This window comes from Polypterus senegalus, chromosome 15 (genome assembly GCF_016835505.1).
Source record: "Polypterus senegalus isolate Bchr_013 chromosome 15, ASM1683550v1, whole genome shotgun sequence".
Lineage (NCBI taxonomy): Eukaryota > Metazoa > Chordata > Cladistia > Polypteriformes > Polypteridae > Polypterus > Polypterus senegalus.
Genome location: NC_053168.1, coordinates 26,075,828 through 26,364,185, shown reverse-complemented (window position 1 = coordinate 26,364,185; position 288,358 = coordinate 26,075,828). Strand labels below are relative to the sequence as shown.

The 288,358-nt window shown below is 38.2% G+C and overlaps 1 protein-coding gene across 1 annotated transcript; it reads left to right on the top strand.

Annotated features, from left to right (window-relative positions):
* Positions 1-57,289: 57,289 nt before the first annotated feature.
* fam135b (family with sequence similarity 135 member B) lies at positions 57,290-268,996 on the top strand. The gene is made up of 20 exons (XM_039736980.1): positions 57,290-57,734; positions 137,628-137,724; positions 172,796-172,875; positions 180,149-180,288; positions 195,956-196,026; positions 202,160-202,333; positions 204,419-204,545; positions 225,081-225,234; positions 225,373-225,422; positions 228,758-228,913; positions 236,023-236,096; positions 238,954-239,108; positions 244,129-246,205; positions 248,424-248,590; positions 253,265-253,356; positions 255,513-255,610; positions 258,070-258,221; positions 262,092-262,202; positions 265,722-265,835; positions 268,760-268,996. Exons 2-20 carry the CDS (start codon positions 137,648-137,650, stop codon positions 268,963-268,965), a joined length of 4,275 nt encoding a protein of 1,424 aa, XP_039592914.1. The 5' UTR covers positions 57,290-57,734; positions 137,628-137,647; the 3' UTR covers positions 268,966-268,996.
* The last annotated feature ends 19,362 nt before the right edge of the window (positions 268,997-288,358 follow it).

Sequence of the window (288,358 nt, the reverse complement as noted above, 5' to 3'; positions counted from 1 at the left end):
TATCACCCAGCAAATGAACTGTTTGAACTTCTCCCCTCAGGGAAAAGATAAATGTTCATTAGAGCGCAGAACACAAGATTGATGAACAGCATCTACCCCAAAGTAATTACTACAGTAAATTATGTAATGAAATCATAAACATCATAGAAATAATTGTGAAATATCATATTCATCATTATTTATTCATTTATTTATCATTTTTCTTAACTAGTGTGATATTTTTTAAAAACTTTTATTTATTTATTTAATAGGCCCCTGATTGCTTCGCTTGCCCACCCCAACTTCGCGTCTATGCAACTCGTGTTGTGAAGGTCCTGAACACATACTAAGGAGATGCGGACGGATCAGCTGCTGGCTTGCTGCTGCCATGCTGCATCATCTGCTTGTTGCGCTGCGCGTCCATCATTTCAAAGCCTGTACAGCAGCTGTCTGTTTGTCTCACTGTTTTGTCTCAAGGGACATTAAAGTGTCTCTAGCAGGATGTTCAAGTGCCTTCTGAGAGGATCATGTCTTGACCCAAATTTTTTTTTATTATAATAAGAGAGATTTATTTTTGCATATACTTACAATTGTGTAATGTGTGAGCTGTCTGTATGAGAATATTAGATGTGTGGGTTTTAAAAGTATAGTTATGAGCATCATTTTAAGTAAGTGTACCAGAATCTCATTGTATGTGTTATGCAATGACAATAAAGGCATCTTATCTTATCGCATCTTATCTTGTCTAGTCTAGTCTTATCGCATCTTGTCTTTTCTTGTCTTGTCTTATCTTAACAGATAAAACTTATGTAGATATGGCAAGACCTCACAGACAATTTCACTCTTATATTTTGCCTTGTAGGTTCAGGGGAGAGGTTGGAAGATGCAGCATTACTAGAAAAAGTAATAAATAGGGGGCTGCATTGTGTAGTTCATATAATTCACATGTACAATGTTGTTTTCCCTAACTTCAATTATAAAAGAACAGGGGGTGTAACTATCAAGGGCAGGTAAAAACACAAGACTGTCAGTATTTACAGAGCTTTATAGCTGAAGTCTCTTAAATTGATTGGGAATGGCAGAGAGCCTAAGTTTGCCCTTTCAATGGCAAGCTAAAAGAGAAAGCATTTGACTCATTAGGATTCACAGCATAGATGTGTGGGAGGGTAAGCTTTTCTCATTGCAGTTCCCTAATATGATGATCAGAAAACTCAGAGCATGTAAAGAAGCTTACAAATGGTGCAGTGGGTTCTGTTGTCATAGAATTTAATGAAAGAAGAGAAAACCCCTGTTTTTAGTTGCCAGGTTTCCTTATATTTGCCGGTAAAACTTTAAACATAGAAAACTGTTTTTTGACAAACAAGATGCAGTTCAATCATCATCACCATTATTCAGATGTCTGACTTGATTTTGAAGGACTTCTAAATGGAAAACAAAACTACTCTCTCTAATATACAATAAATACGGTATATGGCAGACTTTCTTATGTCCAATGCTAAATTGCTATATCTCTCCTGTACCCCTCCGCACAACTGCTGCATATATCCGCATTTTCAAATTGGATTGCCTCATCTTTACTCTGTTTGGAGTTTATTCACATCTCATGAATAAAACATCTGCTGAATCTTGACCTTTTTATATTTATGCAGCAACTGTGGCCGTGTACAATACAGGTACTTCCAAATCCAGCAAATTACTTCTTCAAATGAAAACATGTTTTATGTTACCATTACATTTCATAAATATGCATATAATTTGAAGATAATAAGAAAGATTTATAATTATATTAAAATTACATGTCTCTCTTCTAATAGTAGGTTCTAGGGTAAGCATCATCTTTACTGTTGGCTTGCTTACTATAAGATATATCCCGAGAATACTGAATAGAAATACCATCAGATTATTTCATTATTAGCCACTCCATACTTCTAATACTTCTAATATTTTTAGCACACTTGATCTTCAGATCTCTGACACCTTCCAATGTAATCTTTTTTCCTTTCGTCTAACATGACTGTTTTTCCGAATATCCTTCCATTTAATAATTTTCAGATCATGCCATCTAATGAAGGCCACAGTTACGTGATGCTGAGATTTACAACGCAACCTTGAGTGCTTAAGTAAATTAGTAGGTACTGACTGAGGATCACCTTCCAGGCTCATCTGAGGTATGCAATACCCCACTAAGACAAGAGGGGGGCACGCTGTCGCTAATGGTCTTGTCTCCATTTGTTTCCCTCACAGTGCAGAGAAGACACCCAATGAGGGCAATTAGGAGCGAGAGGCCCCGCCCCTTCTGGCCTGAACAATATAAAGAGGACATCCCTGAAAGGTGGAGACGCTTTTTTGGAGCAGAGCAACATCCAGTGTTGAATCTCCAGAATGCCTAATCTTACCTTTAAAAAAAAGAGCCATTTCCAGGCTGTGCTTTCAATGCAATTGCCTCTGTTTCAGTTGTTGTGCCCTTGAGCGCTGGTTTATTTTGCTTGAATCTGTTTTTGTTCTATAAATTAAATGAAGCAGCCCAAAGTTGTCAAGTTTGTCTCAGATTCGACAGTACATATATAAAACCTTGACACATATTTTTCGAATATCACTGCCCACTGGGAAATTCCTAAAGAATTGAGACTATCAAATAGTATCCTGTTGTATAAAAGACAGATTGGGATGATCCAAGTAACTATAAAACAGTAAGCTTAATGTGCAGCTATGGTAAATGTAGCAATTATTACAAAGACAATTGAGAAGCACGTGTCTAGAAAAGGTGGGGTAGCAAATAGTCAACATGGTTTCAAACAGAGAAAAAAGTTATTTTTCACTAATGTGATGTAAATCTAGAAGGAAGCAACAGAAGCGTAATATATTTTTCATGTTGATTTTGAAGGCTTTGATAAGGTACCACATGAAAGGCCAGTGATCAAACTCAGTGCAAAGAGTAGGTGGTGTGAACGCTAGAGGTCGCTGTTGCCCCTTTAACCCCAACAGACAGGCACACAGGACAAAGGGTAAAAGCAATGAGAAGTATTTTTAATTCTTTTCTTCTCCAAATAGTGTCTCCAAGCACCACAGCCACAATAAACAGACAACTAAACAAGTACAATTCTCAGTAATAATAATTCTCTCTCCTCCACCCTCCCCGAAAGCGTTGTCCACATCCTCCTGACTCTGGCTCACCTTCTGGGTTTTCAGCAGTCCTTTAAATAGTCCTTGACCCGCTCTACCGTCCACGTGACTTGTCAGCACTTCCGGGTCAGACAGAGAATTCAAGTTCTTTAATCAGCCCGGAAGTACTTCGGGGCTCCCGTCCTCATGATTTCCTAGTACTTCTGGGCTATAAGGGAAGCATGACTCCTCCAGTCCTTTCACAGCACTTTTTGGTGGCACCCACAGAACCTAACAGGGCTGAGATAGCGAACTCCAAGTCCCAAGAGCTCCAGGGGAGCTGCCATCTAGCGTCTTGGGGGAGACAGTGTAATACAAAAGCTGCCTTCTCCCGTCCTTTCATCTCAGGGGTGTCCTTGCTGGGTTGAGCTGCCGGCTGTCTCTTACAGTGGGTACAAAATTGACTCAGATATAGGAAGCAAAAGGTTATGGTGAGGGGAACTTTTTCAGAATTCAGTGATATTAAAAGTGGTGTCCCTCAGAGATCAGTGTAACAAGGTAACAAAAAACATTACATGGACAAGAATATATTCAGTTAGCTAGCTAGGAAACCAAACTAGGTGGAAGAGCAGATAATGTAGTATCATCTAAATTGTTATAGAGGAACATGGCCTGCAGACAGGCTCAGGCAGATTTGTGCTTGATAAAATTTAATGCAAGTAAATTTAAAGGATTGCATGTAGAAAGTGGAAATATTAGATATGAATACACAGTGGGAGGCCTATAACTTGAAAGTACCCCTTATGAGAAGGATCTAGCAGTCATAGTGGACTCATCGGTATCTACAAAAAGACAGTGGATAGAAGCAATAAAGAAGGCTAATAGGATGTTACATTTTTTTAGATTAGGTAAAACATTACTAATCCCATGGGAAAAATCAAGATGGTTGGAGTACAAGTCAAGACAGGATATGCTTAAATTATAAAATGCACTTGTGAGGCCTCACCTTGAGTTCTGTGTACAGTTTTAGCCCCATACTGTATTGCAAAAAAGACATAACAGCACTAGAGGAAGTCCAGAGGAGAGAGACCGGGCTGATTCTGAGACTGGGATGTCCGAGCTATCAGGAGAAATTGAAGGAGTTGAACTTTTTCAGTTTCAGCAAATGAAGTAGCATAATTGAAATGTTTAAAATTTTGAAATGGATTAGTACAGTGGATTCCAGTTGTTACTTTAAAATAAATTCTTCAACAAGAACACATGGACATGTTTGGAAACTTGATGAGGGCAGATTTTGCACAAATGTTAGTACGTTTTTCTACACATGAAGAACCCCAGACACTGTGACACCCAGGTTCACTTATATGGTATACTTTCAATTTTCAGACTTTCATTGTGCATTCAAATGTAACATTTTTGCTTCCTACATGTAACACTTTACAAGTAGCGTAGTGCAGAGTAGGATTTTAGAGACCTTCAAATCTCGACTTTTAGGATAATCTAGGTAAATAAGGTGGACAAGCTTGTTGGGCTGAATAGCCTGTTCTCGTCACATGTGTTCCAGTGCTCTAATGACATTTCCTTCTGTTACCGGCCCTTTTCACACATACAACCATACTCATTTATACTAGGCAAATCTAAAGTCATCAGTTAACCTAACATGAATGTCTTAGGGTTAAACAACAGAATGTAGAGGAACCATTACAACGGAAAAACAAGTACATTTCACAAAGGCATTGACCAGACCAATGTTAGCATCCAGTCTTCTTGAGTTTTGAAGCAGTAGCATAAACCACTGCACCACCATGTCCATCAGATAAAATTATCATTAATATAATATGCTCATACTGTATAGTGCCTTGTATTTCATGTCCCAGAGAAGTGCTGTCTGTTGTGTAGTTTGGCAAATTTTGTTATACCTTCATTTAATTTAAAGGTTCTTGCTGAGATTGGATTTTTTTGAAAGATTTTGAGTCAGCAGTTTCCTAAGGTAAGTCTGACAGGACTGAGTTTAAAAATATAGTCTTTGCTGACTTGCCTGCTTTTTATTCCCTTTCTTTCCTGATTGGTTATCATCTATCGTAAAATGTTTCAAATTATTAGACTTTAACCTAGAATAGTCTATGGCTATGTATGAAAATTGGATTAAGCAATTTGAAGAAACTGATGGATGTATGACTGGGTTAAATGTAAGTAAAGGAATCAATGTTGGTACAATTATCAGTGCAAAATTCAGAAACATTACATCTGACAGATTTTCAGAAATACCTATGTACCCTATTTCTGTTCTGCATTATATCTTCTTACAGTATATAATACGCTACCGTGGCTGTTCATTTGTCTGTCCAGGATTTTAAATCACCTGTAGCTCACAAACCGTTTGACCTATTGACCTGAAATTCGGTACACATATACTATGTGACCTCAACTGTCTGCTTTCGGGATGATAATTTTTATTACTCTTTTTATTTTTATTTTATTGTAGAATCAACCCTTGGCAGCGCGCAGCAGGACAGCCGTGTGGCACATGTATACGGGTGTCGTTCTCATCCCTACCACCTTCGCTGTCTCTTCCCCTACCTCTTCATAGCTTAAATCATTCTTGAGGCAGATTGAAGACTTAAGTGCCAGCTGAAGTGAAAAATTAAGAAAAACGTACTAAGTAATTGCAACGCAAACACTGACTTTCAGTTTTAACGCAAAAAGATGCCGACGGAAGAAGAGAAGAAGCGGGCCACTAGGATGGAGAAAAGAAGAGCTGTTCAGGAAGCAGCAAGCGCATCAACCTCTGAGCAAATGAATGCTAAACGTACAGAGAAAGAAAGAGGATGAAAACTAGGAATGCTAAAGTCAAGTTTTAAATAATTTCATTGGTGGTATGATGGGTTGCTTGGTTGGCAAAGAATTGCCAGATCAGAAATGGGCCTCATTAAAAGAAAAAAGAAGCTTGACAAACAAGAGAAGACCATTCACGTCATTAAGCCCATTTAGTTATATTTTTTTACATTTTTAAAATGTATATACTAAATTAGGAACTTAGTATGTATTTAACTCTTGTGGTTCATACTTTATTTATTTCATCATGTTAAAAATACTCTCATATGAAAACAGCCAAAGTGCCACCTCATCTCAACACTGGCACCAACCTTAATTAAGAGTTTAGAACAATCCTTTCAATAAGCAAACTGCGGTTAAATTTAACCATTTCTATAAATCACCTCTAGTAGTTTAGACACTGGTAGTCTGGCATGCTGGATGTTTACTAGTTGATATAGGATGGATTATGAATAATGACATATTGTGTGTTTCCTAAATCTTATTCATTTATTGATAAGTCAAATAATACAATAGTGATAAAAACACAGGAAAGTCTAAGGTTAAAGTATAAGGTAAAATGTACTCTGTCTAGTAATTACTCTATTATAAGATTTGCTGAGTTGCTTTGCTTACTGCATTTACTTTGTTAATCCCAAAGGGTAAATTGTCTTTATGCATGACCTTTAGGGGTCATAGTGCAGAGTTCAGCTAGTGAACCTGGAATCCACTGTTGACATGGAATAGAAGATTTCAGAAGAAAGGCAGGACCTGGATGGGATTGGTCAAGGTGCAAGATACCACATGGGGAAAGGTGTTGTCCCCTACTCTTTGATACCCTATTGGCCCAAAAATGTAACAGGGAAGTATACAAAAGACATAAATACTGGGTGTGGCAAAGGCACTATATAGGCATTGACCCGACACAGACTGACACCGGAGGCACAGGTGAAAATGAAAATAAAGATTTTATTTTTCTTCCGCTGGGGGATCACATCTTCCCTGTGTCCCTCAGCTACAGCACAATCCCAAAACACTCCTCTTCCTCCACTCCTCCCAGGCAGCTTTGTAGTAGTCGTCGTTGTTGTTGTCTCAACTCTAGCCCCCTGTGTAGTGGCCGCAGTCTCCTTTTATAGTCCATTCTGGAAGTGCTCCAGGTGGTAATTGGCCTAATTAGGCTGCACTTCCGGGTGTGGCTGCATTCCAGCCCACATGGGCTCGTTAAGCTGTGCAACTCCTCCGGGTGGTGGCCAAGGAGCCCAACAGGTCTGAGCCCTGAAGTCCCACGCCTGTGGCTCTGATGTAACCTAGGAGGGCTGCCACCATGTGTTCCAGGGGACGTAGTGTGCATCCCATGGATGCTTCCCTGGTCCCAGTATCAAAGGGGTATCACAGCCGGGCATGGGTCCCGGCCGTCCGCCACACGGCAAATTGACAGTCTGGATGTCCTGCCAAAAAAACTGACAAATTCACTGCATAATGCGTAAATTTCACCAGAGCACTAGGCACATTGGGTGTCTATCCATCCAGGTTGTGATTGGGGTAAATGGCATACCCATAATTGCTTTGCTTCAGCTTTAGGTGCATTTTGGGAATTAAGAATATTTATGCTTATGACTTATGATGAGTGTATGATTTCTGCACGCGTTCTTTACTATTTCTCAGTAAGTCAATGATAAACAAAACATTCAGTCAATCCTGATTTGGTCTGTCTGTGATCAGTATTGGTCAGACATATTTGCTTGACACCAGGCTCTTATAAAGCAGAACGAGGTTCATTTGGGGATACTGTAGGTGAAATGGGGTTCTGCAGTGACACCCACATGAGAAAACACAAGTGTTTCATGGAGTACAGCATATTACTTACAAAAGGCTAAAGCAGTGATTCTCGAGGTCAGACATCACATGCAGGTTTTTATTTCACAATTAGTGAATTATTCTTACTGTTATTTGATTTCTTTGATTAGTGAGCTGGTCAACAAATATTTCTAAAAAAGTCTAAATATTTGTATTCCTTTGCCTTAGTTTGAAATGCTTACATTTCTTTTACTGTATTCTTTTTAATTAATCTTTTCTGTTGAGTTTGCTGTCTTTATTGTCTCCAAATGCTGATGATTAGCAATGAGCAGTGCAGACACAGGCACAGAGCAGTGACTTTGTAATGAGTGATTTGTGCCTATGTTCCTTTTCCGTGCTGTCACTGTAACTCTGTTTTAATTTGTATTTGTGTACACCAGGGGCAGGCAACCTCTGTCCTGGAGGGTCGCAACAGTGGCTGCAGGTTTTTGTTCCAAGTCAGTTTTTTAATGAGAAGTCGATTATTGCCGATGAAGCACTTATTCCTCAAGTGACTTTTTTCTGCTTCATTTTAGTGGTCTCGTTTGTTAAGGTTTCCCACCCTTAATAGCTTATTTCAGTCTTGAGCAGCTGAATTAAGTGTTTTTAATGGCTCCTTCTTAGCAATTACATGCAAATGGCAAAGGAGCCAGATGTTCTCCATCTATCTTGTTTCCATTTCCACCTGTGTCTGTTCATCATGCACTATTTGGTTTAATTAAACACTTAATAGCAAAATGTGACAGACTGAAAATGATGCGTTTTCGGCTTCAAATCATTTGGATGATTTCCTTGGAAATGATCAAAATCTACAATATAAGAACATTACATAACAAGACATAAAATTAAATATGGTCCGAGATTGGTAAAAATTAATTTCTAATTAAGCAATTGGGTTGGAATGACAACCTGCAGCCACTGCAGCCCTCCAGAACCAATATTGCCTGCCTCTGGGTTAAACTATTCTGTTTAGGTTTTTCCAATTAAAGGGCTCAGACTGCAGGCTAGAATGGTCCAATCACAAGGCACTGAACACAGGAAGGGATGGGTCATGCCCAGAATGTTTTTAAAAAGGAGGAGTGGGACAATGAAAAAGTTATTGGTTAAGTATTAAAAAATATCATAAAGTATTCCATCCTGCTAAACAGGTACAGAAGGTTAGCTGGGAGCATCACAAGAAAAGTGTTCACAGTTTTGATTGGATGGGTTCAAACAATGCGGACATGATAGGTGAGGTGGTAGGTGGTATTGTTTTGAGTCTAATAGTGACCTGGAAGTTATTAGTTATTTCATCAGCCAGATGTTAATATTGGATTATAGAAAGTAATTTAGTCAAACGGTAGTTTTGTGCCTAGTAGTGAGTCATTATGTTAATAAGAATTATTAAGGTTTATTGCATATACACACAGATGGTTCAAAAATGCAAATGGTAAGACTGGAGCTACTGTCTTTATTTCAGATTTTAACATCACAATGAAGAAGTAGCTCTCTTCTAAACCTTTTCAATGATTTCTACAGAAATAATCACTGTTATTCTAGTATTACAGTGGGTTGGAGAGGTCCAACTGGATAGAGAAGTAATATGTGTTGACTCATTATCAGCACTAATTAGAATTAGAATTAGAATTAGAACAATCTAGACAAGAACAGGCCATTCAGCCCAACAAAGCTCGCCAGTCCTATCGACTTGTTTCCTCCAAGAAAACATCAAGTCGAGTTTTGAAAGTCCCTAATGTCTTACTGTCTAGTCCCTAATGTCTTACTGTCTAGTAATACTAATGAGTATTGAGTCAAGGTTTTCTATCAGAAGAAATGATTTAATACTGGAGATTAATGAAGCAATAATTAACAGGGAAGTATAAAAAAAAAACATAATTACCAGGGCAAATTGACAGTATATAATAAATATATAATATATAATTTAAGAGAGTATGTATGTTGTATGTTGTATGGCACAGAAATAGGTAAGAGCTGTACAGGATATGTATGAAGGAAGTGTGACAGTGGTGAGGTATATGGTCAGAATTGACTTTAAAATTCTGCTTATGGTTTATAAAGCCTTAAATAATCTCGCCCCATCTTATATATCGGAATGTCTGACACCTTATATTCCAAATCATAACCTCAGATCCTCAAATGAGTGTCTCCTTAGAATTCCAAGAACAAAACTTAAAAGAAGTGGTGAGGGCCCTCTGCTGTTATGCACCTAAAATCTGGAATAGCCTGCCAATAGGAATTCGCCAGGCTGATACAGTAGAGCACTTTAAAACACTGCTGAAAACACATTACTTTAACATGGCCTTTTTATAACTTCATTTTAATCGTAATTTAACTTAATCCTGATACTCTGTATGTTCAATTCATCATAACAACTATTCATGGTGGCTCTAAAATCGGTACTGACCCCTACTCTCTTTTCTGTTTCTTTTTCCGGTTTCTTTGTGGTGGTGGCCTGCGCCACCTCCACCTACTCAAAGCTTCATGATGCTCCAACAATGATGGACGGATTAAAAGGAAGAAGTCTACGTGACCATCATCATCATCAAGCCCTTCCGTGAGAACCCTAAATCCAAAGAGGACTGTTTCATTTATGTTAGGTAGAATGCCCAGAGGGACTGGGGTATCATGGTCTGGAATCCCTACAGATTTTATTTTTCTCCAGCCGTCTGGAGTTTTTTTTTTTCTGTCCCCTGGCCATTGAACCTTACTCTTATTCGATGTTAATGTTGATTTATTTTTTATAATTATGTCTTTCATTTTTCTATTCTTTAATATGTAAAGCACTTTGAGCTACTGTTTGTATGAAAATGTGCTATATAAATAAATGTTGTTGTTGTTGTTGTTATGGTAGGAATAACAGATGCATTCAAGGTGGAGGTGGGATTACATCAGGGATCAGCTCTAAGCCCTTTCTTATTTGCAATGGTGATGGACAGGTTGACAGACGAGATTAGACAGGAGTCCCCATGGACTATGATGTTTGCTGATAACATTGTGATCTGTAGCGATAGTAAGGGAGCAGGTAGGTTGAGAAGACCCAGGAGAGGCTGAGATATGCTCTAGAGAGGAGAGGAATAAAGGTCAGTAGGAACAAGACAGAATACATGTGTGTAAATGAGAGGGAGGTCAGTGGAATGGTGAGGATGTAAGGAGTAGAGTTGGCAAAGGTGGACAAGTTTAACTACTTGGGATCAACAGTACAGAGTAATGGAGATTGTGGAAGAGAGGTGAAAAAGAGAGTGCAGGCAGGGTGGAATGGGTGGAGAAGAGCATCAGGAGTGATTTGTGACAGACGGGAATCAGCAAGAGTGAAAGGGAAGGTCTACCGGACCGAGACCAGCTATGTTATATGGGTTGGAGATGGTGGCATTGACCAGAAAGCAGGAGACAGAGCTGGAGGTGGTGGACTTAAATATGCTAAGATTTATACTGGGTGTGGCAAGGATGGACAGTTATTAGAAATGAGGTGTGAACGCTGGCCCGGACACACACAGACGGACAACATGTTTTCAACCCACACACTGTTTATTTAGAATATATACAATATAAAAGTCCAGTGCACACTCACACGACCCCAGTGCCTCTGCACCGATTTCCCCAAAGTCCAGGGCCCACAGTCCTTGTGCCTTCCTGGCCGCCTCCCGTCCTCTCTCTCCAGCTCAGTCCTGCTGCCTCCCGACATCCACCGCTGACTGGAGGGAGGCGGCCCCTTTTATGGGGAGCCAGATGGGCTCCAGCTGCTTCCCGGCACTTAACGGTGGCCACACCCTGTGTGGCGGAAGTGCCGGCTGCGCACCCGGAAGCCGTCCGTGTCTCCCCAGTCGTCTTCCCCCTGGCACTTCCTGGTGTGGCGGAAGTGCCGGGCTCCCGGAATAAACAGGCACTGGGGCGCCGCCTGGCGGTGGCCACGGGTCCCTACAGGGCTGGGCTTCCAAGCCCTGTACCCGAGGCCCCTGTCTAACCAGGACGGGCGCCCCAGTCGGTCTGGAGGAGGCATCGCCCTCCTCTGGTCCTCTAAGCGTCCGGCGGGCTCCATCCCGGCCGAGGGCCACACGGGATGAACCGGCATCGGGGCGCCGCCTGGCGGTAACCACGGGCCCCTACAGGGTAGGGCTTCCATGCCCTCGACCCGTGGCTCCCAATAGAACCAGGACGGACGCCCCCTCGCGGTCTGGAGGAGGCACAAGCCCTCCTCACGTCCTCCTGGGCGTCCCAGCTCCAGCCCGGCCGGGGACCACAGTGCCCCACCGCTAGCGAGGACACGTGGGTCCGAACGGCACAACCCGAAAGGGCAGCACGTCCCCGGTGAGGGTCCTACTATGCCCCAGGGTCCAACACGGCACCCTGGGACATCCGCTTCGGCACCCTGCCGCGCAAACGCGCCCCTGTGGTCTGCGCCGCTCTCGCCCCGCTGTTCCCCGCAGCGGGGTCACTATAGGCCTCCCGGCGTGGAGCTCTCCCGCGGAGCGGCCCGTTCCAGGAGGGCAGGTCCCTGCCGACGTTGGCCTCAGCGCTCGTCGGGGCTTCGGGCCTGTAAGAAAAAGAAACAGAGGGCCAGAAGCACTGCCAGGACACTCCCCCCGAGTGCCCTGCCGGTCTCCGTACCCGCAGTGCTCCTGCCCCCTTCCGACAGCCCCTGACTTGCCTGCTGAAGTCCTCCGCCGCAGGTTCCATGCCCGTCCGTTCGTTGTCCGCGGCACCACTCTCGCAGGTGGCTCGCCCAGCCGCCCAGGGGATCTCCTCTGCCCGCACAGAGGCGGCCCTTCTCGGACGCGCGCAGCAGCGCGCGTCCTCTCCTATCGGAGGAATCGGTATTCACCCTTCGATTCCTCCTTCTTCTCTTGGATGCCCCGACGGTCTGGGTCTGAGCACAGCAAAAGCTCAAATCCAGCCCCGTCTGCGTCCAGGCAGAGCGACAGGAGACAGCTGCGGGCTTGAAGCGCAGGGCGCTAGGACCCAGGGCACTCAGCAGCCCCGATCCTACCAGCTCCTGCGTGTTCGATCTCCCAGCCTCTTCAGCCGTCTGCACCGCCGCGTCCGCTGTCGGGAAGTTGCCTACTCGGAGCTGATCGTCCCCTAAAAGGTCACAGCCATGTTCGGCGAACCCCCTCCTTTGCTTTACGGGAACGGCAACACTCACCATTCCCGCTGTATTCTGCCTGCCTCCGGTTCCAGCGCCGCGCCGATCCTCCGTCTCACGCGGCGTCTCTTCCGACGCGACTGCCTTCCCCAGCAGCTGCTCACACTGAGCGGCGAGAACACATAGCAAATCTGCAAGCGGCGATCCAGCGGGCCGAGGGATTCCCCGACTCACGCCGAGCCGCTGGTGGAAACAGAGAGACAGACGTCAGTGGGCTTACCTGTCTATCAGCTCCACTCGACGCCTGCCTCCTGTGGGCCACTCCCTCTGGCCCAATCGGGTCTCGTTTGGCACAAGATTGGCGTTCCTAGGTCCCGCCTCCATCCAATCCTCGGCGGGCACACCAGACACACCAGCCAACCCCGTGCCTGTCAGCGGGCGGGACATCTGGCCCGCGGCCATCTTGCCTTCCCTGCTCCGAGTGCGGAGACGCGCCTCCTCGCCGTGTTGTGGCTGCGGCGATTCCTTGAGCCGCAGCAGCTCCGTTTCCGCAGCCTTCTTCACTGCTGCCGTCGTCGCGCTGCCGACAGCCCTTGGCCCGGCGTGATCCTGCCACGGACGCGGATCCGGTTCGTCCCTCCCTGTAGGAATAGAGGTAAGGCCGACCCCGAAGGGCCGATGATTGCAGGGCAGGGCACTTACCTCCCCGATCCCGTCATGCCGAGGCCCTCGCCTCGCTGTGGCCTTCTGTGCTGCCACGCCCGGCCTGGCTGTCCGTCTCGACAGCGCGACTGGAGCCGCTGCGCTCCGGCGATGTCGGGTTCTCCTCCGCACCGGGAAAGCCAATCCGCTGTCCGGCGGCGGTTTCTGGGCGAACGCTCCGCTGGTCGTGCAGGCGCTCCGCTGCCAGTGTGTGGGTCGCTGCTGCGCCGGGCCGTTCACAGAACATTTTGTTTTTAATAACACAGGTCCCCGCCTTGCACCAGGCGGAGCATCCTGCCGGCTACGCCACTGTGAACGCTGGCCCGGACACACACAGACGGACAACATGTTTTCAACCCACTGTTTATTTAGAATATATACAATATAAAAGTCCAGTGCACATTTACACGACCCCAGTGCCTCTGCACCGATTTCCCCAAAGTCCAGGGCCCACAGTCCTTGTGCCTTCCTGGCCGCCTCCCGTCCTCTCTCTCCAGCTCAGTCCTGCTGCCTCCCGACATCCACCGCCCCTTTTATGGGGAGCCAGATGGGCTCCAGCTGCTTCCCGGCACTTAACGGTGGCCACACCCCTGTGTGGCGGAAGTGCCGGCTGCGCACCGGAAGCCGTCCGTGTCTCCCCAGTCGTCTTCCCCCCGGCACTTCCTGGTGTGGCGGAAGTGCCGGGCTCCCGGAATAAACAGGCACTGGGCGCCTCCTGGCGGTGGCCACGGGTCCCTACAGGGCTGGGCTTCCAAGCCCTGTACCCGAGGCCCCCTGTCTAACCAGGACGGACGCCCCCAGTCGGTCTGGAGGAGGCATACGCCCTCCTCCGGTCCTCCAAGGCGCCCCGGCCGGGCTCCATCCCCGGCCGAGGGCCACACGGGATGAACCGGCATCGGGGCGCCGCCTGGCGGTAACCATGGGCCCCTACAGGGTAGGGCTTCCATGCCCTCGACCCGTGGCTCCCAATAGAACCAGGACGGACGCTCGCGGTCTGGAGGAGGCACAAGCCCTCCTCACGTCCTCCTGGGCGTCCCGGCCGGGCTCCAGCCCCGGCCGGGGACCACAGAGGACATTAGAGGGTCAGTTCATATTGGACAGTTGGGAGATAAAGTCAGAGAGGCGAGATTGCATTGGTTTGGACATGTGCAAAGGAGAGATGCTGGGTATATTGAGAGAAGGATGCTAAGGATAGAGCTGCCAGGGAAGAGAAAAAGAGGAAGGCCTAAGAGGAGGTTTATGGATATGGTGAGAGAGGACACGCAGGTGATGGGTGTAACAGAACAAGATGCAGAGGACAGAAAGATACTGAAGAAGGTGATCCGCTGTGGCAACCCCTAACAGGAGTAGCCGAAAGAAGAAGAAGAAGATGTATGTTGTATGTAGGTTCTAGCACATAAAGGTGTATAGGGAAATGAAATGGATGATTTTCTTTTAAAACATTACTCTTAAAAAGGACTTTGACATAAAACGTCCTTTCAGTAAAGGGGCTAATTAAATTGAAAGTTAAAAAAAAATTGGCAAGACTAAAGACTGAAATGGAGGCATCTTTATAAAATTCAGAAAAATCAGGAAGGTGGAAAAAATGTAGAAAAAATATTTTTTTCCAGACAGCTTGTGGCACACAATGCTTATAACCATTCATCACACCTTATTGGTAAACATAAATCAGGATTCTGCTGAAATTGTAATAAATGGGAAGATGTCAAGCATTTCTTGATATACTGTAAGGCTTATAGAGAGCCAAGGAAACAACTTAAAGAAACTTTAAATTCATTAAGGTGAAATGAATAATTTATTAAGTATCTTCTTTGAAAATGGGGACGGGAGCTGCACTAATAAGTATTAAATATATTCATAAACCCTTAAGTCAGTCATAATGGTCCCTATTTAAGACCCTTAAGACACCCAAAACCTTTATAAATTTCCCCAATAGAGACTTTAAATGTCACTTAAGTCTATTCCAAAGCTCCCCTACCAGAAATCAAAGTCTTTAATAATGACCACAAGAACTGCATAATGCCCCTATTAGAAACCCATACCCTTTCTAATCTCCCTTTTTGTATCGGAGATCGCCAAGCCTTTTATAAGGTATGCTGTGCTCCCCTGTCAAGCCCTTTATAATGACCCCTAACATACTACAATGGACACCCTCTTCTGAAAAGCCTAGTACCTATATTCGTACTGCTATTTTTCATCTAGTTAAACAGAAGAAGATGGACAAAAAAGGAAGGTCAACAACAGAAGGTGTGAGTCGTAAGTTATGTTGTCCACCTTTCGCATATCAGGATAACCAGGTGAACCCAAAGTTATGAACTTATGGGAGGAGTCTAAAGATTAGAGAGGGCCTGCAAATGGCTACAGATAGGCAAAACAAAGTTTGCATTTACTGTTTAGGGAGCCCTGTCTACCCTTACTGTACTTTTTTAATTCATTACACATTATACAATTATTTTATTTATTTTTTTGGACAATTTTAAAAAGTGAAATGATTTATAACAGTTTCATTTGTGAGCTGTTTGACGGTTGGGTTGTAGCAATTTAGGGGGGTTCCTTAAACAGATATTTTTTATTGTTTAATTCATTAATACACTTTTCTGTTTATTTACCTTCACTTATGGAGGGTTGGTGTCAGGAAAGCAATCCGGCAATAAAAACCACACTGAAACTCTATTAATTCTCGTGGATATGCCTCTTCATTGGAAAGAAACACTACTGTTCCCTGATTGCAGCACAAATTAGATGATCTACAAGTCTCCGACTTAAAGTTTAAAGCCGAACAATATCTACACACTTGTGTCATATCACCTATGTCCATATATTGGATCTCTTTTCGCTGTTCCGTTATTTCACCGAGTAATAATTTCCATTTGTTAGCGCTAATGTGATCTTTACAGTTTTTTGAGACTTTCAAATGTTAGTACTTTCATAATCTTTAACCTGCTCTGCATGTGTATCGCATCAACATTTTTGTGTCTCTTTATGACGTTCAACTTTGTCTTCTACTCTTTTATTTCCAACCTGCTAGGTTTTCAATTCCACTTGGTCCGGGCTGATTATTACTTTCCTTATTTTCCAAATTTACACTTAGATTATTATTCTTCATTTTGAATTATTTTCTCTTCAACACTTTTGGGCCTCTTTTCAACATGCTGCCCTTTCTTCTTTGCTTAGTCATTGACGTGTCTAAAAATACTGTCCATAAAAGCTTCTTTAAAGGATGAAACTGAGGACTTTTCCTAAACGACTTTAAATGAGGAAAATGTAAAAATTTATAAGAGCTGAGAGTGCAGGAACTGTGTCTGACAAAAGCATTCACACATATGAGAGATGAGTGGACCTTAGGCATGTTTGAATATGGTTGAGAAGAGGGCATGACTTGAAAAAATCTCATGGCAAAAGTCTCGTCTTGTGGGACTTGAAAAATTCTCTAGAAAAAAGTCTTGTCACAGTTAGAAGATAAAAAACAAGATAAAAAAAAGATTGCTTAATAGACAAAATCACATCAAATAAAAGAAAGAACTGATTACGAAATTGGTTGAAATAAAAACCAGCAGCCATGGATCCCACAGAACTGAAATTGGGAACCACTGGGCTAAGTTAACCTTTTTCATATAAATGTGGACTAAATTCTTGAGATAAAGTGAAGGGATGCAGCAGAAGAAATGCGTATAACATGCTGACATCATATTTTTTTTATTCTGATTGTTGCTCACAGATAATTTTAGCCTCATTTTGGGGCTGTGCTCTTTATTTTACAGATGATCTGTAATCTTCTGTACCAAACCATGTAAGCGACAGAGCGTAATTGAGCTACAGCTACAAGCTTTGTTTCCTTTTTTTGAACAATTTGCTCCACTGCAGAAAAAGATGTACTGCCAAAGTGTGTGGGTGTGAAAGAAGAATTGCAGCTGCTTGAAATATAAATCCTTAAGATTGATTGAGAATTCAGGCAATATGCTGGAAAGGGCAGAAGGGAGCTGCAGGTTTGATTTTTAAAAGCTTTTATCTTGGGCAAAGTAAAGCACTTACTGAAGTGCAAAAATACACCTTGTATAATAATAAAATAAAATAACATAAATGCTCAACTTTCTGAAGTTGGTCTAATTTAGGATATTTTCAGCTGTAAAGCAAAAATCAAAGTGAAGATAAAACTTAGGATGTTAATGTTTTTAATGTTTTAATGGTATGCTAAAGTGAGTGAACACAATTTTCAGCATAATCCTGTTTAATTTTCTGTGCTGGAATTAGGAGAGAGTGTTACAGCTAGTACTTTAACCTCACACTTCCTTGAAACTTTCCAAGCACTGGCCTGGTGTGCAGTTTACACATTCTTCCCCTGTCCATTCATATTTTGACAAATATTTACAGTATATTAATATAGTGCATAGGTTTTACAAAACAGCATTTTGTCTTTATATATTAAATGCTAACAGTTATGTCCATCTGTCACATGATTCCTCACAGACCACTGGGGCTACAACCTTGATCTTGGTATTAATATAAAGCTTATGACATGATATGTGTTGTTAAAGCCAACAAAATCTGCCTACTAGCAACCTCCGTGAAGTTATTAGGGTTGGAGTCTTTTTTATGACAAACTGCATTGGCAAACTACTCGAGAAGGTGACATGGGATAAAGAAAAATAAGAGTCGGGACATTTGCTGAGTGTGAGGCCTATTGTAGAAACCAATCACATCATAGGATGAAGCAGAATGACAGCTCCAGCATCCTCTGCACGTCAAACTCATGTAAGTGTGGCAACCTGCTGGTACTCTTAAACTATTGGAGCGGCGACCAGGATCTAGTGAGGAATGGATGACCGCTTGTTTCCAAGTATAATTACAAAATAAAATAACTTAAATGCCTGACTCTTTGCAGCTGATTTAATTTGACATGTTTAACTATGAATTGAAAGTCAAAGTAAAGCTAAAACTGTTAAGACATTAATGTGTTTTGTGGAGGACGACCGGAGCCTTTACCCAACCATAATGCTCGAGAATAGAAGAAAGACGAAGGAGAGAGCTTTTTCAGGACATTTTCTCCCCCAGACCAATAGAGGGCAGCTCCCTTGGCTCACAGGGGGGACACAGCTTTGGAGGTTGGAATCTCAACCCTTTTGGGGTCTGTGGCCACCGCCATGGGGCACCTAGACGTTCACTGGGCCTTCTGCCATGCCAGGAAGTGCTGCCGGAAGAAGGTCGTTGGACACCTAGAGTCCTTCTGGGTGTCCTATTAAAGGGGCCAGTCACCAATATTCATCGGTCAGAGTCGGGAGGAAGAAGGACAAAGCCTGTATGGAGGACTGGAGGCAAAAGGACTGTACTGTATGTGTTGGGCTCTTTATGTACTGAGCTGAGAAGTGCAGAGCAATAGAAAATGCTTCCCCATGAAGAAATAAAACATGTGTTGTGTGCTGAACTTTTGTCCTGCCAGTCTGTGTCGGGTTAGGTTGGCTGCACATGCCCAGTCAATCAATCAATCAACATTTATTTATATAGCACATATTCATACAAAAAAAAATGTAGCTCAAAGTGCTTTACAAAATGAATAGAAAAATAGAAGACACAATAAAAAATAAACATAAGTCAACATTAATTAACATAGAATAAGAGTAAGGTCCGATGGCCAGGGTGGGCAGAAAAAACAAAAAAAAAACTCCAAAGGCTGGAGAAAAAAAAAAAAATCTGTAGGGGTTCCAGACCAAGAGACCGCCCAGTCCCCTCTGGGCAATCTACCTAACATTAGTCAAACAGTCCTCAGGGACTCAGTTTAAAACTACTGGTATGCTAAAATAATTCATTACTAAGTGAACACAATTTTACAGCATAGAAAAAGAAAACAATTAATGTTTAATAATGTAATTAGGGGTTAGCATTATGGTTAGTATTTGTACCTCACAATTCCATGTACCTGGGAACAGGAACCTGCCTGGTGTGCATTTTGCCCATTTTTCTCCTGTTCTCTATCTTGTGAACCTCAGTATCTAGTTTATGTGGTTATTATTATTATAGATCAGCTCACAAATAACTGCAGCATAGGTGAAACAAAACATCTCCACTTGAATCAAAGGCACATAAAGTGATCACCGTTTCATGATACCACCTGCACTCTTAGATTAAAATGGTTTCAAAATGCCACCTATTCAATTCACAACATTAGAGTATACTGCAACGGAAACACAAAAACGGTATCAAAGTTATCAGTTTGCATGATTTGAGAGTACTGAAGGGTATAAGAAAGCACTCTACAAGGTCTGCTCTGATCAAAACTCTGGATTTATATTAATTATTTTTTATAATTATATTAACAGCACTCAAGTTTTATTAGGACGATACCTAAGGTAACTGACAAATATTCAATGAATACATTTTATTTACGTAGCACTTTTCTTGTGATGAAAGCCTTCCACATATATTCAAAGGAATACAATAGGAATAAAAGAAAAGATGACATTATAATACAGGATACACATTAATTTCAAACATTAAACACCAAATTAATAATTATATACTTGAAATTCAAAGTTCAAGTATATAAATATTTCAAATAAAAAGGAAAAAAAGAAGAAAGCCATGAACAAATATCACAATTTTAGGAATATACAATAAATGTTGATGTTACAATCACCCAGAACAATAAGAAGCAACAAACAGGATGAGTGGATTTTGTTATCATTCAGTCTGCACTGAATAGTTTTTGGACCTCTAGGCTCTTCCTGGTGCGGTTTCATATTAAAATATCTTGTTTTTCAACTGTTGTTTTTTTTTTAATGTTGTGATAACATCATATTTTGTGGTGATTTGTCTTTACTGGTATTTTGCTTCAGATGTCATTCTTTTTGATGCAGCCATATTGTTAATGGCAACAGCTTGCATTGTCAGTCATACTTTCATTGGTACATTTCGCATAAATGCTATAAACGATTATAGTGATGTTGTGATTCTTTAATTATTTGATTAGTATCTTTCTATTGCTTAGTAATTTCACTTGTTTGAAATGATTTATAATAAGGGCTGCTATATTATTTACAGCTACCATGCCCATTGCTGTTCACTGGAAATATTGCGTTATTGTTACTGCAACTTGAATTAATGGCAGTATAGTACAGAATGCATCCTAGAATTGTATTGAGATTATGTAAAGGAGTACTCTACCCAAAAACCATATTTCTTTTGTATGTTAATTTCCCATTTAGTCTATAGTGAAAAAATGTAATCTCATGTTTTCATATAGAATGGAGATAACAAAGTGTCTGAGATAATAGCCATCTAATCAGACTAATGCTGGACAACAGCAAACAATGGAAAAAAATGTCACATTACTCATTACTCAGCCACCATGCCAATCGTGTAGTCTGTCCTTCACAGATGCTCTTAGAGGGTGGTCTGTAGATACGTAGCTGTCATGGTCCCCTTTTTATGTCACTCATTGGTCACAGCTCTGCCCCATTTCTCAGACTGCTGCACAGACCTCACCTGTGTGGTTCTTCAGAGGTGCGGCGTTACACTGTATTCAGAGCTGTGAACCACAACTGGAGTACTTCAGGATCAGGGATGTGCACAAAAGGGTGGCTGCAGTGGCTCAAGCCCCTGAACCTTTTTCCTCTCATTGGCCTCAGTGCCCTTTTCTGCCTTTTAAACTAACTGATCGCATCAAGCACAAGTGCACACCTCCTTTTGCATTGTACAAAACAGAGAAAGTGCAAGTGCTTTGTAAAAGTTAGGTTAAAAGTGGAGTGCCAGGAGCATAATGCAAGATTATTTGATTATACTTTAAGTATAATATCAGCTAAACTGAGTGGATTACAATTGAACATATATTATTATTACTATTGGTTAATTTAAATCGTCACTGTCTTGATATTGTTACAACTTCCCTTATAATCTTTAATGCTGTGCAGCATCTGTGATCGCAAACCGCCAGCAGGGCATGAAAATGGGATGTAAAAGTTGCCCTGTCTTCCATATGGAAAGGCAACAATTTGGCCTAGACAGCCAACTGAGCATAACGGAAATATCAGTATTTATAACTTACTTTTGTTATTTCTTTTTTTATTTTTATAGTCAATGCCACTGTCTTGAATGGATATGGTCAAAGGCATTTTGTTCCTTGGTTACTAAGGCCGCTATTATGTCTTAATGGGCGTGTTCTCTGAGGTCATAACCCCTATCCAATTACTTGTTGGTCTTAAAAATCGCTTGGAAAATTAATTTCCTTATCTGAGCTGACAGATTACAAATAAAACCTTATTGCTATGTACAATTGTAATTTATTCTTATTTTTGCCTGCATTTTTCAACTATGATTTTTGCGTAGCATTCTTGCTTTGGTTTCTGATTGTTTGTCTTCCCGGATTTTGACCTCACCCAACTCATTTGCCTTTCACCATGTCTCTCCTCCTCATTACTAAAATAAGCCTCTCCATAGAATTTCTTAGGTAACACTGGTTAGGTTACTTTTACTTGCTCTTTAGTAAGATAATGGCTTGGGTTCAATTCCAGGTGGAGAATAAAAGTGCAGAGTACTAAGTCTTAAACCATTTAAAAAGTTGCTGATTGAATTTGAATTCAAGTTGCAAAGTACAGAAGAAAATGATCAGTGAACTGGTTATGGTAATGTGACACACTGTTCTTGAGATTAATTTACACCTAAACAAGATGTGTGTTAGTTCACCTATTTAAAGCTTTTTGTCCAGTTCACAGCCCAGCTGAGTGTGCAAGACTTGGATATTCAACCAGTCCTGGCTGCTAGTGCATATGCTCCGATACTCCACCCCACTAACATTCTCTGAAATAGTTTCTGTATATAAGCGCACTTTTGGACATCTTAGGGGAACCAAACACATAAACTCCCCACTGCTCTTCCTCCAGGTCTATGAAGAATTTGAAACACTGGAATACTGGTTATTGTGTCTAGAACCTAATATACTGTACTAGCTGTCCCCTGCGGCTCCGCCCATGTAGTAGTAAAACAGGACAAGCTTTAAAAATCTATTTAAAAATTTTTAAAAATGTAATTCTGGCCAAGCGGAAGGTAGATACATTGCAACGTCAAACGTTGCCACTGTATCTGATCGTGTTCAGCTCTGATGAGAGAGCATCTACCGTGTGGGGAGAAGAGCACACCTATGAGCAGGTACCATCTAAAACACATGTAGCTGTGATCTCTCTCTCAAAAACGTCAAATGTTACTCTTTACCAATCTCTAGATGATAATGTCTGCTGAACAAACAGGTATCGCTAGCTAAGTGGAGGCAAGGTATGCTCTTCCAACATGTGGCAAGAGGTAGAGCAACTCAAACAGAGGCTGGCACGTGAGTGAGGATGGCCCCACCTGGCTCCCTACTCCTGAGGTCCTGCCTCCCCCTCCCCTCAGCCCACAGCCTGTTCTCTCGGATTTGCGCGAATAAACAGATTCGTTAACCGAACTATAACACTTAGCGAGATGAAAGAAGTTGTAAAATCAACCGGAATGTTCAAGCAAATTATAGAATAAAACCCGATCTAAATCCATTAAGTAGTTCACACGTGAAAAGTGGACATACAGACAAACAGACAGACGTTGGATTTTATATATAGAGAGAGATATAGGAGGAGGATGTCAAAGCCAACAGGGATTACCATCAGTTCTTTTTTTCAGTTGATTTCAACCCAATGGAAGACTGATAATGAGGACAGTATATAAATGCAGATAATATCATTTCAATGAGTCTGCTTAGCACCCTGATTTGGCAGCTCTGGGGGCCACAAAGAGATGTCTGCCTCTCGACATTTTCTCTGGCTTTCAGAGCCGTTCTCTCTCTGTTTTGAGGAAGTGCCACTTAAAGCATAAACAGCACAATAACAGTAGGCTTGACAAATGTTAATTAAACTGCCATAGTTCAAGAGCATTTGTATTTAATTCTTCTACAAAAAACGTACTATTAAATAGATGACTGTGTAGTGAAGAAGCCAGAAAATTACTTTGGAATTGGCTTTAATGATAATGGACGGCATGAAGAGACTGCTGTGTCAGGTATTGTGTGACATTTGGGGATCAAGTTGCCAGTCATCGAGAAGAGTCTCACTTGGCCTCTTCACATTGTGATCTTTTGCTTTGTGATCTGGTTCAGCATTTCTAATACAAAGATGTATGGTTCCCAATTCACTTAATTAGCTTATCTATTTTTGAAAGAAGTAATCTGATAATGCATTAAGATTGCATTTTTAAATGAACAAGCAATACAAAATAAAATAAGAAAAATTGCACTCTTGTTTTTTTCTTTCTTTTGGTACCTTATTTGACCTTAATTGATAACTATAAAACCATATGATTATATTCTAAACAACATAAACATACCATAGAATATTTTTCATAGAACGTTAACGTAATGAAATTGTATTTATCTGGCTCTCTAAATAATTTTATTTTTGTTATGCACCCATACATCCTTAGATCTAGTGGAACAGTTATGTCATATTTTCAAAGTGGTGTATTCTGTAATGGTGGTTGTGATATTGTCTGGTCTTTGATGTTCTTAGAATAACATTAGAGTTGTTGCTCTGGGACAGTCATTGTCTTTCAAAAAGCTTTAAACCCAGCCTTTGATAACACAAAATAGGTACCATATTGTCAAAGGCACACAATTTCACTTTTTTTTAATAACACACTATCAAAAACTTGATTATCTTAAGCTGGTGTCACTTTACACAACTTCTGGACACATTTGACAACAGTCAACTGAGTATATCATTTCTGTGACTGGCTGACTATGGATGTCAGCTGATTGTCCAGCACAGTTTTACATTTTCAAAGTTTCTTTTGCTTGCGTTTTCTTTAGACAGCCAATTATGTGCTGCCTGATGAAGCAAGTGCCCATGCTAAGAGTTTACAGTGTGATAAGAATGAATGCCAGACATTAAAAAGGTTTGGGGCAGCCACCTATATAATATGCCCTGGCTGCAAAAGGTTGAGATTTAGAACAGAGTTGTTCACAAGACTGAGTCCAAAACAGAACTGACTAACTAGAAGCAAGTGGGTGGCTTTAAAGGCCGGTAGAGGAAGTGACATCATCAAGGCATCAAAACCAAAAGTGATGTCGTCGGGACCGAAAGTGACATCATCCAATGTGCAGGGGCAACAGAAGTGACATCATTGGGACCAGAAAGTGACGTCATCGATGGCGCTGGTACCTGGTGGGATTTCTCGGGAATGGTCTGCAAGAAACTGAGACGCACACTTACTCAGGCCTCCTACTCGCACATGTGTGACAACAGGTATGGCAAGTTCAGTCTCCATCTTGGCCATTTTTTTTTTAACTTCAATTTTATTGAAAACTAGCAAAATACCTGTGCTTCGCAGCGGCACAGTACTGCCTTAAAAGTTTTATTAAGAAGAAAATGAAACCTTTTTAAACTGAGGGAAAATATACCAATAATTATTTGTTAAGGATCTCTTTGTATACCACATTTTGAATTCGGCCCTCCAGTTGTAATATGACCAAGCTGTGCGCTGAGCTTACTCTTGAGCATGCAACTTGCAGTTGGCCATGTGAACAGTAATCTTGTTTCAAATCTCACAGCTTGGATTGCTGCTGTCATAACCGGTTTGAATTTCATGGTTTGTTTCAATTATGACAGTATTTGTAGGACTTGTGTTGAAGAGACATTTGGCATCTGTTGTAAGCATACAACCGGTTTCATCAATAACATCACATCCAGCTTTTGAGAGTTTAAACATTCATAAACATCAAAGTGTCCACTACTGAAATCATCATCTGTGAGTCTAAGATGTTTAAGAGGCACTGGCAGTTGTTGAAAGGTGTGAAATATTTGGCCATTTCAGTACACTTGAAAGTGACAACCGAACAATTCAGCGGCATCAACTCACATGCAGATGCATAGGTGAAGGGCTTAAGCATTTCACTCTTCTAGTGCTCCTGTGTAGTATAATTATCTCCTGTACCATCATCAGTCCACACCTTGAACCTGTCCCAGTCATTCAATACATAAGACACGTGCAATATGTAACAAAGAGAATGGAAAAGGTAGGTGCCATCTCCGGGCATAAAAACCACTCGGTAAGTGACAGTTCTTTGATCGATGGTGATTACCTCGATAGACATGTTAATGGGGGTATGGTTGGAATGATAAAGGAAATGGGTACCTGAACAATGTAAAGTAAGTCTAAAATACCTAAACAATAACTATAATCGTAATAAACGAAGAATAAAACAGCAGAGAAGCCGTGGATTAAATAAAAAGGCTGTAGTTATCAGCAAGGAGACGTGAATCCCGTGGCGAAGCAAGGAAGGGAATGTAGAGACCGGAGCAACAGATGGCCTTATATAGGCAGGCAGCCAACAACGTGGGAGGCGTTGGGCTGGGGGACCCAACGCCGCCTCACACAGTGACCGAGCTGCAGGCTATGGATGTATATATGTACGTAAGTAGGATTCAGTTAGTGTTGGGAACCCGCATACCAAATTTCTTGAAGATGGGCCCATAAGTAACAAAAACCGTTGAAAAGTTCAATATGGCGGCCGACAGTGGCATCATACCACCGAAATAAGTACGTACATTGATTTCGGTTAGCGCAGGGAAGCCGCCTACCAAATTTCGTGAAGATGGGGCCATAAATAATAAAGTTCAACATGGCAGGCGTTGTCGACCGTTATGACTGTTACGCGTAGAATTTTGAAATGAAACCTGCTTAACTTTTGTAAGTAAGCTGTAAGGAATGAGCCTGTCGAATTTCAGCCTTCTACCTACACGGGAAGTTGGAGAATTAGTGATGAGTCAGTGAGTGAGTGAGTGAGTGAGTGAGTCAGTGAAGGCTTTGCCTTTTATTAGTATAGATGAAGCATGAGACATCAGACAGATGAGCCTCGTTTCTGTCTGCAAGACCCAAACCACCCATATTTTTTTATACATACAGACAATTCCTTGGACATCATGGCAGTGATTTTGTCCTGACACACAGTATGAATTGTGCTGCCTTATATACATACGTACATGTGTCCCTTTTTAAATGATGTCCAATCAATTCAGTTTGCTACAGGTGGAAACCAATCACCTGTAATTTTCAAAATATCTCAAGGAGAATTACAGCAAACTGGAGACACCTCACCATAATTTGAATGCCACAGCAAAGGGTCAGAATAATTTCAGGAATGAGAGATTTCAGTTTTTGATTTTTAAAAAGTTCACAAACCATTCTGAAAGATCACCGTGTCATTTTGGGTTACTGAATGCAGCTTGATGGATAAACAAGCCAAATTTATCCATTTAAAATTAAATCTTTAACACAAAGTGTGTAGAAAGTGAAGGGATCTGAATTCTTTCTGAATCCAGTGTTACATAATAGTAGTGGACGTGGAGGGTCAACTTGATTGTTCTTCATCTGTGATTATTTGTACTTCACAAATTTTTGAATTCATTCCTAGGCACTTTGCCGAGACAGCATGTTTTTTCCATACGTTGCTGAAAGTCAGCAGTTTATCTGAGCTCCGAATAAAAGGCTCTGCCCACTAAAAATTAAATAAATAGGTAGATAGATAAATAAATAATAAAGGCATACTGCTGTTTTTTCCAGAATATGAAAAAGGGTAGTGGCCATGCTTACAACAATATGCTATAACATTGCAGCAATTAACCAGAGCAGTCTGTCAACCACACATTAGACAAACAAGGTTCCCCTAAATGTTTTAAGTACTGCTACAGCCAAGAGTATAATAATATTAAAATATTACTGACAATACTTTTTCAACTTCATTGTAGCCGACGAAGCGTGAGGTGAAGTCAAGCACAGGTAAAACGTGTGTCGAAAGAAATCTCTCAGTCCAAAAGTTTGTTTTAAAAATATTTAGTGAAAGTTAAACGCAAATAATCCACACAAGAATAACATAAAAAATAGTTACTTACATAGCATAAAAGGCAAAAAAAGGGAAAAAATGTATCTTCTCTAAACAGCTTTTCTTGAGAAACTTTAGTTACTTCTGTACTTAAAGGTTCTTTACTTCTTCTTTCTTTACTTTAAGGTTCTTAATTTCTTCTTCTGTATGCCTTAAGTACAGTATTTAAATATGCGCTGTTTTCTTAGAGTTATTTCACACACTAAAAGAGCCCGTAGGCCCTCAGGCACGGTCATGTGTGCAGGCACGCACACGGTTTAAAACCATATGCCTCTACACCTTACTCATGGCAAGGCTGTCACTAACTGAAGAATAATATTTACTTAAAGCTGTTAGAAATGGCAAGAATATACCAATACAATTCTACTTATGGGGGTTATAGGAACCTCCCAAGATTATGCATTGTCTAGTAAAATATTCAGGAATCCTATAGAACTAGGAAAATGGCTCTTACACTCACGTTAAGCTGAAGCTAACTTTCAATGGGTCAGCGGTCATCTGCCCTTGGCCAGTTGGTTATAAAGCCCTTACCTTTGTACTCCACAATGTATTAAAGTGCAAACAGATGATGGTATTTTGTCAGAATATGATGAAGGACTGATGTTGGGACTGTGATTATTAAATCTAATGCCTCAATTCAAGGTTGTTAAGGATATCTTGATCAAGATGATAATGACACAGAAAGATTGCCAGAGCTTTTGAAAAAGGAACAAGAACATCCTTAGCAGCAGTTTTAGCCAGAAAATGCTTTGCAAAAATATACTTTAAGAATTACTTTAAATACTGATGTGGAAGGGGGCTTTCTAATATTGGCAGATAAAATAATTCCAGATTTTCCTTCTCCTGGCTGGGGTTCAAATGCCAGTTTTGTTTATTTTTCATTCCTTTTTTTACAATAATATTGTTGGTCATTTAGTTTCTATGTATCTGTGAGTCTTCCTGTATGTTCCGTGTTTAGTGGGTGGTCTCTTTAGAGGCAGGGCCACCTGCCCATCACCATCAAGGGTCCGCTCACAGACCTGTAAAGACTGGGAATGACCACAGTCCCTTGTGGTTCATTATGAATGCACTTGTGGTATGCTGAGTTTCTACTGGGATTTTCTGTACTGTTTGATTATTTGTAATTTACTCAATTTTTGACCTTATGCTCTATTTTTGAGTTTGTGTTATAGATTTGTAATTAGAATTTGTTTGCTTGGATTGCCATTGCCTTTTCATGTATCCCTGGCTAAACCTTTTGTACTCTTTTTGAATTTATGTTGTGCCTCTAAGTATTTTTTCAAAAATAAATATTCTTTTTGTTTTAATTTTGCATTGACCATTGTGTAACTAGCTTGATTTTTGCTATCCCCCAAAATAGCCATACTGAGTATTTTTGTTCATGCTTGAGACCTCTCTCGGTCATAATACCTCCGCTGTCATTTTGAAATGTTTTATGTATTTATTCTAAATTGTTTTGTGGGCTTTGTTAAAAAGAGAATTTATTATGACAGCTTTTTATCCATTTTGATTTGTTTTGACAAAGTTAATGTTTTTGCTTCCTTATGTTCTTTTTTTTGTGATGCTAGTATAGCATGATGTGTTTGTGGTCATCGTTTTCATGACATACATAGATAGATAGATACTTTATTAATCCCAAGGGGAAATTCACATACTCCAGCAATAGCATACAGGACAGGACAGGAGCGCTGTCGTCCCCTTGAACCCTCAGACCAGAGGCCAGACACCAGATAAAAGTCCAAAATGTTGACTTTTTATTATAATAAAGTGCACAAAGCAAACTTCACTCCACAATACTCATAAACTATACTCCACAATACAATAATCAATAATCCAATACAAATCCTCCACTACCAGACGCGTTGTCACCCTTCCTCCCAACTCAGCTCAACACTCTGGGGTTTCCCACAGTCCTTTATAGTCCTTGACCCAGAAGTATTCCTTCTCTGGGTCAAAATATCTTCCTCAGGTGTCCCGGAAGTACTGGGGGTTTCCGACCTCATGACTCCTAAGTACTTCCGGGTTAACATCACCATAATAATCCTCGGGTTCTTGGTGAGCTCCTCCTGGCGTCACCCATGGAACCCACAGGGCTGAAGAACTGAGGTATAAATACGGCGGCATTTCCATTTTGAAATATCCCTCAATTGGACAAAGAAAACAACTTCTTAGTGTTAGTTTTTTCTTCAAAGTAAGCCTAGGGTCAAGTATTGTTTTCAGTGTTTGAATTCTTTTTTATCTTTGACTTGCTGCTTATTTTGCCTAATGATTTTGGTTGTCTTCCTGATGGTCTTTCCAGTGTTGATGCAGCTTTTGGTTTTTGACTCAGATTTTTGCCTTACTTTTCCATGTTCTGGTCATTTGAGGTGCTCACAATACCCTTCGACACATCTGTCCATAAAATTGACCTCCAGCTATGATTTATTTAGCAAAGGAATTTAAGAAGATCTTCCTGTTGTTTTCATAATGTATGCTCTGGGGTGTAGGTAATGTTAAGTTCTGTTATAGAAGAGGGACTAAACTGTTTATGAATTTATATGTAAAAAAGGATAGCTCCAAGTATCACCTTTCTTGACTTGTCTTGTTAACGATGTAATCATCTTGCCTGAAGAAAGGGCCTGAGTTGCCTCGAAAGCTTACATATTGTAATCTTTTTAGTTAGCCAATAAAAGGTGTAATTTTGCTTGGCTTTTCTCTACATACATGGCATCCACTAACCTGGGCAATGAGTCCCTTGAGATATCAAATTATGTTCCCGTTGTGTCTTTAATGTCACATAACATAACTTCTAGTGACACACCTTCTAGCATAAATCATGGTAATGGCTAACCAAAATGTCGACACTCACATGAAAAACAAAACAGCGTCACGGAAGATTGTAAACATAAAGGCAAACAAAACAAACAAGTCTTAAACTAAGTTATAATTAAAAAATAAGTATGCAGATAATTCTGTGTATTTGAAAACCATAGAAAGTCAAGTCAAGTCAAGTATTTATAAAGCACTTTACATACAACAGCCGCTGACCAAAGTGCTGTACTTAAACTAAATAAATTTAAACAAAACAAAGTAATAAAATCAATCAATAAAATACAATAATAACTAATTACAACGTAATAAAAACAACTAAACAACTATACAGAGTTAAAACAAATAACAACAACTGCTCACACAGAATCAAATGCCAAACCAAAAAGATAGGTTTTAAGAGCAGACTTAAAAATGGGCAGTGAGGAGGCCTGTCTAATGTGGATTGGCAATGAATTCCAGAGCCTTGGAGCCACAACGGAAAAAGCCCTATCCCCTCTGAGCTTTTGCTGAGTCCTAGGCACATCCAGAAACAGTTGACCAGCTGATCTGAGTAAGCGAACAGGAGAGTGCATATGCAGCAGCTCAGCGAGGTAGGGTGGAGCACACCCATTTAAAGACTTAAAAACAAATAAAAGAATCTTAAACTGAACAGGCAGCCAGTGCAGTGAGGATAATACAGGTGTAATATGCTCATTGTTTCGCGTGTCAGTTAGAAGAAGTGCAGCGGCATTTTGCACCAGCTGGAGCCGAGATAGGGTAGACGGGCTAACACCAACATACAATGAATTACAATAGTCCAACCGAGTTGTGATAAAGGCATGGATTACTGTTGTGAATTGATCTTTAGAAAGAATTTTTTTATCTTTGCCAAATGTCTCAGCTGAAAAAAACAAGATTTCACCATTGCACTAATCTGACCGTCCAGTCGAAAATCCTCATCTATCCTAAGACCCAAATTTGTAATAACAGGCGTACCATATTGTGCTAGGGGAGCCAAATCCGCAGGAGCAAAAGTAGAAATAGACCCACTGGTACCTCCAGGACCAAAAACTATAACCTCTGTCTTATTTTCATTAAAATTTAAGGAGTTCACTGCCATCCAAGCTTTCACCTCTTCTAGGCACATAACCAAAGTTTGTATGGAATAAGCATCCTTACGTTTGAGGGGTACATAAACCTGAGTATCGTCTGCATAACAATGGAAAGAAATATAGAAAAACCTATATAAGCGCTGAGAAAAATCTAAGAAAATCAGAAAGCATTTATAAACCTCTATATAATAAGAATTATCTTTTATTATCAAATATATTAAATCTTGTGGTAATGTGCCTACTAAACTTTAAGTTAGTATCAAAGAAAACGCTTTAATTTCAATGGATTCTCCCAAACTAAAGATTAAATGTCTTGAAATAGGAGGTGTTAGTTTTGACTTCATTTTTGCAGAATAAAATTCCAACAAGATGACTTGTCTTCCACATTAAAAAAAATACTAACTCTATCAAGGTTTTACCTCAGCAAAGCAGTGGAAGCAGTATCATTAGCATTGAACAACAGATAAGATATAATTTTTCACTACTCAAAGCACTTTTCATTTTGAGTGGGGAGCCACTTCAACCACCAGTAATGTGTAGCATTCACCTGAATGACAGCCATTTTTGTGCCAGTACACTCACCACACATTAGCTATTAGGTGGTGAGGTGGTGGAAGAGACCGACAGTTAGAGACAAGGGCTAACAAAAGGCCAGAATGACTAGGCCATGGAGGGCAATTTAGCCTGGACATCGTGATACACCCTTCTCTTTACGAAGGATGCCCTGGGATCTTTTATGGCCACAGAGAGTCAGGACCTCAGTTTTATGTCTCATCCGAAGAATGGCACCTTTTTACAGCACAGTGTCCCCATCCACTCACCAACAGCAACCTAAGCATTTCCAAGATTATTTCCCATCATAGTACCGGCCGAGCCCAAACATGCTTAGCTTCAGTTGGAGGATCTGTGCTGAAATGCATGTGGTATGGCTGCTGGCTAGAACAGAACAATAACATTAGGGTTTACAATTGAGAATTTATGTTCTCAAGAAGTTTTTAATCTGACAGCATATTAAAAGTCACTGCACTTGAGAAATGCTATAGCTAACCACAGGCCAAAAAGTGGGAAAATTGTTAACTAATATATGCATGTATTGAAAACGCTTATAAAGTAAATCCACTAAGAACAGTGCCTGATAATGCAATTATCAAACCTGTATCACAATTGCACAGCATGAACAAACAGATCCCAAGCACAAAAGCCCCAAAATGCCCAATGGAGGTGGAAACTGTCAAGCCATGCTAAGAAAAAGGGCAGCAAGGAATATTTATAAATAAAAGATTTATAGGCTCTGTTTAACAAGAAGCTCTGAAGAGCGCAAGAGGCACAGAAGGCAATTCATTCAAAACTTGCAATACCAATAGCAAGCACAGTCCCCATGTGAAATCCAAAAATGCAAAGACAAAAGCAGAGCATTATGTCAAAAATCTAGTAATTAACATAAGCACAGAAGAACCCATAAGAGAACTCACCGCACCACGAGTGCATTCAATGAATCACAAGGCACTGTGGGCCCGTCCCCCTGAATGACCCCGCCCCCCAAGCTGAGGGAAGTCGGCCAAGTAAGAACGGACAAGTGGCTCCGCCCTGAGAGACGATCCACAAAACCCAAAGAATGCCGTGGAAAATATTTTGACACACAGATACCAAATCAACAATGACAACAGAAAAAATGAACAAAACAAACATAAATGAGAGTTTCAAATCTGAAGCACAACCTTTTCAAATGTAGCTGTTAATCTAAAAACATATCTTCTTTTGTATGAAATAAAAATATCATTTACAACACAAGGTAGGAGTTATTAAGGGTCTTTGACCATGTTTAAACTAAGTCTGAAATTTTTCTTGAAGATTGTGTGTTTTATAGTAAAACGTTTTAGTTTTAAATCCATCAGCCAAACGTCTAAGCAAAAGTGTCTGTACCAGTAAGTTAATTTTAAAGGAATACTCCATGCAAAAATTCAAATGCTCAGTAAACAACTGAAAACATCCAATTTATTTCACAAGAGGGACTAACGTGAGATTTTTTTCATGGAGATTTTAATATTGTTCTTTGTTGTCCAAAATTATTCGCCTTAGACCAGTTCTGTCAGAAACTTCTTTTTTTTTTAAATCTTTTTTCAGCATGAAAACATGGGATTAAAACATTTTCTTTCCCATCACTATAAGCTATATTGGGTAAATAATATATAAAAAATATTTAATCTTTCAGTGGTCTGTTCCTTTAAATTAAGAAAAAAATATTAATGGTTATTACTTAATTTAATGTTATTAATTAGAACTTCTATACAATATTTTACTAACAAAAATTTCTTTGGAAGATGACATGATAAAGTACATCAATACATGTTTTATATTTGACTGAAGATTTAATATGTAAGAAATTATATAAAAAGGCACTGCTAAAGAAAGAGCTATCTTCATTATTAAGTAAAATGGTTGTCTTCCCACTTGATCCTGGATACATTATTGTTTGCAATCTTCTGGCTCAGTTATGGGAAGCACTCTCTACCCCCTGGAACTAGCAGCAAAGCAGAGAATTAAAACAAAACTGAGTGCCGTTATGGACAATGCTGCACAACCTCTGTCTGACACACCAACATGGAGGACTTTCAGCCAACAAATTATTCAGCAGAAGTGTGTCAAGAAATACTATAGGGGCTCATTTATACCAACAGCAATAGGTCTGCATTACGCCTCACTAAGACTGGGACAGCCAAGTCAGAAACGTTCAGTCTTTTTATTTTCTTTCTTTTTAGTCATTCAGGGGTGTTCAGACCATAGTGTGTTTGTGTGTATATGTATTTATTCATGTATATATCTATGTATTCATTCATTTAATAAGCATCTATAAAGAGCCAAATTTCCCTCTGGGGATAAAGTCTGTTCTATCTATCTATCTATCTATCTATCTATCTATCTATCTATCTATCTATCTATCTATCTATCTATCTATCTATCTATCTATCTATCTATCTATCTATCTATCTATCTATCTATTCTTTCTCTTACTTTTTTAGGTACAGTCCTGGTGACAGTCAGTCAGTGAAGGAACGCAGTTTGCTATAAGCTTTCAAACATCATATAACATCAAAATTAAAGCAAAATTAAAAATGAAAACTTTATTTTCTGCAAGTCAAGTTACTTCAGATTCAGTTACATGTCAAATACTTTAGCACTCTGAAATGATTTTAATTGCTTGGTAGAAAGTCCACATTTAGAATTGCTGAATTGCCAAGCTACTGTACATAAATGTTAATAATGAACATTTTATTTTCGGCCCCAGCCGTCATGCTACTGAGTGCTCAGTAGATTTTGTATTCCTACAGTAAGCTGATGAACTATATTGTGGACATCTAACATCTGATGTTTGGACTGACTATGGCTACAAGCTATGGATGTTGAACAACCTGAGGCTAAGTTTCTACTAACACAGTGAAAAATTATGTCAAAGACCTTACAAATATTTAGCTATTCAATTGCCAATTGCCCCTCCCAGATCCCAGGGTAAAGCGTTATTTTATTTTTATACAGGTAAACAAAACTGTACTTTTATTTTCAATTGTTCTTTATTAACGCGCACAATATTTTTTACCAGTGTATCCATCCTGTTCACTGAGAAATGAAGTGTGTTGAAGTGCCATTGTTGCAGTGTATACTTTTTTCATAGAGTATTTGTGGGTAAATTCGTATTCCTGAGGAGCTAAAGAAACTCATACAGTTTGAAAACACACTTTCATGAGGCCATTCGTACAAGCTCAATACTTACTGCCTCATTTCTAAAACTGAACTTTTTAAGAGGTCAAAAAACACGAATGAAAGAACATGATTTGTTTACTGAGTGTATCAAGTTACCTGTCTTTAATGCCTGAGGTTAGTCCATTATCTTTTCGCAGGTTACACACAGATAATCATCTCTAAATTGTAGGACTTGTATTTTTTCTCTGAGACCTCCAATTGCCCCTCCCAGATCCCAAGGATGGATATGTTTGGTTGACTGGTGACTTGGCAGTCTTGGTGGGTGTGGGTGTATCAATCAGGGTGCCATGCAATGATCTGGCACGCCATCCAGGCTTGGATACAGCTTTGCAACTGATACTGTCGGGGTAAGACCTAGAACGTAATTAGCTGGTTTAAAAAAATGGGTGGAAGGATGAATAGATAAAGGGAAATTAAATTTTATTAGCAATACGTTCATAAACATTTTCCTTAACAAGTGTTTCCCACAACACAGCTAGAGTTACAATGACCACAATATATAGCACTCCATATCTCTTTGTTTTCTTCTCTCTCTCCCACTCTCTCTCTCTCTCTCTCTGCCTCCTCCGCTCCTCACACAAGCTTCGCCCTCCTCCTTCCGACTCTGCTTTATATACAGTAACACCTGGGAGTACTTCTGGTGTCCCACAGGTCTGGCCCAGGAGGACTTCTGGGTAAGACTGGAAATAGACAAAGTAAGGCTCGCTAGTTCTCTCTGGCATCACTCACAGAACCTAAAAGGGCTGAGCCAGAGATCTCCAATTCCCGTGATGCCTTGTGGAAATCCGGGGTGCCACTGCAGCCCTTGGGTGCCATCTAGGGATCTGGGAGAGACAATTCCCTGCTCATATTGTCAAACCCCACATTCATTGAGGCTGAGGTTGTCCCAGCCGGGCAAGGTTCCTAGCCATTAATCACACCTGCTATAAACGATCACTCATTAGAATTCAGGGACCTGCTTTTAAATAATTCATTAATATCTGGGCAACAATAATCTTGCACCTCTATTAAAAAGCAGGGCATATGTTTTACATTTGTTTGCTTTTATTTTCACATTCTTTTCCAAATCAGCACTCTTTAAAAATGTTTTTGTGTTTCAGTTTTTCTACTTACTTGTCTAATATGTGAACCAGTACCAGGATAAAGCTCTTGATTAAGAAATAATTGAGATCTGCCATCTAACGTAATATTTTCAACATTTATAAGATTAAAACAATATATATACAGTATATAGATATATATATATATATATATATATATATATATATATATATATATATATATATATATTCTTCCATGTGTTTACAATTAATGCGACACAGGAAGAGTCATTAAGCTGATGTAGGTAATACGGCTCCTTTTTAACTTTTATCAGCTGTGCAACAGTTGTCAGTATTTATAACAAGTTAATCATGCATTTTTTTGCAAAAAAAAAAATAATGAAGTAACTTGTTTAGATATCTTTTCCCTTAAACATATTTCTGTAAAATCTAACCAAAAATGTACCAAAAAACATCACTTTAATGTTTGAAGTAAATTTGTGTAATTCATTTGCAAAAATCTAGATACAAAAAGTATTGCCAGAAGTTCACCTTCTGGGAACACCTAAGGTATGTTGTAACCACCCCAGGACGAGAGGGGTCATTGTTGCCAATGGCCTTGTCTCTTAAATCCCTCTACAGCATTGGGGATACTGACCCTTGAGGGCAATGATGTCAAGGAAGCCTCGCCTTTCTGTATAAAAGGGAGGTGCTTGAGGAAGGTGCCATCCATTTTCAGACCTGAGAGAGAGGTAGACAGACAACCAATGTGTGTGTGTGTGTGTGAGAGAAAGAGAGAGTCCTGTTATACAGACCACTACTATGTTTTGTTTAACATTTTCTTCTTTGGTTGGAATTAAATGAGGTTTTACCTGGTTGGTATCCCAAGCATTTGGAATTTGCTTTGCCTTGTTACGCTTTAAATCAAAGAAAAAACTTCCATTTCCATCCCGTTGAATCCGAACAAAGGGTCACAGGGGTCTGCTGGAGCCAATCCCAGCAAACACAGGGCACAAGGCAGGAACCAATCCTGGGCAGGGCGCCAACCCACCACAGGACAGACACAGCCACACACCAAGGCCATTTTAGAATCGCCAATCCACCTAACCTGCATGTCTTTGGACTGTGGGAGGAAACCGGAGTACCCGGAGGAAACCACACAGACACGGGGAGAACATGCAAACTCCACGCAGGGAGGACCCGGGAAGCGAACCCAGGTCTCCTAACTGCGAGGCAGCAGTGCTACCACTGCGCCACCATGCCGCCCAAGAAAAAACTTTCCCTTTTAATTTCTTAAAGTATTACTATTTCGTGGGCAGCATGGTAGCGCAGTGGTAGTGCTGCTGCCTTGCAGTAAGGAGACCCAGGTTCGCTTCCCAGGTTCTCCCAGCGTGGAGTTTGCATGTTCTCCCCATGTCTGCGTGGGTTTCCTTCCACAGTCCAAAGGCATGCAGGTTAGGTGCATTAGCAATCCTAAATTGTCCCTAGTGTGTGTGTGTGTGTGTGTGTGTGTGCCCTGCAATGGGCTGGCACCCTGCCTGGGGTATGCTCCTGCCTTACACCCTGTGTTGGCTGGGATTGGCTCCAGTAGACCCCTGTGTTAGGATATAGCGGGTTAGAAAATGACTGTCTGATTACTACTTCACTCTTTAGATTTTCCAAACCACTAACACAAAGGCTGCCGTGCCCTTTGTTACCCTTTTGGCACATCCAGAATATCAACATGTGTAACAAGTCAATTTTATTAATAAAACCTACATTTCCATTTGAGTCAATTCTCCATTTGAGAATGTTTCATTTTTTCTTATCTATCTACCCAAATCAGTAATACTTTGTAATTCACCTGTAACATTTTAAATTTAACAGCTTGATAGAACCCTCTTTTTGTAAATGTCAAAATTTCAAATACATCTTAATGAAGATTTAATTTCTTTTCTTTTTTTTCCTTGCTACTGTGCTCAGATCAAGCTTTTCTTTATAATCTAGGTTTATTATTTTCTTACACTATCCATATCTCTGGCAGTTTTTCCTCCACTTTCCCTTTTAAAATACCATACATTTGCTTCACTTTTTCATTATTATATTCTTTTATTTTTCTGTGCAACATCATTCTGCTTTAGCATTATTTCTTTATTTTTTTAGAAAATTAACTCCTTGGGGTCACTGGTGTTTGTAATTCCTCAGGTGTGTTTCATTGCTTCTTAAGATATCTCAGCCTGCTTCTACCCTTTGGATTCTGTAGTTCCATTGTTCAACATTAGGAAAGGAGCCGTTCTATTGAAAGTCAGTTCAATTGGCTACTCCTCCCCTTACTAGTTGCTCCATGTTCCTTTTTAAATCTTTATATATAATACGTTACTGTGGCGGTCCGTTTGTCTGTCCAGGATATTAAATCACCTGTAGCTCACAAACCGTTTGACCTATTGACCTGAAATTTGGTACACACATACCATGTGACGTCTACTATCCACTTTCAGAGTGATGATTGACCTCCAAGGTTATTCTTTTTATTATTTTTATTTTATTTTATTGTAGAATCAACTCTGGGCAGTGGCCGTGCGACGCATGCATTTTGGTGCCGTTCTCATCCCTACCATCGTCACCGTCACTTCCTCTACCTCTTCATATCTTAGATCTTCAATCTGTCTCAAGAATGATTCTAAGTGCCAGTTTAAGTGAAAAATAAAGGAAAAGTAATTGCAACACAATCACTAACTTAATCAGTTTTAACGTGAAAAAATGCCGATGAAAGAAGAGAAGAAGCGGGCCACTAGGGTGGAGAAAAGAAGTGCTGCTCAGGAAGCAGCAAGCGCATCAACCTCTAAGCGCAGGACACACACAAACACACCCACACACCAAGCACACACTAGGGCCAATTTAAAATCGCCAATCCATCTAACCGGCATGTCTTTGGACTGTGGGAGGAAACCGGAGCGCCCGGAGGAAACCCACGCAGACACGGGGAGAGCATGCAATCTCCACTAAGCATATGAATGCTAAATGTACAGAGAAAGAGTATGAAAGCTATGTATGCTCAAGTCAAATGTATAACGTGCAGTGCGCCGTTACTGGTAATCAATAATATTTTGCAACTTCTCTCATCGGGTTAAGAATTATAGTTCACTTATAGGAGTGATATATTCGTACTAATCCAAGACAGAGAGGAAAGCATGACGTCAAGTGTAGGGAGCCAGGCAGGGCCCTACTCTCTGTCCTGTTTCACTTCTACTGTGGCAAAGCCATGGGACATGGCTAGTATTAGATAAAACCAAGTCATGAATTCTAAGGAACTCTCTGTAGACATTTGCAATCAAATTATGGGGAAGCATTGATCAGGAAAGGGGATAAAACCATTTCTAAAGCTTTGCATTTTCCTAGGAGTACAGGGACCTCAATAATTGGAATTACAATGCTGTAGTCCCTCGAACCACAAACCTGTTCTTTCTTTGTCTGAGCTAATTTTGTGGCCATCTACACAGTGCACCTTGAACTACCGTTTCTTTTAGTTTGGTCATCAGCCTTTTATATGGTTTCTATTTTAAAATCAAGATGCATAAATCCAAATGCTCACCTCTGATCAGCTGCCTTTGATGCAGCCTCATAGAATTTCAGCACATTATTTAAATGATTTCTCTGTGTAAACCAGTGTTGACCATTGACCAATACATCTGTTCTTGACATGTGTTGCTCGTTTTTTTCTTTAATAAATGCTTCTATTAATACACCATGATACATGGTAAGCTTGCTGGCCTGTAGTTACTCAGAATGACCTTTTTATCCTTCTTATATATTTTATCATTTCCTGGTTTCCAGCATTTAGAAATGGTCCATGTTTGCAGGGTTTTCTGAAAAATATGCACTGAGGGTTTATATACTGTACTGTATGAAATCGCAAACTTCCTGGATAAATGTTATCCAGCTCTAACAATTTAATCAATTTAATTGGTTGCAGTCTTTATAATCCTAATAGCACGTCTCCCCTCTCTCTACTTGAAAAATCAGTGATTATCTCCTTAAAAGCGCCTATAGCTACCCAGAGGCTATCAACCTCTTTAGACATGAAAAGTTTGAAAAAACATTTTTTTAGAACATTTCATGTTTCATTTTCTGTATTTTTAATTTCAGTTTTATTGTTGCTTCACCTCCACCTTGATGGTTCTTGCACTGCTCACATACTGGAAGAACCTTCTTCAGTCAAATGGTAATTGTTTTTTAGAATTTTGAATTACCTTTTTAACTACTGTCCTCATGTCCTCAGACAGGGGATTAAGTAAATATTCAGACCCCTTTATTTCCTATACACTTTATTGTGTTGTAGATTTAATTTTTAAATGATAAATTTTCTCATTTTGCCCATGAATCTACAGTCAGTAACCCATAACGACAAAGTGAAAACATGTTTTCAGAAAGGTTTGCAAATTTCTTAAAAATACAAAAATAAAATCTCACATTCATATAATTCAGTACTTTGTAGAAGCCCCGTTGGCAGCAATTACAGCTTCAAGTCTTTTTGGGTAAGTCTCTACACATCTTGCACACCTACAATTGAGCAGTTCATCCCATTCTTCCTGGCAGATCCTCTCAAAGTTCCATTGGATTAGACGGAAAGCTTCTGTAAACTGCCATCTTAGGTCTCTCCACTGATGTTCTCTGTGGTTTAAGTCTGGGCTTTGGCTAAGCCACTCAAGGACAGTCTGAGAGTTGTTCCAAAGTCCCTCACAGTGTTGACTTGGCTGTATGCTTCAATTCATTGCCATGTCAAAGTTGAACTGTTGCCACAATGTGAACTCTGGAGCATTGGTTTCTTGCTCTGTTACCTGATCAAGGCCCTTATTGCCGCAGTTACTCAGTTAGGGTCAGATGATAGACACTAGGAAGAGTCTTGGTGATTCCAAACTTTTTCCATTTCAAATTATTGAGGTCCCTGTACTCCAAGGAAAATGCAAAGCTTTAGAAATGGTTTTATCCCCTTTCCTGATCAATGCTTCCCCATAATTTGATTGCAAATGTCTACAGAGAGTTCCTTGGAATTCATGACTTGGTTTTATCTAATACTAGCTATCCCCCATGGCTTCGCCACAGTAAAAGTGAAACAGGACAGAGAGTAGGGCCCTGCCTGGCTCCCTACACTTGACGTCATGCTTTCCTTTCTGTCTTGGATTAGTACGAATATATCACTCCTGTAAGTGAACTATAATTCTTAACCCGATGAGAGAAGTTGCAAAATTAACCGGAATGTTCAAGCAAATTCTAGAAAAAAGCCAGATTTAACTCCGTTAAGTAGTTCTCCCATTTGCTAGCTAAGCGGATGTAACATTTGCCCTGAGGCTCGTGCATGAGTGAGAGGGCCCCGCTTCCCTCTCCCCAGCCCACTGCGTCTCTCTCAGATTCGCGTAAATAAATAGGTACCATAAGCAAATTATTATACATAGCATGATGAGAGAAGTCAAAAATTAACCAGAATGTTAATCAAATTATAGAGAAAAACCAAATCTAAATCTGTTAAGTAGTTCTCTTGTGAAAAGCGGACAGTCATACAGACAGACGTTGGACTTTATATATATAGAGGTGCAGCTATGTTAGAAATCAAATGACATTAATTAAAGAAAGATACTTATCCTGTACTAGGACAAATAAGATAAAACCTCTCTGAGTCAGAAACCAGGCAGGACAAAGTTTGTTCATTGTGTCCTTTAATTTCTCCCCAGCAAATGCTAAACAGGGAGCATTCATCACAGCAGTCTTTTACAGAATGATCAGAAAAGTAAGAGCAGAGGTTTATTTTATAAATAACTGAATTTACATAACAGTGCTGATTAATGCATACATTTACTCTGATTGGTTCATTGACTTACACCCAAATAACTTATCTAAATATGTTCTACTACTTCTTTTTCTCATACCTCTTAGGTTCAGCTATTGCCCTTGAAATCTCTGTGTATGTGACAACTGTCCAGTCTTGTTGTTTACAGGACATCTACTGATCTCTTGCTCGTCCCTTGGTACATTTTGAGTATTACATGAACCATTCTCCTAGTATGTCCTCGGGTTTGCTGCTTACTTGATGTTTTTATCTGGTTTTCTGATATGCCTGAACAGGTTTCTGACATTTATTAACCCTTTAATGCTTCTAAGATTGATGATGTATTTTATTATGGAAAGCTTGCCAAAATGCTCAACTATTGTTACCTCTAAATGTTTTTTCTCACACAGCATGATTTGTGGGACCTTCTATACAAAGTTGTGTACCTTGGTAAAATATGTCCAGCTTGCCACAGGTGGACTCAAATCAAGTTGTGTAGACATATTTCAAGGACAATTAAATCAAACAGGATGCAACTTGAGCACAATTTGGAGTGGAGTGCAAACGGTCTAAATACTTATATGAATGAGAGTTTTCAGGTTTTGATTTTAATGAATGTGCAAACCTTTCTCTAAACTTCTGTTTTCACTTTGTCATTATGAGTTATTGAGTGAGATTTATGAGCAAAAATGTCACATTTATCCATTTAAAATTAAATAGTCAACACAATGTAGTGTGCAGAGACTGAAGGGGCCTTAATACTTTTTGAATCCACTTTAAGTGTTCTGGTTAATGCTGGAGGTGATTGGCTTGTATGTGTTATAGACCTGGTTTTTTTTTTGGTAGTTTTTTTTTTTGCTTATTCTTTATTCACTGTGAATTTCTCTTAAATTTCCATTTTTTTTTTCAAATTTCAAAATAAAGTTATCCTGCATTTCATGTAATATACTTTTAAGCCCACAATTGTCTCTTCAGATATCTCCATACCTAAAAATATTTCCCTTTTTGTAACTGTTAGACTTTGTCACATTTTCTCAAAAAGTTTTCTACTAAAATTAAAACTTTCAGTTTTATTTTATGTATATATGCCCTTGTAGCAGTGCTATGAATTAAAGGACTCCATTTACCAGCTGCCCTGAGCGTATTGCCCTGATTGGATGACTGCAGAGGGCACAGAGGCAGCTCGGGACAAGAGCCAGCTGAACTTGTAAAGGAGGTCGGTTTTTGTGTTTGTGTTCACCCGTCTATCATGTCTACAATACCAACTGTGGAATATCGTTCCTATCCTGGGTCATCAAACCTGTAAGGATGTATGGACTATCTTGTGCTTGCCTGACTTGTGAGTAGTGTTGGATTGGTCACTGCGCTTCCTTGGAGGGAGCACTCCCAAATCTTATTACCCCTCATCACAATCATGCCTACTGGTAGGACTGTTTAATACATTACTTACAGAAAGCTGTTCTCTGGATCGTCATCTTTTCCTCCATTACACTTCATCCATTACTGCTGCATTTGGATTGTGTTAAGGACTTTGTCACTAGTGTTTATTGTCGTTGGGATTAGATATCGTCATGGGGGAAAGGGAGGGTTATCTGTTTATTACTTTACTTATATTTTTGTTTCTTTCAGTATACAGCTTTTATTAGCTTAATTCTGTTATTTCATGTCTGTGTGTGTGAGTGGCGAGAGTTGGGCCAAGGCTGGATGCGTTCCTGGGGTCCTCACCAAACAAATAAAAAGTTTGAGTGTCACCAGACCACTACACCCAGAAAACACTCTAAAATTTAGTATATCATGAACACTTGATCTCAATGGATTGACTATCACTATCCCTGGATTCTTTCCTAATTAATGCAGAATAATAAATCTACGCAGGATTCTTCTTCTATTGGTGTTTTAACATACTGAGTTATACAAACAGTCACTGATTACCCTCAAGAATTCCAATTCCTGTCCTCTGCCATTTACAGAGCTTTCTCAGTTTAGGCAATTAAAGGCCTATAACTTGTTTTTTGATATAAAATACTTGCTATATCATATTCACCCCAACAAAGCTCGCCAGTCCTATCCACTTATTTCTTCCAAAAAACATCAAGTCGAGTTTTGAAAGTCCCTAAAGTCTTACTACCATGTTACTTGATAGCTTATTCCAAGTGTCTATCGTTCTTTGTGTAAAGAAAAACTTCTTAATGTTTGTATGAAATTTACCCTTAAGTTTCCAACTGTGTCCACGTGTTCTTGATAAACTCATTTTAAAATAACCGTCTTGATCCACTGGACTAACTCCCTTCATACTATTAACCATTTCAATCTTGTCACCTCTTAATCTTCCTTTGCTTGAAACTGTATAGGCTCCGCTCTTTTAATCTTTCCTCATAATTCAACCCCTGTAGCCCTGGGATCAGCCTAGTTGCTCCTCTCTGGACCTTTTCTTGTGCTGCTATGTCCTTTTTGTAGCCTGGACACCAAAACTGCACTCAGTATTCCAGATGAGGCCTCACCAGTGTGGTTATAAAGCTTGAGTAGAACTTCCTTGGACTTGTACAGCACACATCATGCTATATATCCTAATTTTCTCAATAAATTATATGTTCATTCGTATCATAGACTTTCCTGCCTCTCAGGTTAGCCAGGTTTCTGTAACTGCTGTAACAATATATTTAGGTTAATTTATATACATTGGTGGCAGGATTGGCACTCCAGCCACTGTAATAAACCTCACACTGTTCCAGTGTGGTGCTGAGGTGTCACCTGCTGCACTTGGGTCCCAATCCAGGTGGTTCATCGTTTGGTGGGTGCAGCAACATGCTATCAGTGCATGCTCCCAACCTCCTCTTCCTCCTATATACACTTCCTGAGCAAATTATTAGAAACACGTGTATACCTGCTTATGCATGCAATCTATACTAATAAAAGGCAAAGCCCTCACTGACTCACTCACTCACTCACTCACTGACTCATTCACTCACTCACTGACTCACTCACTCATCACTAATTCTCCAACTTCCTGTGTAGGTAGAAGGCTGAAATTTGGCAGGCTTATTCCTTACAGCTTACTTACAAAAGCTAAGCAGGTTTCATTTCGAAATTCTACACGTAACGGTCATAACGGTCGACAACGTCTGCCATGTTGAACTTTCTTATTTATAGCCCCATCTTCACGAAATTTGGTAGGCGGCTTCCCTGCGCTAACCAAAACTGATGTACTACTTATTTCAGTGGTATGACGCCACTGTCGGCCGCCATACTGAACTTTCCAACGTCACTAATTCTCCAACTTCCCGTGTAGGTAGAAGGCTGACCCCATCTTCACAAAATTTGGTAGACGGCTTCCCTGCACTAACCTAAACCAATGTACGTACTTATTTCAGTGGTATGACGCCACTGTCAGCCGCCATTTAGAAATTTCCAACGTCACTAATTCTCCAACTTCCCATGTAGGTAGAAGGCTGAAATTTGGCAGGCTCATTCCTTACAGCTTACTTACAAAAGTTAAACAGGTTTCATTTCAAAATTCTACGCGTAACAGTCATAACGGTCGACAACGCCTGCCATGTTGAACTTTCTTATTTATGGCCCCATCTTCACGAAATTTGGTAGGTGGCTTCCCTGCGCTAACCAAAACCGATGTACAGTAATCCCTCGCTATATCGCACTTCGACTTTCGCGGCTTCACTCCATTGCGGATTTTAAATGTAAGCATATCTAAATATATATCACAGATTTTTCGCTGGTTCACGGATTTCTGCGGACAAAGGGTCTTTTGATTTATGGTACATGCTTCCTCAGTTTGTTTGCTCAGTTGATTTCATACAAGGGACGCTATTGGCGGATGGCTGAGAAGCTACCCAATCAGAGCACGTATTATATATTAAATAAAACTCCTCAATGATATACAATATGCTTCCCGCGCGCTGCTTCGCACACTTAAAAGCTCTAACAGTCCGCATTGATTTTTCATTGTTTGCTTTTCTCTGTGTCTCACTCTCTCTGAGAAATACAGGCAGATACTTATCCATCATGCAATACCATCAGGGAGGCGTATGATTGGCCCCATTATCTGCTCCTGACGGAGGGGTGTGAGCAGAGAGACTGTTTGCACAGTGGCTGTTTGCTTAGAAGATACGGACGCGCCTGTAAAAAAATGCTGAAAGGCTACCTTCACATTGATCCCTTCATTGCACTGCTTTATCGCGGTGCTTGCATACTTAAAAGCGCAACAGCCCTACTGATTTTTGATTGTTTACTTTACTCTCACTATCTGACATTCTCTGCTCCTGATGGCGCACCTTGAAGAGGAAGATCTGTTTGCATTCTTTTAATTGTGAGAAAGAACGGTCATCTCTGTCATGTCATGGAGCACAGTTTAAACTTTTGACTAAAGGGTGTTACTTCATGTCTAGAGGACTCTAATAATGTTAAAAACGTATTTAGAAGGTCGTAAACAGGTTTTCAATGCTCTAACTGCGAAAATATTAGATTTATAAATAAAGAATCCTACTTATCCATTTATCTGTCTGGAGCGGATCAACCGCTATAAACGAGGGTTTACTGTATAACTGTACAGAGAATATTTATAAACAGTGTGGGAGAGTTTCTAAGAGCTTAAAATATATAAAAATAACCATACAAACATATGGTCTCTACTTCACGGATTTTCACCTGTTGCAGGGGGTTCTGGAACGCAACCCCCGCGATCGAGGAGGGATTACTGTACGTACTTATTTCAGTGGTATGATGCCACTGTCGGCCGCCATATTGAAGTTTCCAATGTCACTATTTCTCCAACTTCCCGTGTAGGTAGAAGGCTGAAATTTGGCAGTCTCATTCCTTACAGCTTACTTACAAAAGTTAAGCAGGTATCATTTCAAAATTCTACGCGTAACGGTCATAACGGTCAACAACGTCCGCCATGTTGAACTTTCTTATTCATGGCCCCATCTTTACGAAATTTGGTAGGCGGCTTCCCTGCGCTAACCGAAACCAATGTACGTACTTATTTCGGTTGTATGATGCCACTGTCAGCCGCCATATTAAACTTTCCTACGTCACTAATTCTCCAACTTCCCGTGTAGGTAGAAGGCTGAAATTTGGTACTTATTTCGGTGGTATGATGCCACTGTCGGCCGCCATATTGAACTTTTCAATGGTCTTTGTTACTTATGGGCCCATCTTCAAGAAATTTGGTACGCGGGTTCCCAACACTAACTGAATCCTACTTACGCACATATATACGTCCATAGCCTGCAGCTCGGTCACTGTGTGAGGCGGTGTTGGGTCCCCCATCCCAACGCCTCCCACGTTGTTGGCTGCCTGCCTATATAAGGCCGTCCGTCGCTCCAGTCTCTACATTCCCTTCCTTGCTTCACCACGGGATTCACGTCTCCCTGCTGATAACTACAGCCTTTTTATTTAATCCACGGCTTCTTCACTGTTTTATTGTTCATTTATTACGATTATAGTTATTGTGTGTGTTTATTTTAGACTTACTTTACATTGTTCAGGTACCCATTTCCTTTATCATTCCAACCGTACCCCCATTAACATGTCTATTGAGGTGATCACCATCGATCAAAGAACTTTCACTTACCGAGTGGTTTCCATGCCAGGAGATGGCACCTGCCTCTTCCATTCTTTTTGTTACATATTGCACAGCCATTTCAGGCTCACTCTTGATATCCGGAGGAACATTGTGTCTTATGTATTGAATGACTGGGACAGATTCAAGATGTGGACTGATGACGGTACAGGAGATAATTATACTATACAGGAGCACTAGAAGAGTGAAATGCTTAAGCCCTTTCACCTATGCATCTGCATGTCAGTTGATGGCTGCCGCTGAATTATTCGGTTGTCACTTTCAAGTGTACCGAAATGGCCAAATATTTTACACCTTTGGACAACCGCCAATGCCTCTTAAACATCTTAGATTAACAGGTGACGATTTCAGTAGTGGACACTACAATGTTTAAACTCTCAAAAGCTGGATGTGAAGTTACCGATGAAACCGGTTGTATACTTACAACGCTTGACAGATCCCAAATGTCTCTTCAACACAAGTCCTACAAATACTGTCGTAATTGAAACAAACCATGAAACTCAAACTGATTATGACAGCAGCAATCCAAGGTGTGAGATTTGAAACAAGATTACTGTTCACATGGCCAACTGTACGTTGCATGCTCAAGAGTAAGCTCAGCGCACAGCTTGGTCATATTACAACCGGAGGGCCGAACTCACAATGTGGTATACAAAGAGATCCTGAACAAATAATTATTGGTATATTTTCCCTCAGTTTAAAAAGGTTTAATTTTCTTCTTAATAAAAATTTTAAGGCAGTACTTCGCAGTCTCTTGAATGGTACAAAAAACTAAAAACATTCCTTGAGAAGCACTTTTGTGGTGATGAGAAAGGTCAGAAGCGAATGGCCAGAAAGGCCATGGTAACTGACATAACCACTCTGTACAACTGTGGTGAGCAGGAAAGCATCACAGAATGTACAATGCGGCAGAACTTGAGTAGATGGGGTACAACAGCAGAACACTACGTTGTGTTCCACTCCTGTCAGCCAAGAACAGAAAGCTGAGGCTGCACAGGACACAGGCTCATCAAAACTAGACATTGGAAGACTGGAAAAATGCTGCCTGCTCTGATGAACCTCGATTTCTGCTGAGGAACAAAGAGGACAGGGACAAAATTTGGAGTCAACAGCATGAATCCATGTTACACCATCTGCCTTTTGTCAGCAGTTCAGGCTGGTGAAGGTGATGTAATGGTGTGGGGAATGTTTTTTTGTCCCACCTTTGGCCAATTAATACCAAACAATTCTTACCTGAATGCCATGGCTTTTTTTGAATATTCTTGCTGAACATGTGCATCCTTCCATAGCCACAATTTACCCATCTTCCAATGGCTATGTCCAGGGTGATAATGCACCGTGTCACAAAGCAACAGTCATCTGAAACTAGTTTCATGAACATTAAAAAAATTAGTTCAGTGTTCTTCAGTGGCCTTCATGGTCACTGAATGTGAATCTAATAGAACATCTTTTGGGATGTGGTAAATGGGAGATGCAGCATGAATGTGCAGCTGACAAATCCACATAATGTAATCATGTCAACATGGTCCAGAATCTCAAAGAAATGTTTCCAACATCTTCTGGAATCCATGCAGTGAATTATTTAGGCTGTTTGGAGAGCAAAACGAAGTCCTACCCAGTATCAGTAAAGGGTTTCCAAAGAATTTGTTCAATTAGTGTATATTACTGTAAGCAAGACATTTTAGCATATTAATTATTTTATTTTGAGCCATTATCTATAGCTTAATAATTTAAACATTTTCTTTGATATTCTTATTAGTCTTGTTTGTACCCTTATATGAATTTTTAAACCTGTCCTGCCCTAACCTCCTTACACCCAAATTACTGTACCTGCTTTAAACAGTCTTATTTAAAAGTAATAGTCTTGATCTTCTTTTTATAGCATCATATTTGCTGAAGCTTCCATTTTGTATCATGTATTGATTAATTATTTAACTTCCAGATCTTAAAAGGGTTTCTTTACCTAGCATTTTCCAGTTTTTTTTATACCCAGTGTTCCCTCAGTTAGCTGGAGCCTATCCCAACAACACTGGATACAAGGCAGAAGCAAACCTTGGACTCATGTCCATCAAAGAGCATACACACACACACACACCTACACACACACATTCCACTGATAGATATATAATTGCATATTATTGTAACAGGGCATGTCTTGGTGATATGAAGGAAATGGCAATATTCATAGAAAATCCATGCACACAAAGGGACTACACACAGAGACTAGGCTGAGAATTAATCTTGGGTCCCCGAAGCGATACCACTGTGCCACTTTATCACCCACCAAGGAAAAGTATCATTACAAGATCAAATGGGTGTTGTTCTGTGCAACCTTTCCTTGTACAAATTTCTTTCTGACTAGATGTTGGTAGGTCAAACCATGCGACTGTCCATTTTCTTAATTGCATCTCTCAAGTGAATTTGTCTTTGAAAACCCATTTAATTCTCAGTCACTAATGTAATTCAAACAGCCTCCTCACACTCAGTAAGCACTTATTAAATGGACTATAAATTATCTTGCTCTTGGTCTGTTCAGCCCACATTCTTTTGCTTTTAACCCTATGCTTTAGGTATTTTTGAGAATAATTTTTGATTCCTCTGTTTTACAAGCTCGTCTATTGTACATGCTTTCACCTGATCCATACTTTAATTTCAACCTGGCCCCAAATATGTTCTTTCCTACTACTTGTTCTCCTTCCTACCTGATTGAATGTTTTATTCTCCATTCACCTCTCTAACTTATAATTTTTCAGATCCCTCTTGTATTTTCACATTGGCTTACATACTATATGGCTGACTACTTGGGGTGCCATCTGTTTGTGGTGACCTGAGCTATGAGTTCTTTTCATGAAAGATCCTGGTGTCTATTATACTGTACAACATACTTCTGTAGTCCTCAAAGATATCTGTCCTGAAAGGTTAAGGCAGTTACTTTTAATTCTTCACTCTTTAAGTTTTTTTTTTGGAAAGGATGGAATGGATTTATCATGTCTTCCTAATTTATAATACCACAGTAATTTTCGATCCCCAACAGGCCTGACCCCATTGGCTCTCGGTGGTTTCGACTCTTTGGGCAAAAGAGTCCACTGGGGCCCCTGTTTTGACAGCAAAACAGAAACATACTTAGGTATCAGAAACATTGGAGGCCCTTGGCCAGTGCCCATATGTTAAAACGGCCCCACTTTCCTCGATCCCCTTCATAATGGAAGCAGCCTTCCTGTGGGAAGCAGAGCTACTTACGCAATGAGCAGAAAGGAGTCCTGTCTTCTGTTTTGGAGCTGTGTGAAGCTTTTACAGTGGCTGGAGTTTCAAACCTGCCATGAAGCCTAAGATTTTTCCCTGCAAGTTGGAAGACCTGCTGGGCTGGTTATTTGAGCAGTTGTTTAAAGCTGATCCTCTGGCTAAGACCTTGGAAATCTCAGAGTCCACAGTTCTTGAGGCTGATCCTTCAATTACCTGTGAACCAACCAGTTTCACTGAAATTGCACAGGTGGTGAACCAGCTGAGGGTAGAGAAGGCTGCAGGGATCTGGGGTGAATTTCTCCAGGCTGGTGGTAAGGCTGTCCTCCTTGTATTGCAAGCAATCTTTGCTTCCATTTGGGAGATGGCCGTCATCCTAACTGACTGGAAAACGGGACTTGTCATCCATATCTGTAAAGAGAAGGATGATCACCTGGATTGCAGCAAGTACAGGGGGATAATAATGCTCTTGGTGCCAGGTAAAGTCCTTGCTAGGGTCATCCTCAATAGGATCCATGATCACTTGCTCGCCTGTTACCAGCCAGAGCAGTCTGGTTTTATACCAAAGAGGTATACTATCGACCACATCCTGGCACTGAGGGTTCTCATCGAGTGCAAACGCGAATAATGGCAGAGTTTCTTTGCAGCCTTTGTCGATTTTCGTAAAGCATTTGACTCAGTAGATCAGGCTGCCCTGTGGGACATCCTGCGACTTTGTAGGATCCCCCTGAAGTTCCTGCATATAATCGCCGACCTGCACACTGGTACTGCCAGTGCTGTGCAGAGTGGAAACAGAACTTCTTTGTTTTTCCCAGTTAATTCTGGGGCTCGTCAGGGGTGTTCTTGCTCCTTCTCTGTTCAATGCTTGCATGGACTAGGTGGTGGGCAGGTGGGGCATTTGTTGGTGGAGAAAGATTCACTGATCTTGGTTTTGACAACAGTGGTTTGTCAATGGAGGCTCTGATTGGGGCTCTTCATAGAGTCAATGGAAGCTCTGATTGGGGCTCTCGAGTGACCGAACGAGGAGTCTCAGTGTCTGGGCTCGCAAGTGTCCTGGATAAAAACCAAAATCCAGGCCTTTAATGACCTCTTGGGGACCGCCATCAGCAGTATGTCTGACTGCGGAGAGAATGTTGACCTCATTGACCTCAGCATTGACATTCATGTCTCTTGAGACTGCTCCTATAAAGTCAGTAGATGGATTGGAAGAGCATGGAAGGTCATTAGAATGCTGGAAAGGAGTGTGTGGTGCTCCCAATATATATGCAAAAGGACAAAGGTTCAAGTCTTTAGAGCCCTGGATCTTCCTGTCTTGCTATATGATTGCGAGACATGGACGCTATCCAGTCACCTGAAATGAAGACAGGACTCCATTGGTACTGTTTTATCTTCAGATAATCTTTGGGTACCACTGGTTTGACTGAATGAGATATATTACCTGCATTGTGAGGGAGTGTCAGTTATGGCACCATGCCCTTGTGGCACGATTATCCTGCTTGCAGGATCCTCATTATTGAGGACCCGATCAGCTGGACCAGACCAGCGGGATGCCCACATAACACCTGGCTGTGGAAGATAGGTGGTCATTTTTAGAGGGTGGGACTGGACCGGGTGTCTGCTGGAAGTTGCTAACCAGGATCACAAGTTGTTTAATTGTGAGGCGGATGTGGCCATGCACTATACCAGAACATTCTTCCCCACCTGACCTAACCTGACAGTACATTTAAAAACAAGTAACTTTTAATATGGCCAAATCTGACTATGCAGTAGAGTTTTTTTCTTAAGTAAAAAAAAAAATACAAAGAGTATTCTGTGTTTCAATGGTAAATAATTTCTTATGGGAACAATTAGTACAACTTAAATAATGAATTCCTATTGTCACTTAAAAGGCTATCATTTCAGTTTGCATTCATAACTGACTGTAAGCACACTTTAGATGAAAAAAGTTATTACCACAATATTAAATTATTTCTATCTATCTATCTATCTATCTATCTATCTATCTATCTATCTATCTATCTATCTATCTATCTATCTATCTATCTATCTCATATAAGATGTTTCCTATCTATGAATTGATTGTATGTGATGCATGAGGAAAGGTATGTGATGCCTTTCCTATCTATATAACTATAATATACAGCACTTCTCCTATATGTCTATTTATTGTTTATAGTGTCTTTACTATCTAGAAGTACATGACTAGACTTATAAGCATGGTTAAGTTTTCATAATTAAGGTGATAGATAGATAGATAGATAGATAGATAGATAGATAGATAGATAGATAGATAGATAGATAGATAGATAGATAGTGTCACAAAGATGAGACATACTCAGATGAAGGTTTGGGGCAGCCACCCGTATATTCTGGTATCCTAGCTGCAAAAGTCGTTATGCATGATGTGCATACCATTGAGTTCAAAACAAGACTGAGGCAAAAGGGAAAAAGGGCAGGCCTTTAAAGGGGAAGACAGGAAGTGAGGCCATAAGGATCAGGCACGTGTTCATCAACCATTGGATCAAGCCCGGACATGACATCAGAGGGGCCAGAGCTGGTAAGGTCTACTTCCATTGGCTCGGTCCCGGAAGTGATGTCAAAAGAGCCAGGTGGAATCTCCTGGGAATGGTCTACAGGGAAAGGAGAAAAAGAGTCAGTGCACTATGCCACATCCCGTCATGCCTCAGAACTGCCTTCACTCAAGCCCTTTAGCTGCCTCCCATTTACACGTGTGTGACAAAAGATAGATAGATAGATAGATAGATAGATAGATAGATAGATAGATAGATAGATAGATAGATAGATAGATAATCATTAGTAATTAATTTTAGATGAATTACTAAAAGTTACACTTGTGGCACCAGTGTTTGCATGTACAAAGGAGAAAAGCCACTGATACATGAATACAACATGGTACTGAACTTAGCACAATGAGAGCATCAACAACAGGGACACTAGAGAGCTTTTGTACTGAAGGAGTCTTGAGAATGTATGGGCACCACACATTTAGCTAATGGCCATTCTGTAACTTGAAAAAGAACATTTGTGAAAGGGGAGATTGAGAACACTGACTGATATGACTTGTGCAGGGTAACAAAAATAGTCAGCTAACAGATGACAACAATTGTGATATCAAAAGAACAAACAGTGACTAAAGAAAATCATTTGTTTATTTTCTGAAAGAGATTCACTCCTTTCAGCAAAAAAGAAGGTGAAGTTGAACTAGCCTAAACTTTTCAAACAATGCCCATTAAATGATAAGAAAATCATGCCCTTTTATGATAAATCCTGCTTACGGCTGGTTCATGCTGATATAGTGATCGCCCTACTAATCCACTGAGCTATCATGTTGGGTTATCAACAATTCAGGGCGATGAGGGCATTGTAATAGGGTAGAATATGTTTTCACAGTGCACATTTTGTCTTTCGATACAGAACAGCAACATTTGAACATCATTGCCACCTAAAGAAAATTGTAATGAAATGGGTCATACAGTACTTCTGTGAAGATTTCATATTAGTGATACTGCAGGAAGTCACTCAATGGAAGATTTTATGATATTATACATACTGATTGTACTTTATAATAACAAACACTCAAGTACATTAACTTACATTTATTATGTACACAAATAAGTGTACATGGTGCCTAAATAAAAAGGACTACTTTTTGAGTGGAAATTCAGGGAAAGTGCATTTAAGACTAAAGCCAGGAAAGATTTTTTTTACTCAAAGAGTTGTGGGAGTCTAGAACAAACCACCAAGCCACGTAGTTGAAGCAGAAACCTTGACAGCCTTTAAGAAGAATCTGGATGAGATATTGGGACACCTTAGCTGTTAGCTAAACTGGATTGATGGGCTGAATGGCCTCCTCTCATTTGTCAGATTTCTTATGTTGTTATGTTCTTTTTGCAATATGGTATTTGATGTGTTTGGTAAAATGCACTTTTGTAGGAGTCTTGGACAAAAATGACAAGGTTTGGAACAGTAGAACAGTGGAACAGTAGAAACTGAAAAGGGGGCAGTAAATCATGTTAAGACTATCTTAATTGAACGTAAGAGAAATACAAAAAAATATATACTTCTGCACCAGATAATAAAATATGGAAATCAGTAGCAGGGTAGGAAAATTATTTGTAATAATAATTATTATTATTATATAGAGCTGTATAACTTTACAGGTTTCTAATGAGAAGTTTGTAATGATGTAAAGTTAATGGGAGATGTACATAATGTAAGATTTTTGTTACTATTGGCTTAAGGCTTCTTTGGATTAGAATTATAGATTCTTACTGTATTTGATACAAAAATATATTATCAACACATATCTGTTCATTTTTCCTCTTCTGTGCTTTTTTCCTGCCTTGTACTCAGTGCTGCCAGGATACACTCTGGCAAGCCTGCAACCCATAACTGGATAGGGCAGATTTAAGAATGTATATCACAATACGTATGTTAGGAATACATTTGTACCTAAGATCCTGTATCCTGATAACTTCATGTAACCCACACACTTGAAAGAAATTACTTTATCTGACCCCAGCACCTTCTCTTACTCCTCTCATTCATCTTTGGGGGCTATCCACTGTTTTCAGTCACCTATTTACACTTACAGTGCCCTCCATAATGTTTGGGACAAATACAATTTTTTCCTTGATTTACCCCTCTGCTCCAGATTTTAAAATTACAAACCAAACAATTCAGTTGTGATTAAAGTGCACTTTGCAGACTTTCATTTAAGGGTTGTTGCCTATATTTCTGGCACACCATGTAGAAAAGACACTTTTTATATACAATCCCCCTATTTCAGAGCACCATAATGTTTGTGACAATTGGCATCCCAGGTGTTTGTGATTCCTTAGGTGTGTTTCATTGCTTCATAAGATCCCTCAGCTTGCTTCTACTCTTTGGACTCTGTAGTTGCCATTGTTCTAAATGAGAAAAAGAGCTGTACCAATAAAAGTCAAAGAATCCATTATGAGGCCAAAAAACAAGAATTAAACAATTAGGGGCATTAATAAAACCTTAGGATTGCCTAAATCAACTGTCTGGAATATCATTAAGAAGAAAGAACGCAGTGGTGAGCTCAGTAATCACAAAGGGACTGGTGGGCCAAGGAAGACCTCCACTGCTGAAAACAGAAGAATCCTTACATTGGTAAAGAAAAAGCCTCAAGCACCTGCCCGACAGATCCGAAACAGCCTTCAGGAGGCAGAGATGACTATCTGCAGAAGACTTCATGAACAGAAATACAGAGGTCACAATGAAAGATGCAAACCACTAATTAGCCACAAAAATAGGAAGATTACAGTTTGTAAAAAAGTACTTGAATGAGCTTGCAGAAATCTGGAAAAAGGTCTTGTGGACAGACGAGACAAAGATGAACTTATGGAGAAATATGGAGATGAAAAGGAACTGTCCAAGCTCCAAAGTATACCACCTCATCTGTTAAACATGGCAGTGGATGCGTCACGGTTGGGGCATGTATGGCTGCCACAGCTACTGCCATGCTTCTCTTCATTGATGATTGAACTGCTGATAGCAGTAGCACAATTAATTCTGGGGTAGATAGAAGCATCTTACCTGCTCAAGTACCAGTAAATGCTTCCAAACTCACTGGACGACACTTAATCCTACAACAAGGTAATGATCCCAAACATACTATCCAGGCAACACAAGACTTTTTCAAAACTCAGAAATTGCAAGTTCTTGAATGGCCAAGCCAGTCACCCAATTTAAATCCAATTGAGCATGAAATCCATATGCTTAAGGGGACAAGCCTCCCAAACAAGCAGGAACTGAAGGCAGTTGCATTAGAGCTTTGGTAGAGCATCTCCAGAGAAGATACTCAGTACCTAGTGATGTCTATGAATCGCAGACTTGAAGCAGTCATTACAGTCCTAAATATGACTATTTTAATAGACCTGCCATTGCTGTGCCCCAAACATTACAGTGCCTTGAAATGTGGAGACTATGTAGAAACAGTGCTGTCATTTCTACATGGTGAGACCGAAATGTATAAAAATAGCCTTACATGAAAGTCTGCAATGTGCACTTTAATCACATCTTAATTGTTTCATTTGTAATTTTAAATTGTGGAGCAGAGTGGTAAATTAAGGAAAAATATGTCTTTGTCCCGAACTTCATGGAGGGTGCTCTAGTTGTGTTAATTTCTGTCTAAGGAAATTCATCTGTTCAGAGGTACTGTGTAATGAGAAGTGAAATCTAGAGAGTCATCTGGAAATACTGTATACTGATATTTTAAAAATAAAACTAATATATGTAATGATGATACTGTTAAGAGCCCTGGAGCAGAATCTTAGTATGTTGTCCTACATAAACCATGCATCATTATCAGTTCTCCGTTAAAATAAATATGCAGACTAACCCACATACTGTTGGCAGCATTTCATAATCACCACGAACAGCATTACAAGGTCAGAGCAATGGAGAGAGACAGAGAGAGAGAGAGGAAAAAATCATATTTGCAGTTATTTGTGCCAGAGCTAAGCTGGTCAATCGGCCTCCGGCTCCTGATTGCAGCCAGATCTTGAGAGGCGTGACGTCACCACACCGGCGCGTGCACTGCACGGCGGCGAAAGGCACACGCACTTCGTGGGAGGAGAGGGCGGCACTAGCAAACATATGAGAAGCGGCACAAGTAACTGGGAGGACGAGTTCGAACCCGAGACTGAAAAAAAAAGACGCAAGGGGAAAAGGGAACTGGAATGAATTAAGTGAGACCAGCTCACGTTGGCGGCGCGCATACTAAACGTGTAGCGTGCGCTACATGCCAAAGAGTCTCCTCTGTAACTGGGGCTGAATGAATAACCATGGCAACAGCAGCAGTAGCAGCAACGAGCTGCTCGTGGCAATAAACACTTATCTACTGTAATCGTGTATCGGCAGACCTTGGACATAAATACGGGCGCAGGGGAAGGGAACACCGCAGACCAGAGCATCTGTACTGCAGAAGTGTGCCAGGTAGGGTTGTTATTTCTACAGTATGTGCTGCTAAGCAGATATGCGCAATGTTCGTTGTGCCGGAGAGCCCATCTCCGTATATAAAATACCCCGAGCTCTGTACTCGAGAAGTCCAATTGAAGGTAACTGTGATGGTTTTTGCGGATGTCCTTTGAAAAACTACACTTTCTAATAGTGGGATGTTGGAGCGATTTAGGACTTCAGTTGGACAGCAAAATGTCTTTTTGGTCACAAAACAACACTGAGTCCGACTGCAGCATTTCATTGCCGTCAGCCTGTGTACAGTACGCGTGATGTGAGAGCAGCGTTATAATGAAACTAAGCGATAAATAAGGCAGACTATTACGTGTGTGTAATCCTGTTCTGATCAGTCGTATTCAATTGGCTGTCATGTAAAGGAGACATTTAGGGTTGAAAGTTACAATGCTCGCCAAAACCATTTAAATCATTCTTAAAACATTCAAGTATTTATTGTTATACGTTAAAATAAAGTTGTTGTTCTTTTTTAAATAGAGAAAGGCACTGCCGTGTACTTTTATCTAGCATTCTCTTATAGTAGCCGAGAGACCGCACATCATTCGGATGCCGTTCGTGTTTATATGCACAATCTTCCAACAGGTGAACGTGGATTTGAGATGCGCCGGTCTGTGAATGAAAGTACTGTAGAATGTATTACTCGCAACGGTTCATCGCTATTAGTTTCAGTCATACTAAGAATAATAATGACGAGATAATTTTGCCATAACCTTAAAATAAGTTTCGTTAATCCCTGTAAATTAAGGGTTCACGGAATTCCTGCTATTCGATATTCTGAAACCTCGGATGAAAGTGGCTGCTGCGGATTACGCAACTGCTAAGAAATAAACATCAGGGATAATACTGAATTTCAGGTCATCAAATGAACTGTGATTCATTTATTTGTGTTCGCATGTTTATATATGTATTCTTGCCTTAAAGAATTATAAAAACACTGAAACAACAGTTATTTACATCCGCCCATCCTTCCATTGTCCAGACTGTTTATTCCTTTTCAGGGTTGCAGGGAGCAGGAGCCTGTCCTTACAGCACTGAACACAAGGCAGTCATTACCTACTTAATTTGTATATTTAATTTATATTGTGTACTAAAATATTGTCTGTTCCAATTTGAATGCAGTAAGGACAGACCTATTGCATACAAAGCGGAGTTTGCACTTTGAATTATCTGAATTATGTTTACACATAAGTCAATTAGGCATATTTAAAAGAACTGTACCTTGTATATTTCTGAAACTGTATATTTTCATATTGCAATCCACAACCACTGCAGTATGTCTTTAAAATTCCTCACTGTGACTGTGGCTGCTTATTTTATCTGTCAAGTCGGACGTTTTCTTTGTTTTATTAGTAATTTTTGTTTGTTATAATTTAGATGCATTTATTTATTGAGCTGTAAAAATCCAGATTTTCCCCTTGGGACAAATAAAGTTCAGTATAACCATTCTTCATGTATAAAAGCAACAGCCAGGTTCCTAATCGCCCTTTTTTCATTCTGAATCCACCTGAATTACTGTTCTGTGAGCTGATATCATTTAAACATAATTAATACATTGGTATTACAGTTAAAAAAGATCCACACAAATGTTAATAAGTCATTCCCATCTATTATTTATAGAAATAACATTAAGTAAAAAAGATCGCCAATACAGATGTTGTGATGCCCGTTAATGGTGCATCTTGAAAGCAGTGTTATCTAATATAAGAATGAACCCTTTCAAATGTCATTCTTTTGTTAGGAAACAAAACAATTTCATGTTTTATTTATTAGATGTTTTTTTTAACATTGAAACTGGTTATCCCATGGGACAAAATGTTGGTGCAATGTTTATTGTTGCTTCCTCACAAATCCAGAGGCTTGAGTTTGTTTCCTAATTTAGTAACTGTCTTTTTGAGTTCCTACTTGTTCCTTGTGATTGCATAGATTTTCTCTGGGCATTCTGGTTTCCTCCTACATCTTAAACACTATCTTTGTTGGGTTATTTGAAGGCTGTGCTCTGATTTAGACAGGTGTCTTGTCTATGGATGGCACCTGCTGCCAGGATATAAACATGATAGCAAATAGACGTATATCATACCTGATATTAGTTTATTTTGAATTAAATATTCAAAGATGGATTGCCTAGTGTTTTGTGGACATTCTCAGTGAACTGGCATTTTGCATTGTAAATCTGAATATTTTGCAGTATCCTTTAAACACAGTAAGTAGATACAAAGTATGCCAGTCAGCTTTGGAAGGTTAATGGGTTGATTTGAATAAGATTGCATGGATTCATTATTTCACGTAAAACTTTTTTTGAGTCTGGATTAATTATGCATTTTTGAGGAAGAAGAAGATAGCTTTGAAAATATGCCAAAATAGATCTAAGTCCACAGTTAGTGTACAGTCAGACATCCAGAATTCGTTTTGAACAGCATTCACTTAGCTTCAGACAATTTGTAGAAAACACAGTTTTAATGAAAGCCCAAGGGTACGGATTGGATCTGTAGCAGTTCCCAAGGTTGTTGAGTTAGTAAGCAGACAAAGGTCGAGAAAATCTAAATAGGTATATAGAGACCACTGGACATGGTTGAGATGGTGCTCATTTACAGTGTTTTGTTAAGTGAAGACGGACGTGAGTAGGTATGTGATTGGTAGTGTCCATAAATGAAGAAGGGACTTGGAGGGTCATTATAGTTACAGAAAATCCAAGCTTGTGACAGTTTATTTAATGACCAGTTTTAATGAAGACCCTTTGGATGGAGAGAGAGAGAGAGAGAGAGAGAGAGAGATTTAATCAGTTACTGATCCAAAGGTTCTTGTATTAGAGAAGGACTTGTTACATGTCTAAGGCTAATAACATCTAAATAATTATATAGAAGAAACAGCACAAAGTGGAGATGATGCTCAGATGCCAATTTGTGTAAAAAGGAAAATGTGAGCAGATGTCTAGCTTTTTTGATTTCCTTCCCTAAAAATCTACCTAGAAAACTAAATAAAATTAAAAATGTTCTTATCCTTTACTTTTTGTGAAAAGTGTTTTTTTTATTATTATTATTGCTATGGTATTGAAGGTGTTAATGGCGCATACTAGGCAGTTGTGCTGTTTGTGGATAGATGTGACATTACTGTGAGGGGGGAATTCTAACAGATAATTGCCAACTTGCAAAGTAGGGATATTTAAAGAATTCATTAATTCTGCCTTTTATTCATTACAGTGGAAGAATGTGAGCTTACCTGGAACCTTAAAGTAGAAGATGTTAATGTTTTATAATGTTTGTATAATTTCAAAATAAACTGCCCATAGAAGTGGCATCAGAATTGTTTTCTGCCAAAATCAAAACATTGTTCAAATAAAAAGGACATCTATTTTATGTGTACCACCACTGTATAACCTTGTTGTTTATTTGCCTGCCTCTCCACTACAGTACTGTTAGTAACTGCTACTGAATAAATACTGACCTCTGCTTTAATGGTTTGTTGTACAGGTCAAAGACACAATAATGAGTTAAGAAAAACTTTAAGGTTTGTTTTTATATATATGTATTAGTCATATTAGATGTTTAGTTGAACTGGATACCATTCCAATTGTGGCTTAAGCCAATAATCACATATGTCATGTTGACAATAAGAGGGTATGATTTATACAGCATGACCTTGGATCTCCTTTTAGAATGTTAAAGGTATGATCAAAAGAGTATAACAGTTGCGTACTCTGTTCACTTTAATATATTGCACAGTACTGTATCTTCAGCAATGGTTGTTGAACTCAGTTGTGCAGTAACCCTGTGGCTAATGGTCTGTTTCAAATTTTTTCAAAGGACAATTGTTGCCCTGTTGAAACTTGATGCTTTTATTTTAAAGCTTGTTTTATGATTGTTCAGTTAAAAATGTTCCACAGTTTATATACCTTTCCAAAGAAAACTTAAAGACATGCTATTGACATAACTTTTATCACAAAATACAGTATTCATTCTTCTAATTTATTTTTAATCATTGATTTAATTGAGTTCTTTTACATCTAAAATTTTTTTTGTAAAGTTATACAGGATACAGTACACACACACACACATACATACGTACATACCTACATATATACTGTATACAGTATATATATATATATAGCTATATATATATATATATACACTAGCTGTGTAAGCCTGTGCTGTAAAAAGTCCTAGAAACTATTGAAATCGTCCGAAAAAAAAATGGACATGTAGAGATGTCAGGTAATTGAAAGGAACTACCCTGGGCATCTCCCTCCTTGGAGGTTTCGTTTTGCTGATGTGCTCGCCTTCACTTGTGTATTAGCGGCGGGAGGAAAGTAAAAGGGATACTGTTTTGACGATGTGCTCACCACGCTTCTGTAATAGCAGATAACTGAGTGTCTCTCTCTTTGGATGTTTCGTTTTGACGAAGTGCTGGCCTTGCTTGCGTATCCTTGGAGGTGGAGCCCTTAGCCCGACTTGACCTCTCACTTCCATGCCGGAAAGACACATGCACTTCCACGCATATATATATATATATATATATATATATATATATATATATATATATATATATATATATATATATATTGTGGTGGGTTGGCACCCTGCCCAGGATTGGTTCCTGCCTTGTGCCCTGTGTTGGCTGGGATTGGCTCCAGGCAGACCCCCGTGACCCTGTATTCGGATTCAGCGGGTTAGAAAATGGATGGATGGATATATATATATATATATGTATATATATATATATATATATATTGTGGTCCCCGGCCGGGGCTGGAGCCCGTCCGGGACGCCCAGGAGGATGTGAGGAGGGCTTGTGCCTCCTCCAGACCGTGAGGGGGCGTCCGTCCTGGTTCTGTTGGGGGCCACGGGTCGAGGGCATGGAAGCCCTACCCTGTAGGGGCCCGTGGTCACCGCCAGGCGGAGCCCCAATGCCGGTTTATCCCGACGGTCCTCGGCTGGGGCTGGAGCCTGGCCGGGGCGCTTTGGAGGACCGGAGGAGGGCGAGTGCCTCCTCCAGACCGAGTGGGGCGGCCGTCCTGGTTATGCAGGGGCCTGGGTACAGGGCTTGGAAGCCCAGCCCTGTAGGGACCCGTGGCCACCGCCAGGCGGCGCCCAGTGCCTGTTTATTCCGGGAGCCGCACTTCCGCCACACCAGGAAGTGCCGGGGAAGACGACAGGGGACGCCCGGACGGCTTCCGGGTGCGCAGCCGGCATTTCCGCCACACGGGGGTGTGTCCGCGGGAGATTGCCGGGGAGCAGCTGGAGCCCATCCGGTTCCTATAAAGACGCCCCTCCAGTCGTTGACAAGAGTCGGGTGGAAGAGTGGCAACGTCTGGAGGAGGAAGGAGGCGGTGGGAAGAAAAGAGAAAGTGAAAGAAAAGAGAAGAAGAAAAGAGAAGGCATTGGAGTGGCCTGGACTAAGGAGTATTGGGGTTGGTGAGCAGAGTTATATAAAAGAATAATGAAAAATAAACCAGTGTTTTTTGTGGGTGACATTGACGTGTCTGCCTGTCTGTGTCGGTGAGGTTCACAATATATATATATATATATATATATATATATATATATATATATATATATATATATATATATATATATATATATATATATATATATATATATATATATGAGGTGCGATCCAAAACTTCCCGGAATGCATTTATTTAAAAGCATACACACCAAATAACAATTAATGGTGAACAGTTGCTTCAAAATAGTCACCAGCTGAGTTGATACACCAATCCCAGCGAGATTTCAACTTTTCAATGTCGTTTTTTGTCAGTTTGTTCAAGATGTCTGTTGTTACCGCTTGGAACTCCTCCACCGTCTCAAATCTGCGTCCCTTGAGCCTCATCTTCATCTTAGGAAATAAAAAAAAAATCAGACACCGCTAAATCAGGGGAGTACAGAGGGTGGGAAATGGCAGTAAACTTTGTAGAAGACAAATATTTGCGCACAATCAGAGATGTGTGAGCTGGTTCATTGTCGTGATGCAAAAGAAATGACTTGTCAGCCCACATCTGAGGACGTGTTCGGCGAATTTGATTTCGCAAATGCCTTAGAACATCCCTGTAGAATGCTCCATTCACCGTCTCTCCTTGTGGCACAAATTCCTTGTGGATAACAACCTTCTCATCAAAGAAGCAAATTTGCATTAACTTGGTGTTGCTGTGAACTTATCGAGCTTTTTTGGGTCTTTCAAATCACTCATTTTCACGAACAACCCTTCATAGACACAGCCGAAGTTTAAACGAGAACTGCGACTTGGAAAAACAATTACACTTACATTATAACGCGTGATAACAGCTCTCAAGGACAACTTGAACTGCTATCTAGCAGTGATTGATATAACCAAACCCTTCTGGCTGCAGAATAAATGCATTCCGGGAACTTTTGGAGCGCACCTCGTATATAAGGTATAAAATATGTACTACTGACAAAGAGCTTCAACCGTTACTTCAGTATCATCACTGGTTTAATGGCCATTTTCTGACTTTGTCCCCCAAACCTGTCTCCTTCTCGTCTCTCCACAGTCCTGGGCTTCCTTTTGTGTAAGATCTGTACTTTTCGTATCATCGAATATCAATTCCATCCATATCATTTTCAGATTGTGTCTCAGTTTCACCACCGTGGTTACACCCAGTCATCCTCTCACTCTGCATGCCCAAGCCACCTTAGTCTGCGTCTTCTCAGCACAGCACTGTCATCTCCACACCAAGACTTAGTTAGCATTTATGTTCCTCTCACTCAGTGGTACTCCACATATCTGTCCGATCATATTCATCTCTGGTCTTTCCAGATTTGTTTTAAGTTTTACATTCATCTGCTACATCTTACTCCCATAAACTATACTGCTTGTCACACAGACAGCTCCCAGACTTTCCTAAATACATCTAGGCCTGCACCTCTGTCTGCATTCAACATATCACCTAACCTGCAGAACTTCCATACTTTACCCTTCTTTTCCAGTATCTAAATTTACACTTACCTACATCATCATTCTCTAATCTCCTTCACAGCACTACATCTTTAATGTACCTAGTTCCAAAAATCAGTGTTATTTTCTCCTTCTTCACCTATTGGCAAAATCTGACATTTGCTAATTATGGATGAATTTGAGGTTGTGTGTTCAAAGCTCGCCTCTGTCATTTGATAACCATGAGAAAGTCACTTCACCTGTAAAAAAACAAATGTAACAACTTGTATTTGAGATGCTTTAAGTTGTCTTGAATAAAGGTGCCAACCAAATAAGAAATAATAATAACACATTTCCTGCACATAGTACATTGGTCAGATATACACCTGCTTCTATCCTTCCTGCTCCCTGCCTCCCACCATCACCTGGGTCTTCACTGTGTTTATTTTGAGGCCAATTTCTCTACAAACTAGCCTTTTGGAGTAATCAACAGCAAAATAGAACATGTACGCATTTTAAATTTTGAATCTGCTAGCTCCTGAAAAAAACTTGTCATCATTCATTTATGTTTATACAGTAGACTGTTTTATGTAGAACAATAGATTTTCAAGGGATTAATGAAATATTGGACATGATTCAAATGCTGGAATATAATTATAGCCTTTAAACTGACATCTGTTTCTTGTTCCTGTTAAATGGTAGAGATAGGGACAGCTTGACGAAGAATGGTACAGATTTCATTCTTATCTATTAACTTAAAAATTCAAAATTTAGTCACATATTTAAAGTAATTTCACGACTGCCATTTTTTTAAACATCAGCACAATTTTGTTCAATGTTTTCCTCTCCAATTGGAATAGAATGTTCTAATGGATGTGTCATCACCAGTGTCAGACTCATTTATTGTATTTTTTTTAATTCTTTAACACATGCCATACTATAGTACATTATGGAATGCCCAGGGCGGGATTAGGCAGTCATTTTGAACAAGGGCAGGCACACTGTGGCCTGCATTTTCCCCTCAAGCAACTATGGTTCCCACAGGTTTATTTTCTGTGGAAGTATACATATAATGTAATTTAGTTTTCCTCTTGTCCATTGTCAGCTCATCTTAGCTCAGTATAGTCAAACAGTAATTTACCATTATATATTATATATTAGCTGCTTTAAGAACTGAAATCTATAGGTATGTATTGGTATATTTTGTAAAGAGGTTGCTAGGAGCATCACCAAGTTGGCACAGTAAGGGCAAACTTCCAGTGCAGGAATGGAGACTGACTGTGTGCAGAAGAGTTCCTGCATATGGAAATGGGAAAGTGCAAGGAACATTTAAAGGAGGTTTGCCATTATATATGCTTGGTAGCTTCAGATAGTGAACAGAGAGGTATAACAACATCATAAACAAAAAGATTTGTGATATGGGCAGAAGTAGTCTTCTTGGGCCAGATATTAGGCTATGAAGCTAAGGATCTGCGCTGTTATCCCGAAGGTTGCTGGTTCGAATCCCCGTCACTGTCAAAAGAGATCCTTCTCTGCTGGGCCCTTGAGCAAGACCCTTAACGTTCAATTGCTCCAGGGGTGCTGTACAATGGATGACCCTGTGATTTGAGCCAAATGGGTATGCAAAAACGAACAAATTCCAAATACAAAAAATTGTATAAGGCGAAATGAAGAACAAAAAAAAACAAAAAATGAAAATACTTGTCTGGAGACATCTTGGTAAAATGTTTGCAGTGAATGGCGCTGCTGCAAAGACTCCACCCACAGGGTTCCTTCTTAAAAACCTCCCAGGAAATTCCTCCAGTCTGTGCACTTTAAATGTTTGGAGTTGTAGTGTCCTATTTCTACTCATGTAATAGATAACTACATAAAATAAGTATGCAAGGAGACGGAGAGGAAAAAATGACACTGAACAATATACTAGACAGCAAGAGAAAGTAGGTAAAAGTACTGACGAAATTCAGATGTAGTATGTTTGGTATTTCCAAATGGACAGTAATGTTAACTTGCATTAGTTATTTGTTTAGACATGCAATGAGACATTGGGTTCTGTGCAGCCTTGACTGTGGGTCTGCTGGAGTCCCGTCAGTGTCATTAGGCAGATTTATTGTTTTGGTGAAGTGAGCACTGAAAATGACATCTTTTGTGGCTTTTCTTTAACAACTCGCTTAATAGCAGTTCTTTTCACCTCCTTTTAATTCAGTGTGACAGAACAATGTTTAGTTCATCCATCCATCCATCCATTATATTAACCCACTTATCCAGGGTAAGGTGGCAGTGCAGTTGGAGCCTCTCCCAGCAATTATTGAGTGCAAGGCAGGAATAATCCCTAGACACAGCACCAGTCACATCTTTTAGTTCAAATGCATATTTTACAGTTCATCATTTTACAGATATAGCTGCCAGTTCTTTCAGTCTCATATTAATTCCAGTAGAATCATCATAACTGAGAGAGGCAGACAACACAAACAGCTTGCGTCAGTTAACTGATACCTCTTTGAATGCCAAAGTATAATCTGGTTTTACAATACAGGTTTTCCTTTTTCATGGGTTATGTTTATTTTTAGTTCACGTAAAGTGTTCTCCACACACATGACACACATTTATAAGTTTAACATTTTACGAAAAATTTCAGCCATACAAGATTTATTCATTGTGTCCACAGGCTTGTAGTCTTTTAGGCCATATTAAGAAGCACACCGTTACTCTTTACTGTTTAAATTATGGCCCCTACTCTGAGCTCTGCCTTCATGAACTGTTGGATTTGGTTGGAAATGTCACACTCAGTGAACTGTCTAATTGTTTCCACCCACTTTATTGGACAATTTGCTCATGGTTGGTTCTCTGAGACTATGGCAGAATTGCAAAATATTCCTTCAAAACACTTAAGTTCCTGTAGTCCTACAGTTGCTAGGAGTAACCCAGCAGCGAGGTCAGCGAGGGTTCAAATGGATTGACAAGGAATACACATGAGCCCAGGTAGGAATTTATGGGACTCTTACTATTTTAACAGCACAGGCAGCACGAGTGATATCTGAGAGGCCATATTCTTAAGGGACAACAGACGATTCGGGAGATAAAAAAAAGTTCGAGCATAGTGTCCCTAGAGCAAAGGAATGATTGCTTCTGACTGTTGGGCCAGCTCACTGCCAACAACAAATTGAATTTACAGTTAGGAGGTGAGATGAGGCAACAGCTCGATCAACAGAAGAAAGGCAGACCTTGGCAGAGAGAGAGAGAGAGACAGACAGACAAATAGACAGACAGACAGGCAGGCAGTGAGGAAGAAAGTGCATTTTGTTCAATGGTGGTGGCGGGCCGGTTGGTAAACAAAAACAACATATAGATATGAATCCAGCAGGGGGCACTAGCTCCCTTGTTGGAATAAGTTCTTTTTTTATTGCGGCATGTTACATAACCTGAAACTATATAGATGTAATATTAAAAGGCGATACCCCTCCGTTAGTGATATGGTGGTAAGAAATCACATAGGAGAAATAACTTAGCTTTCTTTAATGATAGTTTACGTGGCATATCAGACGAAGGAAGCCATGACAAGACCATTACTGAAGTGGGAGCTCGATGTATACAGTCTGCCATTTTCGTCGCTGCGCTGGAAGGATTTTCAGGATTGGATGACATTATCTCCTATCCGTCCATCCTAGCTGTCCGTCCAAAGGTGTGATGGGCAATGTTCCAAGGCTTCATACTCTTTCTTCATGTGCGGGCCCTCACTTAGGGTAAATCATGCCATTCCAAACAAGGAAAAAGAAGATCAAATGTCATGCTGACTTTGACACACAGAAATAGTAAAATGCTCATTTTGCAGTTATCCATTTCTTGTCTTCTAATACTTGCCTAGCAGTTCTAAATGCTGGGCCCCTGTGTGTTAAATCTGGCCTTGTGTTAGCTGTAGATGTGAGTGGATTTATAAAATATTTTTTTTTGTACAGAGCACAGTGACATATTAAACTTATGTACTTATTACAAGAGAGCACATTGGTAACTGTGTATCGGGCCCGGATGCATCAAAGTTTTACATTATTTCTATTTGTGTGTTGTTGCTTTGCAGGCCTTTCTGCTTCACTGGTGACCACCTAAATGCTGCTCTGTTAGAATAAATCCATTTTGAACCTGTACAAATATTATTCACATCCACTTTTTGATTTAGGGGTTAGCAAAAGGTTTTTGAGAAAGTCATATAATTAAAGAATATAGTTTATTGGCCAAAACAGACTATTGTTTTGTGGTGTTCATCCGTTAGCCAAAAGTTTGCAATGTTAAGTAACCTAATAAAAATACCCAGGTTAGGCTTTGTTCAATCACTATTGTTAACAAAGACAAAGATGTCCTAAAATCCTTTTATATTTCTATATTTTATCATAAATTAATTATTTTATGTATGGCCTCAAATACGTAGATCACAGAATGCCAATGTATAAATTAAAATTGATAATAGTGAAGACATTTATCACTGGAAATATTACAGGAATTATTTGTTAGTAGTGAATGTCAAACTCTGCTTCTGCTAAATCTGTACTCTCACAAATGAGTCAAATTTCTAGGTGTTTACAGTTTGTTTTAATTATTTGACTGATGTTTTGTTGAATAAGATTCACATTGCTTCTATAAATACACCATATATTAATTAATATGTTTAGGTAGATTGTGAATTTAGTTTTCTAAATATGTATTAAAGTAGACTAGCATATATCATGGTTAAATGTTAGATAATTTAACATTCAAAACTTGAGAAAGTAGAAGTTGTAGTATTGTGACTTGAAAAGAGTACAGTAAAATGCTTACTGGCACGTCTAACCAACATGCAACACGTCACCAGATTTGTGTGACATGAAAAAGAAGAATGTACCAGAATACAGGACTTAATTTTAATTAATAGAAAATACAGATTGGGTCACCCAAAGTTCTTCTTACCTCTTTCTGTGTTCTAATTACTTGATTTTGTGTAAAACGATCAGTCAATAAATCTCTTATTAGATATATTCTCTCTTAATTTCATTTTTTCCCTAGTTACACTGATACCTACATACTCTAAGGAACACTAATAAAATAAAGACTAACAATAATGTTTTGTGTTTCCGAAACTTACTAATATCTTGCCTGGATAAAATGGTATGCTAACAGTTGTATTAAATGAAGAGGATTTTGCTGTTTTAATGAAGTAATATTGAAGTGGTAATAATGTAAACTGATAATGGATAAACATGTAAGAACATCTTGTTTTTTTATTATAACCACTGCAGTTACTTACTGCAGAGGAAAGAAGCAAAAACTACAGGTAAGCAAATTACTGATTGCTCTTTTTAAGACCAATCTGGGGTGGCTGCCAAGCATTGGAACCTTCTACAATAAAAATAACTTCCCTGTATTTAAAGACTAAGAGCATACATATTTACAGTTGTATAAAACATTTGTGGATTACTGCTTGAATGACTTATGAGATGTGATCCGATCTTCAAGTTAAAAAAAAAAAATATATATATCTAATGACATTTTGATTATCATACAGCCCACACAGAATTTTATATTGTTGTATCCTTTAGTTAATGACATTTTGACTATCATACAACCCGCATAAAAATTGATATTGTTGTATCCTTATTGACCATTTTGCTTAATAAACAAGGTCAAGATTTAGTAACTGGTGGTAGCGCTGTTTTACGGTGTTATTAGATGCCCTATGATATTCAACTACGTAAGAACACAAGAGATTTGAGAAACGAGAGGAGACTTTTCAGTCCCACCAAGGTCATTTGTTTAGCTAATCCCTAAGGTGCCCCAATATTTCATCCAGATGCTTTTTAAAGACTATCAAGGTTTCTCTCCATCAACTACATGTCTTGATAGTTTGTTCTAGGTTTCCTTATCTCTTTGAATAAAGAAGTGCTTCCTGATTTAGTCTTAATTCCTTAATCCCTCTGAACCTATCATGAAAGGTACTAACTAACCTTTTCTTAATTGGGCATAGTAAGAAATGGAAATGTTGAAACTAGCCATGTATCTGTTACTGGTATCTACTTACCTGTCTCTCTGTCCTTATTGTACCCTGCATATTCAATCCTAGGGGTTTCTAATGGCACACTGCTCGCTGACTGGGACTGTGTTTTATTTTCAATCCTTTGCTTAAAGGACCACAGCTAGACAAGAAATGAACAACTGTATCACCTGGCAGTGTTAGTAATTAGTAATTGGACAGAGACATTGGATTTAAACCTTTACTTAAGTACTAGGGTGTTGTACCATGTTAGCCATTATGAATGTAGTGAAAAATCAAGCAAAATGACACCTTTTATTGGCTAACTAAAAAGATTACAATATGCAAGCTTTTGAGGCAACTCAGGCCCCTTCTTCAGGCAAAATCTTGCCTGAAGAAGGGGCCCGAGTTGCCTCGAAAGCTTGCATAGATTTTGCCTGAAGAAGGGGCCTAAATTGCCTCGAAAGCTTGCATATTGTAATCTTTTTAGTTAGCCAATGAAAGGTGTCATTTTACTTGACTTTTCACAACCTTTACTTAAAAAATATTTATTTGCATAACAACCAACAGCTGCAGTTATAAGCATTACAAAGAATATGTTCTTGGATGGTTCATGCCATCTTCATTCAGTCCCATATGATATTTACTAGATGGTCTAGTTCCATAGTTATTGATTATATATCTTTAATCAAAAAGTGAAAAGGAAGATTTGTTGCTGAAGATAGAGCTCCTTGGAAAGTGTCCAGCAGCTAACCAGATAGCAAGTTAAATTTAAATGTCCTTGGCTAATCTCAAGGTGTCAAAAAGCCTAATTGAACTAAAATTAAACTAAAAACTGAACTGAAAACTGAAATGTTAACTGAGTTGAGACTGTTTAAGAAAAAAAAAGATTCCAATAAAAGCAGCCACTCTGTCACTCTTCTCATCCACTCCTGGCTTACTGTGCACCAGCAAAGTGGCTAACATTATTACAGTTTCTCAAAACACAGGAAAAGTATTGCACAAGCTCAAAGTCAGTCCCTATGTTTTGGGAGGTCACCAAATTAACATAATTTTGGACAGAACATTTTAAATATTTATCAGACAGCCTAGTTGTCAGAATCACTACTAACCCATTAATAGCTATACTGTATTTGGTGTACATTCAGAAGGGCTTAAAGTGGAGAAGGACAAATTGATTGTAATTGCCTATACCGCACTACTAGCATGTAGACTTATCCAGCTTAACTGGAAGAATCCCAACCCTCCTTTTATAAATCAGTGGGTAACTGAAGTTCTGTATTGTTTGAAATTAGAAAAAATCAAATTCTTACTTAGAGGATCTATCCTAAACGTTTTTAAAACATGTCAAGACTTAACTAAAAGAAAATGAGAATAAGCATTCATTTAGGAGGGAGAGGATGCTTTACCCTTTTTGTTTTTTTTATTATTTTTTACTATGTTCTTGGCTTTCTTCCCTTTCTTTCAGGTGGAGGTTGAATTCTTGCTTTTTTAGGTTTTGGAGTTATATAATAGGTTCTGCATTTTTTTGGCTTGATTGTATACTATGTTACTTTCTTAAAATAATAAAAAAAAAGAACACCCATGTAACCTATTTAGCAGCAATAACTTCAATCACACACTTGCTGCAGCTTTTATTCATACCTTCACAGCATGTTCAAGACATTCTGGTCCATTCTTATGTAAAGAGCTGTTTAATTTTATTTATTTATTTCTGGGACATTTTGCAAGAACACTTTGCTTCAGATCATGCCACTGCTCTTCTGCTGGAATGAGGTCGGCTCTCTGACTTGGTCACTCTAAAATGCCAAATTTCTTTTGTTAAAACCACACTGTTATTTTTGAGGCTTTTATTGTGCTGCATGACTCAGCTTCTTTTGAGTTTCACAGCACAGAGATATGACACTATATTCATCTCATAAAACTTGGAATTTCATTTTTTCATTAATGTTTTGGACCATGAGGCAGCCATAATGTACACTCCATGATGCTTTACAGTTGTGATGGGTTTATGATGTGCCAACCAACATGGCTCTTGTTTAGTGCTGTTCTTGTTGTCATATGCTGTCAAGTACTAGAAATGTCTGCAGAATTATCCTAGTGTCACCTCCTTGAATCTTGTATACCCTGCCCTTGCAATGCTGTTTGCAGAGTGTCTGCTCCAATTATACTGAATTGGTTTTATCTGTGTATTGTGTGCAACTGTGGGTTGATGGAACCTCATGAAACAATATTTGTGAATTTTTTGAACTTCAGTGGGTCTCCTTCTGAGGACCTTTGAAATTCTTTTTGATTGCTTTTATTACAGTACATTTTTTATAGAGGTTCACATACTTAACATTGAACATTTAAGCAATATGTTTAGTTAGGATATGACAATGCGTAATTTTGTGTTTGTGATTTAAAACAACTTTTAACTGTGAGAAATCTGTAACGATATATATAAAATAATGCTTAACATGTTTCAGTTATCAGCCTTGCTACTTCCAAGAAGGTAAGTTAACCTGTGTACTTGCCATTTTTGGTAATTATCTACAAGTATGCCATTAACCTAAAAAAATGCTTTGACACACAATCCTTATGTTTTCAACATTTCACTTTTGGTAAATGATTCAATGTGTAGTAACCATATGCCACATTTTTAATGTTCGGACTCTTCATTTGTAATACTGAAGATGCCAGCCAAAATGTTGATACATACATTCATACCATCAGCTAATTAAAATAATAACAACACATACTGATCTCCTTTTAGGGCAGTATGCCAGTTATCTCTCTATTATAAAAAAAAAAAAACCTTGAAAGAAAAAGCAAGGCAATGATACATGATCTTCTCGGAAGTTCACGGAAGACATTTAAAAGACCCGCGAGACAAAAGAGACTTGCCATAGAGTGTCTTGCGGAGACCGCAAACATAAGACTTGGTGCCAAGAGATTGTCCCAGGGTTGTCTCACGGGGACGTGGAGCATGAGATTCTTGCAAGACACGCCCTACTTACAAAATATATCATATAAGAGCACACCCATTAAAAAACACTCATCTTGTAAAAGCATGTAGCACACACACATCCTGTGCTCTTAGCACATATAAAGTGTATATGGACAATACGGAGAATAGAGACCCAAAGGCGTTGGAGAGAAAAAAAGGCAGATAAGAGATTATGAAAGCAGTGGAATTCGAAAGGCTCAAACAAACGATGGAGTGATACACATGCAGAGAAAGGTACAGAATATGAAAGCAGTAAAATTCAAAAGTATTGTAGCATCCCAGCCAGGTTGATGCCTGTTTTTTTAAGTGATTGTTAGGTCCGATTGAGGGAGGGCGGAGTACAGCACGGAAGACTGATAGCGGGGTATTGATTGATGCGGTTAGGGCGGGTGAGGAGGGGTTGGAGAGGGTGCTAGAAAGTTGTGTTTGGGGTTAGGAAGTCAGCGATTGTTCAAGTAAAACTTTTGTGACACTTTATCATGTCAGTCGCTACAGTATCAAAGAAAAGATAGAAAAGATTGCATTACTGCAAACAAAAGGTGATTAATCATCAGAACCAGGTGTAATTGAAAAAATAGCAGGAAAAATCGAGGTCAGAAATAAAAGGTAAAGAGTAGACAATAAAGTCTTTTCACATTCGAATCATTCAATGCACAAAACGTGGATTTACACAATAATGGACCATACACTATGAGAAGCTGTGGTCACGGAACTGTTAAAGCAATAACAAGTTGAATTTCAAAGAATACACAATGCGGTCAGGTGTATATTGATGATCACGGAGAAGCGATGCAAATTTTAACAGGCAAAAAGAACGATAATGTATATATTCTGGGAATAACATTACACACCAAAGGAGATTGTGATATGCCATTCATATTAAAATGTTTACAGTTTACTGTAAAAATAACTTTTGCTATGACAATCAATAAATCATAGGGACAAACATTGCAAAAAGTCAGATTATTTATTAGAGAAACCAAAACAATATTCACTCCTGGGCAGTTATACATTGCGTTGTCACAATGTGTCTCCAAAACATTTTGTTTTTAATGAAGCTTTAAAGTAAAAATGCAAATAATGAAATTGAAACAATTCCAAAGAAAAAAAAGTATTGTAATTTTTGTATATCCGATTAACCAAACACAGGGGCTGGCGAGTGAAGCGAGCAGGGGACGAAGCTCCCTAGTAAACTTTAATAAGAAGTCATTTGTATTAATGAAGCTGGTATTTTTTAGATTAACCAGATACAAAAATATATCTGTATTTTAAACAGAGTTTCTAAATACACTCTACCATCTGTTTAAGAAATTTGCTTAATAAGAAATAATTTGTCTTAATGAAGCTGGTATTTTTTAAATTGACCACATACAAAATGCACTGTACCATCTGTTCAAGAAATTTGCTTCTGATATTATTGGTAAAGAACAAATTCTAGAGACCTCATTCAAGTTTTTTTTTTTTTTGTCTGTTTGTGACATTAGCCCTAAATTTGAATTTGAGGTGTGATTTTTATTTATGTATTTTATATTATACTGCATATGCATATATTCTGTATGCATATATAGTGATGGAGATACTTTTGTCACCCCAGAACAAAGAATTCCAAAGGGCACATCCATTCATTCAGGTTCTAAGCTGCTTGTCAAGTTCAGAGTTCAACATTGTGTGAAGGCTGTACAGTGGAACCTCGGTTTGCGAGCATAATTCGTTCTGGAAACGTGCTCGCAATCCAAAGCACTCGTATACCCAAGTGAATTTCCCCATAAGAAATAATGGAAACTCAAATGATTCGTTCCACACACTAAAACTATTCATATAAAAATGATTAATACAAAATATAAAGTAAAAATACATAAAACAAATTAACCTGCACTTTACCTTTAAAACGAATCATGGCTGGGGTGAGTGAGTTTCTAAACTCATGTGGGATTCCACCCAATAGGACGACATGCGGAAAATTGTCCCAAAGCAATTGCAGTCTCCCAGCGCTGTAGCAGTTCGCCGTATAAGCGCATCCAAAAAGATCGCAGACATGCTATAAGTGCCTGCTGTCGATGAGTGATACAAGGAACATTATAAAGAACCTGCTACAATAAATAACAGCGCTGTTGCTGTTTCAAGCTGAATAAAGCTGGTGTTGTTAAAGTACTGAGACTCAGCTTCATGTTTTGGGGCGCAAGATGGGGACTCGCACTTCACAGCGCACACATGTGCGTGCGCGCACACACACACGTAGTCACAATGCTGCAGTAAACAGTATATGCTCGTACGGAAGTTGACTATATGAGTGAGGCACACAGACTCAGACGGAGAATAGGAGATGATTGCCCTCAAGAGAAGAGAGAGAGAGAGAGATAGAGACGTGGGCACAAGCGAGTGAGAGAGATAAGGAGAGAGACATGACGCTCAGTAGACAAAGTGTATCCATACTACTCGTATTGCAAGACATCGCTCATTTATCAAGTCAAAATGTATTAAAAAATTTTGCTCGTCTTGCAAAACACTCGTAAACCAAGTTACTCGTAAACCGAGGTTCCACTGTATTTATCTTGGATGTTTTGGATGACATGTAGAAGCCAGTTATTGGGGTGCTAATCCATGGCAGACACCCTTATATGCACACCTTTGGTTTACAGCCATTGATTAAATTTCGGGAGGAGGAAAATCAGAGTACTTAAAGAAAAAAATCACTGGTCCAAAGTTTTAGAACACCTCAGTTTTTCCAGTTTTTCTTCAAATGTAATCAGTTGAAATGCAATAAATGACTTAAAATGGTGAAAAAGTAAGCAGTAAACTGCCAGAAGTTTAAATTTAAAGTTTTGCTTAGTATAAGCTGAAAAAAGGAAATATCAGAATATTACAAATCGGCCTTCTTCAGGAAATGACTAATAGGTTACAACCTAAAGATGTTCTGCAGCAATTTAAGTAAATTAAGCTTTGCAAGTTCAATAAAACAATTTGCACAGGTGTTCGAACTTCAGTTGATTACTTAAAAACCCTCTGTCTGTCTTAAAGCAGAGTTGGACCAGACTGTGTTACTACCCCCTCTGAGGTACTACTTGAACAATATTCCAGTGATAATGGCAAGAAAAAAAATTGTACAGGTGTCCCAACTTCTGTTGATTACTTAAAAACCCTCTGTCTTAAAGCAGAGTTGAAAAAGACCCTCTGAGGTACTACATGGCCAATATTCCAGTGATAGTGGCAAGAAAGCAGCAGCTAACAAATTATATTAGCCACAGCATTATTACCCTTAGAAGTGCAGGCCTTTCATTTAGAGAAATTGCATAAAAAAATCAAAATCTCAGTTAGTTTGGCATCCTACACAATCCATAGGCAGCTGGAAACTGGAAGAAACCCGGATAGGAAGAAATCTGGCAAAACCAAAGTCTCTGGCAGACCCAAAGTCCTAACCCAATCAGAAGACAAGTTTCTGAGGGTCACCAGCTTTCATGATAGGCGATCACAGCACAACAGCTACAAGAACAGCTTAACTGTGGTCAAAAAAACGAAGACTCAGTTTCTACTGAGACTAATGAAATTCCTACACTTCTAATGGTAATGATGCTCTGTCTGATTTCATTTGTTATTTTCTGTTTTCTTGTCATTATCTTTGGAGTATTGTCCAAATAGTATTTCAGAGGGATTTAGTAAAACAGTCTGTTCCAACTCTGCTTTAAGACAGAAGGTTTTTAAATAATCAACACAAGTTGGGACACCTGTACAAATTGTTTGCTTCAACTTGCAAGGCTTACTTTACTTTAATTGCTGCAGAACATCTGTAGTTTGTAACCTATTAAATATTCCCTGAAGAAGGCCCAATTGTAATATTCTGATATTGTCCTTTTGTTCAGTTTTTGCTAGGCCAAACTTTCAACTTAGTTAGTTAACATACTGTTAGTTTACCGCTTACCTTTTCACCATTTTAGGTCATTCTTTGCCTTTCAACTGATTACATTTGAAGAAAAATTAGAAAAACTGAGGTGTTCTAAAACTTTTGACTGGTAGTGAGCAATGATGTGTACTGTGGCTGTCAAAGTGAACATCACTTTTCAAATATAATATAAATGTTTTTCAAAAAATCTTTTTCAGAGTCTAAAACTGAAATTTAGAACATTAGAACACTAGACGAGAACAGGCCATTCAGCCCAACAAAGCTCGCCAGTCCTATCCACATATTTCTTCCAAAAAAACATGATGTTTTCTTGGGATTTAAATGTAAACAAATGGTTGTGTGTTTTTGCTTCCACACTAGTTTTTGCATTGTACTAGATGTTCTATACAATATTGTACTATTTTACATATTGTCACGCTTGGGTCACAGATTTGCACAGAGACACAGAAGGTCGTAGAAAAAAAAGAAGGATTTTTATTCAGACACCGCAAACACATGAGCTTAAACGTGCTCCATGACAAGTCAGATATAACAGTTCCGCTAGGAGCAGAGAGAGATAAAAGCAAACAATCAATTCCCAAACTGACAGGCTGCAAGGCTTATAAGTCGGTGGAGTACCGCGCGAGGCTTGTATTACGCGTTATAGTGCAAGGATAAGGAGCAATGTGTAGTCAGTGTTTCAGGGTTTGTGGTTTTCCCAGGGGCGTCTGTCTCTATTTGGGGTGTGATCAGCCCTCCAGCTCACACCCTCCCCCTCAGCTTTATTCACATTCCTGTGAATCAAGCGACTCTCTGTACCAGGTTCATTTAGTCGTGATAACACGTCTGCGTTGACGTGTTCAGAACCTGGTCGGTGCTTTACTGTGAAACTGTAAGGTTGTAAACCCAGAAACCATCTCATTAGACGAGAGTTTGTATCTTTCTGTCGGTACAACCACTGGAGTGGAGCATGATCAGTTACCAAAGTGAAGTTTCGTCCCCACAAGTAATAGCAAGCTTCCACAGCCCACTTAATTGCCAAGCATTCTTTCTCAATTGTAGAATAATTGCGTTCCCTAGGAAGTAATTTCCTACTCAAATATGTGATTGGATGTTCTTCTCCATCAAAAATTTGTGACAGGACTGCCCACACCAAATGCACTTGCGTCTGTTTGCAAGATAAAATCTTTTGTGAAATCCGGGTTCCTTAGAACCGGGTAAGAAGACAATGCTTTTTTTAAATCGTTGAAAGAACGTTAGCAATTTTCTGTCCACAGGACAGGTCGTTTTTTTCTGCCTCTAGTAAGTTCTGTAAGAGGAGCAGCTCTATGTGCAAAATTTGGAATGAATTTTCTGTAGTAACCAGCGAGTCCCAGAAAGGCGTACTTGTTTCTGTGTCTCAGGTCTCGGGTAAACAAGCATTTCTTCTATTTTCCTTAATTGTGGCCTAAGTAAACCCTTGCCCATAGAATAGCCTAAGTAATGAGTCTCGGACATGCCTAGTTTACATTTCTTAGGGTTAGCAGTAAGGCCAGCCTGTCTCAAGCTTTCAAGAACGGCTTGAAGCCGCTCTAAGTGTGTTTTCCAATCATTGCTAAAAATCACGACATCGTCAAGGTATGCCCCAGCATATTCAGAGTGAGGACGTAGGATCTGATCCATCATACGCTGAAAAGTTAGAGGTACCCGTGAAGACCAAACGGGAGTCTTGTAAATTCATAGAGTCCGTCAGGAGTCGCAAATGCCGTTTTCTCACAACTGCTAGCCTCTAAAGGCACCTGCCAATAGCCTTCGTGAGATCTAGCGTGGAGATATAGCTCGCCTGACCCAGTTTTTCCAACAGTTCATCGACACGGGGCATGGGATAAGCATCGAATTTAGAGACCTTATTCAAGCGTCTGAAATCGATACAGAACCGAACCGAACCGTCTTGCTTTGGGACTAATACGACTGGGCTGCACCAGTCACTTTTACTTTCACGAATTACACCCAGTGTCAGCATCTTTTTTACCTCTTCAAGACAATATTTGCGCGCTTCCGGTATCCGGAACGGCCGCATCTGTACGCGAACATCAGGTGCAGTGGTAATTTTATGTTTTGTAATGTTAGTCTTGCCTGGTAAATCTGAAAAGACATCAGTGTTCCGTTCTATCAAAGATAACAGTTCTGTCTTTTGCGTGTCAGTAAGATCGTTACCAATGGTAACATCGGACTGAGAAACAGCAGCCAAGGAAGTGTTAACCTCTTGTCGGTCGTGCCATTCCTTCAAGAGGTTAATGTGTAAAATCTGGAATGGTTTGCGCCGCCGGTATTCTAACCTTGTAATTTACGGACTCATACGCTCCTCAATAATGGCGGGCCCTGCCATTTAGCTAAGAATTTGTGTGGATCCGAGGGAACCAGTACCAAAACACGATCGCCAGGTTTGAACTCACGGAGCTTGCTGCGCCTATCGTAAAGACGCTTCTGAGTTTCCTGTTCTCGTTGTTGGTGTTCCACAGCAATAGAGGAAAGCATAGAAATTCTGTCTTGCAACGAAATTAGTCGATCTGCAAAGCTTGGACCCTTAGCTGCTCTCTCGTTTCCTATCCATTCCTCACGCACCACATCCAGGATGCCCGCGCCGCCTGCCGAATAACAACTCGAAGGGACTCAAGCCAGTGGACGCCTGTGGTGATTCTCGCACGCGTACAAAACAAACGGTAGGACAGTGTTCCATGTTGTGGGATCATTATGAGCAACTCGCCTGATCATCTGTTTCAATGTTTTGTTAAATCGCTCGGTTAAACCATTCGTTTGAGGATGGTAAACAGTAGTACTCAATTTCTTAATAGCAAAGCTGTCACACAATTGTTTCATCACGCGAGAAGTGAAAGGTGTGCCCTGATCAGTTAAGATTTCTCTAGGGATACCAATACGAGTAAAAGTTTCACATAGTGCTTTGGCTACAGCCGAAGAGTTGGCCTTTTCAGCGATCATTTCTGGATATCGTGTCGCATAATCAACCAACACCAGCAAATATTGGTACCCATCCTTAGTCTTAGGTAATGGTCCCACAATATCTAATCCCACACGCTGAAAGGGAACTTCCAATATGGGCATAGGACAAAGGGGAGCCCGAGGAGGCTTATAAGCAGAGACGATCTGGCAGTCTGGACATGAAGTACAAAATCGTTCAACATCTTTTCCCATATTAAGCCAATAAAATCGTTTTGATAACCGGTCTCTAGTTTTGTCGGCACCGAGGTGCCCCCCCAAGATGTGTGAATGTGCCAGATGCAAAACAGTTTCCCTATGTGCTTCAGGTACCACCAGTTGTTCAATAAATTCCCCCTCCAAATGATCTGAGATCACTCTGAAAAGGCAACCGTCCTTTTCTATAAAGTGTGGGGTTTTCACACCCCCGGAATTACGCTCTTGGTAATAAGAGTCATTAGCAGGGCGAGCCTGTTTAAATGCATATTCTAATGAGCTATCAGTATGCTGCAAACGCACAAAATCTGATTGTTCGTTAACACTCGGTTTGTGTTCAGAGGCGTTTGCAATCTGGGAAGATGTAGAAGGAGCAGCCCATTCTGGAAGATTGTCGGGGGTGACCTCCTCCGTCTCGCTGGAGAGATCTGGTTCAATATCTAAGTTGGGCTCTAGATTTTCCCGGCCGCTACCAGTTCTTCGTCTTGGATTTCTTCTTCTTCTCCCCCCCCACCAAGTTCATTAGTGGACTGGACTACTGGTCCCTTACATTTATTAATCAGTTTCGAAAAAGGGCATTTCTCCGTCCTATGAGTAATGGCCAAGGGCACGAGTCAAACGGCAGACCAAACCTTAAAGTGGCGCCCTATAAGTTAAAGGAAGAAGTAAAGTCTGATAATCTTTAACATCACCATGTACACAGCGTATTTTTACAGTCTCACAGTCTCTAAGGCATTGTTCATTAAGACAGTCTCGTCTCACAATACAAAGGTCACTTCCGAATCTAACAATGCTGAGATTTCTCTGTCCCCCAATTTCACCGGGATCAACAAGCCATCTTTTCCATCCGGATATGTAATAGTTGAGCAACAAATCTCGGCCAGTCCAATCTCCATTGAATGAGCTGGAGACAAGCGACAATCTCTTGCCAAATGGCCGAGCTGATCACATCGGAAACATCTACGGTCGGCTCCGTTTCCGAAATATCCTCTGCGACGTCCACGTCGACGTGCTCTGTAGCCTCCACGGTCTCGTCGACCGCTGTTGCCGCTGTCTCCCCAGAAACAGGCGTCCCATCTACGACTGGATTTCCGGGTCCTACCTGACCCCATTAGATTTTCAGGTCCTGCAGCTTGTCGATCGAAGCGACGAGAATGTCCTGGACGTTCGTTCACAGGTTGCGAAGCAGCACGAAATCCACCGCTCTTTCTCCAAGTGGACTGTGAACCCTCTAATCGTCTGGACATAATCGTTAATGATTTAATATCATGGCGTAGAAATTCATCTCGAAGAACTTCAGGTATGCCGGCCAGTAATATATTCACAACAACTGTTTCCATCACGTCTCCTTCAAACCAACAGTGCACTTTATGTATCAAATCTTGAATTTGCGCACGGATTGGGTCATCCATGTTTAGTTTCCAGTCTTTAAGTGCAAATGTTTTAGACTTCTGAAATAAGTCTTGGGCATCCATCTGTGCAACCACTCCTGGTACCACTTGTCACGCTTGGGTCACAGATTTGCACAGAGACACAGAAGGTCGTAGAAAAAAAAGAAGGATTTTTATTCAGACACCGCAAACACATGAGCTTAAACGTGCTCCATGACAAGTCAGATATAACAGTTCCGCTAGGAGCAGAGAGAGATAAAAGCAAACAATCAATTCCCAAACTGACAGGCGCCGTGCAAGGCTTATAAGTCGGCGGAGTACCGCGCGAGGCTTGTATTACGCGTTATAGTGCAAGGATAAGGAGCAATGTGTAGTCAGTGTTTCAGGGTTTGTGGTTTTCCCAGGGGCGTCTGTCTCTATTTGGGGTGCGATCAGCCCTCCAGCTCACAATATGCATTTTTTCACATCACTAGATAACCTGCTGTGGTGGGCTGGTGGCCTGCCCGGGGTTTGTTTCCTGCCTGTGTTGGCTGGGATTGGCTCCAACAGACCCCCGTGGCCCTGTAGTTAGGATATAGCGGGTTGGATTAGATGGATGAATGGACTACATAACCTGCATGTTGGTTGTGTCACAATTAGAAAAATGAACAGTGTTTTTTTACCCTAAACACAACTTTTCACAATGCAGTTTGGGGCAGATTTTTTTTCCCTTACTGCTTAGCTGTTCTTGAATGTATTGATTTTTAAACAATTCTCCAGGAACCTCAAATTCTCTTATTAACATGATATCTCTTATTTAATGCTGTTTCATGTTAGAACTGTTAAGCATCTTGTGAAGCCTGGGTGCCTACAGCTTGGCATCTTTTTGTACCCAGGACATTGCTAGTCATGAAACAGAGGGTGGGATAGTGCAGTGAGGTCATAAAACAACAGAAGTAGGTGTAAATAGTGCTTTGTGCTGTTTGTTTCTCTTTCACTTTATGTTCTCAAACCTCTCTTGTTTTGATTTTTCTTTCTTTATTTCTCTTTCTTTCTACTCCTCAGGCTCCTTTTTATTCTGTGGGTGCAGGTGTTTTGCTTAATGACCCATGAAGTGTCAGTGAAGAACAGCTGAGATGATTGTACCTGTGGTGGCTCTGAGGTTAAGGATCTGCGCTGGTATCTAGAAGGTTATTGGTTTAAAACCTGTTAATGCCAGACAGGATCCTACTCCTTGGGCCCTTGAGCAAGGCCCTTAATCTGAAAATTGCTTCAGGGGTGTTGTACAATGGCTGACCCTGTGCTCTGCCCTTCAAATGTCATGTGAAAAGACAACTTTCCCATGGGGATTAATAAAGTATACCAAATCAAAAAAAAAGTTAACAAACCAACAGCTAGTTTCCCCAATGAACATCCCACGGCTGCACAGATGTGCAGCGCCATACATCAACACACAGCCCTGTGTTGCAATATTTTTATTTTAAATTCTTGAACTACCACAGATCCCCTAACGTACTTTACCACAAATGTTTTTCTCAAACAAAAGCTAAATTCCATTTTTCTTTTAATACATTGGGTAATTGTTATATTTCTGATTTTCTTTTTGATATCATAATAGCTCTCATTTTTAAACAGTCTTAAAAGGCCTATTTGATGTAGACAATACTCATTTTACTTACCACAGCCAATCTGTACTTTCACACATTCTGCATTGTAGTAGGCTGCTGACTTAAGCCAATGTTATATTACGCAACTTCAAATCATTGGGTATGTTAGATAGCCAACTGCAGCTGATGATCTCGTCGCTGGACCTTGTCAATTTACATGACTGTAATCTCTGGGCAGCTGAATGCTAACTTTATAGCACGGTCAAGCATGCCACTTTTTGTAACATCAAATAATGTGCTTCCTGACAAAGCCAGTGCTGAAAGAAGGGTTAATGGGCACTGTGAGTTCAGCTGCTTTTCCCTTTTTTGTTCTGTTTTTCATTCTGTCATGGTTTGTAAAACATGATACATCAGACAGACATGCATCTCTTCTGTTTGTGTGGTCCAAAACATACATATTCCTTGTTCCTCATCACTGCATTATATTCATTGTACAGTACTTCCGAATGAGCATTCATTGGTTGTCAGCTGTCACGCACACAGAGCTATGGCTAAAGACAAAATCAATTTTTTTGTTGCGAATTGCGGACATGTTGGAGTGAGTCACTGGGTATATCACACTAGGGAAGTGCTGCCTACTGGCTCTGCCTCAACAAGCTCATGTAAAATAATAAGTCAAAACTGCTGGAAAATTCAGGTCATCTATAATAGATTTTTTCTTCAACTGTAAAGGAAAGAAAGTTTAGTTTAGTCTCATACAGTATGTTGTTCCTTGACTAATTACTCCTGTCTGTAGTATTCAACTGACATCTTGCATATCATATCAGTCATCCACCAGCTGTGGTTTCTTTTTTTAGGCAAGGACCGAAATATAGCATGTTTTTTATGTATTATTTTAGAATTTTCTTCTATATTGTTTCATAACTTACAGTAGGAGGATGTAGAGTATGCCAGTAGAAATTTATCAACCAGTAGAAATTTTTGTATATCATTTTTGGCACATGAGGAAGTATGGCTTATGGTAGGGAGTGGGCATTCGTTACCTTCCCACACAGCCAGCACTTTTCACAATACACAAACACAACCCTCCTGCATCCAGAACTGTTTACGATTACCTCTTCAGATTTTGTGTAAATAATAAATTTAAGTTAATGTACTTGATTGTATGTTATTGTACATACAAAATCAATTGTATTGTAAACTTTTCCATTGAGCGATTTCCTGCAGTATTATTAAAGTGTATGGACCATTCCATACTGATTTTTTTTGTTTTTCAAATGAAGCTATTACATCATGAGATAAAATTCTCAAACCAGTCCATTTATAAAAGCTCCTCACATACACATCTACATTCACACATGGTACCAATTTAGATCTGCAAGTTTACCTATCACTTTAACTGTCCTAATCCTGAAAGAAGCCAGCCATATCTCTCTATTATAAAAAAAATCTTGGGGAGGGAGACAGGGAGACGAGATGTAATCTTCTCGGAAGACAATTTGAACTTGCTCCCAGCTCTTAAAATAACGACAAGCGACAAGCAAAACACGCAGCTTGCAGCAGTAGAAAGCCAGCAGATGATCCGACTGCTTCTCCTTAGCACATGTTCAACCCCCAAAATCACAACGCGAGTGGCAGAGACACAATGGCATCTCCTTAGCGTGCGTTCAGCCGACCCCCTTTCACAACACGAGCCGTATTATAGTCCTGCGAGAAGGAGATGTAACCAAGCCCGGGGCTGGAAATAAAGGACATGTATTGTTTTTACAAAAGTTTTAAAGTAAAAATGAAAATAATGCATATGTAACAAGTCCCATGAAAATAATCTCTTTAAATTGTATATCCGGTAAACCAAACCCAGGGGTGGGCAAGCGAAGCGAGCAGGGGGCAGAGCCCCCTAGTCTTGCTAAACAAAATAAAAGATGTTTTTACTCAGTCTAATGAAATAACTTTGAAGTACAATGCAAATTAAAAGACCAGTCAATTAAACTAGTAAACCCTATCTTATGAATAGATTTCAGTGCTCAAAATAGCATGTCATCTGTATTTAATAATTTAGACTTTCTTTCAGAGAAAGATAAACAGTCATTAGAAACAGGCTGGACCATTTTGCTAATGTTTAGATACGATTTTGTTCTCTTCCTCTTGAAAAGTTTTAGTTAACTAAATCCTAGACAAAATTATACCTAAAGTATATATAAACCTAAAGATCTAATAATCAGATTAAAATTCCTTAATTTCATAAATGCTTTACAAACTCTCAAACTTTATTAGCAAAGTGAGTAGATAAAATAGAGCACTGCAACTCCATGGTCTTGGGTACAAATCTCATCCCCAGTACTGTCAGTGTGAAGTTTGCAGGTTCCCTCTGTGCTGTGGTGATGAGTCAGTGTGCCCTGCAAGGGAGATGCATACACTGCTAATACAAAATCTCCAGTCCACCTGTATGCTAGCAGCAGAGCTAATCACTGTTTTTAAGATGAGAGCATTTTATGTGGCCTCCTATACACATTGCTGTGTCATGTTTCTCAGGTAGTCATGTAGTAAGTTCTTCTGAGCTTCGTACAATATTTGCCATGTCTCTTTTTTCTACTTTGGTTGCTTTTTATTCTTTTTCTAGCCCTGTGATTCTACACAGCTCAGTTATGTCGATGTTAGGACTTTGCAATTGCCAGTCTAATACTCTTAGTATTCAATCAGCAGTTACTCATTTTAAGGAGGTCTGAATTGTGTTTTCAGCATATTTCGTTTTGATGCTGTAGTGAAAGGGCTAACCTTTACCAATCTGCAGCCCCAGACCATGACAGAGCTGCTACCATGCTTCACAGAAGGCTAAGACCGTGCTTCTTTTTCTCACATTCTGACATTATTGTGAACCATCAATTTCTAATTTAGACCTCATTATACTTTCTTTTGCTGACTGTTGCTCCATGCAGTATGGTCTTTGCTGTACTGCAGTCCCTTTTGCATGTTGATTTTCTGCACAACTTTTTTTTTCTTTAATACACCCTAGAAGACCATTTAATTTAAGAATTTTTGCACTTTCAAAGCATATACTTTGGTGTCAAACTTTGAGCAAGCACTTTAGTGATTTTTCCTTCTGTTCCTTAAGGAAATTACCTTTACATGCTGCTTATTAGCCAGACAGCTTTTGCGGGTCTTCTGCTGCATTTTTCTGATTCCAGCTTACTCAGTTTCTTCAAAACGCTGCAGGTGAAAAGTCTAGATGTGTTAGGAATTGGGCTATTTTCTAATATCCTGTAGGTTTAGGTTATTTCCTTTCTTGTTTCTTTCCCTGCTGGGATATTGGTGTATACAGAATTCATTTTTTTGGTTGTTTTGTTAAAATAAGGGAGTTTTTCAGGGCATACACATATTTTGGGTCATGACATGCTGCCATTTTTTTTGTAATTGTGAGGCACAATATAGCATATTTAGAGGTCCATGGTGGTGTGCAGGTTTTATATAAAAACATTTTTCTTAGACACTTGGTGGAGAATAGGTGATTGACTGTGCTTGTGTCCTGTTGTTAAGCAAACTGAATGGGTGAGCAGCAGGGACTTGATTTTGGATGGCTACACCGAGGCTCCAACCTTTATTTTAACTGTGGATTTTTTAACCATTTGTGGATTATTTAATGATTAATTTTAACTTCCAATTGAACACTTTTTTATCTTGGATTATTTATTGACTTATTTCTTGAAGAAACTACACTGCACCTTGTTTCGAGACACTTTATTGCTTAAAAATGAAAGCACTAAGCACTTTGCACCATGTCTTGTGGTGTATCTGAGCCTCACAAACGTGCAGTCTCCCTGGTAAATAGTCCATTATCTAGGACATCATAGGCTCATCCACCTGTAAAAAATCAAAAAGCATAATCCTTACATTGCTTTCAGCTTTGTCCAGGTGAGAATAACCCTTGTGGAGCAGATCGATAATTAAATCCCCCACTCACATCTTTGTCTGTCAGGCAAACTGCAATGAGTCAAGGTGGTCTATTCCAAGGACCCAGGACCAGTCTATACATATATATATATAGGCCCTTAACCTGAAATTGCTGAGCTTTTTGAGTAGTGAGAATAGTGCTACATAAATGCAAAGAATTATTATTATTATTATTATTATATATACTATATATATCGCTTCACTCACCAACCCCCGTGTTTAGTTTTTCGGATACAATTTTTTTTTCTTTGAATTGTTGCTATTTTATTAGTTTCACTTTTATTTGAGAACTTACTTAAAAACAATATTTGGAATCTTTTGAGTCCCAATGTTTACTTTCTTTTTTTGACACTGTTGTTTTTTGCTGCTTTCATTTATCTATATATATAATTCACTAAAGCAGCCGACCATGGGCAGGCAAGACGCAAGACAGAGCCCCGCCTGCCAACTCACTGAGCCCCGCCCACCAACAATTCACTACGCACGACACGACAGAGTCATGCCCGCCAACTCTAAGATCATGGGATCCTTAAAGAAATGTGAAAGTTTTAAAAAAATCAATAGAAAAACAATCAATCCTTTAAAACTGAGGTTAAAATACAGTGCAGGAAGCAGTATTTAAAAACCAATAAGCCCAGTGCTTCTTTTTAATTAGCATCTCACCTGCTTCACCAATGCGAGCCCAGCAACAGGCGAGACTCTCTCTCAGCAGCTGACCTTCTCTGTGCCTGACTCCACTACTGTCAGTCGCCTGACCGATCCTTGGCTCAGACGATCCTGCAGATCAACTTTCATTCCACGAAGAATTTCTTAATAGTCTTACTCCCACTGGCATGCCTCCGCATAAACTCAAAATTAAAATTGGTTCAGTCATCATGCTTCTTAGAAACCTCCTGCCAGCAAAAGGTCTCTGTAATGCCACTAGAATTTCTGTTACCAGCATTCACCCCAATGTACTGGAGTGTAAGTCTATCGCAGGTGCTACCTCACAATCTGTCCTTATTCCCCAGATATCCCTGACCCCATCAGATTCAAATTTGCCTTTTACTTTTACACGCAGACAATTTCCTGTTAGATTTGCCTTCGTGATGACAATTAATAAGGCACAGGGCCAAACTTTCAAAAAGATATGCCTGTATCTGCCAAAAACAGTTTTCAGTCACGGACAATTGTATGTTGCTCTCTCCAGAGTTCCATCTTTTCATTCACTTACAGTTGTGTCCTCAAACCCACCCCATTTAGACAACTGTGTCTTTCAGGAAGTGTTCAGTCATCAATAAATAATTATGCGGTGTAGGGTTGGCTAGTGTTCTGTAGTTTGCTCTGCATGTGTATCGTGCCTACGTTTTTTTTGAGTCTTTTCAATTCCAGTTTTCATTATCTCTAACCTGCTTTGCATGTGTTTGGCCCCATGTTTTTTAACCTCTTTATGACGTTTTACTTTGTTTTCTACTCAGTCTTTTATTTCTGACCTCACTTTGTGCTGCTTTTTTTCAATGACACCTGGTCCGTAGTGATTATTTTCCCATTTTTGAGTAATAATTTCCGTTTGTTTGTGCTACTGCGATCTTTACTTTCTTTTTATTATACTTTCTACTTTTCCTACTTTCATATTCTTTAACTTTCTCCACATTTGTATCGTGCATACTTTTTTTTTTGAGCCTTTCGAATTACACTGCTTTCATAATCTGCTCTGCATGTGTATAGCGCCAACGTTTATAAATGTGTTTATGAAGTTTTACTTTTACTCTGTCTGAGCCTGATTGGAAGTGCTTTGTTTCAATTGCACATGTTACGGGCTGATAATTACTTTCCTTATTTTCTGAATTTGCACAGGTTTTTTCTTTTTTGCTCTTTTTTCTCTCCAACGCTTTTGAGTCCGTTTTCTCTGCGCTGCTTCCTTCTTCGCTTAGTCTTTGACGTTTCATTTATAACATATTGTCCTTATATGCTTTATGTGCGCTGAGACCCTGGATCTGTGTTTGCTCAAATCCTTCACACGACTGAATGTTTTGCTGCCCCATTGTCTTATTTGATATAGATTGTAGGTAGGGCGTGTCTTGCAAGAATCTCTTGTTCTACGTCATCGCGAGACGTTCCTGGGTCAATTTCTTGGCAGGATGTCTCATGTTTAAGGTACTCGTGGGTCTTTTAATTGTCTTCCGTGATCTTAACATGAAGATCATGTCTCGACGCCCTACTATTTCTCTCCAGGATTTTTTTTTATAATAGAGATATACAGTATATATATATATATATATATATATATATATATATATATATATATATATATATATATATATATATATATATATATATATTGTGGAGGTACAGCCCCCTTACACATACAGACAGACACCAAATGTCCAAAAGCACGCACTTTTATTTCTCCTTCTCTTCTACACACAACACAGTGCCCCAAACAGCCACAATAACTCAGTTCCTTTTCACCTTTCTTTACTTTCCTTCCTTTCTTCTGCTGCCTCTACTCCTCTCCTCCCAAGACACAAAAATAACTAGATTGGTAAAAAAATATATATTTATCGATGAATTACAGCATTCTAAACATTGTCACCTTCTATATACTCCCTCTTCCAATCTCTACACTGCTCCATACGTATCTTCCATTGATTGAAATAATGCTTGAAGGCTTCTTGCTTGAGGCTCTTCAACAGGCTTGCCATTTTTGTCTTCATTGCATCCATTTATCAAAAATGTGTTCCCTTTAGGTCACTTTTGATTTTCAGGAACAAGTAATAATCACAGGGTGCTAAATCGGGTGAAAAGGGAGGATGATCGAGGACAGGAATGTTTTTGTTAGTTAAAAACTGCTTTATGGAAAAAAGAGAAAATTCATGAGAAATTTGATGTTGATTCACTGTTTGATTTTTCACCCAACATTATCGCGGCAACTCATGTAGCGATTGTTGTGTAAATGCTAACTGGGCTATTCATAGGATATACCTAGCTGGTCGGCAGTTTGAGAGGACGTGTGTAGGAGGGGATATAGTTCTATGATTCATGTCCGGCCGACTTCCAGGCGGTTTTCCAGAAAAGTGCCAAGCCCACTCTGGTTATTTTTGTGTCTCATCTTGTATATGGAGGCAACGGTCTGTGATATGGTTTGCATATTTGTAGCTGGAAATCCACAAAGGGAGCAAATGAATCATGTATCTTAAAATAATTTTTTACTCCTATGCTTTTGATTCCTACCATGGTTATCATCAGAGGAAAATGATTAGGTTTACAGGAACCCAAGGCAGTTTATAGCAAATATGTAGAGGAGGATAGTTTGATATATGATGGTCATATAGTCTTGTTTATTATTTGCATGTTCTTGTTCATGTCCAAATGTCTGTTAATGTCGTTTTCATTGGATAGCCACGTTTCAGCCATTTCAGGATTGAAAAGACCAAATGTCTGTTAATGGTGTTTTCATTGGATAGCCACGTTTCAGCCACTTCAGGATTGAAAAGACCAAATGTCTGACCCCAAACACATTCCTGGCCACACAATGCCTTCCTCTTCGGGCCGCCTCCACTCTCTCTTCTCTTGCCTTGTCCTGCCTCCACCCGACTCCAGCCTGAAGGGAGACGGCCTCTTTTATATCATCCCGGACGAGCTCCAGGTGTGTCCCGGCATTCCTCCCTGGACACGCCCCAGTGTGGCGGAAATGCCGGCTGTTCTCCCAGAAGCTCTCCGGGTGTCCCTTTTCTTGACCACGGGTCCCTACAGGGCTGGGCTTCCAAGCCCTCTACCAGTGGCCTCCAAAGCAACCAGGAAGGCAGCCCCCACGTGATCCAGGATGGGCATTGACCCTCTTCTGGTCCCTCAAGGCGTCTCGGCTGGGTCATTGCCCCTGGCATCCCTGACAATATATATATATATATATATATATATAGAGTATACATATATATTATATATATATATATATATATATATATATATATATATATATACATATATATATATATATATATATAATCAAAATTCAGAGATCAGAAAAAGATTTTTGGTCCCGGCCAGGACTGTCAGCAAACTTAAATGAGTCTCAACAAAACAGAAGAAAATAGTTGTCAGCTTCTCATCCAGATTGTTTGGTTAAGCTGAGGCTTTTTAAGAATGTCTGTCTTTCACCAATACTGGTTCAGTAATGAACACTCACTTCTTGTTTTGATGCTCTAATTGCAAGTGGATGGAAGTAGAAACTGTTCTTCAGAAGCAATGCTAAAGTGACATCACGTGCCTTCTGGGGTGAAGTGAGACTTCAGTTACAAGTTGTACCAAGTGGTAGTATGTCCAACTACAAATCAGCAGAACTGTAGTTCAAGCCCCCCTGTGCTCTTTATTTTTTATCTTTCTGTTTGTTTTTTTAACTTTTATGTAAAATAGCTCCCATGTTTGACTTGCTCCAGCAAAATTATTTACTGTGAGTTTAAAATTATCATGCAGTTCACAAGTACATTGGTAGTTTTCTATAAATTTGCCTGCTTGCCTTACCCAGTTCATGTACCTTTTTAAAGCCCCAGTAAGACCTATTTTATACATAATGATGCAGAAGCAACATTACCGTTATGTGAGTGAAACCATTGACACTAACAATGAATAATACAAGGAATAATTGTGTCAGCAGCATGACTATGTGGTAATTTTATAATTTAACACTCTAACTTTATCTGTATAAGTGTACTGCAAAAATTATAGTATCATTGCTGTGCTAGTATAGGATGGCTTTGACAAATAACTTGTATGATCACATATTTATCTAAATTAGGTTTCTATAATCATATTGTATATTTATTATGCCTTAAATAGTTGGGCAGAAATTCAAAACATAATTAATCTTGTGTGTGACTGTTATAAGCTGTGACTTTCATTGTACTGATAAAAAGTCTTTGAAATGAATCAACAGGAATGTGGTGATAAGTTATACTTTTACGTAGTGATAGCTATAGTATACTTCTTTTTCATGTTCTGAATGTATGCATTTCTCACACTTTTTACATTTTTTATTAATTATTTTTTTCCTCTCCCTTAATAGTTTACCTTTCCTTTTTCCTTCACTATCTGTGTAGAAGCTAATGTGCTTACTTACATTTTCTGCAGTGAGTTCTTATATTGCTTCAGATGAACTTGCAAGATATGCTTTTAGCAACAAATACAATTTTAGTATTCTTAGCAAACAAATTTTCTTTCCATATTTGGGTTTCGTTGATAAAAGTGTGGGTGAGTATCATCAGGATTGTGACTTTTTGTCATCTCATTGAAATTTGGAATTGTAAAGCTGGGAGGTGTTCCTCTATAAATCTGAAAGGCAGCGTGCCCAGAAATGAAATAATTTCTACTGCCTTGCAGAGACTATTCTTAAACTTTTCCTATAATTTGGTTATATCTGATTGAATTGGAAATTAAAATATAATTTTTAATATGTTTATGAAATATGAATTGGTCTAGTGTAACAGATACCTGAAAAAGTCGGATAATGTGCGTATTTCCACAGAACAAAGCAATCATTACACTTTCAGTAAAACAGTTAGTGAACAGTTAATTGTACAGCTCATGCTTGCAACAAGTAAAACAAGATTAATTTAACAGAAGCTTCAGTTGTTTTTCATTATGATTTTCTAAAAAATGTGCTAATTGGAAACGTCTATGTCTTCTGGCTGCACGATGCCAGACTTGAATACAGTTTTTTTTCCTTCTGAATTTGTTTTAAAATATTGATGTAATTATTAATGACAACTGTTTTTCTTAGCATGTGTCTTACAAATGTGACACACGAAATTGTAAAATGCCTACTTTCCAATAATTTAATCTTTCTTTTGTGACAAAAAAACTGCTGATCTGATCATTAACTGATCATTAACTGCCTAATTTTAATAAGTCACATTTATTTTGATGTAATATATGCTCAGATACGTAGATTTTGTTTGCTGAGATGAAAAAGTACTGCAATGTAAGAACAAAAGTAACTTTCACTTTGTTGCACATGTTAAAACGGCCAATTTATAATCATTTAATCTCTCAAGATTACAACATGTACAAAGTACTTACCAGTAATTTTAAGCATTTTTACTGTATGAGTTGATTTCAGTAGTTCATAGGCTGTTCTTACTGGCATATTAACTATTTTGCACTTTTCACCTTTTCTTTTTTTATACTTATCCACTGTCTATTAATTAATCCCCTTACTATTAATATCTTCTATAATTCCAAAAATATGAATAAAAAAGGACCCACAAATAGCATTATACATGTATTCACATGCTCTTATGAAAGAACATAAGGTAAAATAAAGTCTGACAAAGAAGAACATTCGGTCCATTAATCTCATTTAGTTAGCTAATAGCCAAGTTGTTCCAGTATTTCATACAGATCCTTTTAAAAAATGTTAAGGTTTCTACTAAAAGTACATTTACCCACTGCTTTCCACAGGCATCCTCTAGTATGAGAGTTAATTTAATTAAAATGTAATTCTGCTACATCAGTTTACAAATGCATTTGAGAAATTTGAATGTCTTGATCAGTTCCTCACACAATCTTTTGTGCTCAAGACTGAAGAAGTATAATTACCTTAGCTTGTCAGATGTGGTCATGCCCTTTAATCCAGGGATGCACATGGTTGCTCTTCTCTGCACACCTTATAGAGCTCATACTTGTTTTCTGTAGCATGGTGACTAGATCTGCACACTGTGTTCCAGATTTAGTCTCCCTAGAGCATTACAGTATCTGAGTGTGACATCCCTGGATTTATATTCAACAGTGTCATTAATACAATTTAGAAAGATTCAAGTGAGGGATCCACTGATGACCTCACTTTGTGTGGCACTTACCAATTGCTTGTAATTTCAGAAATAATTTTCACTGTCCAGCTGTATCAAAACTCTTTGAAAGTGTATGTAGATTACTTTGTATACTTCCCTTTTTTTCTAATACTTTACATAGTAGTTTGTTGTTTTCTAACAGAATAACCACTTCATTTCAGAAAAAAAGTTTTTCCATTATGTTTATGCTTCTATCTTGATTTTAGGTTGCCTCCATATGGAAATTAAATAAGCGGTCCAACTTTTGTGTTAAAAACATTTTTAACAGCAGCCAGTCATTTATTATAAGTATTACGTGCTTTGAACTAATTGCTTGAAATTTAAGTAAGTACTGGTTAATGCATCATTTTGGCTAACCAAAAACAGGAAAAGAGACTCATTTATGCATGATATGAATACTCAGTTAAGATTGTAGTAATGGCCTAGGAATTATAAAATGTACAATACAAAATAATTTACAATCAACCAAGCTCAACCAAGTCTCTAATCTATTGCAGACACATGGTACAATTCTCTGTAGGCTCTCTGTTAGTCAATAAATGTAGACTTACTGACATGTTTAAATTGAAACACATTAAATCATTATTTTTTCTGGAGTTTTTGTATTTGCTTAAGTTCATACCTTATTTTTAAAGTACTATATGTTTGTACTTATATACAGTATGTGCCAGTTGTTTCATGTTTTATAATCATTCTGAATACATCACAGAAAAAATATTTCATAGTCTCATGAAAATACAGATAGTTAAATAGTTTACTTTAGTTATTTGCATACAGTTACTTAAACATGATATTTTAAGAACAACAACCAATATTTATATATTATTCTTCACTTGTAGTTTTCATTGGTGAAATTCACCAAAGCGCTTTAAGCAGTGAGCAAAGCGCTATATAAATGCAAAGAATTATTTTTATTATTATTACAGTCTTTTTACATTAAATATGCTGTATTTGCCGGTGACTTTGTTCGCCAAATATTTTCCAGGAAAATCATCGTGTAGCCAGCTTCGACAGATGTTTTATTTCCCAACATGCCTTTATATTTTGCCATGTTCGTCTAAGTTCCTGAATGTTTCCACGATTTTGCTCAACTCATGGTGAATTAAATTCATCTGCCCATTCAGTAGGCAACCTTAGGGTGGTGATTGATGACCAACTGTCCATCAAGAACCATGTTGCTATGGCCTCTTGGTTTCCCAGATTTACCCTGTAAAATATCTGCAAAATTTGACCGTATCTGATAGAATATGCAGCATAACTCCTTGTCCAGGACTTGGTCTTGTCACTTCTGGACTACTACAACTCTTCTGCTGGCAGGACTGTAGGCATGTGTCACCCAGCCACTGCAGATATACTAATTGGCAGTGATAAGATGGGCATATGTCTCTCCTCTCTTCAGTTCACTGCACAGGCTTCTTGTCATTGCATGTATTAAGTTCAAATCCTTGATATTTGCCTACTGAATAGTCAATGAGTCAGTACTTATGTATATCGAGACAATTCTGATGTTTTATGCACCTTTGCAACCACACAGGTTTGCTGTTGAACTGTGTCACTCCAGACTTTCATGAATAGCTACTGGCTAGTGGAGTGAGCTGCCCACCTCCATTTAAATTGCTGACTCCGTCAATGTTTTTAAGAAATGTTTGAACACTTTTGTTTGGTGAATTTCTGTCTAGCTGATAGGTTTTGTAACTTAGGAATTGTAACTCACTTCTGTTTTGTTCTGAGCTCTTCCCTTATGATGTCTGATTTTGTAGCCTTGTCCTGTAACACTTGTTCCGTAACAGTCCTCCAGACTGATGCTTATGTGATTATGTTGAACTCTTTTGTAAGTAGCTTTGGATAAAAGCATCAGCTAAGCAAACAAATGTAAGTGTAAACTCTGCAGTGTTTGCATATCACTATTTATTTATTATTTGACTAAAACACTGTATTGGACAAGAACACAAAACTATGAACTGGTATGCAAAATAAAACACAGAAAACACAAACAGTACATGTGTAAATGTTACAGGCCAAAAAGCACATGGTCAAAGGCTTATTGACAACAGAGAACAGGAAAAAAAAAAGTCCAAAATATCACAGGTTTTGGAGAAGAACAAACCATCTTGTTGGAAATGCAGCACAAATGTTCCATTGCTGTGGTACATGTCACATATCTGCAGGCTCTTTTGCCATTTTGCTTCAAAAAGCACGTGGCAAGCAGAGTATGTTCAGCACTTAGCACGTTATGTTCTGTGAAGCCAAAGGAAGATTGCTCATCTATGTAAAGATTAAGAGCGAAAAAGAATGAAGAATGAAAATATAAGGATGAAAGGAAAGAAAAGGAGGAAAAGTTATAAAAGAAATCAAAAAAGTGAGTTAGAAAATTGAGTGATGGTACAGAAAACCATAAGAAAACTAAAGCTGGAGAAATGTAAAAAAAATGGAAAGACGAAAAAAACTTATGTTTTAGGTATTTGGTTATGGTTTTTCCTCTTGTGTAGATTCTACAGATGCAAAACAAAATCTGCATTTAGACCTTTGAAAAGAAGTGGAACTTTCTTGAGTTTTTCTAGTGTTTTGTGGGTTCTCAATCTCAGTCCTGGGGATCCACTGTGACTGCAGATTTTTGTTCCAACCAACTTCTGTTTTTAATTGGACTCCTAATTTAATTAAGTGGGCTGTTATTTCCCAATTTTTGTGTTTTGGGGGTCAATGAAGAGATTACAAAACTAAGTTTGGTAATTTTTTGTTAAAATGTACTAAGCAGTTATACGGGGATAATACCTTTTAACAATGTTTTCATTGTGATTTTCGTTCTGCTATTCCAGGTATTCTTGTTTTTAAATCCATTATTCACTAATTATTGGGTCTGACACTAAAGTAGATGCAGCCTTTTATTATTCAGTGTTATTAGTTCAGGTGTCTGCTCTGCTTGTTTTTTAATTGTCTTTATTTGGATAAAATGAATGGAGCAAACTACCCAGAAAAAGGGTAAAATAATAGGAAAGCATCTAAAGAGAGTTAAGTGTTAAAAGCTATTACAAAAATAGAAGCATTTCTTAATGTCTTATAAATGTAAAAATCATACTTCTGTTCTTTTCTGAATGCAGAATAGGAGAACAGAAAAATGCTAAATAAATGAGATCAATTGTTATCAGTTATTTTTACCGATTGTGAATTTGGTTGGAACAAAAATGTGTAGCTACAGTGGGTCTCCAGGGCTGAGTGTGAAAGCCACTGGTCTAGTGCATAGGTTATTTAACCTTTGCCATAAACTTAATGATCTATAGACTGAACCACTCCATGTACTCGTATCTTTATTTTCTAAGATAGGTAGTTTGCGACATGTACTGTACAGGTAGATATTATGCAACTGCTCTGTGTGATATTTTATTATGGTGGCATTGGTAGTTTAGATATAACTTAATCATTCATACAGCTAGATAGTTATCTTTTTATTTTTTTTTCTAGTTTATTTTTTCATGTGTAGCATATCTTTGAAATTGTTTAGTTAACTATTCAGTCAGTGTAATTTTTGAAATAATTATGCTGTATCTGAGCTTTAGTAAAGTACTGCAAGATGTACAAATTCATTTCCTTATATAATTTAATATGAAACGATTAAAAATGCCCAATCACAAAAATAAATAATTTAATTCAATAACCAATATGAATCCTGCTTTAAAGACAATCTGATCTAATTTGAATTCCAGTACAGTCAGCTAAAGAAAAAGAAAAAGGTTTATTGTGCCATGAATATAATTAACAATGAGGCCCTTTCAATGAGTTTGTATTGCTGAACTCCAAATGATTGGCCTCAGCTGACACTGTTTTCCAAGATTATGGAGCTTTTTGAAAATAAAGGATGAAAATGAAAGATTACTTCTATACTTAATTTTAAATCATGTTCCATGGGCAGTGTGACTCATTGTCTAAATTGATAGTGTAACATTCTATACAGAACTCAGCACACAAACCCATTACAGCAGAATCATAATCAAATTTTGCTTAATTAAAAAGTGGAGTATTTTTTCTTGAATCTTGCAGTTGTTTACATTTTATGCATTCATTTTTCGAAATGTAGATATTTGATCTACATATATAGATTATTATTAAAGTTCTTTTTACTGAAAAGATTTGTTTACAAACAAGAGTGTGAATTTTAAACCAGAAAACAGGTTTTAATATTAAATTTAGTTGAACAGGAACATTGACAACTTATATATCTGGATGACATATTGGGACAACTTAATGGCAGACTGAATAAACACCTCATCTTAGGCAGGCATTGTACAGTATATTCAAAAATAAATAATATGAAATGATATTATTTTGAAATAATGAAAGTTTTAACATTGAAATAAATTCAAAGCAAAATAATGTACCTAAAAGCAAATAGAAAAAGCAAAAAGTTCAAATGTTTTTATTAAAATGTAATATACCTTATTCTTGGTACTGTGGTCTCCAGTAGGAATAAAAAATGTTATGATTCAGGCAAGTCAGGGCTTGGGAGGTCACAGTGATTGCAGGATTTTAATTCTAGTGAGTTTCTTAATTTGAATATAACCACTACACTTTATTGAATTTTTCAAACAATTAGATGGCATCTCCCCATGGTGTAGTGATGCATTTGTTAGCACCGATGCCTCAAAATTCAATAAAGCTGGATTAGGTTTCTGGCCTTGTCACCATATGGTGTTTGTACATTCTGCCCATGTCTGCCTGGGACTTCTCCATGTATTTAGTATTCCACCCACATCCACGGAATGTGCTGTTACGTTAGTGCTGTAAATTGGCTTAGTATAAATGACTGTGTGACTGTGCCCTACAATGGACAGTGACTCTCACTTATCCCTGAAGGTTTCATTTCTTGTACATCATGCATGACAAGGTCCTGCCCCCATTTTTGCACAGTGCAATGCAGAGATATTCTCTCTTTGCCAACTAGGCACCTTATGTGAAATAAATTCATAGGCAATTCCCTACTAGAAAATGCTGCATGAGCTTCAGAATTCTAGAGTTATTGCAGGTTATTTAAATATGAGGCACATTACTGCTTTCGCTGTGGTCATTATTTAAGCTGCTGCAGATGTTCAAACAAGTAATACAGAAGTATAAACCATATGAAATAACACTGACAAATGATGTTAAGGTATTAATTTGCAGTACCTGAAAACAAAGCAAAAGACAATAGGTAGGATCAGGATGGATTGACTGGCATAATAGCTGTCTCAGTCTTTTCACAGTTTTACAAAGGTTAAAACTAGTCTGTTAAAAAAGACGTTTGTGGTGCTAACACGGTATCAAGAAATCTGGGTTGGAGCCCTGGTCTGGATGCTTCCTGTATGGAGTTTGCATGTTCTTCCATTGTGGGGTTTTCTCCCAAGCCAAAGATGTAAAAGTTAAGCCTATTACCTTGCTGTAAGTAAGTGTGGATATGTACATAAGTGTGTCATGTGATGCACCAGCACACAGTCCAGGACGGGTTCCTATTTTGTGGATAACTGCTGACCTCCTAAGATTCTGTATTGGGTAATACACACAGATCGATTGTTAGACAGACAGAAAGACTATACTTTAGTTATCCCAAGGGGGAAATTTAGTTTTTTACAAAAACTTAAGAAATAAATACATATCATAACATACAACAACCACATGCTCAAATACACAGCAGAAATACTAAAGAGAAAGAAAAGGAAATTTCTAAATTAGCTAATGATAAGAGAGCAGTCACAGTGAGAACAAGGCATATTGATGTTGGTATGAAGGAGTCCGAGTAGTGTTTCTTGACACACTTCTGCTGAATAATTAATTAACTAAAAGTCCTCAATGCTTTTCTGTCACAGTGTGGATGTGCAGTATTGTTCATAATGTCCATCAGTTTTGTTTTCATCCTCTCCTCTACCTCCAGTGTGTCAGAAGTGTGTCCAATAACTGAGCCCGCCCTTTTAATTAGTCTGTTGATTTGGTGGCCCTCACTTGACGTGATATTAACAGCCAGCACAATGCAGAATAGAAAATCATACTGAACCTCATAGAGTTACAGAATAGAATATGTAAAGGACATCACTACCTACATTGAAGTAGTGAAGTCTCCTAAGAAAACACAGTCTGCTCTGCCTTTTTTTCTGTAGTCCCTCTGTGTTATGAGGCCAGTCCACCTTGTCATTTATGTGCCCCACAAGTATTTAATAGCAGTGCCCCAACTCCATATCTACTCTCTGAATAGTGATGGGACATAACATCTCTTTGGTGCGGCAAAAGTCAATAACCGATTTCTTGCTTTTGCTGATGTTAAGTTGCAGACACTTCTTTCTGCAATAAGAAGCAAAGTTATCCACCTGACTCCTATACCCTATCCTCTTTTGAATAAATCCACTTAGTGCAGATTCATCTGAGAATTTGTGCAAATGACAAGAACTGGGGTTATGTTCATAGTTCGAGGTGTAGGGTTAACAGTAAAGGTGACAGGACCTTTCCTTGTGGTGCTGCAGTGTTGCTCATATCCATATCAGAAACAGTCTTTGAGCCTCAAAAGCTGAGGTCTGCTCGACAGATAATCCATTATTGAAGTCACCACAGACTCATCTACCTGCTGTCCCTGAGCTTTCCCCTTAACAGGGATAGCTGGAGAAATTAAAACAAAAAACATAATCCTCACATTGCTGCCAGGTTTTTCTAGATTGGAAAAAGCCTTGTTGAGCAAATCGATAATTGCATCTTTCACTCCAATCTTTGTCCACAGTATGTCCAAGTGGTCTTTTACAAGAGGACTCCTATAGTCCAGGACCATCCTCTCAAAAGTCTTCATGATATAGAATTTAAGGGAAACTGGTCTGTAGACGTTAAGTGAAGAGGCACCTGCCTTCTTTTAAACTGGAACACTACAGGGTATTTTCCATAGCAGCAGCACTTTTTGAAAACCTTAGTGACAGACTGAACAGGTAACAGAGAATTCTGCAAAGTGATTCAGCACATGCCTTAAGAACTCAAAGACTGACTCCATCCGGTGCCGTGGCTTTTTTAGTGCATATCTTCGTTATTACTTGTGGATAGCACATCATGGTGGTCAGAGATAGATACTCAGTACTGGTCATACCAGATGAAGTTGTAAGAGATGTTGATGCAGTACATAAACATCAAAGCTAGTAAGAATATGGAAGATAGGTGCATTGTAAAATAAAATTAACTTTTTGACAGCAAAAATCATATTACAGCATGTTGTTCACCAACAGTGCAATTGGAAAGTAGACATAAAATGATTACACCATGACAATACACACTGAGTGCTAGATATTGGTCAATTAACAGTGCAGTAGTTGAATAAGAACAGTCAGACTTGGTCAACTGAAACTTTTGAAATTCATTTCAGCATATTTTCAAATAGCTTTTTGTTAATTTAAATGTAAATTTCTATGTATGTAAACTAATCTGTGTCCTATTTTTTAGATGTTAGTCTATTTAAAGGTATCCTTGTGGAATGTTAGTTTAGATGGCTATATCTTTTTTTATACATCACGAATTTGCCTATTTGGGCCATGTGTGGGCAGAAGTTAATACTGATGAAATTTCTAAACAACTTTTAACATCTTCCCACTATAAAAGGAATTTCTTTAAATAAAAGCCCATTCTACATTCTTTTATAAGTAAGACGTGAAGTGGTTGAAAACCCTGACCACAGAGCACAAGGATACGGGTTCAGATTCTACACATGACTCACCTTGTAAGCCTGGGCTGAAGTATATTTCAATCCTTAAGGTTAAGGCGTCAAATCTGTCTAGCATATGTAGCATAGGTGAGACTACATACAGTCCTATTCATGGTAGTTGATTTACAATGTTCTGAGAGTAATATGTCACTTTTAATAAACATTGTACATCTGTAAGCTTTATATAAACATTTCTTCTAGCAACTCCTCTGTAATAATCAACTTTCAAGTCAAAGGCCAATCTAACTTAATTCCTTCAATTAAAACTGATATGACATATCTTGAATAACTGAGAAACCAGACAATTGTTAATCAGTGATCTAGGATGGAAACTGGAGGCACTGAGTAGTAAATGTGTACTAGGTTTCCTGTGTAAAGAAAATGAAAAGAGTTATTAAAAAAAATAACAGGAATGGCCAGGAAAGAGATGGACTGCATATTATGATTTTCAGTGCAAGCTAGATGGGAATTACATTTTACTGACATACTCATGATAAAGTTACAATAGAAAAAAAATATCCATGTATTGCAGCCATGTGATAATACTTGTATATTTAAAAATTAATTATTAGAATTTTTTTTTTTTCAAAACTGGTGACATGTAATCTGGGAAATTATGGAGCTTGTGGAAAATGTCACACCTCATTTCACTTTTATGTTTACAGTAAATACAAAAACGTTCTAGCTGAGTGTAATGGTGGAATGGCCAATGATATCAATAAAATCTAATTGATACGTGGAAACCATAACAATACTGCTTGAAAGAATGTTTTGTAAAAGATGCATAAAATGAGCAGAATCCCTAATGTAAGAATATGACAAATCTAGCAATGTGAAAATCAAAGAATTGAGTGTGTTGTTACAATATAGAGTTGTTTGCAGATCAGCAAGGAGGGTTGAGTTTCTTATGTATTTTGCGGAAGAGTTTTGCGGAAAAGTTTTAAAACTTTCCAATAAAATCAGAGGACCAGATGTGGCTTAAGACAGGTTTGATTAGTGCAGCAGACTTGATGACGGGATATTGGTGTATGTAAAACAATATAGCATAACATAATTTATGTTGTTTAAGCAAAAAAGATGTGTTGCTAATATTTTTAAAAGCTGAGACTGAACGAGACATATGAATATTTTAGTTATGCAGGAAATGTTTAGGAAATGCAGCAAGAAATGGCAATCAGTAATGATCAGCAATGCTCAGCATGCTCTAGGAGTGACCATTTTATCTACTGAATTCAAGCTTTTGATAAACTCTGTGAACACCCTGGATTATAAAATAAGCAGAATTTTCAAATCTTCTGTTTTGTGACATGTTTCAGTTCTCTTAAAGAATAGTCAGGATTGGTGAGGAGGTTGTACTAGTCACGCCATTCAGTGGGTTGTTGTCAAAAAATGTAATCAATCACTTTTTATAAAGCACCATCTATAGAGAGCACTATCAAAGTGAGTTAGAAAAAGTTAGCTTAAATTGAAGATAATGACAGGTACTGGATATGGTTTTAGGTTTGCAGAAAAGACTGTTTAACTGAAAATGGTATTTTTACATGAGACTATTGTCAGTGGTACATAGAGTTGTTATAGGTTCAGATTCATATATTCAGGACTGATGAGTATTTGGACAGACTAATTGTAGATTTGATTTGTTATTGGAAGTTAATCAGATTTTATTTTACCTACATATTGCAGATATATATGTGTTTTTCTTTTGGGTTTGTATAGAAATGGTTGACAGAACTTGAAATTCACATATAATATAATCAGTTTGAAAAAAAAAAAAAAGCTTCCAGAAATGGAAGAAAATGATGGTGTGACATTGTCTTTTGTGAATTCTTTAGTATATTTTTTTCAGCAAATCCATACAGTGTAGAATGCATTTGCCCTGTGCCACTGAGATATGCTTTGGCTTTTAACAACCTTGTAATTAAAAGGAAGAGTACCAAAAAATTGAATTATGCTAATTTTATATATTGATTGTATTTTTATTTGTATATGTATTGCAGGCTCAGTCTAATCAGTTCTCATTATATGAATGCAGTCCACTTTTAAGATTTCTTGCTTATGATCCTTGTTACATTTGTTTTTGTAGACATGTTGACTTTTTGATAAATCACAAAGCTTCAGGCTAAGGTATTATTGTAATAGTTCCTGACACCTGTAAATATTTAATGTGCCAGTGTGCTAGGAAAACATTTCTGATATGCAGTAAATTAGTAGGTGCTGTATGTGTAATTCATTTGTTGTAGTCGTAATTCATTTGGTGTTTGACCCATTTTATATCGTATGGCCTATGGTTAAAAAATAGCAACATCGATGTACTGATTTATGCTATGCATCTTCCTGAAGGTAATGTGATATTGGCATTTAGAGGAAGGCGGTTACATTGTTCTTCAATATTTTTAAAGTAGTGTGGTAAAATGACACTTTTTCCAGGTTATTAATGTAGGTCTGTTTTGTGTGTATTTCTGAAACTGTCCTGTATGGAACAATATGGGTGCTGCTTTGTTTAAATAAGATGCATAATTACTAATGCATTATGCAACAGTTGTTTTTTTAAAAGTTTGCATTTGGAGTTTTTGCTCCTTTATTCTTAATAATCTCTCCAACTCAAATAATGAGAAAGGAGTCAAAAGTATATTAAAATATGTACAGTATGTTTATTGTTCCCACTAAAGGAAACAAGTGCTGGAAGACAGAGGAAAAAAAAAACCAAAAGTATAACATGCTGCTCCTCTGAATCTTCTTCACACACACGTAAGCCCATTTGTTTAAGTGGTGTGTTTGCTTATTGACCACCAGCTGTAAACTCAAATGTGTGTGATTTATTTGTAAGGTGACCAAAAAAAGAAAGGGGATAGCAAAGCTGAGAAGAACAACAGTGAAATACTGAAGGATCTTTTCTCTAAAACAGAGCACTGAGGCAAAGGCATCCAAAGGGGAAAAGCAAAACAAAAAGTCAAAGATCAACTAATAACAATGATCCCAAACTTGTTTAGTTAAGTACCCCTAAAAAATGTCTCTTAACAGCAACAGGCATAGCAACCCACATAGAAAATGCCCATCAACATGAACAACATCAACAGAAAATGGAGGCAGTCATATTACAATATAGAAACAAAATGGCTATTCCTACCTATATTAACTTGGCCTGTTTCATATTTTTATGGATTTTGCTTGGCCTTTAGCTTGGCCTAAGTTTGTCATGTCAGGTTGTTGCTAGCTTCAACTCTGGAAACCCCTGGACAACCCTTCATATAGTACAGCAGAACTGTATAATTTGATCTCTGTGCTGACCATAAATGACCCAGTGTTATTGTAACAGTAATTGTAAACCTGGTGAACATGTTGTCATACATGCAATCAAAAGTATTGTGTATGTATTACTTATAGTAGTTAGTAAAACAGCATATAAGCTCTTATGATTAGTCAGTCAGTCAGTCAGTCATTGTCCAACCCACTATATCCTATAACAGGGTCACGGGGGTCTTCTGGAGTCAATCCAAGCCAGCACAGGGTGCAAGGCAGGAACAAACTCTGGGCAGGGCACCAGCCGCAGAACGTCTGTTTATATAGTGTATAATGCATCTTAAATGATTTTTAACTTGCATTACTGCCAAATGTATTTAATATTCCATTATCTTTGTAACTGTATGCCAATAACCAAATGGTATATACTGCTTAGATGTTCATTTCTAATCGTAAACTATGTAAAACATATATATAAATACTGATGTGCTCATTACAAAGCAGAAGTGTTGGCATACACACACAATGGAGGCAGTAGATGCTTGGGTATTTTTTCTCGGAGATATGAACAGTAGTATTCCTGGTTTTGTCATCTCACTGTCAACACATAGGTAGGCTGGAATGTCACAGAGATGCTTCATTCATCACCGGCTAATGATTAATTCACAGGGCCCCAGTTGGACTACTAGCATTAGTGTGGGACTGGCAGCTGGATGCCCCCCTAGTTAAGCAGTTGAAGTATCTGGAAGAAATCATGAGGCCATATTTGGTCTTAACATCTGACCAGTTTAAGTGAGTGATCATGATGGAACTCACTGTTTCCTGGGAAGACTGGATAGAGGAAGCCCATGAGTGCAAGAAGGCAAAATATCTCAAGCTGGTAGAGGAATATAGAAGGCATGGGTGGAAGGCCCAATGAGGTGTGCTGTAGGGGTTTTGCAGGGTGGTCTCCTTTGCATTAGAGGATTGCAGGAAAGAAGAGCCACCAAGAACATCATCAATGCTGCAAAAAAAGCATGGTTGTGGATCATGATGAGTGCTCCATGTTATACGCTGCATGGTCTCAAGCTGGGGAGTGATCACCCCCAGCTAGGTCGCCCAGTTGAGGGTATAAGATGATCTAAGACCCAAAACACCTTATGATCCTGGGTTCATCACCGATGATGTGTCCAAGTGGCAAACCTGGGTGTATGAAGAAAAAAAACTAAATGTTGTAACCACAAGGTGGCACCAGAGAGCCCCAAACCACAGACACAGCAATACAGAACACAATATATCAATAAAATAAAGGATTTGTATTCTTCCCAAAAGCACCATTCCACCAGCCCTCCAACAATTAGCCACAATAATGAAATAAACTAACAATAAATCAGCAATTCTTACTCCTTCTGTCCTCTAGTTGAGTGTTGGTCCTTTTTAAGCCGGTGTCATGCTGTATCTTCCAGGAAGCATTTCTAGGGACTCTCTCAGGGCAGCATCTCAGGATTCCATCTCCAAAGCAACCTTGTGGTTGTCTTGACTGGATTGCCGCATAAGGACTACTGTCACCTGGTGGATGGAACTGCTCTCTACTCTCTAATCTCAGTGTCCACTTGTCCATTTATTAATTCATACCGGCTTGGTACAAAAGTATTTCCGGTTCCCCACTTTATCTGCATCGTCGTAGTGGCTCCCCATCTGGGTAATGTACTTTTCTCCATCTCATCCGGAATGCCCGTTCTCCTCCTACAATATAAAATGACAAGTAAATAGTTATCCACTTGTGGGAAGAATTAATGTTTTGTTTATAAAAGCAGTAATAAAATAAAATACAGCTTTCTTTGTATGAGTATGAGTCCCTTGGCAATAAATATTTGATTGCCAAGTAACAGATTGACATTCTCATTTTACTAATATACTTTTGAACTGGCCAAAAAGAAAACGCATACTGAACTGCTGTAAAATATTGTTAGAGAAGCATGTAAGCAGCATGGCCATAAAACTATAAAAATATGACTTTAAAACTTGTTAAAAGGATAGTGGAAGAAAACAGCACTGTGAAAAAAAAAACAAATTAGTAACTAAAACCAATTAATATAAGGTTGCCAAGTAACAGAGACTAATGCAGTCAGTTACTAACTGATCATTGAAGAAAGTCCTTGAACATTTTGAAGACATGTTGTAGTCTTAACAAATTATTCAGTGCCTATTACTGTATTGGGTTTGTGAGAAAATAGGCTAAAATGCAAATTCAGAGAATATTAGTTGTTAATAGTTAGCCTGATTTACCATTGACATGATGTGCTTCTAATGTACCTGGTCTTAATTAACTAGAGCTACAGCACTAGACAGTGCCAAGTTGGCATTCAAAATATATTTTGTTTAGCCCAGCCCTGCACTGAAATGAAAAAAGAAAACTGTTTTCTGCCCATGGATTTTGCATTTACTTTAAAAAGTCAAATTGAATAATGCAAATGTCTCAAACAATTAAATTTCAACTTAAAGTTTTGCTGCCGTAAAAAGTATCTTTAGCAACGCTGTGCTATATGAGTTAGATGCTTCTACTCTCCCACACAGAAATTAAGGTGTATTAAACAAAGTGGCCATAATGTACCACTCTGATCAGAAGTATAAGTTGATCTGGCTTTCATTTGAAGATTGTATTTAATGCGATTAGACTATTTAAAGATATTCATATACTAATTGATAATATTCTGTTTAGCTAATTGTATATTGGAAATTACTAGTGTAAGACTGCAGGGTTTAGCCAGGTTTTGAGCACTAGCAGGAACCTCAGATCACCACAGGGCATTTCGTGCACTGTATACAGTATCAACAGACCTTCCTATTTTTGTTCACTGAAAAGCCTCTTGATTTTTATATCTGAAGCAAGTCCAAATGTCACGGAGTCCTACAAAGTAGACTGTGATAAACAGATATCTGACAAAGAGCCAGAGCTCAGACAGTAAATCAGAAGACAAATCTTATCTCTTGTTAGAAAGCTGCTATTTTTGCAACATGCTAGTATAAAAAAGTTAATGTTCAGTAGCTATATATTTCTCTAATGTCTGTGTGGCTGTCTACCAGCCACCAAATACAGTTTGGTCTAGGTATGTTCAGCTTTTGATTTAAGAAATGAATTGCAAAACTTTAGAAGAAAGCTAATACATTGTCCCCATAATGTATTCACTAGAGAGTGGCATAAAGGAGAATGTCAGAAAATCTCAAGAGTTATTCAAGGGTCTCATTAGCACACATAAAGAAACAGCATCATGCCAGGCGACTAAAACATGATGAAGGTAAAAACAGCTGAAATGTGGTAATGGCTAAGCAACCCCAAATACTGTACATCTAACATTCTTTTTAATTGTTCACTATTAAAATTGCCTGGCTTTAGCAAATCTCATATACTGATAAATTATTCAGTTTTAAAAATTGCCTTTTCTTATTATGGTTTCTATTTTATGTCATGCCTCAGCCAGAACAGAAAAAGTATGCACAGACCATGCTGCTGTCATGGTTTTAGCAGCAGCTGGGAGATTTCACAGAGAATTAGCATATCATGTAAACCCTAGCAGATCCCAGTGCTACACTGAAAAAGGCAGCTATTCGGGAGACCCTACTGAAGAGCTCACAGTCTTGATGTTACATGATAAGATGTGTGTCTGCCTGCTCTAATTAGCTCTTAAAGAGCACCAAAAAAAATGCAAAGGAACAGAAGGACAAAGTGGCAGTTTCTGCTCAAAAATATGTCTGTAGCAACTGCCCAAAGGAATCAAAAAGCTAACAATAACAGTAAAAAAATCATCATTAAGAAGGTTCCTGATTTTATAATTTGGATTGGAAAAGGTGGCTAATTCTCTTATGCATTCAGTGTTTCTTTTATATTAGAAATAGCTTCTCAGATGTCACAATGTCAACATCCATGAGCAAAACAGGGGTCTGTAACTTTTTGGTAATCTAAAAGATAATGAACCAGACTTGAAAATGAAAATACAAAAAACATAATAATATATATAAACTGTGCTGTTGCACCTGACATTGTAGCTGTAGAAAGAGAACAAGACACAAAGGAGGCGTTAGAACACTTTTTGGAAGCAGTGTAGGCTTCAACCATTTTTTGCATTGATGCCATTTTCAGAGCTTATGCCTAAAGCAGAGATGGTTAAAAGTATTAGAGGTAAAATGGATAATAACATTGTTGTAGTTTTAAATATAACATTTACTAAAATAGTGGCAGATATAACCTCAACAAATGCTTTGCTTGTTGGTTAAAACTATAGGGAGAAATATTTCTGTTGTGGCACATTGTTGCTTGCAACTACAAGATAAGGTAACTATTCTAGCTATAACTTTATTAAAAATTATGTTCTGTGTTCAGGATTCTGATTAATAAGAAAAGAAAAAGTTTAATGTCATGGAGTTTACAGCCAGTTAGACTGATCCCTAGTGAGTACAACCATACAAGGTATGGTGGGAAACTTGATGCTTACTGAATTTATAGTAGTAGATTATGTTTGTCTAATGTTTGGGAAATAGTAAAAGAGAAAAATTGAGTCCTATGTGGGATTGATTTTTTTTTTATCCTAGTCTCACTCATTTTAAATCTTTATATTTCCCTTTCACCGTCTTAAACAGAATCAGAATCAACTTCAATTCCATTCACTTCTGTCTACAGAAACTACTGTATATACTGACGTACAAGTCGGGTCTTGAAACCCAAAAAAATCAATCATAAAATCAGACCCTGACTTATACACCTACTCAAAAATACATCACATTTTTTTACATCTTCTTGCTTCCTCCAATCTCGCACCATTTTCTCAGACACATCAAACTTTGTTGCAGTAGCACAGTTACCAATTGCTTTTGTAACTTCAACGACTTTTAATTTAAAACCAGCTTCATATTTGCTTCTAATTGAGCGCTCCATCATAGATACTCTTACGATAAAGGTGCATGAGGTTGTGAAATACAAAAAACACAAAACAACGCAAACGTCGCTTCGGAATGCTTCAGGTTTCACTGTGTGGTCACTGAGGCACAATACATAGGGAAAAAAAGGCAATGTGCTCTGTGGCTACTCTCTCAGGTGGGGGTTAGCATTTCATAATCTCTTGGATCAACAATGTGAGTTTTCCACATTCGACTTATACGACCAACATTATAAAATACTGGAAATTATAAGATAAAATCAAGCCCTGACATCCGCAGGAGTACTTAAATGCGAGTATATATGGCATGTCCTATTCCGAGAATATTTAACTCGGGTCTTGTGAGTTCCATAGGACGGTCCCCAGAATGCAGACCACAAGAAGTCAATCAAGTACTGAGAAAGTTCAATAAAGCCTCTGCCAAAGATATCCTGAGAAAACGATATTCACAATTTTTATTTTTTTGATTTTTCAGTCACTTGTTACTTTTGCATTTGTTGTAAATGTAGGTGATTTTTTGTCTTATATTTGTTTAAGATAAAGACAGGTGAAGAGAGGTGAAGGAATGAAGAGTATTTTTTGTGGTTTTCCTATGGAATTGCCAATTATCATGCCAGGTCAAAAACAAGTTCAAAGAGGATAAAGGCCACCAAAACAAAATGATGAACTAAAATTCAAACTAAAATTTAAAATTAAGCCGAACAAAATCTTAATTAATATTTGATTTTTGTGACAGCAAGTCTTTTCTTTTGTTTTAATCTAAAGTTCAGACCCGTCCTATGTGATATGGTCATGTTTTATTCTTACAACTGTTCAAGGGCATCACACATCATATGACTTTAATGTCACATGACAAAAAACAAGTGACAGGAGCTTATATGTCTATCTGCATCTCACTGCCAAAAACAGCAAACTGTGGCCTACAAGGATTCAGATTTATGCATGAAATGAAAAATTAAATCAGTTTAAAGATTCAAATTATTTCAGTCCTTCATCGGTAACTCCAGCAGGAGATGGGGATAAGAGAGTTACTGAAATTGCCTTAGAGAACAAGAATGCTCAAGAAATTGCAATGAAGGATCTGGAGGCGGAGAGGATGTTGCATTACAATACTACATTAGCAGAAAAGCTATTGGGATTACCTCCTTACAGTATCCAGGCTTGAAAGTGGGTGTATGAAAGATGCTTTCTTGTAAAGAATAGTCTGCAGATGACCATCATGACAAATGACAGGGGACAATTTATTCCATCAAGCTTTTTTGTTTAACTAATAGCCAAGCTATCACATTGTTTACCTGTCAAGATTTCCCACAACTTTAAGTGCTTCCTGGTCTCTGCCCTTAATAAACCACCTCAATTTTCACTAGTCTCCACAAATGCACAATTCACTGTTTAGTTAAAAGAATCATGCTGGATTTGTCTTATCAATGTCTTTGATAATTTTGAAAACGTACTGCATAGGTCCTATTAGGTCCCCATGGAGTTTCCTGTTCTCGAAACTAAACCGGTTTAATTCTCAGAGTCTGTCAGCATACAACATGTCTTAAAGTCCTGGTATGCACTTGATTGTTCTGTTCTGCACACACTTCATGTGCTACCATGTCTTTCTTGTAGTGTGGTGACCAGAACTGCACATGGTACTGTTGATGTGGTCCCACTAGTGCATTATATATACTTTGAGTTTAATGTCCATCAACATTACTATTTTTTGCCACAGGTTTCTGAGCAGGGTTATGAATGCTGATATAGTAAGCATAAAGTGTATGTGTTAACAATGATGTTTTTTAGATCAAGTAAGGAAGCTCTGTTATTTAGTTACTGTGAATAAATATAGAGAGGCAGCAATAGCAGCATGTCTGAGTTGTGTGTTAGTTTTAACCTTGCAGTGCACTCATTCAGCTTAAGGCTTGTGACATTTTTACCTGCTAACCTTTGCCCCATGTGGTGAAATATTCCTTGCATCACCAATCTAATGATAGTGCATCATGGCCCCATTGTAACACATATTTTTATACGGCATATGCATAGTGTTTAAAGAAATTTTTCTATCTAAATGAGTTCAAAGATCATTCTCTAAGCCTAAGGAACTATTCAGATTTTTGAGTCACGGTGGTAGTATTGCATTCTGCTTTCTCCACTTGTCATATTACATTCTTCCCAGCTAATCTGTGTCCAGTTTGCAAGGCTGACTATTAATCCAGATTGTGTAAGGCAAGTCTTGTAATATGAATCGGCTGAAAGAACATTATTAGATTCCAAATGTTGTACAGGGCCTTTGACTACAGTAGCTTACTTTCTAACAGGTTCAGTTTCAGCCTTGTGTCATAGGTACAAATATTAAATCAAAAAGAAAGTAAAACTTGCAATCAAAGGATAATTTTTAAATATTCTAAGTTATGATCATTATATGCAATCTAAATTTAAATGGGAAACCATCTAATTCAATGTGGCCATCCCAATGTGTCCACTGATATTTTCCTTAGTGAAACCAAACATTCAAATAGTTATCAGGAAACTCTACTTCTCGTGTCCAGTCAGAGTTGCAGTTTACTTTACCAAATGTTATTTCAAGATCCAGCGTGACCCAATTAACACTGCACTTTAACTAATCTAAATGAATACATCTTACACTATCGCCACTTGTGAGTTGGCGTTCACTAAATAACACTATTAATGAACAAAAAGTGCAATTAACAACATTTGACATACATTAAAGAGGCGTCCTATGCCAGCATGTTGTGTTTCTTATTAGACAGTACGGGAGAGGAGTCCAGGATAACTCTAATGACTTGAATGTGTACCTGCATTTTGGCCTGTGGGAATTTGATAAAAGAATTGAATAAAATTTCCTGGGACAGGCATGTTTTAAGTAGGCATCTCATTAATCTATTCTAAATCCACTTGTTGATTTGGTTTGGCCCTGTTAAAGTGATGTTTCTGGCCAAGCACTCTATAGTGTGGAGCAAGCTTGTGTTAAGTAGGGTGACCATATTTTCAAAGTCAAAACTGGGACAATTGTGTAGCATGTATGTACGTTTGTTAACTAATGACTTTGTATAATATCGTCATTTTTTTAAATGCCTACTTTGACTTATCATCAGTAAGGGATCAGGGCAGGAGAACAAACAAATAAACACATATGCTTCTACAGGAAATCACTACACACTTTTTGAACTTTCATTTCATACTCTTTATAAACATTTGTGATGTTCCTTTAAATCAGGGGTTCTTAAACTTTTTAATCTGAGAACCCAAGTAAGAAAAGCCATACCATACTGGGACCCAAGTAGAGGATTATTGCCATAGTAACAACTGAGCCATACATAGACATTTAACAATTCAGGGAACTGAGTACAAAAATAGAGTCACATAGTTAAATCATTCCTAAACATAAATGCAGTATTTGTATTTTATATTAGCAATGCAATCAATCTTTAAGACAGAGATTTTGCTGAACGCTGAGGTTTAAATATTTTTTATGTTCTTAAAGTTCTCAGTGGTGCAACACACTTTTCCATAATACTTTCCATAGACTGAATTGTATTAAACCCCTTTTATAGGCCACATCTCAGACTTAAATACTGCCACAATAAAAAGTACACTAAATAGAGGGGATGGTGTATCACTCACCACAGAATTTACGCTTAGATGAACTCAACTAATTTTACTTAAAAATCATTTGGGGACCCATTACAATCTTGCCTACGACCCAAACTGAGCCTCAGATACACAAGAAACACTGCTTCAGATATCTCAGTGCATTTAACATATTACATTCATGGAGAATATCACTGCATTTAATAGTGCATAAACATTTGCTATTGCTTTTTGGTCAAACCTAGTGCAATTATTTTGTTTTCACAGGTCCATTTTGAATTTTATTCACTATTAAATGTATGTCCTTCTGTAAACATCATGTTCATTTGTTAATTTAATTTAATGACTTGATGTGGTAGAATGTTTGCGTAAAGAATGGAAAGCTTTTTGTGGACAGGAAGTAAAAAGATGGTCATCAATGTCTGACTTTCCTCCATGCACGACCGGAAAAATGCTTTTGCAATCAGTGTTCGATGCTTTAGTTGCATCATAAGGTGCTGGTTTAAGAGAAAGGAACGCTTGCAGCAGCCTCTGATTAAAAGCGCATTTTGTCTTAGGCATGGTTGATTTGTGAGATCCACAGCACAGGTTAAATGCCTCTTGTCCATATTTTTCTTTTAGCAAACGGAAACTCCTCCAGTCTAAGTCTAAAACCCCTGTGAGTTTAAATGATGAATTGTGGTCGACAGCTGTAGGTAGCACTGAGGGTGTAAGTTTTTCTTTTGTGCGATTAGTGGTTTGATGTCTGTGTTGGCTAAACTATGTAAATTGAGCAATACACCTTTTTTAGATGGGCAGTCTGTTAAAACCAAGAAATATTGTTATATTTCAGTTGTTTCTCGGGATACTGGGATGCATAGCCTGAAATCAAGGCTATCCTGGTCAAACTGGCACATCTGGTCACCCTAGTATTAAAGGTGCCTCAATTTAGCTAACATGCCCAGTACAACTTTCTTTAATGCCTGTGGTAAAGGGAAAAAGACAAGCCTTAATTGTTCACTTTTCAAATTTGGTTTGTTTTTATATTTCAATAACAACGCTCATCTAACTGCTATTTATATTATACCTCTTAAAGTCTGTCTTCCTATTACAAACTTATTACAAACTTGCTCAGAAGACCCAATTGGCATTGCTATAGAGGGATCACTTTGGTTTATCAAGGAGGCTTCAGAAATGTCTCACTAAGTGACTGTTGTCAAGAAGACCAACCTTCAAGTCTTGGCCCCGTATGAATGATTTACATTTGAATGTCTATTAACCGAGTGTCACAATGGTTTAGTGGTAGCACTGCTTCCTTGCAGTAAAGAGAACAGGGGTTTGCATCCCAGCTGTTCCCTGTGTGGAGTTTTTGCATTCTTCCCGTGTCTGTGTTTTCTCTCGGTGCTCTGGTTTCTTCGCACAGTCTAAAGACATGTAGGTTAGGTGGTTTGGTTTTGCAACATTTATTAACATTTAACATTTGTGTGTGTTTGCCCTATGATAGACTGGCATTTTGTTCAGGGATTGTTTCTGTTGTTTGCCTGATGCTTTCTGGGATAGGCTCCAGTCCTGCCCTGGATGAGTGGTTAGGAAGATGGGTGGATGATTACTAACCTCTGATGACACTTTTTACATTTTTGTTATGACAGTGCAATAACGTTTGATATCTATATTCTATTTTTGTCAGTGCCCTTTATCTTTGGGCATTAGGAATAACAGTGCTACTCAGAGGAAAACTTAATGTAGAGTACCACATTACATTTAATCCTGGTAAAGTGCGTAGGTAACTGCAAAAGATAAAAAGCAAGGGAATTGAAGTAATCAAAAAGTATTGTATTTAATGATTAAGTTGTTGGAATGGCAAAACACGGTAAACTCCATGAATTGGAAAAAGAGATCAAAGAAAACTGAGAGACTAGGCATGTTTTACACTGCTTAAACACACTTTTATGTGCTGCATTTTTCACTAAGTGTTCTATTTTTAGAACTCAAATAATAAATGAAGAGCCTTATTGATTTTTTTTAGAATTCAAAGCCTTTTGAGACTAGCCAGTAGAGAAACATCTCCACAATTGCTGCAGTCAATGAAAATTGTACGTGTTGAAAGACAGAGGTCCATTCTTTAACCAAATAATTAATATGATTCTAGGCATACAGTAATTATTTTATTTAGAAGTAATGTTTATCATTACACTGAAGTGAGTGAATTTTGACATTGTGTGGTGCCATAGTAAAATATGAAGCCTGGAAATACTGGAGCATTTCTGTGACACTCAATAATACCAACATATTCACAAAACACAAGCCACTCAGAAACTGGTCATTTGTGCAATGGTTGGTTCAGCTCTCAGCTCTGGTTTAAATTGGAGCCAGAAGCTACCAAACTAAAAAAATCTGCACACATAAGAAATGTACAGTATTCACATTCAATTAAGGGACACAGCAAAGAAGAATTAACTTATATAATTCAAAGCACAATGTAAGCTTGAGGTGCGAGGGGACTTCCTTCATACAGTAATTACTGTAAATATCCCTTAGACTTTGAGCATGGGAAAGGTACTCCAGAAGTTAAATATTTTTATTATATACTGTATTATTGCTATCATTGGCAGGAGCTAATGTGCATTCCCTTTTTTGATTTATATATCACATGCATGGAGCTCTTTGTTTTTCTTAAGCCCACTTAGGCCTGTTCCTATTAGAGACAGACAGACAGACAGACAGATAGATAAATAGATAGATAGATAGATAGACAGATAGCACTTTGTCTCAGGAAAGAAATTTAGCTTTGTACTGAAATTCAAGAAATATTATAACATAGAAACAAAATGCAAGAATGGCAACCCCCTCTCGAATACATACAAATAACTACAAAAAAAGAAGAAAACATCTGACTTGGCTAATGATAAAAGAGCAATCATAGTGAGGCATTATAATGGTGTATCGTATTGCTGTAATATGAAGGAGCCCCAGTCGTGTTTCTTGACTCACTTCGGCTTAAAAATTTGTTGGCTGAAAGTCCTCTGTGTTAGTTTGTCATAAAGAGGATGTACGGCATTATTTATAATGGCTATCAGTTTTGTATTCATTCTCTCCTCTCTCCACCTCCAGGAGGTCAAGAGTGCACCCTACAACTGAGCTTGCATTTTAAATTGGCTGCTTGATTTGGTGGGCTTCTCTTGAATTGAAGTTTCTGGCCAAACACACTTTAGCGTAGAACATTGCCCAGGCCATTATAGAGTTATAAAACATGTCAAGGATGTCACTTACCCACATTAAATGAATGCAGTCTCCTAAGAAAAAAGCAGTTTGCTCTGCCCTCTGTTTTCTAGTTCATCTGTGTTACAAAACCAGTCCAGCCTGTCAGTAATGTAACCCATAAGTACTTGTAGTTGTGCACCATCTCCATATCAACTCCCTAAAGAGTGACCTGGTGTAGTGGATCTTTGATGCAGTGGAATTCAATTACCGATTCCAAAGTTTTGATGATGTTAAGTTGCAGACAATTCTTTCTGCATGAAGAAACAACTGCTGCACTCTACCTCATTCCCCTTTGTCAGAACACCTCATTAGTCCAGAATCAGTAGAGAATTTAGGCAAATGACATGTCCTGGTGTCATATTTATGGCCTGAAGTGTACCTGATGAAGAAAAAAGGGGACAAGACTCTTCCTTGAGGTGCTACAATGTTGCTCATATTCCTTGAGTTTCACAGACTGCAGTCTGCCTGACAGATAGATAGATAGATAGATAGATAGATAGATAGATAGATAGATAGATACTTTATTAATCCCAAGGGGAAATTCACATAATCCAGCAGCAGTATACTGATACAAAGAAACAATATTAAATTAAATAGTAATAAAAATGGAAAGCAGTCCATCATCTAGGACATCATAGGCATATCCATCTGCATGTCTTTGAGCTTACCCCTCAACATGATGGCTGGATGTTACTGAAGGAACTTGAGAATCAGAAAACATAATCATCACAATGCTACAAGCTTTGTCGAGATGGGAATAGGCCTTGTGGAGTAGATACAGTAGATAGTTGCATCTTCCCCTCCAACATTTTCTGATAGGCTAGCCTTAGTGGATTTAGGTGTTCTTTTAGAAGAGGACTTATGTAGTTCAGGATCAGACACTTGAAGGTATTTATGATGTGGAACATAAGGGCAGCTGGTCAGTAATCATTATATGAAGAGGCACCTGCCTTCTTTGAAACTGAATCAATACAGGATGCTTGCAGCAATAGTGGCACTTTCTGGAGCCTTTGTTCCAGACTGAATAGGTAGCAGTGGATACCACAAAGTTGGTCAGCGCTGGCCTTAAGTACTCGAGGACTGACTCCACCCAGTTCCATGGCTTTTATTGTGTGTAGCCTCAGTTAACTTCTCAACTGTTTATTATTTGTGGAAAGCCCATACTGATTGTCACTTCTGGACTCTTCACTGTCCATATCAGTTGAGGTGAGGAGAATTGTTGATGCAGTAGGGATGGTCATTAGAAGAATAAGGTGGCAGGAAGAGGGAAAATCTATTACAAAATTGGTTCAGGATCTTAACTATTATAAGAGAATTTAATTTCTGTGTAATCCTAAATTTGAAGGATTCAAGGTATGTAGAAATTTGGCATACATTAAGATTAACAATTATAGAAACAAATCCATTGACCATTACTAAGAAATTGCAATTTCACAACTAGCCCCCAAATTCCTCTTTTGCCAATTATTTTCAAAATATCCCATGACCTATTTTTGAGGCATATAGACAAGATATTTTTGATAAACCCTCCTCTAGCAACACCCCAGTCGTGTCTGACACTGCAGTAATGGAGTGCACCCTTATTTATCTTGAATAAGACACTTTTTTCTCTGTGGATCATAACTTCTTTAGAGAGTAATCCCTGATTTTGGGTTCTCATAATGCTTCAGTAGATAAAACACATCAAAGCAGAGGATTTCAAATATGTCAAAATAAAATGCTCCTGATTAGCCTGATTTTACAATCAGGGTGATGCCACTGCTCTGTGTTGCCGCAAGATAGGAACTGATGGAGAATGGTGAGGCAGTCCATTGCAGTGCCACTCACACATGTACTCTCTCATTCTTTGCTATTTGAAATTCATTGTTTCTTTCAATTAATGCATCCGTCTTAGGGATATGGGAGAATGCCAAAAATACACAAGATGTAACCTTTGCAGACAAAAGGACAAGCAAAAAAAAATCTACACAGACTATAAGCACACTAGGCTATGATTCCAGTCTCCTGGTGCTTTGAGGCAGGATTTCTGACTGCTGTGAAACACCAGCACCAAATAGCCATTAGTTAAGCTTTTAAAACCTGAGCTGTAATTTGTTCTTTTTCATCAGTAGCGATTGATTAATCCTTTTCATGTAGCACTTTCCACAAAGGGCGGCACGGTGGTAGCATTGCTGCCTCGCAGTAAGGAGACCTGGGTTCGCTTCCAGGGTTCTCCCTGTGTGGGGTTTGCATGTTCTCCCCGTGTCTGCATGGGTTTCCTCTGGGTGCTCCGGTTTCCTCCCACAGTCCGAAAACATGCAGGTTAGGTGCATTGGCGATCCTAAATTATCCCTAGTGTGTGCTAGATGTTTGTGTGTATGTATGTGTCCTGTGGTGGGCTGGCGTCCTGCCCGGGATTTGTTCCTGTCTTGCTCCCTGTGCTGGCTGGGATTGGCTCCAGCAGACCTCCATGACCCTGTGTTAGTATATAGCAGGTTGGAGAATGACTGACTGACTGACCTTCCACAAAGCACCATTACTAGGCACCTTTACAACAAGAAATAACTTAAAGTATTTATACAAGAAGATAATAATATTAAATCATTTCATTTTTCACATTTCACTTTTATATTTTCATATTTTCAACCACTAACTGTACACACCCTAATATCAATAATCTACTTGCATACTACTTTATGGAACCATCCAGTTAGGCATGCACTGTAGCGTAGTGGTTAACACTTTGGACAACAAGACCTAAGGCTCTGGGTTCATATCCTGCTACTGACACAGTGTGACCAAAAGTAAGTCCCATCACCTGCCTGTTCTCCAATTAAAAAAACAAAAAAAAAATGTTGCCAATTGTATTTTTCAAATATGGTAAGTCTTGTAAGTCTCCGTGGATAAAGACATTAGCCTAAATAATACAGTGTCCTCCATAATGTTTGGGACAAAGATGTATTTCTCCTTCATTTACCTCTCTGCTTCATAGTTTAAATTTTCAAATCAAGCAATTAATTTAAGGGTATTTTCTTCATACATTTCATTCACACCCTGTAGAAATTACAGCACATTTTCTACATGGTCCCTCCATTTCAGGGCACCGTAATGTTTGGAACAATTAGTGACACACGTGTTTATGATTCATCAGGTGTGTTTCATTGCTTCATTAGTGCAGGCATCCTCATTAGTTCATTAGTTTCTATCCTTTGGAGTCTGTAGTTGCCATTGCTCAACATGAGGACAAGAGCTGCCAATAAAAGTCAAAGAATCCATTATGAGGCTGATAAACAAGAATAAAACTATCAGCAACATCAGTAAAACCTTGAAAGATGCAAACCACTAGTTATCCACAAAAACAGGATGGCCAGATTACAGTTTGTGAAAAACGACTTCAAAGAGCCTACAGAATTCTAGAAAAGGTCTTGTAGACAGACTAGACAAAAACTAACCTGTATCAGAGTGATGGCAAGAGCAAAGTGTGGAGATGAAAAGAAACTGCCTAAGATCCATAGCATACCATCTCATGTATTAAATGTGGTGGTGGGGGTGTTACAGTTTGGGCATGTGTGCTGGCACACCATTTTCATTGACGATGTAACTGTTGATGGCAGTTGCACAATGAATTCTGGGGTGTATGGAAACATCTTATTTGCTCAGGTTCCAGTAAATGTCACCAAACTTGTGCTTCACGGTGCTTTCCAAACATACTGCTAAGGCATTACAGGAGGTTTTCTAAGTTAAAAAATGGAAAATTCTTAAATGACCAAGTCAGTCACCCAATTTAAATCCAATTGAGCATTCCTTCCAAAGAGAAAACTTGAGAGGGCAGATTCCCTAAAGAAGAAGGAGGTGAAGATGGCTGCATTAGAGGCTTGGCAGAGCATCACCTGAGAAGATACTTAGCATCTGATGATGTCTATGAATTGTCAGTTATTGCATGCAAGGAATTTGCAACAAAGTACTAAATATAATGACTTAAATATAACAGTCATTGCTATGGCCCAAACATTATGGTGTCCTAAAATGGGGGGAATCATGTATAAAAAGTGTTGTAATGTATGCAAATCCTCTTAAATGAAAGTCTGCAATTAGCACTTTAGTCATGTCTGAATTGTTTGATTTGTAATTGTAAACTGTGGATCAGAGGGTCAGATCAAGGAAAATGTGTCCAAACATCATGGAGGACACTGTAAGTAATAATAATAATAAATTAGTATAAAAACAGAGCCATAAGCTCCTACTGTACATTGGGATGTCAGTCAGCTGAAGATATGAAGTAACTTTGTCCATATGCTTCTTATGATAAGATATTGTTTTAAAACAGTTGTAAGTAAACATTTTTTGCATCCCTGGTTGAATTGCATGGCTCATCAACATGAAAATATGTTAAACTAAACAGTTAAATGTGGCATATTATTACATAGTACACAATTATTTCTTTTCTGGATTTAGCCTTTTTAAAAAAAGTGAAAATTTGATTACTTGCTTAATACCAACTACTTTGGCAGAAATTACAGTTTCCAAAAATGTCTTGTAGTTACATAAAGGTGTTTTGCTTTAAGATTTTTTTTCTCACTCCTCCTTGAATACATTTACCTCAGAAATGCTCTTAGGAATTCTTGCATGCATTGTATGTTTATGATTTTTCTGAAACTTTTCAGTCATATTTATGTCTGGGGACAGTAAAGGCCATTCCAAAACTTAAATGTTTCTTTACAATATCCCATAAGTATTTCATGATTACTTTAGAGGTATATGTTAGATGTTTTTTTTGATTAAATTAATTTTTTGCAGCTTCAGTTTCTGCATTGACTGTGAAACATTTGCTTCCACTCACAGAATTTGCTGGTGTTTATAGTTAAATCCCTGAAGCGTAACATATCCACCATATACTCGAAGCTTGGCAAAGTGTTCTTTCTTCAAATACTTCACCAATTTTCTGATCCACGACTTTCTCCAAAAGTTCTTTTTTTCAGTGATTTAGTGTACAGCGCTTTGTTAGAAGCATTTCGGGTTTAAATATCAACTGCATGCCCCTGCTGCTAAAGTCTGTTGGCCTAGGTGTGTGGCTGCTACTGTGCTTCTTGTGTGCTCATGGAGCCCGGGTGGCTCGAGTGAGACAAGGCTGGCAGCGTGTATGCGCTAGAGGAGTAAGGGTCAGCAGGTTCAGCTGGTGAAGACAATCATTTTCATGGCTGCCACCAGCTTTCCCAAGAGTGCTAATTCCATTCCTTCTTGCCTTGTACCATGGGTCATTACAGTATTTATAAATGTTAATTCAAAGTGAATGTGCTATATGTTGAGTATCCATTATTGTAATTAGAAAGCTAAGTTTACCTGTTATACAAAATAGATAGCTAAAACATAACTTGTCCCCAGAAGGAAATTCGGCTTTTTACATATACAAGGTGAGTCAAAATTATGTTAACATTTGAATGGGTGGAAACAATTTATTCACAAACCATACTTCATGTGTGCAAGATCATTTTTAGGAATGTTTCAACCTGCTTGCCATCATGTTCAACACACAAAAACCAATGAGCAGCAGTACCATTTAAAACCCGGACACACATTTTGTGGGGAACAGATGATACCACAGTCCATATTCTGTCCTTCAGGTTATTGATATCACAAAGTTTCCTGCTATGCACACACTCCTTCACCATACCCCATAATCAAAAATCACAGGGTGTTAAATCAGGGGAGTGTGGAAGATATTGCAATGGTGCACCACCACCTATCCATCGACCTGGATAGGTGTAGTCGAAATAAAAATAAGGGTTTCGCCCCCTGCTTGCTTTGCTCACCAACTCCCCCAGCATGCGCTATGCACCAGCCACTTCACATCTCTACCGCTCGTGTATGTGGATTTCACTTTCACCAAACAATAAATCTTTTAATTCTCGTGGATACACCTCTTCATTGTGAAGAAACACTACTTTTCCTTGATGGCAACAGAAATTAGATGATCTATAAGTGTCCGACTTAAAGTTTAAATCTGAACAATATTTTCGATCTCTTTTTGCTGTTCCGTTATTTCACCGATTAATAATTTCCATTTGTTTGTGCTAATGCAATCTTTACTATCATTTTTTGAGACTTTCAAATTTTATTACTTTCATTATCTCTAACCTGCTCTGCATGTGTATCGTGCCAACGTTTTTGAATTCTTTACAATGTTCTACTTAGTCATCTACTCTTTGTCTTTTACTTCTAGCCCCAGGTGTAGTTAAATCTCTTGGCACAAAGTCTTGTTTTGCGGGACGTGAAAGTATCTCTCTGAAAAAATCACGTTTCGTCCCAGGCTAAAAAGTCTCGTCTCGTCCCAGGATTTTTTTTATTACAATTGAGAGATATCATTAAACATTGGAATTTACTGGTTACAGCTGACATTAAATGAGATCTGTGTGACCAACAAAAAACCTCTGATAGGACTGCTCATAAAACAGGTCTGGGGTGCAAAAACTAAAGCTGTGTATTACTGCACAAGACCTGAAGAATGGTCCTGTTGATACCAGAGAAGTGCTCAACATGGATTTTTTAGACCAATACTGATTTTGATATTTGGGCTTCAAAGATGACCAATAACCAAAACATATTGTAAAAATTTTGCTGGTGTGTTTTTTTAAGTACAGGCAGTCTCCGGGTTACATACAAGATAAGGACTGTAGGTTTGTACTTAAGTTGAATTTGTATGTAAGTCAGAACAGGTACATAAATTTAATAAATGCTATTGTTGACTGACTGTAACCAAGTGCTCTGCCAATGAATGATGGGGTTTCAACTCTCTCTGACTATTATTTCTACTTTATTTTCAGTGGTGATTTTTTTTTCTCTTTTTTACTGTATCACCAGCACTTGTATCAGATTTGTGTTTCAGAGACATTGTTGAAGGGTGAAGACAAAAGATTAAGATGAGCTCTTCTTCACAGCACTGTACACACTAACACAGCAGGAAGGCATCCGTCATTAGCACATCTGGTGTACTGACAAGAGACAACTTCCTGCTATGTACGTAACAGTACAAGCAGGCTTGCTATCGAGAATGAATGGGGGCATCAACGGGCAGTTCATCGCCAGGCCACCTCACAGTCACCTCCACTACAGTATGCTGCCTGCAGCGTCCGCCCACTGAGAATGAACACGGTGCGGCCAAAGTCAGGTAGTGAGTCGCCCCGATGCACACTACAATGCTTCCCCCCTCCGCCCCGTTCACCCTCAATGGCCTCCGTTCAGCCACAACCGGGTCACCGCTGGCAGCATTACCAGTCACCCACCGAGAACGAATGGGGCAGCCGTGTGTGGTGGGCGGGCAGTGAAACAGCTTGCCGCCGGGAGCCACCCGAGGGACACTACACAAATCGCCCCCCTCCAGCCTCCATCCAGCCACTGCCTGCAGCATTACCAGCCGCCCACTGAGAACGAATGGGGCAGCCGTGTGTGGTGGGTGGGCAGTAAAACCACTTGCCACCAGGAGCCACTGGAGGGACACCACACTGCATGAGCAGTGAAATCGCCCCCCTCCAACCTCAGTCCAGCCACCGCTTGCTGGGTCCCCAGGCTGAGGATGACGGAGCGGCAGTTACTGAGGCGCATGTGTTGCAGCTGCGGCCTCGTTCGTAAGTCGTAGGTCATATGTCCATAACCTGGGGACTACTTGTATTTGGTTTCCCTAGAAAAACATTTGAATAAAAAGAAAAAGATTAAAGGATAAGGTCTATATTTTTCAAGTCAAAACTATTGCTTCACAAACATGGTATATATGCATTTGCATTTGCAAAGCAAAATTCTGTTGTAAAGTTAAGCATTTTTCTATGAATTTAAAAAAATACATAGCCAGTACTGGCATTTTATAATGAAACCTATAGAGTCCCATTGGAAAATAAAAGCCTAAAAACAAACTGTATGTCTCTTTGAAGTGGCAAAAGTTTCAGCATAAGAAAAAATGCCTTCCATGTTTACAACGCATGTTTGTGACAACAAAAAGAAGCTGGAAATAATCCTTTTATCACATATTCCTGTTACAATTTTTTTTTGGCTGCAGGATATGTTTTCTATTTGCTTGTATGATTGAAGTGGCCTTTCAGGGAGGAGCAGCAGCCAGCCAGCTGCTGATCGAGCAAATAGGAGGTAAAAAAAACTGTATTTGTTTCCCATTTAAGAGGGGGTTTTGGAGGAGTGTCTGCGTCTCCTTGGGTTGCGTTCAGCCTCTCTCTTCACAACGCGAGTGGCAGAGACAAGAAGTGGCTGGCGTGTAGCGCAGGCTAGGAGGGTTGGTAAGCGAAGCTCCCTAGTTTGTAAAGATGGAAATTTCAAACTTTTAGTATCTTTTTATAAAATCCTGAGAGGTTACATGGGTCATAGTATTTATTCCTAATGCATCAGTCAGGTTTGTTAGTCAACTTTGAAAGGATACCCTTTTGCCACTTTTCATCTGGTAAAAGTAAATTTAGAAAACAAAATGTATTTTTGCAATAAAATGAATATAAGTCATTTTTAAGTTTATAGCCTACATATGTTTGAATGTTTTGATTCAGTGAACCATGCAATTTAATGAGGGATGCATGTGTGAAACCCACACTGTATTAAGACAGAATGCTTCATACAGATCAACAGCCACTAATGTGCAAGTGAAACGATTTGTAGATGTCAAAATCAGCAGTAAAATAAAATGAGTAGTAAAACATATTTACTGCATCTCTAGCAAAAAAAAGTGAGGTGATCTGCTTTAAGCATTCATGGAAAATTACCAGTAAATAGTTAATGAACTGATTGTTTTACCCAAGGAATTAATTAATTGTTTTATACAGAGCCTAGAAAAAGGTTAGTCAGTCAGTCATTGTCCAACCCGCTATATCCTAACACAATGCCACGGAGCAAATCCCAGCCAGCATAGGGCACAAGGCAGGAACAATTCCCAGCCAGGGCACCAGCCCACCACAGGACACACACACCCACACAACAAGCACACAATAGGGACAATTTAGAATCACCAATGTACCTAACTTTTTTTTTTAGTTGTTTTTAGTTCATTTATTGTTTTGTATTTCCTCCTGATTGAAAAATGTTTTGCTTTTGACAGTTATTTTTTTTTTCAGTGTACCAGCAACATTTCTAATTCTTGAGGTTTAAATATAAATGTGGTTTTCCATTTAATTATGCAATACTTGTTTCTTACTCAAAGTACACTGTATGACACACACAAAAAATATTAAACACAGTACATATCTTTAAATAAGCCACACATATAAGTTCAGACAAAAAGTCCATCCATCCATTATCCAACCCACTATATCCTAACTACAGGGTCACGGGTGTCTGCTGGAGCCAATCCCAGCCAACACAGGGCACAAGGCAGGAAACAAGCCCGGGGCAGGGCGCCAGCCAGACAAAAAGTGTCCATTTTAAGTAAAGGACAAAATAAAAAGATCTGAATTCATTAAAGTAGCTTTTCTTGCCATTTGTCTAATTGGACAACCCCTCCAATTCGTTTTTCTCAATTTATTACTGTTGTTTCATTTTAATGTAAAGACTAATATTCCAATCTGCTCCCTGGTAAAACATGGCTTCACTCACTGCTCTGTGTTTATACTACAGGGGGTTTGCTGCAAAAACTGTAAAAGTGTGTAAAGCAGCATTGCAACTAAATAACTTAGAAAAGAAGGGTCTGAAAAGATCAACTTTTGAGAACAGATAATTTACTGAACTCTAATCAAGTCTTTTGTAGTTGAAATCACTAGTGTAGACATATATATGCAAGATAGTTTAATCTCCAATGTGGTCAGCCATATTCTAAAAAAGATTTTACGTTAGGTGGAAGATTAGTCACATTCAGAAAGACATCTAAAAATAGGTCCTCCAGCACATGTAACAATGCCTTGACTCTGAGGAGAAAAAGTGTCATCATGGTCACTAAGAAGAGAAGAAAATGAAAAAAGTAAATAAAATAAATCTTGGCACTAGAAAAGTAGACCATGAACACAAACTCTTAATCTGTTTAGAATTTTTGCTGACATTTTCAAAATGATTCCCGTGATCATTTAGTACTGGCATACTATTCCTTATTTATATCAATTAAAGATTTTAATATAATTACAAAATGTCTGTTCACCTTCCTTCTGCTGAACATTTAATTATGTACCCTGTGTCAGTAAGACCATTTACTTTCAGCAGCCTCAGTTTCAGAAATCACTTTTTGATTTATGGATTTTTTAATTGCTTGTAGGTAAGAAGCTCCATTGGTTATTGAATATATTAATGTAAAATTAATTACTGCATTTTATTTTTCTGTAACATTATCAAGGCTATTTTATACTAAAATATTCACTACTTCTTTAAAATAAGCTTTGTAAGTTTATACTGGAAAGCTACTTAACTTCTTCACTGAGTTGTTGGCAACACATAGCTTAAAGTACAGCAGTACTTAAACCTATTTCCAGTGTGCCAGCTGTTGATAAATAATGTTTTACGAGAGACATTCAGTTAGTGCATGTTGTTTTGTCAGTACACTTATGTTAAAATGACATGATAAATCAAGCATAGAAAAGCATTATTCTTAAAACAAAGTCCATATACAAAGTTCATCAATCATTTCTCATAAGAACGTGTTAGGGAAAATAAATCCATTCTAAATCAAAACACTCAACATTTTAATATTTTATCAAAAAAGCAGCCAGAGCTTGTTGAGGATGATAAGTATCAGCTAAATGTAGTCGGATTTAACTGTGTGTGTAGATTCTGCTCTGGTCCCAGAGGCAGGGCTGGGATGAAGTGGTCCCAGGCCTTTGACAGGTCTGCATCTGCTGACACATCACAAAGTAATTGATAAATAGTTGAAGGTTTTGCCAGTGGACAAGTGCTTAATAGGACTTGCAGTCAAGGGATGGGGTTGTTTATTTATAAATATACCTACCTGATGCAGAGAGTTCACCTGTTGTATACACAGTGGATACCATTTTTGAAAGATATCACATAAGGCACAACAGAATAATTATCTGCACTGAATCTGAGAAGCACTTTTTGACTTTAGTAGACTAGTAGCAGCACGGAAGCATCTCACACAAACACACAAATGAACAAATAACTATTATAGCAAGTGATCAGATTCTCTGATAACTTACCAGGAGCAGGAAAATCCTCCAATTTGAATGGAAAAAAAAAATTTGGATGTGAGTGCCAGTAGGCTTTGTGACCAAGAAACCAAGTTACCCATACTATTCTGTAACATTTCAGTAATTATTTACTGCTCTGATGCTGAACTTTCCGATCATAAAATAGATCATTACAGTAGCAATTGATGAGAAGAATTCATAATTTCAGATTTACGGTATTTGAGGGCTCCTCTAGAGTGTCTCTTTCTCTTGCACGATTTGGCTCAAAACCTAATCAGCACAACGTCATCTCATAACAGGCTTTAGTTTCAAGTTTGGTAGTTTTCCGTCCAGCCGTTTTAGTTGTAGACCGTCCTCAAGAAACTATGACACACAGACACACAACGAGATCTGTCGAAAACCAGGGATCGAAATTTTCTGACGAATCTAAATCTTTCGCTTCTCCCCCATAGACGATAGTTTATGATAGGGGACGGCATAAAGCCAAAACCTGTTGTAGCAAAAAGTCAAAACCTAACTAGGCAAGATACCAGCAGAGTGAATTCATCCAGCTGCTATTGAATGCCTGAATGAGAGTATCTTACAGAAAATGAGTGGAACTGTCCAGGAAGAGAGACTTTTTATACCTTTATTGGGAACACAAACAAGTAATGATGGATTTGCCACTAAACATAAGATCAATCTGTTAACTAGCTGCCAATGACACATTTGTGTGTTGTGTGTCTTACATTTTTACAGCTTATTTTTAACTACCTTGACAACCTTTAAGAAAAATCTGGATGAGATACTGGGACCGCTTTGGTATTAGCTAAACAAACAGGATTGATAGACTGAATGGTCTCCCCTCACTTGTCAAATTTCTTGTGTTATTATAATCCAACGACAATTCAAATAGTGTCACCTCCAAAAAATGTATAGTATAGTGTAGAGTTCATGGTGAAAAATACGTTTTCTTGAAGACCTCTATAGGAACTTAATAGCAGTGGAAAGACATGGGAAAGTCACCAGAGATGTCACACACGTGTGTTTAGGAGGCAACTAAAGGGCTTGAGTACATGTAATTCCACGCCGGACCAGGGGGTGGTGAAGTGCACTAATTCTCTCTCTAGATCTCTTGCAGACCATTCTAGGGAAATCCTGCCCGGCTCTGGGGCAGCCAACGACAACACTTCCGGTTCCGGTCCTGATGACATCACTTCCTCTAATGGCCTTTAAAGCCACCATCTTGATAATACTAAAACAGTTCTGTTTTGGACTGAGTCGTGTGAACATGGCTATGATTTTGAATCAGTTTTGCAGCCGGGAAAAATTATACGGGTGGCTGCCCCAAACCTTTGCAATGTCTTGTGGTCATTATTGCTACAGGTGAAAACATTCTGTCACCTTAGCAATCATTTCTCTGCCCAGAATAGACTTACACTAAAGAAATCCCAGTAAGGGTTGGGCAGACAATTGGTCTAGGTCAGTGCCTTGTGACGATATGGGTTCAGGTCCTTGCTCCCACTTCTCTTCTCTTCTGTCGCTCAAACCCAACAACGTCAGTAATGTAACCGGAAGAGCTGGACTATGAGGGCACCAAAACGAAGAAAGGGGAAAGGTGCAAAAAATGCTTTTATTACAAACAAGCAAAACCAAAACAGTATCCAAATAAAAGTGCAGTGCATCATAGTTATTAAATAAATAAATAAATAATCCATAAAACCAGGGTGAAACAGTGGAGGTTAAAATCCAATAAATAGTTCCATTAAAAACTAGGTTAAAATACTGGCTGGAAGCACTCCTTTAAAAATAAAACCCGGTGCCTTCTTCAGCTGGCGGCTCCTCTGCTTCTCTCATCCGGGCCATGCACCAGGGGAGTTACCCTACCTGCAGCTTACTTCTTGTAAGGGTCTGTTAGGACCCTGGCACCATAGGATTCTGCCAGACTGAGACTTGGGTTCCCCAGTGACCAGGGTGCTCACACTGGGGCTTCCACCTCCCAAGCCTCCAACTCCCGCTGCCTTCTGCAGCCTTACACGGCAAGCCATCTTTGATCGTGGCCACTCCTGCTCCTCTGCAAAACTCAGCAGGAGTGACCCTATCCATCTGCCCCTGGGTGCCGGCCAAACACCCCACTAGGGCTCACTTCTCCAAGCTGCCTGTTACCGCGAGCCTGCTCTCGCTTGCTCGCTCACCCCGGCTCCTTTGATTCCTGCCTTCTTCTCCCTTAACCTCCATTCTCTTTTCTTTCTTTTTTTTTTCTCCCCCTTGGCACTCGTGCTTCTCCTGTTTATAATGGGAATGTGGCACAGGTGTTGCGATTAGCAGCTCCCAACATCAATTACAGATATGGATGATTCCTCACCTGTGCACTTAAGCGAGGAAATGCCCGCACCACGTCGCATTTGAGAACTGCTTCAACCAAACTACCATGCCCCCTATAAAAGCCACGAGTTCACCGATTATTTATTTAAAAACTGGCCTTTTCTTCTAAGCCGCAGACCCACTATATGACAGGCTCCTTATTGACATCTTTGATCTCCCCCTCTGCAGGTTTTTTGCTCTAACCAATTTCTAAATTAGAACCCATTTGTTTACTACTAAAGCATGTTTCTTTAGCCTTAGAACCCATAGTTGCTTATTTTAGTTTTAAACAGCTGCATTTATGTGGTAATTGTTGCTGTCTTTTTTAACCAGCCATCAGTTACAATGGAGGTGCAAATGATAAAGGAACTAACAGCTTTCCAGCTAACGTGCTTCCATATAAACCTATGTATATGCATCTTGAAATATCTCTGATAATAAAATGGACCAGTAGTACTAGGGTGTTGTACCATGTTAGCCATTATGAATCTAGAGAAAAGCCAAGCAAAATGACACCTTTTATTGGCTAACTAAAAAGATTACAATATGCAAGCTTTCGAGGCAACTCAGGCCCCTTCTTCAGGCAAGATAGCCAATAAAAGGTGTCATTTTGCTTGGCTTTTCTCTAAAATGGACCACAAAACATGGACGATATTCTCAGAAAACAAAAATCTCCAATCTGATAAGGATTTGTCTCGGAAGAATGAAGCACTAACAAGAGATGCTGTATAATTAAAAATTAAGTTTCATTCATCTGCTAGGCCTGGCTTCTAAATATGAAACTGGTTGGAGCAAAAACCTGTACCCACTGCAGTCCTCCAGGGCTGTAAATGAAGACCATTTCTCTAGGTCTTTTGCTATGGATTAGCTGTGCATATTGTCATTTGACTTAACGTGGTCCTGAATGTGAACACCCAGAGGCTTAGTTTCTCTGGAGTTGTTGTTTTTCTCTGCTCGTTTACCAACTGCCCACAGCTCAATGATAATGTCCATGGACATAGACAGTCTTGTTAGGGTTAATATTTGTTAATCAGTTTGTACGTGCTTTTTTTAGCGTGTGTATCTTTATGCATTATATAATTTGTAAATTCTGAAATTGTGTTTTAACGGCAAACTTTTTAGAGTGCTTTGAGTCAGCACTCAATGAAGAGGATTATTCAAAAGTTAACTCAGTTGAGTTGAATCCATAATAAACTAATTTTTCAAGACAAGATTGGACATAAGTGTACCACATTGGGTTAAAGGTTCAAGTGGTGCTATTTTTTCTCATGTTGTATGCTTTGACATCAAGATTAAAAGAGTTTTAGAGCTCTCAATTGATTACCTATTGATGGATAGCTGAAGATTTGTCTGAGGAGGCTTGAAGACCTAAATAAGTAATGTGGCTGTGGGATGCTGTTGTTCTGGAAGTGTTCTGTTCTCGCCTTTCCATTTCAAAAGAAGGCTAGGAATAGTGAATGGACACATGTCAACATATCAGTAAAATATTAGGCAGCTGCAATAAGCTGTGGTTGAACTGCAGTCTGTGTATGTCATGGAGGCAACACTAGGGCCTATTGCTAAGCATTAACTGTAAGAGGAACCTTCAGTTTAAAGAAAGATTTGTTTCTTGCAGTGTTAGCAGGTCATTGTTCAAATGTGAGTGAGAGAAAACGACAAGCCAAAGAGGTAAAATACACAATAGTGGCTAGAACAAAGACCCATCAATTGAGGTTGGTAAGGCTATGGAGGATAACTTGTGAGCAGCCTTAAACCCACTGGACAAGGCTTAATGGAAGGAGTTGTACTCACCTAAGACTCACTTGGTAGTACAGTATTCAGTTAATTGTTATTTAGACTGCAGTAGAAAGACGGTGGTGAGGATAGAAGAACCTTTTGGAAATGGTGGAAGTGCTTTGGTTAATTTACATCTTCATAGCTGCTTGAAAGGTGGGGGCAGTCTTTGACACTATAGATCAGTATGGTGTAATAAGCACAGATTCCTAACCATGCCCAAAACAGGTTGAACTTCAAACCTTAAAATCTCAGCTTGCACTCAAATAAACAAAAGTGACATAATTAGGATTTTTAAAATAAGTGTTAAAAGATAAGTGTTTTTGTTTCTGTGTATCTGTGTCTCTTTCATTCCAACAGACATTTGTAGTTGTAAAATGCATTGCATTTGTAACTCAGACAGATGATATATCACAAACATTAACATTTTCTTTACAAATCCCATGTCAAATAACATATACTGTAACAGAGACATATGCATTGCATTTGCCATTTCAAAAATAGTGCACCACAAACATTTATAGTAATGCAGTTTGTGAGGTGCCATCTGTTGGAATGAAAAATGCAATGCATTTTATTAGTAAATGTATTGCAAAACACATTCCAAAAGATAGTGTACTGCAAATAATAATGCTAAGCTCTACATTAATTACTTAGATTTCAACTCATCTCAGACAGGTAGCACAGCTAGTTAAAGAGGTAAAAAATAAAAAGAAAGGATAATCACTTGAATGTTTTAATGATGATTAACAAAGTCTTTAAAACAGGCAAGCCATTAATAAATAAGAAGCAAAAATGGAATGCTTTGAAAGAATAAAATGGTAAAGAAACACAACAAAAGAGAGAGAGAAAAAAATAATAATACAATCGATCCTTATAGTACACAAGATACATTAAAGAATTCTGAGAAAAGGATCAGGAGATGAAATCATAAACCCGAAATGGGCCAAGGTCAAAACAGGGAAATTTACGCAATTGAGACATCAAACCAAATCGCTAACCTAGAATCATAGTCAAAAAGCTACAAGCAGTGAATTTGGGAACCAATAGGAGCAAAAACAGTGTAAGAGACAAATGTGGATAACGTGGCTACAGAACTTCTGCCTTATAAAGCTTTACGTGTGTGACATCACAACATGCAACCTTTAGGGTTATCCCCCAGCCACCGATCAGTGCTTCCCTGACAACAGAAACACGAAATAACAGTGATCCCCAAAAACAAATTGTTACTGTGATATAAATAAATCATGATACTAACAAAAAACTGAACGCAGTTCCTAATTAAATAAGAACACAAAATAATAATCCATCCATCCATCCATTTTCTAACCAGCTGAATCCGAACACAGGGTCACGGGGATTTTAAATATTGATTTTAAAAAATATTGATTTTGACAGGCAAGCTCATGTGTTGGTCACACTGGTGTATCTTCATCACTTATTGGTTATAATAATAATAATAATAATAATAATAATATTAATAATAATATATTATATTTATATAGCGCCTTTCCCATGCTCAAGCTGCTTGATCAAAATACCATCTTGCTGTCTCTTCCACATCAAATACCTTTAAGGCAAAATAGAGTTGGTGCTACTGGAAGGTCAGAGGAAGGCTTATAGAAAGTCTTCTGTGTTGAAGTTCTCCATTTTAAGACTAATGCAACAGACAGTAACTTTTAGTGGTACCTCAAAGTTCTTTTTTGTATCCCCTCATAATCAGCCCTTACAAGGGTGGCAACACAACTGTGCATAAGTAACCAATTAAAACAACAAAAGGAAAACAGCTCTTGATGTTAAAACAAATCATCACTGAAATTACATTTCATTTGAAACATCTGGAAAAATAGAAGGTAAGAAAATCTAATTTCAAAAACCAGATTACTAGCCAAACAACAAGAATATTTCTTAAATCTTATAAAACCATGAATAACAAGGAGACTCACAATGTGTGTCAGAGGCCGCAGACAAAGAAACTGAACTGAATTTTAGAGCATACACCCAGGCATGAAACCACAACATATATTTAAAACCCTGCTCTCCATGTTATTGTCTCATCAATAAAAATGATGCTTAAATAGTAAAGGCCTGGGGCCAAAGGCCTAGGAATTATTAAAGGGCTTCATGGAAATAAGTTGTTTAGGCAGTTATCAAAATGGAAGGCCTGATCTTATAGACAATAAGAAGGGTGAAAAATCCAAAATAAAGTGCTATCGGCACAGCATAGATAAATAAAATATTGTGGTTTCTATTTTTAGAAAGGAGATAAATATGTTTCACTTGAGGGATAAGTGAATACTAAGCTGCTGTAGTGAATATCAGTTGCAAGCATGAGAAGTGATTACCAATTGAGGCAATTAGAACCTAAGAACTTAAGAAATTTGACAAACGAGAGGAGATCATTCAGTCCGTCAGACCTGTTTGTTTAGCTAATCACTAAGGCTGTCCCAATATCTCATCCAGATTCTTCTTAAAGGTTGATGAAGTTTCTGCTTGAACTTCATGTCTTGGCAGTAGTAAAGAAGCGCTTTTTGGTGTCAGTCCTAAATACTCTTCCTCGACGTTCGCTTCCCGGGTCCTCCCTGCGTGGAGTTTGCATGTTCTACCCGTGTCTGCGTGGGTTTCCTCCGAGTACTCCAGCTTCCTCCCACAGTCCAAAGACATGCAGGTTAGGTGCATTGGTGATTCAAAAGTGTCCCTAGTGTATGCTTGTTATGTGTGTGTGTGTGTGTGTGTGTGTGTGTGCGTGCGTGCCCTGGGCTTGTTTCCTGCCTTGCTCCCTGTGTTGGCTGGGATTGGCTCCAGCAGACCCCCGTGACTCTGTAGTTAGGATATAGGAGGTTGGATAATGGATGGATGGATGGATACTCTTCCCCTTAATTTCCACTGATGTCCTTAAGTACTGACTCACTTTTAAGATGAAAGAATTCTGCTGTATCAACTTTATCCTTGCTTTAGAGTATTTTGAAGTTTTGCTTGAAATTAAAGAGGTTTAAATCTCTGAGTTTGTCAGAGTACAACGTGTCCTTAAGTCCTGGGATAAACTTGGTTTCTCTCCTTTGTACAGCTTCAAGTGCTTCTATGTCTTTTTTGTAGCGTGGTGACCAGAACTGCACACAATACTCCAGATGTGTTCTCACTAGTGTATTATCTAGTTTGTGCGTAACATTCCTTGTTTTGTATTCAACAGATTTTATGATATAACCTAACATTTTATTTGCCTTTTTACTAGCTTATGCACAATTGCTTAGATGATAAAAATGTTGTGTCAATAAAAACTCCTAAATTCAAAGGTTGTTTCATGTAGGACAGTGTCTCCTATCTTGTAAATTATAATTGATGTTCATGGTGTTTTCCTATTGTTCACGCAGTTCTGAAGCTTGTCAAACTCTTTTTGAATTCTTCTTACTGCTTCCTCAATCTCTGGCATTCCTCCAACTTTAGTGTCATATGCAAATTTCACAAGTTTGCTAACTATACTTGAATCTATAATAATAACGATATGTTTTATTTGTATGTCATTAATATAAATCAGAAAAAGTAATGGTTCAAGAACAGACCCCTGACCCACCTGAATTATGCTAAAGAAAGATTATAAGATAATCAGCAGAATTTTGGGCTAGATTTAACCCTGGCAAGAATTAAAAAAGATTTCCCAATTTCAGGCAATACTTAAGCAATTATCTTCTCAGATTATTTTGTAATGTTAGGTATGTAGTGATTAATCTTAATCTCTCAAATTACTCACAGACCAGTTCAAGCAACCCAGATTTAATATCATAAACATTAAACATGTTCAATGTGACTCCAAATCTTGTATTTTGGGTCAGCTTTTCTTTTTTTTTTTTAAATATATACCGCATCTTGACATCAGTAGTGATAAACCAGTGAAAGGGAAAAAACCTGTATTGAAAGACATATAAATTATGCTGACCCTGTCTTCCCAGCCATGGCTTCATCTACATTTTTTTCTTTTCAATTCTTCACTAAATAGATTGATGTTTCATACTCCCCATAGTCCCATGTACCTACAGTTGTAGGCACACATGCAGCATTGTGCATTCTCTCACTGGTCTCATTGCAGAAGAGGCTGACTAGGTGGACAGCAGCACAGAACACCTCCACAAAAAATAGTAAAATTTTGTTAAAAAAAGTAACAAATCCATAATTGAAAAGGTAAATTTCACAGAGACCTGAAAAACAGATAAATCAACAATAAAAAATAATGAGTTAATTTATACATACTACAATCAAAGTAACATCTTGAACAGCCCAAGAAAACAGGACAATGCCAAACCACTAATGGCCAAACGGGAGCTCTGTTTCAAAGGCAGACTTAGCAATGACTAAGCAGTGGTCTTATCCAAACTCCTCCTCTTCATTTTCCCGGTCCCCATCATGTCACTATTTCATGAGTGTTGCATAACAACAGATGCAGATAGGAGGAGCGAGAGGCAATAAGAAGAGCAAAGAGCAAAATTCCACCTTTTTACTGACATACCCCAGGCCATTTCTGACACATACTATACAATCATGGCAGCTCAGCTCCTTTTTAAAAGATGACGAATATTGGCATCATCTGACTGTGATGCCAAGTTTGTAGGTGAGGTTAACATACACAGGATTAAAATTGGCACCTCTGAATGTGAGGCCATAGTCTTCTCTTTGAAAAGAGGAGCCTGCTCTCTGCAGATGAAAAGGTAGGAGCTGCACCTTTGAGGATGACTTTAAGTAATCCTGGTTTTTCCTCACAAGTGAGAGCAGAGGTGATCATGAGTCAAGGAGTGGTGTAGCAGCTAGCTAGGTTCTTAGGGAAAAGGTCCCACTTTGCCAGTCATTCTACCAATCGCTACCTCAGTGTGTAGTGATTGAAAAGCTTAAGTTCAGACTGTTAAAATAATATTCCTGAGCAGAGTTTATTGGCTGATTTTGCTTGTTAGGGTTAGGAGTAGGCCCAGTGTTTGAGAGAAGCCAAATCCAGATGATTTCAATCAATACAGGATGTCCCATTGTTGTCTGCTGTTGGAGCTGTACTTGGCATGGTTCACTGGGAGGAGGACATGCTGAAAGGAATCTATTTTTGAGCTTGCTTTGAATTCTTCCACGTTAACTAAAAATTGTTACTAGAGATGAGATGAAAAGGAAGAAATTGAATGAAAAATCTTTGTGATACTAAAACTTTACTTTTTAAATGTGATAATAAGCAAATAAATAACTAATTTATTGAGATTCTGCAACAAAGATACTAATTATCATGTTCCTTCCATTATAGGTGATGAACTGGATCAGATCATGTCTGAAGTACAGGGGACTGTCGAGTTTTCTGTGGAGTTACACAAATTTCATAATGTGGATCTCTTTCAGAGAGGGTAAGAATGATATGCATTATTATTTTGATTTTCACTTGTGATGCATTGCACATTGCATTCATAATTTTCTTTCACTCTGATTAAGAGAGAGGCAAAAAACAAAATGGGTGGATACCATCATGGAGGAAGATATTGAAATATTAAATTAGAAATTAAAACACATCATCTTCAGCAGTTAAGTGTGACAAGTTCCTAGCTACCTGGAGTCTGGAAAATTAGTTAATGAATAATATCACTATTAATAGTTTAGTTTCTTATATTTTTTGTTTTTTTCTGCTGTCAGCCTTATAATACTCTGTAGATCACTATATAAAAATACAATTGCCCTTGTACATTGATTTGCTTGACAAATGCTTCTGTCCAAAGGGACTGACAAAAGACGTTAACATATATTCAAGTAAATATTGGTCTGAGGTACTATTTAGGAATAAGTGTTATGGTACAATTTTACAAAATTGGTCATCACAAGTGAAGAGCAACAAAATGAAAAGCAAAATGAAAAGCCTAGTTACAAGACATTTACAAGAAACCATCAAAGTCATTGTCAGTGACAGAAATCCACCAAACAAGAGAGTCTTTAAACAATTCTTAAACACTTTGAAGAAGTCAGAGGTTTGAGTGGAGGTGGACAGCTTATTTCACCAGCTAGAAGCTACACATAAGAAGAGTCTGGATTGAGATTGGATGCCACAGATGCAGGGGAGGCATTAACAGATCTAATTCATTTGCAGCCCGTATACAGTATGTACTGTAAGTACTGGCCCATTGAGTACTCTGTTGACAAATATCAAGTAGGTGTTGTTACATGGAGCCAATGTAGTGATCTGAAAAAAGGAGTGAAATGTACCCCCCTTGGCTGCATGAACAACAGATGTGCTGCTGCATTTTGAGTCATTTGCAGTTGCCTGGTGACACATGCCGCTACTCCTACCAGCAGAGTTTCAGTAGTCCAGACAAGACCAAAGCCTGGACCACAAATTGTGCTGCATACTCCATCAGGTACAGTTTGATCTTGTGGATGTTGTATAGACTGAAACTGCAAGACCAAGAAGCAGATTTATTTTAATGCTTACTTTTGAACAAACAGTACATTATTACTGTCTGAAGATTATTTGTATTGCAATTTATTAATTATGTCTTTCTATTATAAAAGGAAATCCTGTGAGGAGACATTCTCAGAGATAACTTAAAGTTCCGTGAGAGATAATTTCAAGTCTCGTGAGACAAGAGATTTTGAAAAGTCCTGCCCTCTCAAACATTTACAACCATGCACACGGTAAAATCATTTCTCATTCGTGTGTATTGTCAGACACAGTTCATGTGCTCTCAGTTCCTATAAATTTTTCTGTTTTACACATTTAAATTCATTTATGAAAAGTACTCTGTTTCATCCTGTAAATAGGCTTTTCTGGACAGTATTTGTAGACATACAATCTATTTGTTTCCTTCGATGTTGTCCTTTTATGGACAATAATTTTATACTTTCAAGATGACACATCAAAGACTAAGCGAAGAAGAAAGGGCAGCACATCAAAAAGAGGCCTAAAAGTGCTGGAGAGGAAGAATTTAAAAAAGAACAATAATAATCTAAGTGCAAATTTGGAAAATAATAATCAGCCAGGAAAAAGTGGAATTGAAAACCTAGCAGGTCCAAGCGGGGTCGAAAATAAAAGACAAAGAGTAGAAGACAAAGTAGAGCGTCGTAAAGAGGTTCAAAAATGTTGGTACAATACACATGCAGAGCAGGTTAGAGATTATGAAAGTACTAAAATTCAAAAGTCTCAAAAAAATGATACTAAAGGTCACATGACTGCTAACAAATGGAAATTATTACTCATTGAAATAATGGAACAGCGAAAAGAGATTGAATATATGGACATAGGTGATATGGCAGAAGTATGTCGATATTGTTCAGCTTTAAAGTTTAAGTGGAAGAGTTGTAGATCGTCTAATTTGTGTTGCCATCAGAGAAAAGTAGTGTTTCTTCCCAATGAAGAGGCGTATCTGCGAGAATTAAAAGATTTGTTTTTTTATGAGTAAGTAAGCACCCATTTAAAAGTTGACTGAACAAAGGATAGTGGCTTATACAGTACTGCTTACCAGGCAAACCAGTTAAATATAGAAGAGCATGGGTCAACAGTAAACATCTAAATAGTATGCTTTCTTTTATTCTTTCATTTTTGGAAACAAGATTTTCCAGTGCAGTGTTAAAGGTGGTATAAGCCTTTCCTGGCAGCAGTGAAAGTGGTGCAATAACCAGTCATTGATGAGTCTGCAGTATATTGTAAAAAAAAACTCTATATAGTGACATGCCCTCTGGCAATTATATATTTGGGCATGTTCATTTCTCTCACTATGCCACAGTTTCTTACATGCAAAAAAAAAAAACTATTATAAGATGATATATATAAGCGAGCAACTTAGTTCAGTTAATCTGGAACAGGGTAGAAAAATGTAGGCGTCAAATGTGTTTTAAAAATGATTGTTCAGTTGAACAAAATACATTTTCTTCATCACCTCCTTTCCAAAATTAACTATTTACATATATACATAATGTGACATGTAAGTCCCTGTCTTGCACCCCAAAACCAGCATTATTCAGCTTGAAACAGGAACAGCACGGTTATTTATTGTAGTGAGATCTAACACTCTCCTATACACAGAAACAGCAGTCAGGTAGGGTTGTGGCCAAGTAATACTGTTCCCTGCATTTATAATGTTCCTTACATCACCCACTGACGATAGGCATTTATAACATGACTGCAATCAGCTCGGATTTGCTTCCGTGGCGGGGAGCCTGCAGTTGCCCCGACAATGGGTAAGCTGTCTTCCATAGGAACGCCAGTTGTGCTTCGGGATGCTCTTCGACGTCTCATCCCGTTGGGGGGAGTCACAAAAGAGTTTAGAAACCTTTCTATATCTATCTATCTATCTATCTATCTATCTATCTATCTATCTATCTATCTATCTATCTATATATACTGCTCAAAAAAATTAAAGGAACACTTTTTAATCAGAGTATAGCATCAACCATTCAATGAAACTTCTGGGATATTGATCTGGTCAGTTAAGTAGCAGAGGAGGTTGTTAATCAGTTTCAGCTGTTTTGGTGTTGAACAACAGGCGCACTAGAGGGGTAACAATGAGACAACCCCCAAAACAGGAATGGTTTAACAGGTGGCGGCCACTGACATTTTTCCCTCCTCATCTTTTCTGACTGTTTTTTTCACTAGTTTTGCATTTCGCTATGGTCAGTGTAACTACTTGTAGCATGAGGCGAAACCTGGACCCTACAGAGGTTGCACAGGTAGTCCATTTTCTCCAGGATGGCACATCAATACCTGCCATTGACAGAAGATTTGCTGTGTCTCCCAGCACAGTCTCAATGGCATGGAGGAGATTCCAGGAGACAGGCAGTTACTGTAGGAGATCTGGACAGGGTCGTAGAAGGTCCTTAACCCATCAGCAGGACCGGTATCTGCTCCTTTGGGCAAGGAGGAACAGGATGAGCACTGCCAGTGCCCTACAAAATGACCTCCATCCGGCCACTGGTGTGAATGTCTCTGATCAAACAATGAGAAACAAACTTCATGAGGGTGGCCTGAGGGCCTGACGTCCTCTAGTGGGCCCTGTGCTAACTGCCCGGCACCATGAAGCTTGATTGGCATTTGCCATAGAATACCAGAACTGGCAGGTCCACCACTGGTGTCCTGTGCTTTTCACAGATGTGAGCATCATTTTTTCACTTTGATTTTCAGGGTGTCTTTGAATTCAGCCCTCTGTAGGTTGATAATTTTCATTTCCATCAAATGATGTGGCATCCTTTCATTCCTAACACATTACCATAAGAATACCATCAGTATAGATATCCAGCAGGATTTTTTTCCCATTGGGATTTGATGTGTTTCAAAGTGTTCCTTTAATTTTTTGAATGGTGTATATTACAGCATATGCTATACATCTGTATATAGACTTTTTAAAGCATTTAAAGAGGAATGCTTTCTTTTAGAAAAAGAATATGATGTATGCATGGTTACACTATGTTTTAGGAGCATCAGTGAATAAACAGTATGTGTCACTGATGTCTGTGCTCCCTGCCAAATTTCAACGCATTCTTATTTATGCTAAAAATCAACAAACATTTACATTTAAATGAATATATAGTATTTAGGCTAGCAAATTTCAGCACATTCTTATTTATGCTAAAAATCAACAAACATTTCCATGAATATATAGTATGTAGGCTAGCACTGTGTGCCTGTGTAGATTGTTCCACCTCACACTGTACGGACACCAGCTGGACTTAACGTCTATTTCATTTTTGTCAAAGATACACAGTTATGATGATTAACAACTTCAAGCCAGCCAAGCATGGTTACAGTATGTATATACTCTGCACTCTATTCAATAGCTGGCTTTTGCATTTTGTCCAGTTCCTGCAAGAAAGTTTATTTTTCTCTGTGATCAAATACTGGAAATTTGGTTTAGAAAATGCATGGAACAAATGTATGCTAATTAAGCCAAAAAGAATCTCTTTTTGGAACCTTAAGTATTTCAGTAAATTGAAATGAGTAACTCAATTAGGGCATCAGTTTAAAAAAGTAGGCCATTGTAAAAGGAAAAGAATAAGTTGTATTTAAGAAAAAAATCCCAAAGGTTTAGAAAATCTAAAATAAAACACAGGTTACCAAGTGCATGTGGTTAAATCTCCTTTGTGGCTGTATTTCATTTATAGATGTTCTCAGTATTTGACTGCCAAAAATGATGTTACTATAAATGTGGACTGAGATTTTACATTAATTCATTTACTGCCTTTAAGTAGTTTTAATCTAGAAGTCCTTGTATCAAGTGTTTGTCAAAATTTTATTGTAGAAAGTATGTGCAGTTTGCTAACTGGTGATCAGCCATTTCATTTTATTTAACAAAAAATGTATTTTGGACTTCCATGTTAGTTGAGCTTGGAGAAATGAGCTGTCATTCGTGAGCCTTTTAATGTTTCTAGACAGTATGCATGTATACAGGAAGCCTGCTAAATAGCATACACTTTATGAATTATTGTGCGGAGTCCTTTATGTTGTATTTTTGTTTTGAAATGTATTAATAAAATGTAATATGTTATTGTTTGGTTTACCAAGGGAAAGTTCATATTGTAAAAATTTATTTCATACAACATTCTTTAAAAGATCCACCATTGTCCCTGTGTCTAAGAAATCATAACCAACCTACCTGAATGGCTACCCTTCCATTGCACTAACAGCTATAACAATGAAATGTGGTTAGTCAAGAATTACATATGCTCTTAACTGCCCAAAAACCTTGATCCATTATAGTTCGCATATCACTCCAGTGGATCCACCGATGATGCTACCACCTTGATCTTTGATATAGTACTAGCCCATCTAGACAATCAGGAGAAGGAATTGTGTGAGGATGCTATTTATAGACTATTTTTTGGAATTTTATACATTGAACCCCTTTAAGCGGATAGCTGTGTCTGAACACCTCACAGTTTAACAGGGTTTTTAATTTCATAACGGGCAGAACCCAGGTGGTTTGAGTGTGTGTCCACATTTCATCATCCCTCAAACAACACAGGTGCTCCCCTGGGCTGTGTTCTGAGTCCTTTGCTATACTGCCTTTACATATTTATCTGTTTGTCTGCACATGACTCTAGCATCATTGTCAAGAATGCTGATGATACAGCTGTGGTAGGCCTGATCTCTAGCAACAATAAGCAGGTGCTCCTAGATGAAGTGGAGAGTCTGTCACACCAGTGTCAGGACAAAAGTTTTCTCTTTAATGTCAACAAGACAAAGGAGGTGATTGTGGACTTGGAATGGCAGAAACACTGTCACCCCCTCAGTATTAAGAGCAGGTGGAGAGGGAGCTGGCAATTACAGATATGTCAATGTAACCTTTTGTAAGTAGTGCCTTGAGGATTCAGAGTGTGGAGAAACTCTAGAGACAGCGTGTGTATTAACTTGTGGATTTTTCTGTGAGTATTTGGTGGCAGCATCACAAAGTTGGTTCTGCAAGACTGCGTAAGTCAGCTCAGAGCGAAATGAGGTGAATAGGAGGGGAGATGATGACGTGACTCCCCCACCCGCCTTAACTGTCAATCCCCCCACAAAGACTCTTGGAATTTGCATAAGCACAGCCCTTCAACAGCAATTTTAACTTAGTTACAATTGATCAAAACTCTCGTTTATATCCTGCGTCCTCTTATTAAACTTGTATCCCGCATTAGCCGTGGGCATGACAAATTCCAGTGGCAGCCTGTCTATGAACTTAATTTAAACTTTAGGTGTACACCTTGCTTTGTTTCCGAAGTAGCTGCACTCATGAATATGGTTGTATGTGTCAGTCGCTCGCTTCTTATTGTTTCGCTGCCTTCTCAATTGTATAATGCATGTTTTCTTCAGCGCTTGGAGCTCTTCGTTGTTTTCTACGTACTGCGTTGACAGTTCATGTGATTACGTGGGAGGCGTGATGATGTCACACGAAACTCCACCCCCCACGGCCATCGAGCTCAACTCCATTACAGTATATGGAGAAAAATAGCTTCCCGTTTATGACCATTATGCGTAGAATTTCGAAATGAAACCTGCCCAACTTTTGTAAGTAAGCTGTAAGGAATGAGCCTGCCAAATTTCAGCCTTCTGCCTACACGGGAAGTTGGAAAATTAGTGATGAGTCAGTGAGTCAGTGAGGGCTTTACCTTTTATTAGTATAGATTTGAATGCAACCACCATGTAAGCACTTCCCACAATCATGGATAGAAAACAACAAACAAACAAACAAACAAACAAAAAACATAAAACACATTTATTTAAACACACTGCTTATGGGATATTATCACAGTTCAACTTAAATTTTTCTGAGTTTCAGCACAACTAAGGTTCACACATAGAAATCAACAATAAATATATAGGTATATAGCAAAATGCCCGCTCTTCGCAGCGGCAAAGTACTGCCTTAAAAGTTTTATTAAGAAGAAATTTAAATCTTTTTAAACTGAGGGAAAATATACCAATAATTATTTGTTAAGGATCTCTTTGTATACCACATTGTGAGTTTGGCCCTCCAGTTGTAATATGACCAAGCTGTGCGCTGAGCTTACTCTTAAGCATGCAACGTACAGTTGGCCATGTGAACAGTAATCTTGTTTCAAATCTCACAGCTTGGATTGCTGCTGTCATAATCGGTTTGAGTTGCATGGTTTGTTTCAATTACGACAGTACAGTAATCCCTCCTCGATCGCGGGGGTTGCGTTCCAGACCCCCCCGCGATAGGTGAAAATCCGCGAAGTAGAAACCATATGTTTGTATGGTTATTTTTATATATTTTAAGCCCTTATAAACTCTCCCACACTGTTAACATTATTAGAGCCCTCTAGACATGAAATAACACCCTTTAGTCAAACGTTTAAACTGTGCTTCATTACAAGACAGAGATGGCAGTTCTTTCTCATAATTAAAAGAATGCAAACATATCTTATCTTCAAAGGAGCACCGTGAAGAGCAGATAATGTCAGAGAGAGCGCTAGCTAAGTAAAGCAAACAATCAAAAAATCAACACGTGCTTTTAAGTATATGGAAGCACCACGATAAAGCGGCATTTTGTAGAGGAGCGTCCTATCTTCTAGGCAAACAGCCACTGTGTAAACAGCCCCCTCTGCTCACACCCTGTCAGGCAGAGAGAGAGAGTGAGATAGACAGAGAGAAGCAAACAAAACAAGCGCCACGCGGGAAGCATATCTTATAGCATTGAGGAGTTTTAGTTAATATGTAATACATGCTCTGATTGGGTAGCTTCTAAGCCATCCGCCAATAGCGTCCCTTGTATGAAATCAACTGGGCAATCAAACTGAGGAAGCATGTAACCTAAATTAAAAGACGCATTGTCCGCAGAAAGCGGCGAACCAGCGAAAAATCCGTGATATATATTTAGATATGCTTACATTTAAAATCCGCGATGGAGTGAAACCGCAAAAGTCGAAGCGCGATATAGCGAGGGATTACTGTATTTGTAGGACTTGTGTTGAAGAGACATTCAGCATCTGTCAAGCGCTGTAAGTATACAACCAGTTCCATCGATAACTTCACATCTAGCTTTTGAGAGTTTAAACATTCATAAACATCAAAGTGTCCACTACTGAAATCGTCACCTGTCAATCTAAGTGTTTAAGAGGCATTGGCGGTTGTCAAAAGGTGTAAAATATTTGGCCATTTCGGTACACTTGAAAGCGACAACCGAACAATTCAGCGGCAGCCATCAACTCACATGCAGATGCATAGGTGAAGGGCTTAAGCATTTCATTCTTATAGTGCTCCTGTGTAGTATAATTATCTCCTGTACCGTCATCAGTCCACACCTTGAACCTGTCCCAGTCATTCAATACATAAGACACAAAGTTCCTCCGGATATCAAGAGTGAGCCTGATATGGCCGTGCAATATGTAACAAAGAGAATGGAAAAGGTAGGTGCCATCTCCGGGCATGGAAACCACTAGGTAAGTGACAGTTCTTTGATCGATGGTGATTACCTCGATAGACATGTTAATGCGGGTACGGTTGGAATGATAAAGGAAATGGGTACCTGAACAATGTAAAGTAAGTCTAAAATACCTACACAATAACTATAATCGTAATAAATGAACAATAAAACAGCGGAGAAGCCGTGGATTAAATAAAAAGGCTGTAGTTATCAGCAGGGAGATGTGAATCCCGTGGCGAAGCAAGGAAGGGAATGTAGAGACTGGAGCGATGGACGGCCTTATATAGGCAGGCAGCCAACAACGTGGGAGGCGTTTGGATGGGGGACCCAACACCGCCTTACATGGTGACCGAGCTGCAGGCTATGGACGTATATATGTACGTAAGTAGGATTCAGTTAGCGTTGGGAACCCGCGTATCAAATTTTTTGAAGATGGGCCCATAAGTAACAAAGACTGTTGAAAAGTTCAATATGGCAGCCGACAGTGGCATCATACCACCGAAATAAGTACCAAATTTCAGCCTTCTACCTACACGGGAAGTTGGAGAATTAGTGACGTTGGAAAGTTCAATATGGTGGCTAAAAGTGGCGTCATACCACCGAAATAAGTATGTACATTGGTTTTGGTTAGCGCAGGGAAACCGTCTACCAAATTTCATGAAGATGGGGTCATAAATAAGAAAGTTCAACATGAAGGACGTTGTTGACCGTTATGACTGTTACGCGTAGAATTTCGAAATGATACCTGCTTAACTTTTGTAAGTAAGCTGTAAGGAATGAGCCTGCCAAATTTCAGCCTTCTACCTACACGGGAAGTTGGAGAATTAGTGACATTGGAAACTTCAGTATGGCGGCCGACAGTGGCATCATACCACTGAAATAAGTACGTACATCGGTTTTGGTTAGCGCAGGGAAGCCACCTACCAAATTTCGTGAAGATGGAGCCATGAATAAGAAAGTTCAACATGGCGGATGTTGGCGACCGTTATCGACCATTATGACCGTTACATGTAGAATTTCAAAATGAAACCTGCTTATCTTTTGTAAGTAAGCTGTAAGGAATAAGCCTGCCAAATTTCAGCCTTCTTTATACATGGGAAGTTGGAGAATTAGTGATGAATCAGTGAGTCAGTGAGGGCTTTGCCTTTTATTAGTATAAATATATATATAAAAAAAAAAATCGTTGGCGCGCTTAGTTGGAGCTCATATGCAGTACATAGCTTCACGTGTACTCACAGTGTCCTTCCAGAACTTTTCCCCACACTTCTCATTTTCCTCCTTGGTTAAACACAGGAATCTCTCAGCTCCGTCTGGGATGACACCAGCAGCTTCGTCTTGATGCCGGATTTATTTGCCTTCTCTGATTAGTTGTTGCCTCCTGTGATATTTCTGACACTGCTTATTTGCATTTTCTCCTTCTGGGATAAATCATGTCAGACGTATTGCATGCCAGCTGTGCCCTCTGTGGAATGCGGCTGTGACGGTCCTCCAAAAAGTCCTTATCACCGAGCTCTGTATCGCTTAAAAAAAAAAAGAGAGAGCGCGCAACTGTGTAGCCGCGTTTTTTTCTCTTCAACAGGTGAGGCGTGAACCTCTTGGCGCGCGAGTTCCCTTCCCGCTCTCCCGTAGCCCTGAAAGTCGCGCGTGCACTTAGCATCAAATAAACACTTCTGAGTTTACGATTATACCCAACTAGGAGGGTGCTACATCCTTTTATTAAAAATGAGAATGTCAACATTCTGTGTGAAGTTGAAATCAGTCACTCTCAAGGCTCAAACATGCCAGGAACTGATTTGAATCGTATCTGTTTCTGAATCGTATCAAAGAAAAGTGTATTGATGTCTGAAGCTCTTATTCTCACATACGCTGCTGCTTACAGTACTCTGTGAGTATATCATGAGAACTGTTGCAATATGCTGATAAGCTATCAGTGAAAAGTTTTAGACCGCCTCAGTTTTTCCAGTTTTTCTTCAAATTTAATCAGTTGAAATGCAATGAATGACCTGAAATGGTGAAAAGGTAAGCAGTAAACTGCCATAGGTTTAAATGTAAAGTTTAGCTTAGCAAAAACTGAAAAAAAGAAAAATTTGGAATATTATAAATGTGCCTTCTTCATGGAACAACTTATAGGTTACAAGCTACAGATGTTCTGAAGTAAATTAAGCCTTGCAAGTTGAAGCAAACAATTTGCACAGGTGTCCCAACTTCTGTAGATTACTTAAAAACCCTCTGTCTCCCTTTAAGCAAAGTGGGAACAGACTGGTACTACACCCTCTGAAGTACTGCTTGGGCAATATTACACTGTAGAAAGTTGTAAATTCCAGTGATAATAGCAAGGAAATGGCTATTTACAAATTAAATGAGACAGAGCATTATTTTCCTTAGAAGAGTTGGCATTTCATTTAGGAAAATTACAAAAAAAATCAAAGAGGCAGTGAGTACAATGGTGTCCTACACTATCCAAAGGCAATTGGAAACTGGAAGAAACTCTGATAGGAAGAGAACTGGCAGTCCCAAAGTCACAACCCAATCAGAAGACAAGTTTCTGAGGCTCACCAGCTTGTGTGATAAGCACCTTACAGCATAACAGCTACAATCACGCACAGCTTAACATTGGTCGGCAAAAGTAAGTCTCGGTTTCTACTGTGAAGAGGAGACTTTGTGTTGCAGAATTGACAGGGCAAGTGGCAGTAAGAAAGCCATTCCTTAAGTGACAAAATAGGGCCTTGAAATATCACCAGTGGACTACTGCAGACTGGAAGAATATCTTAAGGACTGATGAATCAAAATTTGAAATCTTCGGTTCATCACGCAGGGTGTTTGTACACTGTTGAGCTGCTGAAAGGATAGTTCCTCAGTGTGTGATACCAACAATCAGACATGGGGGAGGAAGTGTAATGGTCTGGGGTTCTTTTGCTGAAGTAGAGTTGGTCACTTGCACAGATGGCTGGCATTTTGAATCAAAACGGTTACCGCAGTTTTGCGGTTATATCAGCAAAAGGTAGCTACTTTGATGAATCCAAAATTTGAATAAAATTTTGTACACTTAATGATTCTTTGACTTATTTTTTTATTTGCCATTGTTTATTTTGATTCATACCTTGATTTCACAAAACGTTATACTTTAAACTGCGTGGATTTCCATAAAAACTGAGGTGTTCTAAAACTTTGTCTATGCTGTTGGTGGTCGCCAGTACCTTAGAGTTCAATTTGAAAACAGACTTGTGTATGCAGTGGCACATCAGTGAAAAAAAATATTGCAATTTGCCGTACTCATTCAAAGATGCTTCTTACTAAAACATTTCCCTTGTGGTCCCAGCTCATTTTCACATACTGTGGCCTATGCCATTTGATGACAACTTTAATTTTCACATCATTAATGAACTATGAATATCGATTCTGCCAGACTGTAGTCAGTTTGGATGTTATACCCTTGTACTAGTTTCTCATTCAGATTCTTAAATGACTTGCTTTTGGTGAAAGTATTTTTTCTTTTTTGTTTAATTTCATTCATTTGGGAACGTTATACAATGAATGATTCAAGGCCTCATTTTGCATTGGCAGTGTTTTGTAGTGCTAAAATTAAAACTTTAAATTGAATTGAAATTTTTCCTCATTTCTGTTGTCTTGTGTGTTCTTTTGGTATTTCTAAAAGTGGGTAAAAAGCTGTGATCACTGTGACATTCCAGCCGCTTTATATATCAGGCGGCACATTCCTGAATTTATGGTTTGCTTTAATTTATCAATTATTACTTTTCATATGGAGTCAGAAATTGAGGTACTGTTGGCTGAAGGAGGAGAACAGGACGGGGAAGGTGTATCCAGGGCCAGGAGGAGAGGAGGAAGGTAAAGAGAGTGGGGGTGAGAGTAGGAACTTTGAATGTTGGCAGTATGACTGGTAAGGGGAGAGAGTTAGCTGATGTGATGGAGAGAAGGAAGGTTGATATATTGTGTGTGCAAGAGACTAAATAAAAGGGAAGTAAGGCAAGGTCGATCGGAGGTGAGATCAAATTTTTCTATCATGGCGTGGATGGAACGAGAAGTGGGGTAGGGGTTATCCTGAAGGAACAGTATGTCAAGAGTGTTTTGAAGGTAAAAAGAGTGTCAGACAGAGTGATCATTATTAACTGAAGGTGTGATGATGAAGGTTGTTAGGGCATATGCCCCGCAAGTTGGGTTTGCGATGGATGAGCAAGATTATTTCTGGAGTGAGTTGGATGAAGTAATGGACAGTGTACCCAAGGGACAGAATCTGGTGATTGGAGCGGATTTCAATGATCATGTTGGTGAAGGGAACAGAGGAGATGAGGAGTTGATTGGTAGATATGGTGTCAAGGAGAGGATTGAAAAAGGACAGAGGATAGTGGATTTTGCAAAAAGGATGGGCATGACTGTGGTGAATACAAATTTTAAGAAGAGAGAGGGACATAGGGTGATGTACAAGAGTGGAGGAAGATGCACACAAGTAGATTATATCCTATGCAGGAAAGTCTGTTTAAAGGAGAAGAGGGGTGGCAGGGGAAAACATACTTAGGCAGAATAGGATGGTAGTCATTGGACATCAAGAAGAGGAGGAGAGTGAGGACAGAACCAAGGATCAAATTGTGGAAGTTGACAAAGGAAGACTGCAAGGTTGAGTTCAGGGAGGAGGTAAGACAGGCACTAGGTGGCAGTGAACAGTTACCAGACAGCTGGGCAACTACAGCAGAAGTAGGAAAGGTAACATCAAGAAGGGTGCTTGGCGTGACATCTGGTCAGAGGAAGGATACAGTGGAAGAGGATGGTGAAGAAGAACTGGGATAGTCAAAGAGATGCCGAAAGTAGACAGGAGTACAAGGAGATAAGGCATAAGGTGAAGAGAAAGGTGGCGTAGGCTAAATAAAAGGCATATGATTAGCTAGACAGAGGGACTGAGCTGGGAAAGATGTGCAACAGATAAGAGTCATAAAGGATAAAGATGGAAACATACTCACAAGTGAGGAGGGTGTGTTGAGCAGAGTACTTTGAGAGGCTGATGAATGAACAGAATGAGAAAGAGAGAAGATTGGATTATGTGGAGATAATGAATCAGGAAGTGCAACGGATTTGCAAGGAGGAAGTAAAGACAGCTGTGAAAAGGATTAAGAATGGAAAGGCCGTTGGTCCAGATGACATACCTGTGGATGCATGGAGGTGTTTAGGAGAGACGGCAGTGTAATTTTTAACCAGATTGTTTAATGCAATCTTGAAAAGTGATAGAATGCCTGTGTAGTGGAGAAGAAGTGTACTGGTACTGATTTTTAAGAATAACGGGGATGTGCAGAGCTATAGTAACTATAGGGGGATAAAATTAATGAGCCACACTATGAAGTTATAGGAAAACATAGGGAAAGCTAGGTTAAGAAGTGAGGTGATGATTAATGAGTAGCAGTATAGTTTAATGCCAGGAAAGAGCACCACAGATGTGATTGTTGCTCTGAGGATGTTGATGGAGAAGTACAGCGATGGACAAAAACAGTTGGATTGTGTCTTTGTGGACCTGGAGAAAGCATATGACAGGGCGCCTCGAGAGGAGTTTTGGTATTGTATGAGGAAGTAGGGAGTGGCAGAGAAGTATGTAAGAGTTGTTCAGGATATGTACGAGGGAAGTGTGGTGAGATCTGCAATAGGAGTGATGGATTCATTCAGAGTGTAGGTGGGATATGGAAAAGGGTGATCTGTTGTGATGACTCCTAATGGGACGTGCCAAAAGAAGATTTTTCTTATGGAGCCACAATTTGTATACTGCACTAAGTGGAAAGGATTAAGTCTGCTCTGCAAACAGAATGTTTCTTACTTGAACCTGAACAGGGCAGTTAATTGATTCCCTCGCCTGAAAGTGACCAAGCAGTACTAATCCTGCAGTGCATTTTGTGAGTTTATGCTGTATGTGATTAGATGTTAGAATGGCCTTTACAAGCTACAAAGGGCCTATGAATTTTAGTTACTTATAACATAAACATAAACAGCTATATAATTAACAAAATTTATAATATAAACATAAACAGCTATATCATTAACAAAAAACCTGACTTCTTCAGTTTCTTTTAATTACTTATGCATTTCTGATTTAGCCCCCCACTACACTACCCAGTAAGGAAAACCTCACATTGCAGAAAGTAATGCTGACGTTTGGGACAGTATTGCTGTTTTGAATGCAGTTTCCCTCAGTGGGTTTATCAGCTACTCCAAATTAAGCTACGTAATCAGTGCTTTCTCTTTGTCAGCAGTGAGAAGTTCTTGTTTGCAAATAATGATGCTGACCACTTGTGTATTTCATTGACTGGACTGATTGAATTTAGGCTGTCTCAGTGCGTGTTTCAGTATAATTTGTCTGTTCTATTTACTGGAATCATTCAGTAAAAAGAATAATTTACAAACTGCCAATATCACATCAAAAACCTTTCTCTGTTTCTATTGTAAATTGATGACAGCCTCTTCTGTGATGGGGTTACTATTTTAGAAACCCATTCTAGAATGCAGTATTCTATAGTGACTATCTTCCTGAACAGAATAGAGTATTATGAGGACATATGCTGCATATTATCATTAAAACATGTCAAATAGTTTTTTGCCATCACTCAGCAAACATGTGGTGTTGCTAGAGTGGATTCAGAAAGTATTTGGACATCTTCACTTTCTGCACACTTTATTGTGTTCTAGATTTCATTTTAAATAGATAGATTTGCAATTTGTGTCCATCCATCTACACACAATAACCCATAATGAAAAAGTGAAAAAATGTTTTCAGAAAAGCTTGCAAATGAACTAAATATCAAAAGCTGAAAATTCTTATTCATTTAAGTGTTCTGACCCTTAATTCTGCACTCTGTAGAAGCCCTTTTGGCAGTTATTACAGCTTTGAGTCTTCTTGGGAAGGTCCCTTTATTATGGACTACATGGTGAACTACATTTCTCCACAATCAACATATTTTAAATTTCTAGAGTGATTCTACTATTTTGCACCCATTTTACAGAAGTGAACCCTAGCATACAGTTCATAACATGAAATAGAGGTTCAGTTAATAATGCTTTCTATATGTGATTTAACCTTTAAAATGAGGAGATCTTACTAATTGTGGGCGTGTTTGCGAGTACAGTATGCCCTTTTGTGGATTGGCAGTTTGTCTAAGGCAGATTCCTAATTGTGTCCAGTGCTGCCAGGATGGGCTGCCATGACCCTAAATTTGATCAAAACTTTCAGTAAATCAATGAATGGAATCAGTGAATGGATAAATGGAACTTTGCTGTGAGCTACATTAAACAGACACATTGTACAGAGTATAAATCCACAAGACATAAACTGTAAAATAACTCTTCTGCATGTACGGTGTATAGTTAACAAAGAAATAAATTGCTTCACATTCGGGATCTCAGCTCAACACAGCATAATTGAAACTGATACAATTATTTTCTGCAAGTAATTTCACAGGCTTATTTCTAAGTGTACTGCAAGCTACTCATTGCACAGCTTTCAGTATTTGCAGGGCTGACAAGTTTTAACCTTTCCCAGTATAATCAGCTTTCATATGGCAGCTATTTTCCAGAAGGATTATCCACTTCCTATTTTCTGGTCTTGCTTGAAATAGCAATATGCTCAATGTATGAGTTGCTGGGGCAATGAAATTAATGAGAAGTACCAATTTTTCAATCATTTCCCAACATGAATTGTCATTCAGAAGTGCTACACCCAATCAACATGTAATCAATGTTATTTAGACTCCTAAAATTATTATTAATATCAAGTTAGATCCATCATGGTGTCTTTCAATACCCATTCTTAATGGATTCTCATTTGGCTCTGGCATGTTGCTGTTTTTTATAACAACCAACTCATCTCTTCATTTATGTATTTATACAGGACTCACTGCTGTTATGCAGTAATATAATGTGTTGTGATGTTGGCAAGATTACTAAGGAATATATGTTTAGGTGCTTAAAGTCGATGTGTTATACGATTATGTGATATGTTATAATGTCTATTATCCTGACTCAACTCTCTGTTCCTCCATTATTTTCTGTTTAATGAGATGTTCCCCTTCAATCAATATTACCCATCCATTATATTCTATCTCTTAATGCATTTTTATGGCATTAGTTCCATCCAAATTTAGCAAATGATTAAAAGTTGTTAAAAAGTCAATACTATTTGTAATACAAATAGCAGTACTAAATACATGGCTGTATTTTATGCTTTAAATGGACGTATCAAGATTTATATTCTGTTTATACATATGTAAATACACAAAGTTTTATTTCTATACACATAACTTAGAAAATTTAATGAATAATACTATTAAAATAAGCATTTTACCTTACTGTAAAAACTAGATAAATCAATGCATAATATAAATATAAATACAAAATAAATTAAAGACCATGATTTCATGCCGTACAAAAGATATGGAAGAGTGGCATGGTAAAGTATGAAAACCAAAAGAAAGAGAAGAGGGGGGAGAGAGGTATGGCAGAGGACCCCTGGTAAAGCAATCTAGGCAAGATCAGGATAGCGGGAGGAGAGAAGGCAAAAAGTCAAAGAGATGTTATCTACCTGCTTTCAGTGTTGGGGGTAAAACAAAAAAAGTAACGTACATTACATAGTCTAATTACTTTTAAATTAGTAAGTAACCCAACACAATTCTTATTTTAGTGAAGTGAAAATACCTGAAAAAAAAGATGCAGTATTTCTGTCACTATTTTGTGGAAGTATTGCCTTTTTTGCAGAGATGTGGGCTGCCGCTGTCAGTGTAATATTGTGCACACGTGTTCTTCAGCCAAGTAGTGTCAGCTAGGGAACAAGCAGTTAGGCATGTGCATAGCTTGCAGTCAAATGACAAGAACTGAACTAAGTTATAGGTATACATTTTATCCTGCATGTGCTAAGGGTCACAGCACTTGAAAGATTAAATGTATTTATAAAGCATAATAGAATGATCAAATTGTGCTGTGTTTATGGTCAGTTTTGTGAAGGCTCATACTGTATGTACAGTAGGCTTAGGATATGGTTACAATTTCTAGTCAGGAAAATGTGCTTTTTATATAAAAGAAGAAAAAGTAATGCAAAGGTAATGCACTTTTTGTAACAGATTACACTTTATAAGTAACTATATCCTCTTTAATAAAAACCCTGTGTACGTCCAGGTGTCCATGTGTGTGTGTCTTCTGGTGAAGTGCGCATGCACGGGCCGTGCAGCACATCGTACCATGCTCCGCCCATGCGCTCAGCACTATGGACGCACACACACTGGAAGCTGGGCGCACAGTGAATGGCCTTGCCACGGCCACGCATAAGATATAAAGGACACCATTGCTGAGGAGAGTGCTGATTGGGTAGTCGCTGCTGCGCACAAAAAATCCGTTGCTGGGGAGATGCCACACATAAAATAATCAGCTGCACGCCCCCACAGATTAAAATACTTGCTGGGGAACTGCACAGTACTTGCTGGGGAGACGCTACAGGCACGATTATAAGCAGCACGCCACACATTACATCAGTTGCTGGGGACACTGCTGATTGCCCACTGTTGTGACAGAAAATTAAAGTCATATTACGGACATCAAAGCCGGTATTATTGTCAGAGAAAATTACAGGCATTTTACGGAAATAAAAACCAATATTACTGCGAGAGAAAATTAAAGACACACAATACAGTGATGCATATTACAGCCACATACAAGCCAGTATTACTGTAGGAGAAAATATTACAGACGTATCTACTAACAACATGCCACTCAAAAAAAGGACATGTCAAGTTGGACAAAAGACACAGACAATCAAATCCTATATATGCAACATCTCCTGGAAGAACGGTCAGCTCAACAAGTAATCAACAAAAAAAGAAAGGCTGAAAGACAAAGAAAAATACGAGCAAATAGGTCGATTGAAGAAAAAGAAAATGACCGTCAGATAAACGCTAAAAGAGAAAGACTCAGAAAAGCAAACCTTAGAAAAAGTTGGCATTTACTTGCCAGAACCAGTATTCAGCCACGGTCAGTTATATGTTGCATTATCAAGAGTTAGAAGTTTTCCAGATGTTGTTGTCAAGGTTGTAGAGATTCATGAACAAGGCAAACTGTTGCCAAACTTAGACAGAATATTTACAAGAAATGTTGTCTATAATGAAATTATATAGAAACATTTCATGAGGAAAAAAAATAGAAAATTTTACCTAAATATCTTCTTCAGATATTGTGTCTTACAGATTGTTACAAAGTTTTACACTAAGGCAATGTTAATTATACTTACTGTATTGTCATATACGTTTCTATTTTATTTTTATTATTATTTTACTTTAGGCTTCTTGCAAAAATATTTTTGACAAAAAAAAATTAAGACAAGAAACAGAATGAGGTCAAGGTCTCTTGCCATTTAATATAGACTGTTCCTACTAATGTTTATACACTACTGTTCTAGCGCCCGTTATTGTAACGGGCTTAATGTCTAGTTTATTATAATTTATGAGTAATGCATCTAAGTTGCTTTTAAAAGTAATGTTCCCTGACATTACCTGTTTGTAACCAATACTTAAAGGAAAAACGTGTTTAATGGTTGTCAGAGTCTCAGTGTCCTCTACTGAATAGACCACCCTCTTATCCATGCAGAAAGGATTATACTTGAATCAGAACTACCCTTCTATTGTATTTTACCCCTTAAGACATACCTTTCAAGTTGGTACTATTCATTTGCCTATCATATTCAGTTAAGAAAGCATTTCATTAAAATGTATACAGCCCATCCATTCATTATTTTTTATTTAGAATGGCATATCTTTAATAGATGCTAGCTGTTTATTTATTTATTTTCTCAAACCTTTTTTTGGTTTCAGGGTAGTGTCAGCATGAGTCATGCTTAAGACAAATATTACAATTTATGTCATCTGCTTTTAACCTGCTATTTTCCCACAATAAATAAGGAAAACACTGTTTAACTGGTGTGACTGTTATTTGTTCAGCTGAGTTTCCCTATTCATATTCAGTACAAAACATTCAATGTTTAATACAGTAGGTGAATGGTACTCTGTGTATTGATTTGATCTCATTCTCAAGGTGATACACTATCAAAAAGGAGCAAAAATGTATGTTTTTTTCATTTTTGCTATTAGCTCATTGTAGTCAGAGTGGTTTATCACAGGCTTTTCTGTTGCGAAAGCTGTTACCATTGACTGTACATCCTGCTATATTTTAAAATGATTTCTAGTCACATAGGGGTTCAAAATTAATACAGTACATGTTACTTTTATGGGTGGGTTTTTTAGGTCCATTTACATGCGAAAGCACCTACTGCAGTTGCTCTGTTTGTCAGTCTGTCCATTTGTTTACCTACATGAAACAACTTGGTTCCCAATGAACGGATTTTTTTGAAATATGGATACTCATTCTTCTAGAATATTTGTGTAGGGACAGTTCAATTTTTGTTGAGAGACCGTGAATACAGTGCACTATATGCTGTATATAATTTAGAAATTTCAAAATTTTGAAAAACATTTCCGCATTTGCAAACTGAACTTTCTATGTTACTTAAACCTCAGATTTGCTGTTTAAATTTTACCTTGAGAGCAGTTGTATACTTTTAATATTTTTGTTCTTTAACTCATTTGACAGCTACTTCTGATGGTGAAACAGTAAAACACCTGCAGTTGTGCATGTCGAAACAAGTTCCCTTAGCTGCAGGACATGGGATGAAGAGGGGTTAGGCGAAGGTGCCATTGTATGACCAAAAATTACCATATAAGAAAGGTTATTTGTGTATTTATTTATTCAATTATCTAATAATGATATTCTCAAGTTATTCAATATTGTAAAAATTGTATTGTTTATTTATTAATCACTATACAAGATAAGTACCATCCCTTATTGTACCAGAATGCAGGAGTTAGGTCTCTTATTATATGCTAACGATCTGGCTTCTGTGTCCGCCCCATTAGTTGCTCATCTCTGTGGCTGTGTGGCATCTTGTACAGACCTCAGTTACAGCTAATCAGTTTTCCTCTTTGCGATTGAAGCAGGTGAGTGACATAATGTTCACATCTTAGTTGTTTTGTTATCACATAACCTTAATGTATGTATTATACAAAAATATATAAAGTATTGTTAAAGGGTGCAGCAAGTACAGTAAGTGAGAAAGTTAATGGACTAAGCAATAGACAGAACTGGACAAACGTATCTTATGGAAAACCAAGCTGGTGATGGAGATTTTCAAGTACTAGTGTGGAAAAAGGCCAGGTCCATAGTTTTTTAGCCATGGCCTAAATTTACATAATCTTAGTGAGTTGGAGGCAGCCGGTAGGATGTTTCTGTAATCTAGTCTGATTTTGGCTTTAGTCTTTGAAAGGTTCAGTGTACAAGGAAGCTTATAACCAATAAATACTTATCTAGAATGCATACAATAAGGACCTCACAAACAGAAGATAATCTTGTCTGTTTGATTTTTTGTGTTTTATATACCATGACAGAATGAAAAAGAATGAAAAGGTCAGAGATTGCATCTGAACTTGTCATACCTATTACCCCTTTGTACAACACCGGCTCTGACAGGGCTGACAGTATTGGCTATGAAAAAATAAAATGAACAAGACTGTGCTGAAAAGTAGTATTGCTCAAAGAAAATGCAAATACCCCAGAAGCTATGTCCAGAGATCTATAGGCCTCTGTCAGCTAGGTCAATATTCTAGTTCAGAAAACAACAAAGAAGTGTGGTCATTGTAGAATAGCCAGGAGAAACCTCCTTCTCTCATTTAAAGAATACTAGCCAACCCACGGCGTACCATACGCCGCATAATCAGGCCGGTTTTTTAATGATTTTTAAGCACAGGGAGAAAATTAACATTTGAAAAATCGGTAACAAATCAGCAAGAAAAGCAACATTATAATAATGCATGGAACGAACCAACACACAATCGTCCGTGACTGAAAACTGGCAGACCGCCATCGCTCATGTGCCCACCTCCAACTCGTCACTTGAGTCGTTGTCATCTTTGCACAGTCCAGATGCACCTGTGACTCACGTAGACTTTCTGTGTTCCTGCAGGAGCATCTAAGAAGACGCATGTTTGTCACGGATGCGAATTGCTGTATGTAGCGTGTAAAACAGTTTGCTATGCACGCGGTCGTGCGTCGTAACAGAAAACTCGGTTTTTAAAGACTGCTTACTTCATTGTGTTTTAACCTCAGTTGTAAAGGATTGTTTTAAGGATCTCATGGGATACCCCTCGCAAACAGTTTAACACGCTGCATATGGCGATTCACCTCCAGCGTGGCTCCTTCCTGCGTGTGCCATAGGTGTCTTACTTGTCGGCGGCTTAGTGAATCCATGCCCCTTCCGGCGTGCTTTCCATGGGTGTCTTGCCTTAGTGAATTGTATATCTAGATGGAACCATGACTTCTAGAATGATGTTCACTGAAGAGATGACCACAAAGACAATTTGTTTGGCTGTTGTGCACATCCAATATAATAAACAAATATTTCACCATAATAACTTTGTATTAGCTGTCAAGCACAATGGTGGAAAGGTCATGTTTTGGGGATATTTTGCAGCTATAGATTCTACTTACTTCTCAGTCATTAAGGGCAAGATGAGCTCCTCTTTATATCTCTCTCTATTATAATAAAAACATCCTGGGACAAGACTTTTTAGCCTGGGATGAGAAGTGAATTTTTCAGAGATACTTTGATGTCCAACGAGATGAGACTTTGTGCCAAGAGATTTAACCACGCCTGGGGCCAGAAGTAAAAGACAAAGAGTAGATGACAAAGTAGAACATTGTAAAGAATTCAAAAATGCTGGTGCGATACACATGCAGAACAGGTTAGAGATAATGAAAGTACTAAAATTCGAAAGTAGTAGTAAAGTGTAAATAGTAAAGATTGCATTAGCGCAAACAAATGGAAATTATTACTCAGTGAAATAACAGAACAGTGAAAAGAGATTGAATATATTGTTCAGATTTAAACTTTAAGTCGGAGACTTGTAAATCATCTCATTCGTGTTGCCATCAGGGAAAAGTAGTGTTTCTTCCCAATGAAGAGGCATATCCAAGAGAATTAAAAGATTTGTTGTTTGATGAAAGTGAAATCCACATATGCGAGTGGCAGAGATGTGAAATGGCTGGTACATAGCACTGGAGTTGGGCGTGCGAAGCGAGCAGAGGGTGAAGCTCTCTAGTAGTTTAGAGAAACGTGTTTAGTCATTACAAATTACCACATTACATTATTTAGATTTAAAGTTGTCATTAAAATGTAAAAGTGAGTTGAACCTAGATCATGGAACTGGACAATAAGTCTAAGTTTACCTTGAAATGTACAGATGAATGAATAACAAAAGAAATGACTCAGAGTTTTGGAATTACCAACTCAAGGCCCAGACCTTAACTCCACTTAGACACGCTAAACCTGGGCTACCTCTATCAACTCACTGCTTTGAACCTGACCATAACTTCTGCTCTATAGCAGATAGGTATTGGTATCAGTACCAATGGGGTGTTGCTGTAACAAAGACTAGACCAATCCTTTTTACTCCATAGGATAACTACTGCTGGGCTTGAAAAATGTAAGACCATCCAAAAAAGGAGTTAGACGAGGGGTACCATTAGTCCAAACTTTGCTAAGATAGCAAGTACATGAGCAGAGGAAGACTGTACATTGAGTCACACGTTTGTCTTGTTGAAAATAGTAACTGACTGATCACCAGCTGCCTAGCAGATGTGATTTTGCTAGCAACAAGAGGGCCAACTTAATGTGTTTGAACCCCAAGGAGAAACTGCAGTATCATCCTCACCCAGAATGTACAACCAGGGCCACGAAGGAGAACAGCTCCTGTACAAAGAAAGAAAGTGTTCTGAAGATCTTTCCACATATGTGGAGAAATGCTACCGGGAAAGGAATCTAAGCACCATTCACCATTCAACCAAACCATAAGTACACCTGCTTTGATTACAAAAACTATTAGTTTGAATTTAGTAGATTGGATAAAGCCAGTTTATGTATTATGTATTAGTGTCCCTTATACAGGAAGCAACTGTTGTACTGACAAAGCTTTTGGGATACTTAGGATTTTTGTTTTAGTCTACAGTAGCTACAGGTATAATTATACAGTAGTGTTACTATTTCCTCTTGCTCAAGTTTTTTGTTTTGTTTACTTTTGCTTTTAACGATTGGACCTTCTAGTCATTATGCATTGTAACTTGCTTTGTAAGTCTTCTTAAATAAAGGTGTCTGCTAAATACATATTGATAACAATATATTGTCTTCTGTTAATTGTTTTATTGAAAAATATAAAGAGAAATTCTTTGTATTTAACCAACTCATGTTATAATGAGAGTTTTAATTTAATCATCATTTACATTATGATACCTCATTTAGAAATATGCTAAAATTACAGATGTTTTTCATAAACTATGGCATGGCTACACCACAGTTTCATATAATACAGGCCTTTTAGAATACAACTTAAGAATATTTCCATTTTTTTTATATAGAAAGCTGTATCAAATCTTCTACATAAATGAACAGCTAAATTGCTTTCTGATTGATTTCTGAGCTCTTTATCTTGATGGCTGCCATCTTCAAAAAAGAAATATTGAAGAAAATTCAAGACAGTGTTCATCTATCTTAATTACAAGTACTGGTAATAAAATATATTTCATATGAATCCATGACTGCAGTATTGAATTTACTTGATTGGGCTTCATTAGCATCAACAGCTTGCTGTCAGAGTTAATATATTTGATCGTTTTTTGTGCTACACTGCCTACAATTTGTTTTTCTTCATAACTGGTATTAAATGAAAACCTTAACATAGTTAATTCAGCCATAATACTTTAGTATGCAGTTGAGGTGATTTGTTTTTTAAGTTACTCCTTAATAGTTAAAAAAAAAAACGTTTAGTTTTTGAAAACATGATTTGGATAAATCTAGATCATACAATTTCAAAACAGATTAGGTCATCTTGGTTTTACAAGAAACAGCCTGTGTGCTCAAACCATCCTTGGATAGAACTTAAATTCAGTATCCATGTCTGTCAGTATTACATTTGACAAGTGTGCGAAATGGCCAGGCGGAAAATAAATATAAGTGACTTTGTGTATGTCATTTTATTTCTTTCTTCTGTTTCTACAGTGATCAGGTTGTAATTTGAACCCAACACTGTGGAGCTGTGAGGCACCTGTCCTTATCACAGTGGTATGTGTATTAGTGGGTATATAGAACAGTATACTATACTGTATTTGAAAATGCATACCGCACTGTTGAGTTTATGTATGAATGTGTGCTGAACAATAAGCTCAACTGAATTTCAGGACCATAAATTTCATGTTATCAAAATTTTACATAATTAAATACCTTTGTTAGTGGGATTGATTATTGTCCCCTTCTCAGAGAACTTCTACTTTTTCTGCCATTTTTTATCAATAGCATCAGGAAATACCTTTTTTTATAACATTGTAACACTCATAGGTTTTGTTGACAATGTGTGATCACAGTTATATTTTTTTTCTCAGTGGATGAGAAACTGTAGTGACCCAATGCCAGATCACTTTGTACTTGAAATGCTTACAGTATAAATCAGACCTGAAACAGCCAGACGAAAATCTATGTATTAGAGCAGCTGCATTTTTCTGAGTAAAAAAGCAGTATTTGTGATGGACATATAATTTTCTGCATTGTAAGGTTGTGATGCATAGTACTTTTCTTTTTGCTTTTCATATTTTCTCACATTAAACTGTTTTAATCCTTCCTCTTATACTTCCTAATTCATTTTTCACTCTTTTCATTTATGGCAATGCACTGCTGGCTTAAACCTCTAGTCTTCCGACTTTAAATCCCAGCTCAGACCCTGATTGTGTGAAGTATGCATGTCTCTACACAATTTTCCTGTCAGAATTCTAGATTTTCCCCAAAATTCTAAAGACATTTCTCTTAAGTTGATTGGATTCTGTAAATTCACTTCTTAGGAGTGAGTGTGGATGTGCGTGAGAAGGCCTGTAATGTTCTGCCACCCCATCCAGAGTTGTTTCTAGCCTTGTATACCATACTTGTTGGTGTCTCCTGTCAAGGGTCACCATGCCAGGGCATACCTGACCCTCAGGTGGAAGGTTGACCCCCTAGCAGTTTGTTTACGGAGGATGGGCCAGCAGTAAGTAAGAAACGTGGAAGACACATTTGGACATGCAAAATGGATGTTCATTTACATAAAAACAATCTGAAGTGCAGTTAAATATTCAAGTGCATACAAGGGAATGTTTTAAATAAATAAAACTAGTTAAAATCCATCAGCAGGATGTCTATGAAATGCTCCTCAGTTGTTAAACCCTCCAATGGAACATTCTGTGTACTACGATCAATAACTGTGACCACATCACTTGACTCACCTCCTTCCCAGTCAAGTACAGCAAGTGATGAATTGCTTGCCACACTTACTTCACCCACACACTGAATCCCTAATGGCCACACCAAATCTCAATGAATCTCTCCCATCTTTACTCCTCTGTTTCAGCAGTCCTGACACCCTTTGCCACAACCTCAGCCTTGCCTTTTGCTCCAACACTAAAACCTCTTGTCTGTTTGCAGGGAGCCCCCTCTCTTCCACCTCCATTTGGTATCCACAGTGTTTGTTCTACTTCATCCATCTCTATTGCCCCTTTGTTCACATCACATGGTCAGCCAGTCGTATGCTTCCCCATCTGACTACACAGATCCCTAAAAGCTTTTAAACCTTTTTCAAAAATATCATTGTTTTGTTTTATTGTTTTTTGAACTCTCTGCATTCCTTCTGACTTTGATTTTGTCTTGCCTTTCTTGTATTTGGTTACTGATAGTTGTTCTCCTGGTTCTGACCTTTGCTTTAACCCTGGGAACTGTGACAGATAGGGAGCAGTATCGCTCCCTTGAACCCCTGTCCAAGACTCCAGACACCAGGAAAAAGTCCAAATGTTGACTTTATTTAAATACCACAGTGCACAAAGTACCCTCTCCTCCACTATACTCATATACAAATCAATAATCACTAATAAACAATCCTCCACATTCCCAGACGCATTGCCACCCTTCCACCCAGCTCAGCTCCCCGTCTGGGAGCTCCCATAGTCCTGTTATACTCCCTGACGCAGAAGTATTCCGAATCCCCAGTCAATGTGATTCTTTATCACTTCCGGGTCAGGTACCAGTCCTTTTCTTCACCCCAGAAGTACGTCACTTCTGTCGTCGCTCTTCCTATGACGCACTTCCGGGTTATATCACATATGACTCTTTGCTCCCCCCTGCAGCTCCCTCTTGCGGCCCTGTGGTATCCAGCAGGGCTACGGATGAAAACTACATTGTCCATGATGCCCTGCTGGTCTTAGGGGCACCTGCACACTGCAGGGAGGGCTCCATCTGGCAGCCTGGGGGTATTGGCCGGGATGACAAGCTGGCCAAAGACCACAGAACTTATTGCTATTCGAGATCATTCTTACCTGCTTTGCAATATTTTTCCCTCCCTACGATTGCCTGTAACTGTTCTTGCAAATGGACGTCCTCAACTAATTAAACTTTTGTCCTTTTTCTTGTCTGACTTTGTACAGCCCACTCCTATCTTAGGTGAAGCAGGTGCTGCATTACCTCACGTTTGCCACTAACGAGGAAAGGCATCCTAGATAGTAACTCAGCATGTGCTTACTTAATTGCCCATTCCCTCATTAGTACTGCACCTACTTGGCTTTTTTTTTTCTGCACTTGCTTCATTCTGCCACGGACCCACAGACATGCTGTGTCACAGCCCATTACAACACTAAAATGGATTAAGAGAGGAGAGGTTGGGAGCATGTGCTGATTTTTTTTTTTAAGCGTGTTGCCGCACCCACCACATGACACACCACCCGGATTGGGACCCAAGTGCAGCCGTGCAACAGGTGACACTTCAACACCACACTTGAACAGTGTGAGTTTTTTTTAATAGTGACTGGAGTGCCAATCCTGCCACCAACCCCCAAGTTTTCTCTGCAAGTTGGAGGACCTGCTTGCAGGGCTGGATGCAGATTAATTTCATACATAGGACGAAGCAAGCAGGTTAAGGGTCTTGCTCAAGGGCCCAATGGAATAGAGGAGGCTCTAAAATGGAATAGGTGCTTGAAAATCATTACATATTTCACTTGTAGGTAATGATACACTTTAAACAGTGGACAGCACCACGTGCAGTGACTAGTCCTACTTCTGTAGGTATCCACTTTTCTCACAATCATGATGACATATTTGCCGACTAATTACCAACTCCGTATTAAGGTGGGTGTGTGAGTGTGTATAATGTGTTTAATAATGCACTGAAAATATGTGCAAAATTTATTTCTATGTTGCATCCATTTCTGACAAAATAATCTGCCATGAACCCAAAATGAATAAGGTATTTCATTAGGGCTAGAATACATGTAGGTTTTCTTTCAGAGCAATTCATGTTTAATATTTGCCTTCTGTTTTAACTAAACATGTTGTTCTTTCAAAGTTTGTAACTTTATTCTGTCAGTTTGGTTGTCCCAATCTTGCTTTTTAAGACTTTTTTTTAAGAATATGCTTGCTGAAAGATCACATGGCTCTTTGTTTTCTCGAGTTTAATAAATTAATGCTGCCTCTTCTTAAACTTCATGCTTAATTGCTTTTGCTTTCTCTGCTTTTATTCTCCAGTTAAGTTGGAAGTACTGGTAATTTATTTGTATTGTTTGACATGAACTTTAAGGCAAATTAATTTCATTTTTCATTTTCATTCTTTTTAGGTAGAGTTTCCTCTGTTAGTTATTGCATTTAATTAAATTTTTGCTTACTTACTGTACTGTATTTATAATTTCACAGTGCACACTTAGTAGTCAAGCACAAAAAGCTTCAGACCACAACAACCCTAAATAGATAACATATTACAAAACACAAAAACTGTGTTTGCTCCACAAATGATATATATACAAAGCCACATATCCATTAACGACAAACTAAATTCTTGACTACTTGCAAAGAGCCTAAGGAAAAACATTGTCTGCTAATGGATCTCTTGGCCCAGAAATTAATTTAATTTTGAATAAATCTGTGAAAACTATGATAATGATTCACATTTAACTCAGGGAGGGCATTCATAGTGCCAGTCTACAGGAGTTCCACAATAGTACATATAGTCACAAGTCAATAGCATTGTGGTCTGAGTCCTTTTATTTATCTAGATTTTATTTATTTATATTGTTTTATGTACAAAATGCATGAAGAAGAAGAATTATCAGCTCTGCATAAATACAGTAATATCATAAATCTAATTATTACTATAAAATGATCTCATATGACAGAAAAAATATCATTCCACATTGTTCTAAAAGTGTAAGATACTTGCACCATTCAGTCTTTACTTACCTATAATAATAAAAGGCAAAGCCCTCACTGACTGACTGAGTCACTGACTCACTGACTCATCACTAATTCTCCAACTTCCCATGTAGGTAGAAAGCTGAAATTTGGCAGGCTTATTCCTTACAGCTTACTTACAAAAGTTAAGCAGGTTTCATTTCGAAATTCTACACGTAACGGTCATAACGGTCGATAACGATAACGTCCGCCATGTTGAACTTTCTTATTTATGGCCCCATCTTCATGAAATTTGGTATGGTATGACGGCAGCCGCCATATTGAACTTTCCAACGCCACCTTCCCTAGAAGCGCTAAGGTGGCTTCCCCGCTAACCAAAACCGATGTACTTACTTATTTCGATGGTATGACGCCCACTGTCAGCCTAATTCTCCATATTGAACTTTCCAACGCCACCAATTTTCAAACTTCAATAATGTCCCATGGTAGGTAGAAGCTGACCCCATCTTCACGAAATTTGGTAGGTGGCTTCCCTGCGCTAACCAAAACCAAGTTGAATGTACTTACTTATTTCGATGGTATGACGCCACTGTCAGCCGCCATATTGAATTTTCCAACATCACTAATTCTCCAACTTCCCGTGTAGGTAGAAGGCTGAAATTTGGCAGGCTCATTCCTTACAGCTTACTTACAAAAGTTAAGCAGGTTTCATTTCGAAATTCTATGCGTAATGGTCATAACGGTCAACAACGTCCACCATGTTGAACTTTCTTATTTATGGCCCCATCTTCACGAAATTTGGTAGGCGGCTTCCCTGCACTAACCGAAACCAATGTACATACTTATTTCGGTGGTATGATGCCACTGTCGGCCGCCATATTGAACTTTTCAACAGTCTTTGTTACTTATGGGCCCATCTTCAAGAAATTTGGTACACGGGTTCCCAACGCTAACTGAATCCTACTTACGTACATATATACGTCCATAGCCTGCAGCTCGGTCATCGTGTGAGGCGGCATTGGGTCCCCATCCCAACGCCTCCCACGTTGTTGGCTGCCTGCCTATATAAGGCTGTCCGTCGCTCCAGTCTCTACATTCCCTTCCTTGCTTCGCCACGGGATTCACGTCTCCCTACTGATTTAATCCACGGCTTCTCTGCTGTTTTATTGTTTATTACAATTATAGTTATTGTATAGGTATTTTACACTTACTTTACATTGCTCAGGTACCCATTTCCTTTATCATTCCAAGCCCCATTACCATGTCTATCGAGATGATCACTATCGATCAAAGAACTATCACTTACCGAGTGGTTTTCATGCCCGGAGATACCACCTACCTTTTCCGTTCTCTTTATTAAATATTGCACGGCCATATCAGGCTCACTCTTGATATCCGGAGGAACATTGTGTCTTATGTATTGAATGACTGGGACAGGTTCAAGGTGTGGACTGATGACGGTACAGGAGATAATTATACTACACTGGAGCACTATAAGAGTGAAATGCTTAAGCCCTTTACCTATGGTTCTGCATGTGAGTTGATGGCTGCCGCTGAATTGTTCGGTTGTCGCTTTCAAGTGTACCAAAATGGCCAAATATTTTACACCTTTCGACAACCGCCAATGCCTCTTAAACATCTTAGATTCACAGGTGACGATTTCAGTAGTGGACACTTTGATGTTTATGAATGTTTAAACTCTCAAAAGCTGGATGTGATTTTATCATGAAACCGTTGTGTGCTTACAATGCTTGACAGATGCCGAATGTCACTTCAATACAACAAATCCTGCAAATACTGTCATAATTGAAACAAACCATGCAACTCAAACCGATTATGACAGCAGCAATCCAAGCTGTGAGATTTGAGACAAGATTACTGTTCACATGGCCAACTGTAAGTTGCATGCTCAAGAGTAAGCTCAGCGCACAACTTGGTCATGTTACAACCGGAGGGCCGAATTGACAACATGGTATACAAAGAGATCCTTAACAAATAATTATTGGCATATTTTCCCTCAGTTTAAAAAGGTTAAATTTTCTTCTTAATAAAAATTTTAATTCAGTACTTCGCCGCTGCAAAGCGCGGGTATTTTGCTAGTTATTTATATTATATATTATCTATATTACTAAACAAAGGTTGTATATATGCACGGATGCCAGAGGCCAGCAGCACCGAAAGCGCACTCGCACAGTGCCTGAGCGCCCCAGAGTCAAACCCAGTGGTTTCCCAGAGTCAGTAGGTGGCGCCCAAACAACACAACACAACCTGTAAACTAAACTTCAGGTCACAATACAACTGCCGCCTGAACGCGAACGCGCATACTACCGCATATACAACCTTCGTTTAGTAATGTTTGTATATATGCATGGATGGCAGAGGCCAGAAGCAAGCTGTGCACAATACAACCGCCGCCCGAACGCGCATGAGCACACCACTGCATATACAACCTATTGACGTTGACCAGATAAATAACCAAGTGATTGGATTGCTTCCTGGAGAAAGCCACATCTTTCTAAGTACTGAGAGTGTTGATTCTGAACACAAAACTGAGCATCTTAATTTCTCATTAGAATATTTAAACACTATTAGCCCGGCCGGATTACCACAACACAATCTTAACCTTAAAGTAGGGACAAAATTACCTTTTAAACTTAAACGATGCCAATTTCCCATTAAGGCTGCAATTACCATGACGATCAACAAATCCCAAAGACAAACCATGGACAAAGTAGGGATTTACCTGTCTGAGCCTGTATTCGGACATGGACAACTTTATGTTGCATTTTCAAGAGTCCGGCGTTCTGTGTGACGTTAAAGTGAATGTTTTAACTACTCCATACCAGGGAGAGCTAATTCAAGGACAGGAAACCATCTTTACCAAAAATGTTGTTTATAAGGAAATTTTTGATTAACTATTTTGAATTTACCATTTTATGAATTTTTTGTTTCCAATTTATTTCATTTAAATCTTTGCACTCCGATATTTGTTTTACTTGTAAGTGCAGCAACTCAAAGACATTTTTGGACTTAAATGATATAACAATTACATTTCAATTTTAGTTTTAATAAATTGGTTAATTTTAGTACAAATATATTTATTTAATTAAATGAAAACTTTCCCAGGACGCACTCACCCTCCATCATTTTTCATCCCTCCAAAGATCGGAGGGAACAGAAAGTGATTGCCATTCTTGGATTTGCGATTCTTTAGAGAATCGGGGGTTTACTGGTTTATTATAATCACATCTTTTGATTTTTCTTGCATTTTTCATTGACATCCTCTGTATTCTGAAATTTAAACAGCATACATTATGAACCTCCCTTAAGAAAACAGAACATTTGCCACATGTATCATATATACATATATACATATATCAATCCCATATTGTTCTTTATTAGCTTACAAGTCTGACTTGCATCTGTGTAGTTATTTAGCTGGAGTTTAAAAATATACATCAGGTCAGAGGTATGTCATTAGTATTCTATAAATCTGTGTTTCTGTATGTACTATTAACGACAACCTGCTTGTCCATTCCACACAAAAACAAACTGGCTTGCAGAAATCAAGCCTTAATTACTACAAGTGTATAAAAAAGTACTGAACAAAAGTCTTGGGCAACCTAGATTTTTTGATATTTAAACTAGCTGTCCCCCACGGCTACGTCCGTGTAGTAGTGAAACAGGACAAATCAATAAACAAACAGGTGTCACTAGCTAAGCGAAGGCAAGGTACGCTCCGAAACGTGGTGACAGGTAGACGGACTTGAACGGACGCTGGCACATGAGTGAGGAGGGCCCTGTCTAGCTCCCCACTCCAGAGTCACACTTTCCTCTCCCCTCAGCCCACAGTCTCTATCTCGGATAAGCGCAAATATATCGCTCCTGCAAGTGAACTATGATTTTTCATTGATGAGAGAAGTTGTAAAATCAACCGTAATATTCAATCAAATTATAGAAAAATGCCCGATCTAATTCTGTTAAGTAGTTCTCTCGTTAAAAGCGGACAGACATACAGACAGACAGATAAATGTTGGATACTATACTGTATATATAGAGATGTTGTCATAAATGTTTATTTTTTGTGTTCTGCATTAGTTTGTCAGTAGAAATAAGCACATTTCCAGACATTCATTTTCTGAAATGTAAATGCTACAAAAGAAAATTTGTATTTGATTTAAGAAAGTAACATTTAGGCTGTAGACCATTTTTCAAATTTAAATGTGACTAACTGTACCCTGTGGCTTTGCCCACATAGTAATGAAACAGGACAAACTTTAAAAATCAATAGACATTAGCACTATATCTGATCGTGTTCAGCTCTGATGGGAAAGCATTCCCCATGTGGGGAGAAAAGCACATGGCTGTGATATCTCAGCAGCTACCCTCTAAAACACATGGAGCACTGATCTCTCTCCGTCTCAAAATCGTCAAATGTTACTCCTTAACAATCTGTAGATGATAATGCCAGCCACTCTGTTGGATTTGCATAAATACATCGGTACCACAAGCGAACTATGGTATTTAGCACGATGAGATAAGTTGCAAAATCAACCAGAAAGTTCAAGAAAATGATAGGAAACTACCAGATCTAAATCCATTAAATTATTCTCTCATAAAAGCGGGCAGACATAAAGCGGATAGACATACAGACAGAACGCGCTTGGACCATGAAATTTTTAAAACTGTTTCTTAGCAAGCACCTATGGGCCAAGGGTAACCTACATTCCAAATTTCAAGTCCCAAGTTCTCATGGTTTGGGAGATTTGATGAGTGAGTCAGTGGGATTTGGCATTTATATATATATAGATTACTTTATAGGTACTGTTTATAGGTCAGTGGATGATTAAGTAAAGATAACAAACATTTAAAAATGATGAGTGACATATTGAGCTGATTGGACCAAACTGATTAACTGAACCAGAAACCGACATAGAAGGCATCAAACTGGGCATAGTACAACTAAACTAAAAGGTGAGGGTGTGGCAGATGTGATGGTTTAACCTGCAAATCATCAATTGCTAAGCCATGGCATCCCATAAATGAGTGTCTACAGCCAACAGTGAAGCACAGCAGGTTTGGGGTTGCATTTATGCAAATGAAGGTGAATAAGTGGCCTGGTGAGAGTTATTGGAATCCTAAATGCTATAAATTTTTCCCATGGAGGCAAATAAAGTTCTATCTATCTATCTATCTATCTATCTATCTATCTATCTATCTATCTATCTATCTATCTGTCTGTCTGTCTGTCTGTCTGTCTGTCTGTCTGTCTGTCTGTCTGTGCCTGTCTGTGTCTGTCTGTCTGATAGAAGCAGATTTTCAATTATCACCCAGTGCCGTCAGGAAGGAGGCTGATCAAGTGTCAAGGTCATAAATAACTATCTTCAGTTAAAAGACATATGAGGAGTTGTGTAACAGATGGTATGGCCTCCACAGACACCTGATCTCAACTACATCAAGTCTTACTGGAATTACCTGGGGAGACAAAAGCAATTGATAACAGCCAACATCTGCAGTTGAACTGTGCCAGATTCTTAAAACTACCAACTGGTTTACTTATAAACCTAAGCAACAGTGGTTCTAAGAGAATTAAATAAGCTGAACCCAGATGGAAATGGACATTGATAAGTAACGTGATAATCAAAAGCAACTTCTAGGGAATTGTACTGTAGATTATTTTTTACTTTATCCAAATTCAAAAAGAAATCCTAAAACATTTAACATTTATTATACATATACAGTACAATAAAATACACTATGTGCAATCTTAAAAACTTCTTAAGTGGAACTTGTGTCTGAAAGCATTTGAAGTTGTATTATGTTGTATTAAAAAGCTTATAGTACACTTATTCAATTCAGTTTATTTTTGTATAGCGCTCTTCACTGAGTGCAGGCACAGAACATGGTGACAAAGCTGGAGGTACATAGAGGATTAACTTCTCTTTGATGTCAGTTATGGGATCCCTGATAGTAAACCCTGAATGTTTAGTACTTTAAATAAGTTGTTTTAATAACTTAAGGTCCAGAATCAAACATTAACTTTATGTAGATACACTTGGCCTGTTACTGTATTACATCATTTAAGTAATAACTCGGAAACATTCAAGACTTTGTCAATATGTATTACACTTTAATTGTGTAGCCAGCAGGCTGTCTAAAATATAAAAATTACTGCCAGAAGTTTTACACTTCATGCAAAATCTTGTTAACTTTTACTCTTTTAACTGATTTTATTTTTTGTTTTTACAGGTTCTACCAGGTGCGAGTCTTTTTGAAAATATCCCCTCGCATTCCGCACAGACTTATTGCAACAATCCCTGCTGGAACAGGTAAGTTTAATAAAGCATTAGCTGGAAGACACTGCAGACATTGTGGCTAATAAAGAACAGTGGTACTGTATTGTGAAATATACTGTACCTCTATTTTAGGATTTGGGAGTTTGAACATTTTTTGTTTTTTCTCTTGGTATTCCAGTTTTTCTCCACCATACTAAAGACATGTGTTTTTCGTTGTTTGATGATCATAAATTATTTCCTAAAATCAATGTTTGATATTGTGCATGCGTAAGTCCTACATTTAACTGGTATCATTTCCTGGGTTGTATACCATGTTAAGAGAAATGTTTCTGAGAACATTTTGGCCTTCCAGCTAGGTTGATTTTGGACAGAGGCGTCATGGTGGTGGTACAATGATAATGCTGGTGTTTTGCAACAAGGAGGCTGGGGTTCATGTCCTGGGTCCCACCTGCATGGAGTTTTCATGTTCTCTACTGGGGATTCCTCTGGTTGCTGTAGTTTCCTCCTGCAGTCCAAGACATGCTGCTTAGTTGGATTGGCAATGCTGAATTGGCCTTAGTGTGTATCTGTGTGTGTCTGCCTGTGTCTTCACTCTGTGTTGGACTGCTGCTGCGCTGAGAGATTGTTCCTGCCTTGTGCCCAATGCTTGCTGGAATGTGATCCAGCTTTCCCTTAATCCTGCTCAGGGTAAAATGAATTTGAGAGATGGATGGAAGCATGTACAATGTACACATTTTACAAGCTGCTTATAGAATTTAAACTTTTTTCTTTTGAGAATGTCAAATAATTTACACTTTAAGCATATAATTTTATATCACAATATTTCTGCAACTCTAGATTTGTAACCTAAATTAATTTTGACTCATTTGAAGGTTTGTATAGTTTGGCCAATATTGTAATGTTTAATTTGCTAGTTCCAGCACAATAAATTATGGATATAGTTGATATATTTCTATCCATCCATCTAGTTTTTTCTATTGGATATCTTTTTATTCAGACCTCAGTTTTTTAAAGCTTCCATCTATGAGACATATACTGCACACTCTGTCAGTTTAAGAAAATAAAATCCAATATACTGCTTACATTGTTAAACCTACATTTCGTTTGATAAAGACAGGTGAACTTATTAAATTAGCATCAGTAAAATATGCTGAGCATCTTTATGTACACAATGTATTTTCCTGCTTAAGCATTCTTTTTCCTATGAGACAACAGAATCAATGTTTATTTTGTGCTCCATTGCACTATGAAGATTGACAATGGAGTATTAAACTGTATATTCACTGTAATATAAATTTAATAATTTGAAATGCAATGAATTACCTAAAATGTTGAAAAGGTAAGCAGTAAACTACCAGAGGTTTAAGTTTAAAGTTTAGGTTAGCAAAAACTGAAAAAAAGGAAATTTCACAAAATTACAAATGGGCCTTCTTCAGGGAACAAATAAAGAGTTACAACCTACAGATGTTCTGCAGCATTTAAAGTAAATTAAACTTTGCACTGGTGTCCCAACTTCTGTTGATTACTTGAAAATCCCCTTGTCTGTCTTAAAGCAGAGTTGTAACAGACTGTGTTACTACACCCTGTGAAGTACTGCTTGGACAATATTCCAGTGATAATGGCAAGAAACGGCAATTAACAAATGAAACAAGACACAGAGCCTTATTTTATTACCCTTAGAAGTGCAGGCCTTCTATTTAGAGAAATTTTACACTGTGTCAGTGAGTACAGTGGTGTCCTACACAATCCAAACACATTTAGAAATTGGAATAAACTCTGATAAGAACAAATCTGGCAAATCTAAGGTCACAAGCCAATCAGAAGACAAGTTTCTGAGGATAACCACATCAGCACAACAGCTTCAAACACAGCTTAACAGTGCAGGGAAAAAAAAAACAAGTTTCAGTTTCTATTGTGAAGATGAGACTTTGTAATGCAGGTTTGACTGGGTGAGTGGCAGTAAGAAAGGCATTCCTTAAAGAGTGTACCATCTGTGGACTACTACAGACACGAAGAAAGTCTTACTGTATGATAAACTTTATTGTTGTTTTGCAAATCTTCACTCATTTTGAATCTGATGCCTGGAACACATTCCAAAAAAGCTGGGACAGGGCAGCAAAAGGCTGTGAAAGTTGAGGAATGTTCAAAAAACACCTGTTTTGAACATTCCACAGGTGAACAGGTTAATTGGAAACAGGTGTTTGTCATGATTGAGTATAAAAGTAGCATCCCCAAAAGGCTCAGTCATTCACAGCAAGGATGGGGCGAGGTTCACCACTTTGTGAACAACTGTGTGGGCAAATAGTCCAGTAGTTTAAGAACGTTTCCCAACATACAATTGCAAGGAATCCAGAGATTTCATCATCTACTGTCCATAATATCATCAAAAGATTCAGAGAATCTGGAGAGATCTCTGCACATAAGCGGCAAGGCCGAATACCAACACTGGATGCCCGTGACCTTCGATCCCTCTGGCGGCACTTCATTAAAATCCGACATCATTCTGTAAAGGATATTACCACGTGGGCTCAGGAATACTTCAGAAAACCATCGTCAGTTAACACAGTTTGTCACTACATCTACAAGTGCAAGTTAAAACTCTACCATGCAAAGCGAAAGCCATACAGTATATCAACAACACCCAGAGATGCAGACGGCTTCTCTGAGCCCAAGCTCATCTTAGATGGACTGATGCAAAGTGGAAAAGTGTGCTGTGGTCTGATGAGTCCACATTTCAAATTGTTTTTGGAAATCATGGACGTCGTGTCCTCCAGGCCAAAGAGGAAAAGGACCATCCGGATTGTTATCTGCGCAAAGTTCAAAAGCCAGCATCTGTGATGGTATGGGGGTGTGTTAGTGCCCATGGCATGGGTAACTTGCACATCTGTAAAGGCACCATTAATGCTGAAAGGTACAGAGAGGTTTTGGAGCAACATATGCTGCCATCCAAACAACATCTTTTTCAGTGACATCCCTGCTTATTTCAGCAGGACAATGCAAAGCCACATTCTGCATGTGTTACAACAGCGTGGCTTTGTAGTAAAAGAGTGCGGGTACTAGACTGGCCTGCCTGCAGTCCAGACCTGTCTCCCATTGAAAATGTGTGGTGCATTATGAAGCGCAAAATACAACAACGGAGACCCCGGACTGTTGAGCGACTGAAGTTGTGCATCAAGCAAGAATGATGTACATGCATTTCCATGAAAAATGAAAAATCTGAGGTGCTGCTGTAAAACTGGTAACGTGTGTGTATATATATATATATATATATATATATATATATATATATATATATATATATATATAAATATATAAAATATATACAATATTTATAAAGCCTGGTGCAAATTTGGTGTCCTAGTTTCCTGCCAGTTGAAATAAGCAGCTTTGCTTGCATAGATTTGTTTGACCTGGCTTTATCTGCACTGGACAAATCGGCAAGTCTGCTTTCTTTCCTGTTTGTTTTCTCTCACACAGCTTAATGATGCTAATACGTAAGTGAATGCCAGCTGGCTGACAAATAAATGTATGTCTGCTCATTTTATCTGCTGTCTTTTGAATCTTGAATGCTGGATTGTTTTGTACTTTACTGTTTTCTGTTACTAGGCAACTACTGTAATTTAAATATGATTTATATAAATAGTGACCATCTATTTCTGGCTCATAAATCGCAAACTAATTAGTCATCATTAATGAAAAGAACAACTGTTTAGTTGAAAGTGTACATCCTTTGTTGAAAGACCAAACTGCTCTATATGTTTTCAATATCAAAACAAATTTTAAAATGGTTGGTACTCAAATGCTTGGCATTTCTATGTCGTCCATACATTTTTAAAATACTTTAAATCCAAATTTAGGTTAATTATAGCTGTGAAGTTTATTCCAGCAGGACTGAGCATTATGCAGCAATCCGTCCTGGATAGAGTTCCCATCAGTGACAGAGCAAACTCATATCTAGAAAGCCAATTTAAAGTTGCTAATTAAACTAACCTGTACAACACTGGGATAAGAAAGGAGGGATGTTGCACTTCTTGCACATTGTTTAGCCAATGCAAGGAAGAATTTTTCCAGTATTCTTTACAATTTACAGTAATGACCCTTTAAACTTACAAACAGAAGGGAATAATTAATTTAATTAAGAGGTGTACAAGAATAAGAAACTTGAAAGCATGATTGATTGGTGGTCACAAATAAAATTAATAGAATATAATAAAACATAATACTGTACAAACCTGCAGTAAATTGAAACAAAACAAATGGCTAAGAGGAAGGAACCATGAGTATCACTGAAGGTCACGGAAAAGCTAGAGAATAGAAATGTGTCTTCAGTCTTGTTTTAAACCGTTAAGTTGAGGGTGACTCCTTTATGTAACTGGGTAAAGAATTCCACAGATGAGGTGCAGCAACTACAAAAGCCCTGGCTCTGTAGTTTCACACTTAGTACGAGGGACAACCAGATACATCTGACCAGTAGATCTAAGCTGTCTGGATAGCTAGTGTATAACACACAATTCAGATAAATAGGTGGGAGCATACCCATGTATTGATTTAAAAACCAGCAGCAGAATTTTAAAATCCATCCATCCCTCCATTATCCAACCCGCCATATCCTAACTACAGGGTCACGGGGGTCTGTTGGAGCCAAACCCAACCAGCACAGGGTGCAAGGCAGGAAACAAAACCAGGGCAGGATGCCAGTCCACCGCAGGGCACACACACACACACCAAGTACACACTAAGGACAATTTAGGATCGCCAATACACCTAACCTGCATGTCTTTGGACTGTGGGAGGAAACCGGAGCACCTGGAAGAAACCCACGCAGACACAGGGAGAACGTGCAAACTCCACGCAGGGAGGACCTGGGAACTGAACCCAGGTGTCCTTACTGTGAGGCAGCAGTGCTACCACTGTGCAACCATTCCACCCGAATTTTAAAATCAGTTCTGAAATTAACAGGCAGCCAATGTAAAGAGGCTGAAATTGGAGATATAGAATCAAACTTTCTTGCCCCAACCAATAAATAGGCCACAGCATTCTGGGCCAACTGCAACCTGCGTATCAGATTTGCTGATCCTAGAATACAGTGAGTTGCAGTAATCAAGCCAAGAGAAGATAAAAGCATCAGTAACTTTCTCAAGATCCCTAGGAGATAAAAACGGCTTAACCTTGACTAAAACACAAAGCTGGAAAAAGCAACCCTTGAACACAGAAAAAGTGTAGGTGAAAATGTGCTCACACAGATGGTACAAAGTGGGACCTTTTTTTTATAGAAAGCACCTTTTGCTCTAAATGTCAGGGTAAGGTGCTGCTGCTATCTCACAAACAAACAAATCTCCTTGGAGCCCGCAAGTTCTCTGTGTGTACATAGTATACATAGTATAATGTCTTTGCATCCTATGAACAATTAAACTGTAAATTTAGTTTCCACTATCTCCAAATTAGAAACTTTGCTAAACAAAATGTGCCCAATTTTCCTCACCTCCAACCTATTTCTATTCCAGAACAGATATTGATTAGTCTTGAAGACCCAGACAGCATTTCTATAATATATAAAACAATTTTAAAGTCCCTTCCTTTTAAAGATCCCAGAGTACAGTGGGAAAGGGATATCTTACTCAACTTTTCAGAAAAAGGAGTGGAAGGAAGCCACGCACAGGATTCATTCTAGCTCCATATGTGCAAAGCATTCAATTATTCAACTTAAAATTTTTTATCAACCACATCCGTCTCATTTAAAATTGTCCAAAATGTTTCCATGGCAAGATCCAACCTGAAAATGTTACAATCAAGCTCCATCTTCATTAGGTCACATGTTTTGGGCGTGTAACAAATTAATGTCATTTTGGACAAAACATTTTAAATGCCTATCAGACAGCCTTGGTGTTACAATCACCCCTAATCCAGTAACAGCTGTGTTTGGTGGACTCCCATATGGACTCAAAGTGGAAAAGGACAAACAAACTGTAATTGCCTTTACTTCACTATTAGAACGTAGACTTATCTTGCTCAACTGAAAGAATCCTAACCCACCTCTGTTAAGTCAGTTGGGTAACTGATATTATATACTATTTCAAATTGGAAAAAATCAAATTCTCATATAGAGGATCTGTGCAAAACGTTTTTACAATCTGGCAGGATCTTATCAATAACATTTTAGAATAAACACATATTGGGAAGAGACTCATTTCTCTTTGTTGGCTTTTGGCCTTCCTCTCTTTCTCATGGGCTAGGGTTGAATTGAGTTTAGTTTTGTTAAGTTTGACTTGATTGTATGGAATTTTAATGCTTTAAATAAATTCAATTAAAAAAAGGGATTATTCCTTGCCTAGGTTTGATATTTCCTGGGTAGGCTCAAGCCCCTTGATGATCCTGAATTATATTAATCGAGTATGAAAATTGAATGGATGCATCTTGTAATTTCACAACACATTTTTCTTCCTACAGTGTTAGGCTATGGCTGTGTTTAAGCACTACCATCCTCATTGAAAGCCTAAAGTGTTAGGCTATGGCTGTGTTTAAGCACCACCATCCTCATTGAAAGCTAGACATTGTCAGCACTGTAGGCTTACAAAGCGTGCATAGTTTGCTGTGGAGCTACAACAATAAAAAAGGTAATGTCTTTAATTGCAGCTGTCTAGGAAAGTAAAGACTCACAGCTTTCAAATGATGTTATATGCATATATTTTCTTTATCAGTATAAACATACAGTGAATTTTAAACAGCAGTGAATACATTATCTTTGTTTTTTAAGTGATTAGGTATAATTTTCAGTCTGGTGTTTTTGTTCATTGACAGTAGTAGAGGTAAGCTGTCAGTTTATTAAACCAGAGGCCAGCTCTGATCATTTATCAACATTCTTTAACTGCATATCAACTGCACATACATTCTGGCTTTTAGATAGGATAACTCGTGTTTTTAGGTAGAATATGGGTGGCTGTGTTTTAATAACAAGAAAGTGCAATATTAACAGCAGCTGTGCCCTTCCGCGGGCTGGCATCCTGCTCAAAGCTGGTTGATGCCTTGCTTTCAATGCTGCTGGATAGCCCAGCTCCTCAGCCATCTTTAAAGTAAGGTTTTTTAAAAATGTCCAAGTAGATGGATGGATAACAGGTCAAGTGATATTTTCTAGCACCAAATTAGGCCTGAGCTGTGGCATTTGAAACTTCAAGCTTATACATTCCTAGATAACCTTCCTGGTCACTAGGCCACATTAGTAAAAACAACAGAATGATTAACATTTTGCTCTGTTTTAGTAGCTGTGAAGATTAAGTGCCATAATGATTTTTTTTTAATTTTGTTTCAGAGGAATCAAGTCCTACATCTCCTTGCATTCATGATAATGTAGTATTTAGCAGAGTATTTCAGATACTGTATAGAAATGAAGAGATAGTGGTGAATGACCAGATGAACTTTCGGATCCATTTACTTTTGGATGGAGAAAAAGTAAGTGAGAACTCTTTTATTAATCCTTTTTTATAAGACTGGTACTTTTATTATAATTCTGGCATCCTTTTTATGAGGCTGATAGTTTTACGGTATTGTTAAACTGGTGGCAATTCATTGTTAAAACTATCTATCCATCCATCCATTTTCTAACCCGCTGAATCCGAATACAGGGTCACGGGGGTCTGCTGGAGCCAATCTGAGCCAACACAGGGCACAAGGCAGGAACCAATCCTGGGCAGGGTGCCAACCCACCGTAGGACACACACAAACACACCCACACACCAAGCACACACTAGGGCCAATTTAGAATCGCCAGTCCACCTAACCTGCATGTCTTTGGATTGTGGGAGGAAACCGGAGTGCCCGGAGGAAACCCACGCAGACACGGGGAGAACGCGCAAACTCCACGCAGGGAGGACCTGGGAACTGAGCCCGGGTCTCCTAACTGCGAGGCAGCAGCGCTACCACTGCGTCACCGTCCACCCTTGTTAAAACTATTTGTTTAAAAATATTTTGAGGAGTTTTGTATTGTTTTAGAGAGCATGTCTAGGATTATAAAACATTTCAAATTTTGAAATGTATGGAGAACATTATGTATAGAGTGTCAAAAGAGTTTTCAGTTCTCTCAATTTTTACCAATTATAAGCAGTCATTATTAATTTAGGGTCACACAGTTGTACAATGGTTAGCACTGCTACTTTATGGCCCCAGCCTAGAGTCTTTTGTTGAGGAATTTGCACATTATCTTACAGTCCATGCACATATACTCTGTTTATGGTGTAGAGCTTGTATATATAAGATGGAAATAGTAATGATGGGTGTCTTACAATAAAATAACATTTTGTAAAGGAGTCAGTGTACCAGTGTATTGGTCTGTCTCTTGGGGTGGACAGTATCTCATCAAAATCCTAACCTAACCTAACGTTAATGGGTTGGATGGTTGGTACCAAATAACAAAATGGATGCAATTTCTAGAACAACAGATAGGCTAGAATCCCAAGTAATAATAACTTGTCCTTAGAATGATATGCACAGTAAAAGCAGTGAGCGGAAAGAAGCCAAGAGGGGAAAGTAAATACTGGGTGAAGAGTGCTGCATGTATCATTCACCTGAGTATGAGGGGACAAGGGGCATACCTGCAGACCGAATTCCAAGGGACAGCCGTTGTCCACAGCTAAACATACCTACCCATAACCCTGTCTTTAAGATGCTATTTTGTACTAGATGAAAATGTATCATATTTTTTAACATAAATATATATTCATTTTCTATCTCATTTTTGTAGTTTAATATCCTGAGGAGCTGGTGCTTGACTCGACAGCATCAGGTGAAAATAGGGAACCAGCTGTGAATGAGGGACTAGTTCATCACAGGACTCACTCACTCACACAGACACATCCATGCTGGGCCAATTTAGATTCTTTAGTTAACTTAAACTGCACATCAGGAAAAGTTGAATATCATACACAGACAGGGGAAGGATTATAAATTCAACAAAGTGTGAGACTTGGAATTCAGACCCGGGACCTTAGAAGTGTGAGGCGACAGCAGTAACCATTGCACCACCTCAAGTACAGTATATACAGTATACTGTATTTTATATGTAATCACTTAGAAATGTTCATATTTTTAATAAAAATGTAATATTTTTATGAACATGAATATGTTATTAACTTCATTTAAAAGTAGAAATAAGTCATCTGGCACCATGTGCAGGTTTTGTCCCTACCTTGCACTCTGTGCTAGCTGGGATAGACTTCAGTGCCTCCCATGACCCTTTTCAGGGCTGAGCAGGTTAGACAATGACTGAACTAGTCATGACTAGTGTTGCTAATGGCTATTACTGATTCAAATGGCAGAATTGTAATCTTTTATTCACATATGACTGCAAAGCCCCATTTTCAGCAGCCATTCCTTCAGTGTCCGTCAGTGTCTGAAAAAAAACAAAAAACAATACATTGATAGGTTTTTTGACACAGCTGTTTTCATTGTAGCCCTTTCTGAACCCAGACCTGATCTTTAGGGATGCTAGTTCCCTGTAGTCCAAGGAAACACAATTTACTTGCTTTTTTAAACAGAAGAAAATATTTTAGCAGTGCTAATGCAATTACAGCGGTTTCTCTAACAACCAAGTAACATTTAGTCATGACTAAGTATAAGTATAATGGTTTACCATTAGAACACTAAAAGATTGGCTGTTGATAATAGGTATTTTTGGTCATATGCGAGTAATAAATAAAAAATCAGTCATTTTAAACAGTAATAGCATTTAGAAACACTAGGGATGTCTTGATTGTGTTTTAAAATCAATTTAATGGTATTTTGATAAAAAGAAATTAACCTCTGTCAAAAGCATGAAAAATTCTGGGTGATTACAAACTTTTGAAAGCTAGTGTATGGGTATTTACAGTATGTAAGATGAAGCTGCAAGTGAAATGCTAGATGAAGTAAAGTAAATAAAATATCATCAGGGTGCAGTGCTATTACCAACAGAAAGAATTTTTCCAGTATCTAAAGTTTTACCAAAGTAGTAACACCAGGGACACAGCAATAAGAACAGGACAATGTACGTTTTACACATTTTACCAACAAAATTAAATCTGATGAAAGCAAATATTAAAAAATAGCTTTTAGTCCTAGCATAAATTAATAGAATACAAACATAAATAATTAAAATAGATAAACCGATAGATGTAAAAGATTGTAACTAGAATGGGATGCATGCCAAATGAGAATGAGAAGTCCACATGACCATCATCATCAAGTTCTTCCATGTGAACCCTGAATACCATGAGGACTGATTGTGAGGTCATTTATTTTAGGTAGAATGCCTAGAGGGGGCTGGACGGTCTTGTGGTCCGGAACCCCTGCAGATTTTATTTTTTTCTCTAGCCATCTGGAGTTTATTTGTTTTTTTCTGTCCTCCCTGGCCATTGGACCTTACTTTTATTCTATGTTAATTAGTGTTCCTTTATTTTAATTGTCATTTATTTTGTCTTTTTTCTCTTTCTTCATCATGTAAAGCACTTTGAGCTGCATTATTTGCATGAAAATGTGCAATATAAATAAATGTTGTTGTTGTTCTAGAATTGCAGCCATATAAGCAATATACCATCACAAAGTAATCATGTCGGAGATATTAAGACAAGGAATAAAAGACATATTTACCTCGCTTTTCAATGAGGCTTTAAAACCTGCGTATAGAAATAACTGAAGGAAGCCTAAAGAAGAATACCATTGTTTTACAATTCTTCAGTGGAGTCTTTGCTGATTGTATATACATCTTCAAAGAAGTCAGACAGATGCATTTTCCTAGGCACAGGCAGAAGGAGATGCCTTTAATCTGTAATTTAGGCATGGCTTTGCTACAATAACGTTGTGACAGTCATTTATGTCGTTTTGACAGTACCTTTGTTTAAAAAATGTAACAAGTCAAACACATTTTCTGGTGATCAGCACTAAATATGGAATCTGACTACAACTGTTAATAAAACCTTCTATTGGCATATTTGTTAACTATCTGCTAACCATACTACACTCTTTAATGTTCTGTTATTCATTGCCAAATGTGGTACTCTGTGCCTCTTTTTTTTCTGCCTATGTCCTCTCATAGTATGTCTTTGTTAATGTACTGTATTAGACTATAGTATATTAGGAAAGCGTAATCATGTATGCACACAAGCCAGGCATAAGTGTATTAAAAGCACCTAGGCTTACAGATCACAGTATCATATTGATAACTAGTAGTTTACCAACTCTGGCTGCAGATGCACAGTGTGACAGATGGATAGAGATAGATAGATATTTTATTGTCTCCTTGGGAAGATGCAGTGTTATGGCTGCTGCCACACAAAAACAACACACATACAGCAAATTAAACTTATAATTAAATATGTTGTGTCAATATTTTGAGTTTTGCTCAGAGTAAAGCTTTCACTGACAGTTATTTCAGATTAACTGCCAGTCTTGAAGGTATTGTTAAAATGGCAAAAAATATAATAAATAATATTCAGAGATTTGAAACATACCCAATTACAGTAGGACACAAATAATGGCAGCAGTTTAGTTTAAGTATGGCAAAAATGCATCTATTACTCATTTACTCTTATGTACAAAACCTTAACAAAGGTTTTAGCATCATGTTAATATGCCGCACTGCACAGAGATGAATAGCCGATCAACTGATGTTTTGTGAGTTTTATGAAGAGCAAAAGAAGCCTTTGTAAAGGTCTTGTTACATATGAGTAAATGAGTAAGAGATGCATTTTTGCAGTACCAAAACTAAAGTGTAGCCCAAATAATTTATATTTAGATATTGGAAAAGCTCCCATTAACATAGAAAGTGGCAGATCCTATTTTAATCAGAAGCTGCTGTTAGTAAACAAGCAGCACATTAGCATCACCACATGGGAAAGAGAACAAACAACACTCAGAAAAGCAGGTAGGGAATCCATTAATGAAAAAAATGGCTAAGGTATTTAAATTTGAAAAGGACACTTATTCAAACCCAGTGTCTGACTTATTGTGTGGCCCTGAGCAAGACACAATTGTGCACCAATTTAAAACAAAATACATACATTTTTAAAATGTACCTTCATTTATTGTTAGGTAGGTGTGGTAAGCAATTCAAATGACTTTCTTCACTCTTTAATGTAAGAGAAATGGTGTACCAGAAAGAATTGCTGCCTCACAGCTCAAAGAGTCCGGGCTCAAATCCTAAATAGGTCACTTTCTATGTCCAGGTTCATGTTTTTCCCATGCTAGTGTGTTTTTTCTGTGAATAGTAAGTACCATTTCCTCACACATTTCAAAGACATTCAGAAGAGAGCCTTAATTTGGCACCCAGTGAGTGAATGTGCCTTGTGAACAACTTGTGTCCCTAGGATAACTTCTTAGTGCTGCTATCAGCATAGACTTTTAACTTGAAACAGCTGCAAAATGCAAAAAAAAAGGTTCAAAAATGAATACTGTTCTTTGTTAGTTATTTGTATTTTTTACATACCACAAATAGGAAGAGATTTCAGATCTTCAAATGGAAAGGAATGGTAAAGATAAAAATGTGATACTATGTTCAAGTAATCATGTCCACCAGTATACACAATCATGATGGTTACATAGGTTTTATAATACTCCCCAGAAAAGATTTCATATTAAGCTGTCCCCTGATCTGTGTTCTCAAAGACAATTAGGGACCTTTTTGCATATGTTCTGTTTCAGCCCTCTGGTACAACTTCTCTTTGAAGTTTATTTCCCAGGCTGTCTCAGATATAATTTTTCATAATCCTCCTTGCACGCTTCACATCTTTATTTTGTTAGATACTTCAACACTAGCTCTTGACACCCTCCAAATGCAAATATTTGTACTAGGTAATGTTGCTGCCAAATGTCTTATTGCTCCTCTCGATGGAAGTCCCCAGATAATCTCTCTGTCACAGGCAGTGGTAGGCAGTGGCAGGACGGATTTTATGAATTAGTTCATAATGAATTATCAGGATTAATGATGCCTTGAAAGGTGGCTTTCAGAGAAAAGCTTTCTGAAAGTGTAGATTGACACTAACTTTTCACCTTCCTTTTTCTTTTTCACTTGGTACTCCAGGATTGGGTGGGAATGTGGGTGGGAGGTAGTTATATTAGGGTGGATAAAAATCTCCTTCATTGATATACTTAGTTCTTCATTAAGCTATTTAAACAATTACATAAAAAAATGTTCTAAGTTCTCATCAACTGTAACTTACTTGCAATAAAAAACTGATAACCAAAAGAGAAATGTAGATAGAGATCCTGTCACCTGTGTTGTCAAAACCAACAGTGACTTCAAGAGAACAAGCACAGAGGGCACTCTAGAAACAAGCAGGTAGAATGTAGGAACACCTTGCCAACCACGTTAATGTTAAAACTTGCTTATTCCAGTTCAGGGCCATAGGGAGATTGAGCACTGGGAACATGAGAGGAACAAACCCTGTATATGGTCCCTATGAGTATGTTGTTAAGTAAGCAAGAAAAAATCATATAGTACATCCATCTATCCCTTTACATTGTTTTCTTAAACTGTCCAGTTCAGGGTCACAAAGACTTTTGTGGCAGCACTGCATGCATGGCAGGATTCGGCCCTGGATGCCGCAGCAATACACCACAGAACACACTGGCACATACCATTATTTCCTTGTACTTGGTAAATTTGGAGTTGTCAGTGATCATAATGTGCTTGTATTGAAGATATGTGAACAAAACTGGAGCACTGAAAGAGAACATGCTAATTCCATACCAGCATTGTCAAAGGAAGAATTTAAACCAATATTTAGGAGTTGTGAAGCAGTGGCATAAACCAATACACTCAATGAAGAAAGAAACTCTCTGATACAAATCCAACAGATTTGTTCATGAAGCGGTTCCTATTTCAGAAAAAAACTGTACAAGGAATAAACCAGGAACAAACACAGTGGTAGGCCATTGCAAGGAACACTAACCTACATGCCCACATTCTTACAGCACCCAATTATAGTCGCCAATGTGCCTAACACATACATATTTTGAGATGTGTGAAGCAAACTAGAGCAACCAGTGGAACACCCACTCAGAAATTGGGAGAAACAGTATACACACAGTCAGTACCCAGAGTGGAAGTTAAACTCAAGATTTAACTTTTCTGGGGGCAGCCGAGCTAACAATTGTGAACAACACAGGAACAAACAACTTCTTCCCCTACCCATTTTCTAGCTTGCTTATGAGATTTGGGGTTGTGAATTCAAAATTGTGAATACAGGGTTACTGGTACCAATCACCACAGCACTGGAAGCAAGGCGATGGATGGTACACCAGTTCATCACACAACAGTGTCTCTAGTTAACAACCTTATTCAAGTCTAGAGTCTTCGCATTTCAGAGTCTGTTCTGGCAGCAACCAAGACACGACAAAAGCCAACCTTGAACAAGTCAACAAACCCTCAAAATAAACGATTGCTATAACTACAAGCAAATCAAGGCATGGCCTTACCATAATATGGTTTCTTTTATGTAGTCAACATTTAACTCTTATGTAACAAAATAATTTCAAAAATGTCTATTATGAAGTGTAGCAGGAATGGTGACGTAAGCTGGTACTGCAATACAGAGAAGAAAGGTACTAAAATCCACCTTAGAGTCACAACTTGAAAAAAATCAGGTTAGCGAGGGTTTTGAACTAATGGCAGGTCTTTTGAACTTGCATATAAATAAATGCTCACAACAGTGTCCTTCATAATATCATGCTGAGAGACTTGAACTGAGGCTTTAATCATGAAGTTACATAATACATTAACATTTTGGAGGCGACAGTGACAAATGAGCGTAATCGAATGCCTACTACCTGCCACCCCCTGCTGTTATATTAGCATAGTGTAATCAAAGCCAGATGTTAATTAGGGCTAATTTGTAAAGTAACAGTTGCAATACAGTGCTAATATCTTTACAAAACATGAGTACTTTAATAATTCACATTTGCTTTCATGTGTTACTGAAAGGCAGAAGAAATAAGTTGTATTATTTTCCTGGTATAGGTAAGAACATTCACATTTGTTTAACCTTTTATACTCCACATATAGTGTGAAGCTATTACTTTGTCTCTGGCGCAGTGTTAGATCTGAAGAATTCTTTTAAAGTGGCAAGTATATTTTGTCCATCAAGCTTGTTCACCAAGATCAACGAAACACTTTCTAGCTCCTACGATGAGGAATGTCAAGATGGATTTCTTGGTTTCAGCTTTAGTAACTGTACACCTTTAGGTATTTATGTAGGAAATCTAAGTGCTTGCTTCATCTTTTTTTTTGAGTGTATTTTGATATAATATAGTTGATTCAGAAAGTATTCAGACCCCTTCTGTTTTTGCACACTTTGTTGTGTTGTAGATTTAATTTTCAATGGAAACATTTGTCATTTTTCTCCCATCATTCTTTTGACGGTCTGGGTTGGCGCCACTCTCCCTGGTTGCTTCTTAGAGCCTCTTGAACTTGGAAACATCAGTAGTTAAAAGCTGGGCAAATGAGGACATACACAGCCTACAAGGGGTTGGTGCAAAGTTATTTTATTAAAAACCAAACAAAAGTGTTCCAAGTGCAGTGCAAGTTCTTTAACAAATAATCAATAAACAAATAATCCATAAAATCAAGTTCGTAGTGACACTTAAAGGCAATAAATCATTTCAGTAAGATGAAGTTAAAATCCCAGGCAGGTTCTTCTTTACCAACATATACCAGCCCTAATGCCTCTAGCTAAAATCTGTTGGCTCCTCATGTTATCCCACATGGACACTGCAACATGAGGAGATGCCCGCTGACTGGTGTAATTATCCACTTATCCTAGGTTCAGAGTCCTACTGCCAGTTCGTTGGTATCTGTAGGACTGTCCTCCAAACCCAACTCTCCCGTCTCCCTCAGCCAGACCGTCGGCATCAAGAGGGAGACACCATAAAACAGTGCCATTCCTATTCCTCTGCAATGTTTTAAGGAGCGCTCTTTCTCCAGCCCTGCACTTGGGTGCAGGCTTGTTGCTTGTTTCCTGGGAGCATATTCCCAACCAACTGTCTCCTTTCCTCACAACACAGGCTTCTCTATGCCCTGTCTTTCTCTCTTCCTTGCAACCTCTGTTCTCTCTTTCATCTCCTTTTTGTTTTTAATATGATCCCCTCTACACCTTTCAGGCTCCTTATATACTGCCCGATTGGTTGCAAGTGCTGTCCTCCACCTACTCCAAGGTGTGAATGAGGCACTTGACCCAATCTCATTTTATTTAGAATGCCAAGCACCGTAATCAACCCTGGATTGGCACCTGCATGCACATCCTTTCAGAGCCTGCACTCACCAGGACCCAATTATTTATTTAAAAATCGCTCTTCGCCATGGACCTCTTATCACAATTCTATTTTCAATAACCATAATGATAAGGTGTAATAATGTTTACAGAAAGGTTTCCAATTTTATTAAAAACCAAACACTATATCCTCTCATTTATATCAGTATTCTAACCCTTTGCTGTTGCATCTTGTTTTTTTTATATATCCTTGAGATGTGCCTAGAATTTGATTCAAGTCCACCTCTGACAAACTGAATTGATTGGACATTGTTTACAAAGGCACACACCTCTGTCTATAAGTTCCCACAACTTGCAATTCATGTCAGGTCAAAAAGAATGCCAAGAAATCCAAGAAACTCTCTGTAGACCTCAGCAATTAAATATTCTGTCTGAGTCTTCCCAGTAGCACAGTGACTTCAATAACTGTGAAATGGAAGAACCTTGGAATCACCAGGCCTCTTCCTAGAGTTTGTTTTCAGGCAAAGAAGCTTGGAATCAACTGGCCTCTTCTTAGAATTGGTTTTCAGGCTAAACTGAATAACAGGGCAAGAAGAGGCTTAGTGGGAGAGGTGACCAGGACCCCAATGGTTACTCTAATGGAGTTTCAGAAGTCCACTGCTGAGGTGGGAGAACCTATATAACCATCCCCATCGCACTCCATCATTCAGGAATTTATGGTAGACTGGCCAGACTGAAGCCACTCTTGAAGAAAAGGTATATATTAATAATAATAATAATAATACATTTTATTTATGTATGGCCTTTCCCATGCTGAAGGTGCTTATGTTAGTTTAAACGACTCTGAGAGCAAAAGGAAAAATATTCTCCGACCTGATGCTACAAATATTGAACCTTTTGGGCAGAACTTCCAGCAGTATGTCTGGCGATGACCGAGCAATACTCATCACCTGCCTAATTTCATCCCTATGGTGAGTGATGACCAGTGCAGTTTTCCATTCCTGTGGTGTACTGGGCTGATAACATCACTTCAAGAGAGGCAAACTGAATTAACAATCTAAATGAAATGGCAGACTTTAGACCCACTGGAGACTGTAGCAGTGTAGAGAATTAAAAGCAAGACTGAGTGCCATTATGATCAATGCTGCACATCCCCTCCCACACTTAACACTGAGGATTTTCAGCCAACAAATCCATTCAGTGGAATTGGGTGATGAAAATACTACTGTGGCTTTTTTATATCAACAGCTACATGCCTGTATAATGGTTCATGGTTACTGGAACTGCCACATCAGAAGTTTTAGATTTATGCTCAATTTGTTCACCAACCCTCAGGTGGGAGCTATGTGCTAGCCATTTCGCAGTTCTGCCTCTCACGTATGGGGAAGCGGATGAACAATTTAAACAGATTGTTATTTTCATGGGATTTGTTACATATGCATAATAGATCTAACTATTTTACATTGCAGCGAGTAATTAACCATAGTAACAAATAGTAAAACATAATAAATTGAAAGAAAATTATGTTTTCATGTTGTGTTAGAGGTAATCATTGAGTTACACATTTTCATTCTATTTGGCTTTGAAATTAACACTCAAATACTTTTTAAACTTACACTTTTTACTGTAAAACTTCAGTAATAACAATATTTGGAATTATCTTTTCCTCAATATCGCATTGAATTTTGATTCTGTGTTTGGAGTTACATCGTGACAATGCAACATATAACTGCCCGTGAGTGAATATCGTTTCTTTCTCTCTAATAAATAAACCGACTTTTTTGAATGTTTGTCTCTGTGATTTGTTAATTGTCATTGCAAAAGCTATTCTAATGGGAAACATTAAACATTTTAATACTAATGGCATATAAAGATCTCCTTTGGTGTCTAATGTTATCCGCGGAAGATGTACTACATTACCTTTCTTGTTGCCTGTTAAAATTGTACACGCAATAACATTACGATACATCCTTTTTTCAACAGTAATTCGGCCGGTGGAAGACCAGACGGTGTTAATGGTTGTAGATATTCCAGGGGATATTGTATGATGTTTGTATCTTCCGCACCATCACCACTAACTGTTACAGCATAGTCTATTGATATGCACTTAACCAATTTGCTGTGTAACCGATCAACAATTTTTGCATTTATTCATTTGACCTCATTGTTTCTCATTTTTTCTGTTGATAACCCTTCGGGATGAAATTCTTCAATAAGATTTGGACATGATAAGTCTTCTTTTATAGGGAACTTAAAGTGAGGAAAACGTAAAAATTTATAAGAGCCGAAAGCGCACGAACTGTGTCTGCCAAAAGCATTCACACAAATAAGAGGTGAGAGGACCGCAAGCGTGGGCCGTTGAAAGAAGAGCGGGACTTAATAAAAATCTCTTGGCAATAGTCTTGTCTCAATATTTTCTTTTATAATATATATATTTATATATATATATATTTGTATATATATTTATCTTTCTGTTTATGTATTTATTTATTGAAAGAGCTTCTGTAAAAAGCCAAATTCCCCCTGGGGACTGACTATCTATCTATCTATCTATCTATCTATCTATCTATCTATCTATCTATCTATCTATCTATCTATCTATCTATCTATCTATCTATCTATCTATCTATCTATCTATCTATCTATCTATCTATCCATCCATCCATGGTGGTCACAGCATCATGCTATTGAGATGTGGGAAGGATGAATGCAGCCCAATACAGTGAGGTCCTTGAAGAAAACCTGCTTCAGAGAGCACACATCAGTCTAGGGCAATGGTTCACCTTTTAGCAGTACAGTGACCCAATACATACAACTAAGACAATGCTGAAGTTGCTTTAGGACAAGTCTCTGACTGTCCTTGAGTGGACCAGCCAAAGTCCAGGCTTAAACGTGATCAAACATCTGTGGAGAGACAGAGTTTACAAAAACTTACCCCCTAGTCTAACAGAGTTTGAGAGGATCTGCCAGGAAGAATGGGATAAATTGCCCAAATCCAGGTTTGGATCCAAGAGGAATCAAAGCTCTAAATGTTGCCAAAGGGGCTTCTACTAAGTACTGAATTAAGGATCGGAATACATATAGGAATGAGACCTTTCAGTTTTTGATTGTTTTAATAAATTGGCAAACCTTTCTGAAAACTTGTTTTCACTTTGTCCTTATGGATTATTTTATTGAGTGTAGAATGATGGGCAAAAATATAATTTTTTTCCATTTAAAGTTACATCTACAACACAATAAAGTGTACAGAAAGTGAAGGGGTCTGAATACTCTATGAATACATTGTACATCCGGTAACTGATTCATCACATCTCTTTTTTGTATACACCCACACATTTAAATGTGCATAAAATAAGATGTATTCTTCAAACTGCCACTGAGTCAGAGCACTCATTGGTAGTATTTCCCACAATCAAAGAAATGGAAGCACAGCTCTATCTCAGCAGTCTACCCTACCTGATTAGAGGGCCTTTATCTCAATTTGAGTTAAAAGGTTTGCTTCACTAGAGTATCAATGTAACTAAGAGGAAATGAAAGACAATTTTCACAGAGGATGTGTGAATAGTAACCATGTGTTGCTGGGCTGCCTCCAGATTGCACAGACCATCCAACACAAAGCAAATGAGCTGGGCAGTTTACAGATGGTAAACATTTGATTTCTTTTTGTATTCTAAACTGTTTTCACACTCATTAACATTGTGCAGCATTATATGTAGAAAGCAACTGGTTATAACTTTGTTTCATCCTGAAGTTTTTTTTACATTTATAGTAAGCTTTCATGTTATGAAACTGCAGGTAAAATCATAAACCTAATGGATCTGAAAAATGTAAGCTGGGGCACCATATTTGTGGACATTTAACTTTCTTCATGTCTCCATTACTTTTTTCCCTCTGGACATTCCAGTTTTTTCTTTTCCCATCCCAAATAAGTGCATGTTAGGTTATTTGGTATTTTCAGACTGATCCAGTTTGAACACGTGTGAGTGTATGTACACTCTAGGACTGGCTTGTACTTTGTCTTAGAGCTGCCAGGATGGTCTCCAACCCCTATGACCCTAAGCTGGATTTCCAGTCCATATAAAAATTATTCACTGCCTTGGAAGATTTCACTTTTTATTTTGATGGCAATACTGAATTTTGGTTCCATTGAATTTGGCTTTTCTATCACTGCTCAACAGAAAACGACATTTCAAAGTAAAAACAGATCTCTGCAAATTGGTCTACATTAATTACAAATATAAAACACAAAATTATACATCCACTGTGAGTAAATTATTGTGTGACAATAAAACGTGAAAACTTCCAAAAGGGTGAATGCTTTTTAGAGGCACTGTGACAGGTCCAATATGGGAAGGGAGAATGGAGGATCAGATGTGAAACAAACAAACATAGGAATAGCAGTACTCCACAATTCCAGGAATTCACTAATCCATTTGATAGTAGGTGAATGCAAGTAACTGATTAACCACAACATTTATTTCTATAGCACATTTTCATAAAAATAATGTAGCTCAAAGTGCGTTACATAATGAAGAAAGAGAAAAAAGACAAAATAAATAATTAAAATTAGGGAACACTGATTAATATAGAATAAAAGTAAGGTCAGATGGGCAGGGAGGACAGAAAAAACAAAAAAAAAAACCCAAGAGGCTGGAGAAAAAAATAAAATCTGCAGGGGTTCCAGGCCACGAGGCTGCCCAGTCCCCTCTAGGCATTCTACCCAACATAAATGGCCTCAATCAGCCCTCGTTGTGTTCAGGGTTCACATGGAAGAATTTGATGATGATGGTCATGTGGACTTCTGGCCTTTAATCCATCAATGTAGGGACATCATGGTGCTTTGATTAGGTGGTGGTGGCACAGCTCACCACCACAGAAAACCGGAAAAAGAACAGCAGAGAAAGTAGGGGTTAGTATGGATTGTGGAGCCACCATGAATAATAATGATAATTAATTGAATATACATAGCATCAGGATTTAACTAAGATGAAGCTATGAGAAAGCCATGTTAAAGTAATGTGTTTTCAGCAGTGTTTTAAAGTGCTCTACTGTTTTAGCCTGGCGAATTCCTATTGGCAAGCTATTCTAGATTTTAGGTGCAAAATAGCAAAAGGCCACCTCACCACTTCTTTTAAGTTTAGCTCTTGGAATTCAACAAGATTAACAAGATTGATTATGGTTTATGTGTATTCTTTGCTGTTACTTTTCTGTAGGGATTTTGAATGTATTGTTTTTACTAAAGCTTGCAAAGTCTGAATTGTTATGCTTATACATTTTGGAGTAAAAATGCTTACTAAGGAGATCTTGATAATAAAGTGATACATGTAACACTCCAGAACAGGGGTGTTTAGTGTTTGGTGTGCTGCATTTATTAGTCAGTTATTGCTGTGTTACACAAACAAAGCCTTCATTATTTTTTTACATAAATTAGAAGTAATGCACTATAGGCAGCTCCAGTTCTAAAGTGTTGTCATTGGTGATTTTTAAAACTTATTAAGACCAAATAAAGCATCTGTGGATGCTTTATGTGACAGACAGGGTTTACCGCCAAGCCACAAAACTCACCCAACACAATCATGGGTTCAAAACTGAGGTTTTTATTCTAAAATTACCTTACAAAGGTTTCCTCCAAGGTTATAGGACCACAGTTACAAACAAAATTTTATTTTTCCTTCCTTTTTTAATTCTCTTCTATCTCCATTCACCTTCTTCCTCACTCTGACACCAGTTGAGGATGCGGGACGGTGTTTCATTATGTCTGACCTGGGAGTACTTCCGGTACCAGGGCATAGCCCAATAGAAACATTTCTGGATCAAGTAAAAGACCCGTAAAACAGGGATTATGAATCCCAGGAGCACCCCCTAGTGGCACCCATGGAGTCCAGCATGGCTGACTCACAACATTGCAACCCCAGTTATGCTCTGCAGGTGTCCTGGGATGCTTCCATCTAGTGGATGGTGGGATAAACATATTTCAGAATAGGAGCCTTCCCTTTTTGCTTCTTTGTTTTGTTCTGCCGTCCGGCTAAGGGTCCCATACCCATTCCAGATGGGATGCCAGCTAATCCTGCCTGGCACTTACAATTGTTACATAGAACTGGCTAATAGATGCACCTAGTCAGTCACTGTTCAATTAGTTCAATTTTGTTGTCCCAAGATGGAAATTTGGTTTTACAGAGAGGCCATGATATATCATTAAAGACACATCAAATAAGAACACAGTGAATGTAGCAGGGAGCATAATACTTAATAGTATAACATTATATCATTCAAATTACATACAAAACTTAAACCAACTTTAAGACTTGACTGAAGATTGCTGCAAATGGTAACTGTTTACCCCATGATTTAAATCCATGGATATAAACTTGAACTTATTTAGTTCAGCTTCTTTAGTTGGTATGAAGGACCATTTGAACCAGTTGGTTTTTTCATCCTGGGAACCTTGCACAGTGACCTGGTGCAGATTATTATTGAGAACATAGTAGAGGAGACCTGTCTGATAAAATACACTCTGCTTCCCATAAGACTTTCTTATTAAACAGGTTTTTCAGATCAGACTGTTGAGGACTTTTAATTTTCTTGCATTCAATTTACAATTTGATTTTTTATGGGTATTTTTTGCTTACATTATGTTATTACCAAACCACCAGAACTTAAGTAAAAACATAAGTCAAGATTTATAACATATTAATGTAATGGAAGGATTCAAACTAAAAAAAACTCTGCCTCCTTAGACAGTAGAGATGCTACTGCCTGTTTTTCCTGATGGCTTTGGTACTTTCATTAAAAGTCATTTTCGAGTGTATGATTGTCCCCAGATATTTATAACTGTCAACAATCTCCACTCAAATGTGTTACCAGTATTTTTATGCTTTTAGTTGGAAGAGGCTCTGAGTGAAGTGGACTTCCAGCTTAAGCTTGACCTACATTTTACAGACAACGAGCATCAGTAAGTATTATTTTAATGTAATGAAATTACTTTTGAAATATCTTTTTTGATTTATAATGGCATTCTATTAATATGACCAAAAAATTAAAGCATGTTCATAATGACATTCTGTTCAACCCATGTGTAGCAGATTTTTCATTTTTCAATTTTTCTTATTATGTGTATGCACATTCAATTCCATTTCCTGGCAGTGCACTGCTGTTTTTTCCATGATCACATTGGAATTGGGCAAAAGAGTCAGTAAAGCTTGCCAAGGCCACATCCAGAGCTAGTAGACACAGGGATGCAGTAGCTTATTGCAGTCAGTTGGATTACTTGTCATTGTAATTGAAGTGCAGGGAGTTGTTTTTATCTGTTAAAGAACAGAGCCCAATGACAGTGTATTTGTCAATGTTTCAATTAGACAATTTGCCATAATGTATTGTTTTGTTTTAAGTACTGTATATATCTTTGCCCAAGTGCTGTATCTTTCCGCAATGAAGATTAATGTAGTGAATTCTATTTATGTATTCTTAGGCAGACTGACAATCAGAATAGGACTTTGCTTCCAAAATGTAATATATGATCCATTCACCCATCCATCTGTTCATTTTCAGTAACCTCATATTCCAAATTAATGATTCAGAAACCCTTAGCCTATAAGGTATAATCAAGTTTGAGAAATACAGCTTTCTATGAAACAGTATTTTCTGTTTTTATTTACAATATATCCTTTTATCCATTCATTTTGGAAATAGCTTTTTCCATTCTGGTGTCATGTGGAGCCACAGCCTGTAAAGGTAGCATTAATCACAAGGCAGGAACTTATCCTGGGTAGGACGCCACATGCCTTACAGGCAAGACTTAACCATATATTAACACAGGCCCTCATTGGTAGAGATTTCAGTTAACCTAGAATAAGAACATGCACACTTGGCACAGAAAGTACCCAGACTGGGAGCTGAACTATGCATGCTGGAACTAGGAAAGTGACTCTGTGTCCATAATAAGGTTCAGTTTTATAAATCTGTGCCCCTGTGAAAGTGATACCTCTTACATCTACTGTATAAGTGATGTATAATTCGTGAGTAACTCCATACTTTACGATATTTAATATAATAACCCTTTATATATAGTGGTCATGCAGAGAAGCTTAAAGTCTGCCTTTAATCAAGGCGTTTAAAATAGCTTCACAGTGACAGAGTTGTTTCAATAATATTTTCTGAGAAAGATTTTTTCTGGAGTCACAATATTTATCATATCAAAAGTTCCATTGACCTATAGGGAATATATGTAGATGACATTTATAATGTAGTCGTTTATACAGCACATTAGTAATTCAAATCCAGGATTAACATTTAGCTGATGTTGCATGAAGTTCTTTCTTTGTAATGCTGAAGTTGCTCTTCCATCGCTGTAGTCCCAATGAAATGTTGAATGCATTTTTCTTTCTCCTCCAGTGGACTGGTGTCTGTGCTGAGGGCTGTTTCCAGCTGCCATAATAGGCTCTAGGCCCACACGATTCTAATATAAATTAAGCATGTTTCAGAATACTGTATATTATATGATATTTTTTATTCCTAAGGAACACCACACTAAGAATGAAAAGGCTTAATGCTGGACATCAGACCTCAGTCCAGTTTTTCTTACTTCATACAGCATGAAGAACTTTGAAAGTCCTGAAACAGATCCAACATCTTGATTCTCTACAGTTTGCCTGTCAGGCACATATAGCTGTGGAGGATGTACTGATCCACATGCTCCTCAAAGTCTATTCAAACTTGGGCAAAGCCAGAACCACAATCAGTGTAATATTCTTTGATTTTTCCAGTGCCTTTAACACCATTCTGCCTCATCGACTGGTGAAAAAGCTCAAGGATATGCATCTTAATGTCCCTAAAGTCACCTGGGGCCTCATGTATAACGCCGTGCGTAGAACTCGCACTATAACATGGCGTAAGCACAAAAGCAGAAATGTGTTTACGCACAGAAAAATCCAGATGCAGGAATCTGTGCGTACTCCAACTTCCACGTTCTTCCGCTACATAAATCCCGATCAGCGTGAAAACTAACGCTCGTGCACGCACTATGTAACGCCCCAAATCCTCCCAGAATTACGCCTATTTGAATATGCAAATCAATATAAATCGCCCTTAAGCGCAGCCTTCTGTGAAAAGACAATGGGAAAAGCACGGGGGAAAATATAAGAATTTCAGCGAATACCAAGTGGAGGCAAATGAAAAACATACTATTTGTTCAAATAAACTGTGGTATAATCAACAAAAGGAAGTTGATCGAGTGACATAGCGTGTTGGAGAAACTTGAAAGCTCACATTCACAAATCGCACAGTGCCGGAAATAAAAAAGAAGTCACATATCAAAGTCGCCGTGAAAAGCCGAGTTGTAAGCCCACTGTCTGAGTGTCATATGAAAGCTTATTAGGGTACAGACAAAAAAGGCACACAGTGAGGAAAAAGCACGAAATGTCAACTTCAATCTCGACATTTCCACTTTAATCACGTAGTTTATTTTGTCATTAAAGTAGAACATCATAAACTTCATCTTAAAATCGTTTAATTAACCAGTTTCTCAAATCACATCGTAATTAAAGTAGCACGTTAAATGCTTTGTTTTGTATTTGATCTTCTATGTGCTCTATGTGTGTGAATCACTACTTGCTTTTAAACCGCTCTCTTCCTCCAACTGGACACAGAATCAATTACATTCGTAATATTACAGTTCTCTGAATAACTAAAATACTGAGATGTATACGTGATATCATTTTCATGATGATAGGAGTTAAAGCACGTTATTAAACATGTGTTTCACTTCGATGAAATAATTTATTGCAGCAGTACAATCAGGGGCGGCTCTAGGCTTGTGGTGGCACTGGGCAGAGGAAGAATCGGTGGCTCCTTCGCCTGCCCGGCCAGTAAGGTAGCTTATGCACAGTGGATGGCTACGTCCGCTGTGGACACTGCATAGCCGCCGTGCTCATGACACAAGCATTTAACTTTTGCCGAAATTTGTCGCTGTGTTTTTAGCTGTGTTGTTATTTTCTCTTTCTGTTTTATATTCAATATATATTGGCATAGCCGTCACTGCAGTCAGTGCTTTTCTTTCCCCAAGTAACCGATTGCCATACAATCAGCTCTGTAATAGACGTTAAGCCATCTGTAAGCTTAGCCGATTCTTCAAAACATTTAAAGAACATTGAAATATCTTCGTAGTACATGTTTAATTATTCTATCCTTAACGACACTCCCAGTGAAGAATATAGATTATTTAAATGAAGTTAAAGTTTTATCTGTATAATTTAATAAACATATTTTGCTGAATTTCACCTTATAAATGATATCGTTTCTGTTTCTGAACCGCGAGGTCCATACAGGAAAGGCTTTAAAACATTTTGCAGTGGCTGAGACAGTGTGTCCTTGAAGCTGTATACCGATAATTCCCTTTCCGATCAGCTGCTGCTGTGATTCACACTCAGATACAGTGATATAAATACTCTGAGTGGTGCAGTGAGAGAAATATTGAAAAAGATGATCCGCTGTGGCAACTCCTAACAAGAGGAGCTGAAAGAAGAAGAAGAAGAAGAAGAAGAAGTGAGAGTAACAACGCTAAAGCAGTTATGGTATTTGGAATACTATGGCTGTTCCCTCTACCATTATATTGTTACAAGTTAATTACAATCAGATGCATTACACTAATAAACAATATGCGGTTAGTTTCGGTGTATTTATAAAGCCGCGTCAGGAAAATAAGGTGTAACCACACAGGAACAGTAGCACTGCTTTGACGCTGGGTGCCGCCAGTCTGCAAAACCGAGCAGAGAACTTGCGTACGACAAGGCATGAGGTACCGTGGAAAAGTGCGTGGATTTACGCCAAGTGTAGGTTTTATACATCGCGATTTGAACGTGGAAAAGTTCTTACGCAACGTTTCTGTGCGTACGCACCGTTTATACATGAGGCCCCTGGACTAGACTACCTGATCCACAGACAGCAGTTTGTGAGCCTTAAAGACAGTGTGCCAGAAATGGTGGTGTTTAATACTGGAACACCACAAGGAACTGTCTACAGAAACTCTCTGATAGCTCATCCATCACAGTTTGCATTAATAGTTGAGAAGACTCAGAGTACAGGAACTTTTGGAAGACCATCTTCAGGTGCAAGGAGAACCACCTGAAGTTTAACATCAGTAGGCAAAAGAGATGGTGGTGGACATCCAGCATGCCAGAGAATCTCAGAGACCAGTCAATATTTAGTGGGAGGATGTAGAAGTGGTGCAGAGCTACAAGTCCCTCGGGGTTCACATAAAAAACAAACTGGACTAGTCTAACAACACAGTGGTGCTGGACAAGAAGGGCCAGAGCAGACTGTATGTAGCAAGCTGCTGGAAATGTTTTATCAAGTCCATAGTAGCCAGTGTGGTGTTCTGTGCTGTGGCCTGCTCCATTACAGGTTGAACCCTGTACACAATGGAAGCTGGTATGGAAAGAGGATGGTGGCAAAATTTGATGTCATCATGAAAAATCGCAACCATCCCCTACAGGAGGCACTCACTTGGAGCACTTTTAGCCATTGGCTCATTCCATCGTGGTGTGCTAAAAAGCATCTCCGGGGATCTTTCCTGCATGCTACTTTCAGGCAATTTAGTGCTTCCACCCAGACATGCCAGATATACTCATTTTTGCTATTTCTGCCCAATATATATATCAATTTATCTATCTACAGTATCTGTTCATTGATTTATTCTGAGTTGTCATTGAAATCAGCTGACAGATACTGTTGTCTCAAGAAACTTGCCAGACATGCAGTGTTGCTGACAGGCAACATTTTCATGGGACTATTTTTTCCAAAATAACTAAATTAAAGGACATTCTGTGCAATACTAGACCTGCCCAGATAGTAGTTAACCCTTGCCAAACATGTAAATTCAATTTATTTTAAATGATGTTAATGACTTTAAAGTAGTAAAGACACAAGGAACATTCATATCTGAACAAGAAGCATGTTTTATTATAGGTTTGCTTTGTTGTTTGCTTATTCTTCTAGTTATTTTATATAAGCTGTTTTGTGAGGCTTATTATAATCTTACTGTAAACCCTCCATCTAGTCCATTTATCTGGTTCAGGTCAGGTGCTGAAATGTCCCTTCTTCCATCACCTCCTCCAACTCCTCTTTGGGGATACCCAGCATGTCCTACAGTGGGTCTGTCCAGAGGTCTCTTCCTGGCTGGGCACATCCAAAACACCTCTGCAGGGAGGCATCCTAATCATATGCCCTCAGCTGGCTCCCTTCAATATACAGTAGAGGAGAAGTGGCTCTACTTTGAGCTCCCCCTGATAGTCTGTACTCCTCATCCTAACTCTGTGGCTTAGCCTAGACACCCTACTAAGGAAACTAATTCTGACGCTTTTATCTATAATCTTGTGGGCAGAGATGAGGGTAGGAAAAAAGACCAACCAGTAAATCAATAGCTTAGACTTTCAGCTGAGCTTTCTCTTCACCACAACTGAATGGTGCGATATCTGCATAACTACTGATGCCACTCTAATTCGCCTGTTGATCTGTCACTCTCTTCTTTCCCCACTCATAAACAAGATCCCAAGATACTTAAACTCCTCCACTTGAGGTAGCACTTCCTACCCAACCTAGAGAGGGTACCTTTCTGGCTGAGAACCATGACCTCGAGCTGTAGGAGCTGATCTTTATAAAAAAAAAATTTGTAATTTTCTTTGAATTCTACAAATTTCTGTCTCATTTAATTTACTCATAGTTCATACCTCACATTACTAGAAAAAACCTTTGTTACTATTCTCTGGGTTTAATGTGCCACTGCTTTATGTACTTTGCAATATGGAGACCAATACATAATATAGTGCTGAAGACGAGACCTTACAAGTGCATAAGCATATCCTTCCTTGACTTGTACTCCACTTATCTTGCTATAGCTTAACATCTTCTGTAGCCATCTTACCTGCTTCTGTATACTGTCTGTATACAGAAAATGAAAAGTACACTATAGCTCATAAGTTGTTCTCATACAGTAAGATTATTTAAATACATGGAAAATGATTTGTTTGGTGGTTGCTGGCTTCCTAAGCTTATTATTGAGTCTATTAAACTCTGTAGTCTTTATTTTTCAGGTTAGATGATATTGCTACAGTACCTATGATAAGCAGCAGAACTCTTGGTCTTCACTTTCACCCTAGAAGAGGACTGCACCATCATGTACCTGTTATGTTTGACTACTTCCACCTCTCAGTCATATCTGTCACAATTCATGCGTCTCTGGTTGCCCTACATCAACCACTATTAAGGTAAAGTATGCAGTGAATTATTTCCATCTCTTCATCCACTTTTGGAACCTTTGTATTACATTAAACAAGTAGATCAACCCACTCCTAACGGCACTGGAATGGAGGCAGGAACCAACCCTGGATGAGATATCAGTCCATTACAAGGCAATCTTATGCCTTATTTGAAGGCATAATTTGTCATCCACTGGACTGATTACCTGCTGTATGGGCAGGATGTGTGTAATGCCTGCAGTCATACCACCTACACTTCAGAACAGGTAATCCACCTGAAACTAAGTATGTATGGGCCTAGTCAATGCTTGGATGGGAGACCATCTGGGAAAAGCTTGTGTTGCTTCTGGAAGAGGTGTTGGTAATTCCAGCAGGTGACGCTTAGCCTGTGGTCTATGTTTGGATCCTAATGTCTCAGTGCAGTTGATGGGGACACTGTACTGTAAAAATGGCGTTGTCTTTTGGATGAGACCTAAAATCAAGATCCTGACTCTCTGTGGTCATAAAAGATCCCTGGGCATCATTCATAAAGAGTAGGGTGTACCCCCATGTCCGGGCTAAGTTGCCCACCACAGCCTTGTCATTCTGGCTCCCTAATCATCCACTGACCCTAGTTGGCTATGTCTGTTACTCTTTCACCACCTAATTGCTAATGTGTGTTGAGCACCTGCCCACTGCAGGGCACACATACACTCCAAGCACACACTAGAGACAATTTAGGATCGCAAATGCACCTAACCTGCATGTCTTTGGACTGTGGGAGGAAACCAGAGTACCTGGAGGAAACCCACGCGGACACGGGGAGAACATGCAAACTCCACGCAGGGAGGACCCAGGAAGCAAACCCGGGTCTCCTAACTGCGAGGCAGCTGCACTACCACTGCGCCACCGTGCCGCCTATTACAAAACAAATTTAGGTTATATCTGGCATCAGCATTTCTGTTTGCTCATAATACCTAAAAAGTAATTATACCATTTTTATTTTTAATCTGCAGTGTTTTCATATTTTTCATAAACTCATCAGACTAATGATCAGAATAACTTAAAGAGCTGACTTAATTTGTGAAAATTATTTGTTAAACGTTCTGAACTCAGAAAAATGTATGATTCATGTTCATGATTGCAGCTCATTATGGTATAAATAAAGTTTTTGGTAAGACATTTATCGAATGTAACTTTTAACTATTACATTTTTTCAGTTTTACATATTTTTATTGTACTGACTTTTCTTAGATCCCTTTCTTTAATGCAGTAAACTACAAAAAAAAAGACCTCTGCAATGTACTTTGTTATCGAAAAATGCTTTATGTTTAAAAATTCAGTTTATTATTATTTTTTCCATAGTAGTTATATATATGGAGACAGTTCAATTTTGAATATGTTTTAGAATTAAACAGTTACTGTATATCTCCACCTATCCATCCATCTTCTAAGCCTGCTTATCCAGAGCAGGAATGTGGAGAAGCTAGAGGCTATCCCAGCAAACACTGGGTGCAGGGCAGGAATAATCCCTGGACAGGACACCAGTCCATTTCAGGGTGCTAAACAGTTCAATTGGATGGAAAAAGACTTGTGGTTTAGCATTTTTTTGACATCTGTCTCATATTATTATACATAAACAGTCATTTATTTATTGTTATATATCATGAACATTAAACATTAGTGGCACAGCACAAGCATAAAATTTAACATACTGCTTGTGTAAAGAATCTTAGAATCTTAACCCTTTTTCTTAGTGTCCTAACTAATGGAACAGATTATTGGCAATTCATTTCTCAAAATTGTCTATCCAATATACTGTGTAACAACAATACCAAATATATCTAATTTTTCAAAATGTGTCACGATGAACTAGAATATACAATCATCTTTACATCTTCTAAGTTCATGATCAGGATAGTAGCTAATACAATGCAAAAGACATCTTAGAGAGAGCTTTACTGTGCTACTGTCTTAAGTGTGAGTAAAAATTTACTATTAACAGTATTTTAGTATAATAGCAAGGGTTCCATGCAAGAACTTTGGATTTTCGTTCATGATGGCTTGGAACCATATTAATACAGCAGTTAATATCTGTTCATTTTTCTATTACAGTTTTGCTCGTGCAGGCAAGGGCTCATGGTTGGGAAAAGGTTCTGGAGAAAATGGGAACGACCAAGTTTCTGTGTCATTAGAGAACCTTGTATTTGGAGCTGGATATTGTAAACCTAATGTTACAGAGGTATGTCGTTAACATTGTACATGCAACCTACATTTTTAATTTATTAGATTACTTGTGATTAGTGTGTTTTAATACAGGCAGACAGACAGACAGACTCTTGGGGGATCACCCACAAAATTCATTGGACATAACAATAGTAGCTAGTTCAAACATGAATTTGAACCCTAACCAGGGGAGGAACCCTGGCCGAATCATGACACAAATCTACACAAAGGTAAGCCTCAGACAAAATCTCTACAAAAGAGAAAAACCCACAATGGCAAAATATGACATCCTACATATGCCAGTGTGATGGGATGGGGACAACTATTTTGCAGTAGACCATGGCATCGCCTTTGGCAGTGTTGATAATTGAGTAAGTAATTCAGCAAGGTTCCTGCTTTATTTACCTTACATTTATCTCTGTTGTAGCAGGGGGTTTACGGCCTTTTAGACTTGTACCACGGAAACTTAGACCCACTGGTTTTAAGAAACTGAATAATGCAATGTATTGGTAAACAAAAGGATTATAGAAATTAGATAGAAATATGAACTATACAAAAATGATGACTGCATATCTATGTTGACCTATAAGGTAGGTTGCAGACAGACAAACATAAAACAAGGAAGAGGCTGGCTGTTTTCTGGTTATTTAGAGTTTTAATTTATCTTGACACAGTTAAATAGTTTTACAAAGCCAAATCTTTAAAAGTAATGTCTGGTGTTGTGTGGAGTTGTTGCTTTGTTGCTTTGTTGCTGCTCTGAATTCAGTGGAGGACTCTTCTTGCGTTGAAGCACACTCTTTCTCTTTGCTGCATGATCTTTTGTTTGTGGTGTGAAGTGCTTTCCTCAGTTACACCCTTTGCTGTGTTGTCTGCAATTTAATGGAGAAAATCGTTACTATTTACTGTATGGCACAAGAGTTTAGATGCTGAAGTTCCCTTCTTGAAGTGATTAGCTTGGCAAACTGGATCCTAGCTCTCATGTTCACAAAGAGAAGAGGTTGTTGGCTTTGGCTCCCCAATTAAGAGTGGCTCGTAGCTTTTTAGTTTCAGAGAGCAGATTGCAGAGATTATCAGTCATTTTAGAAAATGAGAGCAGAACTCCCGTGGGAATTCCCTGGGAGTTCCCTTAGGAAAGTCATCAGAGAGAACCACAGAGTGTCCCAAAGGAATGTTTATGATGGTGCAGTGAGTTTTAACTGAATGTATAATTTCTCCTGATTGCATTAAAGTAACTTCCACTTACAAAATCGGTGTCTTCTTATAGTCTAGTTCTTCTGTCCAAAAGGGTTTTCATTCATTGATTTATAGCTCTTTATTTTTTCTTGAGTCGATTTTGCACCTTCTGGCTCAAGAAGTCTGCAGAGGGGGCTCTGGTGAGGTATCAGTGCAACTCTGATTTACTCATTTGTTATCAGATGAAGTTCTGGCAAATTCTGGTATAATCTGGAGTTCAGTCACTTAGTTTGGAAGTGTGGGAAGGCGCAGCTAAATGTCTGCTAAATCTGTTGCATTACAGGCCTTGTGTGCCACTAAAGCCTAATAGACATGTTGTGAGAGACAGTCATAAAAAACAACCAGTTTGGGGTATTTGGCTGTACCCTATTTAATTCACAATAAAATTTGGCCTCATACATACACTTAAGCAAATAAAAAATAGGCCAGTGGTCCATTGCTTAGGCTTCTTGAATGCCTGCTCACCTTTCAAGCATACAATCCTCTCTGAGATTAGGGTTCACAATGATGGAGGACTTCGATCATGTCTCTGCTAATGTAGGTTTCAGAGCGCAGGGGCCAGGGTCAGAGTCAAAGAGCCAGAAGTCGCATCTCTGTTCATTCTGAAAGTTGACCTCTGCTCTGAGAGAAACAAGAGGGGGTTAGTTAAGGATGGAGTAACACTGTTATTTTTCCCCATACCTTCAATTTTAGAGCCAGACTGCAAGGCTTGTTTGTGTGACTATATACTGTATATGCATACAATAAAAAGTGTACCTAGTGCTATTTACTATAGAAAATTGCTGTAGTACTGAAAGAGCGTCACCTTCTTATATAACTGTTTGCAGAACATTTATTTAGATGAATGTTTTAATTCATTAACACAGTGTCTTATAAACCTATTGATAGCATAGTAATAGAGCAGCAATGTTGTAGTGTTTCGCCCTAGGACGTGTAGGTAAGAACTATTGCCTATACACATGGCAGTGTTATTACAACTATTGTTGCTGTTATTACCAGTATTACAGTTACTGCTTCTTTTAAGTTTATTTTTGCACTAGGGTGCATCTTCTCTGGAGATTGTGTACCCTATTCTTGTTCATGGATGTGTATTCCTCTAATTTCAAAGTCTGTAAATTGTAATGTCAATTCAGTTGTATGTGCATACTGTCATTTTTTTCCAGCAGCCATAGCATAAACAAAAATGTATTGCTATGCTGAAGGAAACAGTACATCTATTTTATTTATGATATGTTTGTGTGATTAGAGGCCAAAGATTAACACAAATAGAATGAAAAATAAAAAAGAAATACAACACTGCACAGTTACTGGTATGGGACGTATGTTATGCTTTGCTGAAAGTGAAGCAGACTTGCTTGTTTTCCTTTTCAAACTCAGCCTGTCTATATGTGATGCCTCACCTTCAAAGTTGTGGTGTTCTAGTTTAATTAACTTACAGTATGTTATCTGCATGGATGGAGTCACTCTTCTATGGTGCTTTTGAGTAAAATACCCTTAAATGTAATATATCATACAAAGAGAGAATTATCTTAGGTCAGTATCCATTTACCAACCCAGCTGTACATGTTGAAATTCTTCTAACTTTGCACCCTCAATGCTTTTCTGTACGAATGGATAATAAGCTCCAAAGACAAGGACAATACACACCTTTACTAGTGCTTATGAGAAAATAAAAGAAAATTCTGCCTATCCTGGAAATGAAACTGAGCTTTCTTTATACCAATAGGATTTACAAAAGACTTTTCAAAAACTGCATTATTCATAGCATCTGCATAACAACACATCTGGACTATAGCTATGTGAAAACGGTATTGTTTTATAACAGCTCCATGAAGCTTACATGGTGGTCTCATCTTATCTTATTGTTACATACTGGGAATTACATGTTCTCTGCTCCTTTAGTTAGGGTTACATGCTCCTTTTTACTTTTTTTCATTCTCTGCTCTTCCCAGAAGTCATTACTGTAAAGGCTGTTTTTTAGCGGGGGAACAGAATGCCACACAAACAACTTAAAAGTCCTCTAGGCCCCTGAGAAACAAATTACATTGTATGCCATCCATCAAACAAGCATAATGTTCAAATGAACTGTGCCAATTAGATTCTTTTAAATATAGATTAAAAAGATAAGTATTATTCAGAAAATATGTAGGCAAAATGTGTTTTTATTTTTTATATAATGAACCAAAAAGTTTTTTTTTATTTCTTTACTATACCATTTTTATAGAGAAACATAAACCTTTGTTGAATAAAGTTTGTCCATAGCATAATATGTGATATTAAAATGTAGTGCTTTTTATTTAATTCTGCTATTAATTATCTTTTCACACGTTTTCAATACCACTGCTTATGTTGCAGAATGTCTGCATTTTACTGATTTCTTTTTTCTTTTTCTTTTTTTTTTTGCTGACACCATAAATTCTAATGAGAGTTTTTTTCCCTTTTCTTCCGGGTTTTTACACTAGTTTCCCATGAGGTGGTTTAATAGTTAGGCTACTAACAGAGCAGGGGGTCTCCTTTGATCACAGTAATCAGTCTGGATTTGCACTGTCGTACCTGCAGGTGAAGTTCCTGGATTACTGGCATCCTGCCTCTCTGTTTTATGTTGCACTTTTACCTGGAAGTGCCACGTTGTAACTACACGGTTCTGTTGATTCCAAGGATTGTGGAATATCTTTTAGAAATGTAAACTTGGACATGTCCTTATTTCATTAAGTTATATCATGCTACACATAAAGCAACACAAAAATAATTAAAACATTCATATAAAACACGTTAATGTATTAATTAATATTGTTCTTAAAAAACATTGTAATAGAACACAGCATATAATTCAAATGATAAAGTAGATATAGCAAGTATTTTGTTTACTAAAAAGGTATGAATGAGGTTTTTATAAATTATTCATAAGTATATCCTTTTTTATTATGATTCATATTTTCAAAGGCATTAAACATGGCTTAGGTGGGCTTAAAACTAAATTCATTTTAGAGGAGTAGTCAATCTTTTATGTTTTACTCTTAATTTAGCAATGTTCTGCATTCATTTTTCATTTGGCACATTCAAATCCAGCCATTTTTTCAGCAAACTGACACTATGATGTATCATTTTTTCATGTTGTATTCTTGCTACAATGAGCTATAGTGCTTTAGATATTATTACCTTTGTTTACAGTACACAACCTAATGTTATTTGCTCTGTAAAAAATGTTTCCTCAGTAAGATGGTGTGTCATTTCAACTTTTGGGACAAATATAGTATCTATCTATCTATCTATCTATCTATCTATCTATCTATCTATCTATCGTCTGTCTGTCTGTCTGTCTGTCTGTCTGTTTGTCCATTTAAGGCAGGGAAGAAGAATTATTGGTCCTGGTGGGCTGCAGAGGCTGCAGGTTTTTATTTCACACCAGTTGCTTAGTTAGAAGCTAATCCTTGCCAATAACCGATCTTATATATGTTCATGGCTTGTTATTGTGTGCATTTTGTGAGATAAATACACTTGCTTTAAGAGTTTCTATTCCAAATATAATTCAAAATTACTATAGTTACCATGAAGGTTCGCACAGTTTATGATAATGAAGAAAGTGAAAAAGAGACAACTAACTGATGGTGGCAACTTCTAGAAATGACTACTAAGAATCCAGTAAACACTACAGCCAAGTGATCTGTATTAAACAGGTAAAAGTTACTATAGTTTATTAAAGTAAAAGCAGTGTGCATAGAAGGAGGATCAAACAGATGAGGCAGGTTAATTATTTAGCTTTTTCTTCTTCAGATAACAGAAGGTCTGTAGGGAACTCAAAACCACAATTGGCAATTATGCATTCTGGGATAGAAGAGATCTTTTAATTAGAATTAGAATTATTTAAAGCACTAGTTTGTTTAGGGTTTGAGAACTCAGGTCAATGGTTTTCTTCTTCTTCCCACTTCTCTGGTCCCCATCTGGCTATATTCTTTGCTCCAAACATTTTCTCCTCGTATTCTGCTTTTAGAAAAAAATGGCAGTGTGAGATTTCTAGTACATTCATCAGAAATATTTGAATTTGAATCAGAATTTGAATTTTTTTTTATGTTCATATTTTTAAGTTCTTAACTGTTATTTGTCATGTTCCTGTTAATACACCTTATATTGTGTTGTTTGCTCCCTTAACTGCTTTTTGATATGACACCTAGCAATGATCAGAAGAGACATTCATGCAAACAACACAGAATCCAGAAAAACCTGACAGCAGAAATTTCAAAACTGGCTTTTGTTTTATGTTTAGATTTTCTGACATATTCATCGTCATTGTGATTTTCATTTTGCTTTACCAGATGTCTTGCTTATTTAAGACCTTATTTCTTAATGATTATTTTAGTAGCTCATGTATTGAAGTAGTTGCAGCTTATCAGTCAGTGTTATTTTCCCCAATGTCTACTCCCCTTCTTCTTATAAGTATACAATTAAGGGAAAAAACTCCACAGAAAAAAGATGAACTAACTAAAAATATCAAAAGGGAATTAAGAACTTAAGACAATGATAAAACTACCAGTATATCTAATTTTTTTATGAATGTACTATATATCTAGCACCAGAGTTGTATTCTAAATGCAGAATAAGAAGAAACAAGCTAATTAAACAAGATGATCAGTTAGAAGGAAAATGGCACGTTGACTGGGAAACTGATTGGAACAAAAAACTGCAGGCACCAGGTCCCCAGGAATAGGATTAGGAACCACTGAGGCCGTGTCCACATTACTCTGTTTTTATTTAAATGCGTCATTTTTAAATGAAAACTGTCTCCTCCCACATTAGCGTTTTCACAAGTATCTCCATCCACAATAAAATGACCAAAAATGCATATGATGTAGACATTTGCTATGCAAGACATGCATGCATCAGTGGAAAAATCCTATAAGAGATGTTACAGGATTTATCACAAAATTGTATCAACCAGTAAATTATTTGCTTTTTGTGCATGTAGGCAGCATTCTAAGTGTACAAAACGCATTCGAGACGTAAGTAACACAACAGGCCCCATAGAAAGCAATTCTTTTGTTTTCCTTCTATGAGGGTGATCGATCAGAGAATGAGATGTCGTAATGAGCCGGATACAATCAGATAAGGGCCATGTAATTAGCACAACCAGATTAGAGCACAATTAGAAGTTGTGTTTTTGAAAGTCTACTTTTTCACCCATCCACAATGCAACACCAAGCCAGTATTTTCAGAAGTATATGGCTTTGGAAAACATTTTCCAAAGTCTCTGTTTTTAGAGTTTAAAAACACTAGGATAGTGTGGAAAGATGAAAACGAAAGCGAATATCTTAATTTTGAAATGAAGAAAGAGTAGCGAAGACATAGTCTGAATTAGATTATGAGAAAAGAAGGATTTAGAATGTTAATGGCACTTGAACATACTGACAGAGAGGAACAACTTTTCAAGAGAATCAAGTAGCAAGATCAGAAGATGGTAGTAAGAAATAGAAACTTTTTAAACACCATTCCAGACTCCAAAAAAAAATGGTTTGGGGAAGATTCGATTTTGAGTCAACTTGTACAGTAGAAATGAACAATACAATACGCAAGGCCAGATTGGAAAGAAAGGGATCAACAACATTGTTTGGTAATGTAGAAGGTAGGAATTCCTGCAGAAACATCGGCTGGAAAGTCTTGGACAGAGGCAAAAACAGATGCTGAGAGCCATAAATTTGTCTTCTTTCCGAATACTGATTGTAAAGTATCAGGCATACTAAATAATCATGAAAATCATATTCCAGGCACAGTAACAATAGTAAGAGTCAGTGACATACAGAATATTACTAATGCATTATATGTGACTGAAAAGAAAGTTACAATATTCAAATATGCAATAAAGTCTCAATATTTAAATGCTCATTTTTAAGGGCCAAACAAATTATGTATGTATAATAAATGTAATTATGTACATTTTAAACTCAGTGACAGTTTTACCTGCCGAGCAACACTGAATAAGTGTTTGCTTCAGCTAGCATCATTATGGATCAGTAGTCTCAATAAAAGCTATAAAAAAGAGTTGGGGGTGTTGTATGGAAATGCCACAGCTAAAACAAGAACTAAAAGAATGATTTATTTGGAAGAGAATAGTCATATATAAAGGCAGAAAATGTCAGACATGGTCGGTGATCAGATCTAAAGGAACCAGTGTGGCACATAAAAATTGCTGCTTCTGTCATATTTTCCACCACCTGCTGAACTGCTGTCTGCCACACAAGTAAGTATACTGCTGATTCACAGCAGTATGTCCATGGGTAGATATTAGTCTGCTGGCAGTAGAAGGTCATTGCTAGAACAGAAAGGCCCTCCAGGAAGCAACCCTGTAATGTATGAAGCAAATATAATCTTTTATTTTTATGAGTATTTGCTTTTAATGCTGCTGCTAGCTAAATGAAAATAGTGTCTGCAAAGTAGGTGCACACTGTTGCAAATGTATTCATTAATGAAGACCTAAAATAGGTAGCTGCAGATACTAAAATGTTTATAGATCACCTGTTTTAGATGCATTAATGAAACAGCACATAAACACAAGTACGGTATAATACTTAACTGAGTTTGTCCAATTAAGTGCTGAGTGTGTTATTTACACACTAATCAATGTTGGACATTTCAGCATGTTTCACTATAATTAAACATTTCAAAGAGCAATGGATTAGGGGTAATTCATGGAAGAATATTGTGGTTGTTATCATAGCAATCTCTCAACTCACCAACAGTGTGCTGTATGTGCACTTAACTGTATATGGCAATCAGTCAGTTTAATTTAAATTGTTCTTGTATGACATTTTTCATTGTCAGGCTCAGAGGGCTTAATGCAAATAAACAAAACATTTAATCTATATTACACCTTTATCATGATCTTAAGTGTTTTCAGGTAAATTCAAAATGAACAAAAAGAAAGCAGAACAAAATATCAAATCCAAATAATTGAATAAAAAATAATATAAGCATTAAACACTAAATAAAGATAAATACAGGAAACACAAAGCTTTGAATTAGAATGTGGGACAATAAATGAGAATTTAAAAAATTCAAAAATACAAATACTCCAAGAAAACTCTAAACAAATAACATAATTTGTGATACAAGTGCAAGTCATCTTGTACACATGGACTGAGTGAAAGGGTCTGAATGTCAAGGTAAGTTAAATACCTTCCTGAACAAATGAGGTTTAAAGTTGATTTTGAAAATGATAACTTGAGTCAGATGACCTAATTCATTTAAGTGTACATATTAACAGTTATTAAAGGATAACAGTTAAGTTCAACACCTTATAACATTTACATACATATATAAAGACTAGCTGTGTAAGCCCTGGGTCCTAAAAACTTTTGAAATCGTCAGAACAAAAATTGAAATGTAGAGATGTCAGGTAATTAAATGGAACTAATTTGGGCATCTCTGTTCTTGCCAACGTGCTCACATTGTTTGTGCATTAGCGGCTAAGAGACTGTCTTTCTTCTGAGGTTTCTTTTTGCTGGCGTACTCGCCTCACTTGTGTATTAGCGATGGCTGGAAAAGGAAAAGTGATACCGTTTTACTGATGTGCTGGCCTCGCTTCTGTATTAGCTGCTAAGTGAGTGACTCTTTCTTCAGAGGTTTCGCTTTGCCGACGTGCTGGCCTCACTTGTGTATCCTCAGAGGTGGAGCCCTTACCCCGACTCTGCCTTTCACTTCCAGGCCGGACAGACACTCACACTTCCACATGTAGACGTTTATATATAAGATAATGTCACACGTGGTGTTTGTCTCACAGCGTCTGATTTGAGGGGTATACTGCAGCCTAATCAGTTCCTTTCCAAGAGGACATGATGACCAGTAATGTCACCAGAGAAACAGTGACTTCACTGCTAGTCCTGCCTCTGCCCTCTACCTCAAAGGTTAAATATAAACAAAGTCATGCTAACCTAAATTCCTATTAATATGAAAATTAAAATATGACCAGTTAACACTGGAGGAGGAGAAGAAAACAAAACAGCATTCCTGGAGAAAAATACCCCAGGGAACTCTATGCTCATTTACAATGAGATCTCACTACTTCTGATCTTGGCAAACTCACCACATTTCCCCTCCTGGACATGTTATAGTTTCATGAGCATATGCTGAAGTCAACATTTGTATAACAGTAAATAAGTAGGATGGTCTATGTTGATAACCTTCTTTATAAGTTTCCCAATCACTAAGATGCCGTATTCCATAGACAGGAGCAGTGGAACAGCCTGGCAAAGTAGCAATGGCACCAAATTCAAGATACCTAAGAGACAAATAGAACAGAAGCGAGTCAGTAACAATTCATAAGTATTTGCCAAGCTCATATTTTTTAGCTTATAACTAAAAAATATAGATGCAATATGATCAGCGTACTAAGCAACAGTTCCAGTAAGAGGATTCTAGACAAAAGCAGTAAGTCTTTAGTTTGGATTTCAATCAATCAATCAACATTTATTTATATAGCACATATTCATACAAAAAAAATGTAGCTCAAAGTGCTTTACAAAATGAATAGAAAAATAGAAGACACAATAAAAAATAAACATAAGTCAACATTAATTAACATTAAGAGTAAGGTCCGATGGCCATGGTGGACAGAAAAAATTTAAAATTTAAGATTTAAAAGCTGAGACTTAACAGTCTCCTTACATTATCCCAGTGTTTCTTCAAACTATGGGTTGTGACCCAAATGTGAGTTGCTAGACGCTCTAGATGGGTCATCAACTTATTTTTTTTTATTAATGTTATTTGATGAAAATAACATTACATACAATCAAGCTGAATGTATAAAATGACTGAATTCATAGTCAATCGAGAGAAAAAACAATTTAAAAAGTTAAACAAACAAAAATGACAAAACAATTCAGAGAGCCAAGAGCATGAGAAAAAATAGCTTAAAAATGTGCTTTTTTCCCCTGTCACCTTAAATTAAAAAAAGATAAATCAGCCATTGCTTTAATGTTTATGGGAGAGCACTGATTGCAGATTTCAGTTCTGCACCCAGTCAAAGGGAGATTTTTCTCCTGCGTAATGGGGAATTTAAGTGACTGATGCAAGTCCAGTTATAAGCAGAGGTGACATGTTATACAGTGCATGCTTCATTAAGAAAGCCAGTGAACGCGGACATGTTCCTCAAATGCCCCATAGAACTACAGGTTTTAGAATCACAGGTAAATTAATGTAAGCAGTTATTAACAAAAAGATCCAGCCGTACATGCCTAGAAAAGGTTAACAGTAGTCAGCCTGTGTTCAGATGGGGAGGGTCGTGTTTCACAAATATGCTGGAATTCTATGAGGAAGCTTTAAAAGCACACAATAAGAGACATGCATATGATACTATTTATCCTGATCGTCAAAAAAGTCTTTTGATAAAGTAGTACATGAAAGGCTAGTAATCAAGCTAAAAAAAGTAAGAATCCGAGGGGACGTGGGTACAATTTGGCTCAAACACAGGAAACAAAGGGTTTTGATGAGGAATCAGGTGATGCTGAAAGTGGTGTCCTTCAGAGATTGGTACTTTGGCTATTGTTCTTCTAACCGAACATAAACGATCTCAGCAGGAATATTTAAGCTGGTTAATTTTGCTGATGAATCTATACTAGTACAAAGCACAAATAATGTAGAATCAGTCAGGTTGTTACAAAGGGATTTGGACAACATGCAAGCTTGGGAACTTTTGAGACTGATGAAATTTAATGTTAAGTTAATGGAAAATAACACACTTAGAAAGTAGAAACGTTACATTTTAATATGCAAGGGGAGGTCTGAAACTTGAAATATTTACCTTATGAGAATGATCTGGGGTAGATTGTGGATTAATCACTGTTTACATCCAGACATGTTATATTTAAGCTATATAACGCACTAGTGAGACCTCACCTGCAGTACTGTGTATAGTTGTGTTCACCATATTAAAAAGAAAGACATTATAACACTACAGAAATTCTGGAGTTGAGTGACTAGACTGATTCCTAAAAAGTATTAGCTATGAGGAGAGATTGAAGAAAATGAACATTTTCAGTTGAAGCAAAGGAGCTAGTACAATAGATCTTAGCTGTTACTTTAAAATAAATTCTGCAGCAAAACATGGCAGCATGGTTAGAAATTTGTTAAGGGGAGATTTTGCACAAATGTTAGAAAGCTTTTCTTCACTCAGAGAATAATAGACATAGATTATGGACAATTAAGCTGAATAGAATGGACAAGCTTGTTGCACTGTATGGCCTGTTCTTGTCATAATTGTTCTAATTATATAACAATAGGGGAAACATAATTAGTTCTAAGGAAAAGATGTCTTAGTTTGCTTTGCATACATGTGGAACTGACTGTTATGTTTTCACACTGAATGCCTTAGTGGTAGAATGTAAGTGAATACAGCAACATTTATAGTACTGAATCCTGAGAAGCACCATATCTGAATGCATAGTATCTATATATATAATTCACTAAGTCCATGGCAAGCAAGACGCAGGCAAGTCATGGCAAGCAATACGCATGCAAGACAGAGCCACGCCCGGCAACTCACAGAGCCCCGCCCACCAACAATTCACTAAGCGGCCAACCATGGCACACAAGACAGACCATGGGATACGCATGACAGAGCCCCGCCCACCAACAATTCAAGCGAGAGAGAAAGCATTTGCCAAGAATGTTCTCATTAATCAAGAACGAAAGTCGGAGGTTTGACGACGATCAGATACCGTCGTGGTTCCTACCATAAACGATGCCAACTGGCGATCCGGCGGCGTTATTCCCAATGACCCGCCGGTCAGCCAACCGGGAAACCAAAGTCTGTGGGTTCCGGGTGGAGTATGGTTGCAAAGCTGAAACTAAAAGGGATTGACGGAAGGGCGCCACCAGGAGAGGAGCCTTCGGCTTAATTTGACTCAACACGGGAAGCCTCACCTGGCCTGGACACGGAGAGGATTGACAGATTGATAGCTTTATCTCGATTCTGTGGGTGGTGATGCATGGCCGTTCTTAGTTGGTAGAGCGATTTGTCTGGTTAATTCCGATAATGAGCGAGACTCCCTCCTGCTAAATAGTTACGCAACCCCCGAGCGGTTGGCGTCCAACTTCTTAGAGGGTCGCCGTCCAGCCCCGTCCCTCGCTCTGGGAGGTGGGGGTAAGGCGGCAGTCCTCCAGTTTGTAGTCACGGACAATTGTATGTTGCTCTCTCCAAAGTTACATCTTTTTATTCACTTACAGTCGTATACTCAAACCCACCTCATTTCGATAACTGTGTCTTTCAGGAAGTGTTCACCCATCAATACATAATTATGCAGCGTATGCTACGCCGCCGGTTGGCTAGTAAACTTTATTTAATGTAGCAACATTAACAGTATATACCGTTTAAAGGCACTTAAGATGCAAGAGATGCACTGCAGGTAGATACAGGACAAGAGTGTATGTAAACCAAACACTTTTACACTGTAAGTGTCACAGAGGTAGGAAATCACAATGTAGGGTACATGACAAGGTGGCATGCAGGGTTAAAATAATTAAACAATTCTGGAACACAAAAAGTGTACAAACTAATAAAACTGTATAAATAGGAAAAATATTGAGCTTAAACTTTGAAAATTAGCAGATTATGTTAAACTTGAACAGGAAGGTGGTGTCAGGTCAATCCTGTTGAATGGTAAGGAGAGTGAAAAGTAGAAAGGTAAAATAATATGGTAAACAAGTGGGTCTGGAGTCTATATTTAACCACTGTGACAGAACAAATGGAAAAGGTAAACAGCAGATACAGTTCAATGACTTAGTGATGGGGTTAGAAAGCTCTCCTACAATTAACATTATATCATATATGTATATAGTACTGTGGTAAGTACTGTGGTAGACACCAGAGATTTTTCATATAACTTTGTTTTACATTATTAACTGAAAGAAGAAAACAGGTACAGAAGGAATAAAACTTGACCTGAAACTTGGCATATTTGACAATACAACCTTCAAGTCGTCACTTCTTTCATTATGAGAGTGAAGATAGCAAGAAGGTGCAAGCACAAAATTTTACAGCACACATGAGCTTCAAATGAACAGGCAAGGTGAAAGACCTAAAAAGGCAGTTCTTTGCCACAGAAATGGAGTGAAGAAGTCAAAAGATAAAAACTGAAAATCTTTCAACATCAGAAGATGTTCAGCACTGCTATCAACTTGAACTTATAGAAGCCACTGGAACCCAAGTATTCTCCATCTAGAGTGTGGAGAAGTCTTATAAAACTGGTCTTTGTGGAGGAACTGCTGCAAGTTATTTCTAAATCAGAAACAAAGCCACAAGACTCAGAGTGGGGTTTTGGACAATGTCAGCAAATGCTCTAAACAAATGAGTCAAAGTATGACATTTCTGGCTCACCTAGGAGGCAGTGTATCTGCAGACAAGCCAGAGAGTACTGTATGGATGAGTTTATGCAGACAACAATAAAGCATGGTAAAGGTTCAGTGCAGGTTTGGAGCTGCACTTTCATGAATGGAGATGGTGATCTTCTCAGAATTAATGCAATCATCAGTACTAAGAAGTGCAAGCAGATTCTCTTTCATCACAAAATACCAATAGGAAGGTTTCTGATAAGTTCCAATTATATTCTGAAATAAAAAACAACACTAAACACACATAAAGAATTATCTTCAGCAAAACGTATAACAAGTTCTGCGACAAATGATGTAGCCTCCACATATATCTAATTATATTATCATTGAGGCTGTCAGGGATTACCTGGGGAGTTAAAAGCAAGTGAAACTGCCAGAGTCTACAGAACTAAGCCGAGTTCTCCAAGATACTGTGAGGTGATTTTTTTTTTTTTTACAAAATTGCATTTATACTGTATAAGGGATCAGAGCTGCCTGTTTCTATAAAACTAAAGGCATTTTAATTAGAGCCTGAAGATATGTGAGAGAAGCTATTGACCAACATGCATCACTGAATATTTACTCACAGAAGCTGCAGCATGGTGATCAATATTGGCATACTGTAATGCTCGATGGAGGCAGTCATAGGCATCACTGGGTTTCCAGAGTAGCAGTAATAACTGAGGTTGGACTAAGTCAAGTGAGGACCCAACAACAGGTTCAAAGGTGAAAAAGTGCAATCTGGGTTTTATTGACAATAACAATCGGTTTCCAAAGTGAACTGCATTTCAAAAGTATTCAATAAATAATCCTCTAAATAAACTATAGTGCAGTGGAAGGATAAATCCAATAAAATAAGTGCAAGTTAATAAATAGCTAAGATCAGGAACAAAATCAAGGGTCAGAATTAGCTCTTCCCATCTCTTCCCCAGTGTTTCAGTCACTCTTGTTTTCCGTGCACATTCCTATGATCCTGCTTAGCATGGCTGAAACACAGGCGAATGCAGTTCTCCATCTGGCTCACATCCTAGCTACCTCTGACAGTATCGGCTAGGACCCACCAAACTCGGCTCCCCCTGCCTGCCATCTCCGCCAGTCTCTGCATTACCCCTGGAGCCCATAATTGCCCCTGTTTGAAGCTGTTCAGCAGGGTCAGTCCACCTCTGGAGTGTTGCTCCCCTCATTTTACTGCAGGGCATTCCTGATCGTTTCACCTCCTGTCCATTGCACTGGCCCAACCACACAATCCTGCTCTCTTTCTCTATTTCTTCTCGATTTTCTCTTCATCCCCTTTACATCTCCTACTAACTTGTTTTATACACTTGTGAGTGTAGGTGCTCTAAATAATCCACAGAGGATTAATAATGGATGGTTGTGTGATTGTGCTTCCACACATGAATAAGCCATTGGCCATTTCCCCCATTAAGCACTTTGTAGCTCCACATTTTTTTCTCCTGTTTAAGCTTACACTCACAAAATCTTCATGGACCCCTGATATATGCTGCACCATACACATTTTAACAGTGTGTGTGACTGTTTCATTTCAAACTCACGCCACTATCCATCCCAGGTTGCACCTATTGCATTGTGGTGAATGTGGTTTAAGGTGTTTAGATAACAAAGGCCCTCAGAAACAGCTCCTTCTAGGCTGTGCAACAGAAGAACTTCTAATCACACCCATACAGGAACTGCCTGTAAGCACTGCTAGAGGAGTACTTCTTTGTGACTTTAGCTGAGGTCTATTTTTTAATCAGCCCCCACCTTCTCGCTCAGCACTGCCATTATACTCTACCCATACACAAAGTAAATCCTGCTGACTACGCAAATTGCCTTGTAGTGGAATCACACTATGATCCATCCCTGGTCACACATTTTGCACTGTTGTAACTACCGCTATTCAGTGGTCCGTTAACCTGTGGTATCTACGCAATAGAATAACTGATCAATCACCTGTCTCTAGAACTTCGATATACTGGTCTTCAACCTGTGGTCACGGATCAGTCGGTGGATTCTCTCCGATGTATCATAGGATTCCCATGGCTTCAAAGTGATGGAGTTAACTATGGCAACCTTTGCCTACTGGAATCTTCGGAACAGTTAGTAAGCGGTTGCTCTTATATCAAAATAACATTGTACAATATTAGATCACAATTGAAAAAAATGTTTATTTTTAAATGAAAATTTTGTCTCTTGTGATTTGGACTTGGCTGTGCAAGAGTGACCTGAGCCCTTTTTGTGAACTTTCTCCTCTGGATTATAGTTTTTTTAATACTTAGGTCTACAGGCTGAGGAGGAGGTCTGGCTGTAGTTTTTAAGAATCACTTTAATGTAGGTTATTATTTACTGAGACGTTTTCTAGCTGGTTTAATTGGTTAAGTTAGATTTGCCTCATCCAGTTCTCCGTGTCTTGGTATACAGAACCACATACACATGTAATGGTTTCATTCAGAATTCTCTGATTTTTGTCATCAGTCAAGACATTAAATGATCGTGTGTTAGTTCTTGGAGACTTTAATATTCATATATTGTAATTACTTCTAAACTTTTGGCCAGAGATTTTTACATGCTATGGAGTCTTTTGATTTTGTTCAGTTTGTTACAGGCCCCAGCCATTAACATGGCCGTACCTTGCACCTAATATTTTCGTCAGGATTCTCTGTTTGTAACATTGAAACAGATGATGGATATCTTTCAGATTACAGCTATATTACAATTGTTGCCAGTTTACAGTATATGCTTTCAGTGACTATTCTTCCAAGTTATTGATTGTGCAGCTTGATCTGCTAATCTTTTTTGTAATTCTTTCGAAACTGTTTCTTTATCGTCTAGGGGCAATGCATCCACTCTGGACCTCAGTATTGATGAGCTTGTGAATCAATTCACATCTACTTGTGTGGATATTTTGAATGTTGTAGCTCCACTTAAAGAGAGTAAACATAAGCCACAAAGACAGCCGTGGTTTAATGACACTACCTGTTCTTTTAGAACAATGTGTGGGAAGGCTGAGAAAAAGTGGAAGAGGGATCGACTTCAGGTCTTGTTGTTGATGTGGTGCTTAAACCATCTTGGGGTTCTGCAAAAGCTGGGTCATCACTCGTTTTTGATGACTTTTTGCAATACTTTATCTGTAAAATTACTGATATTAGAGCTAATATTGTGCCTGTTGCTCAGGATCCATCTGTGGGCATCATCAGTTTCAGCCAGTTTCTCTTTCAGAGCTGAGGAAAATTGTGAATTGTATGAAGCCATTTTTTTGTCCTCTTGACTTTATGTCTGCTTGATTCTTTAAAGAGGTGTTTTTTCATGTAATTGGTCCTAGTGTACTGTCAGTTTTTAATAACTTCTTGCAACCAGGGACTTTTCCTATGTGCTGCTTTAAGCGTGCAGCAGTTCAACCCCTGTTAGGAAAGGCAGTCCTTAATCCTTTGCTTTCCAGTAGCTTTCATCCCATTTTTAAATTACCATTTCTTTCCAAAGTTTTGGAGAAAGTTGTGGGTACCCAGCTACAGGCTTTTTTGGGGCACAACAATATTCTTGATATGTTTCAGCTGGGATTCAGTACATTTCATAGCACAGAATCAGTGCTGCTAAAAGTGATGAATGATCTTCTGTTGATGGCTGATTCAGGGAGGTCCGCAGTTTTCATTTTTTGGATTTGAGTACTGCTTTTGACACAGTTGATCATGGTATTGTGATTAACAGGTTCATGCGTTGGGTTGGTATTTGGGGTAATGCTCTTAGGTGGTTTGCAGATTACCTCAAAGGCAAGGCATTTTCTGTACATGTGGGTAGCCTAACATCTCCTACCACCAGCTCATTCTTGTTTTTTTCATATTTTGTTTGGATTATTGTAATGCCCTGTATTTGAGTTTTGACCCGCAACATACAAAATGAATAAATCGTTCATGTGTTGGCTTCTCTTCACTGGCCTCCTATATGTTACAAGGTGAATTTTAAGATTTTAGTGTTATTATATAATTTATTTATGTTTGTGTGTTGGTGTATGTGTGTTTATGTATGTGTAACGTTTTCCATTTATATATATATATATACATCTACGCGTGGAAGTGAATTTCCCCTTGGGATTAATAAAGTATCTATCTATCTATCTATCTATCTATCTATCTATCTAAGTGTGTGTGTCTGTCGGTCCGGCCCGGAAGTGTGAGGCTACAGCATGAAGCTCAAAGAAAGCGACTCTGTCGCCAAAGTGAAACCACCAAGGAAAGACAAACGAGAGAAACTTGCTTAGCTGCTGATAGACAAGGGGGGTGAGAACGTCCGGAAAACGAAACCACCAACTCTGAACTTAAATTTTTTTTCTAATGATTTCAATAGTTTCTGGGAGCTCAGGCTTTTTACAGCATGAGTTAACACAGCTAGTATATTATAATTAAATCTACATCTGGATTTTATTTCTTATTATTAGCTTTTATTCTATGTAAAGCACTTCAGTCAACTTTCAGTTGTATTAAAAGTGCTAAATAAATAAATTCTTATACCCTTATTTATACATTACATTCTTCTACCCTTCTTATTACATTCTAATCTAAATCACCTTTCCACACAGCTTAGGGAGCTAAGTAGCACTAGAGAAAAGACAGAATGCCACCCTGTATGCACACTGACACACACCCACACTGACATGCATACTCATATATGGAAATTTTATAGTTGCTTTTTAATTTACCTTTGAATCTTTGGTAAGTAGAATCAATGCCTGGAAAAAAAGACATTGAACTATGTGGAAGCATATTTCAAGCTCAAGGAAGTTTATTCAGTATAAGGCCACTGTGCAAACCACTGTGCCGCCTTCCTTACAATAACTCAGTATGAAACAGATACTGTCAGGTTAATACAATATGAAAATTAATGTAAAATGTAGCATAAAGCATACTGGAAAGCAGCTGATTAGCCATTATATAAAGAAAAACAATTGCATGTGGCTGCTTGTAGTACATGTGCTGTTGATAAAATATAAGCAGGTAGCTTATCCAGTCCTGATCAGTACTGTGCCAGAGGCAAAAGAAAAAGTTGTTAATAGCTAACTGTTCAGCAGTGAGCATTAAGGCAACACTCATGACCCGTTTTTCAAAAATTAGGAAACATACTGCCACCTAGTGTTACTGATGAATTGTGCTTAAAAGTTGCTTTATAAAAATACAGTTGTTTCCTTCAGAATGTATTGTAAATGCAGTTTCAAGTACATACTCTCTGATACACACACTACTGGGAGCTTCCACTGACTTTTACATTGGCATTTACTTTTGAAAATGGTATATATATAAAATATATACTGTATATCCACTAGCAGAGAGATAAGGTACCAACTGGGTGAATGAAAATGAAGTTTATGGGTGCACAGTGAAAATGATGACTACAATAGCACAAGGCAGTAGTAACAAGTGCATAACACAGTAGCTCTGTCTTGTTTGGATGCAAGGTCCAAATGAGACTATACCTTGAGACTGCACCCCTTCTCATTCTGCTGTGGTATTGCTTACCTCCTTTGAGCTCTGAAGGTGATCCCCAGGCAGACAAATATGACTATACCTGTATATGTTATACAGTACCTGCCAAATAACACAAGAATACACAACACATGTTTTGCCCAGTTTGGGGCTCATCAGGTGTACTCACGTTTGCTTTCCCTTGCAGGATTGAACCTTGGACATCAGCGCCCGAGGCAAAGCCTCAGACCTTGTACACTTACTGTGCTTCACCTCAGGCACTGACATCTGAGGTTCGATCCCACAAAGGGAAGCAAACATGCATACACCTGGTGAGCCCCAAATTGGGTGAAACACGTGTCGTGTACTCTTTGTATTATTTGGCAGGTACTATATAACATGTCTATGACCTGCTTCTTGCAACTTAGAGGACTGTGTGGTAGGTGGAGGACACACCACTCCCCAGATATGTGTTTCTTAATGATATTCCTTTAAGAATATTTGATTAACACTTCATAGTTTTAAAGTTAATATGCTTCCAGTATCCAAATGTGAAAAGCAATTGTATTATGAGGATGCCCTACCTACATGCATCAGTCTTGGGGTATAACATTAGAGGGTATGATCATCTGTCACATAGGACACTGCTATTCATTTCTCATTCCCACCATATGTGGATTAAATGACCTGATCACAAGTGAATTAACACCTTTTTTTATAAACATGGTCAACAGCAATGTCGTAGAATGACAACAGCATGCACAGATGTTACTCTAATGCACAGTATTTCCTGTAATTACGTTTTTCCAGTGTCGAGTCATATTCATACCTCTCATGGTTCAATTGTTTTGATACACACTAGGGTATGATAGGATTGTTCATGTACTATGGAGAAAATTACTCCAGAATTTGAAATAACTGCTCCAAAGTAGGTGTGAAAGTGCCTTAAGTAAACTTTAAAATAAACAAGCCCAGTAAGCACATTAAGCATAGCATCATGCCCCTTGAGTAAGTCAAGCATATTTTTTTTTTGGTAACAGAAATCAGCAACTTGCCTACAGTCATATGAAAAAGTAAGTGTACCACATAAAATGCTTTTTCTTTTTTAACATATGCAGGCATATCAAGATTTGATTTCATTTAAACTGTAGCTTAAATAAAAGTGATGTAATTGAAAAAAAATTTTTTGCGTGACTGTAAGTTGTTATTATTTAAAATTTGCAACAGTTTTTCCATTGAAACATCCATAAAAATGTTTACAGTTTTAACAACATTTCAGTGAAATATAACAAAAACAAATTTCTCAGTAAAACAAAAAACCTGCATCATTCAGCCCTTGCCCTTTGTTGGGAATGCTAATGCTTTTTGTGATTGTGTGATCTTGGGTAAACAGAAGAAATTGCAAGGTTGCCTGTGACTAAAAAAAATGTCAGTATTATGTTTGCACTCTTGTTAGGTTTTACCTCTTTCTTCTTTTGATATAAAAGCCCATTACTTTTTTTATTTCAAAGGGTAGCTTCTATGTTCCGTCAGAAAATTGTCTACAGCGTGCATACTCCTGGCACAGAAGACTTTGTCGACTGCTATTAGCTGCACACAGAGGCCTTCAAGCCTACTTTTCAGGTTTAATGGCAGAAATTCCAGAGCTGTCACAAGTGGAACTTGGTAAGACCTCTTGGTAATATTGGTAATATTGCTCTTCAGTATTCCTTACTGAATAGACGTGTTTCATCTTAACTGCAATTTGTGTATTTGTATCAATGACATTGTTCAGTAGTAAAAACAATAGTTGTCTCTTTGTAGATGATCTACCAATTGAAGAAACGCTAACCCAGTTGTCAATTGAACTTCAGGTAAGAACTGATGAAGCACACTCTTGTCAGCTATACTTGACAATGGACTAGCTAGCTAGCCAACTATTCTCCTAATAAATATAGAATATGCTCACAATGTACAAGTAAAAATCTCTTAGCAGAATGAGAATTAAAGAGTGAGAAAACTGTCACAGATTTGTTTTTAAGTAACACTTTATAGTCACTGTTCAAGGAGCTTTTTATTTTTTATTTCTCTGTCTAAGGGGCTTTTTAGTTTCTTTTATTATAACAGATCCGCTGGAGGACAGCAAGCAATTCAAAACATTCAAAAAAAATGACTGAGCTTATAAAGACACAGATAAGAAACATATGCCAGACAGCCAAAAGCAGTTAATCATATTATAGACTGAGGGAAGATGCTGGGTGTCTCAGAGTCTTAAAAGAAATTAAAGTTAAACTGGAATCCTTTGTTGAATGAAAGTAGTATATAAATATATACACTTAGATACAAATAGAAATTAATAGAATGGAATATATATATTGTGAAGGGTGGCACTGTGGCGCAATGGTAGCGCTGCTGCCTCGCAGTTAAGAGACCCAGGTTCGCCTCCCATGTCCTCCCTGTGTGGAGTTTGCATGTTCTCCCCGTATCTGCATGGGTTTCCTCCGGGTGCTCCGTTTTTCTCTCACAGTCCAAAGACATGCAGGTTAGGTGCATTGGCGATCTGAAATTGTGCTTGGTGTGTGTGTGGGCTGGTGCCCTGCCTGGGTTTTGTTTCCTGCCTTGTGCACTGTGTTGGCTAGGATTGGCTCCAGCAGACCCCCGTGACCCTGTGTAGCGGGATGGATGGATGGATGGATATATATTGTGATGCCCAAGTTCTCATACAGCTACTCTAACCCCGACACAGACAGGCAGGACACAGGTTTAGCACAGAACACACACTTTAATTTACAGCTGAGGAGTTCTTCTCTCTGCTCCCAACAGCACAACGCAGTCCCTTTGCCGCCATCTTCAGTCCTCCACACATGTTTTGTTCTCTTCCTCCCGATTCTGGCCATTGGTTGCTGGCAACTGGCCCCTTTTTATAGGGCATGCGGAAGGACTCCAGGTGCCCAATGAGCTTCTTCCAGCTGCCAAATAGGACCCTGCTAATGTACATGCGCCCCTTGGTGGTGGCCATGGGCCCCAACAGGGTTAAGCATCTATACTTATGACCTGTGGTCCAGCTGGAAACCAACGGGACCAGCAGAATGGAAGGACCAGGGGAGAGAGCATCACTGAGGCAATGCCTTCCCTGGGATGCTAGAGGGCAGCCCTCCTGGACGGCTGTAGCACCACAGACTTCTACATGGCACGCTGGGAGCGGGAGTTTGGTACATCCCTAATAGGTTCCGTGTGGGCCTCCAGGGGAAGCTGCAGAGAACTTATAGTGGACTTCTGCCACACCCGGGAGTGATTCCAGGTAATACTGATGAGCCACCTGGAACACTCCCAGGACCTGAATTAAAGGAGCTGTCTCTCTCCATTTGGGGAGCCAGAGTCGGGAGGAGGTGAACGAAGCTTGCCTGAGAGGGAGTGGAGCTGGAAAGACAGGAGAGAGAGGAAGAGAAGAGAGAAAAGGAAAAGAGGACTGTGCTTTGTTTTATGTACTGTGGTGTGGGGAGCAGAGAAAAGCGCACCCCAGCTGTAAATAAATCATGTGTGTTGGACTGGAACTTGTGTCTGGCTGTTTGTGTCGGGTTAGGGTGGCTGTACGCACCCCGGTTGTCCACAATATGTGTGTGTGTGTGTGTCTGTGTGTGTGTGTATATATATATATATATATATAGAGAGAGAGAGAGAGCTTTTCTGTTTCATCTCTTAGCATAAGGTTTTTTTGTTAATTTAGTCTTGGTGAATTTGACATTTCTATGTTTCTTTAGTCTATAATAAATAGCTGTTCCTGTGGAATGATATATCACCCCCATGTAAAGTTTGTTTTCAATCCCTGTGACATTTTATAATTCCTTCAGGGTTAAAACTATAAATGGCAGATAAGTGTAAAAGGTGATTTCCAAATTGTTCAACATATGAGATTTCAATTTCATATACTATGTTAATATCATGGAAGTAAGTTTATAAAAACTGAACCTGGAGATTTATTGATATGACTTTGCTTATCCTCTCCAAGGCTTTACTGAAGCATTTTCCAACAGTAACTTATCACCAAGGGTCTCAGTTCAGCTTGATCATACACTTAATAAATATAAACCTGCCAACAACAATATTTATGCTCATCACTTGTACTTTAGAAGATTTTCTAAGAAAATATCTATATATACCAAAATTTAAAAAATGCAAGTACAAGTGAGTATCTAGGCAAAATAAAATACAAAGAGGTTCATATTTGGTGGTATGCTTACAGTTTTCCTCTATTTTTTTAGGTTAAGAAATAATGCTAAATTGTCCCAGTTTGTGGGCGGGTGAGCCCTATGATGGACCATCCACCCACTAAGGGTTTGTACGTACCTTGTACCCAGGCCTACAACTGTGGTCTCATCAGCAAATATAAAGATAGAGTTGGAGCTGTGTCTGCCTGTACAGTCATAGACGAGGAAGAAGTAAAGCATGGGGCTCAGTATGGAGGAATGTATGCTGCCAGTCTGCACATGTTCCAAATCTAGGATAATGGTGACCAGCTTTAATAGTATAATATTGTTAAAAGCTGAGCTGTAGTGAAATTCAACACTGCAGTTTTTATTGTCCAGGTGCCAGGGTAGTATGAAATGAAAGTGGTATAGCATCCCTTGTTCACTGCTTGCAGCAATAACCAAGTTGGAGGTTGTCTAGGAATACAACTTAAAGAATTATATTAGTGGTTGTTGGTGATATTTTGCTTGCTTATATGTGATTGTAACAATTCAGGCATGTCTAGATGTACAAGGCACATTGTAATTGCAGGGTCAGTTGCTAAAGAAAATTGTGGTGTACTTTGTATTAATGTCACTAATTCTGGCATTGCAGAAGCTTTGATGATGAATTGTCCTTAACCACTGGTGTAAAAAATGTTCATAAATTATTCAATATGGGAGACATTTTTGAACTCAGTAAGGTCTACAGCATTTTTCTAGGCTCAGGGATTTGAAGAAAATTGTAATGTTGATATAATTTAATTTGGCTTTACTGATTTTGAAACATATAAACAGCACAATTACTGAGACACATTACTTTTTATATATATTTTTGTATATATTTTGTTTTCAGTATGCTTTGAAAATCGATTAAATTTAATTTTCAAAGGACTTTTGGAATAAATGTTTTTAGTGTAGTCCACCTAAGGTATGTAAAATTGTATTGCACCTTTTACTAACATTTCCCTTTTTTCTTGCAGGTTCAGAACAGCAATGACAAAGTTGCTGAACAGATTAGCAGAGATTTGACTCAGCTCTGTTCACATGTTATTGCACTCTGGAGTCAATTTCTGGATGCTGTAACATTACAGCCTAATGTTACATCATACTTATCGGAGGAGCACCACACATTGAGGGTATCTTATGTTACTTACTATTGAAAATGATACATATCTGTTACAGCTTTGTGTATGTGAGACTTTCTCCTGCAAAAGGTAGGTGGAATATTCAGTAAATCTGTAAATACTGAGCTATTAAAATATTGTTTGCCAAGTCAGGAATAGGAAAATATTTTGTCAGCATGTAAAGCAGTAGGGTTGACACTTACTGGTATGTTCTGTCTGTGAGCAACTTGCATGTTCTTCTCCAGCGACTATGATTATCTTAAGTGCACATGCACATGGCTATGAATCTCAGCTGGAACTCCTTACAGTACCTCTACATTCCATTATAGCTGTAAATGTGGTGTGGAATATATTCATTGATCTGTCCTGCATTATAAGTGATAGGAAGCAGAGCCTATCCTGGTGACCCTGGATGCAATACAGTGACTAAACCAAGATGGAACTGTAGTTCATCAAATGGCACAATCATACACACAACCAGACTTACTCAAACTGAGCCAAATTAGAGTCTGTAATTAAACTAAATGTATTTTTAAATAAACAAACTTTACGTGTCTCCAGGGGGAAATTTGGCTTTTTACAGAAGCTCTTAAAAGGAATAAAAATATAAACAGGTAAATATATGCACATACACGCACACTATGGCCTGATCACACACCAGAATGACTCAAAAGGAAGAAAAATGTAAAAAGCAAGAAAAGTAAACTTCTGACTTGGCAGTCACATTTACAGCATATTACAATCGGTATAAAGGAGCCCCTGTTTGTTGGCTGAAAGTTCTCAGCGTTAGTGTGTCAGAGAGAGAATGTGCAGCATTGTTCATAATGGCCATCAGTTGTGTTTTTAGTCTCTACTTGATTTGTTAGGTAGCTGTATAGTATAGTAAAATGGCATTGTTTAATAAGAAGACAGCATCCTTTTATCGGTGAATTCTGTTTTATTATGTTATCAGATCACTTGTGAAGTGCACATAACTAATACAAATGGTTTGTACCAATGTAACCTGGTAGGTTCTTTTCTTAATATAGGATAAGAAGAAATGTTAAAACCAGCTTTGTAACAGTTAGCTGTAACCAGTTACCTGTCTCACCATCTATAATGTACCCCATGTTTTCAAACCTAGGAACCTCTAATGGAAGGCTTCTTGCTGACTGGCACTCTCTTTTGTTTTTCACTCTTTTGCTTCATACCAGTAGAGGATTCCACAAAATGTCCTTTGTGTACTTAAGAGATCACAGCCAGGCAAGGAATTATCAAATCAGCACTCTGCAAAATTGAGTTTAAGCTTTTACTTAAAAAATGTATTAGTTTGCATGATAGCCAATAGCAGGAAATATAAGCAATACAAAAAATTATACAGCCTGTTTGGGAACTGTATGATTCTGCAGTCTTCATTCTGTCCCACATGACAGTTTCCAGAATGCCCAGTTCTTTAGTTATTGATTATGTACCCTTTATCAAAAAGTGAACAGAAGGTTTTCTTGCTGGACAAAGAACCCGTTTGCAGGTGTCCAGCAGCTAAGCAGACAGCAACCTCTATTAAAATGCTCATGGCTCTGCTTTTTTAGACAGGCAGCAACTAATCACTCCATTCTTGTAACAAAGCACTGCCTGAACTAAAACTAAACTAAAAACTAAACTGAAAGCTGAACCAAGACTCTTGACTGAGAAAAAGGCTGCAATAAAAGGCAGCCATTCTCTCTCCACTTCTTGCCCACATTAAGCGCACACACCTGACTTACTGTCCACAAAGTTGCTAACACTTTTACTGTTTCTCAGAACACAGGAAAGTTATCCACAAAGATCAAGGGGAATCAGAAGCTGTACTAAGCTGATAACGGAGTGGTTATACAAAACAGTCTAAGGTCCTGTTTTGCCTTTCAATTTTCCCAGGATACTCTTCACTTTTGTCCAGCTTGTCAGTTCTTTCATGCCTCAGTCTATTACTTTGAAATCTGCCAGTTGAAAACATTAAAGAATACCAAATGCAGATTTTAAGGCTTCTTGTCCTTGAAAGAAGTTCCATCTAAATTCAAGTTTTGAGTTTCTAGTGCAGAAACATCTTTCATGTTGATTTTAGATATCCTGTATAAAAAGCTAATTCAGGAATAACATAAAATCCTGTATGATTCTGTTTGGAACCAGATGCCCTCTAGGTGCCATTAGGGATTGCAAATTCTGACATTCAGTCTCTTTCTTCATGGTGTTTACTAGGTCACATGCAGTGTAGTATCCTGGGGAAACCTGGTATTAGTCTTTAATAGCAAACAGCAAATATAAAGGATATGTTGCCCCCCTTAGCAGTGCCCATCTTTCCCCATTACCATGTTAGCATACCGCCACATTAGTCTGGTTCTTATTTTAACTTTAAATATGTTAAACTTGAGGTACAAGCTAAGTCGTACCTCATTGTGCTGTCAAAACGTGACATACTAGAGTTATCTCAGTATACAGCCAATATAGACACAGGTTAGCCTTGCTGCCACATCTCAGTTATCTACTATAGTGCTGTCATCTAGTTGAGAGCCATAGGATGTCTTCGTTTTTTTTTTATTGGGGAGGTGGGGGGTTGGTCAGCACTTGCAGTAAACAGTGTCATAAATAGATAGTTCATAGTTATGTTGTCCTGAAAAGGTCATAAAACTGCTGATGTTTTGAAACATGTTGATTTCGTTGCAAGGTGATTAATTTAATGATAATGACAGAGATCGATATAGTGGTAGTCACTGGATGATGTAGAACCTAAAGTCTCTGGCACTGATGCACATATCTGCCCCAAAAGCATTTCTTCATCACAAGGCATCTGACTTGTCATGACTCTGAGGATAGCAGTACATGGACATTGTGCCACCCACTGAGTGCAAACAGTCACCAACTACCAAATGTGTTGTTTGCAACACACGTGGCCAGTGAAAAGAAAAGCATTATACAGTATTTGTGGCACATGTGCTTCTTATCCTGCACTCTGCTTGGTGCCATTCAAAGTGAGACTTTTACATTTTACTGGTGAAAATTAAGTAATTAACAGTTTCTTTACATTATTGACAGAGTTACTGTCGATAATAAAACTGTTGCTATTACATTTCTTTACATTTTTTATGGGTATTCATAGAGTTCATTCATAAACCTAAACTGCAGTGTTCTGGTAGTAAATGCTCCAGCAGGCCCTATTCGGGTCTTGTGCCAACCCTTCTAACCTGGCCACCCTTTGAGGTGCCAGATGACCCATCACATCGAAACTATGTAAATAATTTGGTCTGTGTATTTATTAACATCTAATTGCACAGTTTATGGTCAAAATAATCACTTACAGAGTATCCTAAGTGCAGCAGCCAGAAAAGTATATAATAAAGCTCTCCTAAACTCTGAAACTTTTTGTTTCAATGAATTATTTGTTAGCTGTCTAGCTTCTCATATATTGAGATCTCGAAACTCTAGCTCCATGAAACAACTTGATATAAACAGGATGCATGCTCTGGTGTTACATACTTTTGCAACTCTTTTTCCCAAGATATAATAGATGCCACTACTCTTGCAATTTTTAACAGCCAATTACACTTATTTTTTATTATTGTTCTCTGCAGTTTTTTATGGATTACGTTTATTTTATTTTGTTGTTACCAAGAAGAGCTGTATATATTGCTTGATATGAGATACTAAGCAAAGTAATTTCAGTGAAAAAAAAAACTAACTCTGTCAAGATGATTGAAGTGCTAGCCCTGAATCTTGGCACAATATTGATTATTCAAGGAGTGGTACTCTAAAGGAGAGTGATGTTTGGCATTGGAATTTACAATTTCAGTTTCCCTTACCTTCTTTCTACTTTCACTGTGGATGTTGCTGTAGAAATCCATACATCAATTGTTTGTTTCTAGTGCCACTGGCTATCACAAGTGCTGGCAAGGGCCTGATGTTTGAATAAGCAGAGTTGGAAAATGAATGCATAATCAAACATAGGGCAATGTAACAGATAATTTTAGATACAGGATGTAAATATGCATTGAGTAGCAATACAGAGCAGAGTAAATCTTTATTTTTATTGGCAAGTGCTTTAGAGCAAGTAGCACAGAAGTGGTTTGAGAAGCTGCCATGGGATCTATACATTCTCTCACAATTAATCTTACCACACGTTACCATTGATGGAAACACAATATACACTGTAACTGTTTATTTTTTAGTCTGTGTGCCATGAGTTGGAACTTCTCATGTCTTTTTCAAATTGATTTCTTTATTACTGTCAGTTACTGTATGTTTATAAGCTTCCCATTTGATAACATCAATGCAGATTTTTTATTGTTGTCTCTTGCATATCATGGATGGGTTTCTATTTCTCCCTTTCTATTTCCATTAAATGCAGTACAGTATTACTTAACATATAACAAATAAAAAAAAAATATATATATATATATATATATATATATATATATATATATATATAATTAAATTAAAACAAGGTGAAAGCTGAGAAGCATACACTGCAAAAAATGTGACTTTACAGTATGTTGGATTTGTTTGTTATGGCAAAATCAGTCCTATGTGACTGGTGGTAGTTGTGAAGAATTGTTTCATCAATCTTTTAATGTTATTTTTTTAGTTTCAGATTATTAGTTGTAGCATTTCTGCCTTGCAATCAGGACACTAGGGCTCAAATCTCGGGTGTTCCATACATGGAGTTTGAGTGTTCTCTCCAAGTCCGTGTGAGTTTCCAAAAGTTCTCCCAAAGTCCATGGAAGTGCAGGTTTGCTGAATTGGAGATGCTAAATTGGTCCATGGTATGTGTTTTTGTGTACGTTTACCTTTTGAAAGGTTTGTGCCTTGTCCTGGGATTTTTCTTGCCTTATGCCCGATGATTGCTAGGATGGGTACTAGTTGTGGCGCATCTTTTCCCTATTATGGCTATTTTCCTATTTACAACAACATTTATTTATATAGCACATACAAACAATGTAGCTCAAATATTTTTACAAGATGCATTATAAAGGAATTTAATATAAAACATAAGCAAAATTGGGCAATAATATTAAATAGTATGTAACAAAGAAAAAGGTAGAGTCAGGTGGCCAGGAAGACAGAAAAAACAAAAAGAAAACTCCAGTTAAGCTGGAGGAAAAAAACAAATCTGCAGGGTGTACCAAGGCCAAAAGACCACCCAGCGCCCAATAGGCATTCTGTCTAACATAGATGTTCTAAATCATTCCTCGTGGTTTTCAGGCTTCACATGGAAGAATTTGATAATTATGGTCATGTGGACATCTGAAAAACCAACCATTCCATCCATAAACCCAGAGGGCAACCAGATACCTTGATCATGTGGTAGTGGTGTAGATCACCACCACAGTAGAACCAAAAAAGACAGCTGAGAATAATACAGATTACTGAAGTACAGAATTGCAGAACCCAGAGGAAAATGCTAATTCAGTGCCCATATAGACTAATAGGGATACAACTGAAATTTAGCTACATAAAAGGCATTTTAAAATAATTGTTTTTTAGCAGTTTTTAAAATTGTTTTACAGTATTAGCCTGGCAAATTTCTATTGGTAGAGTGCCACGACTTCCAAGTAAAACAACCATTATTAAGGTAAAAAATGGTTCAAAATGCTGCATGAGTTTCCTACAGTTCACCTAAAAATACTAATATTAACCAGAATGAGGAATACTGAACATACTGTATTACACCAACCCTGTGTACAGTAACCTCCAGGGGCTTTTGGTATCTTTTAGAATAGATTTTAAAGTTCTTTTAATTTTGTGCAAAGCATTTAATTGACTAGCATCTTCTTATATCACTTAGTTATGATCTTACTAAAAACTGAGATCTTTGAACTGTAGGGTTTTATCTACACCAAGAGTGGAACATAAATACAGTGGTGAGGTAGCTTTTAGCTATTATGTTATGAACACATTACCAGAGGAGATCAAAGAAGCTGAGTCAGTTAACATCATTTTGGATTGGCTATTTAGTCTTTTATTATATTTTATTGTCTTTAATTTTATTATATTTAATATAATTTTCTATTCTGTTTTCTTGTGTAAATATTTTTTGTTTAATTTTGTTTTAATACTACTACTTTATGTGTTACTTGTTTTATTGTTGCACTCTAAATTTTAATCATTTTATTTATTGAGTGTAAAGACTAATGTTTTATGCTTTAACTCCTCTTTTTCCTATTTGTGTAGCACTTTGAGTTGCATTTTAATGTATGAAATATGCTATATAAATAAACTTTTTGGTAACGTATTATGTGTGTTATGTAATGAGACCTTAACAAAGGCTTCTTTTGGTTTTCATAACACTTAGAAAATATCAGTAGATAGGTTATTTATCACTGTGCTGGATGGAATATTGACATGATGGTAATATGAAGGATTCACAGGTCTTGTACTAAATACTGTATATAATATCGAGAAAAATGCATCTCAGTTAATCCCCTCATACCACTGCAAAGCGAAATTTTATTAGTAGGTCATATTGCATAGTTGAATAAACATTTTACTGGTGCTTTGTAAGTTTTATTCTGGGTTCGCTTCCCGGGTCCTCCCTGTGCGGAGTTTGCATGTTCTCCCCGTGTCTGCGTGGGTTTCCTTCTGGTGCTCCAGTTTTCTTCCACAGTCCAAAGACTTGCAGGTTAGGTGCATTGGCAATCCTTAAATGTCCCTAGTGTGTGCTTGGTGTGTGGGTGTGTGTGTCCTGCGGTGGGTTGGCGCCCTGCCCAGGGTTTGTTCCTGCCTTGCTCACTATGCTGGCTGGGATTGGCTCCAGCAGACCCCCGTGACCCTGTGTTAGGATATAGCAGGTTAGATAATGACTGACTGACTGACTGTAAGTTTTATGAAGACCCAAAGCAGTGTTTATTATATAGTCATAAATGAGTAATAGATACATTTTTGCTGTACCTAAACAAAAGTGTTACCAGTTATTGTTATTATGAGTGGGTTAATAAAATGGGTGAATGGATTATTGGTTTATGCTCTTCGTTACTATTAATTGATAAATTTGTTCATTGCTTTTTACCAATTTTCATAGTTTTTACGTAATTAATTTCTAATTTAATTAAGATATTAATATAGCATATACATTTTAAATCCGTCCTAAATTGTTTAATCTTTTTTTGTCACAGGTTAGAAGGTTTTCAGAAGCATACTTTTTCAGTGAACATCAAAAACTGGCATCTCTAACATTTCAGGAGGACCAGTAAGTTTTTTGTTTTTTTTTTGCTTGTTTTTGGTTTTTTTTATTCATCCAGTTTACTTAATATAAAACCATTTAAATTCTTATAATTGTACACAAAAGTAATGATTTGTAAAACATGAATAGACTGGCCATTGTATTCTGTAACAAAGAAGTAATTCCAGCATCGCTTTTTTGAATTTTATTTTTTCTCTTTTATAAGACGTAATTAGTAATTATAGTTTTATTAGATTCATCTTTGGATGCAGCCATATTAACTCTTGACACTTTTATACATCTGCTTTATACAAATTGGATTTTCTTAACCAGAAAAAAACTTTTTGTAATATTTTAACCTGAACAACAAAGGTCTTAGACAGTGTAAAAAGCTGAGGTTAAATCCGTTTAGATGAATTTGGTGTTGATTTAACCCAAGCAATACTTATAACCCTTATGTCTTCTTCATGTCTTTCATCCACAACCTTTATTGGGGGGTATGGAGAAGCCATTGTCGCATCAGTTTCTGTAGGAGTTGCTTCATTAATAAGAGATTTTAGCAGTTTGAATTAATATTTTGTAGTATCATCTTTTGTATGTGGTCGAGGTTGCTTAGTGAAAAATGTGTCATCCTGCTGGCACAAGAGAATGGCATATGGGACTGTGTCTTTCTTTATGTGCCAATGTAAATGGACAGGCTGCTCTGTTTATTGGGAATTGGAATTAGAGCTGATATGTCAGAGACCTTCTGTTTCAGTCCACGCACACAGGTACATGTGCCATTTTCTTGTTCTCAGTGTACAGTGTAATATTATAAATTCTTATTTCAAATCTTAGAATTCTTAATTCTGATCTTTATTAGCTTTAATCTAACATTTCACACCTGGTAGAATTATCAGTAAATCTTAAAATATGATGTAGACAGCATTTGGCTGAACATTTATCCCAAGGCAAAAATAGATCAGAAGTAACCAACAATTATCTGTATATTTCTCAAAATTATGTTTATGAAAAGTAGTCATATTTGTACTGTATACAGTAATTTAAAATACTAACTTTTTCCATTACTGGGAAAACTAAGCTATACTATACCTGTACTAACGTCCAGTTTAAATGAAGTCTTAAATATACTGAAACATGAGAAATTTCTTAAAAGATATTTACAATGCATAACCCTTTCTATAGGGGGAAAAGTGACTGGCTGAATGTTTTGTTTGTGTCTTCAAAAAACAGTGAACATAGGCAAAATCGGCAAATCCTATTTTTTTCCCAAAAAAATAAGGAAATGAATAAATTAATAATTTAATAAAGAAGCTCCACAAAATATTGCACTAAAAGACAATCTCTGTAATTTTCCATACTCAACATTAAATTGGATTGTAAGCAGGATGTTCATTTTGCTTCCAGTTTGCTTCCTAAGCATTCTGAAATCCTCCTGTTAATCATGGGGCCCAAAGTGCCTGTTGTGTATGGTCTGCACGTTCTCGTTCTGTTTGAATGAGTTTTTTCAAGGATCCCTGTTGTTTTCCAACAGTCATAAGATAGACAGCTGCTTGACTGCAAACTCTAAAATTACTCAGGATAACTAATCTTTTGGGGCCTGTAAAATGCACAAAACACATGTGTAATCCTTCATTTGTTGGAGCTTTCTTTGGATGCCTCCTTTGTACTCATTGCACGTAGAGAGGCTTTGACATCTTAGCAGTCGCACGACTTGCACTTCAGAACCAGTAACCTGCCTGAAGGCATGCATTTGGGCCCAGCCACTGCTTAGATGGGAGACCTGGGGTTTCGGAAAAGCTTAGGTTGCTGGTGGAAGAAGTGTTGGTGAGCCCAGAAAGTCTGTGTGTGGATCCCAGTGCCCTGGTGCAGTAACAAGGATACTGTGCTGTAAAAAAACTAACACCACATTTTAAATGAGACATGAAAGTGAGGTCCTAACTATTGTCATAAAAGATCTTTGGACATCATTCGAAATGTGTCAGGTGTATCCTGATGTCCTAGTTAAATTGCCCACCACAGACTGGTCATTCTGGCCACCTAATTATCCTCTGCCCCTTACTAGCTAACTATCTCTCTCACCCCTTCACTACCTAATAGGTAATGTGTGGTAAGTGTAGTGGTGAAAAACTGCTGCCATCATATCATGGATGCTACTCATTGATGGTGGTTGAAGTGGCTCCCCACTGTCTGTGTAAAGCGCTTTGAATAGGTTAGAAAAGGGCTATATAAGTATTTTTATTTATATATAACACAATCCGAATCCTGTCAATCAATAATTATACTGTCTGTATATTGCACATTTTACAGCACACACTCTCACAAAACATTACAGTCAGAATGGCAAATATATTGAAATATTATGGTTTATTAATGTCATGCTTTATTTCATTCATAATTTGCATGCACAGATATTTTTACTTTCTTACCTCGGGAGCTGGATTCCAAAATATTAGGTTATCACCAGGCATACTCGCTCATATAGGTTGCTTACCTTCACTTGGAAAATTCAATCAACTTGACCCGCACATGTTTGGAAAGTAGAATGAAACCCACAGAAAACCCACCTAACCATGGTGAGAACATTCAGACTGTAAACCTACAGTGCCTGGGTTGGGATTGAGTCCAGAGTTGTGACACTATTACACCTCTAGATTTCTAACACTTCTGTTTAAATTAATAAAATTGTTAAAGTTATAATGTCAAATCAAGAATTAAATCAGCAAGCCATTACTGTGCTGCCAGTGCTTTTTTAATTTACAAATAAGAGCAAATATGATAAAATATTAATCATGATGAAGAGTAAAACATATGGCTATTTCACATATTTTTAGAAGTTTTAACATTTACTAATCTATATATTCTTATATTCCTTGAATTCCAGCATCCAGCGGCAAAGTCAAATAGCAACTGATATCCGTAATTCAGAGTATCTCACAAAGATGCCACCTCTTCCTGTGGAGTGTTTGGATATAGATGGTGACTGGAATACTCTTCCCATCATTTTTGAAGACCGATACATGGATCTGCCCATGATTAGTCAGTAATGTCTTGTACTGCTTAATACTGTCATGAAATATACTGGAAGGACTGCCATTTATAGCTCATAGAGTAGTGCCTGAAAAACATTTGAAATACTAAGTAAAACTAAAGAGAAATTGTTTAGCATGTTATTGTATATAATTAAACAAAAATAAAATCATAAGGTTAAATCCATATTACATTTGCAGCTTTTCCTTTTAACTTGATATATACCTTTTTTGGCTGGGTGCAGGAATGACATGTCCATTAAATGAGAAAATTTATGGTGCAAACTGGGTCCTCCCGTTTATTATCTGCAGATAGAACAGATCAAAGCAAAAGAAACACTCTTGGTGTGATTTCCATTATGCAGGGTATTCAAAGCACAAACAAAGGATTTGTTGGGCTGAACAGCCAAGGTTAGAATGCTAGAAATAGCTGAGGTCCAGGGTTGCTTGAACCAGGAGGAGGTGGATGAACCAGAAGGGATGGGGTTGGTTGCCCTCTCTAAGCGGATTCTTGGTACAGTAGGGAAAAAAGAAGATGACAGTATTAGCGATAGCGCCCCATCTCGACTAGATGGGAGATTACATACCGCGACTGAGCCTGTGAGGAAGTCCTCTGACACGCATATGTAACACTTTCTTTGTACTTTTCCAGATAAGGTTGACTAGGTTCAGTGTATAGTTGTTGCTGACGCCTTTGCAACTTAGAACATTTGAGATACAATTTGGTTACATGTCTTTTTTGAATGGGAGCACAGGCAGGGTCACACAGTGTCAGTAGCAGGATTTGAACTTGCAGTGTCAGGGCATGGCCTGTGACCTGTGGCATCCTTCTTAAGCACCTATGAAGCATATAAATGCCCTCATTCATGGGCTAAGCATGGGCTGTCACCAAGGGAGGTATAGAAACACAACCACAGCCCCTTTTGTTATTTACAGTTTGCCTGTGTATTTTCAGTTTATCAAATTAGCTGTGGATACTTTCTCCAGTGGCCTAATCCTATCTGTGTTATTTACTCAGGAATTTAGACTTTATATTTTCTATGCAGTATATCTATATATCTGCGGTGGGCTGGCACCCTGCCTGGGGTTTGTTTCCTGCCTTGTGCCCTGTGTTGGCTGGGATTGGGTCCAGCAGACCCCCGTGACCCTGTGTTAGGATATAGCGGGTTGAATAATGGATGGATGGATATCTATATATTTTAGTAGATCTTTTATTGGATATAATCCTGCTAAGAAAATATCTACCAACCACAATATGACTTATTCCTATATTATATGAAGTTGCATACAGTATGCTTCAATTAGCAGTGTCAACAAAAATTACTAAACTTTTTTCAGTGTTGCACACGATGTAAGTATGGAGTTGATCTCATACTGCTGATTGGGCTATATATTGCACTTTCTATACTCTGTAATACTAGAATTACCAGAGCCTACAAAAAAACTCCCATCGCACCTCTCCATCAGCGTCTTTTGTCCTGTAAATGTACCGATAAAGACAAGCAGCAAGCCGCCTTCTATTCCATCCCCCACACCGCCGCAGAACTTGCACAAAGTTCTCCCAGCTCATGCCTTAATTGATTATCTGGGAGTGAAGTGCTGGAGTTATAGAGTGGAAATAATAGATCGTTATTTGGAACACATGCATTTCATGTGTGTTCTGTTTCTACAATAATCTGTGTAAACACATTGTTAAAACAGAAACGTTTTTCATATTTTAGTAGTAAATGACAAAATGTTGGCATAAACTATATAATGTGTGAAGCCTGAAGTCCAAAGATCAAATAAACACTTTTACAAAAGGTTCAAGGATAAGACAACAGCTTCCGTGGCGTAGCGGTAAGATTTACTGACTTGTAATCAAGAGTCCCCGGTTTGATCCCCACTGCCTCCTATATTTGCCATTTTCAGTAGTGAGCTGCACTTATTGTTAATATTATACAGTACACACATACATTTGGTTTGCATCTGTAACAGACGGTGTACATTTATAGGACTTAATATTTATAGGTAAAAGTTACCCTTTTTTTTTCACTTTCACTCTCTCTCAGTCACGATCACAATACATACTACTGCCCTGGGGATCTGACGCTGTTAGTTTTTATTTGAAACTGGGAATAACTGTATATGTGAGTGGTGTTTTGGCAATGGAAAGCAATGGAACTGGATATTCTCTGATCTGGAGGGATAAAAGCTGACACACAAATGCTGGTAAATCTGCCTTCTTTGTATCTCACCATCACTTGATTTTTTTTTATTCAGTTTTATTGAGTGTTCCTGCTCACCCTGAATTAGTATGCAGCTTATAGTCTATGATGTCAAAGACACGCTGACAAAAAAAAAAAAAACAGAGACATAGGTATATATGATATTTGGAATTATTCATTTTATGACCTGTATAGTACATTTCAGAAAACATTGTGGCACGGATGCAACATTATTCATATTATTCATATTCATTCACATAGCATCTTGCGGTTCTAATCGGTGACCGCATATTTTTTTTTCCCCAATCTTGCCAATGTTCACGTTGCTGTATGGTGGTGTTTCTTATGTACTCCAGGACATGCAGAGGAAAGAACAGTACGGAGAGGTCAGTTCAGCGCTATATGCAATCATCAAATTCAAATGTTAACAGTTCACACACACGCAAGGACCATCCTTCCTACATTTACGACATGTGTACCTGTTGCAATGCACACACTTCTCTCTATGCTTTGGTTCCCATTACATTGAAAGGGCACCTGTCACTGACTCAGTTTACTTTCCTGGGGAAAGTGGCTGTCTTGGAACAGAAGCTTGTCGATGTTGCATCCTCATTTTCTTTTTCCATCGCCTTTTATGATGCAACGACGAAGTTCCTCTGCAATGTCAGCCATGAACGCTCTTCTTTTCTCAGTGGCCCCAGTGCATGCCTTGCACAGTACATGTGCATTGATTGCCGCCAAGTCAAGTGTGTTATAGCACACAGCAACTGGCCACCTGTGTGTTTCTGCTTGCACTGAATAAGCTCACGCCTTCTGGTGCATGATGTCAACGCAGCACGGAGAAAAAAAGAAAGAGACAAATATATGGGACATTGGTTGTAAATTTATTGTACTTAAAACTCAGTTTTATTCTCTCAATCACGATCACGCTGTACCACCCAACCCCACCCCACCCCTCCTGATCTGACGCTGTTCGTTTTCAAATAATATTGCATTAGTGTGATGATGTTTTCTGATTGGTACTATTCAGGTCATAAAATTATTTCTTCAAAATGTCACATATATTGTCTCTTTCTTTCAGGTGTGGAATAGAAACCACAGCACAGAGAGAAGTGTGTACATTGCAACAGGTACACATGTCGTAAATATAGGAAGGACGGTCCTTGCGTGTGTGTGAACTGTTAACATTTGAATTTGATGATTGCATATAGCGCTGAACTGACCTCTCTGTACTATTCTTTCCTCTGCATGTCCTGGAGTACAAAAGAAACACCACCATACAGCAACGTGGACACTGGCAAGATCAGGGAAAAAAAACACGCGGTCACCGATTAGAACCACAAGATGTTATGCGAATGAATATGAATAATGTTGCATCCGTGGCACAATGTTTTCCAAAATGTACTATACAGGTCATAAAATGAATAATTCCAAATATCATATATGTCTCTGTTTTTTTTTTATCAGTGCATCTTTGCCTTCATAGACCATAAGGTGCATACTAATTCAGCGTGAGCGGGAACACTCAGTAAAACTGAATAAAAAAAAATGAAGTGACAGTGAGATACAAAGAAGGGAGATTCACCAGCGTTTGTGTGTCAGCTTTTATTCCTCCAGACCAGAGAATGTCCAGTTCCATTGCCTCAAAACACCACTCACATCTACAGTTACTCCCAGTTTCAAATAAAAACTAACAGCGTCAGATCACCAGGGCGCTAGTATGTATCGTGATCGTGACTGAGAGAATAAAAGTGAAAAAAAAACAGTAACCTTTAGAAGTACTATGAATGTACACCGTCTGTTACAGACCCAAACCAAATGTATGTGTGTACTGTATAGTATTAACAATAAGAACAGCTCACTACTGCAAATATAGGAGGCACCCGGGATTGAACCAGGGACTCTTGATTATAAGTCAGCAAATCTTACCACTACGCCACAGAAGCTCTTGTCTTATCCTTGAACCTTTTGTAAAAGTGCTTATTTGATCATTGGACTTCAGGCTTCACACATTATATAGTTTATGCCAACATTTTGTCATTTACTGCTAAAATATGAAAAACGTTTCTGTTTTAACAATGTGTTTACACAGATTATTGTAGAAACGGAACACACATGAAATGCATGTGTTCCAAATAACGATCTATTATTTCCACTCTAAAACTCCAGCACTTCACTCCCAGATAAACAAGGCATGAGCTGGGAGAACTTTGTACACGTTCTGCGGCAGTGGGGGAGATGGAATAGCAGGCTGCTTGCTTCTTGTCTTTATCGGCACATTTATAGAACAAAATACGCAGACGGACAGGTGTGATGGGATTTAGGGTGGGCCGGATCTACAAGTTTTTTCGTAGGTTCTGGTAATTCTAGTGGTAAGTAATTAATTTTAATATAGTTACTGATTATTTATTGCTCAGTATTACTTTAAATTTAACAGTTTTTGGATGAAGTTGTATGATATGACATAATATAACATTAGGTATTGCCCCCTCCTTAATGCTGTATAATAATTATAATAATAATGCTGTATAATAAGAAGTTCCAATTTTTTTCTTAACCTTTTGGATGACTTTGACACTGTCCCATGACGTTGATTGTCTTATGTATTTTTAACAAGTGTCTTCTGTACACCACATGCTGTAGCCTATAATTGTAATTAGATTTTCTTAAGGCCAGTGCTTTCTAAATGAATGTTAAAAGAAGAGCTATAACTGATTTGCTTGTAATTACCTTAATTTCATTTCCTAATTACATTAAAAAGGGAAATGTTCCTTTAGCTAACTTTTATTTTGAAACTATGTTTCTTTATCTTTTTTTTAATAGATCAGGATATTGATAATGCTGGAACATCTTGTCTCCAGGCCTCCAATACAGTAAACACAGCAGAAGATAAAGAAATGTCAAGTCCAGACACCATTTTCTGCAACAGTTCCTGCCCAAATGAAGATTCAGTATCTGGGAAACCAGCAATAAACAATAACATTTCACTGTATTGTACAGATTTGTCATCTGCATTTTCATTACACGAAGGTCTTGTAGAAAGCAATAATAACATTAAAGTTTCTGATCATTTAGAGGAAAATGTCAGTGAGATTTCTTGGGTTAAGCAGCTAGAAAGTTCCGAACTTAAACAAGAACTGTGTAGTCACACTGAAACTAGTAGTGCCAAAGAGAACAGCTCCAGTTCTGGTCTTAAATATATTCATGTCAGACCAAGTGAATTGGACCCGTATAGAGGAGAAGCAGTTTTAATTGTATCAGCAACACAAGAGACTGATTCAACAGACCTAAACAGGACTTCTGCATCCTTTAATTTAAATGAGTCAGAACTGAATGAATATGCTATTAATGCTTTAATACAATGCAGTCTAGATGACAAATCTGAGACAGTTAATAATGAATGTAGCTCCATTGCCCCAGAAGGCAAATGTGCAACTGATGCAGCGGTGCTAAGCTGTGGAATGTATGAAAATACAAATACACTTTTGTCTGTTACACATGCCTCAAATGAGACCAAGAATGTTACACAAGAAACTGATTGTGATACAACCAAAACAAATTTGAATTTGTCAGGTAAAGGTGACTTTGTCATTAAGTCAAAGAGTATGAAGAGGTCATTGTCTTTAATTTCTGATTCAGGGATTGAGAGTGAGCCCAGTTCTGTGGCCTGGCCAGATGTTCGAATAAAACCTCAAGATTCCATGAGTGATCGAGATCTTGTACATCAGTTGGTTAGGAGACATGCAATGCACCGCAACTCCCTCGAAGGCTGCCAGACTGAAAGTAATGCTAGCCTACCCAGTGGAATTCAGGCCTCTTTGACTTCTATAAGCTCATTGCCATTTGAAGAAGAGCAACAGGATGTGGAACTTAGCAAACTAACCAAATCGGTTTCTGCCCCGCAGATCAGCAGTCCTGAGGAAAATGAGGATATAGAATGTGCTTTCCAGAATCAAGATATAAGTGACAACAGTATAAAAATGTCTAAAACTTTAGAAGTAGCCACAGTACGGCAAAGTGATCGTCTGCTTAGAAATGCTTCATCCTTGGAAGATATTCTGGAGGGAGACCTACCAGAGAGTGTTATACTTGCTTGGGACAGTAACAAAGATGAGCACGAAAATGAGTACTGTAAAGGCAAACCTGATTTAAGCATAAAAAGCCTTGGATGGCTTAAAGAAGATATGGTATTGTGTGATATGGCACTATATAAATCTTTTAATAATGAAGCAACTCCTACAGAAACTGATGAGTCAATGGTTTCTCCATACCCCCCACTAAAGGTTCTGGATGAAAGACATGAGGAAGACATCAGGGCTATAAGTATTTCTTCTCAGGTGTACGACCCAAAAGAGGAAAGCTCTAATAAAGTAACTGCCTCGTATGATTATAAAGATTGTGATCAGATTTGGAATGAAACACTTATGAAATTTGAGAGTTTTACAGACACCTTAAACAAGGCTTCACTCTGTGAGAGAGAAAACTGTTTTCATCAGATTGAACTGAATGAGGGAGATCAAGTACAACAAAGAACATGCAGTGAAAACCAAGAAAATGCACAGAATTTAGAAACCTTAAAAACTGAAAATGAGAACAACTCTAGAGATTGTGAAAGTAACACCCATGATTCTTCTACAGCCAGCCAAGGAAAATCGTCAAAGATGTCAAATTCTGGTTTAGCATTTGTAAACAGAAAAGTAGTGGAGGTAGTAAATATGTCTGTTTCCTGTGCTCCGACATGCTTGCCATTTTCATCTGTTCTCAGGGATTCTCCATCAGTTAGCGGACTTTCAATGAGACAAGCCGTATCTCCTATCACTAGGCAACCATTGGGATCATTTGGAATTATCTCTTCTAATTCATTTTGCATTAATGAAGAAACAAATGAAAGAATGCTAAAGTAAGTACTATATTTCAAAGTAATTGCTTCATTTATATGTTGCCTATATTGTAATGCTGCTGAGAGGAGGTGGAGACTAAGAGTTGAAATATTGTACAGCACTATTTTGTAATATGTTTGATAATATAGAAGTACTAAGATTCTCTGCCCCCTGCTTGCTTCTCTCACCCACCCCCAGGTTCGTTTATTGGATATACAATTTAAAGAGATTGTTATTTTCATGGGAATTATTACATATGCATTTTTTTTTCACTTTTACTTGGAAACTTTTGTAAAAATAATACTTGTCCTTTATTTCCGGCCCCAGGCATGGTTAAATCTTTCTCGCAGGACGTATAACGCTGCTCGTGTTGTAAAGGGGGGCGGCTGAACGCACGCTAAGGAGATGCCGTCGGATCATCTGCTGTCTTTCTGCTACTGTTGCTGGCGAGCTGCGTGTTCTTTTTGTCACACTGCACGTCGATCATTTAAAAGCCTGTACAGCAGCTGACATTTTGCCACTTCGTGTCTCTGCCGCTCGCGTTGTGAAGGAGGGGCTGAACGCACGCTACGGAGTTGCATCTGCTGGCTTCCTGCTGCTGCTGGCAAGCTGCGTGTTCTGCTTGTCACTTGTCGTTGTTTTAAGAGCTGGGAGCACATGATGTCTGTCTGCCAAAATGCATTCCAACAACTGCTTGGTTAGATGTCCGTGAACTTGTTTCAAATATTGTCTCACTGCCTTGTCTCGCGTGACATTAAAGTGTCTCTCACGGGACATCAAATTGTCTTCGCGTGACGTTAAAGTGTCTCTCGCGGGAAGTCAAATTCCATAATGTATATAAGGTGGTAGCACAGTGGCACTACAGCTCAGTTTTCCACCTCACAGTTCTTTAACCTCAGGTTTTATTTGAGATTGTGGTATCATTGGGTAGGGGTTGAATTTTGGTTTTGTTAAGTTTGATTTGATTGTATGGATTATTTGCTTTTAACTAAAATTATTTTTTTTTTAAAACAGAGATTGAGGTATCATCTTTGTGGAGCCTGCACAATCTCAAATAAAAATAGATTTATTTTGGTGGGAGGTGGGCATAGAAGTGACTAGTGTCCTTTTGGGGAATGTTCTTGCCCTGAAACCACTGCTTCTGGAGAGGCTCTGTGTGACCCTAAAGAATAAATGGTTTAAAAAATTGGATTGATAGATCCATCCATCTGACCATTTCTTAAACCATCCAGTTTAATGCAACATGGAATCCTAACCTACCCATCAGGTATGAAGGAGGAGTGCATCCTAGAGATGACAGCAGCCCTATAGACACATCCACATTCTCTTATACAGGAGCTGCCAGTCAAACTAAACTGCACTTTCTTGGGACATGGGAAACAAACCAGAATTTCCAGTGAAAACCTTTGCAGACGTTTCATATAGACAGAGAAAAAAGTTGAATTTAGACCCAGGACTCTAGAGTAGGGGTCTCCAACTCCAGTCCTGGAGAGCTACTGTGGCTGCATGTTCTCATTCTAACCTTTTCTTAATTAGTGACCAGATTTTGCTGCTAATTAACTGTTTGCCTTAATTTTAATTGATGCACAACTTAAGGCTCAGGCTCCTTAATTATTTCTTTTTTCCTTAATTAGCAACCAAACAATATTAAGACACAAAATGAACCAACACATAAACAACAACCTGCATCCACCACACAATAACTGAAAATAAAGAAAGATGAAGGCCTCAGTAATGTTGATCTGCTCAGATCCACAAAACATTTTGACAGCACTCTTAAAAAAGAAAATCAACAGTTTTGGAAATGTCTGCCATGACAGAATGAGCGCCATGGAAATAACTAACAGGTTTAATTAGCAACAAGAATTGGCTTCACATTAAGAAACTGAATGAAGTGAAATTGGTTGGAGTTTGAGGCCACAATTTAGTTGGTCATCTGTTGGCTTACTTCACATCAAATTTATGTTTAGGTGCCGTTTAAGGAAAAAAGAGTCAATTCAGAGTCTCAAGAAAAGTCATTTAAAATAAAGGGAAATAGTTAATTAGCAGCAAAAACTTGTCACTAATTAAGAAACGAGTTAGAATAAAAACTTGCAGCCTCAGAAGCTCTGCAGGACTGGAGTTGGAGACTCCAGCTCTAGAGGTTTGAGATAGCAGCATTAACCACTTTTAAGGCTATGATGCATGAAATTGGTAGAAGTTTCAATAAATATAATAAATAACATGTTTTCTTTTTAGTTTTTGTAAAGCCAAAGAAGATTTGCTTAATGAACTGAAATTTCAAGGGATTCTATACAGTGATCTGCCACAGTTAGCTTCGGACATGCCATATTTTCCACCTGATGAAGAGGAAGAGAATTTTGAAGAAGGCATTCACTTAGTAGTTTGTGTTCATGGACTAGATGGTAAGAACATATTCATTGTAGTTTTAACAGTTGATTTATATACAGTGACTTCAATAATGTTTGAGACAAAGAAACATTTTTTCTTTGATTTACCCCTTAACTCCAAAATTTAAAGTCATAAATTGCACAATTCAGACATGATTAAAATGAACATTGCAGACTTTAAGGGTATTTGCATACAGTTCAGCCACACCTCGTAGAAATGACAACATTGTTTATACATGGTTCCTCCATTTCAGGGACACAGCGATGGCAGGTCTATTAAAGCAGTCATATTCAGTACTTTGTTGCATGTCTCTTTTATGCAATTACTTCTAGATGTCTGTGATTCATCAACATCACCAGGTGCTGATTATCTTCTCTGGTGATGCTCTGCGGCCATAGCTCTATTGCAGCCATCTTCAGCTCCAGCTTTTTTCGGGGGCTTGTCCCCTTAAGTTGTCTCTTCATCTTATTGAAGGCATGCTCAATTTGGGAATTGTCCCAAAAATTATGGAGGGCGCTGTATGTACAGTATATTAGATTTTTTTTAAGTCTGAATGAGCTACCTTACCTTACCTATACTGTTATGCAGTAAGATTTCAGAGCATGCTCTATTTTCCTCAGTGTTTTTAGTCTGGGATTCTTAATGTAAGTGAATGTAAAAAACATTCTATGTGCCTAAAAATTATAAGATTGTGTCAGTTGGGTACAAAATTTAGAATTAAATTAATTTAGAATTAACATGACTTTTTAAATTTAAAAAATTATTATCCAGATAAAAAGATGACTTCCGTTAAGTTTTTTTAACAAAATCCAATATTTCCCTCATCTTATTTCAGAAAACAGTACATTTACACTTGAGCAATTAACTCAGGTAATACACAAAGAAAATAAAACAAAATAAATTTGATCATCAAAAGACAGGAATGACACACTTCAAGCAAAAGAAAAAAATCATGGAGTAAAGCAAAAAGGCACGACCAAGAGTCAAAATATCTTCAGACACACACAGCAAAGAATGTCACAAAGATGACAGGAAGCAGTTGCACAAAAAGACAAAAAAAAGAAGTTTTCTGTGGGCTGTTTGGGACATAAATCATTCATAACAAAGTGACAAATGATACTTGACATGGAGTAATTGCGATGCTTAATGACTGGAGAAGTGAAAAATGGAAAATGATGATGTCCTAAAATTGTAAAGTAAAATAATAGTATGCAGCGTATGCATTTTATTCCTGTTTCGCAGCATTTGTGACAGCAGTACTGATAAAATACACACTGTAGGAATGTAAAGAACATGAAGAAGAAAGCAATTTGTTATTTTATAGATTCAGAAGTAGTCATTGAGAGTATTTAGTTCTAGTGATAGTGATAGTGAGGCAAACAAAAGTAAAGATAGTGATAGTGAGGCAAACAAAAGTAAAGATAGTGTGCAAATGGTAAACTCTGATGCCCCGCTCGATGAGTAAGGTATGACAAGAGTGCTGGGCATTTTGAAGGATTCACTCGTCTGCAAGGTGCAGGACAAATGTAAACAACAGAAGTTCTCATACAGTATTAGATAGATAGATAGATTAGTCTTACAACATATTAGACATGACTGTAACTGAGCTCATCAGACATGTGCAGCAATTGATCCAGCAGCTCATACTGAAACTAAATGACGTGGAGCACATGTGGTCTGGTTTCAGTTACAACAAGTTGCTGACTTCCTTTGTGATTCTTATATGAAGCTGTATACTTTAAAAGCTGGAAGCTGAAATGTGCTTGTCAACATTTATTTGAAAGACTTTATGGACAGCAGATCAAGAGTGAAAAACATTTCAGCTTACTTCTCAGGTGTTTTCATTGTATTACCTATCACTTTGTACAGTAGTAAGAAATCCTTTTTGGAAATCACATACCTGAACAGAATGTTGTTGTTGACAAATTGCTTATGGTTTGGAAAGATCGTTTGGTATGAAGCAATGCAAACATCATGCAACTGTTGTGTTGGCAGTATGTCTACTAAATAACAGGCAAAGTTTACTGTAAGCTTGAGAAGAAGTTGCTGGAGTTTTTCAAACTGCTGAAAAACTAAACTTGTTCTTATCTTATTTTTAAAATTTTTATTGTTGTTTTCATTTTTTACTTAACAACTATCAGGTGCCAGAATAATGTTTTAAACCTTTAAACATTTTCCCATTCTCTCTCTTTCTCTCTCTCACACACTCTATCACAATTGATAGTTGATATAAATCACTCAATCTTATTTCTTTTTAGTATCTAAAATGGCATACTGTGGTCTAATTTTAAGCTTTGATATTGTATATTCTCACTATATATATATATATATACATTGTGACCACATGAGGGTGCCAGAGAGCCCCAAACCACAGATCCAGAAATGCATGTAAATAGAATAGAGGATTTTTTTTCTTCTCCCAGGCATTTCCTCAGTCAGAATCAGAATATCTTTATTGTCATTGTAACAAATACAACAAAATTAGGGGCAGTCCCTGCAGTGTCAAATTATAAATAAATATAATTAAAAAATCCTTTATCAATCACAAACCACAACAATACATCCATCCATTTTCCAACCTGTTGAATCCAGACACAGGGTCACGGGGGTCTGCTGGAGCCAATCCCAGCCAACACAGGGCACAAGGCAGGAACCAATCCTGGGCTGGGTGCCAACCCACCACAGGACACACACACCCACACACCAAGCACACACTAGGGACAATTTAGAATCGCCAATCCACCTAACCTGCATGTCTTTGGACTGTGGGAGGAAACCGGAGTACCCGGAGGAAACCCACACAGACACAGGGAGAACATGCAAACTCCACGCAGGGAGGACACGAGAAGCAAACCCCGGTCTCCTAACTGCGAGGCAGCAGCGCTACCCACTGTGCCACCGTGCTGCCCACAACAATACAACAAAATGATAAATCAAAACAATTCTTCCTCCTTCTGTACCTCCTTTGAATTTCGCCCACTGCCTCCTGACTCTGACTCCCCAAGTCATGGTAGTGGGCTCCCTTTAAAGTGAACCCGGGAGTGCTTACAGTGATGTGACGTGACCTGTTGTAAGGACTTCCGGGTTATACATCAACCATGGAGATCCTCCCCCAACAGCTCCCTCCATTGTCTCCCAGGGATCCCTACAGGTCTGCATCTCCGGACTCCACAACTCCCAGTCTGAACATCAGGTGTCCAGACTGGACTCTATAAGAGGAACACTGCCACCTAGAATGGTGGGGAATGAACTGCTTCCCTTCTGGTTTATATAGTCTTTGGGCATCCCTATATGGACTGGAATAATAATGCATCACAGATGGGTATTTGCCCCCAGTTACTCCATCCTTCCATTAGGAATCCTCTTCCATCCTGGGAGGGACACCACTTTGGCCACATCATTCCTATGTTGTTTTAAATGTGCTACAGTATATAAATAAATTGACATTGACATTGACACCCATCCATCCTTTTGGGCACCTACAGTATACAATATCTATCTATTCATCCATCCATCTATTTATCTATCTATCTATGCTCCTACTCAAGAGTATGTATTATTGTTCAACCGGGAACTATCGTGGGTGAGGCTCTGGTGATGAATGTTACTGATTGGTTCACCACACATTGGCACCCTCTTACATATCTAGTCAGTTAGGACATTAGAAGGTTATTGGTGAAGATGGAGCACCCCACTTTGCACCACATTACTCTTCATAGTTACCCTGGTGTTCTACACCATGTACTGTATCGAGCAATAATCTCCCTCATGAAGTCAAGATGACTTTGAGGCAATGAGGTATGTGTATGTAGGTTAGGGGTCCCCATGAACTCCTGAACACGCCTTACTTCGCATCACATCACTAATCATAGCTGCCTACTTGGTGTGCCAGGCCATGCACCACATTAAAGCAATAACTTCCCTTGTGAAGTTGTGATCAGTTGAAAGCAGTAAGGTGGAAGGGTCACCCGTGAACTCCCAAACATGCCGCACTTTGCACCACATCATTCTTCGTAGTTTCCTCCTTGGTGAACCGCGTCATGTACCTCATCAAAGTAATGTAGGGGAAAGGGTGGTCCCCCTAAACTCCTGAACATGCCCCACTTCACACCACATCATTCTTTTTTGCATGTCACATATTTTGCATAAAGGTTACAGTTTCTGTTTTGAGATGGGTGGGAACACAACACATGAAAGTGTGGCCAACATTGTATAGGAACTCATTGGTTCCTGAAAACAAAGTTTGTGCAGTTGGAAAACACCTTATATTTTTGTGACTATCCTTACAACTATGGCATACTTTCACACTACTTGCTGTTCTCTACAACTATGGCATACTTTCACACTACTTGCTGTTCTCATGTGATGCCACTGCCTATTCAAGTTTACGTGACCCCTAAGCTTTGACATTACATCCTAATTTTCCTGCAGTTCTCTCAAATCACCTAGTTGGTCTCAAGCCCAGTGGCCACCTATCCCCTAAAGTCTGCCCCTGCTAACACTAAATGATTCCCAGTTATAAGGATCAATTTGAATGATAAATTCATTCATTAAATTATCCTAGAAATTAATTTAATAACATTTTAAATCCAACATTTATGTTTGAATATTTCTCACAGTTTTGGATAATCTAAAAATATCTTCTACTGATTATGTTCTAAAATATATTCTTTTTAATTATATTTTAGGTAACAGTGCAGACCTACGACTGGTGAAAACTTTCATAGAACTTGGGCTACCTGCATCAAAACTAGACTTTCTAATGTCAGAACGGAATCAGGTAGGCACGTAATAAATTCACTCGTCTTGGAATGTTTGGTTTGTGTTTACGTACCATTCCTTATATATTCTTCTGTCCGGAAGCTTGAAGCCATTGCAGTATTGTTTTTTTTTATAGGTGGCACAGAGGTTTGTACTGCTGCCTCCCAGATGCAATATTTTTTTAGGTTGGAATCCTACGCCTGCTTGCAATGAAGTTTCCATTCTAAGGTTAATTGATGGGTGTAAATTGCCTCCGTTTGAGTGTTAGTGTGGAGTTAGTGCATGAACCCATTGATGAACTGATGCCTTCTTCAAAGATGTTTTGGGCATTGCACCTGATGCTGCTGGGATAGTCTCTGTCATCCTAAATTGAATTAAACAGGTTAAAGTGTGTTACTGTATTTCAATGTATTCTTTGTTTAATCTGACAGTTTTTATCCTTGTTTACTCATGCATACTGAACCTCTTTTCCTTATTAGCCTGCAGTGATAATGGAATAATTTTCTTAATTTAGATTTTCATCAGCTCAGTTGTTAATGATAAAGGAGTCTGTAAAAAAAAAAAATATCCTGAAATAAAACAATTAACAAACTTGCTCTATTTAAAATATATAATCAGATGATTGTTTCTGTCCTTGGTGCACAATGTTGAAGAAATCAGCAGTACTGGAAGATAATTTTGGTTAAGGGACATTCACAACTTTGTTTTCTCTCTTCCTCATGGGAAAATGAGTCTTTGATGACATAACGGACTGTGTTTAGCATCATATTATATGGAAGTGGAAGTACATCCATGCAAGATAACTACCCCATGTCCCATATTTTTAGCAGTTTTTTTCTACCACCCCATGACTATTAGAACTTCACATAGCAGGTCAAATTTTTGATGCTGCCTTGATTTGATGGAATAAAGACTGGCAATCTAACGATCACTGTATAATGTGTGTTCAGAGCTGCACCGTGGATTTAAGTTATGGTTCTCTGAAATAAAGAGGTAGAGAACAGTAATTTAGTCAAGTCACGTCAAGTGATTTTAAGGTCATACCAGCCATACACTGTATTGCAGCATACAGAGAGCCTTGGTGCAACATATACACAAACAGTGTTTCTTTTTCCGGTTTTTTGTGGTGGCGGCCTGCGCCACCACCACCTACTCAAAGCATCATGATGCTCCAACAATGATGGACTGAAAGCCAGAAGTCTACGTGACCATCATCATCAGGTCCTTCCATGAAAATATGATGATTTATGTTAGGTAGAATGCCCAGAGGGACTGGGCGGTCTCTTGGTCTGGAACCCCTACAGATTTTATTTTTTCTCCAGCTTTTGGAGTTTTTTTTGTTTTTCTGTCCACCCTGGCCATCGGACCTTACTCTTATTCTATGTTAATTAATGTTGACTTATGTTTATTTTTATTGTGTCTTCTATTTTTCTATTCATTTTGTAAAGCACTTTGAGCTACATTTTTTGTATGAATATGTGCTATATAAATAAATGTTGATTGATTGATTGATTGAAGTGTAAAACAAGTAAAGAACTATGCAATTACTATAAATATATAAACAAATTATGGGTGAATATTGTGCTAATTTGAAATAGATGGTAATAAATAAATAACAACAACTGATAATAAAAAAACAGCAATAACAAATATGGCAAATGTACTGCATATAAATAAGCTACTAGAAGCACATCTGAAGTGTGTGGGGTAGCACAGAGTTCAGAGTCTGGACAGTCAAAGGGTAGCAGCTGCTGCAGAACCTGGCAGAAGTAATTCAGATGTTACAAAATCTGTTGTCAGATGGAAGTGGGGCAAAGAGTCTGTGGGAGTGGTGCTCCACAATGCTCTAGGCTTTGCAGATGTGGCCCTTAATAAAGACATCTTTAATGCAGGGCAGAACAGCACCAATTTTCTGTTATGTGATAAGTGATTATCATTCATCTCCTTTACAGGTAAAATGAAATGAAAACCCCTCAACACCTCCCCTTTTCTATAAAAAAGCTGCTATCCCCAATGCCTATCCCATCCCTTCCAACAGAAGGAAGTTTGACTCCCGCATAAGCCTGCTGAGCCTCCATGGCTGGGATAGCCTCTTGCACCCTGTGACCTATGTAACGGATGTGTGGGTCAAGGAAAACAATGACAAATATTTAATTCTTAATCTTGTTTTTGTAGACTGATACCTTTGCTGATTTTGACACAATGACAGACAGGCTGCTTGATGAGATAATTCAACATATTCAGCTGTATAACCTCACAATACAGAGAATAAGGTAAGATATTTAGAATACAATGCAATAAAATACAACTTATTTTTGTGAAGTGCTTTTCACTGAGTGTAGGAGCACAGCACTGTGACATGCTCTCAGGTAAAATGCAAGTATTTATATAATTATAAACTGGCAAATACAAAGTTCATACACATACTGACATTGATTTGTTTAAACTCACAGGAAAATGAAGTATCTTAAAAGCTAATTAACATAAATAGAACTTAATATCTGTCCATTCATTAATTGTTGACCTATGGCCAGTTGACAATGGACAGCTTAAGAAACACAAAGGAAGTTGGCATATCCTAAATTAGCATTCACTGCCAAATATTATTATGCTTTAGATAAAAAATATTGACAAAGGGATTGGAGTCATTTTAAAGGTTTATATACTGTAAAAAGGTATTTGCCCATTTCCTCTGTTTTTTACTGAGTACAGATGCAGAGTGCTGTAACAAGTTCTCAGGTAAAATACAAATTTAATTTTACAAATGACTAAATACAGAATTAGAACAGATAAAGACACAGATTTGTTTAAGCATACAGGAAAACAAAGTAGATTAAAACCGATTAACATAAATGGAAACCAACAATATGGGTCCATTAATTAATTGTTGAACTATGGCAAGTTAAAGCAGTAGAGTGTTGTACTGTGTTAGCCATAGACTGATGCAGGAGAAAGTAGGGTGAAATTACACCTTTTATTGGCCAACTAAATAGATTACAAATGCAAGCTTTCGAGGCAGCTAAGGCCCCTTCATCTGCCTTGAAAGCTTGCATTTGTAATCTATTTAGTTAGTCAATAAAAGGTGTCATTTCACCCTACTTTCTCCTATGGCCAGTTAAAAACAGAGGAGAGGAAAATAGAAACTCCAGTTAGCAGCATAACTCTGTTTGGGTCCATGGTCAGTTGTAAGAGAGAAAGTCAAAGGTAAAGGCAGACAATAATAGTCATAGTCCTGGAGACCTCTGCCAACTGATTGCCATTTTATAGTAGAGTTTGTGCTGGGCCGTCAAATCTGATGACAGAATCCTTCCTAATGATTCCAAGGCTCCCAGTATCTCAGATGACTTTTCCATTGGCAGGAGAAGAGCTTGGCAGTAGAGTGCCAAGTGCCACCACAATAATGGAAAGTCTTCCAGGTGCTATGGTATCAAAGCATTTCCACAGGAACACAACAAGTACCTCAGTGTTGTATTAGCTTTACACTAGACATACTGGGACCTGAGTTGTACAAATAGTTCTACTTTGGACTTGTCTTTCCATAGAATATTACTCCAAAAGGCTTAGAGAATGCCTTTACAAATAATAGACATGCACTGATGTTACCCTTGGACAGCAGATGTTTCCAGTTTGGATCCCATTTTTAATCAGTCTCTTGCTTACCATGAAATCATAAACACTCACCTTAGTTGAGGCTACACAGGCCTGCCGCTCTTTGGATGTTTTTCTGGGATTCTCTGTGACTTCTTGAATGAGTCATCACTCTGCCCTTGGAGTAATTTTGGCAGACCAGCCAAAAGAAGAAGAACAAATGGAAAACTTCTGGAAGATTCACCACTGTTCCAGAACTTCCCTGTTTGGAAATAATGGCTCTTTTTGTGTTGCAGTCAAGTCCCAGAACCTTAGAAATGGCTTTGTAACCCTTTCCTGATTGGTAAGGTTCAACAACTTTTTTCCTTATCTACTATGGCAGTTTCTTCAAGTCTTCTTCTAGAATCCTTGTGGTGACTACATCAGTCCATGGTAAGGGTCAACATGTGGTGAAGTTTAGATCCAGCAGAGCTGACTGCAGTCTGTTTTGTTTATTTTCAAACAAATGAGTCTAATTAACTGTGGTCAGCTGTCAAGTGAGTAATTAAAGGGGCAATATATTTCTCACACAGGCAATACAGATGTTAAATATATTAAGTGGCAATTTTGAAATGGTGTTATATGTTTACTCTGGTTCCCTTTATCTAATATTTCATTATATCTAAATTTAAGAAGCAATTTATTGTGAAAAAAATATATAAAAATAAAGGATATTAGGAAGACAACAAATACTTTTTCTCAGAACCTATGAAGATTTGGAATGTTCTGTGTCTTACCACAATTTGAGATGGCTATAAAGTTTTAATATCATTGTATTATCAGTGTAATATTGTATTATTTATTGCTGTATTTTTGATTGACATGAGTTTTATAAAGTTGTAAACTAATGCATATTCACTCAATTATTTATTAAATATATCATTTCTAATTTATACAGCTTACTGTATGCATTTCTGCTCTGTGAACAGCAGATGGGGATGTTGCATTTTCAGTGTGTACAAACTAGGAGTTTCAAATTAGTTACAGTTCTACTACATATACTGGATGTTAAAACAAAGGAGTGAGTTAAAAATTAAGATTATGTCACTGTAGAAGGGATTTTAGACATCATATAATATAGTTTTCTTTTTTTATTGTATTGTAGCTTTATAGGGCACTCCCTGGGCAACATCATAATTCGATCTGTGTTGACAAGGCCACGCTTTCGCTATTACCTGAATAAGTTGCACACATTCCTTTCTTTGTCCGGACCTCACTTGGGAACACTTTACAATAACAGTGCTTTGGTCAGCACAGGTGGGTACAGACTTTTCTTACCATCAAGTTATTGTTCAGATAATGCATTATATTTGCATATTTATTTTATAAACTGATTGGAAACAAAAAGACTCGAGACTTGTTTAAAACTGAAACATTGTTTTGAAAACATTAGCTAGATTTCTTAAAAATATTCTTACAAATTATCCATCCATCCATTTTCTAACCCGCTGAATCCGAATACAGGGTCACGGGGGTCTGCTGGAGCCAATCCCAGCTAACACAGGGCACAAGGCAGGAACCAATCCAGGGCAGGGTGCCAACCCACCACAGGACACACACAAACACACCCACACACCAAGGGCAATTTAGAATCGCCAATCCACCTAACCTGCATGTCTTTGGATTGTGAGAGGAAACCGGAGCGCCTGGAGGAAACCCACGCAGACATGGGGAGAACATGCAAACTCCAAGCAGGGAGGACCCGGGAAGCGAACCCGGGTCTCCTAACTGCGAGGCAGCAGCGCTACCACTGCGCCACCGTGCCGCCCTCTTACAAATTATTTTAGACATAATACAGTATTTCAGGGGTTCCCAAACCTTTGGACATCAAGTACCACCAGAGGTTAAGTGAGTTGCTTTGTGTACCACCCGCACCTTGTTGAAAGGGAGGGAGAGCTGTAAGGGGGGGGAGTTCGGGTCTAAACCACCCGAAAATCTGAATAAAAGTTAAATAATTGGAAGAAATTATGCCTAAAATTAATGAAAAAATTTGTGCATGTACATAAATTGATAAATTCTGCCCCGAAACTAAATCCTGCCTTCAACCTGTATGTGACTCAGTTACCGAAGACAAAATGGTATCGGCTTTGTGCTTAGATCTAGTGACTACGATGCGATACAGCAGCAGTGCACATATAACAACAAACGCGAGCAGTTTCTGTGAGGCAGAGTTACAGAAGACTAAATAGTGTCGCCGTTGTGCTTCCATCTAGTGACCAAAAGCTCAAACAGTGAAGAAGTAGAAGTTGACTTCCGCGAAACGGAATTATGGTAGCGTTAAATGAACTAAATACTGATTGGAATAATAGGTTTTATTTATTCAGATGACGAAATTTCATACCACACTAAATTTGGGAATCCACATATTATTGTATTTAAACAGTTTCATTGTTTTTTGCTCACAACAGGCTTGTCATAAAGGGCTTTGCACAATTAAATTTCAGGGACCGCGATGCGTACCACCTGAAAAGGCTCCGTACCACAGTTTGGGAACCACTGCAGTATTCATTAATTTTAATGATGTATGCGTTCAGGAGACATCCTAATCCAATTCCAGAGCCACCTCAGCTGGCTTCTTTCAATATGGAGGAGCAGTTTCTCCACTTTGAGCTCCTCCTAATTTTCTGCGCATCCCTCCCCCTCCCCCACCCTAGGTTTAAGGCTAAGTCCTCTTGTAACTGCAATTTACTTCTTTTGGTCACTACCCAAAGAAACCTGGGGAGGGTATTCCTCCCTTGGGATGAGATGCTGCCTCAGGTAGAGGACTTTAAGTATAATAATAATAATAATAATACATTACATTTATATAGCGCTTTTTTATCAGTTACTCAAAGCGCTCAGCAATTGCAGGTTAAGGGCCTTGCTGAAGGGCCCAACAGAGCAGAGTCCCTTTTTGGCATTTTACGAGATTCGAACTGGCAACCTTCCAATTGCCAGTGCAGATCTCTAGCCTCAGAGCCACCACTCCGCCTAAGTATCTTGAGGTCTTCATCAGGAGTGAGGGAAGAAGGGATTGTGAGATTTACAAGTGGATTGGAGCAGCAACGATCAGTCTTGATGGAGAAAGAGCTGTTATATTCAGTTGAAAAATCCTAATCCATCCATTATAACACAGTGGAGAAAGAAAGTTATGATCTATTTTTAATTTAGAAAAAATACAATTTTCCACTTTACATAATGTTCAAAGTTTTTTTTAGAATTTGCAAAGAATTTATTCATGTTCTCCTTAAATAAGGAAACTTTGCTCTGAGCTCCTTTGATTCCTGTCACCAGTTTACCACTAATCTAGTGGATCATTACTTGCTTAAAATTCGGTTCTAACGTAGGAGACACTTTTAAAGCCAAGATGTTGCTATCAGTTGCGCTCATGCACAACAATCATACATTGTATATTTTTTGGGAGTCTCTTCATATCCGTACTTTTAGAGATTTCTGTGTTGACAATAGGCATGCATCATCTGAATACATATTTCCAGTTGCTCACTGCTTATACAGCGTACAAATTATGAACTTTGTTAAAAGACACCTACCCAACATCTTAAATTTTCTGTTGGCATCTAAAATTGAAATGATACAATTTAGTAATGATGGAAATATTCTGTAGTCAAGTTTTCCAGATTCAAGTATTGCACTGCCGATGTCCTTCTAATTAGAATCTTAACATACTGGAAGGAATTCAGCCATCAGCAAGGCACTCTCTTCATCACTTTACACAAAGTATGGTGCAATCCAGTTAGATTGTTCATTGCACACATGTATATTTAAACTAAGAGTATCCAAAATATATGGAGTGCAAGACCCATATTAAAGGTGGGATTAAGTGGTTGCCTCACTTGGTACACTCAAATTATATTAGGAATGTACTTCTTTATTCCTCAGATTAAAATGTAGAGAATCACAATTACTACATATCCTTTAATAGCATTGGTTGGAATAACATCAAATGAGTCACAGCATGGATTACCGTTACAATCCATTATTTCTAAACTTTTTTTCTGTGATTCTGTATGAAAACGTTAAATAAAAAATATTTCTCACCTATCATTACAGACTACCTGGCGTAACCTATAAAAAATAATTTATTATTTTGGGGTTTATTTCTTTCACAATAAGAATGTTTTATTCTTGTTTTTTAAAGAAAAGTTCCAACAAAGAAGTCTACATGACACCTTTCCTTTAAAAACCCTTGTCCCATTAACAAACTGTTTAGCATATATGTTCAATGCAGAACCACTGCAGGGAAGCAGCAGTAACAACCACACCAGCCTAAACATTCGATGACAGTTTCAAACGTTGCACAAAAAAAAACAACTCAATAACAGTTGTAAAAGGAGACACAACAATATGAAACAGTTGGGGAACCACCCTGGTGACCCAGTATAATTTGAAGGATTACACAAAGCAAAGAATATGCAATAAATTACGGAAATGTCTTTTCAGATGTGAGTTCCAGAATTAATTCCAAAATGGCTGAACTGCTGGTCATATAGCTTCCAGGCAGGAAGGGTGGATATAAGATGGGCGGACAATGGAAATGACGTCAAAGGTGAAATGGCTGTCAGTCTTCCATTCTGTATACAGAGGAAGAGAGAAGACATTAGCAAATGGCAACAACCCCTGGTTAGGTGCATAACTACCATCACTAGAGCCTTTAAGCTGTCTCCCAAGCCCATGTTCATGACACATTAAAATCAAAAAGTGAGTAAAAATGTTCCAGACTCTCTGAAACATAAAAAAAGTTGAGAATGTGATACATTACACTACTAATACAGCTGGTTTAAGAAACGGCACACTTTGTCCGGATTGTGTACAAGATTCACCTGTTATCTAGCATCTGCTACATTAAATGGAAATCAGAATGTCTGCATCCTGCCAACCAGAAACAATGTACTGTATATTTAACAGGAATGTCTTCTCCTATGAGATTGTCCTAATCCTAATCACTGTCTTAATCCAAAAAAAATGATTTTTGTTTATTGCCATGCTAAAAAAAAAGAAGTGAGTCAGTGGCACACATTTTAGCTGTATAACCTTGATGTGGTATGTTATTTTAATATTATCAATTGAATGAAAGCTTAATGACATTTAGAGTGACATATTTTTACTTTAATTTTGTTTGTTTTCCAGGTCTCTGGCTTATGCAGAAATTGAAGAAGTCTGGGTCTCTTTTACAGTTAACTTTTAGAGACAATACTGATCCTCGTAAAACCTTCCTGTATTTGCTTAGCCAGAAGCCAGGTAACTGCTAATTAAAACGTTTACCCGAGAATTGCTTATTAGGAGTAACTATGTCAAACTATGTCAAATTGTTGTTTCAAATATACTTTTTGTAACACGTTGGTAGATGATGGTGTAGTCAGTTATACTTTAAATTCGATAGTCAATGATTGGTTAACTCTTGGGTCTCACTGCTTGAAGCATGTCCTTTGCATTTAAAATTTTATACTGGGACATTTGTGTTCCTAGATGAGACATCCCATTGTAGACAAGTAAGAAAAAGTATTCACAGCGTAACATTCAGGTGGAGTTGGAGACTTAGTTACCTGGTTTAAAATGAGTTATCAAAGTTTGTTTTTACAATTTTCTTTAGTATAGATTTTTGTAACATTGAGTCATATTCAAAAGTAATAGTGATAATAAAATATAATTACATGCAATAGAAGTGTACATAAAATAATATCATTTTACAATATTGTGTGCCTGAAATTGCTTTCATACTTCATAGACAGTAGATTCCAACTGAAGTAATGAAAAGATTCACTGTTAGTTGTTTTGGGAGGTGAAGGGTCTGTTATTAACTACAGTTCACATTTCTTAAACATGGTATTTTTCAAAGAACTACCCGATGGAGATTTAAAGTCTGTACTGAAGTCAAAAAGTACAATTTTTGACTGTATTTGAACATGATAGATAGTGGTACTTTGTGGTGCTTTTCTGATAAATTACAGTGTCGAAGAACTATTAAATCATTCTAATCTTTAGATAATACAGTTTTTGGTGTAACAGTTTAGTCACTGTAGCATAAAGTATCATTGAGCCATCTTTTATGAATTTCTACGTAAGTTAAGTTGCTTTTATTATTTACTTTTATGGACATGAACATTATGTCACCCACTTCAGTTCCAAAGAACAGGAGAGCTGTGTTGGTGTGACTAAAGTTTAAGCAAGACACTGCATAGATAAGTATGGGATGGGACAAAATCAACTCACAGAGGCAAATTGTTTCATGTGGTCAAACTAACATGCATGGCTATTGCAGTAGGTGCTTTTCACATTGTATGTGAATGCACCTAAAAATGGCACATATACTTTAACATCTACACAAAATATGACAACTTGGCTGATCTTCTTAACTGGATGCCTTGGTATGGCCTTAATGGCAACAAGCTGAGGAGAGCAGACCAAACTTTCCCCAGCTACAGTGTTGATATCTTTCTGAGATTCTTACAGTATATACATTTCCATACCAGATGAGAGGTAATGTGCGGCCATGGTTCTCTTCTCAAGTATGGTGTGGTGGGTACACCTCCAGGTGAATTATCCTAGCAAGCATTGTTAATAAATCTGCTGCTATCTTTTATTTGTTAATTCGTGAAAAATATAGAGTTTATGAAAGATTTAAGCACAGGGTGGTCCAGATCTAATTATGCAATTTTCATTGCGCTATAAATTATTAAGTTTATTACATAGAAAATCACCTGAAAAATTCCAGACCATCGAGAAGTGTGCGAACTGACAACATGAAGAATCATCTTCGCGCCGAACTGGAATCATCCTTGCATAAATCAAAGTCATCCGGACGATCTGGATCTGCATAATTAGATGTGGACCACCCTGTACGAGGGTGTTGTACTGTGTTAGCCATTTTGAATGTAGTTAGAAGTCAAACAAAATGACACCTTTTATTGGCTAACTAAAAAGATTATAATATGCAAGCTTTTAAGGCAACTCAGGCCCCTTCTTCAGGGGTCATTTTGAAAGATTTAAGAATGCTTTCATTGAAATTTGCTGTTACAGCTGTAAAAAAGACAGAAAAGGTTTTGGGGTTCCACCTTGTATATTCAAATTCCTACAAAGAAAAAAAAAATTATTGAATTCCAATAGAGCCAAGTAGTCACTTCAGACTGTGTCCAAAGCAGTACTGAGGAGTGAGGGAAAGTGGCTGTTATTGTAGCTGCTGAGGAGGAAAGGATGTGTCCAAGGGACCTGAACTGGAAATGAGGTCACTAATAGTGAAAATGGAGTAAGGCAGACTTCTGTTTGGAGCGTCTGGAGGGGAGAGAGAAAAAGGGGTTAGTGTATCCCATTCTCCCTGTTCCAATATATCATGTTCCAACAAGCCCTTCGACTTCCCCCTATACACTAGTGTGTGACACAGCAAGAACGCCTATAGGTGCATCCTGTGCATTCAAAGAATCTGAGCATACCATATGCATACAGTTTGTGTATTAGTCTTCGGATTTAATTTACATTTCATTTTTTGAGCTTTCCTGTATCAAAGGGCTATTTGAATAATCCGTAGTTAATTAAATTCACATAAAAAAAGAGTTTACTTTGTACTTGTCAATAGCTATGTATTGTTGAAGATGTCATACCTTCTCTCCATCAAAAGTAGAAAATGGTAACATACTGTAATATGAAAGTTAGTTTTTTAATTTTTTACATATTATTATATTATGTTTGCAACAGCAACAATGCAAGATTTCCTATTAGACACAATCGGGGAGATTGCAGCCTTTATGCCCTGATTCTCCAAAAGCACAATTCCATCCTATATCCTTCAATATTATCTAATGTGTCTCTTGTAATTCTTTCTTCATTTAGTTTTGTCTTCTTACCTCGAGAATCAAAGAGTCCTGCCCCACGCAACACTTCACATTTCATTTAATGCTACATCTAGAATTTGAGTGGTGACACCTTGATTGTTAACTTTATTTTCCTCTACTCCTAAAGGTCAACATTCTGAGTGCTCTTTCACCAGGTGTCTAGCAGAATTCTGTATTTCTCACATAACTAATCCTAATGCTGCTTGCAATAAATAGCTTTAAAAGCTGACTAAAGATGACTGATGCATTGTCCTGGGCATATACTAAATACAATGGGGCTTTGTCTTACTAAATCCAGCAGCATATTATATACGACTTATAGTTGAAGGGGATGTCAGATTTATGATCTGTAGTTTCTGGATCTCATCCACTTGAGGATACTTGATTACATGACTAAAAATATACTTTTTTAGCACACTTTTACTGTTCCAAAGTATCAAAGGCTTGCCACATTCTGACAACCAGTAATGTGCTGCTGTATGAAGTTTTTCCAGGTAGGGCATTTTCAGCCGCACGTTTGGCCTTTTCATTTTCAGGTGCGCCTTTCTTCTGTTTGTGTGGTCCAAAACACTCATGTTCTTTTTTTCCTCAGGACTGTGTTGTACGCTTTGTAGTTTTAGGTGAGTGCTCACTGGGTGTTAAGCTAGTGCACATGAGCCCACCCCTATAACTTAGGATAAAATCAAAAAAACTAATTTGTGATTTTGTCAGGGTGGGTCATTGAATGTTATCACTGAGGTTGTCAAATGACATGTCTGGAAGTTTCAGGAGCATGCCATGTCTTGCCCTTTAATCTCCAATGTCCCGTCAATATGCCTGTTTTTCTGAATTGCTCACAGTAGCTAGCTTTTCTGAAACAAAAAAATAACTGAACTGGATGCAATAATACATTTTAAACATGAATCTCCTGTTTATGTTGTTGTTTTTTCAGGATTGCAATATTTTAAGAATGTTGTTTTAGTGGCATCTCCTCAGGATCGCTACGTTCCTTTTCATTCGGCTCGAATAGAGATGTGTAGAACTGCACTGAAAGATAGAAGTACAGGTATATGATTTGAATTACTTACATGACAAATGGTAAAAAATGACTGAGCTATTATTGCCAACAATATCATAATTTAAAAAGAGTTTTAATTTACACTGACATTTATTTTAAAATATTTAAATGACAGTGTGTCATGTGAATTGTTATTTACATGTCATTATTCATTACCATGTCTAAGTTTTAATGCAGGCTTGAAAGCTGAAACAAAGTTTCATGCTCTTGTCATGTTTTCATTGAGTTCCTCTTCTGACATTCAAGGATTTGTTGTCATGTGAATTACCTGTTACTAATGTCTACTTTGTTTCATTTTATGTGTATGTAACTTGCAATTGACGTTGTGGTAGAGTACAGTCATAACTTGTGCACTGTGCAGTTGTGAAAAGCTAATACTGTTCTAACACCTTAAGAAAGCACTTTCCATTATCTCAGATCCACAACATGCTTTAAACCGTTTGCACTCCTGGCAATCAAGCAATTGATATCATATCATTCAATGAATTACCAGCACTCTCAGAAACAGCATTTACTCCTTGCCATTAAACTGTTAACTCCTATACAATCCTATTCTTGACTTGTGACCAACACTCTTTACATACGAACCTGTACTTCTAATTATTATGTATGATCAATTTAATGTTACTGGCCAGTTACTTTTTCTGATTTTTTCTTGTTCTCTCTAATAACTGTTTTTATATCTGTTGTTTATTTTTAATTTCATATGATTGTATACTAATTATTTTTTTATTGCCATTATTTTGTTTAGGTATATGTGTAACTGTAATATGTACTGTATTGTCACTGCCTTTCACTGTACCAGCAGGACAAGCAACAAATACTTTACTATGCTGTACTATATACTGTACATACTATAGATACTGTTAACAGTAAGTCTGGGACATGGACAAGATGCAATTTGTAATTTTCTTCAGAATTAAAGACATTCCTTTTTTAACAAAAAACCGTACAAGGGGGGACTCAAAAATTCCCAAAATCGATCAATATCAAGGGAATAGAATGTAGTGATCAAATATGCTTCTAGGTATTGTACGCCTAGAAGTCTGGTTAACCAGTCTACCAAGAGTCAGCTGAGTTGCTTGAGTGTTTAATATATTTCTACAGTCCTGCATGCGGCTCTGGTGATTTTTTTTTCTCTAAACCAGAAAAATTCAGACATGAGTATCAGTAATATTTGGGCCCCAGAAACCAAGTTACCCAAACTATTCTGTAACATTTCAGTGATTTACCACTCTGATGCTGATCTATCTGATCATATAGGACATTGTGATAGCAATTGACGAGAAGAATTCATAATTGATTGTAGAATTATAGTATTTGAGGGTTCCTGTAGTACCTCTAACTGATCAGCACATCATCATCTCATAACTGGCTTAGGTTTTGACTTTGGTATTTTTTCGTCCAGCCGTTTTAGCTGTAGACCATCCTCAAGAAACTATGACACACAGACAGACAAGCACCCATCATCAAGATATCAGTGTTTCGGTATCAGGGAACCCTAAAATGTAGAGATCCATCAAAAACCGGAGATCAGAATTTTTTATGAATCTAAAGCTTTCGCTCTTCCCCCATAGACGTTAGGTTATGGTGAGGGAGGGTGCAAAGCAAAAAGCATGTCAGGTCATATTGAACATCTAAGACAATGATAATCATGTTTTTTGACATTGACAGACACATTCATAAAATATTTTCCCATTGGACAGACTGATAATAAGCAACACTTCATTGAACTATTGAAGCATCTCATACAATGTACAGTCAGTTCTTAAAGTATGGCTTGCAACCTATTTTGGGTCATGTGTTGATTGAATTTGGGTTACTCAGAGTTGTGATGCACAATACAGTGGAACCTCTGGTCGCAACCCGATTTGGTCGTGACACGAAGTAATTTCCCCCATAGAATTATATGTAAATACAATTAATCCATTCCGGAACGTACGAACTGTATGTAAATATATATTTTTTTAAGATTTTTAAGCAAAAAAATAGATAATTATACCATAGAATGCACAGTGTAATAGTAAACTAAATGAAAAAACATTGAATAACACTGAGAATATCTTGAACAGAGAAAACTAACATTGCAAGAGTTTATGCTACAGCCTTACGAACCACTCGCTGTAAACACTTTTTTTTAATAAGTTTTAAGCACAGGGAGAAAATGAACATTTGAAAAATCCATAATTTATACAAAAAATAACCATAAACAACCAAGAAAACTAACCTTGCATGAGTCGAGTTCTGGCATGAAGGAAGTGAGGAGGAACTGGGTGGAGAGGAGATTACAGTTTTGAGGTAACGTCCCTCTGCACAATGCACGTCTGACCGAGAACAATGTACTGTACAGGGAGAGACTGAACACGTGCGTAAATCATCGGCGCATATGAACCGGAAGGGAAACTGGCTTGTTCATCACCTGAGTGTGTGATCGTGAACAGATGCAAAAGTTTGGCAAACATTTTGGTCGTCACCCGATTTGTACGTGTTCCGAGACATTTGTGACCCGAGGTTCCACTGTAGTACTAAATGGGTAAGGGTTGCATAAGATTTAAGGAATGTCTTGCAATTGGCAATTCTCCAAGGGGGTTGGTAGTTGGCAATGATTCTCCATGGTGGGCAACCATCCCCAGGGACTATGGTCAGCAGTTCTTAGCAGTTCTTTTGGTGAATATTGTAGGTGAATAGGATGGACAAATTTTTTGGACTGAGCGGTCTGTTCTCATCACAGTTTTTCTAATGTTCCAATTTTCATAACCTAATATACTTGTTGGTAAAATATGCAGTTCTTTGTAAATGTCTTTGGTACTGCTGTATGCAGACAGTATAATTAATTCAAGGCAAGCTGAATCACATTCAACAGAAGTGAAAAAATATTGCTGAAATAACATGATTTCAATCTTTATCATTAGGTCCTGTTTATGCAGAGATGATAAACAACCTGCTGCAACCTGTCATAGAGGCCAAGGAGTGCACTCTGATTCGCCAAAATGTGTTCCATGCCCTGCCAAATACTGCCAACACTTTGATTGGAAGAGCTGCCCATATTGCTGTTCTTGACTCAGAATTGTTCTTGGAGAAATTTTTTCTTGTCACGGGACTGAATTATTTTAAGTAGTCTCCTGATTTTAAATAAATAACAGATCATTTATTGTCCTGTACTGTAAGATTCATTTTTTATTTAGCAAATTAAATGCTCTAGTATTTTCATGAACAAATCATTAATACAAAAATCATACATACAAAATGTTTAAAAAAATAAAGGCAACCAAAAAATACACTCTTACCTCCATCCCATAATAAGTTTCACGTTATTTTGTAAATAATGTAAAAAATTCAACCTGTTTTAAATGTGTGTTGGGAAATCTGTATGAATATTAGTTTTATTTCATAGTTTATATGAAATCACTTTGCTCTTAATTTCAAGAGCTACATTTTCTGTGTTAAACAGTTATCTTCCTGATAAACAATATTTTTAATAGGTACACTTTATAAGGCCCAGGCCCTCTTGTACATTATTTTGTTCATTCAAGAATCAATTTTCTAGGTCGGGTTTAAAGCATTTGATGTACATGTTAGTATCAGTAAAAAGAGGACATTTTGCCAAAAATGAACTGTATGTAACTGTGTTTCACTATTGTCCTACAAAAGACAGAAGCATTTTACATTTTTTAGAATAATTTGTGGATTCTAATTTTACAACTTATAAAAAATAGTCTTATTTTGTTTCATTTTCATAAAATGTTCAGTGAAATGAGTTGTGCAGTTTCTTGTACCCAGGAAAGTAAAATGATAGGAGTTCATTTCTTGTTAGTGCAGTGTCCTTCAATCAAAATGAGCTAATATTACGTGCTACATTCGTAAAATACTTTGAATGGCTGACAAATTTTGGTACAATCATAAAATGTCCCAAGCTTCTTCACTTTTTGTGTTTCTGTACTCTTGAGTGCATTAAACTTTAGAAAGTATGGTTAGGCAGCTCTAGCATGACCAGCAATTTTATTCTTTTACATATACATATACTGATGCTGCATGTGGGCCATTTCCAATAACATACTTGAAAATGTATAACATATACAGTATATACCATGGATAAAAATAAAGATTTGGTCCATTTGTGGGTCTATTCATTAATAAATGAAGAAACTTGAATAATATTTTGGTATTAACTAAAGTTTTTTTCCCTCAGGATCAGGATATGCAGTAACTGAATATACAGAACATAATCTCCTGTAATATGTGAAAATGTGGCATAATTTATTATAGTGTTAAATGCTTATTGTAGCAAATTTTGAATCTTTCAAAGAATATCTAGAGTGAAGCTCTTTATCAGTGTTTATCTGCAAGGAAAAACACACTTAAATAAAAAAGAAAGTTTCAGACACAGCACTGTGTCTTTAGGGTATTCATATTTTCAGAAAATAACTTTTACTTTTCATTTGCAGAATCAATATTTTAAGGTATTCTTAAAAATTAATGCACAAAGCATTTACATATTGTGTTAATCTGTTCTTGCATTCTTTTTAAGTAATTTTGTAGTAAAAACTTCTTCATAATAGTTGTGTTGGCTAAATTGATACCTATTTTCTAAAATTAGAGGTTTAGAGGTTGTTCATTAAAATTACAAAGCTCATGTAAGCATTTTTATACCTCAGTTCAACAGAACATTTTGTAATATTTTTGATTTTCAATTATAAAGCTTTTGATTTTTTTTCTTATAACAATTTTTTTTTTTTAACAAAGAAATCCAACAGCAATAGAATTAAGGTACAGTAGCAGGAATTGGCATACTCAAAAAATGAAACTACATACTTATCAGAACTATGTATTTCAACTGTGATAAAATATAATTTCCTTTTTAAGAGTTTAGACTTTAATAAGGTAAATTGCAATAAAGATTTGAAAATTGACTAAAAACAAAGAATGGAATCTTTGTAATGTACAATTCTGCAGTAAAACAGTACTTCACACACAGTGATTACACTAGAAAAAGTGAAAAAAAATGTATAGCAAATCAAATTGTTACGGGAACGTTCACAAAGTTTCTGCACTTTTTATTAACTATTAAGAATTTCAGAAACAAATACATTTCTACGTTGTCACCTTCGTTTGCGATGCAATTTTATTTAATTTAATTACTACTCCTCCTGCCTTCACCATTACCAACGAAAATGTAAAAGTGCAGAAACTTTTTGAACATCCCTCATAAGAGTTATGAGGACCAAAAGAAGCTTTTGTTAAGTTCTTCTTACTGTACATATGAGTAAATAAGGCAGGACATATGCTCTATTCAGCAGTTTAATGTACCTTATTTTTAAATTAGTTTTAAAGCACATTGAATATAATTTTTGTTAATTTATCCATACAGTAGATACTACAACCTGTGAAACTGTTTTTTTTTAATTTGCAAGGTTCGATTTAAAATGATATGGCTTGGTATGAGCACACGTTGGCCTATCGAAGCTACATGTAATGATATTTTAATTTTAACTGCTGAGGTGATCCCATTCTTTTGAATTTTTTGCAAAGTAACTAACCTGCTTCTCTCTAGTCCTAACATCCTGCTTTGTTATGGCAGATCCATTACTTGAAGCCTCCAGTATTTGTGTTTTTTAAATCTAAATAAACTATTTATTAGCCACATGTTCTGGATCCTTGCCATCACTTATATAAACAGGTATCTTAAATCCCTCTCTCTAAATCTAAAGTAAGAAATTATCTAAATGAAATAAGATTTATAAGTTTTCACCACATAAAATGCATGCTTTTCTTCAATTCATGCATCAAAACTAACAACACAATTTGTTGTATTCTGAGCACGAACAGACTGAAAGCTAAGTTGCAGGTTTAAGTTTCTTCCTTTTCCATTTTTTAAACAGTATTTTAGATTGTACCTTTAAATTGATTGGCCATCTAAGCAATATAAATATATTTATTCATTCATTTCCTGAATAGGGAAGTCATTGAATAATGAAGAGCAAATGTATCACATTTTGGTGGCTTTCAGTCTTAATAAATGTTTTATTGTATGAATTTGTTCATTTCTTTTCTATATATCCCTCGTTGGTGCACAGCCCTAGCTTAATGTCTCGGCCTTGCCCTTACCGAGTTTGTACGTTGTTCCTGTGTTTATGAAGGTTTTCTTTAGCTGTTTCCCTGTGGCATGTTAACTCTGAGTTGGCTTTATATGAATTTGTGTGTGCGTCAGCACCCTAAGATTAAGGGGCCTCTCATTTATTGTCAGACTTTCTGCTTCGTGCTGCTGATATGAGCCCCATCTCATCGTGACACTTTAATGGAGAAAGTGAGTTCAGAAATCTGAAGGACCAAGAGACTCCTTTCTAAAATATTTAAATAGCATAAAAAATAAGGCTATTAGAATTTCATGAGTTAATTAATGGATTATTTTACTCACTAAATAATGTAGCTCTACTGTATCTTCACAGGGTTTCTCTGTAAAGTAATTTGATGTAATTCTGCATGTGCAACTCCACACCAACTTGAGTAATACTGACAGCAATTCAAGTTATTTACTGAGGCTTGTATATTGTTTGGAAAGTTTACTAATTTGTAGACTTGAATGTAATCTATTAGCATAGGCACCCTTTACAAGTATAACTGAAACTTGAGTTAATCAGGGAGGATAGTCGCCTTAAGAACCCACACAAATCACTCTAGAAAATCCTTTCTTCCCAGTGCCATACGTCTTTTTCATAAGGAATGTCAGAGATAAGAAGAATTTTCAGAGGTGTAGAGTTTTTCATACAGTTTGTATCATGTGGCCATTTTAGGTAAACTAGTAGATGTAGCTAGCAAATAATCTGTTTTCAAATAATGTAAATATTTTGGACTTAACCTGTCCTGTCTCTGTTTCTGTCTGTTATTGGATGCAACCTAGAAAGCAAATGTCATGCTAAAATGACTAAATAAAAACCTTAAACCATGAGCATTTTGTTACATAAATGAATGAGATCACGCTTTTGAAACGTTTTATACTGGGATAGCATTACAAATATTTCATCCACACATATACTGCTTTTCCATTGTTTTATATTACATTCCAGACAAGCCATTTATTGTATGCTTACACAAATTTTAATATAATGAAACTACTATTCTCCTGAAGTGTCAGCCTGTTTTTAATGGACTTCATTTGTAAATGTGCTGTATTCTAAGCTTAACTTCATTAACACTGAGTAGAAAAATTAAAGTATTCTATGATTATTATTATTAATGCAAGAATTATTCAGGTTGATGTATGTTATATAAAATGTCCTAAAAATGATCATTCAGTGCCCCTTTTTAGGTCTTCTACAGTAAGTATTTTGTTTATGTGAACTTTAACAAGTGTTTAGTTCACAGTTTATTACTGTGATCAGTTTAAATTCCATTTCACATCCTCAGTACTCTGTTTGTTATTGTACGGTAAACACCTTTGTAATGCACTTTGTGATAGTACAAACTATAAAAGGTGCTATATAAAATCAGTATTCATTAAGTGTCAGAACAACTTTTTGATATGAATAACCTCGCCAAACTGAAACATCTGCCTCCTTTAGCTCAACAAATGAATGCTGCAGTCTGCTGTCCCCCGTTTCTTGAATCCATTAAACGACAGTGATGTAGTGTGTGCAATTAAGTAGAGTTAATGTCAACAAATATCTTTATCAAAGTGAGCTGTTTTTGAATTTTTAAAGCTCTGACTTGTCTGAAATGTTGTGTCTTTGACTCTGGTACTAATTTGATCAGTATTGTATTTGTTCTTTTTCTAACAGCCATGGTACAAAACTGTATCTCCATTTGCAGTCTGTTTATCATTAGAAAAACGGCAGACAAAAAAAACAAATTATTTTTAAAGGTTTGTACATATATTGATTGTATAAAGTGATTAAAGGTTCATGAATATTTCTTTATTAAATTATATTAAATTTTGGTGGAAAATATTTAAAAATTGCATTTGACTATGTGTTAGAAAGATTTAGTTGCACTTTAAAATGAAAGTCACACTTTTATTTTTATATATATATATATATATATATATATATATATATATATATATATACATACAGTATATATAAAGTTGATCATTTACTGCTTTACTTTAAATGTGAACAACCTAAATTCATCCTTATGAAATTTCAAGAGTTGTCTGCCTTTCATTTTATTTATGATACCTAAGATGTGTCCACTTTTATTGAAATAGCTTAAATTATATTTTTATAATCATTTGTGTGTAAAATAGTCGGTATATTAAGGTATATTTTTTCATATGGGCCTTTGTCATTCTATTGTTTGGATTTAATTTAAGTGTACATTCAGTAAGACTGTCCTTCACTGTGAGACTTTTTATTTTGTTTCTGGTTTGTTTTTGGCCTCATTATGTGAAGTTAAAAACTCATCAGTACAACTATAATTCTACTATTTTTGTATGTTTGCGTAGATGTTCCTCAATGTGGCTTTGTCCCGTGTAAAAAGAGAACTATATCTATACATATATAAGCAAATAGATATCCACATGATATTAAAATATACATTTCCTTTTCTGTCTTTTTGTGTGTTTTTTTGGGCATTAATGTCTGTTATATTCAAGTTAAATAAAGGTTGTGTTATTTTTCCTTCATTTAACTCATTGTACAAGAGTGATTTGTGTTGTTAAATAAACAGCACTGTGCATAAATAATATGAAGGAATACTTCAGACCAAATCAAATTGATAAGTAAATACTCAAATAAGTAAAAGTATTGTGAAATGTGACAATAATAAGTAATAACAACATGAACTGTTAACTATAAAAAATCGAATGTGTCATAAAATATATTTTTTCTGCTTATTTCTTTATATATTTGTTTTATTATTTCTTCTTTTATTTATTTCAGGGACACTGCATGCAACATGAAATGAGCCCTGAAATAAAAACTGTCACTTTGGCTCGTCAAAGTTGAGAGGGCGGGCTCTAGTGACTACCGTTTTTTGATTGGTGAATCATCTGCAGAGTGGACATATTTGCTTTGCTTTATTTGGGAATTGTGTGGCTCATGCACATCCTCCAAAGTTGTGACTGTGCGCGACTGCATAGTTTCCCAGAATGACTGTGCAAAGCGGCTACTTTAATTGCAAAAGATCCAAATTCATCATTTAAGAGTTTGTATGTCTGATGTAAATGTGTTAGTTGAAGGTTTCTGTCCATTCTACTGATGATTCACCAATGAGTAAAAGTGACAGTTTGATTTCAGGACTTATTTCATGTTACATGCAGAGTCACTGAAATAAATAAATGAAGAAGTAATTAAATAGACAAAGAAACAGGCAACAAAAATATACATGTTTTGAAACATGAACTCATTTACACTCACATTTCATGGTGATTTTATTTGTTTATTGTGACATTTCACAGTTTATTTCATTTTGTCCAAAATGTTCCTCCACTAATATGTTTTTAAATAACAAACAATTTAAATTATTTAAGGTTTGATTAATGTGTTATTTAAAAATGACTTCTGTTGTATTCTCTTTAAGGAAGTGTGTGTGATCTTCACCAAGTGATTAGGTACATGCTTTTCGGACTCTAAATGTATAATTAGACACCTGCTCACAAGTCATGCTGTGGTTTGCCTCCAGCTACTCAATAGAAGACACTGACCAAGAGAAAACAGCTTGATTAAACAGCCTGTCGGTAGGCAGTTAAAGGAAACATTTCTAATCGGTTAAGACTGTTAAATTCATTGACTTGACAAAACAAAATTGTGAACATGTCCTAAGTTGCTGTTATTGCAATTCAGACTGAACTAAAATGTTCAAATTGCTGCTTGCTTAAAAATGAAAGTTTGACATATCTATAACAGGTAGGTAGGAACTGTAACTTGTCAGCCTTGCCACTTCATCCTGCTCTTTTAATTGTGACCATAATTCACCTGAGCAACAGGAGAAATGTGTTGGGTTTTTCATTTAAACTTAATCACCTGCTGCTGTTGCCTGCAGTATTTTTCCTGATAAAAATGATTTACTTAATGTAAATGGTCTAGGCAGAAGAAATATCCTGAGGATTATTGTGAGCTGGCAGAAGAAAGGTGGTGAGCAAGAGATGATCATGTAAAGTGATGGAATGGAGTCAAAGCAGGGCCATAACCAGAGAGTTAAAAGAGGATCATAGCAACAGTAATCAAAGGGCAAAAATGAATAAACCTGCCACTAGGTTTATTCTGAAAGAATCACTTAACAAAGACTTTATTTTTCTGAAAAAATAAGGGATCTGGGTACACTGGTGACAGTCCTGAAAAACAACACCAGGGAAACTAAATGATGAGACATGAACATAATTTTTTTTTCTTTCAAATTTTCCATCATACGCTCAATGTAATTTCTTATCTAGAATAATACTGCTATTGATTTTGTGCTGGGAGCTGCATGACTATCATTGGCTGAAGTGTTTTTGGTTAACCCTGGGGTGTGTGTGTCTGTGTATGTGCAACCTGAACTTTCCAGTTTAAGAAATGAGTCTTGAAGGCTACATTATCTCATTCTTGGAATGTATTTGTACTGGTCGCAAGGGCCCCAGGAACATACCCGGCCTTGGCCCGGCATGCACACACTCACACACAGAGACACTGATAAGCAGCTCAATGTATCGATCGATCAATAAAGAATATATTAAATCAAATAATGAAGAGGACAAAAACAATATTACACAAAACATATATGCAAATGCCTTCCAAGGTTCCTCGATGGTGATAATTGTTTACGTACATGAAACCAAACGAAATAACAGATAGTGCTTAATAAACAATTAACTGGAATGAAAATCCTGTGAACAGTCCTCTGAAAGAAATGTAAAGTTTTTTCCTACCAGGTTCCAGTTCTAGAGTGTAGATTTGGCATGATTGGGAGTGCTCCCCAGACAAAGACGTATCCAGCCAAGACATAATCACACAGACAAGCAGGCACAGGACAGCACATGCACCCAGAAAACAACCAAAAGTGGGTCATTTGTAGAAACAAACAGACAAGATGATCGTGTCATTCTAACTCCTTTTTTAAACAGTCCACTTAATTAATCTTCTCAGCCACCCCTGCACCCTTCGAATCTGCCCCAATATCGTAATACTGCCAGGGCTTTTGGGAGTTGTAAGCTATTTTAAGTAGCAATGCTGCACATTTGCACTTCCGTTTCAAACTTTTCCCAGTCAATATTAAGTAACACAAGACAGAAAAGATGTAGGAATAGTCTAGGACTACTGTAGCTAAAGTATCTCTTACAAAAAAAATGAGACGAGACGTGATTGTCTCAGAGACACTTTCACGTCCCGTGAGACAACAAGAGCTTATGCAAAGAGATTTGGAAAAGTCCTGCGTGGTTATGTCAGACACATTTCTTGTAGAGAGAAAGCAACGATATTCACTCACGGGCAGTAATACGTTGCGTTGTAATGATGTTATTCCAAACATGGAATCAAAATTCAATGCAATATTAATGAAAAGGTAAAAGCAAAAAGAGATTGAATATATGGACATAGGTGATATGACAAAATGCAGATCATGCGGCACGGCAGCAGCAGCAAGACAGCAAAGAGGAGGTTAAAAAAAAAAACGTATGTTTTCCATTGTATCACCGTTTAAGAGGGGATGTCGGAGGAGCGATTGCGTTTCCTTGGGGTGCGTTCAGCCCAGCTCTTCACAACACAAGTGGCAGAGCCGTGAAGTGGTTGGCGCATAGCGCGGGGGGGTGGGAGGCATTGAAGCAGACAAGCAAGCAAAGCGGGCAGGGGGTGAAGTCCCCTAGTTTTGAAAAAAAAGAGAAAGCAAATCAATTTTAAGTATGCATTAAGTGCCAAGACATTATGCTGAATGGGGCCAAGCAACATGACTTCATCTCATCTTTACCCACTGCTAAGGAGAACTGCTTTAAAGAGTGATTTAGCATAAGCCACTCTAATTGGTGGTGTTCAACTTCTGTTAAGTGCAATGAAGCCAGCAGTATGATGCTCAGTGTCAAAGAAGCACAGCGTCCTGGTGAAAAAAAACAGGTATTTTGAAAATCTTTTTCTTTTATTTATTGTTTCCTGGCCTGCAGTTTTCAGCAAGCACCTGCAACATAGTGGTTAGCGCTTCTACCAGTCAGCCCCAAAGCCTTGTGTTTGAGTTGTGCGGTGCGTGTAGCCTGTTTAAGCTTTCCATGTTATTGTGGCTTGTCCCTTTTTACCTCAGATCCACTCAGTTGGGATGAGGTAGCTGCAAGGCTTTCAGTTTACTTAACCTTTACATCTATAGGCTGTATTTTGTCAGTTGATGATGTCAGAGGGTATCACAACAATCAGAAGCAATTCAAGACAGACTAGACACCAGGATCCCATTGTTTGAGAAACAAATAATGTGTGAAGTTGTGATGCTGGGATAAATATTATTTGTTATGTATTTGCAATAAGAGTTCCAAAAAAACAGAGTGTTCCCTCATGCAGGCCGCACTCAGCAGAATTCAGTCCTGCTGTTGCCATTGTCATCAGAGTCCACAGGTGGCTTCAGTCTCGCACAGTGCCGATATCCCGCCAAGTACTAAAAGACAGTGAAATGCCTGTAGAGACAGGCTCTCCTTGTGAGTGCAACAGAAAAGTAAATTAGTGACAGGGGGAGTTGTCTGGCTAACATTTTCTGGAGTTGTTTCTATCAGCAGGGTATCTGGCAGGTACTTCTTTGAGTTAGCAGGAGAACTGAAGGGCCGTATTAATAGGACTTACCTCATAAGATGCTGCTGCCAAAGGCTTTATCATGAAGTGGGTTTGGTGTGACCACCCCTTAAAACATAAATCCCTCATTTCAATGCATGGATTCTTTTTATGTAGATCCACACATATTTCATCTTACCTGTCATTTGCCTACCCTTACACTAACCAACCTTAAGAGATGTACAGCACAGTCAGTCAGCCATTTACCAACCCGCTATATCCTAACACAGGGTCACAAGGATCTGCTGAAGCCTATCCCAGCCAGCACAGGGCGCCAGGCAGGAACAAATCCCGGGCAGGGCGCCAGCCCACCGCAGATGTACAGCACAGTCACAGTGAATTTGAATCCAGAACTACAGCCCACTACCTTCTATTATTAATTCCTTCAGGCTTCACCCAGACATTACTTTTAAAGTAGTCGTATTGAAGATGTCTCTGCTCACCCGATTAACCTAACAAAGACATCTTCACAGTCCCATATGCAGTAGGGTTTGATGCACTGTGTGTCATGACACATTACTCCAGTAAATATCATTAAAATTATCTGTGATTTGTGCCACACAAACCCTTCAGATGGTTCACACCAGACTAAGTAGCCTATCTTGACCTCTGACATCCCAACACCTGGTGTATGCATATAAATACACAAGAGAATACATTATACATTTACATGTCTGAAATACACAAGAGAATACTTGTGTCTGTATATTTTTTTTTTTGATGTTAATAAACAGTCCAAAGCCTCAGATGTGCTTTACCATTTGCTAGTGGGATGGACACTATGTCTTTTTAATCTGTTTCTAACAACCCGTAAACATAAACCCTCCTTAGACACGAAAGGACATTGTCCAGACCTTTCCAGAATTACCTTGTATTTAAATGTCTACCCATGGAAGCGTATGTGTCTGTCTGTCCGCCCCGGACGTACGAGGTTACAACATGAAGCTCAAAGAGCCAGCGAGGTGGCACTAAGTTAACGAGTCGGAAGAAGAAAGAAGTACAAGGCTACAGCATGAAGCTGAAAGAAAGCGACTCCGTCACCAAAGTAAAATTGCCGAGGAAAGACAAACTCGCTTTGCAGCTAATACACAAGGGAGGCAAGCACTTTGGCAAAACGAAACCTCAGAGGAGAGAGAAACGCGCTTAGCCCCTGATAGACAAAGGGGACAACCACATCCGCAAAACGACACCGCCAACTCTGCATTTCAATTTTTTCCAAAGTTTGTAGGAGCCTGGGCTTTTTACAACACAGGCTTACACAGCTAGTATTTTATATTTAAAGATGATGTTTTATTATAGAAAGGTCATAAGGGGTGATCCTACGTACTCCCTGTAATAAGAATATAAGTTTAATGTCATTGTGCTCTGTGAGAATATTTTAAATCTGTTTTTCTTTTCTTTCTACATGCACAGCTGAGCCTGATTTAGTACAAAGGGGCTCAGCATTTAGAACTGCTAAGCATAGGACAAGATAGAGAGAGACAAATGGGCAACATGCACTATTTCTGTGTGTAAGGGTCAGCATACCTCTCTTTGCCTTGTTTGGAATGGCATGATTTATCTAAGGGCCTGCTCATGGAGAAAGAGTATAAAGCCTTGGAACATTGCCCGGCACACCTTGAAGCTGATGAACGGATAGAAGATTACGTTATCTGATCCTGAAAATACCTTCCAGCACAGTGACAAAATTGGCAGACTCTTACATGGTCTTGTCATTGGCTTCCTTTTCCGTAATGCCGAGTAAATCGTCATTAAAGAAAGCTAAGTTATTTTCTCTTGTGTGATTTCTTACCGCTGTATCACTATGGGAGGGATATTGCCTTTTTACATTATATCTACAGTATATAGTTTCGGGTTACTTAAAACGCCGCCCCCTGCCGAATAGACTACCCTTGTTATTATATACACTCACTGAGCAAATTATTCAGAACACTAAACTAATACTGGGTAGGGCCTCCTTTTGCTCTCAGAGCAGCCTCAGTTCTTCATAGCATGGATTCCACAAGATGTTGAAAACATTCCTTTGAGATTTTGGTCCATGTTGACATAATGGCATCACATAATTTATAGAGATTTGTCAACTGCAGGTTCATGCTGTGAATCTCCCATCCTTGCACATCCCAAAGGTGTTCTATTGGATTCAGATCCAGCGACTGGGAAGGCCATATATTGTCTTGTTCATGAAACCAGTTTGAGATGACTTTTGCTTTGTGACATGGTGCATTATCATGCTGGAAGTAGCCATTAGAAGATGGGTACATTGTGGCCAGGAAACGATGCACATGGTCAGTAACAATATGCAAATAGGCTGTGGCATTCAAGTGATCATAGACTGGTATTAATGGGGCCAAAGTGCCACCACCACCAGCCTGGACTGCTGGCACAAGGCAGGATTTTTTTTTTTTTGTTTTTTGTACCATTCTGAGTAAACTCTATAGCAGGGGTGAGCAACGTCGGTCCTGGAGGGCTGCAGTGACTGCAGATTTTTTTCCAACCCAGTTGCCTAATTAGAAGCCAATTCTTCCCGATATCAGACCCTTATTGCATTGTATGGCTTGTTAGTGTTTTAACTCTGCTATGTCAGGTCATTCTTATGCCGTAGATTTTTTCCTTTCCAAGGATATCATTCAGATGATTTGAAGCATAAAATGAATGAGTAATTTTCAATCCAAATATTTCATTAGACAAGATAGTTCATGATGAATACACACAGGTGTAAACGGAAACAAGCTAGCATGTTATTGCCAATACAGAACAATTAAAAACAATGAATGCAGCAATTTAAGACTGAAATAGTCAGTTAATTACGGGCAGTGTTAACAAGTAAGAAAACTAAAATGAAGCATCAAAATATTACTTAAGCAGTAAGTGCTTCATCAGCAATAATTTGACTCAAGATAGATAGATACATTATTAATCCGAAGGGGAAATTCACATAATCCAGCAGCAGTATACTGATACAAAGAAACAATATTAAATTAAATAGTAATAAAAATGAAAAAAAAAAATAAAAATAAAAAAGCAGACAATAACTTTGGGTAATGTTAGCATTTACTCCCCCGGGTGGAATTGAAGAGTCGCATAGTGTGGGGTAGGAACGATTTCCTCAGTCTGTCAGTGGAGCAGGACGGTGACAAAAGTCTGTCACTGAAGCTACTCCTCTGTCTGGAGATGACACTGTTCAGTGGATGAAGTGGATTATTCATGATTGACAGGAGTTTGCTTAGCGCCTGTCGCTCTGCTACAGATGTTAAACTGTCCAACTTTACTCCTACAATAGAGCCTGCCTTCTTAACAAGTTTGTCCAGGCGTGAGGCGTCTTTCATCTCTATGTTGCCACCCCAGCACACCACCGCGTAGAAGAGGGCACTCGCCACAACCGTTTGGTAGAACATCTGCAGCATCTTACTGCAGATGTTGAAGGATGCCAACCTTCTCAGAAAGTATAGTCTGCTCTGACCTTTCTTACATAGAGCATCAGTATTGGCAGTCCAGTCCAATTTGTCATCCAGCTGCACTCCCAGATATTTAAAGGTCTGTACCCTCTGCACACAGTCACCTCTGATGATCACAGGGTCCATGAGGGGCCTGGGCCTCCTAAAATCCACCACCAGCTCCTTGGTCTTGCTGGTGTTAAGGTGTAAGTGGTTTGAGTCGCACCATTTAACAAAGTCTTTGATTAACTTTCTGTACTCCTCCTTCTGCCCACTCCTGATGCAGCACACAATAGCAGTGTCATCAGCGAACTTTTGCATGTGGCAGGACTCCAAGTCGTATTGGAAGTCTGATGTATATAGACTGAACAGGACCGGAGAAAGTACAGTCCCCTGCGGCGCCCCTGTATTGCTGAACACAATGTCAGACCTGCAGTTCCCAAGACGCACATACTGAGGTCTGTCTGTAAGATAGTCCACGATCCATGCAACCATATCAGTCAGCTTGTCTCTAAGGAGCAGTGGTTGGATGGTGTTGAAGGCTCTAGAGAAGTCCAAAAACATAATTCTTACAGCACCACTGCCTCTGTCCAGGTGGGAGAGGGATCGGTGTAGCATATAGATGATAGCATCCTCCGCTCCCTCCTTCTCCTGGTATGCGAACTGCAGAGGGTCGAGGGCGTGGCGGACTCCTCATTAAACTGGGTTGGAACAAAAACCCGTAGCCACTGCAGCCCTCCAAGCCTGACATTGATCACCACTGCAATCAAGACTGTTGTGAATAAGAATCTCAAGACTTATATAAATACATAAACCAGCCCATCTTGCACTGACAATCAGGCCATGGGTGAAATCACTGAGATCACATTTTTTTCCCATTCTGGTGCTTGATGTGAACATTAACTGAAGCTTCTAACCTGTAGCTGCATTATTTTATGCATTGTGCTGCTGCCGCATGATTGGCTGATTGGGCCATTGAATTGATAAACAGGTGTGCAGGTGTTCTTAATAATTTGACCAATGAGTGTTACTCGATTCATTGTTGTGCTCACCTGTCTAATGTCAGGTCGCAGTCTTCTGCTTCCCTCTGCTAAACTGTGTTCACACTCGGACCACTCCAGGGTTGACCCCAGAGATGATTGTACTTATTCCTTTTCACCTAACCTATTTGTTTGTGGACTGTATAATAAAGTACTTTAAAAAATAATCAAAAGCACTGCACAGGTTTAAACTTTTATTTACCATATATGCTCACGGATAAGTCTGGTCTTGATTTTACAGTATAATTTCTGGTATTTTATAATGTCGCTCATATACACTCACCTAAAGGATTATTAGGAACACCATACTAATACGGTGTTTGACCCCCTTTCGCCTTCAGAACTGCCTTAATTCTACGTGGCATTGATTCAACAAGGTGCTGAAAGCATTCTTTAGAAATGTTGGCCCATATTGATAGGACAGCATCTTGCAGTTGATGGAGATTTGTGGGATGAACATCCAGGGCATGAAGCTCCCGTTCCACCACATCCCAAAGATGCTCTATTGGGTTGAGATCTGGTGACTGTGGGGGCCATTTTAGTACAGTGAACTCATTGTCATGTTCAAGAAACCAATTTGAAATGATTCGAGCTTTGTGACATGGTGCATTATCCTGCTGGAAGTAGCCATCAGAGAGAGACATGGTGGTCATGAAGGGACTGACATGTTCAGAAACAATGCTCAGGTAGCCCGTGGCATTTAAACGATGCCCATTTGGCACTAAGGGGCCTAAAGTGTGCCAAGAAAACATCCCCCATACCATTACACCACCACCACCAGCCTGCACAGTGGTAACAAGGCATGATGGATCCATGTTCTCCTTTTCACACCATTCTTTGTAAACCCTAGAAATGGTTGTGCATGAAAATCCCAGTAACTAAGCAGATTGTGAAATACTCAGACCGGCCCGTCTGGCACCAACAACCATGCCACGCTCAAAATTGCTTAAATCACCTTTCTTTCCCATTCTGACATTCAGTTTGGAGTTCAGGAGATTGTCTTGACCAGGACCACACCCCTAAATGTATTGAAGCAACTGCCATGTGATTGGTTGATTAGATAATTGCATTAATGAGAAATTGAACAGGTGTTCCTAATAATCCTTTAAGTGAGTGTAAATCGAATGCGGAAAACTCACGCTATTGGTCCACGGTGATTACAATATGCTAATACCCACCTGAGAGAGTAACCACTGAGCTTTTTTTTATGTGGGTGTGGCAATGCGCTGTATCAGCGTGTGCTCCTAACCTCTGTCTGTCTCTCTCTCTTGTGCCTATGTGACCACACGGTAATACCTGAACTATTCCAAAGCGACATTTGCACTGATTTGTGTTTTTTGTATTTCACACCCTCATACACCTTTATCGTCAGAGTATCCCTTATCTACAATGGAGCGTTCGATCAGAAGAAAATATGAAGCTGGTTTTAAATTAAACGTTGCTGAAATAGCGAAAGAAATTGGTAACTGTGCTGCTGCAACAAAATTCGATGTGTTTGAGAAACTGATGCGAGATTGGAGGAGGCAAGAAGATGTTAAAAAAAAAATTAAGTGTCGCACTTTTGAACGGGTGTACAAGTCAGGGTCTGATTTTATGATCGATTTTTCGGGTTTCGAGAACTGACCTATACGTGAGTAAATACAGTGGAACCTCGGTTTGCGAGCATAATTCGTTCCAGAAACGTGCTCGCAATCCAAAGCATTCGTATATCAAAGCGAATTTCCCCATAAAAAATAATGGAAACTCAGATGATTCGTTCCACAACCAAAAACAATTCATATAAAAATGATTAATAAAAAATATAAAGTAAAATACATAATACAAATTAACCTGCACTTTACCTTTAAAAAGAATCATGGCTGGTGTGAGTTTCTAAACTCATGTGGGATTCCAACCAATAGGACGACATGCGGAAAAGTGTCCCAAAGCAATCGCAGTCTCTCAGCGCTGTAGCAGTTCGCCGTATAAGCGCATCCAAAAAGATCGCAGACATGCTATAAGCGCCTGTCGTCAATGAGTCATACAAGGAACATTATAAAGATCCCGCTACAATAAATAACAGCGCTGTTACTGTTTCAAGCTGAATAAAGCTGGTGTTGTTAAAGTACTGAGACTCAGCTTTGTGTTTTGGGGAGCAAGATGCGGACTCGCACTTCACAGCGCACACACACACAGTCACAATGCTGTAGTAAACAGTATACGCTTGTACGGATGTTGACTATATGAGTGAGGCACTCAGACTCAGACGGAGAATAGGAGACGATTGCCAGAGAGAGAGACGGGTGACCAAGCGAGCGAGATAAGGAGAGAGAGAGACATGCTGAGCGAGCGAGCTAAGGAGAGAGAGAGAAAGACGCGCTGGGCGAGCGAGCGAGATAAGGAGAGAGAGAGAGAAGAACCATCAGCTCAGTTGTGATTACATGACGCTCAGCAGACAAAGTGTATCCATACTACTCGTATTGCAAGACATCGCTCGTTTATCAAGTCAAAATTTATTAAAAATTTTTGCTCGTCTTGCAAAACACTCGTAAACCAAGTTACTTGTAAACCTGTAACATTGAGTGGTTTTTAGCTTTCTTAAATTTACCTAATGAGCAGTGAGTAGATCAAGTAATCAGGCTTATATTATATATTAACTAACAAGTTAGAGTGCAGTTTTCTTATAAACCATAACGTTTGTTTCTCTAGCACACACTTTACAATTGTAACAATACTAGTAACAAAGCCATTTACAGTATGAGTAAAAACACACAAAATAATTGTCAAAGTCCATCCTCATAACAGATGAGCAATCTTGTGAAAAGGTGCATGTTGGGTAATCTACAAGCAACAGATTTATCTTTTACTGGCCACATTCAGCTTAACTTTTATTTTATCTAAAGGATTACTCAGATTTTTCATAATATGGAAAGTAAACTAGGTTAATAGCTAATTCTGATACATTACATTAAAAACTCTCGATTAGAAAGATTTAGAACAGCATTTACAATAAGAGGAATAAAAAAATCATGTGACAGGTAGAATTAAAAATAAGAAAAAAGGCTGATTTTAGTGTAAGCGCAGCCCTAATCTGGGGTGTTCATTAGACATGCAATTATTTACTTCATGAGGTAGAAGTGCATAATAAACAAGAATAGTTGCAGCTAATATTTGGAATATTAAAATGAGTGCTTCATTTTAAATGTTTAAATTCTAAATATTATTGATTGTATTAAATATGAGTCATTTTCCACCCCCTATTAGATGTCCATAAATGGCTAGATCCCTAGTAAACAATCAAAAGTAACATCATATTCATAATCACTGACCTTGAAATAGTCTAAAATGAAACCCACATGTTTATGTTTGAAATGTGTCATTTTAACCTTCTGGGAGTATAAATTAGAGGGCTAGGACTACCAGTAAATAATCAGATGTCAAAAAATATTATCATATTAATGATCAGCAAATTCAAAATAGCATAAGATGGCACCCCACATGCCTATATTACGGATCCCCCATTTTTGCAGTTTTGGGAAAAGGAGTAACTTTTTTTCCTTTGTATCCAATTTTCTGGTAAATGCCTGGGATCAGTTAATGTGGCATGCACAACTGCAACATCTTCAGACTATTTTTGTTAAAGACGCTTGTTGGTTTACTCTTTATCATATAAGCGTAATTATCTGTACAAAATATGGTTCATAACTGGCTTATGAGGGGCCCTCCAGATCTAGAGTGCCAAAAATAAGGGGAATCTCTAAAATGCTTGACAACTCGTATAGCTGAAAATAAAGAATGATATATCATAAGTGGGGCTTTTCTCCTACATGTGAGTCTAAATGCTCTGGACAAAAAAAAAAAAAAACTGAAGTCATTTCAAAGCATCCATCCATCCATCCATTTTCCAACCCGTTGAATCGAGCATTCATAATATAATTCTTATGAGCACAAAACGGAACAGGTCAGGTGAGTTTGGGGACCATGCACTGGTACAATGAAACAACTCAGGATCCTGGTTGGCAAGGCAGACACTTGGTTTTGTACCACAATCCAGAAATGACCATTTATCTGCCACAGCCAGGTGGTACATGGGCATCCCCTTGGCCTGGTCCAGCCAATTGGGTGCTCAACAATGAGGACCCTAAAAACCAGATCACCCTCAGGGAATCGTGCCACATGGCCGTAGTGCCGTAACTGACTCTTCACAGTGCAGGCAGTAGAAACTTAATAACTAGCTACGGAACTATACATCTTGATCACATAAATTTAAAAGATCAGAATTCATAGGTGATGTGCTTTTTTCTATAGGAGAGAAAAGTTCTAAAAGTTTATCTTAATTTTATGTTTTCTGTTGTTTGTTTTTATCCTTCATCTATCTATCTGTCTATCTATCTATCTATACTAATAAAAGGCAAAGCCCTCACTGACTGACTGACTGACTGACTCACTCACTCACTCAATGACTCATCACTAATTCTCCAACTTCCCGTGTAGGTAGAAGGCTGAAATTTGGCAGGCTCATTCCTTACAGCTTCCTTACAAAAGTTGGTAGGTTTCATTTCGAAATTCTACGCGTAATGGTCATAACTGGAAGCTATTTTTCACCATATACTGTAATGGAGTTGAGCTCGAAAGCCGTGGGGGGCAGAGTTTCGTGTGACATCATCACACCTCCCACGTAATCATGTGAACTGACTCAACGCAGTGCGTAGAAAACCAGGAATTGCTCCAAAAAGCGCTGAAGAAAACATGCATTATATAATTGAGAAGGCAGTGAAACAATAAGAAGCGAGCGAGTGACATATACAACCATATTGATGAGTGCTGCTACTTTGGAAACAAAGCACGGTGTAAACCTAAAGTTTAAATTAAGTTCATAGACACGCTGCCGCTGGCGTTTGTCATGCCCACGGGTAATGCGGGATACAAGTTTAATGAGAGGACGCAGGATATAAACGAGAGTTTTGATCACTTTGTAACTAAGTTAAAATTGCAGGTGAAGGGCTGTGCTTATGCAAATTCCGAGAAACTGTGTTTGTGGGGGATTGACAGTTAAGGCGGGTGGGGGAGTCACGTCATCATCTCCCCTCACATTCACCTCATTTCGCTCTGAGCTGAGCTCCGCTGCTAACGCCGTCTTACAGAAGTGACTTTGTGACGCTAGTACCAAATACTCACAGAAAAATCCACAAGTTAATACACACGCTGTCTCTACAGTTGCTCCACACTGAATCCTCCAGGCACTACTTACAAAAGGTTACATTGACAATCGTGTTACGTTATTTTTAAAATCTTTCCTTTTCTTAGCACAAGCACAGCTGAGAAGCTTCGATGCATGTGCT

Bases quoted from the DNA above. Each gene is read 5' to 3' on its own strand.
- fam135b (XM_039736980.1), top strand. From the start codon at position 137,648: ATGTCTGAAGTACAGGGGACTGTCGAGTTTTCTGTGGAGTTACACAAA. The intron at 246,206-248,423 runs GTAAGTACTATA...TTTTCTTTTTAG, and splicing joins ACAAATGAAAGAATGCTAAA to TTTTTGTAAAGCCAAAGAAG. The intron at 248,591-253,264 runs GTAAGAACATAT...ATTATATTTTAG, and splicing joins TTGTGTTCATGGACTAGATG to GTAACAGTGCAGACCTACGA.